This window comes from Mytilus edulis, chromosome 7 (genome assembly GCF_963676685.1).
Source record: "Mytilus edulis chromosome 7, xbMytEdul2.2, whole genome shotgun sequence".
Lineage (NCBI taxonomy): Eukaryota > Metazoa > Mollusca > Bivalvia > Mytilida > Mytilidae > Mytilus > Mytilus edulis.
The window spans coordinates 9,281,117-9,546,390 of record NC_092350.1 but is presented as its reverse complement, the minus strand read 5'-3'; the positions used below and the strand labels follow the sequence as shown (position 1 = coordinate 9,546,390).

The 265,274-nt window shown below is 32.1% G+C and overlaps 11 protein-coding genes and 1 long non-coding RNA gene across 32 annotated transcripts; 5 read left to right on the top strand and 7 right to left on the bottom strand.

Moving 5' to 3' along the window:
• The first annotated feature begins 26,999 nt into the window (after positions 1 to 26,999).
• Positions 27,000 to 27,488, top strand: LOC139482941 (GTPase IMAP family member 7-like). The gene has a single exon (XM_071266970.1). It carries the CDS (start codon positions 27,000 to 27,002, stop codon positions 27,486 to 27,488), a length of 489 nt encoding a protein of 162 aa, XP_071123071.1.
• A 7,722-nt stretch (positions 27,489 to 35,210) lies between these two features.
• LOC139482767 (homeobox protein zampogna-like) lies at positions 35,211 to 36,083 on the bottom strand. Its single transcript, XM_071266830.1, has one exon. The coding sequence runs from the start codon at positions 35,960 to 35,962 to the stop codon at positions 35,225 to 35,227; it is 738 nt and encodes a 245-aa protein (XP_071122931.1). The 5' UTR covers positions 35,963 to 36,083; the 3' UTR covers positions 35,211 to 35,224.
• A 6,564-nt stretch (positions 36,084 to 42,647) lies between these two features.
• LOC139529896 (SAP30-binding protein-like) lies at positions 42,648 to 70,917 on the bottom strand. Of its 4 annotated transcripts, none has more exons than XM_071325855.1 (12): positions 70,852 to 70,917; positions 67,266 to 67,535; positions 66,462 to 66,780; positions 65,653 to 65,771; positions 63,045 to 63,084; positions 62,049 to 62,137; positions 61,473 to 61,561; positions 60,352 to 60,412; positions 46,763 to 46,814; positions 45,698 to 45,756; positions 43,857 to 43,914; positions 42,648 to 43,303 (listed from the first exon to the last, which is right to left on the bottom strand). In XM_071325855.1, exons 3-12 carry the CDS (start codon positions 66,706 to 66,708, stop codon positions 43,134 to 43,136), a joined length of 984 nt encoding a protein of 327 aa, XP_071181956.1. In that variant the 5' UTR covers positions 66,709 to 66,780; positions 67,266 to 67,535; positions 70,852 to 70,917; the 3' UTR covers positions 42,648 to 43,133. The 4 variants fall into 4 exon arrangements, with proteins under 4 accessions (XP_071181956.1, XP_071181958.1, XP_071181955.1 ...); XM_071325857.1 differs by having other exon boundaries at positions 66,462 to 66,744; positions 67,348 to 67,535; positions 70,852 to 70,910; XM_071325854.1 differs by lacking the exon at positions 70,852 to 70,917 and having other exon boundaries at positions 67,266 to 67,536.
• A 140-nt stretch (positions 70,918 to 71,057) lies between these two features.
• LOC139529876 (kinesin-like protein KIF27) lies at positions 71,058 to 112,549 on the top strand. 11 transcript variants are annotated; one of them, XM_071325821.1, is made up of 40 exons: positions 71,058 to 71,243; positions 72,448 to 72,553; positions 73,523 to 73,588; positions 74,461 to 74,598; positions 75,229 to 75,315; positions 76,180 to 76,284; positions 77,081 to 77,213; positions 77,775 to 77,921; positions 78,306 to 78,380; positions 82,244 to 82,339; positions 82,684 to 82,805; positions 83,210 to 83,311; positions 83,548 to 83,628; positions 84,539 to 84,681; positions 85,107 to 85,242; positions 85,828 to 85,911; positions 86,248 to 86,334; positions 86,866 to 86,985; positions 87,428 to 87,442; positions 89,462 to 89,590; positions 89,891 to 90,123; positions 91,242 to 91,283; positions 92,386 to 92,498; positions 93,011 to 93,158; positions 93,745 to 93,841; positions 94,236 to 94,333; positions 94,782 to 94,889; positions 95,133 to 95,232; positions 95,560 to 95,711; positions 96,684 to 96,780; positions 97,184 to 97,288; positions 97,641 to 97,855; positions 99,653 to 99,764; positions 100,036 to 100,173; positions 101,942 to 102,132; positions 102,549 to 102,652; positions 103,260 to 103,341; positions 103,924 to 103,941; positions 105,262 to 105,464; positions 109,838 to 110,489. In XM_071325821.1, the coding sequence occupies exons 3-40, from the start codon at positions 73,541 to 73,543 to the stop codon at positions 109,879 to 109,881; spliced, it is 4,248 nt and encodes a 1,415-aa protein (XP_071181922.1). In that variant the 5' UTR covers positions 71,058 to 71,243; positions 72,448 to 72,553; positions 73,523 to 73,540; the 3' UTR covers positions 109,882 to 110,489. The 11 variants fall into 11 exon arrangements, with proteins under 11 accessions (XP_071181922.1, XP_071181920.1, XP_071181918.1 ...); XM_071325819.1 differs by lacking the exon at positions 103,924 to 103,941 and adding an exon at positions 104,209 to 104,232 and having other exon boundaries at positions 92,984 to 93,158; positions 103,260 to 103,335; XM_071325817.1 differs by having other exon boundaries at positions 92,984 to 93,158.
• A 2,130-nt stretch (positions 112,550 to 114,679) lies between these two features.
• On the bottom strand, positions 114,680 to 148,267 carry LOC139529875 (dynein axonemal intermediate chain 7-like). 2 transcript variants are annotated; one of them, XM_071325815.1, is made up of 19 exons: positions 148,196 to 148,224; positions 144,384 to 144,398; positions 142,718 to 142,811; positions 140,149 to 140,240; positions 139,398 to 139,502; positions 138,734 to 138,874; positions 135,492 to 135,572; positions 134,746 to 134,915; positions 134,204 to 134,373; positions 133,110 to 133,201; positions 126,271 to 126,388; positions 125,827 to 125,970; positions 124,596 to 124,737; positions 124,204 to 124,310; positions 123,776 to 123,942; positions 121,943 to 122,038; positions 118,731 to 119,021; positions 116,582 to 116,683; positions 114,680 to 115,870 (listed from the first exon to the last, which is right to left on the bottom strand). In XM_071325815.1, the coding sequence occupies exons 1-19, from the start codon at positions 148,196 to 148,198 to the stop codon at positions 115,727 to 115,729; spliced, it is 2,274 nt and encodes a 757-aa protein (XP_071181916.1). In that variant the 5' UTR covers positions 148,199 to 148,224; the 3' UTR covers positions 114,680 to 115,726. The 2 variants fall into 2 exon arrangements, with proteins under 2 accessions (XP_071181916.1, XP_071181917.1); XM_071325816.1 differs by lacking the exon at positions 144,384 to 144,398 and having other exon boundaries at positions 148,196 to 148,267.
• Positions 148,268 to 149,963: 1,696 nt separating this feature from the next.
• On the bottom strand, positions 149,964 to 150,701 carry LOC139482940 (homeobox protein zampogna-like). Its single transcript, XM_071266969.1, has one exon. The coding sequence runs from the start codon at positions 150,699 to 150,701 to the stop codon at positions 149,964 to 149,966; it is 738 nt and encodes a 245-aa protein (XP_071123070.1).
• A 3,710-nt stretch (positions 150,702 to 154,411) lies between these two features.
• LOC139482939 (homeobox protein zampogna-like) lies at positions 154,412 to 155,182 on the bottom strand. Its single transcript, XM_071266968.1, has one exon. It carries the CDS (start codon positions 155,180 to 155,182, stop codon positions 154,445 to 154,447), a length of 738 nt encoding a protein of 245 aa, XP_071123069.1. The 3' UTR covers positions 154,412 to 154,444.
• A 1,784-nt stretch (positions 155,183 to 156,966) lies between these two features.
• Positions 156,967 to 185,884, top strand: LOC139529863 (carboxy-terminal kinesin 2-like). Of its 4 annotated transcripts, none has more exons than XM_071325804.1 (15): positions 156,967 to 157,072; positions 169,671 to 169,778; positions 170,661 to 170,913; positions 171,260 to 171,358; positions 171,850 to 172,099; positions 174,554 to 174,764; positions 175,153 to 175,320; positions 175,717 to 175,863; positions 176,304 to 176,426; positions 177,431 to 177,604; positions 178,674 to 178,835; positions 179,281 to 179,419; positions 181,459 to 181,598; positions 182,278 to 182,427; positions 183,176 to 185,884. In XM_071325804.1, the coding sequence occupies exons 1-15, from the start codon at positions 157,061 to 157,063 to the stop codon at positions 183,215 to 183,217; spliced, it is 2,178 nt and encodes a 725-aa protein (XP_071181905.1). In that variant the 5' UTR covers positions 156,967 to 157,060; the 3' UTR covers positions 183,218 to 185,884. The 4 variants fall into 4 exon arrangements, with proteins under 4 accessions (XP_071181905.1, XP_071181904.1, XP_071181903.1 ...); XM_071325803.1 differs by having other exon boundaries at positions 157,046 to 157,087; XM_071325802.1 differs by having other exon boundaries at positions 157,046 to 157,093; positions 171,263 to 171,358.
• LOC139482499 (piggyBac transposable element-derived protein 4-like) lies at positions 157,559 to 160,915 on the bottom strand. The gene is made up of 6 exons (XM_071266413.1): positions 160,782 to 160,915; positions 160,108 to 160,452; positions 159,588 to 159,788; positions 158,826 to 159,107; positions 158,346 to 158,527; positions 157,559 to 157,959 (listed from the first exon to the last, which is right to left on the bottom strand). Exons 1-6 carry the CDS (start codon positions 160,913 to 160,915, stop codon positions 157,625 to 157,627), a joined length of 1,479 nt encoding a protein of 492 aa, XP_071122514.1. The 3' UTR covers positions 157,559 to 157,624.
• A 723-nt stretch (positions 185,885 to 186,607) lies between the features above and the next one.
• On the bottom strand, positions 186,608 to 217,062 carry LOC139529861 (acyl-CoA synthetase short-chain family member 3, mitochondrial-like). Of its 2 annotated transcripts, XM_071325800.1 has the most exons (18): positions 216,752 to 217,062; positions 215,919 to 216,063; positions 215,308 to 215,496; positions 214,342 to 214,473; positions 213,722 to 213,865; positions 210,251 to 210,331; positions 208,865 to 208,960; positions 207,908 to 208,018; positions 206,201 to 206,244; positions 205,581 to 205,687; positions 204,820 to 204,915; positions 204,237 to 204,300; positions 203,853 to 203,934; positions 202,777 to 202,899; positions 192,067 to 192,166; positions 190,273 to 190,448; positions 189,142 to 189,217; positions 187,488 to 188,289 (listed from the first exon to the last, which is right to left on the bottom strand). In XM_071325800.1, exons 1-18 carry the CDS (start codon positions 217,009 to 217,011, stop codon positions 188,273 to 188,275), a joined length of 2,043 nt encoding a protein of 680 aa, XP_071181901.1. In that variant the 5' UTR covers positions 217,012 to 217,062; the 3' UTR covers positions 187,488 to 188,272. The 2 variants fall into 2 exon arrangements, with proteins under 2 accessions (XP_071181900.1, XP_071181901.1); XM_071325799.1 differs by lacking the exon at positions 189,142 to 189,217 and having other exon boundaries at positions 186,608 to 188,289.
• A 5,091-nt stretch (positions 217,063 to 222,153) lies between these two features.
• Positions 222,154 to 234,379, top strand: LOC139482766 (uncharacterized). The gene is made up of 5 exons (XR_011654945.1): positions 222,154 to 222,376; positions 231,211 to 231,228; positions 231,987 to 232,016; positions 233,413 to 233,457; positions 234,319 to 234,379. It is a non-coding gene; the product is annotated as an uncharacterized lncRNA (long non-coding RNA).
• A 2,253-nt stretch (positions 234,380 to 236,632) lies between these two features.
• Positions 236,633 to 254,784, top strand: LOC139529872 (type-2 histone deacetylase 2-like). Of its 3 annotated transcripts, XM_071325812.1 has the most exons (7): positions 236,633 to 236,876; positions 237,321 to 237,371; positions 237,652 to 237,696; positions 239,926 to 240,042; positions 241,737 to 241,790; positions 242,462 to 243,091; positions 253,770 to 254,784. In XM_071325812.1, the coding sequence occupies exons 1-7, from the start codon at positions 236,834 to 236,836 to the stop codon at positions 253,832 to 253,834; spliced, it is 1,005 nt and encodes a 334-aa protein (XP_071181913.1). In that variant the 5' UTR covers positions 236,633 to 236,833; the 3' UTR covers positions 253,835 to 254,784. The 3 variants fall into 3 exon arrangements, with proteins under 3 accessions (XP_071181913.1, XP_071181912.1, XP_071181911.1); XM_071325811.1 differs by lacking the exons at positions 236,633 to 236,876; positions 237,321 to 237,371; positions 237,652 to 237,696; ... (1 more) ...; positions 241,737 to 241,790; positions 242,462 to 243,091 and adding exons at positions 246,554 to 247,561; positions 249,540 to 249,815; positions 251,540 to 252,148; positions 253,271 to 253,306; XM_071325810.1 differs by lacking the exons at positions 236,633 to 236,876; positions 237,321 to 237,371; positions 237,652 to 237,696; ... (1 more) ...; positions 241,737 to 241,790; positions 242,462 to 243,091 and adding exons at positions 246,554 to 247,561; positions 249,540 to 249,815; positions 251,540 to 252,148.
• Positions 254,785 to 265,274: the final 10,490 nt, after the last annotated feature.

Sequence of the window (265,274 nt, the reverse complement as noted above, 5' to 3'; positions counted from 1 at the left end):
AGCATATTACACGTTATTTAGTGCATTTACCGTATCTTCCTTTATAGATGCATGTACCAAGTCAGGAATATGACAGTTCTTGTCCATTTGTTTTTGATGCGTTTTGTTATTTGATTTTGCCATGTGATTATGGACTTTCCGAATTGATTTTCCTCTGAGTTCAGTATTTTTTTTATTTTACTTTTTCTTTTATATCTTTATACATATTAATCTAACAATACAATTTCATGATAATAATTTATTTTAAACATTTATTTATAACGTCAACATATTTTTTGAGCGAAATGTAACACTAAAAAAATCATTACTATTTATGTGGGTAAATTCCTGATTAGTTTTGATGATGTCTACAATTTGGTTAAGGGATTGAGAGACGTAACGGGTTATTCTACAACATCGGTCGATTGGATATCACGTTGGTAAAATCATAACGGTAAACATGGGCATAATACATAGAATTGAATTTAACTTTTCGGTGGAAATACCTAAAGTTTTGTATTCTTTTTTTTTCTGCCATCTGAGCATTTGTTATTTCTTCAAATATTGAAAGGGTTCTTTGCCCATGATACTCTGCCAGATCAAAACACTTTTCTAATAGGGGTAACTAGTATCTCACTGCGACCCCGTTTGTTGTAATCTTTATTTTTCTGTAACCATAATTTATATATATTTAAAATTGTTCGTAGCATCATAAATATGAGTAACTGTAACAAAAATATGCTTTAAAATATAAAATATACGTGTGCATCATACCAACTTGATAGAAAAAAGTGAAATCGATGGACAATTTTGCTCTCGTAGTACAAAGCAAATAATCTTTCATTGCAAGTATTTGCTTCAGTTTACAGTTATATATATTCTATATATTTTCAATATTCTATTTGTATTTAAGAAGAATATTCGTATTTCCCATAAAAAAAAACTATGTTTTCCTTGAGGATCCCAAAATAAATTACTGTACGATCAGTCTAGAACTGACTGTATTCTAGAAGCGATTTCAGATTTTTGACTGTATGACCAGTCGTGATTTTGAAGAAAAGAAACCCGGCAATTTGAAGGTATATACGTGTCTATGTGATATTATGAACTGTCCAGGGAACTATAACGTGTAATTTCTTTCATCAGACAATACAAATATATTTCTGATGATTTTTGTAGACGGCAAAATACTTGTATTTTTGTTCCCTCAGTCTTATTTAAAATTAAATGCCTGAAAGCAATACTTGATTCACTTGTGGACTCTTTCATAGTGTATCGTTGGAGTAATCTGTTTAGCTGTTACATTTTTAAAGATTATTTACATCGTCCGCCGTTGACCAATTGATGATAACATAAATCAAGCTTTTCTCTTTTAAAATTACAAAAAATGGATAAAGAAAGCTTTGAGTAGGGGGATAGTTCATGTGAGATAATTTGGGTAAGTTTACAGAAATCATTACCTGTATCAATAACGAATGAATTTAAAATGAAAAGGATTTTATCAGTTTACTTAAAGCGATTTCTGATTTAATCCATATATGTCATTGTACTGATTACATTTGATAATTTCGGGGCAACTTGTGAAAATGATAATAATTTGCTTATGTACTTCCATCCTTTTTAACAGGATTTTCCACCTAAAAAATCGGTTGGTAGGTTAAAGGCTGGTGCGACCATTCAAGCGTTTATACCCACTGTACTAAGTGAAGGAAATGTGATCAATTATAGACTAAAGAACGGCCTCCAATGTGTGTAAATGCATGCATTTGTATATGATAATGAAATCTGTGTGTTTGTGCAATTTTAAGTATAACGGAGAACATTTCTGAAACTTATATATACAACAAACCTTCCAACTCTTATTTTAGCAACATTTAAACATTCTTATACTTCATGTAGTAAGTCGAGTACACACTATCAATAACTTTGCAATCACCACTAGAATACAGTGAGATAAAGACTGATCATAGAGTTTCAAAATATACAAGCGAGACTGATCGTACAGTGAGAAATTCAAACATGTGTAATTTTCTTATTTCTGGCTTCAAAGATCTGGTTGAAACTTTTACCACCACTTGAAATATACTTCAATTGGTTAATTAAGTCTGGTTTTTACGTTAACTTGTACACTAAGAGGGTAAAAAGATTGTTTTTGTATTCACCGACTGATTTTCCTCAGTGATGCACTTGAAAATCTCTTGATTAAGGCAAAGATACGAGTAATGAATGTGCTGAATTTAATTCTAAACCATTTGAGAATATCGATGTCAGATAAATTAATCAAAAAGCAATGTACAGATGATCAACTTACTGTTTAATTCAGTATATCCATCAAATTTAAAATGTGATCCAAAAAGTTCTCGCTTCGAAAATTGCGACTTTCGGATAGTTAACAGAATAGTATCTACACTGTGAAAGTGATCCAATAACATCTAATAACATTTCAGGAGCGCCTACATACGGAGTATATATATATATATATATATATATCTTTTTTGATACGATATTCCCGGATTTAAAATTCTTATCATGATTTCCCTCATAATAGTCCGGCGGCTACAAACATATTTCAGACGAATTGTGCACATCCTGTTACAAGCATGAAATTTGGCATAGACCTTCCTCAACTATTACTCTTTTATTTCAGATAGGGAGGCATTTGAAAAAAATGTCACACTTCCGGTAAAATCCAAAATGGCGGACGTCATACTTAAATCAGCCCAATATCGAAGGCTAGCGTGTAAAAATGTGTTATTATCATGCTACTATCATAATCTTTGGTACAGACCTTTGTTTTTTACTACTTTTGGATAAATTAAATAGATTAGATGTCTTCAGAAACCCCACTTTCGGTTAAAATCCAATATGGCTGACATTGTACTTAAATAAGCTTATTTTTTAGGGAGGGTAACTGAAATGTGTTTTAACGTATTGCTACTATCATTACATTGTGTATGAACGTTTCTTTGGTGTTTCTGATGGATACAATGCATAAGACATATGTCTTAAAAACCCTTTCTTCCGGGTATATCCAAAATGGCGGACAGAGAAATATCAATTTTTTATTCAAATTTTCATTTTTTTCAATATGTAAAGAAATGATTTTATTTTGTGCTGGTCATTAAACTTTTGGCTTAAAGTTATCCTCAAAACCACTTATTCTAGCATGTTGTAAATATTTAGATATAAAGTTGACACTTCCGGTTAAAAATATGACGTAAATTTCAAAGATGAGTCCTCAATCTATTTCTTCGATTTAGAGTTTTTGATAGATTGATTAAAACAAAATAAAATCACTATAGTACTAAAAATTATTTAAAATTATTACTATTTGGCCAAGAATACATGTTTATTCACAGTCACCATGACATGCACACATCGCAGTGCACGGGATACCCGATTTTCCACATTAAAAATGACCGCGGAATCCTTTCTTACATCCACAATGTATAAGCTTTTGACAAAATGATGAGACCTCAAAAAGTTTTTCAAAAGTTATCCTCTTTGTCCCCGCCTGGAGTGGGTAGCATAAGAGCCAATCCCAAGCTCGTCTCCCTAAACACCTGCCTAAGTATATTGCATTATTTACATGCTGGAAAAGACTAGACCAAGTTGAGGGAATAGCCTCGAAAAGCCGTCCCTGTTGCGCAAATAGTTATTTTCTTGCTTCGTTAACCATGTTATACCCATCTGCTAAGTTTGTGCGATCTTACAGTAAAACTCCGGTGATTTAGTCTGATTAATCATCATTCTTTTTGTTAAAGTCACATCTTCAAATGCAATCAATGTCTCCCACATAGTCTTTTCCCCCCTTTCAAGCAAAGAGAGAACCATATCACAACAGGTAAAGACATGGATAAAAATAAGTGTTTCAGATCACCCAGATCACTCATTGCCTAGTGCATTTGAAAGGCCATTGATAGATATTAATCCAAAGTCTTTTGCCCTCCCAAACACAACGTCTACCCCTATGTCACGGAATAGCGAAACAGTATTGACAACATCATCATTAACGACTGTTCGAATCATGACTCGTTTAAGTGCGTGTTTCACTGCATCAGACACATGCACCATGATTTTAGTGTCTGCCTCTAAATGTGAACTTGGTGCTGAACTTGAAATACATTACGTGGTGGATAAGATAGAATATCCTGACCATTTGTTTCTATAACTACCATACGCATCCAAGACTTCATCCACTCGTATTTCAGTTTCAAGGTATTTTATTTAGGTAAGGACATAATACCCAATCAGCATACTCAGTAGGCCGCAATTCACAATCGGAAAGCTGATTTCCAACATTTACAAAGACTGTGGTATTGTTTCTCACATCTTAATAAATTCTGCAAAACCACATATTTTCTTGCCTTGTTAACCTAATCTGTTTCTTTTTTTTTATCTTCCAACAAAACCACGTATCGTTTTCAATGACATTAAACATCAAATCCATATGGTGATGTTGGCTGGTCAATCATCATTCTAAATGCTATAGTCACATCTTCAAACTCCATTAATGTCACCAACGCAGTTCCTTTTCCAGCGAACGTGTTATCTTTTAATGCCTAGTGCATTTGAAAGGTCATTGATTGATATATATCTTATACTTTTCCCCTTCTAAATGCAAATCAAAGTTTGTCTGCCCCATGTCACGGAATAGCGAAACAGCAATGACATCAGTATCGACTGTTTGAGTCATGACTCAGTTAAGTCTATGTTTCACTGCATCAGACACATCTATCTTGATTCTAGTGTCAGTCTCTTCGTGTAAACATGGTGCTAAACTTGGATAACACTTAACATCCTGAGCATTTGTTGCTTCAACTACCTTGTACTCAAAATTGTATTGAGCAAGCTCTAGTGAATGAAAACTTAAAAGTTCTTTCTTACTGTCGTCATCTCTCAGAAAACTTTCCCATCTTTGAGGATGTTTTTAATCCTGGGTTCGTCTGTGTATTCCCTTTCCCCTAAATGTTGCCCTTGCTTCTTTTAGCAGCTTTAAAACTACCAGTATTTCGCTATTCCGTAACAAAGGGGCAGACGAACTATTGATTGTATTTGGGGAGGCAAAAATCTTTGGATTAATATCTATCAATGGCCTTTCAAATGCACTAGGCAATGAGTGATCACACACTTTTATTTCTGACCAATACCTTATGACGGGTTGTGATACTGTTCTCTCTTTGCTTGAAAAGGAAAACAAAAGACTGCGTGGGGGACATTAATGGTATTTGAAGATGTGACTTTAACATAAAGAATGATGATTGATCAGCCTAAATCACCGGGGTTGTACTGTACAAACTTATCAGATCTAACATGATTAACGAACCAAGAAAGTCAATTTTTGCACAAAAGGGAAATCTCATTTTAAGTGAGGCTATTCCCACGACTTGTTCTAGTCTTTTCAAGCATGTAAAACGTGTAATATACTAATGCAGGTGTTTAGTGAGACGAGCTTTGGATTGACTCTTATGCTACCTAGTCTTGTCACTAATGGATTGCGAAGGGACAAAGAGGGTCCCTTTAAAAAAAAAACTCTTTCTGAGACCTCATCATTTTTTCAGAAGCTTGTACATTATGGATGTAAGAAAGGATGCCGCGGTTATTTTTAATGTGTAAAATCGGGTCTCCCGTGCACTGCCTTGTGTGCATGTGGTGGTGATTGTGAATAAGCATGTATTCTTGGCCAAATAGAAGTAGTTTTAAATATTTTTTAGTACTATAGTGATTTTATTTTGTTTAAATCAATCTATCCAAAACTCTACATCGAAGAAATAGGTTGAGGACTCATCTTTAAAATTTACGTCATATTTTTACCGGAAGTGTCAACTTTATATCTTAGCATTTACAACATGCTAGAATAAGTGGTTTCGGGGATAACTTTAAGCCAAAAGTTTAATGACCAGCACAAAATAAAATCATTTTCTTTACATTTTGAAGAAAGTTGAAAATTTGAATAAAAAATTGATATTTCTCTGTCCGCCATTTTGGATACTTCCGGGAGTAAGGGTTTTTAAGACATATGTCTTATACATTGTCTCCATCAGAAGCACCAAAGAAAGGTTCATACACAATGTAATTATAGTAGCAATACGTTAAAAACACATTTCAATTACCCTCCCTAAAAAATAAGCTTATTTAAGTACAATGTCCGCCATATTGGATTTTAACCGGAAGTGGGGTTTCTGAAGACATCTAATCTATTTAATTTATCCAAAAGTAGTAAAACACAAAGGTCTGTACCAAATATTATGATAGTAGCATGATAATAGGACATTTTAACACGCTAGTCTTCGATATTGGACTGATTTAAGTATAACGTCCGCCATTTTGGATTTTACCGGAAGTGAGACATTTTTTTCAAATGCCTCCCTATCTGAAATAAAAGAGTAATAGTTGAGGAAGGTCTATGCCAAATTTCATGCTTGTAACAGGATTTGCACAATTTTTTACAAAGCCGCCGGACAAAAGGGTTGCTGCTCACACGGAAGCTATTAAGAGTTCCAAATGGTGAAGTGGATATCATCCCTTCGTAAATTTTACGGACGCCATCACAGATTGGTTGACCAATACGGAATATCCATTTCACAGATGATATCGGATATGTTCTTCATGTCGTAACTACAATACCGTTCCCTTTTCAAGAATGTGACCTATCGAATTACATCTGATATCGGTTGTGCACTAACATGAGTAGTAAGACGGGTGGCACATGTAGAGCAGGATCTGCTTAGCTTTCCTGAGCACTCGAGACCACCCCCAATTTTTGATGGGGTTCTTGTTGCTAAGTCTATATTTTTCTATGTTGTGTTTTGTGTACTATTGTTTATCTGCTTGTCTTTTTTCTCTTTTTTCCATGGTGTTGTCAGTTTATTTTCGATTTATGAGTTTGGATGTACCTCTGATAGTATTCGCCGCTCTTGTATGGGAGTTATTGTCCTTTTTAGACTAATATAGGTTATATGTTGAATACATTCATACACTATAAGTCATAGAGACCTAAATTCTTTTTATATGAAGTCATTTGTCCATTTTGAGAAATTGAATTCGAGATCAAAGGTCATGCTTGTTGTCTTTATTTCAAATTAAACGTGACTGTTAATGATAAGATGTGGTTGCCTAATAATTATTCAACGCATTTGGATCGAAGTGTTTTGTTGACCCTTTATAGGAGTGTTCTGCCCTTATATGTTGGGAATCAGTACAATTCTTGAACCATACAATGTACAGCATGATAAGTGATATATACCTAAGGGAAATTTATTTCGTTACAATAAACAAATTTGAGATGAAGGTCAAAAGTCAAGGGCATATTCCCAATTGTAACTTTCTCTGGTTTTATGACCATCTCCGACACTTTTAGGGATATAAATACGAAATACGAAATACGAAAATTTTATAAGAGAAAGCTCAATTATGAACATAATCATTAATAGCAAAGATACAACAAAGAATAACATTTAAATAATCTTACCTAAGACTAATACTACACAAGTATCAAAGTATATGTGTTTCAAGGGGAGTAACTCTAGTGTAAAAATATAAGTAATTATATTTAATGAATGGCTATTATCTATTTTGAATTTATTGAACCATAAAACTTATTTTTGACTCTTCACATTGAATAATCCGCGAAGCGGATTATGTAAAATGTGAAGAGTCAAAAATTAGTTTTATGGTTCAATAAAATCAAAATAAATTATTGCCATTCATTATAAATAAATTTCTATCAAAACTAAGGCTCAAAGAACTTTTTATATTATTTATATTAACAATAACAACGTACACACATGTTGGCGTATGAATACACAACGTCAAAGTGGGCGTGTCGCCATCAAAATTGACAACATTGAAAATAAAACTAATAATTTTAACCAATCAGAAGACAGTAAAAACACAAAATTTATTTATTACATTATACATTTGGTCTGAAAAATACAATGATATCTTATAAGAATTATTGCTCCTGGTAGATTTAAATTCAAAATCAATTGTTTATTTTATAACATGGTTCATTGAAGACCTGTTGGTGACCCTCTGCTGTTGTTTTTTATTTGGTCGGGTTGTTGTCTCTTTGACACATTCCCCATTTCCATTCTCAATTCTATTGATGATAAAGCCATAAGTTTTTTTGCAAAATGTTAAATGTCATACTACCTCGAAATATGTCAACCGAAAGTAACCGGAGTTCGCCATGTTTTTACAATGTGCATGGTTAAGTACATAGAAACCACATACTTGTTAGATAAGCTTACACATTCATGTCACTTAAAACCGGAAGTAATGTTCCAAAACCGGTAGTTAGAAATTTCCTCACTTATTTCAACCAATTATATATAATATATATATATATATATATATATATATGTTTGTAATCAGTATGACCTAAGATTTATTTGAGACTGTAAATGACAATTTTGTAAATTGTAAGAAGCAAACTAATTCCATTATTACAGACATAGATATAAATATATATATATATAGCAAAAGTAAATAAACACGGTGTACAGAATGCATATAATAAAAAAAAAAATTTGCACACTACATATCACATCAAATAATAACAGGTCGTTAAAATATTGTCACTAGTGCTTTTATGCCTTCTGGCAATCTTCAGGCGACGTTTTAACAATGTCCTTGACGACACTGCCGTTGGTAACGTTTATTACGTTACAATAACGGTAAGGGGAGATAAATCAAACGTGTTTACGAAGATCCGTTTAATTTTGGCTGAAGGTCCTTAATAAAGTGTGCTTCCTTTGCCAGCCTTTTACATTTGTTCGATTCGTTGCATTCGTGTGAATGGATCTCATATCTGTTGTCTGTGAACACGAACTCTTAATAAATATATTAAATTTCTTTTTTATATATATTAATTTATATATTAATCGATTAAGTATGAACAAATGTTTTAATCTTGATTATTACTGTTAGTAAACCGGAAGTTCCTTTTGGGGAATTTTGGGTCCTCAATGCTCTTCAACTTTGTACTTGTTTGGATTTATAACTTTTTAGATATGAGCGTCATTGATCAGTCTTATGAAGACGAAACGCGCGTATGGCGTATTAAATTATAATCCTGGTACCTTTGACAACTATTTACATCACTGGGTCGATGCCACTGCTAGTGAACGTTTCGTCCCCGAGGGTATCACCAGCCCAGTAGTCAGCACTTCGGTGTTGACATGAATATCAATTATATGGTCATTTTAGTAAATTTCCTGTTGACAAAACTTTTTCGTACAACTAAGGATTTTTTTATCCCAGGAATAGATAACCTTAGCCGTAATTTGCACAACTTTTTGGAATTTTGGATCCTCAATGCTCTTCAACTTTGTACTTGTTTGGCTTTATAACTATTTAGATATGAGCGTCACTGATGAGTCGTATGAAGACGAAACGCGTCTGGCGTATTAAATTATAATTCTGGTACATTTGATAACTATTATCAAATATTAAGAAAAATGATGTGGAAATATTTTTCATTTTATACAATGGCTCTTATATAGAATAGTTGTTTCAGCAATGTTTTATGTGTGCGTCCTTATTTTATTAATTTTAACTCCTGTTTTCAAAAGTTATTTTATATCACAACTGGAAATACCATTGTTGGAACTTATTATATTTATTTATCCAGAAAGCACCATGAATAAAATATACTCTCATCTCATGATGATACACTATAATGATATATCTATTAGCGCGTGAAATACCCAATAGACAGCTTGCATAATTATATAGTTTTAAATTAAAATTTAATTTGGCGCTTAATGTTGCTGTGTTTTCAAGCATATGTACAATTGTCATGTCCCCGCCGATATTGAAGGGGCATACAGTGTTATCGGTGTACGTTCATCCCAAAAGATGTTTCAGTTCTCTAGCTTTATTATTGCTGAACTAAATGTAATAAGACTTCAATTGTTATCACACAATACAGATCAAGTTCGAATTTGGGTAGTGTGACCCTAACCTTCTTGAGTTATACCCCGCTATAACGCAATATATTACATTGTCAGTTCCTCAGAACTAGTTAAATATATTTGTAAACCTCTAAATCATCGCGAGTATTCAGATATAAAGTCTAGTTCTTGGCTGTGTGAGGAATTTGTAAGCACAGATATAGAGGCGCATAATTTGCTTACTCTTCCAAGTGGATTGACCAAAGTATCGTCTGTGGTTAGTATTGCCCAGTCTTTTATTTTCTATGTATTGTTTTTATGGGCTGGTTTGTTTTTCGGCGTGTCTCGTTTATTTTAGCATTGAGTTGTAAGTTTTGTGTCGACTTAAAAATTTTGGATGTTCCTTTTGCATCCTTCGCGTCTTTTTATCGTTTATATGATATTTTAAAATTTAATAAATAAAAAGAAACATAGAATGAAGTTTTTTTTTTATTTTTGAAGTGGCATTCGGCTCTTTTGTAGTTGATTCAAACGACGAATCTTACCAGCTGACTGTCGATACCTTTACTTTGGCACCTTTACACAACAATTGTCTTGAAATCTAACACTTAATTTTATCACTGAAAGTTTACGCATGTACCTGTTTTGGGATATCACGCCCATTTAAAAGGATCCTCCCCAACCTGTCAGTTTCTATAGATTTTTTAATTGTCCCCTTGATATCTGCTTCTTTTTTTCTGAATGATAGTATGTATTGTTATACAGTCATAAACACTATGATCATTCATCTTGTCCACATGTATGTTTTGACATTGCACAAACTTATGCCTTTCTTAGACTGGTATTGACGTCTTTAAATTCTTTAGTTGTGTACTGATGGATATGTTAGTCTGGGTAAAGAATGATTCCACAACTCCCTTTTCCTATTTAGTAAGAGCAGTGTCTTAATTAAAATAGACAGAAAATTTGATCAATTTGCCACAATTTAGTTTATATCATTCATTTTTTTTTCAAAAATAGATAAAAAGTATAGATCGCCGAGATATTTCTGAAGCTACAGGTTTTGCAAAATTTTCATATTTAATGTAGATTATAAATGGAAACGCCAATTTTGTGTGATAGAAACAAAACTCAAAAGATATTAAATTAAGATAAAATATTAGAATATATCTCTTATAATTGGCTTTCAGATGACAAAAAAAAAGAAGAATTGGGTTCACCGAACTCGTTTTTTTTTATACTACATAGATAAAGTAACAACACAATCCTTTATGAAGTTAAACTATATGAGTTATCTCACCTAACATGGTTAAGTTGGAAAATGATTTGAATCAAACAAAAATATTCTGTATCTGAAAAAAACTAGTTGTAATATGTAATAAATTGATCATAATTTTGTTTATATATATAAATAAGTTCTAACAAATGAATTAAATTTATCTATCAAACTTTGCATATTTCATTTCAAAGATAAAACTGATTGTTTTCTGCTATTTTTAAATTCATGATGGCAGAAGAAACACGACCAATCTAAAGTATGATTTGCCCGTGAACAAATCTGGTCAGAGAATTCTTAACTATACATCGATAGTTTACAACATTAAAAACGAAATTTATAAAAAAAAAAAAAAACGAGATAAAAATACAAACCTGCTTATGATAATGTCTTATTAATTATAATATTAACAACTGTGAGAAATAAATGTGATTATCAATGAAACAATATCTAATATCATCATATCTTATACAGCCAGCTTATGGGAGATGCCAATGAAACAACTGTCCGCCAGCGAGCACATGACATAGAAATAAGCAACTATATGTAATCCGACCTAGAACAGTGAGCGAAAACAATACCGTATAGTCATATTTTAAAGGCCTCTACATGACAAAATGTAAAACGTTTAAAATCGAAAAAAACAACGGCTGGATTTTGGTAAAACATTAAACAGATAACAAATACTACAAAAAGCAACCCACGGCAACTACTGAATTACAGGCTTTTGACTTGGACAGGTACATTAACACGATGGCGTGGTTATTATAATCAAAGCAGCAAGGGCGCAATAGACAGGTAATTAAAAAAAACAAGGCATGAGTTATGATCCATACTCTGGAAAATTGGTTTACGTATTCATCTCAGTTGTATCTAAAGTATCAAAAAAATGTTTGTACTGTACTGTGTCCGCTATCCAATCCTACGTATACAATTTTCAAAGTTGTATCTTTTTTAAAAGATTTAATGTCTGAGATTATTCACATACACTGTCCAATTTTAGGGTTGTTTTGTGGCGGCTAACACGTTTAACCCTCCAAATTCTGTTTGTACCTGTCCATAGTCAGAACCCAGTAATTTGGTGGTTGTTGGTTATTGCTGTATATCATATTTATTTTCCATAATTGTTTTTTAGGGGCCAGCTGAGGCCCATCTCCGGGTTGTTATCTCTTTAGCATATTCCCCATTTCCATTCTCAATTTTAATTTTGATTTTGCTAGCGCTCGTCATTTTCGTATTGTACAAAACGGTTTTCAAAATGATGAAAGTATTTCATATCAATTTCGTCACTTAAATTTTGAATATTTACACATTAAATTACTTTAATTCTTTCTGTCTTCAATTTTTCTGACAAGTTTATGACCCTCAGGTAATTAACGTTTACAAAATGTGTTAAAAGTTGTGATGCCAAGTAATCCGCTTATCCCCATCAGAAGGGTAATAATCAGATGATTACTATTAAATCTCATAATTGACCATAATAATAATCAATTTAAGTTAAATCAGTCAGTCAACTTTTCATTTTCAACATTTCTCACAGTTCGTTTATCGTATTTTCCTCTTTCTTTCTTTTCTTTTCTTCGTATAAGCTTCCTATTATAAGGAACACCCCTTAACGGGTAATATTAAAATATTAAAAAAGGGGGAAGAAACAGGGATAAAATATATTACATCAAGGTAAAATCCAATGGTGGTGCGCTATACATAGACAGTGAATTGTAGAAAAAGAAAAAACCGAATCATAGCATATAAAATATAAAATTATGTACATAAAAATGATAAACCGATCTACAGAAGTCATATAACTCAAATAATTAGTCAATCATTTTACCAGCAAATAGCTTTCTTAAGAGCTTTATAACAATGAATATTTGCTACAAAACATAGTGATCTATATGTACAGTAACATTCATGATAATTTATAAAAAATTATCTACTATTTCACTTTTCATTGTCTATGTTTCAGCATCCAAATCTTAATGATAACTGTCAGCCGTCTAACTTTTTCAGTAGAGATATTCTTTTGTAATGAAGCTTGAAACAAAAGTGTCTGGTAAACGTTTCTAGCTTAAGAATTAACTCTTCTTTGAATCCAAGTTGTTTCATATATTTTGTACAGTCCAATACAAGTTGCGTAACTGCTAGTTTATTGTTAAATAGCAGTTCCCATGTTCCAGGAGGAGAGTTTTCAGTCACAAGTTGTTTAATGGGTGTGAAGTATTCTTTTCTCTCATTGCATAGAACAGGACACTGTGTAAGAACATGCAAGATATCCTCTATTTCCCTGTGGCATAGCAGGCATGTGGGGTCAATCGTATATTGGCTGAACTTGTGTTTGTCGGCTTGCACCATGTAAGTCCCTGTCAGCATCCTTACTTTAGTCGAGGCTTTTCGAATCTCTACCAGATTCTGCTCTACTGAGTCCCATACAGGATGAGTTGAGTTTGCATTGCCAAAGTTGAGGTTTAAGAATTTTAAAGATGACATTTGGTGAGCTTCCTCTTTGAGTCTGAGGGTCCAGAAGGATGAGATTTCTGTTTTTACTAATTTCTTCCAGGATAGTTTTGATGGAATTGGAATGTTTTTGTCAAAGATATCCGATAGATTATATTTTGCTAGTAATAAGGCAGTTTGAAAGAAGAAGCTATTGTTGTTGTCAAAGTTCACTGCAATTTGTCTGTTGATGATTTCTTTTATTTTATTGTTGGAGCAGGTTGTAAGGGAATGAAAAAATGTCAATTTTCTCTTGTGAATTTCTGCTTCTACAGGGAGAACTCCGAGAAGTAAGTATACCGCAGGTTTTGCTGTTCTTGTGGCAAGAGCTTGTATTGCACGCAGTGTACCAATATGGAACCTCTCCAGAATCTGAATCTGAGTTTTTGTTAAAGAAAGGATTTCAAGACCATATAGAAGTCTTGGTAGCACATATGTCCTATATATATTGTGTAGGAGATTTTAGGGCTTAATCCATTTGTATCATGCAGTCCTGAATTCATAAGGGCATATTTTGTTCTTCGAGCAGATTTTACACGGTCTTCTATATTTACTTCATTTTCTTTTTTGCTTGATCTTTTTAGGCCTAAATGAGTAGTTTCATTTGAGAGTTCAATTACATTATCTGATAAGTTCCAGGTGTTTGTTCTGAGATTCTTTGCAGATCCGTAGCAGATGACTAGATTTTGTTGGGTGGATATTGTAATGATGTTGATTTGCATATCTTCCAATGGTGTTTAGCATTATTTATAGTTCTGCTGGATCAGAGCTTATCAGGGCGATGTCGTCAGCACAGGTAGGCGTTCCACAGTATATATCTCCCAGACTGAATCCTGTTGCATTTTTCTCTAATTCTACAAGAAGATCCTCTACAAATATTTTATACAGATGAGTTGACAATATTCCACCCTGCCTAACTCCTTGGAGTATATTAAAACTGTCACTAAGTTCTCCTTGCCATTTGACTTTAGAAGTAAGGCCAGAGTATAGATCTTTGATGACAAACCATAGATCTGGGTGTATATTCCTATCTAGCGTTTTGTCATGGAGTATCAGATGCTGGACTACATCAAAGGCAGATTGGACATCAACAGTAGCCAGATAGAGAGTGTTGTTTTTCCGTTCACATTTGCATTCTGATATAATGAGACTAGCTATTAGAGGACATAGCCCTTCTGTAAATCCAAATTGTAGATCAGTGTTAGGAGTAATACTGAGTTTGCCAAGGATACAGAGTTCATGGAGTTTAGATATTACAGGGGTTACAGTGATTCCTCTATAGCTGGAGACTAGGCATTGATTTTTTTCCTTTTTAAGTACTGGAGTTAGAATTCCGGACTTGAATTCAATTGGGACAGTTCTGTTAATGAGTATGTTATTAAATATCTTTGTAAGCGTCGGTGTGACTGTTTCTTTAGCAAGTTTTAGATGTTCTGCACATAGTCCGTACTCATCAGGTGATTTGCCACTGTTAAGATTGTCTATAGCTTTGGAGACGTCATCTTCTTTGTATGGTTCTATTGTTGTTTGTTGGTTGCATAGAACTTCTTCCACGAGATGCTGCCTTATTTGGCATAGTTCCAGATATGAGTTATCAAATTTTGATTCTTTTGGGATACTAAGATCTTCATAGTACTTTGCGAATGCCTTTCTCTGTATAGCAGGATTAAATTCTAATTCACCCTCTATATCTATACCAGTTGAATTTGTTCTAGGTTTAGATCTATTCCTGTTTATTAATTTGTAGAATAAGTCTGTGGATGGATTATTCATAATTTGCTGATATAAATTCAATCTATCTTCAGCATGTTCCTTTCTTTGCTGACTGCGGAGATTTTTCTTTTCTGCTTTTAGTTGTTTCCTGAATGGATGGTCTGCTTGTTTGCCTTCGGATTTCCATTTTGAGTATAGTTGCTTGCAATTTTTTAGATGTTGTTTTACTCTAGGTGAAGCCTTCCATTTTGGACCTTTCAGTTTGATGGGTTTGGTTGGTACTGCTTTGTTTGAGGCTGTAAGTAAGGCTTTTGTGATATTTTGGATACTGCTGGATTGGTTTTGCGTCAATTGCAGCTTTGAGATTTCAGTCTGAACAGGGAGATCGGTCTGGTCCCATTGAAGTTGATGAACTGTTTGAATTTCTTTATTGGCTTTGGTTACACCAGTTGGTATGGTCATGTTGGTTATTACTGATACTGGCACATGAGCAGAAACATTTGAGGGTGAATTATTCCATATTGTATACTTTTTAAACAAATTTTCTTTAGATGAGAAGATATAATCTATTTGGGAACTTGATTGTCCTGAATGGTGAAAGAACGTTTGTCTGTCAGATTTATCTTTATCAGCAGTAAGCTATTTAGGTTAAGTTCTAAAATGAATTCCTTTAATAATTGATCATGCTTATTATTTCTGGTTTGTAGAATTGTCCCGTTCAGATCCCCGCAAAGTATAATAGCGTGAGTATTCAGATATTTTGTTGCTATGTTGTGAATGAGCATATTCGTAGGACGAGTCTTTGTCCATAGTTGGCATATAGACGTTTATCAGACAAACGTCAACGTCTGATAAAATCAGAATAGCTATCACCCTCTCATTTCCATCAGGAAGCTTTTGAATTTGACTGTTCCATTGTTTTGGCCATAAGATAGATACTCCTGCACGACCTCTAGGAAGTTTGAAGCCTGATAACGGTTCGTTTGTGTCATGGCATCTAGTATGATTATCGTGGTCAGGGAGAATTGAGTGTAGTATATTTGCTTGGCAATCCCAGAGAAAATGTTCTTGCAGGCATACAATGTGTGAATCTTGAGATAGGAGCTGGAGAAAAGATGTATTTGATCTCACTCCCTCTATATTACAGGTTGTTATTCTGATATTCTCTCTGTTATGAGTAGTTCCTCCTGAAGAAGCTGATCTGGGGGCTGTTCGTTGAGGCTCATCTCCTGAAAAAGGTGGTTCTTTTCCTCTGCTGTGATGTTATCATCTTTGGGCGGGAAAGATAAGTGTCCCATTTGTTGGCGTTTGTCAGATACCTCAGTTCTGTGAATAGACCCTTTGTTGTTCCGAGCCGTTGTACAGTTTGTGCGATGAACTGGCTTCTCTGAGGTAGAGGAAGACATAACATGACGAGTCTGATCGTGCACGATTGGGTGAGAGGAGTGTATAATCTGTGGTGTAACACTGTCTTGGTCTGACGATATGTCTCCAGGTAGTTGGGAGCATTGTCCTGCGAGTTGTTGGTTCAATTGGTCATAATTGAGTACATTATGGATCTTACTTGGAACAACTTTTGGATGTTGTTGAGCAGATGCAGTAGCTGTAGTCATGATGTTAGGATGAGGAGTTCGTTGCTGTTGGTGGTATGCTTGTGGAGGATGGTTGCTCCTTAATACAGGGCTGCCCATATTGGTTGTCCTATTCTGGAAAGTTTGACTATGAAAGGCGTTAGGATGACTTCTGTACCCTTGAGTAATATCTGGGATTGTTCGAGCCTGAGTATGTACACCTGTAACCAATTGATGTGGTTGTCCATGATGAGGTATATATGCTTGATTGAAGTGATTGTAATGATATGGTACAGAGGTATGGTGATGCTGGTTATGGACCGGATATGATGAATAAGGTTGGTTGTGCTGAATATTGACCGGATGAGGTACAAAATGTTGATGCACTTGGTTTTGTCCGTGGAATGGTATATATGGATTTTAAGCATAATATGGTGGAGATGGATAAGAAGGTGGATTCTGTTGTAGAGGTCTCACCTGTAAAGAGATCTGATTTATAAGTGAAGAGTTGATAATCATGTTTTGTACCATTTGACTTTCCAAGAGTGTTTCTAATAGGTCTTCCCTGTGACTGCAATGGACAGTTCTTTTTGGACAGCATGTTTCTTGTTGAGGTTGTTGTTCTCTGAGTTGTGATCTAGGTGGTATATTAAGATCTCCGTCTCTATTTTGTGTATTTACTTCTGTTCTGCCATAGTCCTTGAAAGTTTGCAGTACATTCCGGAGTTGTTTAACCTCATTTTCCAAATTTATAATTCTTGTTTTCTGAATGGTATTAATATGTTGTTCAGAGTCATATGGTTTAGCTTTTGGTTGCCTCTTGTGGTCTTGTTTCCCTTTCGTTCGATTGGTTGGATCAAGGGTTCTTTGTTTAGGTGCATCTGTCAAAGGAGTAGTATCGTGCACAGCTGTAGCTTGTAAATGTTTTGATTGATCAATTACTTTTGGTATGCTTGAGGAATTTATGATGATGATTCCATTTTGAGCTTGTTGGTTTTCTAATTCATAGAAAATTTGCTTTGGAGTTGTATTATCTTCATTCTCCTCCACAATTTGTTGATCTGTGTAAGAACGAGGGAGCTCATGGTCAGCTGATGTTATTCCTTCACTAGGATTATCATTTCTTTCATCTAGGATATTGGTTTGTTCTGAATACAATAAGTCGTCATTGCACTGCTGGCAGTGAAAGTCAGAACCCTCATAATGTTTCAAATCGTCTTCTTTGATGTTTGAGCACACGTAATGATACCAATTGTCACAGGAATCACAGGCTATGCCTTCGTTTTCTACTGGATTCTCGCATTTAGGACATATAACTTGGCTGTTTTTATCCTCTGTCTGGGTACTAGATATGTCAGTGGCATCCAAGATGGAAGGTATTGAGGTGGTTTTTCCTCTACTCTCCATATTACTTTTTACTGTTGTAGGTTGCAATGACATTGATTGCGGGTTGTTCTTTCCATCCTGAAGTATGACTGTTGAAGAACAATCCTTTAAATTTGTCAGTTGACTGGATAGTGTTGTTACAGATGTTTAGTTCTTTAAATTTACTTTGGATTTCAGAGCAAAGACTGTCAAAGATCTCATTGATAAAGATATCAACTCTATTTCCATTAACTGTCATTTTGTTTGTTGTGTGGAAAAGGTTGATAGTAAATTTGAGCAGGTTTCCTGGTTGGTTATTGTTCTTTCTGTTATAAACTTTGTAACAGGAGTCAATCTTGAGATTATATAGTTCCACACCATGTTGCTCGAGTACAGTATAGCTGGTAGAGATATCCCTCGATTGTAGTAATGTTAAGATTCTAGATTTTGCGAGTTCATATGCTGCTGTACTAAATTCTACTACAAAGTTTTTACCAGCTTTCATCTCAAAAGTTAAGTGTTGGTAGTTGCATTTCGCAGTTTTGGTCTCCAGAGCCTTATCTCGATTGATAGCATAGTTTCTATTACTCTTCATTGTCTGGTTAACTTGCTGTAAATTGCCTGTTGATAGAGCCCTTGTGTATGTTCTTGTCTCCATTGATCTATCCATGTTGTTTATCTGCTTCCGTACGGAATTTACTGAATGTTAGAATAAACCTGGATTGAAAGAGTATCCAAAGAAAAAATAAAAATCACTAGTGTCTCACCTGGCACCACCACAATTCACCCTGCTATTGTTGAACGATCTGTGTATATATAATGTTTGGTATAGCGCGGAAAAACCACACTGACCAATAAGGGTATACTCTAAAGCGGAAAACTGGCAGTATAGTATAGCGCGGAAAAACCACACTGACTAAGGCTGCGAGTAGACTGAAGCCCCACTGAACCGGTATAGCGCGGAAAAACCACACTGACCAATCAGAGGGGTGAAGGAGTGATTGGTAATAACCTGGTGAACTATGTTTGTGCCAGATAGATAACCAGAGCTGATGATTTGATATTAATATATGTACTACTGGATATCAGTAAGCAATATTATAAATAAAAATAAGAAGACAAAATACGGAAACAGTAAAAAATACAAAGTGAGTTTTATATATAAAATCTCCTTGCAGATATTAAGTTTTGATTATTAAATGTAGACCAGATTACAGATCTAAAATTAAGTGAAAATGTCAAGAAGGTTACAATGTACTTCTTTTATATTTAGTATCTACTTAATAAAAATGAGGAAAAATTTGTACAAGTAAAATGAAAGCTTTCTCTAGTTCTAAAATTTGGATATAACTAAATTTAATAGTGAATATAAATACACTGCACCAGATTAAAGGACAACCAAGACGACAATTAAAAGGATAAGCAATATCAAGATACAAATACTTTAAGAAGGTTAGAATGTACTTCTCTTATATTTATTATGTACTTAATAAAAATGAAAGACTTATGAAGTGAAATGAGAGCTGTCTCTGGTTCTAAAATTTGGATATACCTAAAAATAATAGTGGAGATAAAATACAATGCGGAAAATTAAAAGACAACTAAGATGATAGTTAATATGACAAACAATATGAAATACAAAGAAAAATATTTTTTTTTAAAAGAATACAAATATAAAAATTGGTATAACCTCACAAGAAAGTTATAACACCGACACTGCAAATGTATTGTAGCCAGATATTGTAATTACAATCTAAAAGAACACTATATGGCAGATTATAGCATGTAATATATTGCAACAAGAACCTATTGAATAAAATCTAAAAAAGAAAAGAAGTCGACTATAGTTTATATATGTATTGTTTTATATCTATCTATACAGTATTGAGTTATCTTTTACCTAGTCCAGCAATCACGGAAGATTTGCACTACAAGTTTCTTTAACCAGACTTTGGCCAGAACAGGGTCAGGGTGTATTCCGTCTGGATAGAGAGCGACGTTGAAGTATTTTCGTTGTTTCTTTCCCTTGTGGTTTGCTGTTTTACAGTTTGAGGTTCTATACAAGTCGAAGGAGAAATCTGGGGAGTGTGTGCCAAGAGAGGAATTGATGGTTTTTGACTTCTTTGTTTAATAAAATAACTTGCTGTTCCAGTAAATGATCTTGTTCCAGAAATGTTGAAGGGTTTTTGTGTTTTTGTTTTGAATTCCAGTTGACAATCGAATAAAATGGCGTTTCCAGAAAGGTGAGTTTACAACTTGGGTATTTAGCAAATAATTGAATTATATCTTTGTATGTTGTTGTAACTTGATCTACTGTTTCTTGTGATTTTGAAGATGATAGGCAGATGTATCTCGTACTGCGATCAAATGACGTGAGATTGCATGTGCCAACCCAAATGTACAGCCAAATATCTCCAATAAGTTGTATTTCTGTTTCCAGATTTGTTTTTAGCCAGTCAATAGCCTCATGTACTTTCCTACCTCTCTTGCACCACCAAATGATGTTACTTTGGTCTTTGTGAATGAACTGTTGTTGAAGTCTGACGCCTTTACTATCTGCCAGAATAACAGGTCTAAGAATCCTTTTTCCTGTAGGTCCCTCAATATTTTTATTACCAAACTTGGTTAATTTTATCAAAGACATAAACCCTACAATACAGATAATACAAAAAGAGAAGAAAAAGATTTTAAATGTTTCAAAAATGTACTAATATGTGCCTGACTGAGAAATGCACAGGATAATATGTAACCTGTAGTCGGTGTAGCGCGGGAAAACCACACTGACCAACTGAGGTATTAAACAAAGACTGAAAAAAAGGAATTATACAGTGGTAATTGAATTAAATTTCTTTTAACAAGTTGTCAAAAATGAGTGGCTACACACCTGTACTATTAGACTACTACAACTTATTTAATTCAAAAGAAAACACAGTTTCTCTTTATTCAATACAAAGTACAATGGCAGACAAAAGTAACAGATGAGAGTGGATAAATTCTTATCCTTAGGCTTTCCCTTTAAGTGTCAAGTTAAAATGCCGGTATTACTATATCCGGGAATGACACCACCACTGGATTTTTTTAATTTTTATTTTTTAATACCCCTCAATAAATTTAATAAATTTACCAGTAGAATGTAAATCCTGTCTTAACCAATTTGATTAAGTGAGGGAAAAAATGAGAAAAAAGAAACAAAGACAAAATGTCTTTCCCTTATCAATCAAAGATGGCTACTTGCCGGGAAAATGTGAACTAACTATCTGGATTTGTCAGAGTTCTCGAGTTTAACAGGGATTTAAACTTGTGTATAATACAAAGGGACTAGATGTGAACGTGTAGGGATGATTGTGCTATACAAAGGTTTTGAAAACCAAGTGATAATGCAGAAATGTTGAAGATTTTCAGCTGAGCTCAAACAGTGCGTCCGTCTTCTTGGCCTCACTTTCAACTCACCTCATTTGAAAAAAATATTGCTTCCTCACGGACAGTTCGCATTTTAATTTCAATATATATCCTAATATCACAATTTGCAGTTTGTTTGTCGTAGTTTCGTCATATGAACGTACTTTCTTTATATTTGATAAAACTTTTCATCAAAAACTTTCGACAACTTCGATTAAAAAGATTAACTATATTAAAAATATCTTCCTGGAGATATTTCACTTTAAAACAGGTGCTGCGTCATGGCGGGACAAAAATTACATAAAATTATATACAAAATATTTTGAACATCTTTTTTTTAAATTCTTCATTTCTTAGTTATGTTTTAACAAATGACAATAATGCATTCAGTTGATAATAAAATTATTAAAAAAATCCATAATCGAATACTGGGTAAGAATTTTGGCTAAACCTGCAGAAACCGTATTACAAACAGTATATCGTAGCCTAATTTTATTGCGATGGTTTTGGTTATAGAGCCCATAAAATTAAATACGATCCATGTTAACTTGTTGACTTAATCTTAACGATTATCAATTAAACATTGTTCTAAATACATGCAACAGTAGTATACAGCTGTTTAAAAGTCATAAATCGATTAAGAGAAAACTAGTCCGTATTACAAACTAAGATCTTTGATTATATCTCAAATATATCAATAAAACTTTACGACATAAGGGAGGATTTCAGCTTTACAATTGTAAACTTTCCATTTTTATGTAACAACATTCCTTCAACGCTTGAATATGGACTATATATCTCCCAGATTAATCGATATTTCAGAGTTTGCGTTTCTTATCATGATTTTTCTTATAGAGGGTTGTTTCTAACTAGGAGGCTATTGAACCATGGTTCCAAGTGGTTAGGTGGATATCATCCCTTCGAAAATGCTACGGACGCCATCATCAGTTGGCTGAAAGGTATGGATTATCTGGGTCGCATATGAACACAAAGTTTTAACAATTGAAATAAACATAATCCGTACTCTTTTACTCAAATGTAACATCAGCGTATTAAAACTCATCACCAAAATTGTACCTAAATTGTAAAATGTGTGCCACTTGTGAAGCAGAATCTACTTACCGTTCCAATGCACTTGAGGTCGCCACGGATCTCAACGGGGTTCGTCGTGTTCGGTCTTTAGTTTTCTGTGCAGTGTTTTATGAACTTGTGTATCTTTTCGTAGTCTCTCCGTCAAGGCGTTGTCAGTTTCTATAGATTTTTTAATTGTCCCCTTGATATCTGCTTCTTTTTTCTGAATGATAGTATGTATTGTTATACAGTCATAAACACTATGATCCTTCATCTTGTCCACATTTATGTTTTGACATTGCACAAGCTTGTGCCTTTCTTAGACTGGTATTGACGTCTTTAAATTCTTTAGTTGTGTACTGATGGATATGTTAGTCTGGGTAAAGATGGCATATTCATAAGTTGGAATAGTCTTGGTTTCATTAATTGTGAGCATATCTAGAAAATATATATGTTTAAATCGATAATTCAGAAGAATGACTGTCCATATATAACCTTTGTCATCATTTTTGAGAATATTCAATTAATACATATTTTAATATTCTGAAAAAATGGTAGTTGTAGGTTATCATTCAATACCGTTGAAGAATAGTTACAATAATGATTAACAAAGGTGTTATTTCTTGTTTATGATTGTATACTTTGTTCCTGGTCTAATGTTCATTCAACTAATATCTCTTTAATAAAACCTGTATTTATAGTATCTAAAAGTAATCTTCGTGATAATGTCAGATATAAAAGGGATGATCTGTATCATGCCCAGGTAGTGTTAAGTCCTCTGGAAGCTACGAGGGCTAGACAGAAAAGCGAATATGCGTTAGGTAAGTGAGATGATTTTTGAATTTTGTTGAATGGTTAAGAGATTTTCCTATGAAATCCCGTCCTTTCAATTATGCAGCGGGCAGGGGTTTGAAATGATTGACTCAAAAGTTGTACTCAAATTTTATGAGTAGTTTGTAAATTCCTTAGTCAGTATGACAAGATATGATCTGGGCAGTATAGTATAGGCATTTGTTAAAAGTCACATATGTAAGTTTCTATATTTTATTCATTTCAAAAATCGGATATTTTCTTAAATATTCATGATGAACAACAATAATTTAAAGTAGTAAGATAATTCAAATATAAACTTTTAGTTGATAGGACAAGAATCTATACATGTAATAATTTATCTCTACACTCAAGAGATAATTATTATTAATTCTATGATTGCAGGATAACTTTGGTCGTGCAATTCTAATAAATTGTTATAATAATTATCTCTTGAGTGTAGAGATAAATTAGTACATGTATACTGAATAAATTCTTTTATTATTATTTAAAAAAGTATCCTTCCGATGTTCTTAAATACTTTTGTTTTTGTACCCTTTTGTTCAAATATTAATAATAGTTTAATCCTTTTGCATTTTCCTGATTTTCCATTCGTGTAATTACATAATGCATCCGCATTTATTTGGGTAAAACCATATTTTCGATTTATTTAAAAAAAAAATCACAGTGACAAATAAAGGCAACAGTAGTATACCGCTGTTCGAAATTCATAAATGATTGAGAGAAAACAAATCCGGGTTACAAACCAAAACCGAGGGGAACACAACAAAAATAAGAGGAAAACGACGAAATACTAAAGTGCCACAAAAAAAACCCAGTTAAGGCCCATGGGCAAATACAATTTTTTTTCTATATTTGATCTGGCTAAAAAAACAATACATACATACACATGATTTATATTACAGAGACAACAACATCAGTATATAACACATATTGATTTGATACTAGTTAACGGACTGTTTAAATCTCATTTTTAATAATCTATTCTAAGTCTTTCTATTCACTGTTTCACTGTACACATAATTAAAATCAAACAAACTTTTAATCAAAACAAGTCACTAGTCTCCAATAGATACTGGGTAATTCAGTCAAATATTAGTTATATTAACTCATAAATTATTGTATTCTTTCTTTTACAGAAAAAAGCACCAAAAACTAGCAGTGGAAAAATCAGGGCCTTGTAGAAAAGTCCTACCAAAGGCATATTTCAAGTACCAGAAGATGACAACTACCCCATTGAGATATATAAAGCATATAGGGACATTCGTCTACTGGATATGAGAGAACCTGATAGTAGGTTTTATCTCAAACTTTTGAATAAACCCAAGTCTGAAATGTGGCATTCAAGACAGTGTGTTGGGAAGAATGAAATAGGGACAATTATGAAAGATATGGCATCAAAGTGTGATTTTCAGGGCCGTAAGGTAATCCATTCTTCGCGGAAAACTTTTGGAACATTATTTTAGAATGGAGGTAGACAGCAAAAGGCGTCAGATACTATTTCAAGTATGCTTATTCCGTCTACAGATTCTAATACATCCATTCAGAATCTGATTAATCTGTCTAAGCTGAATAAGCTCCTACAGGAGCTACATGTAAATCTACATCTAGTGAAAGTTATTCAACAGCAGATGTTGTTTCAACAGATACACAACTACAGTCCGTACATACTACAGATCTTCCTTTAGCTGCTGTTCCTCTTGGAACTCAACTGTTAACAACTTGAATATGCCAACATTTGACACGAGTAAAATCAATGGTATATTATACGGGGCAAACATAAGTTGTGGAACATTCAATTTTCATTTTAACGCTTACAAACAGTAAAAATTTGAAATTACATTTGTTCAAAGCTAAAGCTGTTCATTAAATTGTTACTGCTACATAAACATTTTACTTTGACTTTTCTCAATGTTATTTAATAAGTTTGATTAAAATATTAACTGCAATTTGACATTTCATACAAATTTGTCTTTTGGAATATTGGTCGCTGATCACATATCAATGATGTAATTCTGGATTCAAAGCAAGTCCGTATTAAAATAATTAGCCCTGTAAACATATATTGTGCATGTAATACAGGATTCATGGCCAGTCCGTATTTGAAATATTGGCCCTATATGCACATCATTGCCAGTCCGTATTGGAAATATTGGCCCTATATTCACATTTGATGTATATAATACAGCATTTAGAACAAATCTGTATTGAAAAAGTTAGATTATTTAATAAAAGTGTTATGAACTGGCTGTTTCTGTATTGGCACTGGTACAGATTCTCAGTCAACTGTATTGGCCCTCGACCCTACGGGTTTATACCAGTGCCAATACAGAAACAGCATGTTAATAATACTATAATATTGAGTAATGGTATTTATCTTAAAGGTGTCCATATTTATAGTAATCCATAATGTAGTTCAAAAGACCTAAAATGTCTTTTTAACTGCCGTTTTAAATATTTTGTTGTGAAATTTCAATTATTTACCAAATAATTTAATGAGAATGACATTCTTAACAAAAATCAAAATTATATCAGATATAGCACTGAAAATCATATTGATTTTATTTTTGTTCAGAAATATTTTGAAAAATACTTTAATTATATACAGCTATGATGAGGCTTGCATCTTGTAACTTTTATTTTAGATTGGATGACTTCTTAATAATGAGTGTGGTGTGAAATAAATTAGAGGAAATTGGGCTTCCCTTTTAGTAAAAGCTAACAAATATCTTCAAACAACACTAGATTCGTTAAAGGGGGGAAAACAATGGCTGGATTTCTGAATAGGTACAAGCCTAAACATATAACGTATCTGAAAGCTCAGCAACTATCCGACAATAATCAAAACAAAAATGGCTTGGTGTTGATTCTCGAGTTTTTTTCTAAGCAGCATTGGTTCGCATTAGGCTTGATTTCAACTGACAATTGACTTTTGTTTGAATGTTCCATAAAAGACTAAATAACGTACTGATCACCCAGGTAAAATTTCCATTTTGATATTTCTTGTGAATATCTTATATAGTCAGAGTAAAATCAGGATTAATCGTATATTTTTAGGAACCGAGTTAAGAATTGCTTTAGTGGGGAAAACAGGAGTAGGGAAAAGTGCAACTGCAAATACCTTGTGTGGAGAAAAATATTTCAAATCTAGTTTGCAAGCAATTAGTTTAACAACAATTTGCCAACAAAAAAGGCTAGGATACTTGAAAGAGATGATTTAGTCATTGATACTCCGGGGATATTTGACGCGGTAACTGATTTGACTGAAGTTAAAATGAAATAAAAAGATTCGTTCATATTGGTGCACCTGGTTTACATGCTGTCCTTTTTGTAATGGAAGTAGGTAGATTTCGAAAGGAAGATACTAACACAATTACAACATTTCTGAATTTTTTTGAAAGCGAAATGAGAGACAGAGTGATCATTGTTTTCACACATGGCGACCAACTACAAAAGGAAAATGTAAAGCTGAGAGATCCCTTAGAAAAATCTCCAGAGCCCCTCAAAATCTTCCTTGAGGACTGTCAAAACCGTTATATACTTTTCAAGAATGAATTCAACAAAGAAGAAAGCTATCAGCAAATTTCAGGTCTTTTAACAATGATCGAATCACTTAAAAGATCTAATGAAATAGCATTTTACTCTGATGACCTCTTTAGCAAAGCAGAAGAAAGAATTCGGGTACGAGAAAGAGAAATCGAAGAGAGACTTCAACAAGAATACCAGAGAAAGCAAAGAGAATATGAGCAAACATTGAAAATTCAACTGGAAGATCTGATGCGAGAGGAACGAGAAGCAGAAATTAAGAAAATAAAAGAAGACTATGAGGAAAAATTGGAGAACGTCCGTGAAGAAGTCAGAAAAGAGATTTCTGATAAGGACAGTACATGGTAAGTCACAATAAAGAAGCTATGATAAGTGCTCGTCAACTTTGCACTTATTTTGGCTTTTTAATTGTTTTGATCTGAGCGTCACTGGTGAGTCTTATGTAGACGAAACGCGAGTCTGGCGTATCAAATTATAAAAAAAAAGTAAAATCACAAAAATACTGAACTCCGAGGAAAATTTAAAACGGAAAGTCCCTAATCAAATGGCAAAATCAAATGATAAAACACATCAAACGCATGGACAACAACTGTCATATTCCTAACTTTGTACAGGCATTTTCAAATGTAGAAAATGGTGGATTGAACCTGGTTTTATAGCGCTAAAGCTTGGTATCTTTGATAACTATTTAAATCACTGTGTCGTTGCCACTGCTGGTGGACGTTTCGTCCCCGAGGGAATCACCAGCCCAGTAGTCAGCTTTTCGGTGTTGACATGAATATCAATTATGTGGTATTTTTTTATACAATTTACTGTTTTCAAAAATGGATATCAACACGTTTAATAATTTCATGCGTCCGAAGCGCTTTTCTAGATTTACCTTCATCAGGAACGCTCAAAGCCAAACATTTGAAATCCGAAGATATATAAGTAGTATAAAGTACCGAACCCGTTGAAGCGCTATATGACAAAAAACTAAAATAAGTAGCCAAATTTATATGAAGTCAACTTTGCCTGAGGAAGTTGAAACCTTAGTTTCTTAATAATTTCAAAATTTATAAACGGATAATTTTAGAAAAGTTTGTTAAATCATGTCAGTACCGTAATACTGACTACTGAGCTGAAGATACCCGCGGGGACTGATATGAATTATTCGAAATACTAAGGATTTTCTTATCCCAGACATAGATTACCTTATCCGTATTTGGCGTTACCTTTTTTTGAATGTTGAGTCATCAATGCTCTTTAATTTTGCACTTGTTTTGGTTTTTTAACTGTTTTGATTTGAGTCTCACTAATTAGTCGTATGTAGACGAAACGCGCCTCTGGCGTATTAAATTATAATCCTGGCAATTTGATAACTATTTACATCACTGTGTTGTTGCCCAGCTGGTGGACGTTTCGTCTCCGAGGGAATCACCAGCCCAATAGTAAGCACTTCGAAGTTGACATGAATATCAATTATATGGTAATTTTTTATGCTGTTTGCAAAAGTATGAGTTATTCGAAATACTAAGGATTTTCTTATCCCAGGCATAGATTACCTTAGCCGTATTTGGCATAATTCAATTTTTAAGTTGAAATATCGACTTGGTAAAAAGGAGATATCTAAAATTAATAAATTACAAACAAAATAATTTGCGTGTTTTTCCCTTGTATATAATGGATTTGGTGGGAAAAAACAAGACACATTTAAGCTCGGTAATGCGTATCCAATTCCATTATGTATGCCAAATGCATAGCCTTGTATCGTTTCTTTTCTAGACTAGTATGTAAACCGATGAGAAATTTGTTATGTTCTATTCAAAATTATTCTCATGTCTTTGTGATTTCAGAGAAAGTTTGGATAATATTTGAATACCTTATATCTCTCTTTTCAATTTTTTCAGTACAAACAAAAATCATGATATATTTTAACTATTTTATTTTTTTCAGTACAATTCTGTAATGAGTTGTGTAGACAATTATCTATTCATCTAGAAGCAGTTCCACGCACTACCGATTTAGCGTAAAAATATTTGTATTGGACAGCTTTGTTTATTTTATGATGTTATACATGTAAATTGTTATCTTAGATTTGTTATGTGCTTTTCCTGTACTAAATTTATTGTTATATACTATGTCATCTAATAAACGTTTATGATTTTCTCTTACCAAGACTAAAAGGTACAAAAACTCGTTGAAGCCAAACACATTATCATAATCATATACTGTACTATGTAACATGGCCGCCATGCCTTGAAATAGAAAATAGTCGTAAATATAAAGTATTTCTCATATACATATTAAAAATTGTTACATTTATAGAATCTGATTACAGTGGTTGTCGTCTGTTTATGTGGTTCATAAGTGTTTCTCGTTTCTTGTTTTTATATAGATTAGACCGTTGGTTTTTCCGTTTGAATTGTATACTAGTTATTTTTGGGGCCCTTTGTAGTTTGTTGTACGGTGTAAGCCAAGGCTAGGTGGTGAAGGCCGTACTTTTACCTATGATGGTTTACTTTTATAAATTGTTACTTGGATGGAGAGTTGTCTCAATGGCACTTATACCACATATATCTATAGAACTGTAAAATAAAGAGATAATTTGTAAACAACCATAGTAAGCTCACACTCATTGCTCTCACTAGTCATGTGTTGTCTTTCGTCGTCGACAAACTGGGGCCTCGATGGCCGAGTGGTCAAGTAATTACTACTGTAATCACTGGCAAGTCAACACTGAGGTTGTGAGTGCACTCGACTCCAGTCTTAATTGACTAGGATTGTCAGTTTTCCTATCGAAGGTCAAAAATCAAATCAAATCAAATCGTCGGTTTAACAAAATTCTAATTTGGTCAATAAGTGTAGAACTTTACTTGGCCACAATCTTTTTAAGACTATTTAGCTGAGAAAATATATGTCCGATGATCTACCAACCAACATGATCACCATAGCTGAAAACAGAACATGTGGTAAAATTCAAGTACTGTCTATCAGTCACAGATAGAGAGAATATGACTAAACAAAAAAGAAGGTAAGGAATGGCCCTATGTCCTTTCCACCAATTTGTATTTTATTTTAAAAAAAAATCTGTTATAAATCAATTAAGATTAAAAAAAAAAAGTTGTCGCTGTGAGGCAACCAATCAGTACCTCAATTTTAACAAATATAATTGAGTTCTAAGTGTCCCTTCCTACTTTTATAAGCCTAAAAATGCGTACCATAAAGTTTTTATCGGTACTTTCGGTAGTGAACCATGAAAACATGCTGACTGGTCTCCCAATATATTCAATGTAACCAATTGAGGGAACAAAAATAATTCCTTACTTACTATCATATTTTTCTATAAATCTTAATATTTCAACTTTATTTTACTTCTGACTTTACCACTCGTATATGGAAATATTCTTTGCAAATATTAGTTTTCAAAATATTTTTTTGTAGCTCTCTTACCAAGTAATGAAAGAGATGTCTGTATAATTTACCGTTTAGGAATACCACGAAATTTCTTGTATACATGTATCAATAAAACTAATTTAAAACTTGGTTCATGTGGGTGAATATCAACAAAAAAACTATAAAATTGTTGCTCGATAAAACTTCGTGTTCGTCATGTACAGGTGCCGGAACAGTATAAAAGGAGAAGTGGAAATGTGTAGTAATTCAAAACAATCAAAGATGGTATGTAGATCGGATACATTAAATTAACATTAAATAACAAAAAAGCATTACAAATAGTATCAACAGGTCATATTAACAAGAAAGTACGATTTGAGAGTACTTGCAGTTACTGACACAGGTAGTTAAAAGCCAAAAAAATTAATAATAATATAAAAATCATGCATCAGAGACTAAAATAAACTAAACCCCAACCCAGGGATTTAGTATTTTAACGTTATGGACAGTAAAAAAAGACATTACTTGTGCAATGCCAAAAATAAATGTATCGACAGGCAGTAGGATAGTTAGGAATTTACCTCTTTATAGGTAAAAATGTACGTGTGTGTCTTTATACATCCGGTTTGAAAAGAATACAAATTTAGTTATGTTTTAACTTGCTGATGACAAAATCGATATTAGTGCCAATTTAAACTATATTCAAAGATTTAACTACAACATTGGTAAAATAACCTTTACTAATAAGTTTGTTTAATCTGTCATGATAACTAGATCTATCGACGAAGAATTAAAATATATGAATATATCAAATTATACATTAATAATTTTCATTTTTGATTATATTAAAATAATGCACCATAAAATTATCATCATAAGCTTAACTGCCGAAATACTAAAATAGTGTCGGGTCCTATCATGCAATATGTGATGCGTGGTTGCATTGGTGTTTTATAATAACAAAAAGGTGAGTTATACACAGGCATTTTTTCCAACGTGATTTTAACATTAGAATCACGTGATATTCACGTTGTCCACACCACATGAGTAGAACGTGAAACGAGCAGAAACGTGATATTCACGTTGTGAGCACAACGTGGACAAAATGTTGGTCACGCGTGATATTCACGTTGTGTATAATGCCCCACGATATCAACGTGATAATACAACATGATACTCACGTTAAATATATACCACGTGATATAAACGTGATAATACAACATCCTTTTTTTCTTGATCATCTCTATTTGAAGATGTTTCTCTGGTTCTTCATCTTAAAAGTAGGGTAAAAGTGAGTTAAACATCAATAAATTGACTTGTAGGTTATAACTGATTAACAGCTACCTCATATGCATGTTTAATGTACCTGTTATCATCCTGAATATGTATGTAATATTTGCAGCTTGGTGTTTAGCATTCATCAAAATTCAACCATCATTACATATATGTCAATCTTAATCTTATTTCAATGTTTGAAAGGAAGTCGAATTCGAAATTGTAAAACAAACTATGCAAAACCAAATGTATACCAAACAACAATTCAATACAAACAAGCTATTTTACAATGTTCATTCTTCAAGTTATGTCCCTTGTAGGTTTATCATCATCTAAAAATAATCAGCTAATGACTAAAAAATTGTCCCTATCAAAGACATATATCACCAAATGTAAAATAAAAAAAAACACTTTCCAACTTGAAATTCCATTATATTTATATTTAAGAATATTTTCAACAATTAACATTTGATAAGTAACTGAAGTAGTAACAAATAATATTTGAATGTTCTATCTTCTAAATGCTTTACTTTTTGAATGCTTCTTCATCCATCTGAAGGGATAAAAAATAATTATTTATTGTTATAAGTATTATCTTATTTTAGCATACATAATGAAAGTTTTATTTTACTTCTAATATGAATGTCGCTTTTGCTTAAATGTAAACAACAATGTGAGAGCTGTTCCAAAAATAAATATATGGGGTGGGGGGAGGAGGAAGGCATTTTATTTTTACCCCACCATGCATACATTTTAATTTGGATATTTCATTTAAATGTTCAAGCAGTCTTCTTAAATTACCACCACCCATCAAATTTTTAAAAAAGTGCCTGGAAAAGCCCTGATAAAATTCTCAATTGAACCAGCTGTCAGTAACTGCAAGTACTCTCAGATCTTTACTTACTGTCTTTTTGTTGTTGGATGTACAATTACCAATCCATGTCCACTTTGTGCTTTTGTTATATATGTATTTCTATTTGTATCCATCTAATATTCTGTATGTATGTGCCTGTCCCAAGTAAGGAGCCTGTAGTTCAGTGGGTGCTACTTGTTCCTGTGTAACATAATTGGTTTTTTTATTAGTTATTTGTTTTGTACATTAACTAGGCTGTCAGTTTTCTCGTTTGAATTCTTCAAAATTTGTGATTTATCATGTTTATAGCCAACTGTGGTATGGACTTTGCTCATTCTTGAAGGCTGTATGGTGACCTGTAGGTCTTAATTTCTGTTTCATTTGGTCTCTTGTGGAGAGTTGTTTCATCCGCTAACGCTCAGTATAAAATATCACAACCAAGGCCAGGTGTAAATTTCCAACAAATCTATGGCTTTCATGAATTATTTCTTAAATAAAAAAATGTTTAACCACAGACTGAACTATATATACAGTCAACTATACATTATGGATTTTTTCATTGTTATAGGATGTACGGTAGCCCATAATTGCTTACATCCACTTTATTTGAACTTTGATGGATAGCTGTCTCATTGGCAATCATACCATACCTTATCTCCTCATTTTAATCATTTCTACTATCGCCTGTTTAATTCACCTTTTCAGAATCTAAATAAATGCATTCTGTATTATATTATCAAAAGCGTACACTAAAACATTGAGGTTGGTTTAAAATGTTCTAAAACAAAAGAAATTCAACAAATGACATTACATTTTTTCCATTTTAGTGTACAAACAATAAGATTACCCATAATCCTTTAGATTCTGAAAATTATTTCCTTTTTCTTCTTTCCTTCTTTAATTTGTACAATATACACATATATAAGATATATTTACTTACAAGTTCAGCTATCAACAAAAAGGCTTCCTTTTATAGTCCGACTTGAATTATCTTTAATAGTTTATGAGATATCTTGTATAGTTTATAAGATATCTCATATACTTTTCTTTGTAAGATATCTTCTTAAGTTTATAAGATATTTTATAAACTATATAAACTTTATAAGATATCTTATTTATTATATGAGATATCTTATTAAATATACAAGATATCTTATATAAAAAAATATTTATAAGATATCTTATAAACTTTAGAAGATATCTTATATAATATATGAGATATCTTATAAACATTAGAAGATATCTTATAAACTATATAAGATCCTGCTATATTATATAAGATATTTTATAAAAAACAGATTATATAAGATATCTCATTTATAATATCAGATATCTTATATATTATATAAGATATCTTATATAGTTTAAAAGATATATTATATAAGTTTATAAGATATCTTATATAGTTTACAAGATATCTTATATAGTCTATAAGATATCTCATATACTTTATAAGATATCTTATATGATTTCATTTATAAGATATCTCATAAATTGTATAAGATATCTTTTAAACTATATGAGATATCTTATAAACAATATAAGATATCTTTAAAACTTTAGAAGATATCTTATCAATTATATAAGATATCTTATATAAAAAAATATTAATAAGATAATTCATATACTTTATAAGATATCTTATAAGGTATATGAGATATCTTATATAATATATAAGATATCTCATATAACATATACAATATCTTATAAAAATGAAATCATATAAGATATCTTATATAATAAAAGAGATATTTTATATGTTATATAAGATATCTTATATATATGAGATATCTTGAAATTCGAATAAATAGTAAAACGGCTTGCCATACTGAAGAGTTATTTATTGTCGAAATGCGCATCTGGTGCAAAAAAAAATAGTACTGTTAATGTTATTGAACCCGTATGATGATACTTTAGGGCATAACTGTGTGTTTTCATTATATAACAGCATGCTCATGGCTTCGTATTTACTTTCTGTAAACAAGCATTCTTTGATGCGGTATTCTGTCTGTACTACGAGTTTGTTGTAATTATAAAGTGGGAAATTGCTTCCTCTATAATAGTATCTCTGTACGTTCTGTTATAAAGATATCATCGTCGAATGAAGGACGCGTTCAAGAAAAAATAAATGTTCAACCCTAAGTCAGACAGACAACTTGTCAGTTTTGTCTTTTATTACCAAGTATATGTTCTTTTTTATATGTGTTGAAGCAGATATTCACTTTCTCTCCATTAAATGTACTGTTTTGTAATTGAGTTACGATTTGACATATTGTGAAAACACCTAGTGTTGAAGGCCGTATATTAACCTCTAGATGTCAGTTGGTTTTTTACTATTTTTTGTTGTTGCAGTTTTGTTAAATGATACAAAAACTCTCCTTTTTATACCTAACATCCCTTTAATTTTCATTATTTATTTGATTGTTTCAATTATTTCCTTAATAAAACAAACAAGATAGGCATTAAATAAATTATTTTGCATTTATTTACATCGTTAACAAAACAAATATAACAAGTAAATACTAGTACATTATTTAACAAAGTAGAAGCACATATTGTGTCAAAAGTTCGTTTCAAATCATCAACTTCTGTTATGTTGCACTGCCAGTGGTAATACGCTGCTGTAGAATTGCTGACTATAACCAGGATACACAAACGGTGCCATACCATACGTATAAGGCGAGACCATAGGAAATGGTGAGTATGACTTCTGGCTGAGGTTACCATTGGATTCCATTGTTGTAATCATTCTGGATCCAGGTTTACCTACACCAACGAACTGTGATAACTCTGGTGAACCGTTGTAGCTTGTACTCTTGATGTGACGCTTTTCTTTCATTCTTCGATTCTGAAACCACCATTTAATCTTATGTTGACTGAGTTTGAGTTTTTTAGCAAGCACTGGCCGATCTTCAATCTGAAGGTATTTCCTGTTGTTGTAGTATAGTTCTAGTTCCATCAGTTGTGAGTTTGTGTAGGCAGTTCTGGCTCTCTTTGGTTGTTGGCCGGACTTAACTGAATCGTCTGAGCATGAGCCAGATGAAGTACAATCTCTTGATGCAGAGTCTGTAGAGCTGAAGCTGTTATCATCAGAATGCAAGGAGTCTTGTCGTTTCCTCTTGTATTGAGTACGTTGATCTGATTTGGAAAGTGGACGCACCATATCTACTGTACCAGTCTGGCTGCTGTTTGGTAGATATATATCGTGGATGTGGTTGACAACTGCATCAGTGCGGACAGGATTCATGACTCTGCTACTCTTTGACAGTTCTTCAATGCTGAAGGACATCTTAGTTTGTGCGTTCTGTCGATAAGCCATTTCTGTATATTAGTAGTTAACCGTTTGAAGACACTTTGACAATGAGCTGCTCTAGTCAGTCTGTCTGTTTTATACCTACTCAAGGTGATTATTCATAATAAGCCATAACGTTTCTTGTCAAAACAATTCATTGGTCAGCTTGTGACTGTCATTCAATGCAACCCACGCTTCACTGATTTGAATCCAGTCGATTTCAATTAACAATTCTAAGATAATTAGTTTAATGAGTGCGTTAATTAATTATGTCAAACAATTTAACGATATTAAATCATTTCTATATGTTAGATCATTATGTCATCCAAGCCAACAAAGTGATTTATATGTATAGGACAATATCTTTTTTGTAAATAAAATATGACTACATGTAACAATCAAAAAGAATTTAATAGATCAATTCAAACAAAAATGGCTAGCAAGTCTACAGGAATCACCAAAAGCATTAATTATCGTTTATATACTTAAAGATACTTTGGAGTTTGAGAAATATTTAGATATTTTGGATGACAGGCAAATATCCTTATTTTTTAAATTTCGAACTTTGAACATGAAATTTCCAATAGAAACTGGAAGATGGCAAATCATAGAAAGAGAAAACAGAAAATGTGTATTGTGTAATTCAGATACCATTGGTAATGAATACCATTACATCTTTAATTGTTCAGCTTTTGATAACTGTAGAAAAAAATGTATTGCATATTACTATAGAAATAGACCAAACACATTGAAGTTTTATGACTTAATGAATTCAAAAAAATGTACAGAACTGAACGAACTATGAAAACTTATTAAGGAGATCAATAACAAATTGAACTTTTCTGGGTGAACAAATGTGAATGCCTCTATCTACTTTCGTACATTATTTATTTATGTAATTGTATTGAAATATGTATAATTATCTCTATACCTTTGTAATTTGGTTTGTGAGAATAAAGATATATATATATATATATATACTGTTTTATATCTTGGTATGAATGATTGTAGCGATAACCAATTGTTACTTTGTTTGGTTAGTTCATTTTTGTCGAGCCTGTGAATTTTGTCGCAAAAGCGAGACATGGCGATCCTTCATTCCGTCGTCGTCGGTGCCGGTGGCGACGTCCACAAATATTCACTCTATGGTTAAAGTTTGTGAAATTTTAATCACTTTTTTATTGGATTTCTACCAAACTTGGTGAGCAGCTTGTTAAAGATCATAAAATAGTATCCAGAAGTAAATTTTGTCCAAACAAAAATCCCGTTCATCAGAGATTTATTTTAAAATGGACTTAGTTTTTTTGCCAGTTAACCAGTTAACATTGCATTCACTCTGTGGTTAAAGTTATAAAGGAAATTAACAACTTTCTTAAACTATCATGGATTTGTTCAAAACTGTGACTGAAGCTTATTTATGACCATAAGATAGTATCCAGAGGTAAATTTTGTAAAGATTTGTTTCCTGTTTTCCCGTAGATTACTGATAAATTGACTTACTTTTTTTCTGCCAGAAAACATTACATTCACATAGTGGTTAAAGTTTAAAATATTTTTTAATAACTTTTTTAAACTTTTTTTTAAACTATCCTAGATTTGTACCAAACTTCAACAGAAGCTTTCATACTGAAAAGCTAGTATCTAGAGGGAAACTTTGTAAAAAAATATTTCCTGTTTTCTGTATATTACTTATAAAATGACTTGCTTTCTTCCAGTTTATATTACACAGGCGGAAACCCACAGTCTGCAGTTAAATTTTACACCTGACTATATAGCTATTGTTCGTCTTTTTTGTTTTGACTTGAAAGCTTGAATTAACCTTTGGTATCTTCTGTCTTTATCTTTCAATATTCCTAGGATTGTCAGTTTTCCGATCGAAGGTTGGTGGTTTTCTCCGGGCACGCCGGCTTCCTCCACCAATAACCAGATGCTCCACAGGGCACAGCTTTATACGACCGCAGAGGTCGAACCCTGAACAGTTGGGGCAAGTATGGACACAACATTTAAGATTGATACAGCTCTGAATTTGGATTGGGATTAAATAGTTGACACAACATAGGTTTCTGACACAGAATGAATGTGGCATTAGAACTTAAACTTAAAAACTTAAAAATTTCAAATTGGACATTTACATATTATGGTCCAATATCCAAAATCTAAATACATGGTTAGATTCAGCATGTCATAGAACCCCAAGAATTCAATTTTTGATGAAATCAAATAATGTTCAATTTTAGACCCTTTAGACCTCAATGTGGACCAATTTGATAACCGGGCCCAAGTATTAAAAATCTAAATACATGGTTAGATTCAGCATATTGAAGAACCTCATATATTCAATTTTTGTTGAAATCAAACAAAGTTTAATTTTGGACCCCGATTTGGACCAACTTGAAAACTGGGCCCATAATCAAAAATCTACGTACATTTTTAGATTCAGCATATCAAAGAACCCCAAGAATTCAATTTTAAAATTAAACTAATTTTGGACCCTTTGGACCTTACTGTAGACAAATTTGAAAACAGGACCAAAAATTAAGTATCTATATACATGGTTAGATTTGGCATATCAAAGAACCCCAATAATTCATTTTTTGATGAAATCAAACAAAGTTTAGTTTTGGACCCTTTTGGCCCCTAATTCCTAAACTGTTGGGACCAAAACTCCCAAAATCAATCCCAACCTTCCTTTTGTGGTCATAAAATATCATAGATTTCTGTTTTCTTATACTAAAGTTATTGTGCGAAAACCAAGAAAAATGCTTATATGTGTTTAAATTTCATAGATTTCTATTTACTTATACTAAAGTTATAGTGCGAAAACCAAATGTCTCCGGACGACGATGACGAAGACGCCAACGTCATACCAATATAGGACCAAAATTTTTTCAATTTTTGGGGTCGTATAAAAACTGGCCGCCACGAAATAGCCTAAATGCGATTCTTAAAAGTGGTGTTAAAACACTAAAAATCAAATCTTTTAATATTCACTTTTTCAAATAAAGATAACCTATTATCTATAGTTAGTATATGAGAAAAAAACCTTACCACGAAATGTTATATTTTTCATTGACTCATGAAAATGATGTCAAGTTCAGATAAACCTTGTAAGACAGACATTTAACTTAAACAACCATTTCATACAGGCGATGAAGATGAAACCGGCCACATGGAAATGAAACAGCTTACAGTCAATCCATGAATGAAATGAGGTCACGGTCAGGCGAACCCAATCTTATAGACATGTAGCCCTTTCAAGGATCTTGTATATCAAATATAGTTATTCCATTTTTCATAATATTTTATAAATAAGTGGTTTTTTTTAGCAGTTATTGCACATTAAGAATATGGTCAAGGGCAATAGACATATAGAAACTTTAAAGCAAGCAGCACCTGTAAACAAGGGATGACACATACAGGCCTTTTGACGTCTAAAATATCAAATTTTAAACAAAAGTTTACATAACAAAAAAGGGCTCCCAAGTACAACAAGAATAAAAAAAAGTACATAAGATCTGCTTCATTTGATCAAGCACAGGCTATTCTACATAACTGTATCACATGACCACATTTAAAGCAGCTACATACAAATTAAGTGACAGACTGAATCAAAGATGGAGATAGAGGAATATACATTCCAATTTTACCATCTAATATTCAGAAATTCAAAATGGGTCCTGCAGAACCCTGTTCTTAGCCTGCTACCTCTGCTGTCAGAGTAAAAGTGTAATGTTGACTTCCAAAAACAATCTTTTAATAAGAATCAAGAGTGTACACACTGAAATTTCTTGCCTTCTTTACTAACCATTGATTTTATGTTGATAGTCCTAACTAAAAAGCTTTAGTACAAGTATCATATTAACTAACCATGATCCAAGAAAATGAGGCCAAGGTCAGATGAACCAAATAAGAAATACATGTACACCTTACAATCATTTAATACCCCAAATATAGTTGACCTATTGCTTGTAGTTTCTAAGGAAATAGACCAAACCAAGAAAACTAAACATTGATCAATGAACCATTAAAATGAGGTCAAGGTGATATGAACCATGCCTGAAAGACATGTACACCTTATAATCAATCTATGCATTAAATATAGTTGACTTAGTATCTAAGAAACTAACATACCATGAAAACTGAACATTGACAAATGAACCATGAAAATGAGGTCAAGGTCAGATTATACCTTCCAGACATACGTATACACCTAACAATCATTCCCTACAACAAACATAGTTGAATTTTTGCCTATAGTTTAAGAAAAAATGACCAAATCACAAAAAATTAACACTGAGCAATGAAGTATGAAAATGAGGTCAAGGTCAAATAACAATGCGAGACTAACATGTACACCTTACAATCATTCCATACACCAAATGTAGGAGACTTATTGCTTATATTATCTGATATATAGACTTGACCACCAATACTTAATTATGAAATGAGGTCGAGGTCAAATGTAAAAAAATTAAAAATTTCGTGGAAGGGCAGACTTGATTTTGTTAGTGGTTGAAGACTATTAACCTTAGTTATCACACACAAAAAATTGATATTTTCGAAGATATGCATTTTCATCATCCAACTTGAAAGACTGTCGTCAAGTACTTTTAGTAAAAAAAATAGCTATTCGAACACGCCTACTCTGCTTTTATGATTCATTAGATAGGTATTTCACTTGACTCATATATTTCATCTTTTAGTACTGTGATTTTTTTATAATATGAAGTCAACCTGTAGCTTTAGTATATAAAAATATTAGAATCTGAAGCGAGATGATGTATCAAATATTCTTGCTTTGTACGTTTTCAAGACAAAATATTCAACTCAAACACACCCTAACATAAAAAGGTGCACTCGATTTTCTCTTTTCGATACAATTGTTACCCATTTTTTAGAATTTTTTCTTGAGTCACATAATGGAAGGTCAGACACGAAAATTACTGAACTAATAAATAGATTAATATGTTCTCCGTCCATGGTAATTTTTTCAAAAAAATCGGAGGTTATGCATTTTCTACATCCAACTTGATAGATACCCATGTCGTTGACTTGATATCTAATTGTTCTGCTTAACTATGTAATAGATAAATTGAAACCTTATGCAAAAAGTGTTTTTAAAATAGAACACTTCGTAATTGAGAAGAAAATTCTCATTTTATTTGTTTCAATTAACTTTTAAATTTTTTGTTACTACAGTAAACATTACAGTAAGCATTTATCGCCTTTTCTAACAAAGAGCTTCAATTCTTTTGTTCTGTTTCAACCTTGTTTCCGCCTGTATGCACATACTAAATATAGATATCCTGTTATGCATAATAATAAGGATTTGTATAGTAAATAAATCACCTTAAATTAGGTCTGGAGCTGATAACATAAGGCATCTATATACAAAGTATGAAGCATCCAGGTCTTCTAACTTCCAAAAATATAAAGCTTTTAAGAAGTAAACTAACACAGCTGCTGGATTACTATCCCTTGCACAAGTTATGTTGTTTTCTTCAAAAATAAAAAAAAACAAAAACAAAGAGCAGACAGCACCGAAGGTCACCAATGGGTCAATGCAGCAGGAAAATCTGGCAACCTGAGGTGGGCCTCAGCTGGCCCCTAAATAAAAATGTGTACTAGTTCAGTGAAAAGGGACGTCATACTAACTCCAAAACATAAATGAACTAAAATCAAAAAACATACCAGACCCAGCTCCTGACATGGGACCGGCGAAGAAAATGTGACAGGGTTAAACATGTTTAGTGAGATCTCAACCCTTCTTCTATACCTTTAGCCTATGTAAAATAAATAAACCCACAGTATACACACAACAAAACTCAGTTTGAAAGAATTCAGAGTCTGATGTCAGAATAAGTAACAAAAGAATATAAGCAAAATGACAATGATACATAAATTAATAAAGGACTACTAGTAGTTACTGACATATCAGCTCCAGACCTAATTTAAGGTGGTACCTAACACTACAGGGAGATAACTCTGTAAAATCAGCTAAACGTTATAATTACGTTGTGTTGTTAAGGGAATATTAAGCTTCTCAATGATCAAAATTAGTGTTTGTCAATCTTCTATATAACCTGTGTAATTTTTCTGATAAAATGGTTGGTTCAAATTTTTTTGAAATTTTTATATTTTTGTCAAAGGATGAAAGTGAATACTATGTCAAAATTATATGAAAATTAAACGAGCAAAATTAACTTTAGTGAAGGTGTTGGGTACCACCTTAAACTGATTGAAAAGTTATATTTTCATCATATTCATATTCAAGCACAATCCTTCCCGTTAAGAATCATGAATCATACCATTATAAAATATATGAGAAGAACATAACCTGTATCATGCCAACGACTGATTTTAGAATAAAAGTATTTATTTCTGATGCAAAACCCTGCGAGTGAATCAATATTAATACCAAAATATGCAATCTTCATTGACCTTACAACAGTATCCCTTCTGAATAAGTCTGTTTAAAGAGACAAATATGAACCAATGGATGAGAATGTCATCAACAAATGGTCAATGTACAGCAGCAATGAACAAAAGTATGCCATGAAAGACCTTAACTAGAAACATGTGAAATAATTCAAAAGAGAAAACAAACTACCTGATTCATGCTAATACCATGTTAATGATAAACATAAAACAACTATGGAAGACTGTAACCAACATGTACAACAATCACTGAAATACAGACTATAAAAGCAAGTTATGTACAAATGAAATTTTAATGTTATGATTATTATACAAAGGTATATGTTTCAGACATTATTTTATATGTTTCGAAATGAGAACATAACAAAATACATATTCTAACTGTAATCTGTTCCATAGTTGTCTCCCATGCTGATTAATAAACTGTAGTCCTTCACCTAGGATGTGTTCTTCATTTGTAATTTTTTAGGGGGACAGAACAATTTTCTAATGTAATTTCATGATAAAATTCAAATTGATAATGGAGTTTAATGAAATGTCAAAAACTAATGTATATGCTTCTGATAAATACCACAAACATGGGAGACAACTCTTTCTAACAAAAGACTGATTTTCTTTCTTATCATTCATGCTGCGCAAGTTTATATTCAGTAGCAGTTTGGTAACCATAGAAGTAGAACATACCAAAATTACAAATACTGTCAACTAGTAGATTTTCCAATCACATTGTTTAAGTCATTAACTTGTCACTAATCACAAGTCATTTAGTTTTTTTGGTAATATTTCCTGTTGCAGGTATGACTGTAGACTTAGTTCCTGAAGCAGAACCAGACACTACATTAGGGTTAATAACACCAGGTAATCCTCCCCGGGAACCAGTCACATTAGATGTGGGTTGATTGTCCCACTTTGTCTTTCTCTTTTTATCATCTGAAATTAATAGATTCAATTTAATGCTAACTGTTGTACGACTTCTATATGCATTATATTTATTCAAATCATTTGCTTAAAAAAATAATTTTATACTGATTTTTTAGCTTATGACAGAAACCTTCATAAATAGAAACCTAGACCAAATATTCTGAAAACCAATTATATAAATAATGGTGACCATAAAAATCAAAAGGGTCTAAAGATTGGCTGAACGAGTTTCACATTAGTTTATGAACAATTATATAGTTTATCAAAATGTATAAACAAAATAAATTGTTTAAATCATGCCAGTACCAAATCACTGATTCAAATATGTCTGCTCTTTGGTCGGGTTGTTGTCTCTTCCATTCTCAATTCTATCTGTGCTAATGTGGTGTAAAGCAAATAACAATCAATCAATCAATTCTATCAGTCTATATCTAAAATTGTGGGTGTTCCAGAATGTTTACTGAATTGGCAAATAGTTTCCCCATGTAATATGTATATTGATTTTTGCATTTGCATATTAATGACTGATTTTAATTTCATCACAGAAAATAAAGAGACAAACCTCCTGATGTGACATCTGTAGAAGATTGAGGTCTCTTAGTTCCTGTTACAAATTCAACCTGAAAAATAAAAATTTCTACAGTTCCAAAATATTCTTTGTGAATTCTTAAATGCTTTATGATTATCTATAAAAAAATTATACTATAACAGGGATCTCCATGGATGAAAATTGAACGATGGAGGAACTTTCACCATCATTAACCGTATCTACGCCGTACAGTGTAGCGCGATCAAAAGTTTTTCATCCCTCCACATAGGGATAGGTAAACATGCTAATTCATTGCTTATTTAAATTTTCATTATAAATTCTATATAGAAGTATATATATTTTCAATAATTGCTGTTTGTAACCCTTCAAAGGCCAAGCCCTCATGCCCCCTCCCTTTCCCTTAGTCCAGAATGACCAATAGCTATCATGAAGGTCCCAATGTAGTTTTCTTGCTATTTTTGGTAATTGTAATGGGGGTTAAAATTCATGTGCAGCTTATTTTTCACAGACATTGTCAAATTCAGAATTCATGAACCCATTACCGGTATGGCTGGTTTGCAGCAACGACAAAAGAGTCGTACGGGTTATGTAAAAGGTTAAAAGATTTGTAAAGCGAACGTTGTCAAATGAAAAGGTTTTTAATGACTTTATCTAGCAAATCGATGCTATATGCAACATGCATCTTTCGAGTCTGAATAGAAACAGAAACAGGCATGTATCAATTTGATTGTAAACTACGAAATGAAGTCGAAATTACGATACAATATTTATTTACAGGAAATATTAAAAGATTTTACTTTTGAACTTTTAAAGTAATTCTATATTATCGTTACAATACAGCTGTACTCGAGTTATTTGCGATGAAATAATAATTACTGTTTTACGTCTTATTTTGTACTTCTTAAAAAGGGGGATGCTGATTGCGTAAGTCAAAATAAAAGCACGTGTTCAACTCTACTTGTTAAAATTTGTAACTGGACTATTAATTTATTTATTTAATCTGAATTATCATAAGCATTTGTGGAAACTTAATTAAATAATTCGACAAATGAATCGTCTATCTTCAGATAATATTCTCCTGTCTGCTTTGTTGATCTACCTGTACAAGCTCAGGTACAAGTGATTAGCGATCTTAATCCGGATATCCCTCAGGCGTTAGAACTGGATTATACTATAAAGAATGCCTGAAGGTTATGCAATTCATGATTACATGCATTTGATTATAATTGCTAAAAAAAATGGCGTCAGGCTATAAAAACGATCACAGTTTTGAACGATGGCGCAAGTCATTTGACGATGGCGCAAGACATTTGAACGATGGTGCAAGTCATTTGACGTTGGCGCAAGACATTTGAACGATGGCGGGGCGCCATCGTTAAACAAGTCATGGAGATCCCTGCTATAACATTTCTCTACATATTGTTGACTCAATATTTCCCGTTGGATATAATTTTTTGTAGTTTTCAAAGGTAAAGGTGAAACACAAATTTAAATGCTTAGCAAATAGCAATGTACAAATTTTAGAAAGGCTTGTATGCAGAATTTTGCAAAACTGAGAAATCATATATCCTTGTTTTCTACATATTTTACAAACAGATCAACCTTTGAATATAAAAGTCATACAAGAAGTTATTGTGTAAACTTACGATAGAGAATATTTTGTTATCACTTGAGCAAGCTTCTTTATCATTTTACAGATCTTTCTGAGTTCATTATAAACCTGACATTATATTTCCTTTCAGTAAAAAAGTAAATTGGTAAATTAAAATATTACTCAAGAAGAAATTGTAAATAGCAAATGACTATAAAGAATAAACCATCCCTAACTTTAGGACAGTCAGGATTTTTCTTACCTTCGTTCGATCTTTTCTTTCTTTCTCTCTCTTCTCCATTTCCACTTTTTGAGCTTTGTCTGAATTAAATCATATAAGCATTTTTATTTGTAATATTTTTCTATATATATAAATCTTTGGCAGTTTCTTTCAAGTAGCTGTTTAAACCATTGCCGAATAATATATATGTTGTGAAAATTACACATAAACTAAGGTAAACTTCACAAAGTAAACGTTAAAACTGCATAAATTGGTAACAGATTCTGAAACCATGTCACCTTGAGTTTTGTCATAAAAGATGTTTTCAAAAAATGTAAAACGATAAACTGTTATCACAGAGATATATCTTGCTTTTTTTTGTAATTTTGATTATGCAAATGCAGAAGTTAAAATAACAATACTTATAAACATGTTACATAAGTTAGGAAAAAAATCAAAGTCAATGAACCATGACAGGTACATGGCTAATTAATCTCCATGGAAATGAGATGTGCCAATGCTAATACAACTGCATACCAAAAAGCATTGACTTGTAATAAGTTGTTCCCTTTAAACAAGCTTAAGCACAAACATTGACTTGTAAACTATGTAAAAGTTTCAAAGTCAATGAACTATGAAGAGAGGGTGGGGCTATATAATCTCCATGGAAACCATACTTGCAAATGCTGATAAATTTTAATACCAAACATCATTTACTTTACATTAGCAGTTCATCTTAAACTGATCTAATGACAAACTAATACATGTAAACTAAGCAAAAGATTCTTAGTCAATAGACCTTTACTGAGGGGATGGGGGCAATGAGATGTGCCAATGCGTATACAACTGAATAACAATTAATATTGGCCTATCACTAATGGTTCCCCTGGGACGGTCCTAATCACAAACTAATACATTTTAACTTAGCAAAATTAGAGACAACTGCATTCCAAATATGATTGACCTACCACTTGTGGTTCACTATAAATTAGACCTAATCACAAACTAATACATTGTTGACTCTGTCAAGCTAGACAAAAATATTGTGAGTCTAATAGATCCAGATATATTGTTTTCTTTTTCATGCCAGTAACTGATAAAACTTACCTAATTGATCGTAGAAAGATTCTTTGCCCCAAGCATGGGGATCAAATACCTCCTAGAAATAAGAAGAAAAAATGTTTTTAATTTGATGGATTTATATTTGACATATCATCATGATCATTTAGACAATCAAAGTCTGACAACTTTGAGTAACAGTAATGGTACCAATTGTTCTGCAACAGATGCACATTTGACCAATAAATATCAATTCAGTGATGATCAAGGCCAAAAAAAAATGAAAATCTAAAACTTATTTAAAATATTGACCAGCTTGAAGACAAAAACAGTAGTAAATAACTATCAAGTGTTACAAAGAACTTTTAGTATAAATTATAGCTACCAGTATTCAGAAAGAGTAAAACCAGCCTGGAGATATTTCAGCCTCTGTGGTAAAGGAGTAGGTTCAGTAAGACCCCTTTTTGGCCCCAAAATATATCATTTTTACAAAAGTGTGAGAATGTAACATTTCAGCTATTTATTGGAAAGTAGAATGCTACTGCTTCATAAATATGGGCTGTTTCTGACAATGCAATGCACTTATATCGGGTACTAGCATCATTTTATTTTATTTTTTTTTATTTTTTTTTAAGGTTTACATATTTTATTGAAATCTTTACATTTGTTAGTTTAAAACATCGATTACCGGTACCTTATCCCGGCCTCGTTAACATTAGTAATGATATTTATATATACAGGAGTTAGTTGTTGTTAGTAATATTCACCAAATATATATATATAATATACCGGTATAAATACATGTAAGTTATAAATGCTAACAAATATAAAGATGGTTCGACATAAATGTCTAATGTCTAACAAACAAAAAATAAACAATTCTTCATAAATGACATATTATTTAGTTTTGGATTTTAAGGAATCAAACAAAGATTATAAATCAAGAGTAGTTTCATTTCTTTTTTCTCTTTCTTCTCTCTTCCCTCCCTTTTTTAAAGTAATAAATGTTTAAATGATTTTATTAAATTTCAACTCCTCCCTCACAAGAAAAAAATATAAATAAATAAAATAAAAATAAATAAATAAATAACTATAAGATAAGCTTTAAAACACACTGAAAGTAATTAAGAAATAAGAAAGCCAAAAAAAAAAAAAAAAAAAAAAAAAACGGAAATGGTAGAAATTTATGAATATATAAATAAATATCAGGAAATACCAATGTAAAGAGGTAAATAGAAAAAAGAAATGAGAACCACTTGCATTCACTTTCACTTTCTCTCAGTCTCTCATACACACATACAATTCTTACTTACATACACACATACATTACTTAATTATGTACACAATTATTGTTTACAATTACAAATGTATATGCATCAAAGAATAAACAAAATCTAGTCAAAAAATTTGCTCACAGATTAATATCATACTCTATGGTGGAAATATATATTGTAATGGGGTCCAAAATTTTTCATATACATCGACATTATTATTTTTCTTTGCAATATAATATTCATATGACTGATATTGTTTTATTCTATTTTTAAAACCAAAAATATTAGGAGTAAGTTCCTTAAACTTACATTTATATATATAATTTTTTGCTACTAAAAATAAAAGATTCATGAATAAGCTTTCTGAATAGAAACCAAGGAATATCTGCTTTTTACTGATGGCAAAATCCCTGCTATACAATCTTATTTGCTGTAATAATGATGACCAAAATTGGTATGTTATTGGACAATCATAGAAAAAATGTACAATAGTTTCGTCATCAAGTTTACAAAAAGTACATGAACTAGAATCTTTTTTCTTTATCTTGTACAAAAAAGAGTTTGTAGGAATTATTTGGTGAAGTATTTTGTATTGAAAGCTTTTTAAATAGGTATCTTTGCAAGACTTCCTTAGTAGCATAAAATATTTTTGCCAATTTTCAATTTCTGAGTCTATCAACTGCTCCCATTTCTGAAATTTTTCAAGGGGAGGTTGAAATATATGATCAATAAGACTCTTATACACAAATTTTGGTTTCTTATTATTAATAATCTGAGTACAAAAAGCATCAGAGATGTTGACATTTTCAATCTGTTGAGAATCACAATATTCTTTTATGTGATCTTTAATAAATTTTGGAATATTGGAGATTAGACTGTAATATTTCAGAAAATTATTTGTAAGAATCTTATGTCTAATCTTTTCAAATGTAAAGAAGTCTTTGTTTTGACCATTTACAATGTCTTTTATATACTGTACACCAAAGTCCTTCCATTGCATATAAATAGTGTAATCTGAAAGTGGCACAAAATTTAAAATATCTAGCGATAATATATCATTTGTACAAGCCTTAGTATAAGGCTTTGCAGTATGTAAGCAAAATAAAACATCTTTCCAAAAAGGATTCTTAACATAGCCATGAATTTCTAGCAGTTTTTCTTTTTGTAAAGAAAAGACTCTGTCACCACCAAATTTGGTTAATTCAGACAGTAATAATGTCTGCCATGATCCCTCTAAATTTAAAAGAAGTCTTCTGACCCAGCTTATTTTTAGATATGTACTAAAAGATGACAAATGCACCATGTTCAAACCTCCCTGCATAAAATCCCCAATTAGTGTATTGCGTTTTATACGTTCTAATTTCCCATTCCAAATAAAGTTATAAAAGAGAGTATTTAACTCTTTAATTTTAATCTGGGATAGATTTGGTAAAGCTGTGAGCAAATGAATTATCTTTGGTAATGCCAGAGTCTTTACAACAGTAATTTTACCAAGTAATGTAAGTTTTCTGTGTTCCCAAGCCTTAAGTATTGATGACATTTCCTTGATTTTCTTTGTGAAATTTATATCTAACATAGCTTGTAAATCTAATGAAAAATCTATCCCTAAAAGTTTGAAATTTGACTTTGTCCATTGAAGATTATAATTAGGACAAAGTATATGGTCTGAATATTTTTTGGTTCCAATCCAAACAGCTTTGGTCTTGGATGCATTCATTTTAAGCCCAGAGACCCTTTTAAAAGAATCAAAACATTTTAAAGTCTCCTCTAAAGATTTTTCCTTTCCATCTAAAACAAGAAATGTGTCATCAGCATACTGGCTCAACAATAATTCTTTGTTGTGAATAGGAATACCATGGATGTCAGATGTAGATTTTAGTTTTAGAGCTAATAATTCAACACCTATAATAAATAAATATGGGGATAGGGGGTCACCTTGTCTACAGCCTCGCTCAAGATTGAAGAAACTTGACAAATTACCATTATTTATAACACAGCTTTTAGCTTCTGAATAGAGAGTCTCAAACCACTTGCATATAGATGGTCCGAAATTAAAGCTTTTTAGAGCTTTTACTAGAAAATCCCACTCAACAGAATCAAATGCTTTCTCAAAATCAACAAGTAACAGTAAACCAGTCATATTATGCTCTTCCAGATAGTGCATAAGATCATATAATAAGCGAATGTTTTCCCCAATGAACCTATCTTTAATAAACCCGTTCTGAGTGTCACTTATAATAAATGGCAATACTGGTTTGAGTCTGTTAGCTATAGCTGCTGAAGCTATTTTAATGTCAGTATTCAGTAAACTGATGGGTCGCCAATTACTCATATATCTCCTATCTTTTCCATCTTTTGGAAGGCAAGTAATGACACTCTGATATTGAAAACTAGAAAAATTTCTATGCTCATACCCAAAATATAAAGATCGATATACAAATGGACCGAGATCTCTCCAAAAAAATTTATAAAAATCAACTGTAAATCCATCGGAACCAGGACTCTTACCATTTGTCATATGTTTCAGTGCCAGAGCACATTCATCAAATGTCAAGTTACCCTCACACAGATCACTTTGTTCCTGTGTGAGTTTAACATTATGGTTATAAAAAGAGTTGTCTTCCCTGTCAGATCTTCTGCTTGAATACAGAGTTTTATAAAATTTCTGTTGTTCAAAAAGAATGCTAGACTGTTCAGAAATATGTTTACCTTGGTCATCAATCAATTCAGCCATTGTCTTTTTAATGAAATTACTCTTCTCTAATTTGCAAAAGTATTCAGAGCATTTTTCTCCTTTTTCATGCCAGTTTGCTCTTGATCTGAGGAGTAAACCTTCAATCTTTTGTTCCCTTTTATTTTCTAGTTCTAGTTTCTTCCCATATAAAGTAGCTTGAACATTAACATTTGGTGACATATTCATAATATTTTCTAATTGTTCAACCTCTTTTTCAAGCTTAGATGTATGTTCTCTATCCTCTCTATTTTTTTCAATACTATAAGAAATGGACAAAGTCCTGATCTTCATCTTCAGGATTTCAAAAAATAATTGATCATTACATGTAAGTTTAACATCAAGACAATTTTGAATGTCACCTGAAAGATAATACTCAGAAATAGTGTCTTTTATACATGTCTTAATTTTCTCAACATACTCAACATCTCTTACAAGTTGTGAATTAAATTTCCAATACCCCTTTCCCCGCTTAGCAAGACTGGCAGAAAAAGTAAAGACAATGGCAGAATGATCTGTCTTATAACCGGGTATAATCTTCGTGTTCTTCATAAGAGAATATATGTCCTCAGTGACTAAGAAATAGTCTAGTCGACTTTGTTTAATAGGTGATGGTTGACGCCAAGTAAATTTTCTGTCAGTAGGGTGACATGTTCGCCAAGGATCTAATAATTCTAATTTTTCAATAATTTCTTCAATCTTTTCACGAGATTTGGGATTTCTTTTATGTAAAATGTTATATGTATCTAAATTGCAGTCCTGGACAACATTCCAATCACCACATAATAAAATACTAGTATTAGCATACAATGCTATTTTATATAATATATCATCAAACAATAATGGTTCATCCGTATTATATCCATATAAACATACTAAAGTCAATCTCTGTTCAAATAAAGTGATATCAATAACAATATAACGACCATTCTGGTCAAATTTAGTGTCATGAATAGTAAAATCTAAACCCTTTTTAAACATGATACTAACTCCAGCGCTTCTATTGTTATGATGACAAAAAATGCAAGTATTGCCCCATTCTTCTTCCTGTATTTTTTCAGCATCTTTACTGCTATGTGATTCTTGAAAACATATAATTGAAGCATGTTTGCCCTTTGCCCAATCAAAGACATCCAATCTTTTCTTTTTATTAGAAAATAAACCCCTTACATTCATAGATAGTATAGTAATATTATTATCTATTCCCATAGGTTATGTATATATAACAGATAGAACATAAACCGGAGAGCAAATAAGTTAATTGTAAAACAGTAATAAAGTACATATTGTAATCACATACACACAACACACATACAATAAAATGACACTGGTGATAATGTACAAAACACATCAGATTGGTTTCACAGTATTGGCGTAAATTATGAACCGTATAATATTTAAAAATTAATTTAAAAAAAACACAACAGAAAAAAAATGTATCAACATAGACTTGAAGATTATCTTACTCAAAGTTAAATAAAAAATAAAAAATAACTTTGTAGTCTAATATAGTGCAGCGGCGAAATCTGAAAAGACGCTTAGTTAAGGAGTTTAATGCACCCAAAGAACACACACCTGATTTTTTTTTTAAATGAAAGAATACATGTTAAACGTATATTTTAAACATGCCGTAAGAAAATCGTATGGTCGAATTTCCGTAAAAATGGCTTTTTAGAGCGTTATGTAGTGTATAAAAAAAATTCACTGATACACTAAAATGTTAATTATTATTACGAATCACAATATTACGGCTATTTTTTAAATTGATAATGTAAGAATATATCACTGACGATAAAAATAGCCAATAATTGTTTTAAAAACATTTACCATTAACATTTTAAAACCCGTTTTACTTCAGTAGTTGTGATTAACACGATTTTCACCGGTTTCCGTTAATAACAGGATAATTATAAAACACTTCATTTGTGTTTATTTGGCATAAATATACACTTCGATATTTACTTTATACAAAACAACTTTCGTTTGTAACATTTCTTATTCGATTAACAAGAAATTTTTAATTTGAATAGAACACCTCAATCTGTTACACATTTATTTAATTCCGGAATTACGGTCCGGGACGTTTAATTTTGTTTAATCCTCACTCCGTTCAGTTCTATCACTGTACAAGCCAAATGTCGATTAGCATTTCACATTGAAATTGTTTGATTAATATCAGTTTTAGGGTTTATATTTGTCTTTACACTAGTTTTATATTTGCTTTGTTGTTGATTTCATTGTTTTTTGTTATTTTTAATACCCAGCTGAGTGGTAATAAATTGTTTTTTTTTTTATCATTGTTTACATTGTGTTAAGTAATCGCTTAAAAATTATTCCGGATCTGTTGTGAAAATTTTCCGGATAATGTCACAGTTCGGTAGTCCTTTAAAACTTACCCCAACAAGTGCAAAGAGAGGGAAATCTTCCTTAGATTGGCAGGAATGCATAATTTGTCAGATTAAAAGCCCGGAAAAATTATATATTTTCACTGACAAGGGCAAAGTTAGTTTTATTGAAGCTACTAAACTACGGAAAGATGAGATCTATTTGAAGATTGTAGAAGAGTTGTCTTCTATTAAACAATTTTTTTCGGAAAATATGGATGTTAAATACCATAGATCTTGTTGTAAATCTTACACCAGTAAGCAGAATCTATCTTGTTATAAACAAGATTTTATGGAAACGGAGGAGAATATAGGTGGTGCTTGCATTTTTTCACCTGCTGCAAGCACATCTAGAATCATAACTCGATCAGAGTGGTATTCCTGTATTTTTTGTAAGAACAAAACTTACAAAAAAGATGCTAAATTGCACAAAGTGGAATCAGAAGACAGAATAAAGAATATACTTGAGGCAGCTAGAATTAATTCGGATCATGAAATTGAGTCAACGGTTTTACATGAAAATTTTACTGAAAATGCCCTTTATCATTCGGCCTGTATAACTAAATATCTACTGAAAACACCCCAAAAAGTAAAAGCAGAATCTTCTGACCACGATACTGCATTTGTGAAGTTGGTATCAGAAATTAATTCAGACCTGATGGTAAAGCATAAGGCTTTTATGATGTCCAACTTGCTTGAGAAATTTCGTTTCTTGCTTCCACAGGACTATGCCGACAAATACACAACATATAAATTGAAAAATAGGTTAATGAATTATTACGGCGATTCAATTGTCATACAACCACAACAAGGCCAGGGTAAATCAGATATCATGTTCAGCAGCTCTATATCTATCGGTGACACAATCAAAGCTGCAAGTCAGCTAAAATCTGAACACAAAATAGCACAGTTAGATTTGGAAATTGGAAGTTCCAAAAATACAACAAGTGAACAACAGATTTTACACACCGCTGCCAATATGTTAAGGCGTGATATACATAGCCTTGATCTAAACAATAATTATTACTCAAGATCTAAACTAAAGTCTTTCGAGGATATGACGAAAAAAACTAAACTAAAGTGTCGTTCTGGTGACACAGTTAATGTGCATATCAACCCAGAGTTAGTTTTTAGGCGTGCCTTGGTTTTGGCAAATTGTCGAGAGGATGTAACAGTTGAAAAAGTTCTGTCCTATCCAATTGGTCCAATCCCAACATCCATGTTCCATGACGATGGTACAATGCGCAAGACTTGCAAGGCAGATTTAGCTCACATACTGGAACAGGATGTAGTAGTCTGTCAAATCCTTCCAATATTCGATATATCCCGAACCACCTATATAAGAGATGGCATGGCATTATTGCAATCTATCAATGCAAAAAGGTTTAAAACATTTGGTGAATTGGCTTTAGATTTTGTCCGCAATCAGGTTGCTTGCTTTCAATATGCTTCAGTGGTTGCTGACATTTTTGATAGATATGACATTCAAAATTCCATTAAAAGCTCTGAACGGGAACGTCGATCAAAGTCATTTTTCAATCCAAAAGTAATCGAAGGAAGAATCATTCCAGACTGGAAAAAATTTCTTAATTCAGGTGAAAACAAGCAGTCACTTATAAAGTTTCTTGGTGAATTCACTTTGCAATATATGAATGAAAATAGTTGTCTAATGGATGGACAAAAACTGTACCTTGCTGGATCATTTCCCAATCCAGAAATAGTGAAAATAATAAGTCCCAAAGGTATATCAGATTGCAGTGAATTGCCAAGTACACAAGAAGAGGCAGATACACGTATTGTACTGCATGCATTGAATGCTGACAAACTGTACAGGGAAAACGATGTAAACGGTCGCATTATTGTAAAGTCTCCGGATACGGACGTGCTAGTACTTTCAATACATTATTTCCCACAGATGACTCATATATCTGAATTGTGGTTTCAAACAGGAATGATCACTAGCATTAAGGATTGTCGGCGTTACATTCCTGTTCATGAGCTGTGTGGGTCGTTAAATTCAGTTTTGTGTAAAATCCTACCAGCTGCACACGCTATTACAGGATGTGATACTACATCGTCTTTATTTGGCATAGGCAAGAAATCCATGCTAAAGACACTAAAAGAAACGCCTGTTCATTTCAATGACTTGTCCCACATATCTTTATTAGATATAGAAGATTCGGTAGCCGTCAGTCGAAAACTCGTAACTAGGCTTTATGATCCTAAAGGAAAGTCCAAACGCTGCCATACTAATCTGAACAGTTTCCGGGTGAAATTAGCCACATGTAAAGATTCTAGCTTGGTCCGACTCCCTCCTTGTGAAGCATCTTTCAAACAGCACGTCCTTAGGTCTTCTTTCCAAACCAAAATCTGGTTTACTGCACATATCGCCAAGTCTGCTATTGGATCGCCTTTACAGTTTGGTTGGAAAGAAGGAAAGTGTGGTCATGAACCTGTCTTATTTGAAGGTCAAATGTCATCTGACTTCCTTCAAGATTTGGTGTGCACATGCAAAGGAAAATCAGTTTGCAGTAAAAGTTGTGTGTGTTTTGAACAGAAGTTGTCCTGTACTGAACTGTGTCAATGTCAAGCATCAGACCTTTGTAAAAACATCAATACACACCTGGCAGATATAGATGATGATGATGATGATGCTTGATTACCTGACCTATCTACGTCTTAATAATGCTAATTCATATATAAACTTGTTTTGCTTTTAGTTTATGTCCACTTTTTCTGCTGATTTAATATAAAAACATAAACTAAAAGCAAAACAAGTTTATATATGAATTAGCATTATTAAGACGTAGATAGGTCAGGTAATCAAGCATCATCATCATCATCATCTATATCTGCCAGGTGTGTATTGATGTTTTTACAAAGGTCTGATGCTTGACATTGACACAGTTCAGTACAGGACAACTTCTGTTCAAAACACACACAACTTTTACTGCAAACTGATTTTCCTTTGCATGTGCACACCAAACATGTATTGTCGAAATGCGCATCTGGTGCAAGAAAATTGATACCGTTAATTTTATTACTATCACTGGGTCGATGCCTCTGCTGGTGGACTATTAGTCCCCGAGGGTATCACCAGCCCAGTAGCCAGTACTTCGGTACTGGCATGAAAATACGGATTTGTTTTTGTGTTATTAAAATTTGCTGATACAAAATGATAGAAATTATTATAAATTAAGGAATGTATCTCCCTCATGCAAAGCTCTGATTCCTTTCACGGATTTGGCTATACTTTTTGGACCTTTTGGATTATAGCTCTTCATCTTTTATATAAGCTTTGGATTTCAAATATTTTGGCCACGAGCATCACTGAAGAGACATGTATTGTCGAAATGCGCATCTGGTGCAAGAAAATTGATACCGTTAATTTTATTACTATCACTGGGTCGATGCCTCTGCTGGTGGACTATTAGTCCCCGAGGGTATCACCAGCCCAGTAGCCAGTACTTCGGTACTGGCATGAAAATACGGATTTGTTTTTGTGTTATTAAAATTTGCTGATACAAAATGATAGAAATTATTATAAATTAAGGAATGTATCTCCCTCATGCAAAGCTCTGATTCCTTTCACGGATTTGGCTATACTTTTTGGACCTTTTGGATTATAGCTCTTCATCTTTTATATAAGCTTTGGATTTCAAATATTTTGGCCACGAGCATCACTGAAGAGACATGTATTGTCGAAATGCGCATCTGGTGCAAGAAAATTGATACCGTTAATTTTATTACTATCACTGGGTCGATGCCTCTGCTGGTGGACTATTAGTCCCCGAGGGTATCACCAGCCCAGTAGCCAGTACTTCGGTACTGGCATGAAAATACGGATTTGTTTTTGTGTTATTAAAATTTGCTGATACAAAATGATAGAAATTATTATAAATTAAGGAATGTATCTCCCTCATGCAAAGCTCTGATTCCTTTCACGGATTTGGCTATACTTTTTGGAACTTTTGGATTATAGCTCTTCATCTTTTATATAAGCTTTGGATTTCAAATATTTTGGCCACGAGCATCACTGAAGAGACATGTATTGTCGAAATGCGCATCTGGTGCAAGAAAATTGATACCGTTAATTTTATTACTATCACTGGGTCGATGCCTCTGCTGGTGGACTATTAGTCCCCGAGGGTATCACCAGCCCAGTAGCCAGTACTTCGGTACTGGCATGAAAATACGGATTTGTTTTTGTGTTATTAAAATTTGCTGATACAAAATGATAGAAATTATTATAAATTAAGGAATGTATCTCCCTCATGCAAAGCTCTGATTCCTTTCACGGATTTGGCTATACTTTTTGGACCTTTTGGATTATAGCTCTTCATCTTTTATATAAGCTTTGGATTTCAAATATTTTGGCCACGAGCATCACTGAAGAGACATGTATTGTCGAAATGCGCATCTGGTGCAAGAAAATTGATACCGTTAATTTTATTAATATAAGTTTAGTTTACTTTGACACTGAAGCTATTTCCGTTTATTATGATAGGACGATCGGGCATTCCTAATGTTAAAAACCGTCAAAAAAACGTTGATATGATGCTAACATATTTTATAAACCTTATATGAATACATTTTGATTGAACAACAAAAATATTAATGACAGCTGTTGTCTGCAAAAAAAATGTAAAAAATTTACTGAAATAACCATCATGACCATTGAAACTGAAATCAATGAAATTAACTTTTATCACCCTTTACCTGACTTTAAACTTTTGTATAGTAGCTAGTCGTCTTAAGACTTCATTTTTATGGAAAAAAAATATTACCAAAGTTCAAGGTCATCCTTGTATGGGAACTAAATGAAGTCATAAATAAACAAAATGTATCATGTAACGAAAAACGTCAATTTTAACGTTAAAAATGACGTATTTAGAAAAAAAAATGGTATGCCCAACAGGCTCCATATATGTTGAATGAAATATTGTCCCCTGATTGTTTAATATGTTTTATGTTCCTAAGTTTAGCCCAAAATAGACAGTAAAGTCAAAATTTTGTAATATTCAATTGTTGACCTTTGACCTCAATTATGCAAAATTCCGACCACTTCTCATGCTTACGGCATCATTAATATTAAAGTTAACAATTTTATCTTTTCAATGATATATAATTTAGCCGTGTGTTCGGTGGGTGCATTAAAAAAATATATTTTTGATTCTACCGCTGGTCTAATAGTGATTTAAAGCAAGGAATGAATTGATTGCTTCTTTATTTCTTTATTTATTTATTGAAGTCACAGAGGTGTAGCCTGGTAAAAGTAACTTGAATTGAAGGGGGAAACACCTGTTTGTTATCTCGAAAAATATATTGAATTATCTCCCTTATCATCAAAACTTCAACTATGCTCATATACAATGGAATGAAAATGTAACATAAACAGATGAGACCAACATTTTTACAATTTAAAAAAAGAGTAAGAGTTATCTCCCTTCTTAAGATCAATATTTCAAAACAACTCATGAAGCTGTTTTCTTTCTTATTTTCTCTTCTATATTGTCAAACAAGTCAAACTTTATTCTTTGGTTACCACTTTTACTGTTCTGGAGCTTCCCATAAACACTACAGTTATAAAACCAAACATTCTCTAGTTTCCCAGTTAGGTTAAGTCTTGACATCAGTCCTAAGTTCTTCTGGGTGATATCATCATGGAATTTTATATCTTTTTTCAATCCTTTTTTGCTCCTCATGATCTTAATTTTCGTATCTGTGTTTCTTACTTTGGCAATGATTGGTCGTATTGCCCCGTCTTTTCCAGGAATGCGATGTATGGCAATTAAATCAGTAGGCTCCAAATTAATCTTCAAGTCTTTTTTGACAAGTTTGATAAATTCAGCATGTAGATGTTCATTGTTTTTTTCTGGATAGTTCACAATGCGAATGTTGTGCTTCCTGATACTGCTCATTGTAATTTGCAGATTTCAAAGCATCCACACTTCTTAAATTACAATCCTCCACTTTTTCATCCAACTCCTTTATCTTAATTTCTTTCTCCCTTAGTTTCTCCTTCAGAAGGTGATTTTCCAAGTTTAGAGAATCAACATTGTCTTGCAACTGTCCTGTTTTTTCTCTTAACTTACTATTGAATTCTGCAGTGATAGAATCTTTTAGTGTATTCAATAATTGACTAACAATACTTGTAACAAGTTCTTTTAAGTCACTTTGTTTGACTAACGACTCTAAATCAGATTTGATCACTGTGTCCTGAAGGGATTTTTTAATATCTTTTAGGTCTGAGTGAATGCTCATAATGTCAATGTTGTCAATACTTTCCTCAGACACATCTGAATGGGTTCGTTTGTCTCGCTTTGGTGGTTTTTCTTGTTGATCTTTGTTGCCTCCAGGTTTTTTGGCAGCTAACAATGATTGTACAGTCTTAACACCTGCCTGGTTTTTGCCTAGAGACATACTGTGGTAGTAATGGATAACAATGGATACTAATGAAATTAAATCCAATTTTGCACACTAAAAAGTTTATATCCTCTGTATCTTTTTCAAATGAAAATATTTTTCACAATTAAGTCCAGAAACAGATAGTCCATCAAAAACTGAACATGCACATATATTTTCTGTTTATGTTAACACTCTAAAATCACATCAAAATGCCAAAAAACTGCAGAGCTAAATTAGCTCACAACTACTCTAGTGGCCATCTTGTTTTGGGGTACTAGCATCATTAAGTCATGCCAAATTACTAAAATCTTCAAAATTTCAGCATTTTAGTTAAATTTTAGATGGTTTCCGTCTTAAATGAAAGTGGCAGCATTCGTGTTCATCCATAATATTTAAATACAAGTTGTATTTGATGATAACACATATTATATATAAAGGTTGAGGATGAACACGGATGCGGCCACTTTCATTTTTGACAAAAAAACATCTGAAAAGTGACGTTTTTTGGCATATTTGATAGATTTTTCATATTTAAGCTTGAATCTGAGCCTATTCAAGGACTGAATCAGTTAAAATCTTTCACATTAACTAATCGAATCAATTGAAATAGACACCTAAGTGTTTAAAAAGAGTCTAAAATCCTTCATTAGATGAACCTGAAATTTGAGGCCAAAATCGGCCCTTACTGGACCTACTCCTTTTTGAAATACATGTAGTGTCAAAGTCAAACAGTAGTTGTACACGACAGAACTTTAATTTGCATACTTTCATTTTGTATACATACTAATTGAATAAATCAAATACGAGCAGATTTTTAAAGTCATTTGACAAATTACTTACAGCTGGATAATTAGATCCCTTTTCGTCTATTCCAATAAACTCTATCAACTTCTCATAGATACTGAAAAGAAAATCCCTCAATTTTCTAAACAAGGAAGTACAAAGCTACTGACATTACTGATTAAATATTGTATTGGTAAAGCACAATCTTTTAGGATGTAACATACTTAAACAACAGTGATTCATACATTATTTGTATTATAATTTGGAGGTATTCCAATAAATATATTTAACAAGTACACACCCATGATATCGCGGGTCCGTGACTGAATTAAAGTATATAACTATGCCTAAGCCTTATTTTAGTAATTGGTATTGTCATCTGATAAAGTCATGTCGATTATAAGATACACAGTTTTCTCTGCTTTCAAATCTTTCTGTTTGAACCCGTCGACCTGGAACTTATCAATTATTGGAAATATTAATTATTTTGAAAACAAAAGGTCCAGGCTATCCAGGAATGGGGTATTTTTTAATCAACAGCATTGTCCTATATTAGTTATCTTAGAAAGTCTTGCTGATTGCTGAATAAAGCTACAATAGGGAACAATTTGACAATGATTGAATTTAGTAGTGTCAGCCCTTTGATTATGACCCGTGTATATAGCAAAATCCTAAATACACCGTTTGGTGGTGCGCCTGTCAAATGCGGAACGTACAGATAAGGTAATAGCTAACAGGTGAATATACTATTGGTATCGGTATCGGATTAGACCCGGAACTTGTTAATTATTGGCAATATTAATTATGTGGAAAACAAAAGGGTCTGGAGTGGTGTAATTTTTAATCTACACCATTGTCCTATATTAGTTATATATAGAGTTGAATTCTTTGATTTGTCGTTTTTACCCGATGACGGCTGATAAATTGGACCTCGTAATTTTAGTATTATAGATGTTTTAAATAAACAATACATGTGCATTGTTGGAAAATACAACACAAGCTGAATGAGCTTTAGAAAGTGGAATAAAAGCTTAGCTTTTCTCCTGAATTGTACCCATTTATGCCTATCTATTATGATTTTAAAGATTTTTTTTTACATTATATGAAGATTTTAATCACATCAATTCATCTTCACTTATATTTCTTGCCCAATTTTGACAACATAATAAGATAGTTACCTTGGATTTCTGAAATCTTTCCTCCTTTGTATTTTATCATTCATATCTAAACCTTTTCTCATCTTTTCAAACAAACCAGATATTTTGTCCTGTAACAAAACACTCATTCTTTTAAATTGACTGACAAAAAGCATGGTGACCTTCAGGGTTTTAATTACCATTTTTTTTTTTCATCTCAGTGCACTTTAAATTTGGACTTCCCCAATTTAACCACAGTCTATTCAGCATGAAATATAGCTCATTGAATATAGTTAATAATACATATCAAGAAGAACTTTTACACCAAGTTTAATGATTGTCGGCCACAGAATTCTGGTACATGATCTAATATCAAGTCAACATAGCAAGAAATGAAGTTCAGAGGGGACTTCTTTTATTGGGTTGCTGTACATGTTAAACTCCTCATTTAGCATCTTTACATCAAGATATGTAATTGGTGGACTTTGACTGTTAACTGTACTTTGGTCAGAAATCTTATATATGCCATGAAACTTGCTTTAAATCAAGGTTAAATGACATACTTATAGTTGAAAAGGTTACATTTTACAACCCTCTCATATTATAGACAATACTCACTTGTAATTTAGCCGGACATTTCCCAGGTGGAGCTGGTGGAATCTCTATTTCATCAAAAGACTTGTTCAGCATACTTCTTGATAGCGATGCTAACAATGAGAACCAAATATCAACATTAAAAAACAAAGTTATTATTAGGGAGATAGATTTATATAAAAGCACTACTCTAGTCTGCTAATTCCATTTTTTAATTACTTATATATTCTTTTTTTTTTACTTATTCTTGTAGTTATACATATAACAAGTTATTAAATAAAGTCTGTTTACATAGTTATAATTACACATTATTACCACTACAACAGATGGAGCTTATTGAAACTGAAATCACTGTCATGGAAGAGGAAGATTAAGCATGCTGTAAAATTAGTTCAACACTTTCTAGTTTAAAGGACTATGATCATCAATTCCAAATTGTTAATAATTTGATGATTTGGCTGATCAAGAGGATGGGGTTCTGGCATGTTTGGGGCTAGTAACCCTCCTTTATCCCCCCTTTTGAAAATGGATGGCTCTGCCCCTCATACTTATTAGCATTGGTATAAATTCACATGAAGAATACAAAGAAATCAGTACAATAAATGTACATATATGGTTATCCATTCCCTGGACCATTTATTGGTCATTGTGTATCGTTTAATTGTAGATGCTGTTATAGTGTCTTACAGGTATCAAGTCACAAACTAGTAAAACTATATCAGGGCATTTCAGGAATTTCGATGATCAGGAGAAGGAACATCTTATCAGTGGATTTTCATAACATTTTGACAAACTCTCTCTAGAGAAATATTACAATATTTCATTAATTTCAATAAATGGTTTGTTATTCACATTTAGAAGAAACTTTTAATATAATCACCAACTTTCAGATCTTGACTGGAAGATCATACATATACATGTATAGGTCGCTTTGGTCCCCCCCCCCCCCCCCCCAAGTTAACTTTAAACCTTTGTCTGAATGACTGGTAATGTATGTAAGACATTTAATCTTTTACTTACAAGCCTGTTCAGCATTCAATGATGTAGTTCTATCCACTCTCTGTCAATAAAAAAATATATATATTACAAAATAGCCCATAACATAGACAAAAATTCATATCATTAATTTACGCAATTATTATGATTATTTTGAATTTTACAACACAAACACAGGATTTCTAAAAATGTTGGCTGTTTCAACATAAAGGTTTGCCTAGTTGTATCACATTTTCTTGCTTCTTAAAGGGAACATATATTTGACAAAATATGATTCAAGACGTCTCATTTGTATATTTCAATAAAAAATATGAAATAAATGTCCCCAAGAAATTTTATCTGCTTAACACTATTTTGTACTGATTACGTTTGTTCTTATATGTGTCTTAGCATGTACAACCAATGTGTTCAATTCACAGAAATAACAAATAATCAATAGATTAAATTTAAACAAGAGGCTCCAAAGAGCCTGTGTGGCTCACCTTGGTCTATGTGAATATTAAACAAAGGAAGCAGATGGATTCATGACAAAATTGTGTTTTGGTGATGGTGATGTGTTTGTACATCTTACTTTACTAAACAGTCTTGCTGCTTACAATTACTAGTTTCAGTGGAAAATGTTAATAAAAATTTACAAATTTCATGAAAATTGTTAATAAAAATTTACAAATTTTATGAAAATTGTTAAAAGTTAACTATAAAGGGCAAAAACTCCTATAGGGGTCAACTGACCATTTCGGTCACGTTGACTTATTTGTAAAGCTTACTTTGCTGAACATTATTGCTGTTTACAGTTTATCTCTATCTATAATAATATTCAAGATAATAACCAAAAACAGCAAAATTTCCTTAAAATTACCAATTCAGGGGCAGCAACCCAACAACGGGTTTAACCGATTCATCTGAAATTTTCAGGGCATATAGGTCTTGACCTGATAAACAATTTAACCCTGTCAGATTTGCTCTAAATGCTTTGGTTTTTTGAGTTGTAAGCCAAAAACTGCATTTTACACCTATGTTCTATTTTTAGCTGTGGCGGCCATCTTGATTTGATGGCCGGGTCACCGGACACATTTTTTAAACTAAATACCCCAATGATGATTGTGGCCAAGTTTCGATTAATTTGGCTCTGTAGTTTCAGAGGAGAAGATTTTTGTAAAAGATTACTAAGATTTACGAAAAAATGGTTAAAAATTGACTATAAAGGGCAATAACTCCTAAAGGGGTCAACTGACCATTTCGGTCACTTGACTTATTTGTAAATCTTACTTTGCTGAACATTATTGCTGTTTACAGCATATCTCTATCTATAATAATATTCAAGATAATAACAAAAAACAGCAAAATTTCCTTAAAATTACCAATTCAGGGGCAGCAACCCAACAACGGATTGTCCGATTCATCTGAAAATTTAAGGGCAGATAGCTCTTGACCTGATAAACAATTTTACCACATGTCAGATTTGCTCTTAATGCTTTGGTTTTTGAGTTACAAGCCAAAAACTGCATTTTACCCCTATGTTCTATTTTTAGCCATGGTGGCCATCTTGGTTGGTTGGCCGGGTCACCGGACAAATTTTTTAAACTACATACCCCAATGATGATTGTGGCCAAGTTTGGTTTAATTTAGCCCAGTAGTTTCAGAGGAGAACATTTTTGTAAAAGTTAACGACAACGGACTACGACAGACGACGGACGCAAAGTGATGGGAAAAGCTCACTTGGCCCTTTGGGCCAGGTGAGCTAAAAAAGGAATAACCCAGAGATACTGTTTTTCAAATCAACTATTTAAAAAAAAAATTCCCATAACTAATATTTTTGTCATTACAACTGAATAATCAATGTTGTCTCAATGGAAGAATAATTGCTTTGTTGCTGAAATGTGCAACTTTTACTGCAAAGTTCGTGTGTTAATTTTTTATTTATATAGTTTTTATTTACTGTACTTATAATCACTATTTTTCACTAATTTTATAGTCTACCTTTTTAGTGATGTGGAAGTTCCCCAGTGTAGTTTTAATTTGAGTATAAGGTTTTGTGGACTATTGTTCCTCTTTTTTTCTTCATTTTGCTTTCCTATGGTATGTCTTTAATTCATGTATGATTTTTGAATTTGTTTTTTCTAATATAAATAAGGAGATGTGAAATTATTGCCACACACAAATTAACCTGAATCAAAATGACATAAATATAGGCAAATTTAGGTCAACAATCTGACAGCAAAATAAATATGACAAATTCTGAAACAATTAAAATGAGAAAATCCAATTGATTTCTGTTTCATTTATAAACATCTAATCTTTACTGGTCCCTTCAAATCTCTTGATCCACCACAAAGGACATAAATATTAACCTCTCCACCATTAGAGTACATGTATATACTTAACTTTTTTTGTCCATACAACTTTTTTTCCTCCTAAGAGATTGAACGCACCTTTCTAGTCTTCTCAGATGATCATATATACTAACCATTTCTGGTCCATACAAACTTTTCTCTTCCTCCTCAAAGTAAAATGTATATACTAACCTTTTCTGGTCTGTACAAACTCTCCTTTTCCTCCTTAGATGATATACTAACCTTTTCTGGTCCGTACAAACTCTCCTCTTTCTCTTCAGAGGTCAGGATATACTAACCTTTTCTGGTCCGTACAAACTTTCTTCTTCCTCTTCTTCTTCCTCCTCAGAGGATATACTCATATCATCTTCATCACCCTCCTCTTCATCTAATCCATAATTAGATACCAGTCTTGTTACTGTAATGTCGTAAATAAAATATGTAATACATTTGTACATGAAAGCAATGATGCAAACTCTGATTTCTGCAGAGAACAATGACAATGAGTTAAGTCATCTGTACATGTATGTTTAAGAAGTTTTTCAACAAATCTTTATTAATTAGTCATCAGTGACCAGTTACAAATTAGTGTAAAATGTATTCCCCTATTCAATATATCATGAGTTTCCACTGTCAACATGGTCAAATACTTCCCCAACTTTCCTCTGTTCATCCTTCCTAAGCTATTTTCAAGTCTTTTACTGTGAGAAGACGAAACAATTTACTGTTGACCTAGACTTGATAAACCTGCTACAAATTATTCCAGCGACAGAAATACACCATTTTGTGGATAATTTAATGTAAATTTATGACATAATAAGTAACAGCAGGATGGACAATTTCAGAAATAAAAATAATACAAAAGTTTGCAACCTATTGTTCTTTACAATGCAGGTTTGTGTTGCTTATTCTTCAGTTTTTTATGTTGAGTCATGTATACTAATGTTTGTCTGTTTGTCTTTTTCATTTTTAGCCATGGCGTTGTCAGTTTATTTTCGATTAATGAGTTTGACTGTCCCTCTGGTATCTTTAGTCCTGTTTTAGGTAAACTTGTGTCATTATAGAGTAAAATTAATGTAAATAAATAAATAAATCGTTTCATAATTACTTTTTCTATGTGGCTTTGGTTTTGGTGCAGTGTCCTGTGACTGTGGGGTAGATTCAGATTTGCTGTTTTCATCTTCCAGTTCTAGGGTTGTAGCAGGTTGTGATGGTGGTCTTGAATCTTCATCGTCATCATCAGATATATTGTCAACCGATGCTATGTTTACAATTGCTTCATCGTCAGACTTGTCAGATGTCTCGTCATACGAGGCTAATGAAGCCATTGCAGCTGTACTGTCGATTCTCTCCATATTTGAAATGGTTTGAGTAACTCAGTTCAATAATTTCTATCAATATGGAGAAACACTAGGCTAATACCATCACTGTTAATATGGGGACGAAGTCCCCAATAACAGTAGAAAATTCAATAAAAAAAAAAAATTCGGGAAAATTTCCCGAATTTTTCATTGTACTAATGAACTCAAAATCGTTCAATTTTTTTTATGTCATGTTTTGGAATCCCGGACCTGCGCAGAAATGTACAACATACTTCCTTTTCCGGTCTCGTTTGTATGAAACTTTGAGTAAAATATATATTTATCAGTCTAGTATAAAATAGGAAGGAACGCGCAATACCAATTTCATTTTTAATAATTCCTTGATATGAAAAAACGTTACCTAATGATAGCGTTTCTTTGTTTACATTGCATATGACGTCATAATTTAAATAACGTCACAACTAAAAACCCTAACAACAGAACCAAAATCGGAAACGTTACGGTATTTCCGTGTCTTTTTTTTGACAAATAATTAAGTTACAAAAAAATAATTCATACAGACTTCGTTCCCATTTACAGGTAATGCCTGCCTCATATTATTTGTATTTCTAACTCTTTGCCAACATGTAAATGTTTAAATACACAGATGTATCACAGGTACAGAATATTTACCGATTAGTCGTATATTCCAAGATTTCAAGCATTATCAAACAACAGATAGTTAAAGGTGTGGAATGTGTTATAAGTTAATCAAATAAAATGATCTGTGGTTATCTAAGATACATTATTAATCCATAATTTAAAAAAAAGAGAGATTTCTTTGAAACGTTGCTTTTATATTTCAAAGTCGATTATTTGCTCTGTAAGGGGAACCACTAATGACAGGACGATTGCCCGGATAGTGACAGGACGGTTGACCGGACGACATATAAATAGTCATAACTTTTTTGTTATCCGATAGATTTGTTTAATATTTGTAAACCTGAAAGATATTAAACTATATTTTATGAATATAAAAAAAAAGGAGGAAAAATAATTATTTTTTAGCAAAAAAAGTTGACCGGACGGTATTCACACTCGCCAATATACGCTAAATATATATTCAACTGGTTGACGACAAGTGTTAATATCTCTTTTGTTTTACAATATTTGTCCATGAAACTCAGGAATCTGTGAGATTTATAAATATATTATACGAAAATATAAACTTGATTGCAAAAAAACGTGTTTTTCTCAAAAAAAAGTTGACCGGACGGTATTCACCCTCGCCGATATACGCTATATATATATTGAAATGGTCGACGACAAGTGTTAATATCTCTTTTGTTTTACAATATTTGTCCATGAAAATCAGGAACCTGTGAGATTGAATAGTATATTACACGAAAATATAAACTTTAAAGTAAAAAAGAAAAAAAATCTGCAAAAAAAGTTGACCGGACGGTATTCACCCTCGCCGATGTACGCGTTAATTATATTGAACTGAGCGACAAAAAATGTAAATATTTTTTTTGGTAAACAATATTTTTTCATAAAACTGAGATATGTGCGAGATAAATAAATATATGATATGAAAATATAAACTTTATGATAAAAACGATAGAAATCATTTCTGGCAAAGCAATGATTGAACTCAAATCAAGGAAAACTGTCACCTCATGGATGAATCCATCCATATGATATGCCAATAGCAAAAGGTTATATATATCCCCTTTGCTCAGTCTTTCTTCCTCATTGACTTTCCTTACTAGGTTCTCAACTTGTTTCACATTTCTAGCATTTAGCACCCCTTGGTGTTCACCAGAAACTGAACCATTTGATATGCTTTCTCTGTAAACATCCATGGCAGTTTTTTCACCTGACCTTATGTCTTGCTCTATTTTTCTTAATATAGAAGGAGCAGTGCGTGTATACTCAGGGGGATCTGAATTTTTGCTGTTCCCATGGCCAACGGGTACATATACCGTCTCATCTCCCTCATAATGCACAAGTATTAAGCTTTTGTTACTTTTCAAACTATATGCATGCAGTTTTCTTAAACTGTAAAGAACCAACTGGTCTTTTTCTACCGTTTGTTTTGTCTGTTGTTCCTGGTAATCGGATTTTGTAAAAATGTTTTTTAAGAACATCATTACCAATGGTGACTGATTTTGTACCATTATTTATCCACAGATATTGGTCACATTTCCAATCATCTGCACCAGTTTGAAACAAGTAAACTTCGTTTGTCTTTGGCTTATAAGGGGGAACATTCGATGTACAAGATGTTTCAGGTTTAGTTAAAATATCTACTATTTCTGTTTGATGTAATACATCTGTATGCATATAGACAATAGACCCACTGTCCATTTTGATATTTTGTCTACTGGTAAGTTGTACTAATATGATGGCTATACAACTGTCTTTAAAAAGACATGCCTTTAAATAAAGCAATATATAGTAGCACTAATATCAATCTGTTTACTTTTGTATTTATAAATATATGTTTGACAACTGTCTTTAAAAAGACATGCTTTTGAATAAAGCAATATATATAGTAACACAATTATCAATCTATCTATATCAATAGTTCAATAATGAATATATATTGAAAATTGTCTTTAAAAAGACATGCTAAAAGCAAAATATAGTAGAAATATAATTTGTGTGATCTGAACTGGTTGAAAGTCAGAGCATAAATGACTGAACAATTGAATAGTTATTATTAGGTGAGTTAAATGTTAATCTAAAATCCTGAACTTCATAAAATTTCTTCTTTAATTGGATACTAATTACCAACTGATTATAAGGTAATTCAATTAAATGTATTTGATGTCTCAGGTGTGAAAACTTTAATGACATGTTATTTGGCTTGATTGGTGATTACAACAAGTGTCAAAATTAGATTAATTTGATTAAATATCATTACTTCTAATATGCATTGGTGAACTCGCTCACATAAACATTTTGGGATCATTGTTTTTACTTTAAAGTTTATTTTTCTTGTAAAATATTTATTTAATCTCACAAATTATTTCATTTCATGGACAAATATATTATAAAAATGAAGAGATATTAAAACTTGTGTTGATCAGTTCAATATATTTAAATAATAATATCGGCGAATGTTAATTCCCTCAGATCAACTTTTTTTTTTAAGAACAACATTTAACATATTTGATATAAAGTTTATATTTTCATATCAAGTACTTATTGATCTCTCAGATTTCATAAATTTGATAAAATAAAAGAGATATAAACACTTGGGTCTACCAACTTATATTAAGGCATATAACGGCGAATGTTTGTTCCGTCCCAGTGGCGGATCCAGAGGGGGGGTTCCGGGGGTGCGCACCCCCCCCTTTATTTTGGCCGATCAATGCATTTGAATCGGGACATATGTTTTGCACCCCCCCTTTGCCCTGCATCCGCCACTGCGTCCGGTCATCTTTTTTTTGAAGAAAAACATTTTTATTTACTATAAAGTTTATATTTTCATATCAAGTATTTATTGATCTCGTAGATTTCTTAGTTTCGTGTAAAAATATTGTAAAACAAATAAGATATTGACACTTATTTGTATCAGTTCAATATAATTAACGCGTACATCGGCGAATGTGAACACCGTCCGGTCAACTTTTTTTGGAGACAAACTTTTTTTTTCACTATAAAGTTTATATTGTCGTATCCAATATTTATTATTCTCACAGATTCCTGAATTTCATGATAAAATATTGTAAAACAAAAGAGATATCAACACTTGTCGTCGACCAGTTGAATATATATATAGCGTATATCGGCGAGGGTGAATACCGTCCGGTCAACTTTTTTTTTAGAAAAACACGTTTTTTTGCAATCAAGTTTATATTTTCGTATAATATATTTATAAATCTCACAGATTCCTGAGTTTCATGGACAAATATTGTAAAACAAAAGAGATATTCAACTTGTCGTCAACCAGTTGAATATATATTTAGCGTATATTGGCGAGTGTGAATACCGTCCGGTCAACTTTTTTTGCTAAAAAATAATTATTTTTCCTCTTTTTTTTTATATTCATAAAATATAGTTTAATATCTTTCAGGTTTACAAATATTAAACAAATCTATCGGATAACAAAAAAGTTATGACTATTTATATGTCGTCCGGTCAACCGTCCTGTCACTATCCGGGCAATCATCCTGTCATTAGTGCAACCCCTCTGTAAGAACCAAAAATTTAGGCCATTAAAAACGTTTGCATGATTGACACTATTTCAAGTTATTTTTTTTGTTTTCGTATTCGGTATCGGAATTAAATAATTTTATGTTATAAATCGTTTTCACTAAATACATGTTTATAATTTTTTCAAACTAATAATTGGTGAATTTCGATAAAACATTTAAATTTTACTGTTGAAGATTGTTTCGTACTTTGCCAACCGTAAACAAAGCATGCGCTAAATTCTTATGGCTTGAAAAGTTGTTTACATCGTTTCCTGGGAAATATTTTTAGAAATTTTATATCTATTCTCTGATTTTCTGATGACATCAAACATTTTGACAAAGGTTTTATAGTCTGCACTCCACTGTATCAAAATGACCTTGCAGGTAAATGCAATGATTGGCAGCTGTCACTACAGACAGGCAGAAGTGCTGACCTGTTGAGACAAAGTAAAAGCATGGACCCCTCAAAACATGCCTTATTTTACCATTGACATGTTTCTTATAAGTAAAAGCATGGTCCCCTCAATGTTTATTAGCCTTATGAGTATAACTTTTTCAACTGATTTCTATACTATAGTTTGTTTTTATGTTGTACTGTTATCATGGTTATAGTTCTGTCCGAGGTAAGGGGGAGGGTTGGGATCCCACTAACATGTTTAACCTCGCCACATTACGTATATGTGCCTGTCCCAAGTCAGGAGCCTGTAATTCAGTGGTTGTCATTTGTTTATGTGTTACATATTTGTTTTTCGTTCATTTTTTGTACTTAAATAAGGCTGTTAGTTTTCTCGTTTGAATTCGTTTTACAAATGTCATTTCGTGACCTATAATACAATGTAGCTGACTATGCGGTATGGGCTTTGCTCATTATTGAAGGTGACCTATAATTGTTAATTTCTGTGTTATTAATTTTGGTCTATTGTGGAGAGTTGTCTCACTGAAAATAATACCACATCTTTTTTTATATACATTTTGAAGTAATGAACAGGATTAAATTAGTTCAAAACATTAAACGTTAAAAATAAATGCAGAATAACAGAACATATTGGCTGAGTGTTTCTGAAATATCAGTTTGTTCCTTCTTTAAAATATTTAACTTTTAGGTAATAAAATTTTATTCAACTGATATTTTAGTTATTTAGCTGTAATGTTGACATTTACCTGAATAAAATAGGGAATGGGAATGCTGAATGTTCTGAATAGGGAAGTCCTCATACATGTAAATGGTACTGAACCCATTCATGCCTTTTATGTGGGCATTACACCCAATATACAATGTAGGGTATTATTTAACAGTGATAATAAGTCAAAGTTTATATTTTTCATTTATATGGTTGCCAACTTTTGATAATCTTCATTGGGGTCTTTGTATGTACAGTGTAACAATTTTTTGAAGGGTTCCAATTTTTGCAGCTTTTTGTCTGTTTTTCCCCTTTAGTATTAGCTCCTTTCATTGTTATGCCTTCTTTTTATCTTATTGCCTACATGTACTGCTGATGAAGTTACCAATTTTCAATTTTATAAAATGCATGATACTTGTCTCTTTTTTATTTTGTAGAATAAATAGTAGTTTATTATTCTTTTGTAGAAATAAGTATGATAAGTGAAAGCTGACATATATACATGGATCACACTACTTCAGAATCATTGGGGAAAGTGACCAGAAATTGATTTAAAACTGATACAGAGAAGTGGTGAGACTAAAAGAGAAGTGCTTGTTCATGAGCAGTGCTGTACATAGTGTTTGAATTTTGTAATGATATTCTTGTCAATTGTATCTTATTTATTTGTATTCTTCTTTGTACCTTATAAATCTCATTGTTAATTATGCTAACATTTGGACAGTATGTGCACACGCTTATATTATGGTTATAATAACAATATGACTTTATATAACTTGAAAACAGTTTTAATGTTCATAAGTGGGTAAATCAAGAGAGTTTTGAATATTGAATTTTACACATACATGTACAGTACATGTACATGTATGCATTTAATTCCTTTATTATACTGCAAGTTCATAATTTATTGAGATTAACATGATTACTGAATAATCTTCACAAATTAGAATTTGATTATTGTGGTTTTGGGTAAAGTACAATCAAAATCCTAAGTTACTGACTTGATAACTAAATCTTCCAAGGCTTATTACTATCTTTTTGATACGCAAAATATAGTGCATTGATCTTAACATTCTATACATCCTATCCATGAATATTGTCTGAAATTATCAATGAAATATATGCTTAGATATTCAAGTCACAAAATGATGTTACACCTGTCAAGAAAATTACATAACTTTTGCAAGGTGCAGGAATCTAATATCTGTTCTAAAATTATAAATTATGTCATTGCTAAATTTAATTTTAAAATTGGAGTTATCTCCCATTGTCCAGAATTGTAGTTGAATCAACTACAACCAATGCTTTATACAATTTGATGCAATGTTTAATTTTACTTCCTACTGATAAATTAAAGCAATCTTTACCATTTAGTGCTTACAAACACTTTGATTAATGGATGTTTCATGGAAATAATGCATTTAAAAAAAATTTGTTGTTGCAACTTCACAATTTTTCTTGCAATAATAAAAACTGCAAAAGATTCTGAATTTACAAATCCAAATTATATATTGATTTTACTATTTATATTATTCATTTCAGGCTATATAAAGAAATAAGATGTCCATAATGTCAGAACAAGAAGTGAATGTTAGAGTGGCAGTAAGGGTAAGATCCCACTTGGGTGTTTATTTGCCTGTCATATAATGGTCATATTATAGTATGTCAGCATAAAAAGGAGAAACAATTTTTGTCAGTTGTCAAGGCATTTCAGTTAAACATTATTATCTGCAGTTCAAACTGCCAGAAAATTCACAGCATGCAGATAAACAGCCTTTTTGGCTTATTTTATTATTGCTTTATGATAATTTGGGGCAACTGGTTTATGCAATATTTCTTTTGCAGATAACTAATCATATACTTAATATAATATGATTTAAAAAAATTAAATCATGCAGAGAATGCACTATAATTATGCTATTAAAAAAGAGATGTACATACGGTATGATTGCCAAAGAGACAACTCTCCAAAAAAGACCAAATGACATAGAAATTAACAACAGTATGTCACGTATAGCCTTCATCAATGAGTTAAGCCTGTATTGCATAGTCAGCTATAAAAGGCCCTGAAATGACAAATGTAAAACAATTTGAACAAGATAACCTAATTTATGTACATAATAATTAACAAAAAAAAAAATATGTAACACAGCAACAAAGGGCAACCCCAGAATTACTAATGATTACTACATTTAATAAAAAAAAAAAATTGTTGCCTTCATTGATAGCTTCTTTCTAATCCATGTCCTTATCCTAGATACTTATTTACTTGTTTTCTTTTTAGTCAAGAAACATGAGTATACTATGTTTTATTGGACAAACCAAGTCTATCGTTCCCATGTACATTTATGATACAAATCTTGTAGCAAGGTACCACCTTTAATTCTGCTGTTGTAATTAAGACTACAATGTAGCAGTTTAGAAACAAATCTTTTGTGTGTGAAATTCAAATCTACAATCTGCTATTTCTTTATACACAGGTTAGACCCTTGTTACCTAAAGAGAAGATTGCTGGAGAAGAAATGTGTGTACGAATAATACCAGCAACAAATCAGCTTGTGTTAGGGAAAGACAGAGCTTTCACATTTGATCATGTGCTGTCTTCTAAAACAACACAGGTAAATATTATAATCACATTTGATCATGTCCTGTCTTCTAAAACTACACAGGTAAAGGTTATAATCAGTGCATTGGAGAATAAACTAATACATAAGACAAGATCAATAGCTTGTCATCATTGTGGTTGTCAGTTTGAGTCCAATACATGGCAGGTGCGTACAACTCGTAATTGACTAGGACAGTTAGTTTTCTTACCAAAGGTCAATGGTTCTCTCTAGACACTCTGATATCCTCAATCAACAAAAATGGCCGCAACAAAATAGCTGCATTAACACCAATTAATCATAAGGCAAGAAACAGCAATTAATGCAATATTAATTTTATTTCACATGTAATAAACAGTCTTAATTCAGATGTGCAATGATATCGTTGTAATTGTAACAATCTAGCTACTTTAAGATATACTCTTATTTAAAGCATTTAATGTTTGACTTTCAACAGATAGTTCTACATGATAAATAACAAAAATGTGCAAAAAACATTGTTTGTCATCATTTTCAGCATACTTAATTTTCATGTTAGTTGGTTAAATTTTACCATACAGGCTGGGTGAAGAAGGAGGGTATATGTTTTCTAGTCAAAAACAATTGTGTATTTTTCTATGATTTTTTTTATCTTTTGTACTTCAGGATGAAGTGTATAAATCTTGTATTGAACCCTTGGTAAATGGTATATTTGAGGGCTATAATGCTACAGTGTTTGCTTATGGTCAAACGGTAAGTACCTGATAAATTAATTCAAATTAAAGAAATATCAGTGCAAAAAATATGTTTTATAATGTTTTATACAACTGCTATAGATGATGTTGTCGTTGTCCGAAGACACATTTTGTCTCTTGACAATAACTTCAGTTAAAGATTATGGATCTCTATGAAATTTAACAAGAATTTTGAATACCACAAAAGGAAGGTTGGGATTGATTTTGGGGTCATGGTACCTCGTGTTGAGGAATAAGGGGCCAAAGTGACCAAAAACAAGCATTTTTGTACTTTCCAGACAATAATGTCAGTTTATGGATCTCTCTGAAATTGTACCACAAGGATCCATATCACAAAGTGAAGGCTGGGATTGCCCCAATCATGCAGGAATTAGGAGGAAAAAAGGGGCCAAAAACAAGCATTTTTCTAGCTTCCAGACAATAACTTGTGTTTAGGTGTATGAATCTTTTTGAAATTGTACTACAAGATTCCAGCCACAATAGGGAAGACGAGGATTGAGTTTGGGGTAATTACTCCAAAAGGGGGGGGGGGATTTCTTTTCTATCAAATTTTTGTAATTTCAAATGTTTTGAAAAACTTCAATAAGAAATCTTTAATTGCACAGTATTGAGCAATAAATTTTGAAGATCTTTGACCTCATTTACTTTGTGTCTGAAATCTATATTATGTCAAAAATTTGATTGCAATTAAAATTCAGACAGTTTCGAGCTTGAATATTGTGTCCAAACTTGCTCAAACTGTTTGGGGTTCGTCCTTTGCTGTCATATAAGGCTGGGCTCAGGAAAGCATTTTATTATATTCAGAAAAAATGTGGTTAGAGGATGTGAAAAATATTGACTGTAACGTAATTTTTTCTCTTAGGGTTCAGGAAAGACTTATACTGTTGGAGATGGCATATCTTCCTTTACAGATGAAGAATATGGAATCATACCCAGGGCATTGAAAGCCATATTTGATAATATGCAGGTAAAAATTATACATAAAAAATGGGCGCTATATTCTTTCTATTGGTACCTATTTTATATGTGTTTGATCATATTCAAATGTATTGCAGTGTAATTTCTGATACAAAATTATTATGAAACACTCTCACTTTAAAAGAGATGTGGAAGATATCAAAAGGGTAGTAAAACTTTAAAGCTGTAAACAAACTGACAATGGTAAACAAACGAAAAACAATCAAAAGACAATCAACAGTCTACAAAACACAGCATAGAAAACAAATACAATCAACATTCTACAAAACACAACATAGAAAACTAGATTATCAACAGTCTACAAAACACAGCATAGAAAACTAGACAATCAACAGTCTACAAAACACAGCATAGAAAACTAGACAATCAACAGTCTTCAAAACACAGCATAGAAAACTAGACAATCAACAGTCTACAAAACACAGCATAGAAAACTAGACAATCAACAGTCTACAAAACACAGCATAGAAAACTAGACAATCAACAGTCTACAAAACACAGCATAGAAAACTAGACAAAGCTACACCAGAAACCTGAGGCGATTTAGGATTCTCTCAAATGGTAAGCAGATCCAATTCCAAATGTTTAACCTGTCTTGCTCATGTAATTACATACTTGGATTAGAGGGCTTGATTGTTATGACAATTGGAACTTATCTGTGAAACAAATATTCAAAAATGGTCAACCAGCTTAAGATGTCTAATGTTCACTTGTTAAATGAAAAAGCTATGTGCCATTTTGGAAGTGTTGTTGCAGGAACTGATCAATCTTCTTTTAATTTTCAGACCAATACTACAACTGAGTTTTCTGTAAAAGTGTCTTACATAGAGATATACAAAGAAGAGTTACAGGACTTGTTAGATGTTGATACGTCAAGTAAAGAACTACATGTCAGAGAGGACGACCAGGGCAATACAGGTAGGGTGATCACTATAAACAGGGTAAGAGGTTTAATCCCTTCATGGCATAACTGACAATTGAAGTGCATAATTTCTAGATGCATCAATAAAAATAAGGAAATGATGTAAAGATAGATAACTCACATACAGAACTTCATGAAAGATTAAAAGATTGCGGTAAACAAGTTGGCACAATTAAAAGTTATCAACCAATCACCTTGTATACTTAATTTATTTTTATTAAATATTGAAAAAAATAAATATAATAACAAGAACTTGTCCAAATTGCTGCCAATCAATCAGTTAGTAAATCTGTGAATGATCAAGTACAATTCTATAATAACTGATCCTTTTTACTTAAACTGAGTTTTTTCGTGTACTGTTTTCTAGCTAAAACTTCTGTTGCTGTACAAATAAGTTACAATTATAAACTTGTGTAATAACTGACCATAAGAAAAGTCTATTTGAGTCTGAATCACAAAGGGAATTTTGTTCAAGGTTTATAACCATTTAAAAATATGTGATATTTATATAACATTCTTATGGTGTGCTATAGTTCAACTTAAACCTATAATTGTAGTGATAATTGGTGCAAGAGAGGTGGAATGTGAATCTCTAGATGAAATCATGTCACTGTTGGAATCTGGGTCATCTATACGTCACACAGGGTCAACACAGATGAATGAACATTCCAGTAGATCTCATTCTATATTTACAGTCATAGTAGGTCAGTATTTAGGACAATATATATTTATGTTCATTGCCATAAGGTAAAGGTGAACCTGTCCTCATATGAAGTTTTAATCTATGTTATGCGAGATGTTCGCCACCAATCAAATATTAATTTAGGTATTAATATTTACATAAAATGGATTAAGATTGATTATACAAGTTTTAATTTGCCATTCACTAAGAGAATTTATAAAGAAGTAATGATAGCATGAAATAATTATATTTTCTATCCTAATTTTATCTATGTCTGTCATAAGTGACACAATATATTAAAGTTTAATTATTATTTTTTGCAATCAATTAGGAAAAAATTGGGTATAAGAACATGTTTTAATACTACTTGAATAATCTGAATGGTTTGCCTTTTGATATTTTTCAGGCCAGAGATGGGTAGAAGCTGATGTTATGGCAGGGAAGAGAAAACCGTCAGAATCTAACGAGATCATTGATGATGGTAGGTTCAGGAATATCTAATAAAATTACATTCTTAACACAAAATCATATATATTTGTATACATGTAATTATTATGTTTGAATATTAATAGATGTGAAAATGTTTCTACATTATTTTTCATTTTTGTCGAGCCTGCGACTTTTGTCGCAGAAAGCTCGACATAGGGATAGTGATCCGGCGGCGGCTACGGCGGCGGCGTTAGCTAACTTCTTAAAAGCTTTATATTTTAGAAGGTAGAAGACCTGGATGCTTCATTCTTTGTATATGGATGCCTCATGTTACGAACTTTCCGTCAGTCACATGTCCAATGTCCTTGACCTCATTTTCATGGTTCAGTGACTACTTGAAAAAAAAGTTAATATTTTTTGTAATGTTAAATTCTCTCTTATTATAAGTAATTGGATAACTATATTTGGTATGTGCGTACCTTGTAAGGTCCTCATGCCCGTCAGACAGTTTTCACTTGACCTCGACCTCATTTCATGGATCAGTGAACAAGGTTAAGTTTTGGTGGTCAAGTCCATATCTCAGATACTATAAGCAATAGGTCTTGTATATTTGGTGTATGGAAGGACTGTAAGGTGTACATGTCCATCTGGCAGGTGTCATCTGACCTTGACCTCATTTTCATGGTTCAGTGGTTATAGTTAAGTTTTTGTGTTTTGGTCTGTTTTTCTTATACTGTATGCGATAGGTCAACTATAATTGGTGAATGGAATGATTGTAAGGTGTACATGTCTAGCTGGCAGGTGTCATCTGACCTTGACCTCATTTTCATGGTTCAGTAGTTATAGTTAAGTTTTTGTGCTTTGGTCTGTTTTTTGTCAAGCCTGCAACTTTTGTTGCAGAAAGCTCGACATAGGGATAGTGATCCGGCGGCGGCGGCGGCTACGGCGGCGGTGTTAGCTAACTTCTTAAAAGCTTTATATTTTAGAAGGTGGAAGAACTGGATGCTTCATACTTTGTATATAGATGCCTCATGTTACGAAGTTTCCGTCAGTCACATGTCCAATGTCCTTGACCTCATTTTCATGGTTCAGTGACCACTTGAAAAAAAAGTTCAAATTTTTTGTAATGTTGAATTCTCTCTTATTATAAGTAATAGGATAACTATATTTGATATGTGCGTACCTTGCAAGGTCCTCATGTCTGTCAGACAGTTTTCACTTGACCTCGACCTCATTTCATGGATCAGTGAACAAGGTTAAGTTTTGGTGGTCAAGTCCATATCTCAGATACTATAAGCAATAGGGCTAATATATTCGGTGTATGGAAGGACTGTAAGGTGTACATGTCCAACTGGCAGGTGTCATCTGACATTGACCTCATTTTCATGGTTCAGTGGTTATAGTTAGATTTTTGTGTTTTGGTCTGTTATTCTCATACTATATGCAATAGGTCTACTATATTTGTTGTATGGAATGATTGTAAGGTGTACATGTCTAGCGGGCAGATGTCATGTGACCTTGACCTCATTTTCATGGTTCAGTGGTCAAAGTTAAGTTTTTGAGTTTTGGTCTTTTTATCTAATACTATATGCCATAGGTCAACTATATTTGGTGTATGGAAATATTTTATGATCTTTATGTCAGTCGCGCAGGTTTTATTTGACTGTGACCTCATTTTCACGGTTCATTGCACAGTGTTAAGTTTTTGTGTTTTGGTCTATTTTTCTTAAACAATAAGTAATAGGTCAACTATATATGTTGTATAGAAGCATTGTTAGCTGTACATGTCTGCCTGGCATGGTTCATCTGACCTTGACCTCATTTTCAAGGTTCATTGGTCTTTGTTTAGTTATCTTGGTTAATGTTAAGTTTATGGTACAGTTGTTATAAAGCTTAGCTTTATACTTAGGACTATCAACATAATATCAATGATTAGTATAGAAGGCGAGACATTTCAGCGTGTGCACTCTTGTTATAATAACTCTTTATATTATGTGATTTATATATTTATTGCATGTGAGACCCCATATAATAATGTCTTTATAGATATACAATACACAATTATATCTGTTAGTGGCACACAATATCAGAAACTTGTTTTCAGATCCCTAATAGTAAATATATCTATGTGTGTTACTGTTACACCAACATTATGCTTTTCAGAGAATCAGTTGAAAGGTTTGTTTAGTTTTTGCAAGCTCCTTTCTTAAAACTTATCTGTATATTTTGTACACTGCACTGTTTAGTTGCCTACACTGTAATCATTTGCATATTTAGGTTGTCATCCTAATTATTTTGGACCTATAAGCTTGTAACCTGCAATTATTTCACAATCCCAGAACTTTATTGTTGTGAACTTATTTTTTGCCATTGTTTTGTTTTTAACCCTCTAACAGATGTTTAGAATGTTAACTCAGTTTGGAACGACTTTAGCCAGGGAATAGGATTTTCCCAGATGATAAGTGCTGCTGGAATTAGAGTACAGCATGTTTAAAATGTATAGTAAATAACATGCATGAATGTGGATTTTGAGATACAAGCTGCTTTTTTGAACAATGTTATATATAGCCAGAATTTTTTCATTTGATAATAAGCTGACAGGTACATTATATTTGCACAGAAAAGGAATCTATTAATGTTTTAACATTGGGCTTGTGAAAAAAATAAACATAAGCCTTGTTTTAAGATATTTTATGAATATACCTATGGCCATATCTTTTCTTCTTTTTGGAAACTTAGCTTGCAAAACCACATACTGTAGATTCATTAATTTTCGTTGGATACCAATTTTCGTGGGTTTCGTGGTTACAGGTAAACCACGAAATTAAATGTTCCACGAATGACAAATTTGCTATGGGCTTATAGGAAGACTGCATCAAAACCACGAAATTAAATATCCACGAACATCCAAGTTTTCCCTTATCCACGAAAATTGGTAACCACGAAAATAAATAAATCCACAGTATCACTTACTACCAATCATTTTCATTTATTATCTTATATTCTTTGTACTTTGCCAAAAATCTAAACTTATTTGTAAAAGTCATTGTTTTCATCATTATCATTTTTCATTTGTAAGCCTCACCAAACACTGGTCAAGGATGCAGTATTTTTATTTGATGATTTTTGATAGAAATAATATGATATACTGTAGGTTTGGTTTTATGTCATCTTATAGCACAGGAACTTTTGGTTTTTTATCTTGAATTGAATACTTTTACTACTATATTATGGTATTGCAGCTTATCTTATCTGTATTCAGGGAAATATATGTACTTAAAAGTTTACATGCGTTTGGTTGCTTAATTCAATCTTTTAGAGGTTGATATTATAATTATATAAATACATTGAATATACATGGTAAAAACTATATGTTAAAATATTATAAATAGCTTTTCTTCAGATTGAAGGCACATCTGATTTTCAGTTTGCTTTATGTAAAAAATAAAGATAGAAGGAAATAAAATGTACACAACAACTTAAAATATAAACATATGTCAAGGAGACTTAATTATATGCATTGTATTATAATTATTGTACAAAAAATCTAAAAAATAAGCAGTAGACACACTCAACCTTAATGATTGTGAAAGGAAAAGGTCTACCATGTAGTTAAGATGAAAATAAAGAAACTGAAGAAGGCCTATGGCCGAAATGTCTTGTATGATTGTTTATAACTACAATAAAACAAACTGAACCAACAAAAGACCTTTCATAGAAAGCCAACATACAACACATACAACATGAAAAACAGTAAAGATCCAGATTTGGGTTAAAAAGCCTGACCTTGAGCACACAGCAAACACTCTTTGGTAATAAACTGGCTTGAATGGTTAGTTTTCTGTAAAGTTTACTATATCATACTTGCTGTGTACAAACAATATTATGATAATTGAATGTATGCTTATTTTATAGATATAACCCACAATATGTTTGGAAAGTTCCACTTTGTTGATCTAGCTGGATCAGAGAGAGCTCACAGGACAGGCAATGTAGGGGATAGATTTAAAGGCAAGTATTTGAAAGATGCATATTAGCAGATACAATGCAAGAAAAGGGTTCCGGGGTATTATGGATATTTTCATCAAATTTTTGCATTTTTGAAATATAATTCTTTACATGCCTTAAAATTAAACAATTAGCTGAAAAACCCAGATACTTCATAGAAATTTGAATTAAATTCAACAAAACTCCTAGAAAATCTCACATTTTAATGGAATTAAATATAATGTACATTGACATATATATTGGTAGATTTACACGAGGCAACCAAGGAAAGACATCAATATTTGGAGAATTTTATAAGAAGGCGATATGTGTGATATTTTCATATCTGTATGTAATATATTTTTCAGAATCTGTACATATAAACTCAGGACTATTAGCTCTGGGAAATGTGATCAGTGCATTAGGAGATCCAAAAAAGAAATCCACACACATTCCATACAGGGAATCTAAAATCACAAGGCTACTTAAGGTACAGTATTGTTATTCAGATGTGAAGAAGTTTTACATGATACATACATGAAATCTAAATTAAGGTACAATATGTTAAGAAGTCAATGATATATACATTCCATACAATGACTATCTGGTTAAAGTACAGTATCTATAGTTACATAAAGTTAATCCATACATAATTTGCAGCATCCCTATTTAGTTGTCCATCAAATTAAAAATTATGTTTCTCTAACAGGATTCCTTGGGAGGAAACACTCAGACTTTGATGATTTGTTGTATTAGTCCATCAGGTCAAAGTTCATAACCTATATGTTTGTTTCTCTTACAGGATTCCCTGGGAGGAAATGCTCAGACTTTGATGATGTGTTGTATTAGTTTGTCAAGGTCAAAGTTTATAACCTATATTTGTTTCCCTTACAGGATTCCCTGGGAGGAAATGCTCAGACTTTGATGATTTGTTGTATTAGTCCGTCCACATCAAACTTTGATGAATCTTTGAATGCTTTGAAATATGCCAATAGAGTAAGTATACCTATATCAATATGCCAATAGAGTAAGTATACCTATATCAATATGAATAAAGGATATTTACAACCACAATAAGTAACTGCTTCTCCTCATAAGGAGAATTTATTTTTGAAACCGTGAATTCATTCTTGAAAGAAAATTTGGAAACTTTTACATTAAAGTTTTTGTATTTAGATGATAAGAATTTTGATTAAACTGCAGTAAATTAAAGTATGCAAAAATATTTTCAGGCCAAGAATATAAAGAATAAACCAATTATAAATAGAGATGTGCAGTCAATCAGATTTGAAGAAATGCAGTGTGAAATTATGGTAGGTTTCAAAACTGGAATATGTTATTTATATTTGAATACTTGACAGTGTTAGGATAAGGCATTGATCTTATTGAATGTCAATTGCAATTTGTTTTCAAATCAGGATGATACAGTTCCTGTTGACTCATTCATTTGACTTAATGCCATGTAAATGAAATATAGATTGCTACAACTATGAACAAAAGCCAAAATCATATAAAAAGCATTAACAAGATTTAGTTTACCAGAGGCAACCAAACTTTTGACACCAACACAAAGTTCCGTAAAGATTTATGCAGTGGATTCTTTTATATTTGTGGGTATTAAAAGTATAAATTTTTCATTGTTCTTTTAAATTCTTTGTTCATCTGTACCCAGGAAAACCATGAACATTTGTGTCCAAAAAATGATTTTGAATCGACAGTAATCAAAATAGACAAAACATAAAGAGTTATTAATGAAGAGATTCTTAAGTTGGGACCAACATATAAATGTGATAGTATTCAACTTTTTATGCCCCATTTATGGGCATTATGTTTGCTGGTCTGTGGGTCCGTTAGTTTGTTTGTCTGTCTGTCCGTCTGTCCCTCTTCAGGTTAAAGTTTTTGGTCAAGGTAGTTTTTGATGAAGTTGAAAACTTGAAACTTAGTACACATATTACTTATAATATGAAATTTCTAATTTTAATGCTAAATTAGAGTTTTAACTGAATTATCACGGTCCACTGAATATAGAAAATGATAATGTGGATGGGGCATCCATGTACTATGGACACATTCTTGTTTTTTTATGAAAATAGATGTGAGTACACGTCAATGTTACAGCGCCCCATTAATGCAAATAACCAAAAGACTTCCCAGCATTTATTTATTCCATATTATGGTGTTAGTTGAAACAGAATAAAGTATAATTTCTGTCCATTTTGACAGGCATTACGAGAGGAGTTGGTGAAACAAAGAACAACCTTATTAAGTAATGGAGGACAAGGTTTTGGACTTGGTGATCCTGTTCATATGGAGAAATATGTACATGATGCTCAACAGTTAGAGAGATTAGAGAAACAAGTTGTTAGGTATGTTTCTATAATAACTTGATGGTTACTTTGTTATCATCAGTGTATCTTATTTTTACTGGAGATAATATTGCCTCATCCTCTTCTTTATGGCCTCATGACTGACTTGCATATGTATATGTTATTGTCTGTGAAGTACTCATGGTCCATCTTTGATATTGAGTCAGTTTTAATACTAATAATATAACTCTATGAACATGTACTTTACCTGTCATATCATATAAGTACAGATTGTTTTGCTTTTAATATTTTTAATTTGGTGGTCACAGTTTATTTAATTTATATCCAATTAAATTTTGGCCTTCTCTATATATGGTATTGTCATGATACTAGCCTGGACTGATATAAAGGAAATACTTCTTAAGTTTGTGCAAATATTATTATTAAGATTGATGATTTTGAAACATGATATTTATTTTGTGTAGGTTACAAACAGAATGTTCCCATTACAAGATGATAGCAGAGGAAGCTTATAAACAACTGATTGAAATACAGAATAAAGATATATTGTCTCAGAGTCAGGATATCAGACTGAAAGATTGGCTAGATCTCATGGAAGAGGTAATATATAGATATCATTTATACTTTGTTTTCTTATGACATTGTGAAAAGGGAAGCAACTCATCAATGCAAATTATTGTGTGTTAATTTGAAGTTGTCATGACAAGAAACTTTATCTCAACACAATGAAAAAAGGGTAAAAGAGATGGATTCCAAATGTTTACCCTCACCAAGTTCATGCAGGCCATAATACTAACCTGAGAGTGCAAGAGTTTTTATGCCCCACCTACAATAGAAGAGGGGCATTATGTTTTCTGGTCTGTGCATTCTTTCGTTTCGTCCATCTGTCTGTTCCGCTTCAGGTTAAAGTTTTTGGTGGAGGTATTTTTTGATGAAGTTGAAGTCCAATCAACTTAAAACTTAGAACACATTTTCCCTATGATATGATCTTGTTATTTAAATGCCAAATTCGATTTTTTACACCTATTTCACGATCCACTGAACATAGAAAATGAAAGTGTGAGTGGGGCATCCATGAACTATGGAAACATTCTTGTTTCTTGTACTGTTAGCTCTGTTATATTCATAATACACATGTATTAATATTAAAAGCTCATATTAAAAAGTTAGTTGTTCTCATTGCAGATAAAGAATAAAGTACCAGCAACATTATCTAGAGAGGAGATGGAAAACGAGACTATTAGAAACTTAACAGCTCTGTTAACTAAGGTTTGTAGACAGTTTATAAACCTTTCATCTCTGCTCTGTCAAAGGCATAGTGTGCCATTGTCAAAATTTACATCAGTATAATGTTCGTCAAAACTCAATTATATTTTTTCATATAATAAAAATTCGCTGAAATACTTAGAATAAAAGAATTTCATAGGGTAAAGAAAATATTTGTCTATTGATAAGAAAATGGCACATTTGCCTAATTAACAATATTCTGTTTTACTTTTCTAAACACAGTGCAGTTATTCTATACACATTTCTTGTGTGCTTTTGTAAACTACTTTTTTCTAACACAGATCATTGTGTGACGTGAGCACTTCATATTTTTTGTAGTGTAAAGAAGACTTGAAAAGTGATGAAGAAATATTTGCAGAGAAAAGTAAAGAACACAATAGTATGACCCACAGACTGCAAGAGCTGGTAAGTGGAGGACAACCTTCAAATCTATTTTAATTCATTTTCATGAAGAAAATATTAGAAAACACTTTAATAATATGATGAAAAATATATTTTGGACGTGGACTAAACAATGTAATAGTTCCAGCATTGTATACTTCATAATGTCATGAAGAAAAATCTAAAGACATATATTTCTAAACTTACAGTGTAACGCTCTTGTCTTTATCTACTTTTTGTATGGACTAAAGTAATGATTACTGTGTAAAAACTCATCTCCATAAGACTCATTGTTGGCTTTCTAATCCAACAAGTGTGGGACAGAGGCGGATTTAGAGGGGGGGGGCAGGGGGCCCGCCCCCCCCCCCCCCTTTTTGGGAAAAAATTTGGTTGCTTATATAGGGAATCACTAAAGCATGACTGGAGCGGGCCCCTCTTAGGTCAGTCAGTGGGCCCCCACTTATGAAAATTTCTGGATCCGCCACTGGGGGACTCATTTTCCGAATGTCAGTCATGGAAATTATAAATTCAAAATTGGTTATATTTCACTTACAGGAGGCTATGGTAGAGGAAAAAGACCAGCAGTTAGTACAGTATGAAGATACCAGAATGAAACAGGAACAACAACTCATAGAACAACACATGAAGATAGAGGAGTTACAAAAGGCTATTAAGGTAACAGTCATATGATGATAGGGTTACATAGTAGCTTGATAACAGGAATACAGTCAGATATTAGATGTTAATCAGATGTGTTTTATCTGTTTCCATGCTTCTGTTGTGTAAACTGTTTGTTGCTGTATTCTATTTAATGTGGAATTTAAATATATGATTCTAAAATATATTATATAAAATTATCTTTATGTATAAATAGATATTTAACTGTAAAACATTTGAATTTTATCTTGTGGTCAATGTATTTTTTTAAGAATTCGTTAAGAAATGTTTAAATTTATTATCATCATTATGAAGACTCAAGAAATTCATTTTTGACATACCTTTTGAAAACAAAAACAAAAGAACGCACTTTTTTCTGAAGTTGAGATTGAATAATTGTATTATTTTTGTATGACTATTTTATTTGAACTTTGTGTGTATATGTGTGTATTTGTTTCAGGATGAACTTTCTGTGGTAAATTATAACCTAGTTGATGTCTCTGAATCTCTCTGGAGAAATAGTCGGACAGTAGTAGCTTCAGATATTTAACTGATATATATTCATGTCTCTGTTAAAATATATACACCTAGCTAAAACATCGATGAATGTTAAAATCTACCTTGACTTTAAAACACTTGTTATCTTAAATATGATATTCAAAGACATCAAACATCAAATTTTTGTTCATGTTTAATTTTTGTTGAAATTTATTACAAAAGGTTATTTGTTTTGTGGATTACACTTTAACCAAATAATAATGATTCCAAGGATATATATAAAAGTTTGTGTTGTTTTGAGCACTGGAAGTTAGGGGCTAAATTCACAGGATATAATATTTATTTTCCTGTAATCTTGAAAAGTCACTTTATGCAATGTTCTAAAACAAAATTAAAAAATAACACTTTTTTTAAAAATTGGATTCCAACAGCCATAATTACCACATTTGACATTCTGCATATCTGACAATTGCACTGATCAATGCACATTTTTATCAGTTGAAAATTAGTTAAATATTCCACAATATGCTTTAGAATGGAGAGGACAATATTATGGAGTTTCCAATGTAAGACTGTAAGTCCATAAGTCTTCAGATGCAATAATGTTTTCTGAAAATGACATTAACTTATATAATTATATTACCCTGGTCAACACTTAGCTGAAAAAAATAAAGAATTTGGAAAAGATTCCAACTTATTATATTTTGAGAGAATATACTTTACTTACATTATTGATATTTCCTTGGAAATGGTTGCCCAAGTTTGATCAATGTAAAACTAAATTTTATGCTTAAAGCATGTTTTATATTTCTGGACATGAAAACTGTTTGCATGGTCTGTCATTGTTTTAATAACAAAATTACTTATTTTACTGTATTTTGTTTTAAATGATATCTCTTATACTTCAATAGGATCCCAAAGAGTTAATGTTACAGAAAGAGTTTTTAATGTCATTTTTAAGGTTCTGATCATTATCCATGGTATAATAACAATATTTGAAAGATAGAAGTTTTCTTTTAAGTTACCAGCATTCTTTACAGATATCTAGCTGACATCTGATACATACATGTGTAAAAAATTGATATTCATTAATATTTGCAGAGAACATAATTGTAAAATCAAAATTTATAAATTAGGTTAGGATTGGTATAGTGAATATCAGCCAGTTAATTTTTAAACATAGTTCTTATGTGTTTTTATTTTGCATTTTTATGAGTTATATAAGTAAAAAATACTATTCTATATGCCCTGATGACATTTGTGCCCTCCATGTACCTTTACAAATTATGAAACTTTATATATCTGATATAATCGGTGAGAAACACTATTTAATATCATGCATAGAATCTAGGTTTGAGGAGTACTTTTTTAGTCATTTGTAGAACTGTTAATCAAGTAGGCTTTCTAGAATGAGAACAAGTTCAAATAAGATTTATCAATGAATCATCTGTTATTTACTATTTAGAGGTAATAATACATAAAGGCTAGAATTAGGTAAAAACCATTAAATTTGGACAATGTTCTTTCTTATATGTATTTTCTGAACTAAGATGTCTTAATTTTATGCTTAGTCTTTCTTTTTTCTGTATACTGTATAAATACTGTTGATCTTAACACCTTCTCTCAAAAAGATGTACACACTGAAATGTAACAACTAAGCATATTTAATCTTATGAGAATTTTAGATGATTTATCAATACATGAATGAGTTTTGTGGAGCATTGAATGAAGATTAATGTCAGTTTTGCAAATAATAGTACATGTTTTTCAAGTTACTTTATACAGCATTTTAATTCATCTATTTTTCATAAATTATTCATAATTATTTACAGACTTATTTAGCTGTGTTACCTTTCAATCTATGATAATAATTATACAAGTAAAAAGTAGTTTTCCCTTATTCTAATTTGTGTTACCAATTTGCTTTGTAATATTTGACTTAGATTGTAATGTAGTTCATGTAATCAGAAATTATAATTCTTGACTTATATTTCAGGACAATTTGATGGCCAACAGTAGTATTATAGATGATGACGCTGTGACAGTTAGTGCCCCTCCCATTGTACCCCCCTCAGACAAGAGGCCAAAGTCTGTCCCAGTACAGTTGACCAGAAGACCTGACACTGTAAGGGTAGCTTTAATGATAAATTTGTGGTACAATAAACCTAGGACAATAAGCCTAATGAAGGAGATGACAGACCTTTTCCTCTGTTTTAACTAAAAAGATAAGGAATTGAAATGCTCTGACAGAATATTTATATTAAGCTTTACTTCCAATTATTCTGTGTGGGTAAAAAAACATAAAAGCAATTCCTAAGGCTTGTTTGTAACTTAATCTGTTTTTAGGCTTGTAGGAACCTGAGACCATTGTCAAGGAACATAAAAGCAATTCCTAAGGCTTGTTTGTAACTTAATCTCTTTTTAGGCTAGTAGGAACCTGAGACCATTGTCCAGAAACATAAAGACAAGTCCTGCTCTGTTTACTCTGGACCGAGTGATGAAGAGTTTCCGAGCCCGTAGTCAGCTGCTGGTCAGTCAACTGGAGGATAGTGATGAGGTCATGCATAACACTTATGTCATTGAGGAAGAAGGAGAATCAGCAGGTACCAGTCAGAAGTTTGAAGAGGAACCAGTACTGGACTCACAAGAACATGAAATGTATGTATGATGTTACAGGGGGTTAAATAGATGCCTAGTACATGATGTTCACACACATAGAGTTTACAGTAAAACCGGCCATACAATACACTTGATAATTGAAAATACATGTATACAAAGGTCAGAAAAAAGTATTCCTTTCATGAATAAAGAATGAGCTTGGTAAAAGAACATATAAACAATTTCAATTCTATATAGACCTTAGGGCTGACTGTATTAGGCTTTTGCTTTTTGTCATCAGCCCATAGCATCTTATTCTATATTTGACTATAGGATTCATCAGAAGTTGAGTACAATTATGATTAGTTTGATGTAAACCCTCTTTCTGTTCTCTGCTCATGTTTTCCCTGTAATAAAGTGTCAGAAGGTTATCTCTTTTTTTTAATGGGAGGAAATGTTAAAAAAAAAAGTCTTTAAAGGTGTACCATAAGGGTCAATTCTTGGTCCAGGTCTTTTCAATGTATTCATAAATGACATAACTCATTTTGTACATTTATAATTATGCTGATGATAACACTGTATCATATAGTGATCATGATTTAGATAAAGTTGTTGAAACTTTAGAAACTTATAGCTTAAATCTTATAAACTGGTTTTCTATAAATTAAATGAAGGCTAATCCTGACAATTCTAGGCTATAGCCATTGGGGAAAAAACACAAATATACATAATTTGATATTTAATTTAAATGGAAACAAAATTTCTTGTGAAGAAAATGTTAAACTTTTAGGAATAACTATAGATTCGGACTTAAACTTTAACAATCATATATCTGAAATATATAAAAAGGCATTAAGACAATTAAATATTATAAAACCTATGGGTAAATATTTAAACAGGGTAGGTAGGTTAACAGCATACTACTCATTCATTTCTTTCGAATTTTAACTATTGTCCAGTAATTTGACACTACTGTAGAGAAAAAAATTCTTGAAAAAAAACAACAAGAAAGAGCTCTTAGATTCATCTATGAAGATTATGACAGAAAAATCAAAATTACCATCGAGAATAAAAAAAAATTGCAATAGTCATTATAGAAACATTTGAAATAATTCACAAAAAAGACTGAGCTACCTTCATGATTTGATTGCTATAAGAATTAACAAGTATGATTTAAGATCACAGAAAACAGCAGTACTACCGAGAGTAAGAACTACTAGGTATGGCTTAAGATTGTTTCGTTATCATGCTGCACAAATCTGGAATGAGCTGGCTAACCATTGTCAAATGGAAACATCTTTTGACCAATTCAAAAATTGGTACAAACATGGGATCCAAGTAACAGCTCATGCCAGTGCAGTGCATGCATATAGTGTTTATGCCTCTGTTTATTTTATTTTTTATTTTTTGTGTGACTATTTTATTTGTGCAATCTTATTATTAACTTGTGTTATGTTTTAAGTGTACTATGTACTAAATTTTCTATGGTACATCATCTATGGAATCATACTAAGCACTATATGTTTTTAAAATTGTGTTGTTTTCATGACTTGTGTATGTGTATTATTTACATAATACTTATTGAAAAACTGGTCATTATGGTGATATATGGACTTCCCACAGGACAGTGGTATTGACTAAGACAGCGATAATGACTGAGCCGTAGGGGAGGTCATTATCGCTGTCGCAGTCAATACCACTGTCCTACGGGCAGTCCATGTATCACCATAATAACCAGTTCTTCAATAACTATTATGTTTATTTCATTGAGGAACCATGCTTTTGCAAATTCTCATAAATTCAAAATGTTCAAAGCAAACTCGAGTAGTTGTACAATATCTATAGCAAAGAGAGAAGACCAGTCATAGTAATACTGCCTTTCATTTTAGTGCAATTTTTCAGTAAATGAATACTTAATAAAGTTCTCTATAATTTTATAATTTACGAAAACCTATGGTAAACAATTCAACAACTTAAATATAAAATTGAAAATAGAAACATGTTTTATAAATGGGACATCTCTCTAAACAAAGAAACTATGTCCCACCTGTAATTAACAGAAACCTTGTCCCAACAGTCATTAACAGAGAAACCACGCCCCACCAATCATTAACATATAAATGTTCGTTATGGACTGTTTTTCTGGTTAGTTTTGTTCTGTTAATTACCGATGGAATTTATTATTGAATAATAATGAATGTCATTTGGCCCCTTTTTATCCAATAAGAGAGGCTAATTCTTAACCGATATGAAATAAATGAAAATAAAACATTAGTGATTGCTTTTTGGTAATCTCATAATAATATTAATGATATATTTCAGAGGAAAATTTGTTCGGAAAGGAACATTTAAAGTAAAGAGAGGTAGAAAGGCAGAGGAAAATAAAGAGAATGTCAATAACACAGATGTTCCAGTTATAACTGTTAACAGAGAAGGTAATTATACCGTCTCTTCATCCTTCTCTCCACAGGATATATCTGTTGCAATTATCTCAGCAACTGCAAGTCAAAGCATACTTTTTATGTTGCACCAAGCTCCACTTGACTTTTTCATGTTTTCAGATCCTTTGATATTCTACTTAATGTTTGCTAAAAAAAACTTGTATCTTTAAAATGCCATACACATATGCAAAGTTTTATAGATTAACATATTTACTGCAAATAATTTGCTTGCCAAATCTTCTGGTCTGATAATATAAGATTGATATAATAATAGCAAACAAAGAATGAACACAAAATTGCCTGTAAAAGTGGATCTTTCCCAAAGTTCTATAAAACAGTGGTTGAGTGGTCTCAGTAGGTCATCTATTTGTATCACTAGCATGTTTACACTGAGGTTGTCAGTTTTAATCCTGCATGTTGCAAGTGATATTTTTTTGACTTAAAATTCTGATTTAACATCTGTTTGTCTGTTTGTCTAGTTATATCAGGAAGTATGTCATCTTCAGCAGGGGGAGATCACTTAGGTGTCAGTACGATTGAAGCTGTAGAGGATAGTTTGAGGAAGAGTGCTAATACACAGAGGATGTTGAAGGAATCCAGACTGAAGTTGACTGATGCACACACTAAAATGAGGGATTTATCAATTAACATTAGGTATGATTCTAAACTAAATTTTGCACTGTCATAAAAAAAAAATCTACATAAAATAATTTGATTGAAAGGTGTTGTATCACACACAACAAAAACACAAAAATATTTCAAATAGAGTTGACCAAAATTGCACGACTGACGGAGAGATTTAATGTAAGTTTTAGCCAGCAATGAAATGGAGTATTCAGAAATAAGTAAAGAACTCTAATTTCCAATATATGAATACATTTTTAGTGATATAATTTGCACAGTGAGAAAAAAATTCCAAGAAAGAAAAAGATATGGTTAGATTTAGTATTACTTCCGTATGAAAAGGATCATATTTGAAGATATACTGTGGGTTCATTATAACTCGTTGGATACCAATTTTTTGTGGATTTCGTGGGTAAAGGTAAACCTTGAAATTAAATGTTCAACAAATTACAAATTTTCAATAGGTATGCAGACCTCTGCAAATCCACGAAATGAAATATCCAGGGTCATACAAGTTTTCCCGTATCCACAAAAATTGGTACCCATGAAAATAAATGAATCCACTATGGTTGTAAAGTCTGGATAATGATTATAATATTAATCTTTATTTGATAAGGTTAAAAGAACAGTTGATTAGAGAACTTGTAAAAACTGGTAAAGATGCTGATTTAATGAATAAAAAGTATGCTGATAAAATCAAATCTCTGGAGAAGGTTGGTATATTAATCAGTAATCTACTGGTATTGGGTATACAATATGGTGCATTTATATAGTAGAGAAATATATTACTTACTGCAACATTATAATGATAAAAATTCTCTCTTCTTTAGGTTTAATCATTAACATGAAGTCCTAAATCTGTCTTCTGTATGAAAGAATCATTTCTGTTTCATAGACTGTTTCTGCTAGCTTTCAAAGACTTTACTATATTTTGACGAGAACCAGTTCTATCCGTATCAATGACTGGTTTGGCATCTTGAATTTATTTCATTACAATGTCGTGATTATCAGGATGGTATCATTAAAACATTAAAACGTATAATCTATTTAAACTATATCATTTTCAGGATACAATGTGTTGTATTATTAAAAAATTTCAAATTTCAGGAAAGAATGAAAGTAAAGAGAGATTTACAGGAAACCCAGTCAGTGTTACAGGAGTTAGAGGCTAAACAGGAAACTACGGAGAAAACCAAACTTACACAGTAAGTCGTAAACACCTTCACTTGGGAAAGGCAACACAAACGCTCTTGTATTGTTCTTATCTTTACTCTCTATAGATGATGTAAATACAAAATAGTCTTGGAAGTGTAATTTCATCTGAATGGTTAACATACTAATCTTACATTGTTAATATTACCATTTCTATAGATATAAGAAGATGGTATGTGGGTGCCAACGAGACAACTCTCCATCCAAATCACAATGTATAAAAAGTTTTAATAATTAAAGGTCAAAGTATGGCCTTCAACACCCAGCTTTGACTCACACTGAACCTATAAAGGGCCCAAAAATGACAAGTGTAAAACAATTCAAACAACGGTCTTAACTATGTCAATTTCTTTTTATAATAGAAAAAATTTATATGAAGACTCCATAATGTGATTAAATATTGTTTATTATCATCATATATTAAGAAACTTATTGTTACAGAGAATACAAGAAGAGGATGGAAACAGCCAAAGCTAGAATGTCTGCTATCTCCAAGAAACAAAAAGAAACCGAAAATATTGCTAACTTCTCTATTTATAATGAGAAAAAGTAAGTATTAAATATAACAAAACAATTCTTTGTAAGTATATTGCCTCTGATATTCAATTTCAGTGTGAAAATTTAGAATATTAATATTTTTGACTATTAAACATCTTGGTATTATTTAGTGATTTATATTACAAATCCATTTAGTGTTTATTTCAATGAATCCAAAGAGAATTGAGCTCTCTACAATCACCAAAATACTACAAAGACATATTAACCCATTTACTAATACTTATGTAATTTTAGAATACAAGATCTAGAACTGGCTGTTGACAGAATGAAGCAAACAAAGGAACATGTAACAAAGAAGTTAAAAGATGAATCAGAAAGGAAACTTAAATTAGAGGTGATTGTCATATTTTCGTATAATGTTTCTATACACAATTGAACATCACTGTCTAGTCGGTTTATGAAGTTTTATAGGTTGACCTTTAATAACCTTTATGACTTGAATAATCACATAGATAAATATTAGTTCTTGAAGGATTAGAAAATTGTAGTTTTCTGTTGATCATTTTTTATGTTAAAGTATCTTTTTACCTGTTTTCCTACCGAAGGTTGCTGGTTCTCTGGAGGCACTCTGGCTTCCTCCAACAATAAAAACTGACCACCATGTAATAGCACAATAGTGCTGCAAGTGCTGTTTAACACCTATCAATCTTTTTTCCTGTAGAGAGAGATGCAGAAGGAAACACAAAAAGTGAAGGAACTGGAGATAAAGAATGAACAACAACAGAAAATATTGAAAAGAAAGAATGAAGAGATAGCAGCTGTTCAAAGAAAGTTAAGAAGTGGGGGCGGATCATCACTGCCACCAATTAACATGTAAGTAAAAATACAATGTTTGCTAGGTAATGAAGGTACAGTATGGTAGATGAAACATAAATACTTGGACCATAACAAAATGTATCCAAAAATTCTGGTTATCATTAATTCAGTTTCATATTTTATCTTTATGTTATATGCATGTAAATAGAAATACTTGAAATTAACCAGATATTTAAACTATTCATTATTAGAAATAGATAAATAATTTATCTTTTTTTCTGACTTGAACTTTATCTTGTTTGCTCATGACCAAACATTCTCAACAATGAAAAGAAGGGAAAATCTAATTAGAACACGGAAGTAAGATTAAACCTAGGTGTTTTTACAGACTACATTTTAATAAATGTTTAGTTATTAGACCCTTTTCTCGAAATGACTAGGTAGGTTAAATACCAAAATTTATGACAAAAGCGATGATTTTAATTTTCCTATAGTCTACTTTCCATTTCTGTGAAGCAACATCCCAGCAGCACCAGCATATTGAGTAAAAGTGTCTCAATTGATACATTACTCTAGAGCTAGCTCAAAGTACGTTGAATTTGTTGAACGAGGAATACTGCTTTCTCAAAAGTTGCTAAGACAGGGCTATGAATCAATCAAATTAAAGTCGTCACTCAAGAAATTTTACAGTCGCCATCATGAGCTGATTGGCCATTATGACAAAAGTGTGTCAGAAATCATATCTGATATTCTTCCTTGGTCTTAATAACCTTCCATCATTACCGAACTGAACAAAGAAATAACACGACAGGTGCCGTATACAGTGCAGGAAATGCTTACCCTTCCGGAGCACCTGATTTTACTCCTGGTTTTTAGTGGAGTTCGTGTTGTTTCTTACTTATTATTTATAACTGTTGATGTAAATGTCCTTTTATTTTGTGAGTCTTTGTTTACTCCTTGGTTTTGATTGTTATTGTCTTTTACAGTATGAGTCAAACATTTCAGTGAATGTTTATTTTTGTTTTACAGTGAGGACCATGATAAGATAGAAGATCAGAAGAAATGGTTAGACAATGAAGTAGAGAAAGTTTTACAGCAGAAAAGACAAATGGAGGAACTACAAGAGGTAAGTTATTGTCTTAAGTCAACATAGTTATAAGTTTGAGATTTGTAATAGGTCAATGAGATTTGGTTTGCAATTGTATGAGCCATGGTACATCTCATTTCCATGGAGATTATTTGTTCCAGCCCCCTTAGTCATGGTCTATTGAACTTATGATTAGTTTGTGATTAGGTCAGTTTAAAGGAAATCATATATGGTATGTCAATGATATTTTGTGTGCAGATGAACTAAAATTATGCAAAGAAATATGGAGAACATGATCTAAACTTATTATCAATGGATAAAGAAAACCCATACATGATCATTGGAAACTAAAGTTTTATGCTTTAGTTCACATTAGTTAAGATTTTAATTGAAGATTTTTAAAGGTATACAGCTGCTAATGCATAATATTTTTCTTTTTCAGGAACTTAAAAAGAGAGAAACAATAGTTGCTAAGAAAGAGGCCATGTTGGCCGAGAAAAGTGAGATAGAATTCCGGAGAATGAGATCTAGTCAGATTATTAATAAGGTAACATTATTTTGGCAGAAAGCCGTACTTTATTTTTTTATTTATTTACTTTTATTTGTTAAGCAATTTATAGCATGTTGATGGATTGATTTTAGAGATGCAAATCCAAATAGCATTCTTGTTTACAAAGTTGGAAAGTCTTTTTATCAAACCATATACAGGAAATTTATTACTAAACAATGTTATTTCAGAAAATTATCTAATGGCATATCTTAGAATAAAGTATTAAAGAATATTTTTCCTTTGTATAGATGAAATAAAAAATCCATTCAGTATTTAAAATTAAATGAGTACATTCTTGTGTAGAATGTTTTATATATTTAGTATCTAAAGGTATTGCATTCTTTTACAGAATATTTTATCAGTGTCTATGAAGTTAGACACATTAGATAAAAGACTTGAAGAGAAGACATCTGAATTATCCAAGACACCCACAGAACAGCAGCAGTTTGTTAAAGAGGAAATGTCCAAATTCCAGGAAGGGCGAGATAAGCTGGCGAGACAGAGGACTGTCCTGGAGAATAAACTGAGGGAGGGAAGACTGTTGTCAGGACAGGAAGAAAGGAGGTAAGAATTTCTGTGTAAAAATATGAAAATTAATAAATGAATTTGTAACTACTGTAACTCATCAAGTTATGCATATTTTAAATGATTTATTTGTAAAATATATTATATTGTGCCAAGGGTTAGTATTTTTTCAAGCGATTTCAGTAGTTTCTGGCCAAAATAGGCATTTAAAAAAATGTCTAATCTGGGTAAATTTTAACATTCAAATTTATATGAAATAGGAATACAATTTCAATCATTTGTATTTATAATCATTCACAACTACTGTTGAACTATAGCTATTATGTTCCTTGGATTTTTTTTAATCTGGGTACTTGTAAATATGGTCACTTACTAAGCCTTGGGTTGTACTGCTTTCATAAATGTGAAAAGGGTCCTGTATAACTTCAGTATCCAAATGTTTTAGTACAACATACAGCCTATTAGCATGAATCAAATGATTGCCTAGTTTGTCAAGTGTAAAGAAAGCAAATTCATTCATATAGGAACTAAAAAAGTCTTTAAATCTTTCTGAAACAAAATTCATGACTGTTTTTCAATAAAGTTGTTTTTATGCCCCACCTACGATAGTAGAGGGGCATTATGTTTTCTGGTCTGTGCGTCCGTCTGTCTGTTCGTCCGTCCGTCTGTTCGTTCGTCCGTCCGTCTGTCCCGCTTCAGGTTAAAGTTTTTGGTCAAGGTAGTTTTTGATGAAGTTTAAGTCCAATCGACTTCAAACTTAGTATACATGTCCCCTATGATATGATCTTTCTAATTTTAATGCCAAATTAGAGTTTTGACCCCAATTTTACGGTTCACTGAACATAGAAAATGATAGTGCAAATTTCAGGTTAAAGTTTTTGGCTTCAGGTTAAAGTTTTTGGTCAAGGTAGTTTTTGATGAAGTTGAAGTCCAATCAACTTGAAACTTAATATACATGTGCCCTATGATATGATCTTTCTAATTTAAATGCCAAATTAGAGTTTTGACCCCAATTTTACGGTTCACTGAACATAGAAAATGATAGTGCAAATTTCAGGTTAAATTTTTGGCTTCAGGTTAAAGTTTTTGGTCAAGGTAATTTTTGATGAAGTTGAAGTCCAATCAACTTGAAACTTAGTATACATGTGCCCTATGATATGATCTTTCTAATTTAAATGCCAAATTAGAGTTTTGACCCCAATTTTACGGTTCACTGAACATAGAAAATGATAGTGCAAATTTCAGGTTAAAGTTTTTGGCTTCAGGTTAAAGTTTTTGGTCAAGGTAGTTTTTGATGAAGTTGAAGTCCAATCAACTTGAAACTTAGTATACATGTGCCCTATGATATGATCTGTCTAATTTAAATGCCAAATTAGAGTTTTGACCCCAATTTTACGGTTCACTGAACATAGAAAATGATAGTGCAAATTTCAGGTTAAAGTTTTTGGCTTCAGGTTAAAGTTTTTGGTCAAGGTAGTTTTTGATGAAGTTGAAGTCCAATCAACTTGAAACTTAGTATACATGTGCCCTATGATATGATCTTTCTAATTTAAATGCCAAATTAGAGTTTTGACCCCAATTTTACGGTTCACTGAACATAGAAAATGATAGTGCAAATTTCAGGTTAAAGTTTTTGGTCAAGGTAGTTTTTGATAAAGTAGAAGTCCAATCAACTTGAAACTTAGTATACATGTTCCCTTTGATAAGATCATTCCAATTTTAATGCCAAATTAGAGAATTTATTCCAATTTCACAGTCCTTTAAACATAGAAAATGATAGTGCGAGTGGGGCATCCGTGTACTGTGGACACATTCTTGTTTATTTTGTCATTATAGGATTATAGAACTGGATGAAGGGATTGATGCATTAGATGCAGCTATAGAATATAAAACAGATGCTATAAATAGCCGCCAACTAGAACTTCGTCATTCACAGATTTTGTCTAAGGTTTGTCTTTTATTAATAAGAACCTTTTTTATTGTAAGCTTTATAAATTTGTTATACAGTAAGTTGAATTTAAGTCATGTAATATTTGTCTTCCCATTACAATTTATTTATTTTGTAAATCAAATTTCATCTTCAAGGCCTTGCTTATTCAATAGGATTTTGATGTAGTATCTTGCAAAGAACGTGTATTCTATGTCTTGAATAGAAAGTGATATTTAATGACAGTGGAAGAAATAAAAAAAAAATAAGGATTATTCTTATATTTTTCTAGAGTGAGGACCATGTGATGAATAAATTGAATTCCTTGACCACTACAGAAACCCGAGCTCTGATGATGAAATATTTCAATAAAGTGGTAGCATGTAAGGATGCCGAGAGGAGACTTAATCTACACTGTAGTGAAATGGAGGTTCGTTAATATTAGATAAGTTTCTATTTATAAATCAGACAAACTTGTCTTAACTGAACTTTAAATATGAAACAAAAGATGTCTTAATGTCAATCAGAAGAACTTGTCTAAATTGTTTCATTGTGTGGAACGTTTTGATTTAAGCATGTTTATACTGTGAAAGTACTTTTATTCGTGGGGTACCAATTTTTGTGTTTTTTGTGGATGACTTTATCCACGAATTTAAGTGTTCATCGAAATAAAACAACCATTGTCCAAATCAAGACATGGAAAGATCCCCATGAAGGTTTGACTACTGATATGATCTAGAGAATATATATTGAATAACCTCGAATCTGAGAACTACAACTTCATGCAGGATTATACTCATTTAATCTTTTTAATAACTAAATAAATTAGCACTATTGGCCATATGGTGGTTGTCAGTTTTTATTGTTGAAGGACACAGGATTGTCTGTAAGAGAACTTTTGACCTTGAGCAAGTCAATTTGATTGAAGTCAGCTGCACCTGTAACTTAAGGGAAATCACTACCTTATTATTGACAGGCGAGCGATAAAATAGATGAACTACTAAGACCACTCATCCTTACCATATAGCTTTATAATATAACATAATGTCAGCATTGGAAAATCTATTAATAGGCTTCAATTTGGAATTAGGGTGATGTTATATATATTTATTAAGCATTGATATTACTGCAAGTATTGATGACTGACAGTGAATAAGGTGTATATTCAATACTTTAGATAGTATAAGATAACTATGGATTTTTTACATATTTAATTCGCATAGGATTTTTATGCCCCACCTACGACAGTAGAGGGGCATTATGTTTTCTGGTTTGTGCTTCCTTCCGTCCATCTGTACGTTCGTCTGTAACTGTTCGTTCGTCTGTCCGTCCGTTCGTCCCGCTTCAGGTTAAAGTTTTTGGTCTAAGTAGTTTTTGATGAAGCTGAGGTCCAATCAACTTGAAACTTAATACATATGTTCCTTATGATATGATCTTTCTAATTTTAAAGCCAAATTAGACTTTTGACCCCAATTTCACGGTCCACTGAACATGCAAAATGAAAGTGCAATTTTCAGGTTAAAGTTTTTGGTCAAGGTAGTTTTGATGAAGCTGAAGTCAAATTAATTTGAAACTAAGTACACATGTTTCTTATGATATGATCTTTTTAATTTTATTGCCAAATTAGACTTTTGGTCCCAATTCCAAGGTCCATTGAACATAGAAAATGAAAGTGTGAGTTTCAGGTTAAAGTTTTTGGTCAAGGTAGTTTTTGATGAAGTTAAAGTCAAATCAACTTGAAACTTAGTACACATGTTCCCTATTGTATGATCTTTCTTCTTTTAATGCCAAATTATATTTTTTCTCAATTTCATGTTCCATTACTTTGAACACATTCTTGTTTTCAATATAAAAAAATCATCAGGTTTAAAGTATTAATGCATTGCAAAAACAAATATTTCATCAATGAAAAATTCCAGTCAGACATTCTCATGAATATCCTTTTTATATTAGATACAAATTTTATTAAATCTGAAACAGATTTTTCATAGGCAATATGTTTCAACTGAGGCACTACACAGGCGTCAAGTGGCATCATTTTGGAGGAAAGGGTTAGCAGTATCAATAGTCATCATTCTAACTACAATGCTCTATTAGTGCTGCCCCCTTTAAAGTGGTGGTAACCATTTCAATTTGTATAATTCCTAATCACCATTCCTAATGTTATATTTATTAACATCATACAAATAATTATCTAGGTCAAACAAGATGAGCAGGAGAGGTTAATCTGTGAATTAGAGGCAGCTTTACAGAGGTCAGCAGTAGAGGTCGATCGTAGGATTACCAAACAGACACAGGAATATGAACAGAAAATACAAATGTTAATGAGACAGCTGGCTGATTCTGGGACCAACAATAGTGGTGGATTTGGGCCTGAAATTGATGAAAAGTAAGTTTACTGACTCAAGGGTCAGATGTTGGATGTTGAAGAAAGATATCTAGCATAAAATTTGGAACAAAGAGGAGTTTGGATATCAAATTGATAAAAAAACAAGTTTTATTCTGTCCAGAGGCTATTTTAGACCAGAGATAAATGTTATGACCTAAAGATCATGAAAAAACAAATGCCCTTACATGTAGGAAATATTGTTTGTCATGGTGCTTTATTAGGGATTTTCCTAAAGTACAATCTTGCTAAATCTTAGGAGTTTAGACAAATTGATCCAGGGACCAGTTTATTGAAAAATAATTTTTTATTAAAGTACAAATGTTAGTGTCAATAAGAAAATCTCTTTATAGGTAATTTTATTCATTTTGGTAACTATAATTATTGTTGATATCAAAACTTACATTATTCTTTTGTAGAATGCAAAGACTAGAGAAGGAATTATATTACTACAAGAAGACGAGTAGAGAGTTAAAGAAAAGGTTACGAGAACTGGAGGCATCTGGAGCTCTTCCCCATCAAGGTATTGTCATCCAATATAAGGATTAATGAATTATATTTCAAGTTATACTTTATTGAATAGTTTACAAAACAATTATGACATTTGTGTTGGTCATGTATCAATAATGAAAATAGTCCAGTAATACATCTTGTCTTCATTGACTTAGAAGGGGTTTCTATGGGGTCTTAAAGAGATAAGAACATGTGGTATGAATGCCAATGAGACAACTTTCCATCCAAGACACAATTTGTAAAAGAAAAACCATTATAGGTCAAACTAAGGCCTTCAACACGGAGCCTTGGCTCACACCGAACAGCAAGCTATAAAAAGACCCCAAATGACTAGTATAAAATCATTCAAATAGGAAAAGCATGAAGCAGGTTTGGACTATTTTTGGTAAGCATGACACATGAAAGTCAAATTATTAAGTAAAATTACAATCATTATTAGTACAATGTTAACCTAATTGTGATCCTTTAAAAAATGTAAAACTAGGCCAAGAAAAATAGTGAGTTTTTATTCGGTCAGCTACATTAATGTGAAAAACAGAATATTTTAGAAAACCAATCTTCTCCTATGACAGTGTTTCATAACAATTTTTCATTCAGGAATTTATTCATTATTTCAGATGATCTTGATATAAGAAGTTCTGTTCGAAGTTCAATCAATGAGACAGACCATGCTGCTGGGGCCTCAAGTAATCATATAGGAAACAGGGAGTCAAACAGGTGAGATATTAAAACCTATCGGTCATACTTTTACTACTTAGTTAGACCATGTGTCTGGTATCTCAAGTAATCACATAGGTAGTAGGGAATCAAACAGGTGAGATATTAAAACCTATCAGTCATACTTTTACTACTTAGTTAGACCATGTGTCTGGTATCTCAAGTAATCACATAGGTAGTAGGGAATCAAACAGGTGAGATATTAAAACCTATCGGTGATACTTTTACTACTTAGTTAGACCATGTGTCTGGTATCTCAAGTAATCACATAGGTAGTAGGGAATCAAACAGGTGAGATATTAAAACCTATCAGTCATACTTTTACTACTTAGTTAGACCATGTGTCTGGTATCTCAAGTAATCACATAGGTAGTAGGGAATCAAACAGGTGAGATATTAAAACCTATCGGTGATACTTTTACTACTTAGTTAGACCATGTGTCTGGTATCTCAAGTAATCACATAGGTAGTAGGGAATCAAACAGGTGAGATATTAAAACCTATCGGTGATACTTTTACTACTTAGTTAGACCATGTTTCTGGTATCTCAAGTAATCACATAGGTAGTAGGGAATCAAACAGGTGAGATATAAAAACCTATCGGTGATACTTTTACTACTTAGTTAGACCATGTTTCTGGTATCTCAAGTAATCACATAGGTAGTAGGGAATCAAACAGGTGAGATATTAAAACCTATCGGTCATACTTTTACTACTTAGTTAGACCATGCTTCTGGTATCTCAAGTAATCACATAGGTAGTAGGGAATCAAACAGGTGAGATATTAAAACCTATCAGTCATACTTTTACTACTTAGTTAGACCATGTTTCTGGTATCACAAGTAATCACATAGGTAGTAGGGAATCAAACAGGTGAGATATGTACCGATTATCAGGTTGTCTGCATGTTGATATCGTAAAATATCAGCTGCGAGACATAATATGAAGCTTTTTGTCCAGTAAGCGCAGCGAACGAGATCAAAAAGCCTTCATATTATGTCGAGCAGCTGATATTTTACAATATTAATATGCCGATAACCTGATAATCGTTTTATCGGGCTGTATTTGTGTCTTTTGGTAGTATTGTCTTAGTTTCACCAGCAACCGGAAGTTGACTTGATAAGTTCGGGTCAAACTTATCAACGTCGGTTCAAACATTATGACGTCGCTGATATGTCCGGATCAAAGTTATTAAGGCCTGGTCAACGTATCTGACTTCACAAAGCCGTGATATGGAGTTTTATTAAGAGCTGAGCAGATTGATATAGACAGTTGGACGACCGATAATAAAACCTATCGGTCATACTTTTACTACTAAGTTAGACCATGCTTCTGGTATCTCAAGTCATCACATAGGTAGTGAGATATTAAAACCTATCGGTCATACTTTTACTACTTAGTTAGACCATGCTTCTGGTATCTCAAGTAATCACATAGGTAGTAGGGAATCAAACAGGTGAGATATTAAAACCTATCAGTCATACTTTTACTACTTAGTTAGACCATGCTTCTGGTATCTCAAGTAATCACATAGGTAGTAGGGAATCAAACAGTTGAGATATATTATGATGTTTCATCTGTATTTTTAACGGTGAGTTAGTCCATTTTGCTGATGCCTTCGTTTATTCCATAAGATATGGAAGTTTTTAACGACCTTGACTGGCTATACAGCCCTTGCACCGTCTGATTTTAATTCCAAAGACCATACCTTCAGTAGTCACTTTGTGAGTGATGTCATCATATACTTTATCTTTTGACAAAGTCAAAATTTTTGCAACATCAAGCTACTTAGTCAGTGAATGCATACAGATATGTCAGGTTAAGACCATAAAGACCATCTTGAAGAATGATGAGCTTGATTCTTATGGGGACATAAACATAATTATTATAATATCATTGTAGAGAACCAAGACTACTTAGTGCTAGAAGTGAGAAACAGAATTCCAGACCAAGTTCTGCCAAATCAGGGGCCAATGTTTCGACAACAGTAACTCCAGTTAAACTGTCTCGAAAAGATTTACGGCAAATTCCAGATACAGAACTTGCCTTACGAAGGTCAAATATGAGTCATGGTCGCCATAGTATTGGATCTCCTCCCCCACAAGGTAAAGTAATCAGTCAAATTGAAATGTGCTTTTATGACCAATTATACTGTAGGGGTTATTCTCATTGTTGAAGACTGTACGGTTGCCTATAATTGCTTACATCCACTTCATGTCAACTTTGGTGGATAATTGTCTCAATAGCAATCATACCACATCTCCTTATTTTTACATTAAGAATTTTGAAATATTTAAACTTCATTTCCATGAATTCTGTTTGTAGTTGAACAATCTGAATTATAAATGTGATGTGCATTTTGTTTTACCATTGCTCTGTAGACAGATATTCAATCAACTTTAGACATGAATTTCTTATCAATATAGATGGTCAAATCTCCAGTTTTAGTTACTGAAACATTTCTTATCAATATAGATGGTAAAATCTCCAGTTCTAGTTACTGAAACATTTCTTATCAATATAGATGGTAAAATCTCCAGTTCTAGTTACTGAAACATTTCTTATCAATATAGATGGTAAAATCTCCAGTTCTAGTTACTGAAACATTTCTTATCAATATAGATGGTCAAATCTCCAGTTTTAGTTACTGAAACATTTCTTATCAATATAGATGGTAAAATCTCCAGTTCTAGTTACTGAAACATTTCTTATCAATATAGATGGTAAAATCTCCAGTTCTAGTTACTGAAACATTTCTTATCAATATAGATGGTAAAATCTCCAGTTTTAGTTACTGAAACATTTCTTATCAATATAGATGGTAAAATCTCCAGTTCTAGTTACTGAAACATTTCTTATCAATATAGATGGTAAAATCTCCAGTTCTAGTTACTGAAACATTTCTTATCAATATAGATGGTAAAATCTCCAGTTCTAGTTACTGAAACATTTCTTATCATTATAGATGGTAAAATCTCCAGTTTTAGTTACTGAAACATTTCTTATCAATATAGATGGTAAAATCTCCAGTTCTAGTTACTGAAACATTTCTTATCAATATAGATGGTAAAATATCCAGTTCTAGTTACTGAAACATTTCTTATCAATATAGATGGTCAAATCTCCAGTTTTAGTTACTGAAACATTTCTTATCAATATAGATGGTAAAATCTCCAGTTCTAGTTACTGAAACATTTCTTATCAATATAGATGGTAAAATCTCCAGTTCTAGTTACTGAAACATTTCTTATCAATATAGATGGTAAAATCTCCAGTTTTAGTTACTGAAACATTTCTTATCAATATAGATGGTAAAATCTCCAGTTCTAGTTACTGAAACATTTCTTATCAATATAGATGGTAAAATCTCCAGTTCTAGTTACTGAAACATTTCTTATCAATATAGATGGTAAAATCTCCAGTTCTAGTTACTGAAACATTTCTTATCATTATAGATGGTAAAATCTCCAGTTTTAGTTACTGAAACATTTCTTATCAATATAGATGGTAAAATCTCCAGTTCTAGTTACTGAAACATTTCTTATCAATATAGATGGTAAAATCTCCAGTTCTAGTTACTGAAACATTTCTTATCAATATAGATGGTAAAATCTCCAGTTTTAGTTACTGAAACATTTCTTATCAATATAGATGGTAAAATATCCAGTTCTAGTTACTGAAACATTTCTTATCAATATAGATGGTCAAATCTCCAGTTTTAGTTACTGAAACATTTCTTATCAATATAGATGGTAAAATCTCCAGTTCTAGTTACTGAAACATTTCTTATCAATATAGATGGTCAAATCTCCAGTTTTAGTTACTGAAACATTTCTTATCAATATAGATGGTAAAATCTCCAGTTCTAGTTACTGAAACATTTCTTATCAATATAGATGGTAAAATCTCCAGTTCTAGTTACTGAAACATTTCTTATCAATATAGATGGTAAAATCTCCAGTTTTAGTTACTGAAACATTTCTTATCAATATAGATGGTAAAATATCCAGTTCTAGTTACTGAAACATTTCTTATCAATATAGATGGTCAAATCTCCAGTTTTAGTTACTGAAACATTTCTTATCAATATAGATGGTAAAATCTCCAGTTCTAGTTACTGAAACATTTCTTATCAAGATAGATGGTAAAATCTCCAGTTCTAGTTACTGAAACATTTCTTATCAATATAGATGGTAAAATCTCCAGTTTTAGTTACTGAAACATTTCTTATCAATATAGATGGTAAAATATCCAGTTCTAGTTACTGAAACATTTCTTATCAATATAGATGGTCAAATCTCCAGTTTTAGTTACTGAAACATTTCTTATCAGTATAGATGGTCAAATCTCCAGTTTTAGTTACTGAAACATTTCTTATCAATATAGATGGTCAAATCTCCAGTTTTAGTTACTGAAACATTTCTTATCAATATAGATGGTCAAATCTCCAGTTTTAGTTACTGAAACATTTCTTATCAATATAGATGGTCAAATCTCCAGTTTTAGTTACTGAAACATTTCTTATCAATATAGATGGTCAAATCTCCAGTTCTAGTTACTGAAACATTTCTTATCAATATAGATGGTAAAATCTCCAGTTCTAGTTACTGAAACATCAATATAGATGGTAAAATCTCCAGTTCTAGTTACTGAAACATTTCTTATCAATATAGATGGTAAAATCTCCAGTTTTAGTTACTGAAACATTTCTTATCATTATAGATGGTAAAATCTCCAGTTCTAGTTACTGAAACATTTCTTATCAATATAGATGGAAAAATCTCCAGTTTTAGTTACTGAAACATTTCTTATCAATATAGATGGTCAAATCTCCAGTTTTAGTTACTGAAACATTTCTTATCAATATAGATGGTCAAATCTCCAGTTTTAGTTACTGAAACATTTCTTATCAATATAGATGGTCAAATCTCCAGTTTTAGTTACTGAAACATTTCTTATCAATATAGATGGTCAAATCTCCAGTTTTAGTTACTGAAACATTTCTTATCAATATAGATGGTCAAATCTCCAGTTTTAGTTACTGAAACATTTCTTATCAATATAGATGGTCAAATCTCCAGTTTTAGTTACTGAAACATTTCTTATCAATATAGATGGTAAAATCTCCAGTTCTAGTTACTGAAACATTTCTTATCAATATAGATGGTAAAATCTCCAGTTCTAGTTACTGAAACATTTCTTATCAATATAGATGGTAAAATCTCCAGTTTTAGTTACTGAAACATTTCTTATCAATATAGATGGTAAAATATCCAGTTCTAGTTACTGAAACATTTCTTATCAATATAGATGGTAAAATCTCCAGTTGTAGTTACTGAAACATTTCTTATCAATATAGATGGTAAAATCTCCAGTTCTAGTTACTGAAACATTTCTTATCAATATAGATGGTAAAATCTCCAGTTCTAGTTACTGAAACATTTCTTATCAATATAGATGGTAAAATCTCCAGTTCTAGTTACTGAAACATTTCTTATCAATGTAGATGGTAAAATCTCCAGTTTTAGTTACTGAAACATTTCTTATCAATGTAGATGGTAAAATCTCCAGTTCTAGTTACTGAAACATTTCTTATCAATATAGATGGAAAAATCTCCAGTTTTAGTTACTGAAACATTTCTTATCAATATAGATGGTAAAATCTCCAGTTCTAGTTACTGAAACATTTCTTATCAATATAGATGGTAAAATCTCCAGTTTTAGTTACTGAAACATTTCCTTGATAATGCAATTTATAAATGCTTATGTTTTCTGAAACATACTTACTAAAACTCTCAGCTGATATACTCTCATGAAAGGCTAATTATTATCTTTTTAAGTTACATGTGTTTCCTTTGATCTCAGTGTTTCATTGGTCAATATTCAATTATGACTTCAAATTTTCTTATTTAATCCTTTGATTTCACTATTGTGACTCACATGATAAAAAAGGCTAGATGATGTGATATACAAAGAACACAATACTTTTACTGATCATGGAAAACAAAAGATCAAGTTTGCTTACACATGCCACCATGACATCTCTTTTGATATGATATTTCTCTGGTCTGGGCAGTTAAATTATTGATGCAGTTTTGAAATCTTTGTGTATTTGTTGCATATTTCTTGCTATATCTTTGACTGGAATGTTCGGAGTAAAAAAAAAAGAGGAGCTAAAGATGTATAAATACATGTGAAGTTCTATAAACAAGTGTAGCCTTAAAAATAGACAAGACTTTTATTATAATCAACTTGAGTTTTAATTTAAGGGAAACAGAAGAGAATTAACAGCTGGTATTTTAAGATACTATGAATTTATTTACTTTCATTGGTACCAATTTTAAATTGCGGAATGAGGGAAATTGTTTGTTTTTAGCACCTTGATTTTGCAGAATTTACTAATTCATACACAATAAAGTTGCTTGTGACTTAATTTAATGATGGAAGGTTATTAATCATTTTCTTTCTTTTTTTTCAGATTCACTTGATGGCGGATTGGGTAATAGTAACCCATGGAGTTGATTTGTATATAGGACTATTTTGTATAGGGCAAGGATACAAGAATTCCTACCAATGTGTTCACTTGTGATGTGGTGCTTTTTGATTGGCTGCCTGCTGTTACATCACAATGATTGTCACTGGGATTCCTACAGATTTAGCTGACTGTTGCATGTGCTTGTTAAATTGTACATAGCTAAATGTAAAAATCTATGTTAAGCTAGAGAAAGACAATTTTAGGACCAGAATCAAGATATATGGACTTGTGAGTACATTGGGTCAGCAAAAAGTTGTCCCAGTGTGCATTTGGTGTGTTTGTAAATGCTATGGTTTCTGTGAGCTGAAGTGACTTATATATTAGATTATTTTAACATATGATCAATATTTATTCACACATATTTAAGATCTGTTGTAAAGTGTAGCTGACAATTGTTAAACAGAGATGAAGTTGAAGGATTCTATTTGCACAAAAACAAAAGCTGTATTATCATGACTCAACTGCCTTGCACTCACTGTCATTGCCAGCTTTCATTGTAATTATCATACTCAACAAAAATATCTATGTGTGATGTGCAATATACGTGTATTGTTGGAGTTTTAAAAACTGAAACAATGATTAAATTTTATTTATTTACCTGAATTTTTATGATAAGTCCCATTGAATGGTTTACTTATGTCAGCAGATATATGTACAGTCTTGCACTTGTTTTTGCTCTTTATTTTTGTGTTGAAAGGTCCAATTATTGTTAAATATATATAGAGAGAGTTATCCCACCTTAGTTACTGTGTACCAAGTATATCAGTGTAACCACTGATTAACAAAATAATTTTATACCATTCATGTTATATATATCACTTTTTAAGTGTCAAACATATAAAGTTTACAAACTGATTAGTGCTATTGGGTTTAGAAATTAGTCCAATGTGGTATTATACTATTTGTTCTAGATCAAATTAGTCCAATGTGGTATTATACTATTTGTTCTAGATCATATTTAGTTTTTGTTGTCAGGCACATTGCAAATAAATTTTGTATTTTCCCACAGGGAATTAGTCTCACATCAGATTTTGTTTTGTTTTTTGTAAATCAAAAACTCATTTTTTCTTAATAAAATAGTTTAAAGTTTACAAAATTGTTCCTATTTCTACACTAATTCATTATTTAGATGATAGCTTCCATCTTGGATTACCAAATGCTGTGACAAATTTTTACAGCAGCAGACTTTAATTTAAAGATGCATGATTTTTTGTAAAAAATATTTTAAATTATTTGATCTAATGATAATAGCATTAAAACAAATAAACTTGCTTTATTAAACCAAACAAAACATGCAAGAGTTCTGTGTATTAGGGGAGTTAACTCAGATAATTTAATAAATTATATGTTGTACTACATGATTAATAAAAGTTGTCTTTCATGTTTTATTTTATGATATAAGTCTTTTCTGTTCACTTAACTATTTTCTCTTTCTAATATTACCAAAATTTGTCAACAAGGACTAAGAAAGCGAGTGTTATTTTCAAAAAGAGAGAATTAAAAACAAAACACAGTAGCTCTGTGAAATACTTCATCATTATTTTCAAAGATTTTTTTTAAACATTTCTGCTTTATATTTCCATACCACCTTAATTGATTTAAACCAGTGTTTTACACAAATACTTCAAATACCATTGTGCATTTTTTCTGAAACCTCTAATCAAACCACAAAAGTCATTAAAATCACTAAGTCTACTTAATGTTCAAATTATTTTAACCTTGATTAATATGATTTATCATTAGATTGCTGCATACCATCCTTTTGTTTGTCAGATTTTATAAGATACTTTGTTTTATTTATTGTTGATGCTGGCTTTATATATTGTACAAACTGGTTAGAATGAATGAAGTCTTTGTTGTTGATTTTTATAGATAAAACCTTTCTTCCGTGTGATCTTCCATGTGATTTAACTTCCGTCCAATGAAGTTTATAATTTTGATCTATATACATGTACTATAATCATACCGATATTCAGAAATAATTGTTTGGGAAATTGTTTATATCTTCAAATTTTAGAATTATAATGTGTATATATATATGCATATCTTATATCATTATGTTAACGCTATACATTAATTGAATCTCTAGGAATAATGCCAACCAATGAAATTTTTGTCTCACTGTGGCATACTTTACAAGTTTTCTGTTATTAATTTGTTCTTTCATTTTATTATTTTGCTCCCTTATGTCCCAGTATGGTTGGTATATTTCCTTTGTTGACAAACATTCCATATGCTAAAACCTCATACTTGTCTCTTACCATTTATACTATTATAAGGAATATGCAAGTTTTACTGTGGAATCATTTATTTTTCATGGGTACCAATTTTCATGGATTAAGGAAAACTTGTATGTTGGTGGATATTTAATTTCATGATTTAAATTCTGGGTACAAACCTATATAGAATATGTCATTTGTTGAACATCTAAGTTTCGTTTTCATTTGTACCTACAAAATCCACAAAAATTGGTATCCAATGAATATTAATGGATCCACGGTAGATTATAAAAGTTAATGTTGATATATAAGGGACCAGTTGTTTGTTTGTGATATAATATTTAGATGTGATATTTATTTTTTTCTGTCACATGATGTAGTATCAGGGTTGTGTCAATCATTTTACTTAACGATGAAAAATAAAAACCAAAAACTATGAATGTGTTGCCTTTTAGGTCTACTATTGCTCGACTGAAAGAGAAGTTCATAGAAATAAGATGTGGTATGAGTGACATTGAGACAACTCTCCATCAATGTCAAAATTTATAAAAAGACAACAGTGCACACACTGAAATGTCTTGCCTTCTTTATATTTATATAATTACTAATCATTGAAAATATGTTGATAGTCCTAAATATAAAGCTTTATTACAACTGTCACTTAAACTTATCATTAACCAAGAAAATAAAACATTGATCAATGAACCATGAAAATGAGGTCAAGGTCAGATAAACCATTCCAGGCAGGCATGTACAGTCAACAATTCTTTCATACAACAAATTTAGATGACCTAGTTGCTTATCGTTAAGAAAAACAGACCAAAACACAAAACCTAACACTGAGCAATGAACTTTGAAAATGAGGTCAAGGTCAAATAAAATTTGTGTGACTGTCATGTAAAATATTTTATAATCCACACCAAATATAGTTAACCTATTGCATACAGTATAAGAAAAACAGACCAAAACACCAAAACTTAACTATAACCACTGAACCATGAAAATGAGGTCAAGGTCAGATAACACCTGCCAGGAGGACATCTACACCTTACAGTCCTTCCATACACCAAATACAGTAGACCTATTGCTTATAGTATTTGAGATATGGACTTGACCACCAAAACTTAACCTTGATCACTGATCCATGAAATGAGGTCGAGGTCAAGTGAAAACGGTCTGACAGACATGAGGACCTTGCAAGGTACGCACATACCAAATATAGTTATCCTATTATACTAAGAGAGAATTTAACATTACAAAAAATCTGAACTTTTTTTTCAAGTAGTCACTGAACCATGAAAATGAGGTCAAGGACATTGGACATGTGACTGACGGAAACTTCGTAACATGAGGCATCTATATACAAAGTATGAAGCATCCAGGTCTTCTACCTTCTAAAATATAAAGCTTTTAAGAAGTTAGCTAACGCTGCCGCCGGATATATCCCTATGTAGCTTTCTGCAACTTTTTAGGCTTGACAAAAAACATTTATAAGTCAAAGTACAGCATTAAACACAGAGCCTTGGCTCACACTGAACAAAAGCAAATTATAAAGGGCCCCAGAATGACTAGTGTAAAACAATTGAAACAGGAAAACTAATGATCTAATAGTTTTCATTGTGCCATCCAATACTCATTAAAGGCATATTATTATTTAACTACAAGAGATGAGTAAATGACTTGCTGAAAATAGTTAACACTATTTAAAATATACTACCAACTTTTTACAAGGAGAATGAACTGTTTTCCTCTCCTATGTTTAGTATTAATGTTTTGTTATGAGGCAAAGATCAATAATGAGCTTATGTACAAAATATTCAATCACTGTGCCACACTGAAGAGGTGGAAGCACTTAGTATATAATAATATATATTACAATTTACTGAAAGTAGATATCAGGTGAGAGAAACCAAAACTTAAACATGTTTACCTTGTAAGTTGCAATCATTCCATACACTAAATATATAACTTGACCTATTGCTTATAGTTTCTTAGATATTAACTTAACAAGGAAAACTTAACATTGACCAATGAACCATGAAAATGAGGTAAAGGTCAGATGAACCATGCCAGACATACCATGTGCACCTTACAACCAATCTATGCATTAAATATAGTTGAAAAATTTCTTGTGGTATCTAAGAACACACTTTTCTTAACCATGAAAATTAGGTCAAGAACAGATGATACCAGCCAGACGGACTTATACACCTTATAATCAGTCCATTCACCAACTTTTTGCATGAAGTATTTGAAAAAAGACAAAAACTTAAATTTAACCACGGAACCATAAAAATGAGGTCAATGTCAGATGACACCTGCCAGTTGGACATGTACACCTTACAATCCTTCCATACACCAAATATAGTAGACCTGTTGCTTATAGTACGGTTATTTGAGGTATGAACTTGAACATGAAACTTAATCTTGTTCATTGGTCCATGAAATGAGGTCGAGTCAGATAAACTGTCTGACAGACACGTGGATATAGCAGCAATAATCATTCAACAGATTAGTGTATTGACCTATGGTATGTACTATGAAGTTCAAAGAAATCATCAAAACATGAATGTAAAAGTTTTATTTACAAATAATAATTCATAATAAATAATTGTGTTTTACATATTAAATGCAAAATATCACAGCATCATTGTCCTTCAACAAACGTTGTTCTTATAACTCTTATTACATCTATCAAAAATTCACAAATTGTTTTTATGTGAATTCCTTTATTTTTAACTTGTAAAAGAATAGAATCACATTAGGCTGTCAAGAGAATACAAGAAACATAAATCTTACAACTAATTTTTATGATAATTCAAGCTGGAAATCCAAGTTTATATTTTTCAAAGAATGTTGTTCTACATAAATGTATTTTATTCAACTCTGAAGTATGTCCCTTTAGATAACATTTGATCATGTCATGGACATGTACAAATTGGCTGTCAAATAATAGTGACTTGAAATTTACACATATCTCTGTGCAAGGGAGATAATCTTTGATATTACTCAAACTAAATCAAGGGAGATAATTCTTGATATAATCACACCAGCTAGATATATCATATATTGTGTTGATAAAGTAATGGAAATATACCAACATTCATTGGAAGTAACAAAACCATCAAAGTATAACAAACTGAAAAAGTCATAAAAAATGTTTATGACTAACAAAAAAGGATAAATATTTATGCATTTGAATAAGGGGGAATGTGATAGTATATTTTGTGTAATTGTATTATATATACTGTTCTTGTATTGTAAAACATAACATTCAATTCATTGCAAACATATCGAAAGGTGATAAGGGACTGTGATGTTCTGAATACTTATCCTGTACAGGGTTAAAGATTGTTCTGAAAAACAAAGATAGGACTGTCAAACTAAGTCGTAATTAGTGTTTAAACAAGCGCTATATCATCATTGAATACAATACTGTAAATAATACGAAAAAACAAATTGGCATCTTACAACCAACAAATTTATTTAACTTTCACAAATTCTTAATCATGAAACAAATATAAACTTAATGTTTCTTCCCTAAATTTAAAGTTTTACTAAAGTTCATAACATGTTTTTATGTTATTTTCTTATAAAACAAGTTGATAATGAATTACAATGAATATGTGACAACTTTTGTGGCTGATAATAACTGGTATACACAATCAACAAATTCAAAGCTTGTCTCGTCAATCCTTGACTGTCCTTCATTGGAACAAAACTCTTCTCGAGATAAATGGTACAAGTTGGATCGGAACTAAAAATTAAAAAAAAAGTATGATTAAGCATCTGGTCATTAAACATGCGATATGAAATTAACTAATGAAATATACAATTCTTAATTGTGTCTGAGAAATTGAAATGTCTGTTATATTTCAAGGGTGAAGACAGAACACTATCCATAATCCTTCATTACCCTGTGGTAGCTCATGTTACATATAATAGTTTTACCCCTCAATTACAAAAATGGTCGGTCAAGAATGAGTATGAAAATTAGTTTCTCTTTTATCTGTCTGTTGTAAGTTTGAACACCTAATGTGAAATGTGTGTTCAGCTCCTTTATTAGTTGACTAGGACTTGAAGTTTTCCTGATAAAGGTCTGAGCTGTGGATCTCTCTGAAGACTCTGGCATCCTTCACCAATAAAAATGTAAATAGTGCTAGAAGTGATGTTAAACACTAATCAATCTTTTTTTTTTCTGATTCTATTTTGAATTAATTTAAACTTTTGACTTGTTCTTATGGTGACTTAATAAAAGTTTTACCAATATCAGTAACCAGAGATAGATTTAGGGGGAGATGAGGTGCTCAGGCCCCCCTTATGGAGCTACAAGTAAGGTTCAGACTTTTAACCAGTTCCCCTCCAAACCCACTTTTCATAATCCTAGATCCGCATCTGGTAACAGACTTGACTATGCAACTTACAGACAGGTGTGTTACCTGACATTAGAGCATTTAACACTATTTACCTTAGAATCGACTTTAATATCCTCATTATAAGCATCACTATCTTCCTTTAACTCTAACACCATTGTTCTGGTCTTTGTCATCATAAATATATTCCATTCATCCTAAAATAATAAAGAATATAAAGGTTATGATTTCCACCTAAAACATGGAAGTTATAATGACAGTGTACAATCTCTAATGATGATGATTTAAAAAATTATGTGGAACACCAGTATGGGTTTCACATAGACATACAAATACCAAATTAACCTATTATACCCATTCAATATAACAGTATTGTAGCTTCATACCAAAAATATATTCAAATCAAAACAGGGACTTATGTGAAAAGTATGTGAGTGTAATCAAAAATAGAAGATACTTTAAACAGTTAATATCTGACTGACAAAAATCTTATTGGTAAATATTCACACTCTCCTGGCACTTCTACACAGGTAAACGGACAGAAAGTCACAGGACAAAAAGTCACGGGACATAAAGTCACAAATTTGATAGGACAAAAAGTCACAAATAAATATATAAGAGAAATATCTTGAAATATTTACTTTTTAATACATATATTCATATTAAAGTTGGATAGTGTGTCATTATACTTGAAAAACCAAGATTTATTTAATGTTTATCCTGCAAAGGATATATTTCTTGGTACCGAGAAGCCATTTAAGTGCCAAGCTACTTTGACAATTTGTTTTTTGAACAATTATTTGATCATCTTTGATATTTTTTTATATATATTGTTTACAAAGTTGGTTTATATACAATAATTAAAGAAAAATACAAAAATGTTTTTGGAAAAATAAGCGCTTTTTATTCAAAGTAAATATTCAGAAAAAATAAATTGTGACTTTTTGTCCTGTGCCTTTTGTCTGTGACTTTTTGTTTGTGACTTTTTGTCCTGTGACTTTCTGTCCTACATTCTTCTACACATACTCTTTAAACACTTATTCTTAATAAAAACATAAAACATTTATTCTATACAAGTAACTTATATCATTCTGATACTTGTAACACTTAAAATTCATTCTTTACACACAATTTTAACACTTTTTTACACACACTTATAACCCATTTTCTATACACACACTTTTCACACTTAGATTACACACCTGCTTTAACACATTTTCTATACACACACTCATAACATATATTCTAATGCAACATTGTTTGCAACGTTCATTTAAATTGGGTAACTACAAGATTGTTACTGAGGGCCGAGGCAAAATATTCTCCATGGAAATGAGATGTGCCAATGATTATACAACTGAAAACCAATTAACATTGTCCTACCACTAATGGTTCCCCTTGAACTGACTTATTATCACACAGTTTGCACCAAAAACTTTTTCAACTACTAGTCCAAAGACCAATATTCTGACATTTTTCTTATTGGTCAAATTATTATATACAAAGTTTTGCAAAAACTTACTAGTCCGAATGAAATTTTACTAGTCTGGGGCATCAGACTAGTGGCTAACCGTGCAGACTGATCACAAACTAATACATGATAACTTAGAAAAATTTTCAAAGTCAAAAGACCATGACTAAGGGGTGAAGCCAAATTATCTCCATGGAAATGAGATATGCCAATGCTTATACAACTGCATACCAAATATCATTGACCTACCACTCAGGGGCGGATCCAGCCATTTTAAAAAGGGGGGTCCTAAACCAGGACAAAGGGGGGGTTTCCAACTACATGTCCCCATTCAAATGCATTGATCGTCTAAAAAAAAGGGGGGGTTCCAACCCCCGGAACCCCCACCCCTGGATCCGTAACTACCACTTGTGGTTCCCCTTGAACTGACCTAATAACAAACTAATACATTTAAAATAAGCAAAAGTTTCGAAGTCAACAGACCATGACTGAGGGGGCAAGGCCAAATACTTTCCATGGAAATGAGATGTGCCAATGTTTATAAAACTTAATACCAAATATGATTGACCAACCATTTGTGGTTCACCATATACTAGACCTAATCACAAACTAATAAATTGTTGACGTTGCCGACGCCGGAAACAGCATGCATATGTCTCGCTTTTTGACTCTGTCAAGGCGAGACAAAAACAATACAGTTATCTCTAATTCTATGACTTTCAAATGACCTTATGATATAACCACATTTTCTATCAATTAAAATCCAAACCAACCTCAGTAACTGGTTCATCTGCAAGTGGTTCAAAGGCTTGGAACAACACCTTTTCTGATTTTCCTCCTCCTACTACTGGCTCTTCTTTTTCTCCTTCTTTCTTCTCTCCTTCCTCTTCCTCTTCTTCATCCTCCTCATTATTCCATCGAGAGGAAGCGTAAGCCATAGAGGAGGCAGTGAGAGCTATCTGCTGGTACAGTTTGTCCACTATGATTGGGTGTTTGTTACGAATACTGACATATTTAGAGGAATCTTCAGCTGGGAAAACATTTACACCTGCTAATCTCATCAGCTTAAAAATCAAGTCACAAAAATAATAAATAAAACATCTGCAAATCTCATCTGCTTAAAAAACAAGTACTTGTAAAAAGAAAAAAAGAAGAAAACACCTGATAATCTCATCAGCTTAAAAGACAAGTCAGAAAAATTAAAAATAAACACCATTTCATCTCATCATCTAAATAAACAAGTCACAATAGGAATAAATAAAATAATTTTAAATAATTAAATCAGGAACCTTCATTAATTCATCAGTGATTCTCCTTATTCAAAAATTATCATTGATGAATGGGACCGAGCTACCATCCAATTTCAAACCAAGGCCAAAAATAAAATATTGTTTGTTTCCCCTCCCCCGACCGACCCAGTAAAATCACTGCGACCCAAAAAATTTTATTGCCCATTCTTGTCCACTATTGCTATGTTGGTTATTGGTGATATCTTTCCGATGCTGTAGTCAACGAGGGTTAGGTTTTGGTGATACCTTTCCGATGCTGTATTCGAGCATTTCAAATCAAAGTATTTTTGCATTGAAGAGTCTACATGATTCAGAATCAAGGAAAACAAACAAAATGCTTTGCCACACGATTTGTTTGTGTGCAACGGTGATCTTTTTTGAAAATGAAAACAAGAGTGCACACACTGAAATGTCTCGCCTTCTATACTAATCATTGATATTATGTTGATAGTCTTAAGTATAAATCTAAGCTCTATTACAACTGTCACATAAACTTTACATTAACCAAGATAACTAAACAAAGACCAATGAACCTTGAAAAAGAGGTCCAGGTCAGATGAACCATGCCAGGCAGACAGGTACAGCTAACAATGCTTCTATACAACATATATAGTTGACACATTACTTATAGTTTAAGAAAAATAGACCAAAACACAAAAACTTAACACTGTGCAATGAACCGTGAAAATGAGGTCACGGTTAAATAAAACCTGCTCGACTGACATAAAGATCATAAAATATTTCCATACACCAAATATAGTTGACCTATGGCATATAGCATTAGATAAAAAGACCAAAACTCAAAAACTTAACTTTGACCACTAAACCATGAAAATGAGGTCAAGGTCACATGACATCTGCCCGCTAGACATGTACACTTAACAATCATTCCATACAACAAATATAGTAGACCTATTGCATATGGTATGAGAAAAACAGACCAAAACACAAAAATTTAACTATAACCACTGAACCATGAAAATGAGGTCAAGGTCAGATGACACCTGCCAGTTGGACATGTACACCTTACAGTCCTTCCATACACCGAATATACTAGCCCTATTGCTTATAGTATCTGAGATATGGACTTGACCACCAAAACTTAACCTTGTTCACTGATCCATGAAATGAGGTCGAGGTCAAGTGAAAACTGTCTGACGGGCATGAGGACCTTGCAAGGTACGCACACATCAAATATAGTTATCCTATTACTTATAATAAGAGAGAATTCAACATTACAAAAAATTTGAACTTTTTTTTCAAGTGGTCACTGAACCATGAAAATGAGGTCAAGGACATTGGACATGTGACTGACGGAAACTTCGTAACATGAAGCATCTATATACAAATTATGAAGCATCCAGGTCTTCCAACTTCTAAAATATAAAGCTTTTAAGAAGTGAGCTAACGCCGCCGCCGTTGCCGCCGCCGTAGCCGCCGCCGGATCACTATCCCTATGTCGAGCTTTCTGCAACAAAAGTTGCAGGCTCGACAAAAAACTGAAGCATCTTTCAACCCGCTGAGTGCATCTTGATTTGCTTTGTGTCTAACCTCTGTTCCTGTTTAAAGGATAAAATCTTAAAGACTTTGAGTAAAAATGGTCTGACTCGTGCTTTAAAATCTATCTACGTTGTCTTTGAACAGGTTGAGCACAAGTCAGGAAATGTGGGATACATGTATTTCCTGCTTTCAGGGAACGTCCCTGTTTTCTGGTGTAAAAAAAAAAACCAGTTTAAATGGGATTTCCTTTTTCAATTTATGGCATGAAAATTACAAAAGGGCACGTTTTAACGTTATAACTGCATCAGTAGAATTCGTATATACTTATTAAAAGTATTTTAGGAAATACAAAACATGAATATAAAGTGAAGCCTTGTTTCTTCTAGAACTCGAAAAAACATACAAATCTTTGTTTAGGAATCAATTGACCAAGCTGCATGATCCAGGTGTAACTGGACATAACTGAATTATGTTCACTTCTATTGGAAATTTTTATTCATTGAATTTTAATACCCAAGTGATTAACATACATGTATCTTTTTGTCATCTCATAATTGATGATCAAGGTATGAATTGGTGAACAAAGGAATTGTTTTGTTGTGAGCTATGCATCAAATTAGACTTAAATAAGCTTGATTTTTTAACTAAACACTTGCTATCATTAAGCATTGTTATCACAAGAAGAATGTGCACTTTTGTAGATTTTAACTAAAAAAAACACTTGCTATCATTAAGTATTGTTATCACAAGTAGAATGTGTGCTTTTGTAGATTTCATTACATTAAATGAATAGGAAAATAAGGAGGTTCCTGTATAGTGTTTTTTTTTTAACACCAGAAAACTGGGGTGTACACTGAATTCGAATACAGGGAATGCCCCACTTTTCTTGACTTGAGCCTTACTTGTTGAATTTTGTACGAATTCAATATAGAAAACCATATCAAGGAATAAAATAACATAATTTGCCTACCTACCTACCCATACCCTAACAACTTCAGTTGGGGGAGGGGAAACAAAGATATTTTTAATGTTGGCCCAAGCTATCTTGTTTTATTTGCTGTCTCAAAAGATGGGAGATTTAATTTTTTTTCTAAACATTAACAACACAAAAAACAGTGACAATTTATCAACCAAGATCTTAATTTTTAATTTGCATCAATATCACAGATTTAAATTTATCAATACAAATATCATACCTTTATAAGTTCTTTTGGTGTGACCCATTTATTCATGATATGGTCCAATTCTGGTCTTTCTTCTGGTTTATATTTAGATAAACAACACATAGCATCCTGGAATATACAATATCATGTTTACAAATTTGAAAAAAAGTACCATATATTCTAACAAATTTGCCGTTTATTTGTTTTCCTTCTTTAAAGTAATACAAGTAATAGTGCACACGCTTAAATGTCTCGCCTTCTACACTAATCATTGATATTATGTTGATAGTCCTAAGTATAAAGATAAGCTTTATAACAACTGTCACATAAACTTAACATTAACCAAGATAACTTAACAAAGACCAATGAACCTTGAAAATGAGGTCAAGGTCAGATGAACCATGCCAGGCAGACATGTACAGCTAACAATGCTTCTATACAACATATATAGTTGACCTATTACTTATAGTTTAAGAAAAATAGACCAAAACACAAAAACTTTACACTGTGCAATGAACTGTGAAAATGAGGTCACGGTCAAATAAAATCTGCGCGACTGACATAAAGATCATAAAATATTTCCATACACCAAATATAGTTGACCTATGGCATATAGTATTAGATAAAAAGACCAAAACTCAAAAACTTAACTTTGATCACTGAACCATGAAAATGAGGTCAAGGTCACTTGACATCTGCCGACTAGACATGTACACCTTACAATCATTCCATACAACAAATATAGTAGACCTATTGCATAGTTTGAGAAAAACAGACCAAAACACAAAAATTTAACTATAACCACTGAACCATGAAAATGAGGTCAAGGTCAGATGACACCTGCCAGTTGGACATGTACACCTTACAGTCCTTCCATACACCAATTATACTAGCCCTATTGCTCATAGTATCTGAGATATGGACTTGACCACCAAAACTTAACCTTGTTAACTGATCCATGAAATGAGGTCGAGGTCAAGTGAAAACTGTCTGACAGACATTAGGACCTTGCAAGGTACGCACATATCAAATATAGTTATCCTATTACTTATAATAAGAGAGAATTCAACATAACAAAAAATTTGAACTTTTTTTCAAGTGGTCACTGAACCATGAAAATGAGGTCAAGGACATTGGACATGTGACTGACGGAAACTTTGTAACATGAGGCATCTATATACAAAGTATGGAGCATCCAGGTCTTCCACCTTCTAAAATATAAAGCTTTTAAGAAGTTAGCTAACGCCGCCGCCGCTGCCGTAGTCGTTGCCGCCGGATCACTATCCCTATGTCGAGCTTTCTGCAACAAAAGTTGCAGGCTCGACAAAAACTAAAGAATAATGGGATAACTAACTCAAGATTATTTCTTTTCACCATGATAAGACTGGTGGTTATTTAAAATTGTAAACTACAAAGATGTTTGAATTTCATAATTAAAATACTGAGATTGTCTATAAAGACGACTTATAATTGGTTGTTCTTGAAAATCTAGTAGTCAGTGGATAAAAATTATTATCCACTTAAAACTTTTTTTTATCAACCATAAACTTTTTTGTGATTTCAATACAATACACAATTCTATTTTATTAACTTCCATCTTTCAGGTCTTGGAAATTAATCTTTCTTGGCACAAATAAAATTGGGAAGCACTATTTTTGAGGACTTTGACAAAATGCTGTACAGTGTAACCTGCCTCATCTAACACATGAGTATTCCAACATCCTGCTTTATTCCACACATTTGTGTGGTCCCAAAATATGCCTATCCTTAAAAAAAATAGTATTCCTACACCCTGCTTAATCCAACTTTTTTTCTTGTTCCCCAGTGTGTTGGATAACACAGTTACACGGTAAGTAAAAGCAATACCTTAATTTCTATTTCAATCTCAGCTATAGCAGCAGTGATAGAGAATACAGCTGCATTAGTTTTATGTGGTCTGATGTCCCAGCACTGGAATGGCATGTTCTGATGTGTGTCTTGTAGTAAAGCCATGTTACCATAATAAGCTGTCTTAAAACTGAACGTTCTATTCTCTGTAAACAGAAAAAAACAGAATTAGTATATTTGCGGATTCATTTTTATTCTTTTGATATTAAATTTCATGGGAATAGGTAAACCATAAAATGTGAAGCTCAAAGAAGTAGAAGAAGTACACATTTTACATAGGGTGATATGCATATTTAAACAAAACGAAAACATTCAATTTCCTCAAAAATCCATCCTTTTTTATTCAATCCACGAAAGTTTATCACCATCACCTCAGAGTTCAATCTGGTTCCCTGTAAGTAATTTACCTTCATTATATTTGGGATCAGTAAACCCATCCTGTCTCCAGTGTTTACGTTTATGGTCCCATCTGGCCACTAGAGGCTCCTCACAAAACAAAACATCGTCTGGCAGCCTGGAAATACAAAAGCACCCAGATATAATATTTGTTTTTTTTTGTGCTTTAAGATCTGACCGTAATTGATTCAGTCTTTCAATGAATATATGGAATTCTAAGTCAAACAAAACACCCTAATTTTTTAAATGAACAAAATTAGTGAAGTGATGAAAATGAGAATCATGAATAAGTTCTTGTCATAAAAAAAATGTGCTGTGAATTATATCCATCTTTAATTGTATTGGAAAAGAGTCATATGATATAAAACAGTGAAATGACTGATAATAACTTCCTAAGACTTACTTCATCATTACACCAATTGCTGGTTTTTCATCTCTCTTGTCAGACTGTGTAGGGGTGTTACCAGAACTCTGGTTCTCCTTAGGAGACGTAGCTACTGTATCAGCTACATAGTCTATGTACTCTATCTCTGGGGGATCCACCACTAAAATAAAAATAATAATATCATTACTGATTCTGACTGTGTAGGTGTGTTACCAGAACTCTGGTTCTCCTTAGGAGATGTGGTCACTGTATCAGCTACATAGTCTATGTACTCTATCTCTGGGGGATCCACCACTGTAACAAAAATTATACTATCATCACTATGGATTCATTTATTTTTGAGACTACCAATTTTCGTGGATTAAAAAAAACTTGCATTTTTCGTGGATATCTAATTTCCTTGCTTTGATGAAGTCTGCATAAAAGCTTATAGGAAATTTGTCATTCATTGACCATTAAATTTCATGGTTCATCTTTACCCAAGTCATCCACAAACAATGTTTGTATCCAATGAATAATAATGAATACACAGTAACTTATTCTCTTGTGAATTAAATCACTGTCAAAAGAGGAATATGTATTACAAGTCCTCCCACAAAGCCAGAGTAAGCTACAGGATCTGTATATTCAATCTCTGGTAGGGACACCCCACTGTAAAAACCTTATCAAAGATAACAGGCTTAATATATAGAAAGTTGAAAGTGTTTTACTAAAACTCAGGCCCTCCTTACATGTCTAGATCATTATATATCAGAGGTTCTAAAACTTGGTACAAAAAGCTGTCATCAGCTGAATGAACATGTGCATACCATAATGTAGATATCTCATATATCTCTGTTGATACCCATAAAGTATAATAATAATTTAACACAGAGCACAGAATTTGGGTGATTTTGCGGTTAAACATATCATCTAGTTTGGAAACCAACTAAAAATTCAATAAGGACACAAAACAGATAAATTATGTGAAAGTACATCTATAATAAAGCCATAGCCATATAACTAACAATATCATTATACTGTAAATTATAACATGCATTTGATATTGCAATTTTGTCATTTTGGACTAAAAGTAGATTTTATTTTTTGCAGACATAGAAAAAAAATCCTGTTCAATTATTGTAAAAAATTTCAAGTTGAATTTAGTGTGATTATAATCCTGTTGCATTTTTGCAATAATAAAAACATCGCAATAGTTTCTGAACTTACAGTAATAAATAAAGTCATTAGTTCTTTATTATGTACTCACGTCTAGTGATAGTCCATTTATTACAAACTTTTGGCTGAGGTGGAAGTTGCATCAAGTCAAAATGGAATACCCCTCCTACGATGTTGTATGCTCGTAAATCTATCACATCATCATCCTCTTCAAAATCTTCCCATTCTACTGGCTCTGTAATAAAACAATCAATAAAAAATTATATAAAACGAGAGCCACATGATGAAATGAGAATATTACAATAGTCCATCAAAAATTTATTCTAGTTTAATAAAAAATATCTAAAGCTTCACATTGAATACGAAAACAGTATAGGCTTTGCTCATTGTTGAAGGTTGTATAGTGACCTAAAGTTGTAAATTTCTGTGTCATTTGGTCTCTTGTGAAGAGTTTTCTCATTGGCAATCATAACACATCTTCTTTGTTATACAAAAGATCCAAAAAATGTCAAATTATGAAAGACAGATGTTATACCTGGGGTTTTAGGATTTTCATATTCCTCTATCACCTCTTCCACTTTTTCTTCCTCTTTTGGAGCCTCTTCTTCCTCTTTATTTTCATCATTAAGGTCCTTAAGATAGGCATTTAAATCCTGCACGAAATGAATATATCTTATATTAAAGCTTTAGTTTAAAAATTGAAGTCTTATCTTAATTCCTGTATGAAAAAAAGATCATTTGAACAGATCATATTTATCATTTTCAAGATGCATTCATGGCAAATAAAACTTTTTTCCATGTTCATATAGTTTGCTAAATATTGACAAAATACCAGTTATCCACTTTATAATGTTTAGGTAGATCAGTGGATTTTTAACCCTTGATCTTCTCAGAAGTGCCTTTTGTGATTTTTTTTTTATTGTTTATATCTTGATTATAAACTCACATTTTACCTCTTTACCATAAAGTTATTCAATATATTTTAAGTGATTGACAAATAACTCTATACATTGTATAACAATTTATTTCCAGAATCCTGTACTTGTTCTCAAATAACAACTAAATATAATTTAATCAGTTGCCTATGAGTAAAACAGATTCTCTACTCATCACAAAGTCAAATCTTATCCATGAGAAAACTTCGCTGCACAAATAAAATGTTTTACAAGGGAAATAACTCCAATTATAATACATCATGTTTTGGATATATAATATGACATTATTTATGGAAATATAATTCCAATGTTGTATGTTAGTCTTATCTTACTGATAAGCATCATAACTACCAAAACGATGTATAAACTTGTTTCATGAAGTCAAATGAGCATTTATCCAGAAACAGGCAAAGTTTTGATGACATTTTTTATCTTGACAAAATTTCTTGTGAATTCTATTTGAATTATAATAAATAACTTTACTCTTTATTCAGTTTGTAAAAGCAAGTTTTAGAACCAATAAACTCCTTCAGAGTGTCCTTTTACACTTTCATATAATCACATATTGTTCTATAGTAATGGTTTCTAATTATAGTTTAGCATATTTGTGGGTATAGATATAAGAGTACAGTTTAGCATATTTGTTGTTACTGCCTGACATGTCATTCAGGGCAGTAAATAAATAAGTTAGCATGTTTGTAGGTATAGGAATAAAAGTTCTGTTTTTAGCAGAAGTGCAAGTTAACAAACAAGAAAGTGTGATATCAAGGAAAAGAAAGGGATATAAAAAAGAAGATGTGGTATGATTGCCAATGAAACAACTGTCCACAAGAGACCAAAATAACACATACATTAACAACTATAGGTCACACACCTTCAACAATGAGTAAAGCCCATACCTCATAGTCAGCTATAAAAGGCCGCGATATGACATTGTAAAAAAAATCAAACGAGAAAACTAACGGCCTTATTTATATAAAACTAGAGGCTCTAAAGAGCCTGTGTCGCTCACCTTGGTCTATGTGCATATTAAACAAAGGACACAAATGGATTCATGACAAAATTGTATTTTGGTGATGGTGATGTGTTTGAAGTTCTTACTTTACTGAACATTCTTGCTTCTTACAATTATATCTATAATGAACTTTGCCCATTAGTAACAGAGAAAAATATTTGGTAAAAATTTACCAAATTAATGAAAATTGTTAAAAATTGACTATAAAGGGCAATAACTCCTTAAGGGGTCAATTGACAATTTAGGTCATGTGGACTTATTTGTAGATCTTACTTTGATGAACATTATCGCTGTTTACAGTTTATCGCTATCTATAATAGTATTCAAGATAATAACCAAAAACAGCAAAATTTCTTTAAAAATTACCAATTGGAGGGCAGCAACCCAACAACCGGTTGTCCAATTCATTTGAATATTTCAGGGCAGATATATATTGACTTGATTAACAATTTAACTCCTTGTCAGATTTCCTCTAAATGATTTGGTTTCAGAGTTATAAGCAAAAAACTACATTTTACCCCTGTTCTATTTTTAGCCGTGGTGGCCATCTTGGTTGGATGGCCAGGTCATCGGACACATTTTTCAAACAAGGTACCTCAAAGATAATTGTGGTTAAGTTTGAATTAATTTGGCCCAGTAGTTTCAGAGGAGAAGATTTTTGTAAAAGATAACTAAGATTTACAAAAAATGGTTAAAAATTGACTATAAAGGGCAATAACTCCTAAAGGGGTCAACTGACCATTTCGGTCATGTTGACTTATTTGTAAATCTTACTTTGATGAACATTATTGCTGTTAACAGTTTATCTCTATCTATAACTAGAGGCTCTAAAGAGCCTGTGTCGCTCACCTTGGTCTATGTGAATATTAAACAAAGGAAGCAGATGGATTCATGACAAAATTGTGTTTTGGTGATGGTGATGTGTTTGTACATCTTACTTTACTGAACATTCTTGCTGCTTGAAATTATCTCTATAACTTGATTTACGAAAAATGGTTAAAAATTGACTATAAAGGGCAATAACTCCTAAAGGGGTCAACTGACCATTTCGGTCATGTTGACTTATTTGTAGATCTTACTTTGCCGACATTTATTGCTTTTTACAGTTTATCTCTATCTATAAAAAAATTCAAGATAATAACCAAAAACAGCAAAATTTCCTTAAAATTACCAATTCAGGGGCAGCAACCCAACAATGGGTTGTCGGATTCATCTGAAAATTTCAGGGCAGATAGATCTTGACCTGATAAACAATTTTACTTCATGTCAGATTTACTTTAAATGCTTTGGTTTTTGAGTTATAAGCCAAAAACTGAATTTTACCCCTATGTTCTATTTTTAGCCGTGGTGGCCATCTTGGTTGGTTGGCCGGGTCACGCCACACATTTTTTAAACTAGATATCCCAATGATGATTGTGGCCAAGTTTGGTTTAATTTGGCCCAGTAGTTTCAGAGGAGAAGATTTTTGTAAAAGATTACTAAGATTTACGAAAAATGGTTAAAAATTGACTATAAAGGGCAATAACTCCTAAAGGGGTCAACTGACCATTTCACTCATGTTGACTTATTTGTAAATCTTACTTTGCTGAACATTATTGCTGTTTACAGTTTATCTCTAATTATAATAATATTCAAGATAATAACCAAAAACAGCAAAATTTCCATAAAATTACCGATTCATGTACAGCAACCCAACAACCGTTTGTCCGATTCATCTGAAAATTTCAGGGCAGATAGATCTTGACCTGATAAACAATTTTACCTGTGTCAGAATTGCTCTAAATGCTTTGGTTTTTGAGTTATAAGCCAAAAACTGAATTTTACCCCTATGTTCTATTTTTAGCTGTGGCGGCCATCTTGGTTGGTTGGCCGGGTCACGCCACACATTTTTTAAACTAGATATCCCAATGATGATTGTGGCCAATTTTGGTTTAATTTGGCCCAGTAGTTTCAGAGGAGAAGATTTTTGTAAAAGATTACTAAGATTTACGAAAAATGGTTAAAAATTGACTATAAAGGGCAATAACTCCTAAAGGGGTCAACTGACCATTTCGGTGATGCTGACTTATTTGTAAATCTTACTTTGCTGAACATTATTGCTGTTTACAGTTTATCTCTATCTATAATAATATTCAAGATAATAACCAAAAACAGCAAAAATTCCCTAAAATTACCAATTCAGGGGCAGCAACCCAACAATGGGTTGTCGGATTCATCTGAAAATTTGAGGGCAGATAGATCTTGACCTGATAAACAATTTTACCCCATGTCAGATTTGCTCTAAATGCTTTGGTTTTTGAGTTATAAGCCAAAAACTGCATTTTAACCTATGTTCTATTTTTAGCCATGGCGGCCATCTTGGTTGGTTGGCGGGGCCACGCCACACATTTTTTAAACTAGATACCCCAATGATGATTGTGGCCAAGTTTGGTTTAATTTGGCCCAGTAGTTTCAGAGGAGAAGATTTTTGTAAAAGTTAACGACGACGGACGACGACGACGACGACGGACGACGGACGACGGACGACGGACGCCAAGTGATGGGAAAAGCTCACTTGGCCCTTCGGGCCAGGTGAGCTAAAAATGAACGAAAAACAAATATGTAACACATAAACAAATGACAACCACTGAATTACAGGCTCCTGTTATAAAGATATGATCTGTATTAATGTAAAAATAATCTTTTTTAATCTCAAATTTATTACACATTATATGGAACATTTTGATCTATTTAAAATTTTCTAGATTAGAATATCATCTCAAATGTTCTGAATTTTGTTTTAAGTGTCATAAGATTTAAAATCATTCATGAAAAGAAAATTGATGTGTTCAAAGTTTGGTGAAATGTTTTTCATAACAAAACATTACAACAAAAGAAATCAGATTTTAAAATGTACTCTAATATTATTTACATTAAATAATTCTTTCTATTAACTCCACATCTGTAACAAGAACACATTTTCTTGTCCTTATTATAATCAACATTAGTTCTGAACATGTATCAGTGGCATCCAGAACTTTTCATAAGGGTGGCCCACTGACTGACCTAAGGGGTAGCCCCCTCCAGTCATGCTTCAGTGATTTCCTATATAATCAACCAAATTTTCTCCCAAGAAAGGAGGGACTGGGCCCCACAGGCCCTCCCTGGATCCGCCTATGTGTATACACTGCTTGTAACATCACCACAAAAATCATTTATGTATGTTTCATTTGGTCAAAATGAAATCACTTTTTTTTTATTCTTAGGACAAACAGTTATAAGCACCACATTAATACTGTAAAGCTTTGAAATTCAAAAATATAAAAGGGGAATAACTCTTGTTTCCTTGACCCAGTGATTATCAAAAAATATTTAAAGCAAAGCTACTCATATAGTATTTTTTGTGCTGTAAAAAAGCTTGAGTTCTTGATGAAGAATAATTTAAAATACCAAAAAAGATAAGCTGATAAATTTTGTTGGTGGTAACATCCTAAACAGCAATTAATTATATTAGTGAGACATTATTTTCATATGGTTGTGTTATTTTCATTATCAGTACAAAAAATCTCTTTTATATTTCAACTTTTACCATAAAAGATGTTAAGGTGGCTCATGGGTACAAAAATTTTAGCAAAAAATTAAACCTTTATTTTTTCATTACAAATTTTATTTATTACACTATTAGTTGTTACTTTATGATATGGTACAAAAAACAACCCAAAAAAATTATTTGGTTTGGCCCCAGATGACTTTAAAAATTGAAAAAGCTCCAAATTATCTCCCTTTGGTGCAAAAATGCCATTTTTTGGCCTTAAATTTGAAATATCTTTTTTAACTCATCGGTGACCTATATTTTTTATTATTGTTTTCAAATAAGCTGTACATAAACTAAATAATTGTAAAATTTAAGGAGATTTCTTATATTAGGTTATTTTTTAATTTCGATATTTCCTCTTTTTTTCCTATTAGTTCAACAGAAAAAAAGGACATTAACAAAAATGTATGCTTCTTCTAGAGGCAGATTTTAGCTTAAATGAACGGTGACCCCATTTTTTTATTTCATTTTTCTTTTAAGTATATGATAAAGTTCATTTATGAAAAAATATAGCGAAATCCTATATTAGAAAAAAAAAATCATTTATACCCAGGAGCCCCCTTAAAACGGGAAGACTTAAAAATAAATTCAGTTGCCTTGATACATTATGTTTGTGTTTAGTTTTCTTTGAAATTCTTTCAACTTGTCATCATGCTTAGCTTTTTCTTTCTGAGAATGAATGTTAAAGAATGTTTATTGTCAATGGTATTAAATTACAACAAACATTGCTGCTTTGTGTATTATTATCTGGTTAAAGAGGAGGATGTTGATCAAGTAAAGAAGAATAGGATTTGATCAGTTCAGAAAATTTTCTAAACTCTAGCATTTTGAAAACTGAGGACAGACGTGTAAGAGAAAAGTGTGTAGGGAAAGTCTAACACTTCAGAACTAAATGTCAAGTGAGACATATCTTGTTCGAATGCTATATAGAAGTAGATGTTTATTACAAGAGTAAAGACATTTTAAGCAGAATAATTAAGTCCATTACAGTGCTATATGAATAATTGACTGTGCTATAGAATCAGTGTATACTTACAAACTGTCAAAAGAAAATAAATCATATATACATTATAGTTAAATCATACTAAATGTGACATGCTTCTTGCTGCTCAAGTAAAAACATGGGTTGTGTTGCATAAACAAAGTGATATATATTGGTAAAATAAAACAAGTAACACACAAATATGATTACCTACAGATTGTGTGGTTCAAACTCATTCAAACTTTATATTAGTTTAAAAAAATATGTTGAAACTCCTTTCAAAACATATGTATATAACATGCATTTAAATGTCAGCTTTGCATGGCCTATATTTAAGAAAAAATCTGCAACTTGTAGTTAAACCTTTTTTCAATTACACTAAGTTTAAAATAAATTTCTTTAATTATACTTTGAAAACTGTTTCCATGGATATTCAACATATGAAATAAATTCTAATAAAACAATCACTTCAGACCTGACTATTGCACGTTATATATATTTTATTATAAAAAAGATCTAAACTTTCTATTTAGTAGTAGGTCACATTCATAAATGTTTAATGGATGCAGAAAATTCATGATGTCACCTGATGACAGTTTAATTAATGGCTATGCAGGATTAATGCAGAATTATTTTCCATAAATTTAATATATGTCGAATTGCCTTTGCAGTATTATAATGTAATTGTATCAGCATGATAAGTATTGTTTGCTTAACTTCCAGCTAATGATATTTTATGCATATACTGAAGTATCTTCTTCTCATGTCTAATGTTTTTTGATTTTTTTACCTGCAAAATAAATCATGAATAAAGAAAAGTAAAAAAATATCAAAATTGAAAATTCATTAAGGGGAGATAATTCCTTACAGTTTCTTCTTTTTCTACTTGGTCTGGTTCTTCTTCCTTCTTTTCTTCCTCATCTTCCTTCTTCTCCTCCTGTTGTTCCTCTGGGGGAGGTTCTGGAATAAGTCAAATTATAATTTTACAAATAAGGAACAAAACTTATTTTTAATAAATTTGAATGAGTCAAGAGTAGAATTTGAATTTATACAAACTTTCAAAATATCATCTTCATTTGTATTAAATTCAAAGATTTTCCTTTCTTTAAAATAAAATGTTGTCACCATGAAAATTAAGGAAATCGTTTTAATGTCAGTACTTATATGTAGCCATATAGAGGTTATTAGAAATGTTGAACTTAAATAGACTTTCTACTTGTTTCTTTTGTCACCAAAAAACATAACAATCACTATGACCTGTATATTTTGACCATAGCACAAACATTTTAATCCATCCAAAGACTTCTGGGTAACTGGGATTCAACATCTTACAATAAAATTGAGAATCGAAATGGGGAATGTGTCAAAGAGACAACAACCCGACCATAGAACAGACAACAGCAGAAGACTTGTTTAGATAACTTGTTATCACAGAGATGTGTCTCTTTTTTTGTTATTTCAATAATGCAAACGTTGAAATTAAAATAGCAACACTTTAACGTGTAAGTTTTGCAAATATTCAAAATGAATCATGACTGAAGGTTAATAATATGGCTAAACAATCTCCAAGGAAATGAGATGTGCCAATGCTTATACAACTGCATACCAAATACCATTGACTTATCATACGATGTTCCCTTTAAACAAATCTAAACACAAGCAAATACATGTAAACTATGCAAAATTTCAGTCAATAAACCATAACTGAAAAGGTGGTGTCAAATATTCTCAATGGTAAAGAGATGTGCCAATACCAATACAATTGCGTACCAAATATCTTTGACTTACCACTAGTGGTTCACCATAAACTAGACCTAATCACAAACTAATACAGTGTTGACGCCGTCGCTGCCAACGCTGGACACAGCATACCTATGTTTCGCTTTTTGACTCCGTCAAGTGAGACAAAAAACCTTAGAGTAATAGGACAGACAGTCTTATAAAAGACAAACATAGACTAACCTGCTACAACTGGGACTTCTTTAACCTTCTGTCTGGGATAGAAACTTTTACATGTTGGAGAATAGTGGTCATACTTAGGATCTAATACTCTGACAGCACAGTCTGATAATGTTTGTTGTCTAGGTATCTCAAAGGTTAGTCCTTGTTTGGTAAACTCAAATGACTTTATCCTGTAAAATATAAAAACACTCCTACAGGGTTGATAGTCCAGACTTTTAAAAATGTAAGGCCATTGTGTGTTAAAAAAATAAAATGGTTTCAAAACTAAAAAAAAAATTCCCCAAAAATTGCACAGATAGTATGCTTATCCTTTTTCTAGTTGGTCATTTACCAGAATTTGCTACCACAGTGTAGGTAACATGTAGAAAATTATAAACTTTGAAGCAAAAAGTCAGTAGCATGAAAACAGTCTATTGCTTCAGTTTTCTTTAGGTCTTTATGTACATGTTACTTTTACTATGTAGAAGCTTTGTTGTTATTTTTTTTGAATGATTAAATTTGTTTATTAATTCAATAAAATAAAAAAGATTACAACAATATACCTAGGATTTTTGCTGAGGTTTCCCCACACACTTAGAGTAACGTCATCAGTCTTGATGGCATACTGTAAATTAAAAGTTTCTGGATCTGCTCTATCAGTGGCCTCCTGTAAAAGTCGGAGTGTTGCACCATCTACTTTCAGTTTCATAAGGGTCTGTAATTCTCCCATAGTCTAAATAGATAAAAAGTAAAAAGACAATGTAAAAAATACAAAGGTTCTGAATCTTATTTCTAAATATTGGTAAATTTCTTTTAAGAATTGCATGCTTCTTAATCTGATGGCTGTCGATCTAAGCCTCTGCATAAATTACTGATAATTTCAAGAGTGCCAATTATTGAATAATATACTGGTGCATATTTGTCATTTTAATAACAATACACAATTAATAATTATTAAAAAAAAAATTCTCATTAACAAAACCAAATAAAATTGTCAACATAAACTTGAATAAAAATCATCTCTTATTTCACTTGATGAGAACTATTGTGATACAAGTTACTTAAACTTCAGTATGATTTTACAAATGTCTGAAGCCATACTCAAACTTTTATCAACTTAGAAAATCTTTATCAAACTATCTAGAACTTTGCAGTTTGTCAGTTTATAATCTTTCCCTTTTGCAGTTGAAATACACTAGGAAAATAAAGAATTGCTGTCTCATTTACATATAAATGCTATATATATCCTCACACAACTACTAATAATACCTCACAACTACAAATAATACCTCACAAATTCAAATAATACCTCTTTGTAGTTGGCCTTATCTCTATCTGTTAGTTCTTCTTTTGGTGTGTCTTCTAACAGATATTCAAGTTCATTTATCAGCTGAAAACAAAATTAAATTGTTTTGATAAACAAAGAGGTGGAGCATCAAATACAACTAACTTGGTAAAAAAAATAAAGATAAACAAAGAGTAGGAGCATCAAATACAACTAACTTGGTGAAGAATCATCTGAGGACTAGCTTAAAAGTAACAACTTTGACGCTTAGTTGAAACAACTGAGGCCATTGCAAATGAAAATTCAAATTAATAAAGATGAAAAACTCTCTTAAGCTTATAGTTCTTTAAAATAACTGTTAAAAGTTGCCTGTTTTAATAGTTTAGGCTTATAATAGTTATCAAAAGTACCAGGATTATAATTTTATACACCAGACGCGCGTTTCGTCTACATCAGACTCATCAGTGACGCTCAGATCAAAATTGTTCAAAAAGCCAAATAAATACAAAGTTGAAGAGCATTGAGGACCCAAAATTCCAAAAAGTTGTGCCAAATACGGCTAAGGTAATCTACTCCTGGGGTAAGAAAATCCTTAGTTTTTTCGAAAAATTCAAAGTTTTGTAAACAGAAAATTTAAATAAACAGCTGCGCCATGAGCGCATGATACGCCCGACGTCTTGTGTGGAAGTTTTATGCAATAATCATCAATAGTTTCTGAGAAAGTTTTAAGCAATAACCATATATTGTTTTTGAGACACGGCGGGACATGTGAAATCCCCAACCCTGTTTTTTTTTACAAAAAACTAAATTTCACTAAAATAAAATTTTGAATCAAAACCAAAAAGTATACAGATCTTTAGATTAATATAACAAAGAAGTGTGTAAAGTTTTAAGCAATAATCAAAAATTATTTTTTAGATACGGCACGACATGTAAAAAAAAACCTCCCCTGTTTAACAAAATACTCAATAACTCCAAAATAAAGTTTTGAATCATCACCAAAAAGTATACAGATCTTTAGAATAATATAACAAAGAAGTGTGTAAAGTTTTAAGCAATAATCATAAATGGTTTTTGAGATACGGCACAACATGTAAAAAAACCCTCCCCCTTTTTTACAAAATACTCAATAACTCAAAAATGAAATTTTGAATCATCACCAAAAAGTATACAGATCTTCAGATTAATATAACAAAGACATGTGTAAAGTTTTAAGCAATAATCATAAATCGTTTTTGAGATATGGTGCGACATGTAAAAAATCCCTCCCCCTTTTTTACAAAATACTCAATAACTCAAAAATAAAATTTTGAATCATCACCAAAAAGTATACAGATATTAAGATTAATATAACTAAGAAGTGTTTAAAGTTTTAAGCCATAATTAAGAATCGTTTTTGAGATACGGTGCGACATGTGAAAAAAAACAAACCCTGTTTTAGTTACAAAGTGCCGTAACTCAAAAAGTTTTAATCTTATTTCCACCAAAAAGTACACAGATCATTTGACCCTCATAAGAAACAACTATGTTAAGTTTCATGAAATTTGGATAAGTCGTTCTCAAGTTACGGTGCGACATGTTTACGCCGGACAGACAGACGGACGGACAGACGGTACGACAGACGGACAGACGGACGGACACCGGACATTTGTATACCATAATACGTCCCGTCAAAATTTTGACGGGCGTATAAAAAATGACCATATAATTGATATTCATGTCAACACCGAAGTGCTGACTACTGGGCTGGTGATACCCTCTGGGACGAAACGTCCACCAGCAGTGGCATCGACCCAGTGGTGTAAATAGTTATCAAAAGTACCAGGATTATAATTTTATACGCCAGACGTGCGTTTCGTCTACATAAGACTCATCAGTGTTGTTAACAGAATCCATTTTTCAATATGAAGTTCTTTGATACTTTGGTCAGGAATCAAAGTGCATCCTATTCTTGCATACAAACACAGGGATCTCCATGGCCTGTTTAACGATGGCGCCCCGCCATCGTTCAAATGTCTTGCGCCATCGTCAAATGACTCGCTCCATCGATAAATTATCTTGCGCCATCGTTAAATTGTCTTCCGCCATCGTTCAAAACTTCATCATTTTTTGTAGCCCGACGCCATTTTTTTTATCAATTATAATCAAATGCATGTAATTGCATAACCCTCAGGCTTTTTGTGTTATAATCCAACACAGTTCTAACGCCTGAGAGATATCCGGATTAAGATCGCTAATCACTTGTACCTGAGCTTGTACAGGTAGATCAACAAACCAGACAGGAGAATACTATCTGAGGATAGACGATCCATTTGTCGAATTAATCAACTAAGTTTCAGCAAATGATTATGATAATTTGGATTAAATAAATAAATTAATAATCCAGTTACAAAGAAAACAGTTTAACAAGTCGAACACGTGCTTTATTTTGACTTACGCAATCAGCATCCCCCCTTTTTTAAGAAGTACAAAATAAGACGCAAAACAGTAAATATTATTTCATCACAAATAACTCGAGTACTGCTGTAACGATAATTTAAAATGACTTTAAAAGTTTAAAAGTAAAAACTTATAAATATTTCCTGTAAAGAAATATCGTATCGTAATTCCGAATTCATTTCGTATATTACAATCAAATTGATACATCCGCGTTTCCGGTTTCTATTCAGACTCGAAAGATGCATGTTGCACAGCATCAATTTGTCAGATAAAGTCATTAAAAACCTTTTCATTTGCTTTACAAATCTCTTTAACCTTTTACATAACCCGTACGAATCGTTTTGTTGTTGCTGCAAATCAGCCATACCGGTAATGGGTTCTGAATTTGACAGTGTCCATGAAAAATAAGCTTCCACATCATATGATTTTTGACCCCCATAACAATTACCAAAAATACAAGAGATCTACATGGGGACCTTCATGACAGCTTTTGGTCATTCTCGACTAAGGGGGGACCATGAAGACTTGGTATTTGAATGGTTAAAAACGGCAATAAATGAACATATTGACACTTCTAATTCTATAATGAAAATTCAAATAAATATAATTTCAATAAGCAATGAATTAGCATGTTCACCATTCCTTGTATGGAGGGATAACATACTTCCGATCGCGCTACACTGTACAGCGTATACACGGTTTGTAATGGTGAAAGTTCCTCCATGGTTCAATTTTCATCCATGGAGATCCCTGAAACATATGAAATATTACAAGACTATCTGGTGATTTATTTATAGGTCAAACAAGTAAAAACTGTGAATACTTACAGAGCTATCTAATTCACATTTCTTGAGAACTTGTTCTATAGAATCAACCTCATTATCCTCTAGCCTCAGATTGATATAGGTGTTAATTTCTCCTGGAACAGTGGGATCTGGGGAACCATCACATCTCATATATCTGGCCCACTGAAATTAATAATGATAACAGTTAAATTTCTCTGATCAAAGACTAATACAGGTTTTAGTCTTTCCTGGAACAGTACAGTTTAAGCATGTTAAGACTTATCACACCTTATAAATCTGACCCCTTAAATCTACAATGAGACCATGTGTTCTGGATTTTTATTTTATCACATTGGCCAGGAACATAACTGTACAAAAAGATGAAATTATTTAACTAAAATATCGACTGTAAAGGTGGAAGCTTTCTTGCAATTTTTTTTGGGGGCATGTGTTCCAATTACCTTAAATGGGCTAAAATATACCTGTGCAAAATTGTATTTAGAAAGCCTTAACATTAGTTTTAAAATGCCAACTTATCGGTTATTGCCACAAATGTAACCAAATCAAATTTAAATGTAAAATAAGCAAGATAAGCAGATAAATAACTTGTCTAGATGGTACAAATTATCATCTGTACTAGACCAAAGACTAGGATAGATTTAACCACATTTACAATTCAGCATAAAAATGTAAATGACTTGATTACCTTAGCTTTCTTCCTCCTTTCATCATGTAAGTTATGTAAAGCTTCCCTGTTAGCCTCTTGTAACTGGTCTAGTTGTGTCATCTCTATCATTCGTGTTTTCTTTTCCTGAAGGTCAAACATTATTAAATGTTATAGTATTACCAAACAAAACATCAAATGAATTTGTATTTTTATGTTGATGATTTGAAACATAGAAGCTTTTTTTTTTCTTCAAGTAACTATCTATTACCAAAAATTGTATTTTTCATAGATAAATATAAAACTAACAGTAAAGATCTGAGTGTCTGAAATCTTAACCATATCAACAAGCTGTTTAATTTAGTTTCATTCATTCTTATGTTTTATTTGATTATTGCAGCAATTAAACCATTTTTACATCTTCCCTACTGGAATTTCTACAAAAGATTATATTTTATTGTTCATACAATATTGTGTAGAACATCACTAAATTTGACTTTTGTTTATTTTTTCTTTTCATAAGCAAGTCATGACCAATAAAACAGCTGAGCATGAACTCACAACTGAACATGCTTGTGATACTGAGCTCAGAACTGAACATGCTTGTGATACTGAGCTCAGCCCTTATTTTATGGTGTGATTTGTTAATGCTCAAACTTTAGTTTCTAACAGGACTTTTGTGGATTGTTGTACAATTGTTTAGTCATTTTTTTCATTTAACGACTAGCATTGTCTGCATTGATATAGACCAAAACAATATTTCTATTTTTAAGAATATAAACTATGTATTTACCTCATTTTCCTGTTGTTTTCTTTCTGCTTCCTGTTCTTTTTGTCTAACTTTTCTCTCTTTTTCTTCTTCTAATGCTTTCTTTCTATTTTCCTCTTTGAATAAAATAATAAAAAAATTTACAAAAAAAAAATATAAAGTGCAAAATGGAGTTGCAGAACTTATAATAATAATACTTATATTTTGTTATCATAATGGGGTTGCAATGGCTTTAATGACTTTGGGTAAGCCTTCATTATATGAGGGCTCAATAAAATGCTAATATTGAATTTTCATATTTGTTTATAAAGTAAGTGCTAATCAACAAAACACTTCTTAACACTTTACTGGTACCTTAAACTATTCATTTAGCAAACCAACAGTGAATCATTTTACACAACATCTAAAAGATCAAACTATAACTGGAAACTGATTTCAAAGGGAGATAATTCATTTAACATAAGAAAACATGGAACAATTACGTTAACATTTTCACATACAGGGAGACAATCTACAATAACTATGGTATAATAACAATAAAGTAAACATTTTTAAATTAGATATCTATCACCATGTGCATCCATTTTTGTAACTAAGAGCAGTAGGTGACTTTTAGGATTAGTAAGAAATTACTTATAAGAAATAATAGATAATTCTTTATTTTTCTTTACAAACAGACTAAATAACATCAATGTTAATAGCATTACCTATCAGTTTTCATCAGTTTGATAAAATCTACATTGGGTCTACCATCTAGTTTACTGACACATATAAATTAATCCCACTAAGATACAATCCTACTATCGTTTTAAGACATTTTTTTTTTAATGAAAAAAAATATACCTATAGGATTCACAATTCTCTTGTAAAATCAAAGGTCAGACAGATATGTAGATACAATGGTATTTCTGATTTATCAACAATGATAGGTCTACTACTGTATTGAGAATCCACAGATGTGCCATGTTAAACTTTCCCCTCAATATGCTTTACATGTTTTCAAACAATCTGCTTTCTGCTTTGAACTTACAATCAACATACTAAATAGACTACATTAGTAATTAATATAATTTTTATGGTTTAATTACCAAAGCCTTTAAATTCACTTGATAGAGAATTATATAGACTTATAAAATTTGATGGAACCTTTTCAACTGCAGATAAAAAACTTCATTGAAGAAAAGCTGCCTTGCCCAAAAATGTTGAATAAACACAGGAACTTAAAAGAATCTAATATCTAGTATGTTATGAGGATTTGATAACGATCCACAGACAATTGACCAATGGTTCTAAAACCTTAAAGATCAACAATTTAGGTAACTAAAACTAAAGCCTTCAAAATGAGATTAGTCACCTTTAGAATAAGAATTAAGATAACTAAAGGTAAGGCCCTCAACATGAGTAAGTTACCTTTGAGAGATTTTTTACGTCCAGAATCTGGTAGTCCTGATTAATTAATAAATAAATTAAATAGATAAAACACTGAAGAATGTGAACCTTTCATGGTCCTTTTTTCTACAACATGCCGACAAGAGTCTAATTATAGATCAATTGACCTTTTATTAAGCATGCTTAACATTATCTCAATACCAGTCCCTATAGAGTTTTATATGAATGTACAATTAATATGCATTGGGAGAGCAAATGTGTTGACATAAATCATTTTATACTTAATAATATGTTGTTTTCTTAATTGAAGGGACTACATGTATATAATTGACACATTGTCATTGGCTTTCAAGTCAAACTGGCTTTTGTTCAGAATATATAATCAGAACTAAAACTTGGTATATATTGACAAGCTTGATGAAAAACCCTAGTCATTATTCAAAGTATCAAAAAAAAAAAAGGAAGCAGGTGTCTTGATAATCACATACAGGTTAAAACTCATCACTGTTGGCTGTCCATCAAATATGAAGTCATTCTGCTTAGTACTATTGGTGAAATATATGTGATGAAAATTTTAAAGTCTAGATCAACTTATTTGAAAAAAAGTATCTACAAATACTATATATATATATATATATATAGGAAGTAGGTATATGACAGTCCTGAAAAGTTTTCACAAAGTACAACGTATCACTGTTAATCTAGTTGCTAAATATGTAGTTATTCCATTGAGTTATTTTTTGTAATACCTCCTCTTAAAGTAGGTGTAATAAAACCGTATAAAAATCACCAATGTCTTGCCACTGAGGATATTTCTCAAAGACTCTGCATTGAGAACCGACCCATTGTTTAATTTACACTCTTACAAATTACAGTGTATAAACACTGTCAAGCTGGTGACAAAATATGAAGTCATTCAGTTGAGTACATTTGTAGTTTCTAAGAAAAGTCTGGTGAAAATGTTTATTTGATGAAACAGAAAAGGCAATGGCAATAAACATGTAACCCCACTTCAAAATAGGGGTATAAGATTCCACAATGTCTTGCAATTGGGAATACCACACTTCAATGAGAAAACACATGTATATATGAAAAGTCATTTGTAGTGAACCTCACTTAAAATACATAAACCTACCCTCTTTTTCAGCGCTCCTAATTAAAGGTAATTTATGGTGACTCTGAATGTTCAAATACATAAACCTACCCTCTTCTTCAGCTCTCCGTGCTTCTTCCTCAGCTTTTAACTTTTCTTTCTCAGCTTTACTCAGCTTCTGTTTCCCTTGGGCTGATTTTGGTGGCTACAAGGAAAAAGATTATTTCTTAGTTATTTGGATAGAACTTTTAGCTAAGTTTAATAATTTTGTTTGACAATCATTCAGCATGAGCACCTATCCTGTACTATGCTAAAACCACGGTAAAAGCTTTCAAGTACACATTTGTTAAATGCAACAATATTTTTTTTATTCTTTCTACTTGTTACCATCATTTTCTGAGTTGGAAGTATTTTAAATAAAAATCTCATGACTAAAGACAGACCAAAAAATTGCTTAAATAGATATAAATAGAAATATATTTGGTAAGCAATATTTTTGCATATGTATACTGTGGATTCATTTATTTTTCCTGGGTATCAATTTTCCTGGATTAAGGAAATCTTGCATTTTCGTGGATATTTGAGTTCATGGTTTTGTCTACATACTAAGCCTATGGAAAGTTTGTAATTTGCTGAACATTTGAATTCGAAAATTGGTATCCAATTTGAAAAGCTACAATAAAAGTGAAGAATAGATATATATTTTTAAGGGTGCTTGCAGGTCTAAATCAATTTTTTTTCCTAATATAGGATTTCTCTTTATTTTTTTTATAAATGAACATTATCATATACTTAATAGAAAAATGAAATAAAAATATGGGGTCACCGTTCATTTAAGCTCACAATCTGCCTCCGAAAGAAGCATATATTTTTGTTAATGTACTTTGTTTCTGATGATCTAATAGGAGAAATAAAGGTAATATCGAAATAAAAAAAAAACTAAATTACAGAAATCGCCAAAATTTTACAATTATTTAGTTTATATAAAGCTTATTTGAAAACAATAATAAAAAATATAGGTCACCGATGAGTTAAAAAAGATATTTCCATTTTAATGTCCAAAAATGGCATTTTTGCACCAAAGGGAGATAATTTGGAGCTTTTTCAATGATAAAAACATTTTAAAAGTCATCTGGGGCCAAACCGAATCGATTTTTTGGGTTGATTTTTGTACCATATCATAAAGCAATAACTAATAGTGTAATAAATAAAATTTGTTATGAAAAAAACAAATGTTTAATTTTTTGCCGAAATTTTTGTACCCGCGAGCCTCCTTAAATAACAGTACATTGTATATCACAAAATTAAGTCCTTAAAAATATATATCTATTCTTCACTTTTATTGTAGCTTTTCAATCTGAGCTACTAAGTTGCCTTTGTCATTTAAAAAATATGATATCTGACTGTTAAAAATTATTCTATTATTACAATTGAAATGCTACAACTGTCAATAAATTTTCACGTTATATTGACAAAAGTTTCTCTTTAAATAGAAAATCTTATTTGGATCAAGTCAAGAGCTAAACAAAATTAATGTTTGTATTGAAATCGAATGTTAAAATAAACATGCTGAGTGATGCAGCGTAAATCAATCACCTATCAATCAATCTTAATATGCAAATTAAAAATCTAAATTATCAAAGAACATTTTTAAACTAAGAAAATCAAAAAAAAATTCAATATCCAACATTTGCAACAAGTGTAAACTAATAAACTAAAAGATATGAATTCTAAAAGGGATGGTGTCATGACATTCCTGGTTAACTAATGGACTTACCTTATCTTTTTTACCCTGGCAATAAATGAGTTGAGGTCAGATATGAAATATGTAATCTTATTCTTTAAACATGACAATAAAGTTTTGACCTTGCAAATTCATTCAAGAATATAAATTTAAAAAATAAAGCCCTTTTGAAGTGTTCCTCCAACTTAAACATAAGTCTCAAAATTTTCAAATGCAAAGCTTGCAGATTTTGATAAAAATATGAAAAACTGGTTTAAATGGAAAGGATATAAAAAATAATTTACAGTATATTTTGATAACCTAAGTCCTTCGAAAGAGAGGTTCATAGAAATCAAATTTGGCCCTCAATAAAGCCAATTTCAAATGTTTTTTTAAACATGTTAAAAATGAGGAATTTTCATTTACAATCTTATAAAAAACGTTCTGAAATATGCTGGAAATGCTATTCTAAACATTTTTAAGGAAGACAGCTGAGTCCCCAATATTTTACAAGGGTTGGTCAACTTCAAAAGATATGTTGCTTTGTATCTTTTTCTCATTTAATGCTATGAGAAGTACACACAATCTCAAAAGAAGTATGACTACAATCACAAAAGACGTATGACTACAATCACAAAAGACGTATGACAGATTTTAAATTTATGTTTAAACATTGTTTTCTGACATTTTCATTAGAATGGAGAAAACACTATTATAATTTCAGCTCTGGCAGCATCAATACACCTAATCGCTATTTATTCCATTCCCAGGGGTTAAAAAATTTTGTTACAGCTAACTAGCCCAGGACTTATTGGCAGCAGGATTTTACTAGCCCTGTTGGAAGAGCTGCTAGTCCATCAAAACTGACCTGCTAGCCCTAGTATGCCTTTAAAATCAAGAGTTTGTTGCATAATACAAAGTGGGTGTCCGTTGTTTTGAAGGAGACATTATACACTGTATTTAATAATTTTTGTTGATCTGTTATTTATTCTTTTGGTGCTTAACCTAACTTAGTTGTTCCCACATTCAAAGCAGACTTTTTATTGGCGTGCTTGGGGCAACTAACGGCAATATTCACAGAGCATTGTCTGTTTTTTCATCAGCAACAGCCAACCTTGCCATGGGAATCATTGTGTCCCAGTTCTGCAACTTTTCAGGAAGTGAATGCGTGATTTTGTGGCCAAATTGTAAAGATCAAAGAGAAAAAAACAATAGATCAAAGGAAAATGCCACAAAATAAGCATAAACGTGTTTGAGTCTCGCACTAAAGACTTGACAGCACTGCTGTCCTGGACACTATTATTTTTTCCGCGGCTTTTCCCTATCGTATTTAGCAGTTTTGGGGGATGAATTTTCAGCCTCGTTACTCCCTTCATCTACCGTTTTTCGTGTTGAAACTGACGAAGTTCCTGGGGTTCCCGTACTAAAATATTAAGAAATATTTTGTTGCATGGTTTCGTGCTCAAGAGCTGTGCAACAAGACAGGTCAATACCAATCAATACATCATACCCCCAAATACCGTTAATTGAAAATCTCGGCACGATAAGCAATGTACAATACCCCAAGCCATGATATGAGAAATCGATATTTAAAGTACGAGAATTGCAATCAACACATGATACCAGGCCGCCCAGACATGCCGGAGTTATTTCTTCAAATTTTAAAATATGTACAACAGGACCTGTACAAACCAGTTCAAATTCTTGGAATCCTGGATGACTTAATTGAATCGAAATGGCTCACATAAAATAGTGATGAAAGGATTTTTCACTTTCTATTTTGGAAACGTCAATATTTTTTTGTTACTAGTATGTCGAGCATATCGAATTACACATTTTAATTGCCCGAGGCGTAAATGATCTAGTCCCGGGCGTCGGGCTAGTGGATTTTTTAACCCCTGATTCCGGATAAGTTCTAAAATTACACAACTTTTTCATCCAGTTGAAGCTATCTGGGACCCTGTTTAAACAATTCACCATGCATGATACTTTTTAATGAGACCTGTTTAAACTACAGTAAATACTTCAAACAAAATATTTTTTTACTTCAATTTTAATTTCGAAAAAAGAGGATCATACTATATCAAAGTTTCTTGATGATCACTTTCTAAAGTTTTTTCTCCCTCAGCTCACTACTGATGACCTCCATTTTTCGGCCAGTGACCTTAACAGGAAGTTGTATAAATGACTGTTTTTCCAGGAATGGACTAAATAGCGATAAGGTGTATTGATGATTTGATGGTTGCAAATACCTGTTTACTCACTTTGCTATAAACAGGTCGCAAATAGACATTACACTTAATTTGCAACCATCAAATCACCAATTGATGCTGATCATTATTCACCATGTTCACAGTTTCTGATTGTTCAAAATTTTACTAAAGTTGGCACATATGTCACATATGTGCCAACTTTAGTATTATGTGGAAACAAACATTAACATGAGGTGATGAGCAACATGATCGAGCAAGTGGAATCTGGGTCCGTTCGCGCCCATTCACATTCGCACCCACTCATGTTCAACCCCTTTCACTTTCACACCCTACATGTTCGCACCCAAAGTCCGTTGGCACCCTACATGTTCGCGCCGTATTTTAATTGATTTTGTGTTTAATAACTATAGCTTTGTAATCAAGTTTTGGCAAGTGTATTCTTATATTTGTTGTCATTGTCTCAAAATAAAGTGAGACAGCATTTTTTTTTTGGTGTTGAATAAATCTTAATCATGTTTTGGATAGTTATTATTAAAAAAACAATTAATCCTTTCTAAATAAATTGGGATTCTGTCAAGGTTTTATTTTGTGTTGAATAACTCTTAATCATGTTTTGGTGAGCTTATATTGTTATATTCATATTTCATTGACTTGTTTTAAAAAATAAAGTGAGATTTTGACTACGTTTCTTTTTTTGTGTGTTGAATAAATTTTATCATGTTTTTGGTTATAATAGAGTATTGCTATATTTTATTGTTTCAGATCAAAGGGACCAAGCTGTTAAAAACAATTAATATCTTTTGTGTTTTTCATTTAAAATCTTGAATGTTTTACTTACACCAAAGCAATTTATAACAACAATAGAACGTGTAGAGTGCGAACGCGCATGGTGCGAACGTGTACGGTGCGAAAGTGTATTGGGCGCGAACGAACGTGATACCGAGCAAGTGAAGCAGGCAAAATCCACCAGCCGTAAGCGGTTGAGCTAAGGAAGTACTTCTTTAGCTCAGTCGGTTAGCGCGCTGCCTTGTAATACAGAGGTACCGGGTTCGAGTCCCGGTGGAGACAAGCAATTTTGTAATGAAATTCGTGCTCTCCGGTTACATTGGCGCCCAACAAGAATAACCCACGGTTAGAAGAATTACCTAGCCAGGTTAAAATATAAATATAAAAAAGATGAAAATATCATCATTATAGAGTATAATGACTCTTGAGGTGGGGGAAGTGTGACGGGATTGCTTCCCTTAGAAAAACTTAGTAGATACTTAGTCAGCCGTAAGCGGTTGAGCTAAGGAAGTACTTCTTTAGCTCAGTCGGTTAGCGTGCTGCCTCGTAACACAGAGGTCCCGGGTTCAAGTCCCGGTGGAGACAAGCAATTTTGTAATGAAATTCGTGCTCTCCGGTTACAGGTAAATTCAATAAACACAGAGACATCATTACGCCACAGATTCTTCTTTACAATGTTTACGTTTATTTCTATGATCGAATTGCATTTTTTTCTTAAAAGCTATATCTTTTAGACAATGATTTGTTTCACACAGTTTGGCTCTAGTCATTTCTAACAATTATTCGAATAAGTTGATTTTTTTTTTTTTTTTATGTCTTAGCCTTTAAATATTGTGAAAAAGAACATTTAAAGATCTGTTTCTTTACCATTTTTAAATATCTGAAACTTTTGTATGTGTATTAGCAACCAAGATGGCGTCTATCGCAAAGTTTGTATTTTACGACGTACAATATTTTTTTACATTAAATCCATTATATAGATTTTAATAACTTTTATCAATATGATGATTTATTTCTTTATAATAAGATCAAAATAATACTAATCGCTACTTTCGGTAAATTTATTTTGCAACATCTAGTTTATATGGCGGGAAATTTAAATTAACAGGTGCCCGAATCAATTTTTTTTTATAAGAATGTCAGAAAATGTATATCATATTATTCATCATTTTTAAACTATTCAGCACAAAATTTGAAGCTTTGGGGGAGATCAACGAATTTTAAAACGATTTGTTTAAATGGTGTTTTAGAGTCATCGGTCAGGGATACCTGGAAGATGGCATATATTGGATAAATACTTTAATCGCTTATATTGATATGATTATAGAATATAAATCGGTAGCTATAAATCAAGCTTGAACCATGAATTTGAAATTATTGATGACGCAAACCTCTTGCTTACCAAAAAACTTTTAAATGGTAATTACCACAACGCAAAAAAAACAACAAAAAACTGAATATGTTTTTTCCCCCAAAAAAAACCACTCTTGTGTACACCCAGGCGTTTTGATGTAAATGTAGCTACGAGCTTGAATCATTTAATGAAAAATATGACAATGTCAGTCTTTTTTAAAGGGAACACTAATCTGAAATAATTTATATTTTGACACAAGACTTAATTGTTTCTATCAGAAATCTTTTCTAAGCATTGTTTGTGGTGTTGCTTTATGAAATCTACAGCTTCATGAAGGCAATTCCATGATATATATGGTGTATGGCGGTGTGATTTCATATCAGCAGGTGAAGATCTTTGCGTTTGTTTCCAGTAACCGAAAACATTCTTGTATGTGTGTTTGCCGGTATACTCGCCAGGTTGTTGTTGTTATATACTGTAATTACAAGGTTAAATGCATTCCCTGTACTTACCATATTAGTTATTTATGTTATTTATATACATCACGCGGTATACAACATGATCAAGATTGAGTGTGGACGGCCGAGATAACAGAAAAATAACAAATAACCCATACGTGCCTGATATAAGTGCCTCGCACATTATGGTCTTTAATTTTATTGTTTGTTGATATGTTTGCGTTTGTGTTAATGAAGCTATCGTATAGCCTTTTTTTGGCTTTTAGACTCAGGTGCGACCTAGAGTTGGACACTGTGGTAAATTTTCATTTTATGTCTAATAGACCGTGGAATTCTATTGACACACTAAAAATCTTCATCGCACTTCTAGTCATGCCTCTGTTTTACTCGTTTGAATTGTTTTACTTTTCATTTCATGCCCTTTTTTAGCTGACTATGTAACATTGGTTTTGCTCATTGTTGAAGGCCGTACCGTTCCCTGTAGTCGTTAACTAAGCATTTTCCTATGTCATTTGGACTCTGGTGGGGTGTTGTCTCATTGGCAATTATACCACATCTTTTTATAGAAAGAGGTAATACATTACTCGTATAAATTACACCACAAAGCACAAAGTGAAATAATTTTATGCAAGAGCCTTCTATTTTGTTTGGCAATATTTCATCAAAAAAGCAAAACACGTAAGTCAAAAGATATACCATACTTTACATTTATTTACATCATTAACAAAATAAGTACATGTATAACAAAAAAAAATAATATAGTTTAACAAAGTTGAAGCACCGTGATATAGTGTTGTAGTGTTAATGATGCCATTTCAAATCATCAACTCCTGTTATGTTGCACTGCCTGTGGAAATACACAGCCGTAGAACTGCTGATTATAACCAGGATACATAAACGGTGACATTCCATGTGTATAAGGTGAGATCATCGGGAATGGTGAGTATGACTGCTGACTGATGTTACCATTTGTTTCCATTGTTGTAATCATTCGGGAACCAGGTTTACCTACACCAACAAACTGTGATAACTCTGGTGAACTGTTGAAGCTTGTACTCTTGATGTGACGCTTTTCTTTCATCCTTCGATTCTGGAACCACCATTTAATCTTATGTTGGCTGAGTTTGAGTTTCTTGGCAAGCACTGGTCGATCTTCAAGCTGGAGATATTTGCTGTTACTGTAGTATCTTTCTAGTTCCATCAGTTGTGAGTTTGTGTAGGTAGTTCTGACTCTCTTCTTTGGCTGGTCGGACTTGTCTGAATCGTCTGAGCATGAACCAGGTGAAATACAATCTCTTGATGATGAGTCTGTTGAGCTGAAGCTGTTGTCATCAGAATGTAATGAGTCATGGCGTTTCCTCTTGTATTGAGTACGTTGAGCTGAGTTGGCAAGAGAAAGCTTTATATCTGCTGTACATGACTGGCTGTTGTTTGGCAGATATATGTCGTGGATATGGTTGACAACTGCATCAGTAAAGAGGGGATCTGAGACCCTGCTGCTCTTTGACAGTTCTACTATGCTGAAGGACATCTTGGATAGTGCGTTCTGTTGATTAGCCATCTTTGTATGTTATGTATAGTTGTTAACTGTTCGAAGACACTTTGACAATGAGTGCACTTGTCACTTTGTCTCTTTTATACTTATCTAAGTTGACAACTGAAAACGAGTCGTGACGATTGTTATCAAAACAATTTAGAAGTCAGCTTATTGGGATCAACGACTCACTGTCATTCATGGCCAACCAACACACTTCAATATTCAATTAAAATTAACTATTCCAAGTTTATTTGATTGACGCTAATTAATTATGTCAAACAATTTTACGATTTTAAATCATTTCTATTTGTTAGATCATTATGTCATCCAAGCCAACAAACTGATTTATATGTATTCACAAGCCAAGTTTGTAAATGAAATAATATATATTATTTTTATTATTTGAACATGAGCAACTTTTTCAAAACGTTTTAAAAAAATCTACTGTTTAAATTTTCATCAAATATTGCGGAAACCATGATGGTTTGAGAGCATAATCAAATGATTATATAAACTAAGAAAATTGTCACTATTCGTATTTAACGATCCTATTTCCTTTTTTTTTAATAACATCCTCACAGATACCATGCATGCACCGAAACAAGCGGGAACGTATACATGTATATACGAATTTTGTGTTATTATCGAAAAAATGAAAGAAACATTCTGCCGAACCAAAGCAAGAATTTTATCGAAACTTAGGCAGTCTTCAAGATTATCAACAAACCCGATAGTCCTGACCAGAAACAAATGTTTTATTAGCACTAGTAAAACGTTCATGAAAAGAGACCGGCTCATTTATCAAAATCCGTTTTTAAATACAATTTATGAATAAATCATTTTTAGGCTTGTAATTCAAAATGTTGTGTTGTTGTCCTGATAACCATTATTTCGTTTGTTTGAACGTGCCTTCTAATCAAAAGTGTAAAATGTTCACTGTGTCTCAGTCGATTTCTTATTGGAGTTATTACCCTTTAATGTTTCATTTTTGTGTATTAGATAATCAAATACTAGTAGGTGAAATTTTTAAAAAGTCATTAGTAGACTTTTCTTTTATATATATGAAGATTTTTATATTCGTTAAGTGTGTTGGGCAAAATCCAATGAAAATAATTTAAAGCTATAAACAGAAACATTATAATCAGTAATACAAGAATAACAGATAAGAAATTTTTGTCATAAATTATATTCCGGTTTTCAATGTTGGATGTCTATTGTTGAAGATTCACAGACCAAGGCGAACAACGCCAACGCTCTGTGGCCTCTAGTTTTAATAAACGACTTTATAGGTAAGCGATACAGGCTCACTAGTGCCTTTTGTTTGTAAACACGACACATGGTAGCGACACATACAGGCTCTTCAGCCTCTTGTTTGTAAATACGACACATACAGGCTCTTCAGACTCTAGTTTGTAAAAACGACACATGCAAGCTCTTGAGCCTCTAGTTTGTAAATACGACACATACAGGCTCTTCAGTCTCTAGTTTGTAAATACAAAACATACAGGCTCTTCAGTCTCTAGTTTGTAAATACGACACATGCAGGCTCTTTAGTCTCTAGTTTGAAAATACGACACATGCAGGCTCTTCAGTCTCTAGTTTGTAAATACGACACACACAGGCTCTTCAGTCTCTATTTTGTAAATACGAAATATACAGGCTCTTCAGACTCTAGTTTGTAAACACGACACATACAGGCTCTTCAGTCTCTAGTTTGTAAATACGACATATACAGGCTCTTCAGTCTCTAGTTTGTAAATACGACACATACAGGCTCTTCAGGCTCTAGTTTGTAAATACGAAACATACAGGCTCTCCAGTCTCTAGTTTGTTAATAAGACACATACAGGCTCTTCAGTCTCTAGTCTGTAAATACGACACATACAGGCTCTACAGCCTTTAGTTTGTAAATACGACACATGCAGGCTCTTGAGTCTCTAGTTTGTAAATACGACACACACAGGCTCTTCAGACTCTAGTTTTTAAATACGAAACATACAGGCTCTTCAGTCTCTAGTTTGTAAATACGACACATACAGGCTCTTCAGCCTCTAGTTTGTTAATACGACACATGCAGGCTCTTCAGCCTCTAGTTTGTGAATACGACACATACAGGCTCTTCAGCCTTAGTTTGTAAATACGACACATGCAGTTTCTCCAGTCTCTAGTTTGTTAATAAGACACATACAGGCTCTTCAGTCTCTAGTTTGTAAATACGACACATACAGGCTCTACAGCCTTTAGTTTGTAAATACGACACATGCAGGCTCTTGAGTCTCTAGTTTGTAAATACGACACATTCAGGCTCTTCAGACTCTAGTTTTTAAATACGAAACATACAGGCTCTTCAGACTCTAGTTTGTCAATACGACACATGCAGGCTCTTCAGCCTCTAGTTTGTTAATACGACACATGCAGGATCTTCAGCGCCTCTAGTTTGTAAATACGACACATGCAGGCTCTTCAGCCTTAGTTTGTAAATACGACACATACAGGCTCTTCAGCCTTAGTTTGTAAATACGACACATGCAGTTTATAAATAAGACAGCTTCTAGTTTGTTAATACGACTCTTCGTGATAAACTTCAATAAACAACTGTAATTTATTATAAATGCACATCCATAAGTTATAAAGACAAATGCTAATCTTGCATAAAAAGACGAATAAAATTGAGAATGGAAATGTGGAATATGTAAAAGAAACAACAACCCGACCATAGAGCAAAAGAGTTATTTCCCAATTTTGGTGGGGTTCGTGTTGGTCAATTTTAAGTGTCAATTTTAAGTTTTCTACGTTGTGAATTTTTTTTATGGATTTGTTCGTCATTAAGTAGTTTATAGTTATTGCTATTGCGTTGTCGGCTTTTCTACGACTGAAATAGTTTTGAATGTCCCTTTGATTTCGGTTTAATAAACATATAGATGATAAAAAATATATATTTCATGCAAAAGGGAAAGTTGAGTCAAGTTGAACTTAAGACAAATACAATGCTACACATGGTATATACGCATATTAGAAAACTGTAACTACAAAGTTACATGCTTTCTCTTTTCAAATGATATAATTATAATGTATTTTTATATAATTTACTTTCTGCAACTGATCGAGATTATGTTTGGACGGCAGAGTTAATAGAACAAGAATAAATTTGTTCAACCCTATTGCATGCTCCTGTGGCAGCCGCTTGTTTCAGGCACCTTGTCAATCGTGGTCTTTAATTATGATTTTTTAGTCTGGTGCTGTTATGTTAGGAAGTTGAGTTAAAGTAGGCATTTGCAATAGAATTTTTGATTTAATTTTACTTTACATAAACATGTGGGAGATAGAGTTGAGTATATAGTAAATTTAACACCCATACATGGTTGAAAATCAATAATGTAAGTTGGTTTGCATTTTTTTCGGGTGCTGTCTCATCGAAGTATACAAAATGTCTCCTTTTATTTCTAATAGTGCTTCGAATTCTATCGGCTAACAAAAATAAAATCGTCACCATGGTACCTCTAGGTATGTCTCAGTCCTGGGAAGAGGCAATACTTAAAAATTGTCGACACACAAGTGCAATGTTTTATAAAGAAGAGTCTTAACTCTTGTGTGTTTCATTATTGCTTTGATAAACCCAACAAAACACGTAAGACAAAAGATATACTACTTTACATTTATTTACATCAATAACAAAATAAGTATAACAAATAAATACATACATAATTTTTTGTTTAACAAAGTTGAAGCACATGTAGTGTTTTAGTGTTAATGTTGATTTCAAATCATCAACTCCTGTTATGTTGCACTGCCTGTGGAAATACGCTGCCGTAGAACTGCTGACTATAACCAGGATACACAAACGGTGACATGCCATACGTATGAGGCGAGACCATAGGAAATGGTGAGTATGACTGCTGACTGAAGTTACCATTTGATTCCATTGTTGTAATCATTCGGGAACCAGGTTTACCTACACCAACAAACTGTGATAACTCTGGTGAACCGTTGTAGCTTGTACTCTTGATGTGACGCTTTTCTTTCATTCTTCGATTCTGAAACCACCATTTAATCTTATGTTGGCTGAGTTTGAGTTTCTTGGCAAGCACTGGTCGATCTTCAATCTGGAGGTATTTGCTGTTACTGTAGTATCTTTCTAGTTCTAACAGTTGTGAGTTTGTGTAGGAAGTTCTGCCTCTCTTCTTTGGTTGGTCGGACTTGTCTGAATCGTCTGAGCATGAACCAGGTGAAATACAATCTCTTGATGATGAGTCTGTTGAGCTGAAGCTGTTGTCATCAGAATGTAATGAGTCTTGTCGTTTCCTCTTGTATTGAGTACGTTGAGCTGAGTTGGCAAGAGAAAGCTTTATATCTGCTGTACATGACTGGCTGCTGTTTGGTAGATAGATGTCGTGGATATGGTTGACAACTGCATCAGTAATGATGGTCTCTGGGACCCTGCTGCTCTTGGACAGTTCTTCAATGCTGAAGGACATCTTGGATGGTGCATTCTGTTGATAAGCCATTGATTTATATAAGTTGTTAACTGTTCGAAGACACTTTGATAATGAGTGCACTTGCCATCTTGCCTGTTTTATACTTACCAAAGTTGACAACTTATAATGAATCATAATGGTTCTTATCAAAACAATTCAGACGTCAGCTTATTGGTATCAACGACTGTCATTCAAGTCCAACCACCACACTTCACTGGTTTGTATATATTCAATTACAATTAACTATTCCAAGCCTACTTGATTAATCAGTGACGCTAATTAATGTTGTCAAATAATTTAACGATTTTGAATCATTCTTTTTGTTAAATGATTATGTCATCCAAGCCAACAAAGTGATTAATAAGTTTTTACTATATTAGTCAAGTTTGCGAATGAAATATAATGATTTTTATTATTTAAACTATTGTATGTATCTTTATTCTCGTAACCAAAGTAAAATCATGGTACAGAGAAATATACAAATAAATCAACATAGTATACATTTAAAATACAGATGTAGAGACATAAAGTGGATTCTAGGCATTTAATAATAATTCTTATAAACTTGCACAGATTGTGACGGGTTGCTACTATTCATTAGACCTTGACATTTTGAAATATTTGGTCTGTTTACAAAAGGATGCTTTAGTAGCAAATTTCTACTATCGTCTATTGCCGAGCATTCTAAAATATAATGGACCTCGTCGCCAATATCACCGGAACTGCACAAAGTACAAATACGATCTTCTCTCTAAATGTTTTGCCATCTAACAATTTCGATAGGAAATTTTGTGTTCAAAGTTCTAAATCTACAAAAAGAAGCACCCTTTTTAACTTCTGGGCTGATCTCGCTCAGTTTGAAGATAATAACTTTCGTGTGTCTTCTAAATAAGATTTCACAGTCTCACATACCAGGTTTTTTTTAATAGATCAGTGTATCTTGCAACGGTATATATCAATATTATATATATATGTTTCTGATGTAAGTTGTTGGTGAATATTCTTCAAGTTGAAGTAAGGTAGTGTGGGTGTCTTTCGCTATCTGAGATTGTAAATAACATAAAATCTAAGGTCCAGATTTTTCCTCAAATTATCAAAATTTGATTCTGAATGCAGATAACTAGAATAAATTTATAAGGATTTATGTATTATTATATATGTCTCTGGTTATATCAATATTTTTATAAGCGTCTATTTCTTTGCCTAATTTAATGTTTTATAATCGTCAATTTAATGGGACTAACGGTTAACTCTAAAATGGTGCATTTTCAGAAGGAATCTACATATAACTTTGCTTTTTTATATTTTACCTGGGAAAAAAACGAACTGTGACCCTATCTTTTCAGTTGATATTCTCAAAGCATTTCTTAAAAGCTATATATCTTCTCGTATTTTATTTTACAATTCTATGCATTTAGTTAAGCTTCTAATGAGGGTCTCTAATCACATAAATTAAGTTTTTACCTGCATGATCGACCATAAAAATTGTGTCGTTTTGTTACAAACTGTAGCTTGAGATAATGCTCGGTGACCTATAATTTTCATTATTTTTTTGAACATATCACAAATATGCGAGTAGGCCAAATATGAATGAATTTTAATCATACTAGTCCCATAAATATATTTAAGCTGTTTATTCTTTTAAATGAAGTATTAAACCGGGCAGACCTTATCACTTCCCATTACTGTCTTGGTCATACTTATCAAAACAAACAAATAGAAAGAAAACAGATTTGTAATATATTTCCACATAAAACTGTCCGTTGGTATTTGTTCAAAGTTTCTGGTATTTAGAGATTTTCATAAAAACCAATGAAAGGGCGCATTACAGATGTTCCTTTAAAATGCACCAATGGAAACCAATTTAATAATCGACAGTGTTTGGCTCGTATTTTGAAAATACTTAGAATGGAAGATCAGGTGCTTGTGCATTGTGTTAACGTTTTAGCTTATAATCGAGTTTTGCAGTATTTAATTCAATTTAATTCCTCCAAGTTAACAAAAAAGTCTGTCACTCACCATGAACTGGATAAAATTATAGTGACTGTTTAACCCTTTCGGTGCCGAATTCAAATTCCCGACGTTAGAAACGTCACCATAAAGATTTCACCGAGTGACGTTCTACAGCCAAATAAAAATAAAATATCGCCGCCGTCGTTGTGAAAACGTCAAAAGTTTATACAAAAACTCGTGTTTTCAAAAGATCAAAACGAAGTCGTTCGTTGACAGAATTTCATGAAATGAGGACCAACAAACACAGAAATGTTTTAAAAATATTTCTTCGCTTTGAAATAATCATAAATCTTTTTTGTTTTTCTTTTAACTTTTAGAGAACACAAAAGAATTTTCAGCGAAAAAAAAAAATCCTTGACTTTTTTTAACTCATTTGTTTAATACAACATGAAATCTTTTTAAAAGATCCTTTATTATTGCACTGTATTTTACATGAATAATATTTCAAAATTCAACTGTTTACTCTTCCTGTCCATATGAATGAAACTCTCTGAAACATCGACCAACACAAAGACCCACGCCACATACAGAACACCATGTTGATATACGGGATTTCCTGTACTTGTTATAACCTGAACACTTAACACATTTTCGCCTCTTGCCATCAGGAATAACATCAAGAAAATGCATCCTTATTGCATTTGCAATAGGAATGTTGTCTGGTCTTCTCCCCCTCCTTCTGTTGCCTCCTCTAAAATCCCCGATCAAACCACGAACTACTGCGTTTTGAAATTTCACATGGTCTAATTTCCTCTGGACAAGAAAACAGTTTCTGTAGCATATATATGCATTTACTGAAAAAATATTAAGTGCAAGTTTATTTGTTTAAGTCCGTGCAAATCTATTATATACATATATATAAATAAGAAGATGTGGTATAAGTGCCAAAGAGACAACTCTCCATCCAAGTCAGTGTATAAAAAGTTAACAATTATAGGTCAAAGTACGGCCTTCAACACGGAGCATTAGCTCACACAAAACAGTAAGCTATATACTTGTAATTAGATTAGAAATGATAACGGGTAACGAGTGAAAAAAATCATACGTGGTACTTATATCAACTTATCCTTGTTCTAGGCAATGCATGAAATATTTGCAACTGAACATAAGCACATAGTCTTTTAGTTAGGCTTTGAATTGACAACTAAAAAAGCTTGCAAATGTTTAAGATGAGACATACCTGTAGCTGTAGTAAGAAGGTTGAAGAGAATTTTTCTCCAGAGTTTCACACCTTTAAATTGTGGCTCAAATTTAAGCAAAAGCTGATCCCCAAGATCGACACCGCCCATGGTCTGGTTGTATTTGTGGACAACACTTGGAGCAGACACAACTCTACCTTTACTATTAACTTTTCGCACAGTTCTGAAAAGTATTAAGTAAGACTTGTTTTATTGTATGTTTACTTTGGTGATATTATAATTTTATTAGCCATGACTGTTACTTCAAGCTTGTATACTTTGTTGTATAGTTAATTTTGACATTGTGTAAGAAAGTATTTCATATATTCCACGATGTAAGTATTTTTTGACAACGTTGTATTTTAATAACTTTTTATTTTAAAAGTCAAGTATTGTCAAATTATATACCGGGCTGAAGTACGTTCAAATTATATAGGGATTGGCCTATCGGACAAAGCTGGGTTGAAAAACAAGAAACTTACCGTGCATTTTCACTTGTTGTCAGGAAAGTCACATTTCTCCGATCTACGTACAAAATAGCCAAAAGATCTCTCTGTGATTTAACAACAACACTTCCTTTGGGGAGCCGAGCTGTTTTAAAACTTGCAGGTAAGCCCTTCCGTCTTGCTATTACAGTTCCTGTTGCATACGTTCCCCGGTTCCTTAGGTCGTTCATCAGTTTAGGTGATGAAAACCAATTATCCATAGTTACATGATGGTTTTTGCCAAAATGAGGATGTACTAAATCCATTACCGATTTATATCTATAAAAAAAATTGATTGATTGATTGAGTGTTTGTCCAGTCACAAATATTGCATGTATAATCATGACGAAAAAAAATAAAAGGAAAACCGACAATAACAAAATGAAACGATTAGCTAGAAATAGGTAAGAATTAGAACTTTTTATCAAGTCAAAATGTTAAATATGCGTGTCTTATATTCGGCCTTACTTGATTATAAGAAGTAGTCATTTCTTAATTAACAGCGTCATTAAGTTATACCCTGTATAAACCTGGAGATGTGCGTAAATTTTGGTCTACTTTCATGGATTGTCATATTCATTCGCAATACAGTCGCCATCGATTTACAGAAACAATCATGTTAATTTGAGTCAATTAAAGTAATATTTTTCGTGTTCTTTTCCGATAAGGTATTTTCATAAAAATTATCTCGCCGATATTATTTTGGCATTTTCGCTAAACCTGAAAATCCAGAGTTACCACCCCCTTTTTTTCACTTACCCTTGTCCATTGGGATGGCGTTCTGTATTTCGTTTCCCTTTGTACACATTTATCTGATGGGTATAACCTGTTCTGGATTCAGCTAAGACGAACAACTTTGCTCCCCATCTGTGTGCCTTCTTGTTTGAAATGTATTGTTTCAAAACATGACGCCCTTTGAAACCAACTATTCTCTCATCCCCAACTATGTTTTGAGATAGTCTGAAAATCCGTAAAATCTATTTACAAGTCTTGTCTCAATTAAAAAAAAAATACATTAAAAAATAATATGTATATTTTAGAATTTCATAATGAACGACAAAACCAGATTGTACAATTTTTATTACATTGATTTTTTTTACTCTTATCTTTCCCGAAACAAGAGGTACCAGTGTTAAATCAATGACAGTTAGTATGCAGTGGAAAATATGATTAGGACAAAATTCGTCTCAGTTCCAGCAATAAATTATGTTTATTTTTAACATGGAAACATGACCGCGTAATGACTTGTGTATATTTCTATATTTGAGTTGACATTTACCTATAATTAAGTTCGAACACTTCATTGAAGAATTCAACAACTGGATTTATCTTGTGGAGGGGGTCGTATCCTGGCTGACCTCTTGGAACTGCTGTTGTATTGTTGCTGCAATGCAGATATCTCAGTATTGCCTGAAATCTATTTCTGGACATCACATCCCTGAAATTTGGGGTTTCAGAGATACCAGACGCTTCCCAATAGCTTTCAATGGAGGATTTCTTTACGATACCCATCGCGAGAACAAGACCAATAAAGGCTCTCATCTCAGCATATCTAACTGGTGACCATTCGTTTGATCTGGCATGTCTTGTTGGATTCTCTGTAGTTTGGCACTGGTTGGCATACCTGTTGACAAAACCAGTTATATGTTATTAGATATACAGGATTACTGGTGTTTTTGTTGGAATGGGGGGGGGGGGGGGGGGGGTGGGTGGGAGGGTAGCAAGAACTTTTAAATTAATATTGTGAAAAAATGTCTTTGCTATCTTTTGGAGCGTTATTTAATTATTAGAATACTTTGAAAATTGATTTGTAGACCGCAATTATATTACGGAAATATATAAATATACATTTAAAGAAAATTAAGAACGTTATAATTTGAAACATATAAAACCAATAATGTACCTATTTGTTTCATCTACAATGCGATATCATGATTAACGTCTAGCTCAAACGTTTCTTTGTCTACCACAGAAAACCAAGGGTTAGGCTGTCTTGCAGCATTGTCTGGCATTTCAACATCAGCATCGTCAGAATCTTCGTCGCCCGAAGTTACTATGTCTGTTATGTCACCGTCACTGTCTTCCATAGCTATGTCGGGAACAGTACAGACGATCTTTTGACATTTATGACGTCATATATACTTAACGTATTACGTCATAATGAATTCAAAACAACAATGTATATATTATATAAGAATATCAAAAGCATAAAAGACAAAAAGAAATAAAATATGATTGTTTTATTAAAACCAATTAAACGACATATATGTCGCATCGGCAGTCAACCCCCAAACGACATATTTGTCGCTTCGGCAGTCAACCCCCAAACGACATATATGTCGCTTTGGCACCGAAAGGGTTAAAAAAACCCAAACCTATGCTATGGCATAGACATGGACCATACTCATAGCTATAGTATAAGCTAACAGTGACACACGATAAAAGCACCGAGTATATAGTATATGTTCATCATAAAGAACTAAAAAATTACACTCTACATGACCTTTATAATTTTATAGATTTTACCTAGAGTTATATATAAATCTAGAGTTCAGTGGTTGTCAAAATGTTTGTTAACCCTTTGAGCGCCGAGACGTTGTTTTTTCACATGGTTACGTTGCCATACATATTTCAATGACGTTACTAAAATGATACGTAGCGTAACGTCAACACATTACCGTACAAGCACATGCACGTTTCCTCGTTAATCGATTAATTGGACATCCCATACATTCGGGGAAATTTCCCAAATCTCTGGTGACCTTTGAATTAACTTGAGTACACGTAGCAAACTATGCGTAAATTCTATGTTCAGGGATTTTTGCTTAATTTTCGGGCTAAAATTTGAAGATATTTTTATTCTTTTCTAGAATACTATTAAAAAAACCCGACAATATGGAAATGAATGAAGATTCTTATAGCATAAATATTATTAACAGTGAAAACATATTGAAGAAAATATAGCTCAATTACTGTATTTTGATATTAAAAGGGTGGTAAAGGGTTATTTTCGTGTAACATGTTTTGCTATTTTTATTTCACGTGCAGCCGTGAAAAAGGTTCATTATTCACCGTGTTTTGTGAAATCGGTAAAAAAATCAACGTGCAAGAATTTTTAATTGTTCGTTCATCGTGAAATGGCAACTTTATTTCGCCTTCCTTCTTTCAGTTACCCCCTCTCTTTACGCCCCTCTATGAAGCATCATCATATGTAAGATTTGATATCATCAAATGATTAAAAAAACGAGCAGTGTTCTCAGTTTCTTCATACTTAGCGCGGGTCTGGGTTTTTTTTCTAAAGCACCATCGATGAAGAGTTCGACTTAACACTTTGCAGATCTTTTCATATCACCACAATATTAGGGATACAAGTAAATAACATTGTAATAATTCAACCATCATAAGTCTCAAATAATTGAGTAAAAAATAGTTAAGCGGAAAACATTTCATAAATATACAACAATACTTATCCGATAACGTATAATCTGAAATAAGTTTGCTTTAACTTAACAATTGTGTGACTTATCTTTCATTTTGATTTGCCTATTTGGTTTTGAGGAATGTCCCTTTTCTGACTAGACCAGTATATTTAATAGTGAACATTTAGCATTTATTTTGCTTCTTTTTTTTATAAATTTATCCTAAACTGGTTTTTTTTTGATATTCAAGTCAATCAATATTTTACTTGTCAACGGCATGCAAATTTTCATAATTTCACTAATTATTTATTTTTTTATGCAACACTTGATGTCTCAATTTAATGTATTAATATCTGTGGTTCACTTGACCTTTTAATGGTGTAAACTGATTTTTACAGATACTATTTCTATAAAATGTTATGAACTTAATATCAGTAAAAAACACAATTATAGGTCCTATGCTGCATGTGCTAAATACAAGTCCGACTTAACCTCAGTCATTAAACGGGTTCTGTCGATAAAAATATTTTATGTTTCTTGTTGCGATCTTTGACATCGATAATCTGATGTAGATCCCTTTTTCATAGGTGTGATTTCCGCAGAAAATGAGGAGAAACTATCTAATCGTAAAGACAAATTCTATTGGCAAGAGTTTCTTTAGGTATTTCGTTAAAATCGACATAGCCCCAAATGCTTGAACTATTTTCTTTCATAGATTCCTACATTATGATGTATGTCTATTTTTGTTTAAACTAGTACATGTACACGGTAAGGTTGAAGTTTGAAATAAAAGAGGTAAATGTTGGTACCAATAGTTTACTCCAATCATAATTACGGACGACGTACTTTCCTTTTGACTGTGATTGATTCTATAAGTTTTGAATTTGATTTGAAACATGCACAAATATAATCACAAGCTCAATTTTAAAAAGAGATCCAGACTCGGTGTAAATGAGACTTGAAAATGACACTCCAGGACACAAACAAATTAACAAAGATATATAGAGGTCAAATTACTGTCTGAAAAGAAGATAGTCGGACATATGCATTATACGATATTTCAAACACTAAAAGCAAAAGTATAAATTGGCTGTTAATAAATTTATTCCAGACTACCAGTATTTGCTATATCATTCATTTCCTAAATCAAAATATAGCAGTCTGATATCAACGAACGCAATCGCTTGGACATTAAAAAAACCCCACTCAAATACTATCGAAAACAACGACTGAGACAATAAAACAACTCTCCTGAAGGCATGAGTGGAAAACATCGCCGATGACTGACACAGATCAATTGCCCCGGGTTAAAATGTTGTCATTCATATCCCATCCAGTTAGATAGAAGATAATACGCAATTTTAGACGACCCTTTATTTTCCAGTATTAAACCAAACGGAAAATTAAAAAAACACTTGTCTTAGAATCACAAGAGATGCCTCATAATATGTTTTTATATTTTTAACTCTTTTCCATAGCTCTATTTGATTATATCTTGATCTTTTTATACAACTGCAAAATTTGAAAAATATTTCGTCGTATATTGCTATCACGTTGGCGTCGTCGTCTGCGTCGTCGTCGTCTTCTGCGTCGTCGTCGTCGTCTTCTGCGTCGTCGTCGTCGTCGTCCGAATACTTTTAGTTTTCGCACTCTAACTTTAGTAAAAGTGAATGGAAATCTATGAAATTTTAACACAAGGTTTATGACCACAAAAGGAAGGTTGGTATTGATTTTGGGAGTTTTGGTCCCAACATTTTAGGAATTAGGGGCCAAAAAAGGGCCCAAATAAGCATTTTCTTGGTTTTCGCACAATAACTTTAGTTTAAGTAAATAGAAATCAATGAAATTTAAACACAATGTTAATGACTACAAAAGGAAGGTTGGTACTGATTTTGGGAGTTTAGGTCCCAACAGTTTAGGAATTAGGGGCCAAAAAGGGACCCAAATAAGCATTTTTCTTGGTTTTCGCACAATAACTTTAGTTTAAGTAAATAGAAATCAATGAAATTTAAACACAATGTTAATGACTACAAAAGGAAGGTTGGTATTGATTTTGGGAGTTTAGGTCCCAACAGTTTAGGAATTAGGGGCCAAAAAGGGACCCAAATAAGCATTTTTCTTGGTTTTCGCACCATAACGTTAGTATAAGTAAATAGAAATCTATGAAATTTAAACACAAGGTTTATGACCATAAAAGGAAGGTTGGTATTGATTTTGGGAGTTTTGGTCCCAACAGAATAAGGGGCCCAAAGGGTCCAAAATTAAACTTTGTTTGATTTCATCAAAATTGAATAATTGGGGTTCTTTGATATGCCGAATCTAACTGTCATGACTGTGTATGTAGATTCTTAACTTTTGGTCCCGTTTTCAAATTGGTCTACATTAAGGTCCAAAGGGTCCAAAATTAAACTTAGTTTGATTTTGACAAAAAATGAATCAGTTAGGTTCTTTGATATGCTGAATCTAAAAATGTACTTAGATTCTTGATTATTGGCCCAGTTTTCAAGTTGGTCCAAATCGGGGTCCAAAATTAAACTTTGTTTGATTTCATCAAAAATTGTATAAATGGGGTTCTTTGATATACCAAATCTAACTGTGTATGTAGATTCTTCATTTTTGGTCCTGTTTTCAAATTGGTCTACACTAAAGTCCAAAGGGTCCAAAATTAAACTTAGTCTGATTTTAACAAAAATTGAAATCTTGGGGTTCTTTGATATGCTGAATCCAAAAATGTACTTAGATTTTTTATTATGGGCCCAGTTTTCAAGTTGGTCCAAATCAGGATCTAAAATTATTATATTAAGTATTGTGCAATAGCAAGTCTTTTCAATTGCACAGTATTGCGCAATGGCAAGAAATATCTAATTGCACAATATTGTGAAATAGCAAATTTTTTTTTAATTAGAGTTATCTTTCTTTGTCCAGAATAGTAAGCAAGAAACATCTAATTGCAAAATATTGTGCAATAGCAAGATTTTTTTTTAATTGGAGTTATCTTTCTTTGTCCAGAATCAACTTAAATCTTTGTTATATACAATATACAATGTATATTCACTTTTTACTACCAACTGATAAATTAAAATAATCTTTACCATTCAGTGATACCAAGCAGTTTTTTTACATCTTAATATTTTATGATGTATTTAAATGAGTAGTTATTGTTGCAAACTCCATTAGAAATTTTAATTGAGATTAGTTTTGGAATAAGGGAAAGGGGGATGTGATTAAAAAAATTGGGTTCAATTTTTCTCATTTGAAATTTCATAAATAAAAAAGAAAATTTCTTCAAACATTTTTTTGAGAGGATTAATATTCAACAGCATAGTGAATTGCTCTAAGAGAAAACAAAAATTTTAAGTTCATTAGAACACATTCATTCTGTGTCAGAAACCTATGCTGTGTCAACTATTTAATCACAATCCAAATTTAGAGCTGAATCCGGCTTGAATGTTGTGTCCATACTTGCCCCAAACGTTCAGGGTTCAACCTCTGCGGTCGTATAAAGCTACGCCCTGCGGAGCATCTGGTTTTATGTTATAGTCATACGAAGTAGCTAGATTGGAGTCTTGTTTAATCTTTCCTAGTAACGAAAAAAAACTGGATTCAAAATGATGACAATAGTGTAATAATATTAATGAATCAGATGGACTGATCTACATGCTAACTTCTGTATATAAACAAGTTCGTATATCAATTGCGTGTGTTGGGTTTGAATTGTCAGTACTATAGTATAAGCTTGTATGTAATTTTTATAGAATCATGCACTGCCGTCCGTGTTTATATATTGTTTATTCTTTAGCTGTTGTTGAACAATTATGTTTGTTAAAATAAATAATTCAGAATTTTCTTTTGGCACCAGTATTATTTTTGAAAGAGTCCGTTATGATATCTGAAAGTTATGATATCTGTAGTATGGTTTACAAATGAGACACATATAGCCACCACAGTCATCAGAACAAGGCTATAAACTACGGGTCGTCGGCGTACTGCCTTCGACAATAGTTATGTATATATGATCTCCCCCAGTTTTTGGTTGGGTTAATGTTGCTCAGTCTTTAGTATTCTTTGCTGCCTTTAACTTGTCTTTTGGGCAGTTTTAGTGTTTTGCCATGACATTGTTAGATTGTTTTCGACTTGTGAGTTTGATTATCTCTTTGGTATATTTTACCTCTCTCCTTGTATGCACGATTGGTCACTATATAATTCAATGTGAAACACTTAAAATGAGATAATCACGACATGCATGTTTAAGTATTGCAGGATCGAAAAAAAAAACATGAAAAGAAAGTGTATGTGATACGACAACTTTGCCAAAGGCTTCTTCCTAGCTTTGGAATAATCAGTAAATTTTTGTAGTCGTTAATTCCCTCCTCCAATCTAGAATTGTCGGGTACCAGTTTAACATTAGGATAAATAACGAAAAGCTTTTAAAAAGAGCTTGACTTGTCAAAATTGGACCAAGCACAAAAAAAATAAAAACCAGCACAGTAACAAAGGACAAAACTAAATCCAAAAATACTCAGTAAGTGATGGGTAAATAAAAACACGACCTTAACTAAAAGTTGAATATGTATTCTAACATATTGAATTGACTACAAAGTGAGACGGATGTACAGTACACATAAGGTGGAGTATGCAGATTGTATGCCGTATTTAAGTATTAGAATGATCAATCAAAAAAATCCGGGTTTGATTTGGTTTTCGCAGAAATTATCTTCTTAGACCGGCATTGTCAAAATTATTCCTTATAAGTTATAACTTTAATTGATTGTTTTAATACTAGTGAAGTAAACCTATGTTTAAGCCAACCCAAAATGGGTAAATTTCTCAAGAAATATGATGGGTAAAAGAGTGCATTCAAAAAGAGATATTCCCGGATTCTACCGACTATAGCTGCCGAGCTAACCTTCTAAATTTGAACAAACAGTTTTATTTAATATATTTACAAACAGCAAACTGTGTTACCAATTATCGAATGATTTTCGATCTGTAACACTTCACATTGTAAAAATCGGTAAAAGATAAATGGTTTTACTGCAAAACGTTTCCAGTGAAGTACCTGCCACTTTTATACACACAAACGTCACACACAGCACCAGTTTTGATGACGTCATTCAGATAAACGTTACAATTTAAAAATAAGATAACAACTGTATTTTTTTAAGTCAACCATGTGAACTAATTTCATTCAGTTAACTTAATAAATAAAGGCATACAAAGTTTATAATTGGAGTATAGATTATGTAAAAATTTGCACATTATCACAGAAAAAATAGTTTTCAACACCAAAATTCAATATGTATTTGAGACTTTTATTTTTATTCTTGAAACACAGAACAAAGTCGATTATTTTTCTTTAAACCTTATATGGTTTCGGAAGTCAAATGAAGTTTTTTATGTATGTTTTTAATGCTTTGTGGTTTCTACTAAAAAAGCGACAAAAATGTCGTTTTGGCGTGCTAGCGGTAAACGACAAAAATGTCGTTTTTGCGCCGAAAGGGTTAATGTCATTGTTAACTCAAAAATTACAACGATTTGGTTCATACATGAGGGTAGTAATGCCCTATACCGGTGGGCGTCAAACAGTAATGTTCGGCTACCATTACCGTCAGATTGGTAAAAATTTTACTGTGATTTGTCAAAGGTCTTAGAAAATTATCGTTATCGTTATTTTTGGAAAAAAATTAACGTGATTCTTCAAAATCACTTAATTTTGTCATCGTCTAAAAGACAGTGTTCATTTTATTGCTTTCACCCAAAAATAACCATTAACGTTATTTGGTAAGAATTTTTACTGTTGTTCGTCATGAAGGTACCCCCATTACCATCCTCATACATGTAACTATATAAATGTTTCTCGTTTTTACAATGTATGTCCCATTTATGGGCATTATGTTCATCGGTTTGTTCATCTTTTTGTTCATCAGGGGGCCTCTGAGGCGGAGTGGTCTAAGTAGTTACTACTGTAATCACTAGCCAGTCGACTCAAATCTTAATTGACAAGGATTGTGAGTTTTCTTATCTCCAGGCACTCAGGCTTTCTCGACCAAGAAAACAGGCCACCACGAAATATAATGTAGCCCAATGGCGTTGGATTAAAGTGACGTTAAAATTAAAAAAATTAAACCAAATCTTCCTCTGCCATGAAAATGATTTTACTTCCTATGGATCAAAGGCAGGAATCAACAGAAACAGACCAGTTATGGCCGAAATCTGTATTTTTACAATTATAACTTCGGGCGCATGACTGGAACAACTGACAGAAGAATATTGATTCCAAATGGAAAAATGACCCATTCCACACGAATTAACAGACTTTTGTTAAGATCTACTTGATAAATGTATATAATTCCAAACATGTACACAATGTACATGGATTATTTCAATTTAATGTTGCTTAACTCTGGGACTATTTTTAAATATAGATTCTACCACTGCATCGAGTGTGATACGATATATATATATCCACTCGAAACAGTTAAATTTTCAAGAGATTTGGTGGTAGAATCTGTTTCTCTAATGATTTTCAAACAATATGCAGGCAAATTTATGCCTTCTTTTCGAATGATCTGCAAAAAGATGTGTTCTTTCTATGTGACGTCTTCAGCATGGTTGCCTTTTTTCATGGCGTCACAATAGGAAATACAGAGGAAAGCAAGAAAATTCGACGTCATAATCGGATTTTAACCAATGAAGAACTGAGATCAAATGAACCACACGTTGATTAAATTTTTTTATACAATGGGTGCAGAAAGGGATAAATTGACGAAGAATTAGAGAAATTTGTATATATAACTTTTTGATGAGAAACACTAAATTTCATAAACATATTTTTTTTTTATTGAATTGTAATTGGTCTATATTTCTGACTTTTCTTAAAAATATGACATAAAAAAAATCTTTATAGTGGTAGTAGATATTTAGTTGCTAGTTTTTCACAAGAACTTAAACTTAAACCACACTGAATTTGAACTTTTACTTCACCCTTGTTGGCGAAACATGTCGACCAGAATAAACTCTCACCATGTGGTAATTGATGGGTGTTGTTGTCTTTGTTATCGTTTTATTTTACTTCAATTGTATAGTGTATACTCAGATATGGTTTGAACAATATAAAAAGAAAACAACTTACATTCATATTATATATATGACCCTATAAATACTACATGTATAGTACAAACCAAACATGGTAGCCCTGCACAAAGGAACGCTTCTCTCTCTAATCTCACCACTTCTCCCTTTAGATCAGTTCCAAAATAGAAGTAACTTTTTCCTATAATTCTGAAGTAGTGTGAGTCCTGATTGAGGGGTTGTTCCCAACCTCACGGCTGTTGTACAGCTTCAATCATGTTTTAGCTATGACACTTGTTATGATGTTTATAAAGTACAAAATGTAATGGACATATTTCCTTTTTAATTGCAGAGAAAACCATTAGCAACAAAAAATGGAGAAGGTAACTCAAGGCTACCTATGTTTGGCAGTAAACTTAGACCACCATCAACTGTGAAAAGACCAAGGAGTCCAGAGGAGGTATATAACAAGATTCATTATCATAATTAGTCTGTAGATAAAAATAACTACTAATGATAAAGTACTGTAAATTATTTCCATCATTTGAAATAGTGATTTTTACATGACCTACAAAAATTGGAGATTAATTATTGCAATTGCAAAAAAATTTCAAACATATATTTGTATCAGATATATCAGAATGCAAGTTTCTATTATTGCAATAGTTGAATACTCACCCATTCACATTCATATTGAATGATATTAAAAATCTCAAAATCAATTAATATCTGAATATATACAGTAGTCAATTATAGATTAATCCTGCTACAAAATGCTAATGCACCTGTCCTTAGTCAATTTGGAAATTTTATTTTTTGAAAAGGCAGAGGAGTGCATTCTTTTGCTTTGGAGGGCAGAAGGTGGGGTAAGGGCTACACTTCTATTTAGTGCAGGAGGGAACACTAACATTGTTGTGAGCACACACAAACTACTTTTACCCAAAGCTTAAACCTCAACTATAACCTGATACAAGATGGACATAAAGACAGGAATATTACCCCTCTACTTAAATAAGCATAAACAAATGCAGAAAGTTTCTCTTGCAACATGTCACCTACATTCTTTTTAGTGTTGTTTGAAGGGTTTTATAGCATGTCATGAGCAAGGCAGCATTGGTTCTTGTTAATTAATCAATAAATGTCAAGAAAATATGATAGAAACATAACATTGGCAGTCCATATTTCTCTGTTTCTATCCCAGTCAAACGACAATAAAAAAAACTGGTTCTTGTATTAAACTTGCATGAAATATTAGCTGCTGGACATTTAGATAACATCCATAAATGATCAAATGCAAAGGATATCATCTGTGTTTGACTATTTATAATGATTAATTTTCCAGAAACAAGACAACAAAAGAAGATGTCTAGATTATTCAGAAAGGACCGTAGAAACAAGAGCAAGGAAATCATCAGAAACAAGCAAGGTTACTGGGAAGACTGGATCATCATTAACTAGACAAAGATCAGAGACTTCTCTTAACAGATCCACTGTATCTAATACAAGTCTTCGGTCAACTAACAGTGGATCAAGTCTCAGGGCTAATAATGTCCGTCCAAAAGCTAACACTGCTGTGGTCAAACCAACTGCAAAAGGTAAACATTTGATTGGGTAGTTGCTTTAATTAATATTTCTCTGGGCGAGTTTGTCCAAAATAGATAAAGAACAAATTTGGATGTTTCAAGGATGATAGATTAATATGATAAAACAGACAACCCTTCAAGTCTTACTATCATGTATTCACCTGAAAAAGAATGTAGTAATTACAACACAAGTTGTTGTCATGATAAAAAAAAAACAGTCAATACAGAATAACTAAAAAATATTTCGTGTTTATTAACAACATAGATTTTCTGTTGATTTTACATGTACATTGTACCTACGTGTATGTATTAAATAATTTTTCATGGCTTATATCGTGACTAAATTTTGTTTAAACAGCAGCATCAAGCACCAATACCAGACCACCACCTGCAAGGGGAGCACAGGGGACAGTTAGACTCGCAACCAGTAAGACATCTTCATCTAATAAACCACCAGGTTAGTAAATCCTGAAAATAGGAGTTTTGAATTTCCATGGAGATAATTTGTCCCCATCCTTTCAGTATGGTCCATTGACTGAGAGTTTTGTGTAAATTACATGTTCAAATTCAATGTTTGCATTATACTATCCAAATAACATGTAGGCAAGACAAAGCTCTGTAAACAGTTTATTTTTTGTAAAATTTTGTTATTATTTGTCTAATAAAGTCACATAATTTGAATTTCGTTATTTTTCATCATGTTAATAGGATACCAATTTTCTTTGGTTTCATTGATACAGGTGAATCATGAATTTGAATGTTAAACCAAGTACAAACTTTGTCCTGTATGCTGTCTTAAATGAAACTCTGACTTTGAATTATACAAAAATACAATTATTCCGCAATCCACAAAAAATAGTAACACAAATATAAACGAATCCACAGAATTTTTTAGTATATTTTTTAGTTGATTTATATTAAAAATTTTGTACAATTGTTATTGAATAGCTGGTAATGGTGGAGGTGGTAGTAAGAAGAGGCCAGCATGGGATCTGAAGGGACGACTAGAAGACATGGAGGCTAAGTTAGAGAAACAAACCAATAACAGGGAAGGTCTCGTCAATCAAATGGAAACACAGAATCAGAGAATCGTATCTCTGGAATCAATGAACCAACAGCTGTCTGGGACGGTGTCAATTAAAGAAAATATAGTTAGTCAGGCCTCCGAAGAAATCACTGACTTAAAAAGAAAACTCAGGTAGAGCTTACTTAATCTTAGTTTAAACAATATTTATTCAGATAAATCAACATTAAATTATATTATACAAATAAAATAATATTAAGGATTCAGAAACAAGCAATTTGCTTTTACAAATCTGTCTCCTTGTCTATATTTTAATCTTATTATATGCACTCATTTTAATTGTGTAATACCTACCAAGAAGATTGCTATCAAGAAGTTTCAATTAAGTGTGCAAAATATACATGTAAATAAAATTAGAGAACATTCAATATCTAACATTATACAGGTTTAATTGGTCAACAATAAGGAACTTTCTGTTAAAGGGGCATTAGCTGTCAAATTCGTGGTCATCCATTTGACTCAAATTCTCATATTTGATTTATAATAATGTAAAACATTTATCCAAACTACCAAAAGTCTAAAAATAAACAGTTTACAGAGCATGGGGTAGACAATATGTAGGTTCGTTTCATGTGTATTTTAGTCCAGACACCATCTAATTAACTATTGATTTGACCTCAGATGACCATATAAGCGATGTAAACATGAATAAAGATATGAATAGATTAAACCAACACGTGCAATTGGATTTTTGTTAGGTCTGTTTGAGTTTATTTTATAGATTAAAAAATGTTTCTCATTGTTTTTAACCCTATAAGAATGATTTTATATGGATTGAATCAGTAATCAAAAGATTTACCGTAGTTTCATCAGTGTTCTCCCCAGGCCGTTTTAGTGTCGCGGTACCGCGACGCTATATGTTTTTACCGTGATGCTATAATAATTCCCGCGACGCTATAATTATTCCCGCGACGCTACAATTATTTTGAAGATGCTATTTTACTTGTCCTCAATTTTGAAATTTCATCTATTATCGATTATGATCATAAACATTATATCACCTTTAATTGTAATCCCTTTAAGTCGGACACTACAGGCAATTAAGAGATTAAATAGCAAGGACTGTGTTAATTGCCCTTAGGGTGATAACTGTTTGGATGCGAATATCCCAAGCTGACACTTATGACATGACTAATACCACGGCACGTGTCTGCAATCACCAATTTCGACATGGAAAAATGCAATCAAAAAACAATTCGAAATCTACGTTTTGTATTACAAAATTTGCAAAGATTGGAACGATTTTAATTTTTTAATAAAAGGTCGTTTATTTGTGCTCTCCAAAAATTACTTTCTTTCTCTTCCGAGAGCGAGAATTTTGGTTTAGAGCTAAAATAAGTTTAATACTTCTTTCAAAAGTTATCATAATTGGCTTAAGTTTATGTTTAATCTATTTAACGCATTAAAAGCGTCTTATTCATTCACAATCTCTTGTCAAACAATGTTTATTCTCGGACTCATTTTCGTAAATTTTTCCACGGCCGCCATTGCACATTTTTGGGAAAACCACGGATCGGAACCGGACCAGATATGACAAAAATCCGCATTTTCACGATAATGACAACAGATCGAAAAAATATACAAAGAGAGAAAACTACGCATTAACAGACTTAGTATTTGTTAGATAACTTTGTTAAAAATACAGATCATTTTGATGTAAAGATAAGAATCAACTGGGACTAATTGATTGAGTGCCATGAAACAATGAATTTCATAAACAAAACAAAAAAAGTTTTTAAATTGATTTTTTTTTGCTACTTTTGCTACTTTATCTTTACTTAATATAATATAAAAAATAGTTAATTTTGTGTACTAGATATTTAGTTTTGTAATTCTGTAACTATAAATGAATAAAGAAAACATAAACTGAAACAACTGTTTTTGTGGTTATAGTTTAATTGTATTCTCAGTTATGAATATATAACAATATAAACTAAAACATATAAAGGAAAAAGACCATCGACGCGACGCGACAAATGACATTAAAAAAATACAGTTTTTTTTTTACGCAAAATGTGATGCTATCCAAAATTTCTGGGGAGAACACTGTTCATTTTCATTGTTGACATTCTTTTTCTTTAAATAACCAGTACACGTACAAAGCATGCGTTGTCAATCTCTAGCAAGGGGTTAAATTTAAGTTCACATGAATACGGATTAAATGAGGTCGACTAATTCACTTGCAAGTGAATGAGTAATTATCAATGTTTCTTCGCTCAATTTGACAAAATTGAACCATTTTGGCTGCTAAAAGCAAATTATTATTTCACTATTTCACTTTCATTATTGATTGAACAAAAAAAAATCTTACTTTAGTTTTTTTATATATCTCGTAGCTAGTGCCCCTTTAAATAGCAAATTCTACAAAACTATATTTAACTACAACTTGAAATCAGTGTTATGCATATTCATGTGATTCTTGACAGTTAACATTAAAATATGAAAATTAAAAAAAATCAGGATTAGTTATTATTAGAAGAATTGAATGGCTTGAACAACACTTTTATACCTCAATAAAATTATAAAGAGAAGCATTCAATTCTTAAATGTTAAACCTTTCAAATTCAGACAAGAAGAGGATAAGCGTGATGAAGTTCAAAGAGGTCTACAGAGAGAAATCAGCGATATGACCTTTCTAAAGGAGACGTTATCTCGTCAGAACGAGAGTTTACAGAGTGATCTGAACGCCAGGAGAGTTGAGGTGGACGGACTCAAAGCATCTGTAGCACAGCTAACATCAGCTCAGGCAGGAATGGGAGCAGAACTAGAGAATACGAAAGTATGATATCATTCAATAAATAAATCTTAACTGAAGATTATGTAAAATAATCTCATGCAAATTTATTTTAATGTATGAAACTTACATGAATTAAATTTAAACACTGATTTTGACTTGAAATTTTTGAGAGCAAGTTACTCTTGAGCATTGTTATAATAATTTATGTACTTTAACAGTACAGTAAACTAATTTTACTCTGAGGAAGGGATATAAAAACCTTTGGCACTGTTCTTGTGTTAATAAGATTAAGCAATAAGCATGATGAGGAAAAATTCTTTAGCTGAATAAGCCAAAGAAAGATAAGAAAACTTATTTTTGTTTATATTACAGGTTAAGTAATAAGAGAGACATAATAGAAATATAACATGTATTAAATCTCTCTTCACAGTTACGACTTGAACAGGCTGTTACATCAAACAAAACAAAAGATACTGAAATAGAGAGACTGAGAAACTTACTGGAAAATAGAGATAGAGAGATAGAAGAACAAAACTGTCAGATCAGAAGTCATGAAACAGAGAGAAGAAAGTTACACAACCAAATTCAGGAATTAAAGGTATGTAGCTGTAATGAACTGAATTTTTATGATTTTTAATCAACAGGTAATTTTAAATAAACATGTTCCTCAATACCTTTAGTGCCAGCTTGATTTAATACTTACAAAAACAAATTAAAAAAAATACCAAACCAGGAATTTCCATTTAGATTTCATCTAATAAATGTAATGACAACATAAGAAAGTACACCTTAAACATGTATCATCTACTATTTTATATCGTAACATAAATACTATCATGCAAACCTATTACTTTTCTGTTATGGTTAACAAATTAGAACATTTGTGTACCATTATATGGACATGGATAAGTAAAATTTAACAACAACAAAATTTAACAAGTAACTTAAATGATATTAAAACAGTAGAAGAGAAATATCTTTTTGCTGATTTCAGGGCAACATCAGGGTGTTCTGTAGAGTTCGACCATTACTGGGAGATGAAACTCTAGGAAATGATGGCATGATAAGTCACATGAACTTTCCTGATCAGGATCAAAGGATAATAGAGCTAGAAAAAACTGGTGATGCTACATTGAATGAGGTATGAGTCATATTTTGGTATGATTTTCGCTTTTTAACTTTGGCTCTCTGAACTAGAACAAGCAAATTAAAATAAAATCCTTTTATTTCTGCATTTTGGAATATTACTTATTTGATTAATTTGTATAGAAAGCACATTTAATTTATGTATCAGAAACATTTTGTTTCAAGATATTATGTGCTTCCTATACAAATGTTCACCGATTTTGAAACAATTCAATTTGTAACATTGTCTAAGTTTTGTATTGTGATGTGGATGATAGATATTTGCACCTTGTAGGACAGATTCTGTCTTCACTAAATGTCCATTGATGTGAACCTTGAAAGACCAGCCACAATTACTGATGAAGTTTCTGATGTAGAAGAGGCACAGTAATGTTTTGTTAAACAAAGAAGGGAGGTAATAATAAAACCACTAATAAATATGACTTATTTTTTCAGAGTTGCTTGACAAAGAAGGGAGGTAATAATGCCCAGAGTAAATACGAGTTTGGTTTTGACAAAGTTTTCAGTGACCATACTTCACAGCAACAAGTGTTTGAAGAAATCTCACAGTTAGTTCAGGTTTGTAAGGAGTAATTCTATATATTCTACAATAATTTAATTTTGGATGTAACACGTCTTCTGATTGGCTGACATTATTTTGTTATGAGCCCATAGACATAATTTAGTCATGTGACCGTGACATCATCAACGTTTTTTCATGGTTTTCTACGGTTTAAAATGGAATTAAGAATTAAATTATAAGAAATGACTGTAATATTTTTTCTGTCTATTCGAAATAACATAAAAAATGTGGTGCACACTGTTAAATAACCCGCTACATAAAGGAATGTAATCAAGGACAATACAATCTTGATAGAATGTCTTAATTATACCACATCTCCAATGATAGGGAACGGGAACTATGGGGAAGGGGGACTATGCATGTATGTTCTTCACATTGACACAGGTGGAGTAAACAAATCAAAGCTTCTTGATATTTTATAAAAGAAAATCATTTTAAATTTAATTGTGACAAATTTTTAGATACAACTCTTGTATTGTTTCTGTTTCCTACTTTCATGTATGTTCTTTACAATTAATTTACATTGACACACAAATAAAAAAAATGTTACATTTTTCTGAGTAACTGCTAGTACAAGCTTGTTAATTTTTGGAACCATTTATATTGGTAAGCTTAACAGTGTTGATCAGCTCATCACAGATCTTAGCAATGAATGTACAACTAAACATTCAGTTAACTATAATACTGTGAAGGTATTTTTTTTTTAATGAAGTTGAAGTCCAATCAAGTTGAAACTTAGTACACATGTTCCCTATGATATGATCTTTCTAATTTGAACCCAATTTAACGTTCTACTGAGCATAGAAAATGATAATGCTACTGAGGCATCCGTGTACTATGGACACATTCTTGTTCATCCTGCATTTGGTACACAAATTGTTTGTATAAATTTTATCTACATTTGTATATATAAATCCTCAATGAAAAATAATTTTTACTCCATATATATGTATTCTTGATATTTGATACATAGTTCCTGAATTTGTTTAATATTTTACAGAGTGCTTTGGATGGTTATAATGTGTGTATATTTGCCTACGGACAGACTGGCTCAGGAAAGACTTATACGATGGAAGGTACATCTGTTAATGATGTGGACAACAGAGGAATGATCCCCAGAGCAGTTCTACAAATATTTGATTCTACCAGAGAACTAGAGAGTAAAGGATGGAAAGTGAGTGTCAAAGTACTCTTATTCATTAGATAACAATCTTCTTGATTAGTTAAAGGCAAAAACAAAAGGCATATTTTCCTTTCTTCTATTACTTTAAATTCAGAAATTAAAATGTGTACTCCGGGTGCAGGAATTTCTTGCTGCATTGAAGACCTGTTGTGACCTTCTGCTGTTGTCTGCTCTATGGTCTGGTTGTTGTCTCTTTGACACATTCCCCATTTCAATTCTCAATTTTATTCATTATTACGAATCACTGATTACTAATGTAATTACTTATTATTGAAAAGAAAATCACTACAGAATTAAGAAAGCAAGTTTTTATTACTAGACACCAGATACTTAAGCATTTGTGCAAGAAGGTTAACATTGCAATCATTTCTGAATTATCAGTAATTGATTTATTTCTAAACCACATAGTTCAGGATTATAAAGGAGTCAATGATTCTTGCATAAACCACAAAAGTTGAAAGATTTTTTGCAGTATTCATATTTGATGGTGTTAACAAGTCTGGAAAGTTGATAGAATTGATTTGAACATGTGGAGATTGAAAGAATGTTTTCTTACTTCGTGACACAGGACGATATGATTTGTGTATAAATATACAAACCTGGAGTGAAATAAGATTGAACATTTTCAGAAGTAAAACATGGGATGTACTTCCTATGACTTTCATAAGCAATGATAAGGTTATTTTCTTCACATTAACTTTAAAATTCATTTTGTCTGCCTGATGTTCGACAGAAATGACATGTAATGTGAGTTTGCTGCATTTACATCAAATTAAGGTTCAGGCTATTTTATTTGACTTATCGTTTCCTTAGCACAGGCATACTTTTCATAGAAGTGTCATTAGGAGTAATTACTGTAAGAACAAGACACTTCTATAACTACAAATCAAAAGTTATTTTAATATCTAACATTCTAGTAAATTATTTTTATTTGAGACAAGGGAAAGAAAAGGTTCAAAAATGTAGAATCCTACCAATGGTAAAACATTGATTCTATATAAAAAATATTCCTGAAAGAATTCTTATACTTACTATCAGAATATATTACTTTATTTTGCAGTATGCTTTAGATGCCTCATTTTTAGAAATCTACAATGAAACGATCCATGACTTGCTTGGTGATGAAGATCTGAAACATGACATTAAAATGTCTGGTCAGAAAAACAGTAATGAAGTCTTTGTTACTAACTTGACCATTGTTCCGGTCACTAAAGAGGAAATGGTAAGTCATGACTCTCACCTGACAATAAATGGCATGGATCAGCTGACACAAGCCATGATTGATACCGGGATAAGCTGACAAAATTATTTGTTATTTGTATGTCTTGTATTCATGTTATCAAGTTAATAGAAACTCTTTTTTTATTGAAGAAATTTTTTCTACTGTATTAAAACATAGATATTTTTGCATTTTGAATTGAAAACATATTACAGTATACTTTTTATGCCCCAGCCCGAGGTAAAGGAGACATTTGTAATACTCTTGTAAATATATCCAAAAAATTGCTTTCCCTTCTCTAACTTTTGTTTGCCTCAACCAAATGCAGGGGCATCATCTGTGTCCCATGGACACATTCTTTATTTATTTTGAAATGATTTATGTTGACATTCATTATGTGCATTTTCACTTGTTCTGCCTGACCATATTTTTCTGAATTGTTTTATAGGTGTATCAGTTGTTACAGAAAGCATCTAAGAACCGATCAGTTGGAGAAACAAAGTGTAACGAGAGGTCATCGAGGAGTCATAGTGTGTTCACACTCAAATTAACAGGGGAAAACTCTATAACAGGAGAAACCAGTCAAGGTAGGATGCAGTGTGTTTACACTCAAGTTTACAGGGAAAACTTTATAATAGTGGAAAACAGTCACGGTAGGACTCGATGTGTTCACACTCAAATTAACAGGGGAGAATCTATAACGGGAAACCAGACAAGGTAGGATTCAGTGTGTTCACACTCAAATTAACAGGGAAAAATTCTATAACGGGAAACCAGACAAGGTAGGATTCAGTGTGTTTACACACAAATTAACAGGGGAGAATTCTATAACTGGAAACCAGATAAGGTAGGATTCAGTGTGTTCACACTCAAATTAACAGGGAAAAATTCTATAACGGACAACCAGACAAGGTAGGATTCAGTGTGTTCACACTCAAATTAACAGGGAAAAATTCTATAACGGGAAACCAGACAAGGTAGGATTCAGTGTGTTCACACTCAAATTAACAGGGAAAAATTCTATAACGGGAAACCAGACAAGGTAGGATTCAGTGTGTTTACACTCAAATTAACAGGGAAAAATTCTATAACGGGAAACCAGACAAGGTAGGATTCAGTGTGTTCACACTCAAATTAACAGGGAAAAATTCTATAACGGGAAACCAGACAAGGTAGGATTCAGTGTGTTTACACTCAAATTAACAGGGAAAAATTCTATAACGGGAAACCAGACAAGGTAGGATTCAGTGTGTTCACATACAAATTAACAGGGGAGAATTCTATAATGGGAAACCAGACAAGGTAGGATTCAGTGTGTTTACACTCAAATTAACAGGGGAGAATTCTATAACGGGAAACCAGACAAGGTAGGATTCAGTGTGTTTACACTTAAATTAACAGGGGAGAATTCTATAACGGGAAACCAGACAAGGTAGGATTCAGTGTGTTCACACACAAATTAACAGGGGAGAATTCTATAACTGGAAACCAGATAAGGTAGGATTCAGTGTGTTCACACTCAAATTAACAGGGAAAAATTCTATAACGGGAAACCAGTCACGGTAGGATTCAGTGTGTTTACACACAAATTAACATGGAAAACTTTATCACTGGGGAAACCGGTCACGGTAGGACTCAGTGTGTTCACACTCAAATTAACAGGGAAAAATTCTTGACTGGGGAAACCAGACAAGGTAGGATTCAGTGTGTTCACACTCAAATTAACAGGGAAAAATTCTATAACTGGGGAAACCAGACAAGGTAGGATTCAGTGTGTTCACACTCAAATTAACAGGGAAAAATTCTATAACTGGGGAAACCAGACAAGGTAGGATTCAGTGTGTTCACACTCAAATTAACAGGGGAGAATTCTATAACTGGAAACCAGATAAGGTAGGATTCAGTGTGTTCACATACAAATTAACAGGGGAGAATTCTATAACGGGAAACCAGACAAGGTAGGATTCAGTGTGTTTACACACAAATTAACATGGAAAACTTTATCACTGGGGAAACCAGTCACGGTAGGACTCAGTGTGTTTACACTCCAATTAATAGGGAAAGCTATCACTGGGGAAACCAGTCACGGTAGGACTCGGTGTGTTTACACTCAAATTAACAGGGAAAGCTATCACTGGGGAAACCAGTCACGGTAGGACTCAGTGTGTTTACACTCAAATTAACAGGGAAAGCTATCACTGGGGAAACCAGCCAATGTAGAACACAGTCTCTTTACACAATATAACAGGGGAAAACCTGACTGATTGAAATCTTAGACGAGTGATAGATAGATCACTGTGATTGAATAAAATAGTGAAAGTACTTTAACTCAAGGAAACATGCGTTAATAAAATTCAATGTGATTACACAACATCAATGTGGGAAATCTGACATTTGGAAGAAATGGACAAGAGAGATCTTGATGTGATTACATTCGATAAATGCAAAAATATTTGAATAGGGAAAATAAATCCATTTAGAATTCAATTTGATAACAAAAAATGAGGTAAATGAGGATACCAGCTTAGTCAATACTGATTGTGTTCTTACACTGAAATGAACAGCCAACCTCTGACTCCTAGTATGATATTGTGAATGTTTGTGACTTAATAGTTTTATCTTACAGGTACATTAAATCTGGTAGATCTGGCTGGTAGTGAGAGACTCAAAGAATCTGGATCAGAAGGACAACGAATGAAGGAGACATTAGCTATTAACAAATCACTCAGTAACCTTGGTAATGTCATCATGGCGATAGGAAATAAGGTTTGTTTTAAGATCATAGAAATATATCTGTGAAAATTTTTCTGAATTATGCAAGATTTGGAGGTTTCTGTAAATCAAGTCTTTCACAAACATTGCATTTCCCTTGATTTCAAGTTTGTAACAAGTTTTGCTCGTTCAAAAATATAAAAGTTGGTCTTAAACTGTTCAAAAATAGAATTTGCTCATGTTTTTTTTTACATGCTATTCAAAATACAATAGAAGATATATATATGTCACCATTGTTGAAACAAGTTAGGAAACTGCTTGTTGTTAAACATAGAATAAGAAAAACATACAAATAATATAAAGAGAAAGAAAAACAGCTGTGAAAATTGAAATAACTTGTTGACTTATTCCTAAAATACTTTGAGAAAATGGGGATCACTCTCATCTTTCTTGCTACACAACAAAATGGGTAGTAAAAGCCATATCACGTTGTTTTGACTTTTGTTAGGGTGTTAATTCCCCCTTGAAAATTCTGTATGTACTTTGTATATTTTATCATTAGTTGTGTTAAACATTTCTTTTACATTGCTCTTATGCTCTTTGAATTAATAATTCATGTATAAAGTCAGTTCTATAACAAACAAATACTATTTTGTTTGATATTCAAATAGTAGCAATATTTATCAGAACTATTAGAATCAACAGTGAAATCCTAAAATTTATATATTTTCAGGACAACCATATACCTTACAGAAACTCAAAGTTAACGTACCTTTTACAGAACTCTTTAGGAGGCAATAGTAAAACTCTTATGTTCGTTAATGTTTCTCCTAAAGAAGAATGTTTCCAGGAAACACTCAACTCACTTAGGTTTGCCACAAAGGTAAGTTACTGAAGGAATCATAAATATGAACATCAAATGTACATTAATGGGATAACAAAACAAAAATATGTTATTGAAATCCAGATATCTGAATCAACAAAACATTTGTTTTGTACTTCATTGATGTTCTTATTAATGCACTAAGTATTGCTAGGACAAGTCTCAATAAAATATCCAAGTATACAAATAATGTAAAGCATCATTTGCCAGTAAAATTATACTACACTCTAAATTGGTATACTGCAATCAATGTTTTACTGCAACTTTTGTTTATGTTACTTAGCTTCTGTATTAAGGAATGATTCAATATATGGTCTGCAATTTTATGATGTTGAATTTTAGTTCACCTTAGCTTTAGTTTCCTGTTGGTCAAAACTTTGAATTCTTTATTATACCAGCTGTATAATTGATTTGGGATAAGCTTTTCAAGGCATTGTGTGCAACTTCTTGTTTTATTCAAGATCTTTAAAAAAATCTATGATAATTTTAGAAGCTGTTGTCAAATACTAGTTGTTATGATTTACACTCATATAATATGTATATATTTAAATATGTTTTGTGTACTTTTATTTAGAAATCTATTAGTAAAATTTTAAAAGTTTTGAACGAAAATAGTAATCCTCCTATAGGATTTTACTTGGTCAAAATTTGTGACAAGTCAAAGAAAATTGATGTCTGAAATTTCCATAGAGTTTATTGAATGATTTGAGATGACTATGATTTATTTTATTTTATTCTTTTTTTCTAGGTGAACCAGTGCAATATAGGAACAGCCCAACAGAAGAGATAAACAATTAGAGATTTTTAAATTTATGTGGTGCATTTGACAAGTTTTTTAAGCACAAAAATTACTGCTATATGTATTGTTGTATCAACATGATCAATTTGAAGTTTATAGTTGAATTAAGAATGTTAACACTTATTTATTATACATGTATGTCATTGCAATACTTGCACAAGGATATATTTTACCCTTTTTTTTTTAAATAATTTGATTTTCGAATCATTTCTTATTTTTCAAAGTTGTTGAAATTTTCAGGAATAATGAGAAGTTGGTATTGTTGATGTTGATATGAAACAAAATTAGCAGGAAATAATTTATTAGAGTTACGATTTAAGAACTTTCACTACTAAACACATGTTTATATATTCTTTCAGTAAACTTTTGAATATTCATTCTCAAATTTCTGTAAATCTTCAAATTTACATACCAAAAAAATAGAGTTTTTGTGTTAAATATATGAGTGTTTTTGTACAAATTTCATATCTTTTGTTCTTATTTTAACGCTGCAAAATCAGAAATGTTTCTGTGCCCTCATTATTGCAATTATGAGAGAAATTATCACGATTTCAAGATAAGCTGCATACAAGTAATGCTTTCAAAATTTAAAATGAAACTAATTCCTTTGCAATTATAAACAAATTACAATTTCTTTGAATTTACAGTAATATGAGCATGTTTTTTTTTAATACTCACATGCAAGTTTCTTGAAATTTTTGGCAGGAATAAATACAGGTGATCAAAACATGCAAATATATATTCATAAATGTTTATATAATATAGGGTTATTGCATGAAAATTAAAAACTATTGTCTTGTAATTTTTTGTATTATTTGAGCTTGCATGTGCAATATTTCTACAATGAAGGATAATAACCATACTTGCACAGCAATGTTTGAAGAACTGTATCACTGATGATGTTAATAATTTGAAGTAATATTTGCACTAGTATTGAACACTTACTTTCTATGCGAAATAATTTACAACAAAAAGTTTTATTCAAAATGTAAATTTTATGAGTTTTTTTATATTGTGTTCTTATTTAAAAGGCAGCATAATGCATTCAGAATTTTTAATTGCTGTAGATAAAGTTATTAGTGCCAGATTTTTATTATGGGTTTGCTAGTCTGTAATGTATTAATTGTATAATTGAGATTAATGAACTAGAGAGTGTGCAACATGTATGCATCTTGTTGTGAGGGTTTTAGTACTGTAAATTCAGAAATTATTGTGTGCATTCATTATTGTGATTTTGTCATTTTAGAGTATAATGCGATTTTATTTTTTGCGAAATTGAGAAAAATCCTGTTTTTATTTATATCATAGATTTCAAAATGTGTGTTTAAATTATTGCGACTATAACAAAGTCGCATTATTTGCAATAATAAAAACATCCCAATAATTTCTGAATATACAGTATTCTATTTTCTATATAATTGTTGTTTCATGTACTGTAGAATATATATCAATTTAATGACATTTCATATGCTGTAGTCCATTGCAGTAAATAATGATCATCCATTTTACATCTGTAAATATGTAAATATTTTATATACCTTTCAATTTAAACTTTATATATTCTATGAAATGCAAACACTCATTTCAGTTGAATAAAGCTATATAAATTTGAATACAAAAAACTTAATTTATATAAATTTCTGATTAAAAAAATATAGCATTCTGTTAATTTAACATGTGGATTTATCATAAACAATTTTGGGCACTATTTTGTTTATGGTATAGAGGAGAAATATTGCTGAACAAAATCAGAATTTTCTATAGGCTTGTATGTATTATTTGTTAGAACCAACAAATCAAATATTAACAGAAACATTTCCTCTAATCAAAAACTAAATGAAACCAGTTCTTATGAAAAAAGCCTTCCAAATTTTGGAGAATATGCTCTTGCTGTCAGCTTTAAATTAAAGACATTCAATATCTTAAAAAAAGATAACTATGTATTTTTATTCTATTGTATTTAGCTGTCTACATTATGATTTCCCCCATTAATGTCATTAAGAACACACTGTCAAATTTGAACAGAATTTGATGACCTTATAATGCTCTATAGTTGCTTATATTACAACATTTGAACTCTGGCGGTTACTGTGGATTCATATTTTGGTGGATCGCATGGGTACAAGTGAACCACAAATTTAAAAGTTCAACGAATTACAAATTTTCTATAGGCTTTGTATGCAGAGATTGGCAAAACCACAAAATCAAATATCAATCAAAATTCAAGCTTTTCTCAATCCACGAAAATTGATACCTACGAAATATATGAATTCACTGTAGTTTTCTCATTGGCAAACACACCATTTCTCTAATTTTATACTATCAAGTATTTCTAGAATATGATTATAAAATGTTTTAATTTTTTTAGGATCAGACATTGTACATCAGATGAATTTATAATTACTATGACATTTTTTTGCATAATCTCCTCAATTAACTATTAAATAGAATTGCCAGCACTCAAATGGAAAATTTTAATTATATATGTCAAAAGTTTTGAAACCAAGACCATATTGATTAAATAAATTGTTAGGAAAGTATACATGTATATTTCTCTGAATCTCTTAGTCTTTCTTCACTAAAACTTTCTTTCTATTCTGATACTAACAATGGTACTCTATCATCCATATTTATTTAAAGAATAAATAGTCAAAGAGAGTTTGCCTTTATTTTTATGCCCCACCTACGATAGTAGAGGGGGCATTATGTTTTCTTGTCTGTGCGTCTGTTTGTTTTATGTTTGTCCGTCCCATTCATCTGTCTGTTTGTCACATTTCAGTTTAAAGTCATGGTCCACTGAACATAGAAAATGAAAGTGTGATTGGTGTACTATGGACACATTCTTGTTTGTCTGAATTTTAATATCTTCCCTGCTTACCTTATTTTTATTGAACTTGTTGAAAGTCTGTACCATTAAGGTTTTTATACAAATATCGCATCAACTTAAAATTATCAATGATCAATAGAAATGAGGTCAAGATCAGAGGCCAGACTGAATAAACACCTAAAGAATGATATACACCAAATAAATTAAGACTTGCTTAATCTATCCAACCTAATAATGAATGAACCGTGGCAGACAACATCACCAAATATAATTGACCTATAACTCATTAGTACATGCATCTGAAAAACACATTACCATGAAAAGTGAACATTGACCTATGAACATGAAAATGAAGTCAAGGAGAAGGAAACTGTGTTATATAAAGCATCTGCATGCAAAGTATGAAGCATCCAGGTCTTCTGAAAATGAAGCTTCTGACAAATAGTTTATGTTGTTGACACTGCCAGCATCATCTTTATAACTAATCAGCTGTTTCTATTTAGAAACCAATGCTACACTAATACTCAATTTAACAAAGTAATATAAACATGAAATTTCTGTAAAGATGCATTTATTATTACATTGTCTTGTAAAAAAAAATTCTGATTATAAAATATAAATATATGATAAAACAACTAGTATATTTAAGTATAGTACCATATAATTACAAAATGTAGAAACATAAGACCAAGGTTCTTTTCAAAATAGTACATTGTAGTATATTCAGTAAAAATATAGAAAATCACACATGAATTAAATGGAAAGTTCAGACTAGATCATATCAAATGTTCTATAAGCATAAAGAAATAATGATACAAAAATAATATCTTATTCAAGAAATTCTGTGTACAAATTCAGACATTTATGATAAGTGCTAGAAACTATGTTAATTTGAAATGCAGTTTTTCATTATTGCACCTTGCTAGAATGTCACAAAAAAAGAAGATGAAAAAAATCAACCTAACCCATACCACCACAAAATAATTGTCTGTCACGATTATATTTTCCTACAATTTGAACCAAATGATGAATTTCTATGAAAAAAAATGATCTGATATAGTGATTGTCATATCTCAACTACTGTGTTCAGAGTAGTTAGTATTCAGTGGAATTTTAACCAAAACAATCAAAGCCACAGAACATGATAAATTTATCCTTTGTGTGATCAGTTGTACAAAATGTCATCCATTTGGTGTTTGTTGCCTGTCAAGAAACAACAAATTTCATGGAGTTATAAAAAGTAAAGATGCATATTTAACGTAGATGTATTATTTTAGCCCTGGTAATACACAATATGAAATCCAACCATTCTAAAATAAAAACTTGCATTCTCACATGACCTATATAAAAAACATGATTATTTTACAAGAACAAACATAAATCATGTATCATACATGACTTGGTATAATATATTATTTTTTTCACAAATTAAACAAGCACCAGATTAATTAACTATAAATTACTATTCACATGTTTTAAGATAATCACAACAATCTGATTATTATTGCATCCTTGCTATCGATCAATATAATGTTATCAAATATTAAGTAAGAATTAATACAGTATTCTATACTAGCAAGTAAGTAAGTCCTGTATGCTGCTGTTCAGTAAATAATGTGCAAACCAAATGCACAGATATACCAGACAAACATAATTGTATAGTGTGTAAATAATAAGAATTATATTAAATTACCAATCAATTGGTATAACAAACACAACATAGATCATATAACAGTATAACTATACACCAAACAAAATGAAGCCATTTTATAAAAATAATGATAGAGTAATTGATTGATTATAGTAATTCGTTGATTAGTGTCTTGAAGCAAACATTTTATTCACGCTAAGAGCAGTGTTATCAAAACAAAAATTATTCCAACATGCAGCACTTAACCTCATGGGACAAGCATATATACTATTATTTTCAACTGATGCATCTCCAGTGTATCTATGCTCTACCCTGTGGTTAAAATTTTTACTGAATACAATGAAAATGCAAATGAGATCTGGAATAACATCTTCTATGAGGCTCCACACCCTATAAAACTTCTGTGAGGCTCCACACCCTATAAAACTTCTGTGAGGCTCCACATCCTATAAAACTTCTGTGAGGCTCCACACCCTATAAAACTTCTGGTAGTTCATAATAGTCTGTATTCTTTATCAATCCTATTCCTTTCAATGCTGTTTCAATGGCACTAAATACTGTTGGATCCTCAATAGATGGGGGTATCTGAAGGAAAAGTTATAAAAATATTTTATCAAGGCCTCTGACAACCGTTAGAGATTAGCAGAAAAGAAGACATAAAATTATCACCTAGTTTATAAAAAACATATCACCATTAAAATACTCATAATGATTTGACTATTATTTGTAAAATGGCAATAAAAGAAGAATTCGTTGTAATTTTCCATCTTTGAGTTGATTTCATTTAGTACAGTATTATAAATTAGAAAAATAACTAAAATTCATCACAACCTTTTTACCCCTTTCGTTGCCCTTGAAAATGGAAAATAAAAGCATTCTATAAACTGCTATATAAATACATGTATGTTTCTATATAAAACATAAAAGGGATTAATTGGTTTGAAGTTGTAAAACAATCACAACAACTGTAACAGGGGCGGATCCAGCCATTTAAAAAAGGGGGGGTTCCTAACCCAGGACAAAGGGGGGTTCCAATTATATGTCCCCATTCAAATGCATTGATCGTCCAAAAAAAAGGTGGGGTTCCAACCCCTGGAACCCCCCCTCTGGATCCGCGCCTGTGTAATATATAATATGTAAATAAGTATAAATGCCACATGCATAAATTAGTAAAAAGTATTATGTATTGTGTGTTTTACATTATTTTAAGCTCATAAAACCTGCTCTATAATTAACTTCTAATATTTTATTCATAAAACAGCTTTAAAGTTCATGCATTTAAAAAAAATTCCATATGTAATACACAAAAAAGGAAAAGTAGCATCATAAGTATTAGCACAAAAGCAAGAGTTATAAAATCCACCATAGAACTAAAACATATTAGCATTAAAATTATTAGTGATATACACATTACACAACAGTGAAATGTTCACCAACTTTTAGGATAGCCGATAATCTTCAATGCTGACTGGATGGCAGGATATACTGACGCATCTTCTATAGTCACTGGTATCTATCATGAGATAGAATGGAAACGTTAAGTTCCATTTAAATTATCAACAAATATATATTAGATATTCAATATAGTATCAAATAATATTTAGATAAACAAGATGTGTCAAAACAACACAAAATAACCCGCTTGATAGAATGACAGAATGATGGATAAGGGTAAAACTATATGGCCCGACCATTTTGTGGACGAGCCATAAAAATGTAAGATCTTTTTGTAATAAAATGCATAACTCAGAATCTATTTCCAGCTGGTCATAGCAGTTCTGTAATCAAGTAGTAAACACATTTAAACTAGTCTAAAACCTTCAATATTAGAGAATCAATGTTCATGCTGACATGTGACATGGAAAAAACATATCATGCTTAATATCGTATTTAGCCTGTTATTTTCTTGGGTGTAAATCTTTGCTTATTTTCGCAGATAGAACAAAATCGCCAAAATAAATTCCGCCAATTTAAAAGTTTTGTTTATTTCCAACTCTTGTATACACTTGAAAATCAATCAAATTCTTCGTTATAAATAATCCTCTGTAATGGCAGTTTGGCAAATTTATTCCAATAAAAAATCTATGCACTCCATAACTGTGCACCAAAGATAGTTTACCCATGCTATTCCATGCACATTTTGTAAGTCCTCTTTTTCAAAACTACTTACTGTAAAAGTATAATTGTTCATGGCATACAAATTTACCCCCAACAACAAAACATTTAGAACCCCAAAAATACATCTTTTTTACATTAGTTTAAATGTGTTAATTTTGATACAATTAATTAAAATCACAAACCAATAATGTTTCCGCTAAGAAAACAGATATCCAAGAAGAAAAGTACTTATACAGTATCTATTAGTTGTAGTCTTGGAATGTACGGAATTTATTAAACTTTGCTTATAAAACACAGATGCATATAGAATGTAGCCAGTGACAGACAAAAGATTTATATCAATGGACAGATAACAGCACTAACAGTTTGCCTCATTCTTGATATAAGTCTAACATACAAAATAAATTGTATTTGCTGTTGAATAATTCAAATAGTAAAAACAAAATCTACCTTGTATTCTTTCCCAGCAGCCATTGCAGCAATAGTATTTCTGGCAATTTTCCCTGATCTTGTCTTTGGAAGCTTTGGTACAACTACCATGAGATTAAAGCTAGCAACAGGTCCAATATTCTTCCGTACTTGACCGCGTACATTATCAAATATCTTCTCATTATCTACAGTGATTCCTGAAATAAGAAAGTATCTTGTCCAACTAAAATGTATGGATCAATTATAAGTTAAACAAGAATATGAGTTTATAGGACACCATGTCTGCACACATTTATCACATTTTCAGGTCAATGAAGCACAAAATCTTGTCCAAAACCCTGATTTGAAAATATAAAAAAAAAAGTTAACATCACAGCTAATATGACTGAATGAGTACTAAGTTTCAATCTGATGTGACCGTAACTTCATGGTAACTTACCTTAAACAGAAACGCTAACCTGATATTGGACAGATAAACAGATTGAATTACAGATTGAAAAATTTAATAATCGACTCTACTATTGTGGCTCATAAAAATAGAAAACAATTACAAAACTGGAGGCTCTCAAGAGCCTGTGTCAATCACCTGACTCTACTTGGGTTTTTGAAATCATATAAAAAAAAGATGAAAATCATAACAGATACTAAAATAATGATTGAGGCCAAATTTGGTTTAATATTGCATTCCATTCAGTGGTTCTCTAAAAGAAGACTTTTGTATGCATTTCCACTAGGGTGCTATGTTAAACTAAGGTCCATGGTGGCAGTAATCTTGGATGATGGATCGACTACAAAGTAACAACACTTAGTCATGCTATGTTTGGTTTAATTCCATTCATTGGCTCTCTAAAAGAAGACATTTGTATGTATTTGCCATAGGCCGGGTCCTATGTTAAACTAAGTCCCCCCGCTGGCGGCCATCTTGGATGATAGATGGCAACAAAGTAACAACACTTGGTCAACACCTCATAAGGAACATTCATGCTATGTTTGGTTATATTCCATTCATTGGCTCTCTAAAAGAAAACATTTGTATGTATTTCCCATAGGCAGGGTTCTATGTTAAACTAAGTCCCCCTGCTGGCTGCCATCTTGAAAGATGGATCGGCTACAAAGTAGCAACACTTGGTCAACACCTCATAAGGAACATTTGTGCTATGTTTGGTTTTATTCCATTCATTGGTTCTCTAAAAAGACATTTGTATGTATTTTCCATAGGTTCCTATGTTAAACTAAGTCCCCCCCGCTGACGGCCATCTTGGATGATGGATCGGCTACAAAGTAGCAACACTTGGTCAGCACCTCAAAAGGAACATTCATGCCATGTTTTGTTCCATTCCATTCAGTGGTTCTCTAGAAGAAGTTCAAAATGTAAAAAGTTAACGACTACGAAGTTCCAAATTAGTGTTTTTCTCACAAGTTGGAAATGTATACTAAAATAATGAGATTATAAAGTTTTAAGGATCTTTTATATCTTGATATGCAGTAAAGGTTTTTCTCATTGTTGAAGACCATACAGTGACCTTTAGTTGCTACACTCTACAGGTACATTACTTAAATGTTATCAAAATTGAGTTCATCAGAAAGAGCTTCACTGTCTAGAGATGTTAGAGGGGCCTGAAGGGTTATTTTCGTTCTTCGTGATCAGCGCATTTTCGCTATCTTGATCCGTTTTTCTACATTTTTTTTATTTTTATATATTTTCGTGATCATGTAAATTTATTTTCTGTGAATCGTGATTGACAATAAAATCAACTTGTGAATCGTGATGAGACCCCCCCATCAGGCCCCTCATGTTATGTGATTTATTCTTACCATGTTTTAGTACACACAGTCCAAGTGGTACTTCTCCCTTCAATTCATCTGGTATTCCTACAACTGCTGCTTCTGCTAAATATTCACTTTCTAGCATGGCCTGAAATGGAATATATAAAAATTGTACTGTAAAACAAATAAATATTTACTTTCTAGCATGACCTGAAATGGAATATATAAAAATTGTACTGTAAAACAAATAAATATTCACTTTCTAGCATGGCCTGAAATGGAATATATAAAAACTACTAACAAATAAATATTTACTTTCTAACATGGCCTGAAATGGAATATATAAAAACTGTACTGTTAAACAAATAAAAATATTCACTTTCTAGCATGGCCTGAAATGGAATACTGTGGATTCATTTATTTTCGTGGATTGATGAAAACTTGCATATTCGTGGAGATTTAAATTCATTGTTTTGGCAAATTATGCATACATTCCTTTAGAAAATCTGTATTTCGTTGATCATTTAAATTCGTGGTTCCCTTGTCCCCACGAAATCCACGAAAATTGGTATCCAACGAATATTAATGAATCCACAGTATATAAAAATTGTACTGTAAAACAAATAAATATTCACTTACTAGCATGGCCTGAAATGGAATATATAAAAACTGTACTATTAAACAAATAAAAATATTCACTTTCTAGCATGGCCTGAAATGGAATATATAAAAATTGTACTGTAAAACAAATAAATATTCACTTTCTAGCATGGCCTGAAATGGAATACATAAAAACTGTACAATATTAAAAACAAATAAATATTCACTTTCTAGCATGGCCTGAAATGGAATATATAAAAACTGTACTGTTAAACAAATAAAAATATTCACTTTCTAGCATGGCCTGAAATGGAATATATAAAAACTGTACTGTTAAACAAATAAAAATATTCACTTTCTAGCATGGCCTGAAATGGAATATATAACAAGAGGCTGTCACAACGACAGCAAACCGGATTTATTTACATTTATTTGTGTCCTGGCAATATCACAAGAACCATTACTGATGAATGGTGAAAGTGAAAATCATCAATATCAAATTTGACCTCCATTTTGTCATCAGTATCAACATTTTGAGATAATAATATTTGAAAAGCTTAGAATAAATGGTTCATGAGTAAATGCAACAACGTGAATGGAAACGCCATTTTACGATCTTTCAAGAACCATAACTCCTGAACAGTAAAAGTCAAAATCGTCATTATGGAACTTGACCTCTATTTTGTCATCAGTAACAACATATTAAAATTTCAAAAGCTTTGGTTGAATGGTTCATTGGAAAATGCACGGACACGACGGGAAACACCATTTTTCAATCTTTCAAGAACCATAACTCCTGAACGGTAAAAGTCAAAATCATCATTATTGAACTTGACCTCCATTTTGTCATCAGTAACAGCATATTAAAATTTCGGAAGCTTTGGTAGAACAGTTCATGCATAAATGCACGGACACGACTGGAAACTCCATTTTTCAATCTTTCAAGAACCATAACTCCTGAACAGTAAAAGTCAAAATCGTCATTATTAAACTTGACCTCCATTCTGTCATCAGTAACAACATATTAAAATTTGGGAAGCTTTGGTAGAACAGTTCATGAGTAAATGCACGGACACGACTGAAAACTCCATTTTTCAATCTTTTTCAAGAACCATAACTCCTGAACGGTAAAAGTCAAAATCGCCATTATTGAACTTGACCTTCATATAGTTGTCAGTAATAACATATTAAAATCTTAAAAGCTTTGGTTGAACGGTTCATGAGTTAATGCACGGACAACATTTGATTGCCGCCTTTCAAGAACCATAACTCCTGAACGGTAAAAGTCAAAATCGCCATTATTAAACTTGACCTTCGTATGGTTGTCAGTAATAACATATTAAAATTTTAAAAGCTTTGGTTGAACGGTTCATGAGTTAATGCACGGACAACATTTGATTGCCGCCCGCCCAGGCGCCCGCCCGCCCAGGCGCCCGCCCGCCCGCCGTACATCCCAAAATCAATAACCGACATTTTTGTCACAAAAATCCGGTTAAAAACTGTACTGTAAAACAAATAAATATTCACTTTCTAGCATGGCCTAAAATGGAATATATAAAAACTGTACTGTAAAACAAATAAATATTTACTTTCTAGCATGGCCTGAAATGGAATATATAAAAACTGTACTGTAAAACAAATAAATATTTACTTTCTAGCATGGTCTAAAATGGAATATATAAAAACTGTACTGTAAAACAAATAAATATTTACTTTCTAGCATGGCCTGAAATGGAATATATAAAAACTGTACTGTAAAACAAATAAATATTTACTTTCTAGCATGGCCTGAAATGGAATATATAAAAACTGTACTGTAAAACAAATAAATATTTACTTTCTAGCATGGCCTGAAATGGAATATATAAAAACTGTACTGTAAAACAAATAAATATTTACTTTCTAGCATGGCCTGAAATGGAATATATAAAAACTACTAACAAATAAATATTTACTTTCTAACATGGCCTGAAATGGAATATATAAAAACTGTACTGTAAAACAAATAAATATTCACTTTCAAGCATGGCCTGAAATGGAATATATAAAAACTGTACTGTAAAACAAATAAATATTCACTTTCAAGCATGGCATGAAATTGAATAAATAAAAACTTCAAACAAATGAATATTCACTTTCTAGTATGGCCTGGATTTGAATAAATAAGGTCACCAGACATAGTATGTTTTTTTTTTCTGGTGGTTAAATGTCATCGGGTTGCTTATATATGCCTATAGTGGGGTGCCCAATTAACAAATTTGATCGTTTTGCTTTAACGGAATAACACACGGCTATATTTTATATCATTGGAAAGAGGAGAACAAGCCTCATCGAAATAGCGTTGTCCTCATTGTCTGCCGTGGTCAAGTTTTTTAAAAATCCGAGTCAAAGGTAAAAGCAAAAATTCAAGTAAAATGCACAGTCTTATTTAGATAGCTTGTTTCTCCTACATATATGCGTTTGGAGCAAAAAAAACCCAACTAATTTATAGAAAAATATCTTTTGTATCTACAGTTAGAACTGATTTTATATTTCTATCGCCAAAAATAACTTTAGATTGACTTTTTTTGCATATAGGGTGCAAATTTGAAATTTTCAAACAGCTGTTAAATAACAGAGACCTTGACCTATTTCATTTCTAAATTTGAAATTTTTGTATTCAATTGTTACAAGTAAGATCTAAAGATGTTTTTTAGATCTTAACTTTTATCATTTGTCGAAAACAAAAAGTGTTTTTCACGTCTTTTGATAGTAAGGTGTTCGTCAATTTCTAGGTAAATATCAAATTTCTGTTATTGGGTGTGAAAGAGTATATATAAATGATTTGTTTCTAAATTAACGTCGAACTTTTTTTTTTCTAATATAAAGCTCTGTGTATAGCTTTGTTTTACAGAAGTAAAAATTACTGCAAACAGAGAAAAAGGGGGATAAAAGTTTTGAAATAAAACGTCTATTAGAACCAGGTAAAACGCCCCATCCTACATTTACAGATGACTAAATGAGCAACAATTGGCTATAATGTTTATAAGTATTTCAAAAATATAATAAGGGAGAGGGTTATGTACAGCACCGATGTATTTTACAAACAATTGCAAACAAAAAAGGCGTGAGAAACCAAAGGAACATTAAAAACTTAAAAAATGAAGACAAGCAGACAACAGCATGGCAAAAACAAGGGAAAAAAAAGATAGTCAAATAGTTAATTATGATCGAGGCTAGTATAGCCTACTACGTTCTATGGTATCCTGTAGTTTAGGCCCACCAACCACGCCAAGGTCAGAGAACATATGGCAGGTTTTTTTTTTTTATTTCTTTTTTTATATATCTTTCGGAATCCCCACTAGCTAGATTATTACTATATTTCCCAATATTTCAAAATTGAGTAGATGTTTTCTTTATTGTTTAAAAATAGTACGAACTGCTTAATTTTCAGTCGATAGCTGCACAATGATTCATATTAAAGGTACATACAGAACAAGAATGTGTCCATAGTACACGGATGCCCAACTCCCACTATCATTTTCTATGTTCAGTGGACCGTGAAATTGGGGTCAAAACTTTAATTTGGAATTAAAATTAGAAAGATCATATCATAGGAAACATGTGTACTAAGTTTCAAGTTTATGTAACTTTAAACTTCATCAAAAACTACCTTGACCAAAAACTTTAACCTGAACTTTGCACTATCATTTTCTATGTTCAGTGGACCATGAAATTGGGATCAAAACTATAAATTGGCATAAAATTAGAAAGATCATATCATGGGGAACATGTGTATTAAGTTTCAAGTTGATTGGACTTCAGCTTCATCAAAAACTACCTCGACCAAAAACTTTAACCTGAAGCGAACGGACGCACAGATGGACGAACAAACGAATGGAGGCACAAACGAACGGACGAACGAACGAACGGAGGCACAAACGAACGGACGAACGAACGAACGGAGGCACAGACCAGAAAACATAATGCCCCTCTACTATCGTAGGTGGGGCATAAAAATGAAATCTTATACAGCGTCATCTTCGTCGTCATCAATGTTTCTAACTGCAACCAGATGAGTATTTACATTTTGACATATGTCATTTGCCTGACATGGGAATAAATCTGTATACCTGTTTGAATGGTTTTACATTACTAATTTTTGGTGCCCTTTATAGCTTGCTGTTTGATGTGAGCCAAGGCTCTGTGTTGAAGGCCGTACCTTGACCTATAATGGTTTACTTTTATAAATTGTTATTTGGATGGAGAGTTGTCTCATTGGCACTCATACCACATCTTCCTATATCTATGATAGATTTTGTTCGAAGTAATTGCAACCCTTTGAAAACACAGATTTCCCCTTTAATACAAGTACAAACTAAATCTTGCAGAAATTCGGATGACATCTGACCTTTGAGATAGACAGGAACAAGTCATTCTTCTTTTCCCATTCGAACTGAAGAGAAGAATGTTAAGGGAGTTTTGCTATATGGGAAGACATCAATTTTACGTCTGGAGTGAAGCTCTTATTACATATTGTTTAAAAGTAGATTCACAATGAGGAAGTTTGACAAGGGAGAAATTTTAAAGTGTAGCCAATTTTACCTTCAACTTATGAAGGTCACAATGATCTACTTTTAGCTTTGACTTGAGATCATTCAACGTAACAACAACATCTCGAGCTGCATCTGTAGATTCATCGATGTCACAATTAGAAAGGTTTGACAAATCGGTAAAATCATCTGGGTTGTCCTTCAAGATTAAAAAAACAGTGCGCTTACCGATCCTAAACAGGGCCATTTTCAGAAAACGAAATCTGTAACAAACATAAACTTTTAACCACCGCTTTACAAGCAGAGCCAAATACAATGAAAGTCCCATCTATGTATTGGCTTCCGAAGCTACACAAAACCCCTTACAAATATAGATTTATTTCGTCTTCAAGCCATTGTTCAACTACTAAATTGTCTATTCTTCTTACCAGCACACTTGGTACAATTAAAAACCTGATAATAAATTGTTCAAATAAGGCCTTCGAAAATAGTGGAATAAATTACTTTTGGAGTGTCAAGAACTCGTTGGAAGTACTTGATAAATTGCATGCTTATATTGGTGATTTTGAATCTGTTCAAAGTTTATTTTTCTACCCTGTATACCACATTGCCTCACATTCTCATTAAGAAAAAATTCACACACCTAATGAAATGGGCATTCAAAAAATCAGAATGTGAATATATATGTTCAAACTCTTTTAGGTCATTTTTTAGTAGCAATAAACAAAAAAACTATGTTAATTGGACATGCTTTGATACTATATATGCCCTTGAATTTTTACTAGATAACATTTTTGTTCGCTTTGGGGATTCCGTATATCGTCAGATTATCGGAATTCCAATGGGGACTAACTGTGCACCACTTATTGCGGACCTGTTTTTGTATTGTTATGAGTTACAATTCATGACAAAAATAAGCAAAGACCCATCGAAACAACATCTGATAAACAAATTTAATAATACTTTTAGATATTTGGATGATATTTTGGCTCTCAATAATGACGACTTCAGTATGTATATTAATGAAATTTATCCTGTTGAACTTACTTTAAATAAAGCTAATACTAACAATGACCACTGCCCTTTTCTCGATCTTGATATCTATATCACTAATGGAAAGCTGAATACTAAAATTTATGATAAAAGGGATGATTTTTCATTTCCTATCGTTAATTATCCGTTTTTAGATGGTGACGTTCCCTTGTCACCATCTTACGGTGTTTATATATCTCAACTTGTACGATTCGCTCGTGTATGTAATAATGTTTCAGATTTTAACGAGAGAAATTTATGTATTACTGAAAAATTATTACACCAGGGTTTTCGATATCACAAACTAGTCAAAACATTTACTAAATTTTATCATCGGTATAAAGACATCATTCGTAAATATAGCTCAACATGCAGAATTCATATACGTTCAGGTATTTCACATCCAATTTTTTATGGAAATATTCTTTATAAAGCACAAAGGTGTCAGTATTCACCTCAGAAACTTACAAAACCTTTGAATAGACTTATTAAGAAGGGATATAATTACGATACTGTTGTCAAGTCATTAAAGATCGCATATTTTGGTGTTAATATTGAGTCACTGATAAGGTCTTTGCATCAGAACTAAACACATTTATTCTAAAAACAGTTGTTGGCATGACACGGGTTATGTTCTTCTCATATATGTTATGATGGTATGATACTAAACCCCTAACGGGAAGGATTGTGCCTGATGTTCATATGATGAAATCATAATCTTTTAGTTAGTTTAATTGAAGTCTGAAGCTGGCATGTCAGCTAACTGCTAGTAGTCTGTTGTTATTTATGTATTATTGTTATTTTGTTTATTTTCTTTGATTACATCTTCTGACATCAGACTCGGACTTCTCTTGAACTGAATTTTAATGTGCGTATTGTTATGCGTTTACTTTTCTACATTGGTTAGAGGTATAGGGGGAGGGTTGAGATCTCACAAACATGTTTAACCCCGCCGTATTTTTGCGCCTGTCCCAAGTCAGGAGCCTCTGGCCTTTGTTAGTCTTGTATTATTTTAATTTTAGTTTCTTGTGTACAATTTGGAAATTAGTATGGCGTTCATTATCACTGGACTAGTATATATTTGTTTAGGGGCCAGCTGAAGGACGCCTCCGGGTGCGGGAATGTCTCACTACATTGAAGACCTGTTGGTGACCCTCTGCTGTTGTTTTTTATTTGGTCGGGTTGTTGTCTCTTTGACACATTCCCAATTTCCATTCTCAATTTTACCGATTACATTGTATCGCATCATGTTACAGCATGTGGCGCTGGTAGAATGTTACAGATGGCAAACCCGAGACTTTTACATATTTTGTGGACAGGTATATAGTGGCGCAAATCTTGTGTGCTAGTTATAGTGCCTGTTTGAAACCATAGCTCTCATTACATATTGTTTAAAAGTAGATTCGCATGGAGGGGAAGTAATGAACGTATAAGATCAGAACATCTGTATATTGTGACTTTATTATTATTCTACCCTTGATTCCTTTCACACTGAACTCTTTGTCTACATGAATAGCATGTAAAATCATGCGAGTATCTACTTCATCGGGCATACAAAATAATTCTTAAAACCTGAATACTCCTTTTGAGCTGATTTAGGGTCCTTGGAAGTGATAGCTAGATATGACTTCCTTGTGTATCATAGTAATTAACTGTTGATCTACCATGATGCTGAACAATCAATTCGCCAAGAAATCTGATTAAGGCCTGCTGGTTCTCACTGACTCAAAGACACTTTTTCCAGTCAGGAATTTGACGACCTTCTATATATGACATGAAACACTTTTACAGACGAATAAGAACTTGATTCAGCTTTCAAATAACTGCAGTTGTGTCTGCTTGTGTAAAATTATAGCAAGAATGGTGGTACAATATTTTTTAATCATCAAAACGAAGATGGTATAGGTCTGAAGCATCATGCAATAAACTAAAATCTTTCCGTGCTCCCATAGCCTCGATAAAGCTTTTGTTTGTGCTAATTCCTCGCATATTAATAAGCAATTCAGTAGGAGAACCCTGACATATAACACACTTATCCCATTGTATTTCATTCCTACTTCGTTTCAGGCTTGATGGGCATAGTTTAACAGAACTGTGAATGTGTGCCATATTCCGGGTCTGAAACGTGACCGATTTTATTTGATTTGATTTGATTTGTATATTACAATTATAACAAAACTATCAACTAAAAAAAAACAATTAAAGTTATAAAAAAAAAAATCCAATTACAAAAACAACGATCTTCAAACTAACTGGACTATTCCAAATTTACAAATCGACTATATAACAAGCAAAAAAGAGAAATGAAGTTAGTGGCAATGTCCTAGTTAATGACCTGATAGTGTAAGCTACAAAACGATTAACGGCACGAGAAAAGACATGTTTGAATCAAGGCAGAAGTATCACTAAATTTGGGTTTTTAAATTGCTATTTTCTTCTCACTGATTAACATTACACGAAAGATATTTGGCACACATATGAACCATGTCTTATTGATGTAATCAGAGTAAAAATATCATGAAAGTAACACGCAGTAAATTTTCTTTCTTTCAAAATGTGGTAAATTTCAGCTAAAAAAATAGTCTTACTAAAATCATGGAATACTTATACTTAAATTATATAAATCTTTTCAGCTTTCGTTATATGATAAATTTGATTTTTAAGCTAAATGATCAGTATCATTTGAACAAATAACACATAAAGCAAAAATTTCATTTTTTGTGTTGAAGATGGCCTGTATGATGAGGTATCTTTGGGTACCCTAAGAAACAAAATTTTGAAAAACGTGACCACAAGAGCTTACGACAACATTCATGATTGGAAAGTATAATGATTTTTCAATAGTTTGCATATAAATATAGCCGTGTGTCATCCGTTAACTTAAACTTGTTAACTAGACGTGTTTTTTGATACTGGGCACCCTACTACTACATCCACAGAACTATTGTTTATTTGCACTCATACCTTGTATGTACATGTCTTTATTCATATTATCAACACATTTTTGTGTCATCAAAAACTTTATTATTATTATTCTTCCACTTATCAATTTTCATCATCAAACATTCCTTATGAACAACAAATAGAAATGACAAATGGTATATTCCTGTAACCAATATTACAATTTTTTGAATATACATTCAGATTTGATGCACTCTTTATTTCTCATATCTTTCTTTTAAATAGGAACTTCCAGAATGAAACAGATTTTATGTTCACTTGTATTACAATGATGACAAAACCAATATGTAAGTTCTGGATCATTTAAGGGGAAGTAATTCTGTAAAAATATACTGTGGATTCATTATTATTTACAGATACCAGATTCCATGGATACAAGTGAACCACGAAATTAAATGTTCATTGAATGAGATGTTTTATAAAGGCTTGTAAATAGACTTCTGCAAAACAATGAAATCAAATATCCATGAACATGCATGTTTTCCTTAATTCACGAAAGTTAGTACCCAAAAAAATAAATGAATCCACAGTAGTCTATACTCAACAATTTAAATGCCAAACTATGGAGTATAATTAATGTATTATTACATTGGTTGCAATGAATTACATAGATTTCCCAGTAAAATAAAAACTGATAATTTCACTCCTCTGACATCATACAACAATAGGCGTGGTCAAGACGCCCATAATGTGGAATAAAAACAAAATTGTGAATTCTTATAAAGAGATATAGTTCCTTTAATATTCTTCTTAAATTTCATAAAAAAGCTGTTTGCCAATGTAATAAAAAGAATAACTATAATCAAAGAATTTAAATATATAAAATATTCAACTAGTGACTGGAAAACACTGATCATTAGCTCATGTGTTTCCCACATTCATGAATTAATGTGTTGTTGGGTCACACGTTGAATATTTTTCTGTATTTGAATTCTTTGATTAGTTATTCTATAATTCTTAATTTTTGTGCTATTTTCACATTTCTTGAGTAGTGTGAGAAATACATTTCTCATCAGTAGTGAAACATCTGTTCTCAGCAAATGAGCTGCGTGGGATAGAAATCGACCTTATGCAAACGAAAATCAATACCTCTGTTAACCTATTTTGGGTTGAAATAATTTCTACGGAAAGTCTGTAATTGTTTCAAAAATAGGTTTTCATAAGAAGACAACCCTTTTAAACGGACCAAAATGCAGCTTTTATATCTTAGTTATTCCAAAATCGATCAAAGTTTTAGATATGTATATGTGTACATGCACTTGCATAAGGTCGATTTCTATCCGATGCAGCACAAATGATTGTTCCAAATTTAATTGTGACGTGTAATTGTCTTGATTTCTTCTGAATTTCCTATCGTGACATCATGAAAAAGGGAACCATGCCTGATGATGTCACATATAAAGAACACAACTTTCTGCCAGTTTTTGAAAAAAAAGGATAAAATTCATTAGAAAAACAGATCCTACTACTATAGCTTGTGTGTTACAATATTTCTTCACTCTTAACAGTTAAATTTTAATTATTCTAAAAGCTTGGGAAGCCTTTGCTTTAAATATTAAAATTTATCTGTCTCAAGTGGAGAAATATAGTAACACAATTGTTGCAATGACGGAATCTATATATCTAACCTTACCTCTTCAAGTTGACCAGTAGATAATCTGTGTCCTGCTACATTGATGACATCATCAGTTCTAGCCATTACACTTACATATCCTTCTTCATCCATAAACCCTGCATCCATTGTGTCATAATACCCCTGCAATGTAAAAACAAATGATAATCTGGCATCATCAATTCTAAAAATTTACCAGCCACACAGATAACAATATTAAAGAATGATTTATAAGGTATTTACTAAGGAGTGAAAAATATTTTGCAATGTATGTGCTCCTCAGATTTTTAATACATTACAATAGACCACTTTTGAGTTCATCTGTCACCGGAAAAAACTCGTCAATTATGCGCACCTTTATGACGCCATTTACCAGATAGAGGGGATCTCCTGCATCCCTGCACTATTTACATTCATCAAGTGTCTTAGTGATTGTCATTGTGCAGGATAAACTAGAAATAATGGTTGTTCTGTAGGTACTTACCGACAATTCCTTAATGACAACAGTGCTGATTGTCAATTTTGGGAATTCAATTTGCCGAATAATTCGTACAATACAGAGTTATAGTTTTCCAACCACTTGCTCAACATTGGAATGGAAGTGACGACGCCCCTAAACGCACAAATGACATTCACTAAAACCAGAGTTTTTGACGGAAATGCATCGAACTCAAAAGTTGTCTATTAGATTTCTCTGAATTGTTTTGAATATAAAGTGATCATTATGATATGGAATTACTGCATTGATGTTGAATTTTATGGCATTAAGTATTTTTTTATATAAGATTTTTTTTCAAATTTTCACATAAAAAAATATTTGATGATATCAAATTGAAAGTAATTATTTTAACACCATTTTCATTATGTGAAATGGTGGAAAAAAACAATCAATTACAGTAGTCACAAAATATGCATCTGGAAAAGGCTAAAACTGATGTAAAAATGCTTATTTCCATGACTATGCAGCTAAAATGCAATCCATGTTACTATACTGAGGGTAAAACCTTATATCTAATATTCAAGTATTTTTTTCATAGGTCGGTATGCAGACTTGATAAACCATGAAATCAAAAATTAGAGAACAAATCTGCACTTACTGGTATTGTCTTGTAATATGTATCTTTGAACCTCTCCTCACTCTCCCACAGAGTACTAAAAGCTCCAGGTGGCAAAGGCAGCCTACGAATTATGACATCATGCATATTTTAAATGCCAGTAAACAACATATGCAATATGGACTACAGCTAGTGGACAAAAGGGAGTTCCCACACAAAAACAAATGTCTCATCATTACAACTAAAATCCATATTTAAAAAAAATATGTTACCAGGTAACAACATGACCGATTCATATTAAATAAAAAACCTTATTCATAATAATTTTTATTTTACATAAAAACCTGGTAAAATGTTATCAATGTATATTTTTACTACTATGCAATTCCATGTGTTTAACATTGTAATACATATTTATTTACTCACTTTACAGCAATCTGGCCCAATTCTCCTGGATCTGCTGTTGTTAAATCTTTCCTCAAAACTTTCACTGAAAAATGCCATAAACACAATAATAAACTAAATGCGACTGTTTTAGTGGATTTAAACATATAATTTCCCTTCATCTATTAAAGTAATTCGCCTATATGATATATATATATACTGCAGCTGTGCTATTTGAGCAGTCAAATTGAATTGACCGTATATTCATATGTGATATACAGTCACTGACCGTATATCACCTTATTTATGACGTTGACAATGTGTTTCCGTAGAGTTTTTATTTATGACGTCAATAAAACATACAGGTTCGCGGAAATTTTACGTTGTCCGCTCACAATTAGGAAATGATGGTTTTTACCCTAATTACTTCATTTAGAACAGTTTTAAGAGTTGCAGTATATAAAGAATAACCATACATTGTCTCGAAATATCAATGTTATTTGTACTCGGCTCGAAACAGGTAGAAATGCTCGGCACAGCCTCACTTTCAACCTTTTCCAAGCCTTGTACAAATAACATTGATATTTCGAGACAATGTATGGTTATTCTATATACACAAACTTACCATCCCAGCCAGGAACAGCTTTACCAGCGGTACCAGTTGGTGGTTTCAGATTCATTCCCATACCAGCACATGTTGAAGTTATAGCCCAACCTGTCTCTAGAAATATAAAAAAAGACAGATTCATTATACTGAAGATATATTCTTTAAAGGGTGGAATAACACTCATATATGATGTATTGATTCATGACAACAGTTCTAAATAAGAACTAAATTTGAAAACATTCTTGGATATTTCATTGTCTCTTAATGGTTTTCTACCAATTGTCCAAGACTGACTGGTCTCCAGAAGTATTTTTTGACTTTCCTAGCCCTATCTTGCTTGTCACTAGTAATCTAGATTTAACCTCTGAATCATTCCTGGACCATTCACTATCTCTTACATTTTAGCCCCAAGTCATGCTTACATTCCTGATAGTCCTTGACCATTCATTGTCACTATAAAAATAAGGAGAAGTAGTATGGTTGCCAATAGGACAATTTTCCATCAATTCAATTGAAGTTGATGTAAGCAATTTTAGGTAATCCTACTGCCTTCAACAATGAAAAAAATACAAATTAGTCAGATATAAAAAGCCTACCATGAAAAATATGAAACTAACGGCCTAACTCATAACAAAACAATTTACAAAAAAGAAATATGACAGACATGAACCAATGACAACCACTGAACTACAGGCTCCTGACTTGGGACAGGCTTAGGACTTGATGCTCACAAGTTATGTTTGCACGCAAAAGTATTGGACTGTTCCATTGTTCCTTACCTGTTTGCCACCAGTTATCTAAAACAGGTTTTCCTTCCAAAGCATTCCTGGACCATTCCATTGTCTCTTTATCGCAGTGTTCACCTGCTACAAATAATGCCTGGAACCTAAAGACAAAGATTTAATCTTTAAAGTTTTAACCTAAGATGGAACGATGTATTTAAAAAAATAATAAACCATTTAAAATCCAAAATAACATACAAAGAAATTCTCCAAACCTAATGAAAATCATTTTGATAAATAAATCACATCAAATTGTGCTATTTCTTTTACTTTGAAAACAGGAATTCAGCTTCTTAGATAACAAACAATATCATTTAATATCTTCAACATCTTAAATCAAACTTGCTATGCTATAACAATACTAAACACAAGGGAGACAACTCAAATATAATAGAAATCAGCTAAAACTGAAGAGGACATGCAATGCTATTATTTGTGTGCTTAATCAAAAAAAGATTCTTGAAAAAAGCACACAGTTGTCAGTCTTTGACAAAGTCTTTTCAATAATGTGAAAGATTAGTACTTTTCCTGTAATCCAACCTATCCCCATAGTTATAATGACAAATTTGAACAAGAAAACTGTACCAATTCTAAGGACTAGAGTTTTGACTACTTACTCATGTAAGGGTTTATACTTTTTAGCATAGTCAGCCTCTGGATCCTGTGTAAAATAATAACACTATATCTGAACTAAGGATCTTATTTTACTGTTGGAGCTAATAATTTCTAAAGTTTGTTGATAACATACTAAATAAGCAAGATATCATACAGAATTTCCCCATACAGTACTAATATAACTCAAAAACACAAAGATAATCCATAATTAAGATTTAAAGTCTAATAATAACAATGTAAGGAAATATAGATAATAGATCTTTTCACGGTTGACACCAATTCTACTTTAATAAATTCTTCCTTAAATAAAAATTAAATAAAGCTCCACCCTGCAACATTTTAAACACCCATCTGATCAACAACTTTTTTTTATTAGAAAAGATATGGGAAAAATTATAGTGTAAATTAATATAAAAGGCAAAAATAAAATTGAAGACTGAACTTTAATTCATGCAAATAAATTCTGACTATTGTAAAAGCTTTCATTGCTTTTTTTCATTTTTGATAAAGTTTTAAATCATTGAACTATGATACATATCTATACAACAGTTGTGACATACATCAAGTTCCAAGCAGTTTCTTTTCTTAAACATGTATTTTTTCTTTGTATTTTAATTTGACATTAAGATAAAACTGCTATAAAGAACTTTTCTAATAAAAAATAAACCAAACCAAAGAACTTTTCTTACAAAAAAGAGAGAAAAACATGAGCTGTTCTTGTAAAAAAACAACAACAAAAAAACACAGGATAAATAAACTTGAGTTCAAATTTTTATCATAAACAAGTGAAACTGCGAGCTACTGCTCACTGATGATACCCCCGCCGCAAGTGGATAATATTAATAGTGTAAAAATATGCAAGTGTTCGGTAAACAGGAAGTTTTCGAGTGATGAATCTGAAAACGCATCAAACGGTATAGCTGACTTATAAAAATCCTGAAACCAAATTTCAGAAATCCTTGTATTGTAGTTCCTGAGAAAAATGTGACGAAAATTTTTAACTTGGCTATCATGTGTAAAATCATACAAGTGTTCGGTAAACAGGAAGTAGTCGAGTGATGAATCTGAAAACGCATCACACGGTATAGCTGACTTATATAAATCCTGAAACCAAATTTCAGAAATCCTTGTATTGTAGTTCCTGAGAAAAATGTGACGAAAATTTTCAACTTGGCTATCATGTGTAAAATCATACAAGTGTTCGGTAAACAGGAAGTTGTCGAGTGATGAATCTGAAAACGCATCACATGGTATAGCTGACTTATATAAATCCTGAAACCAAATTTCAGAAATCCTTGTATTGTAGTTCCTGAGAAAAATGTGACGAAAATTTTCAACTTGGCTATCATGTGTAAAATCAGACAAGTGTTCGGTAAACAGGAAGTTGTTAAGCGATGAATCTGAAAACGCATCACACGGTGTGGCTGACATATATAAATGTTGATACCAAATTACAGAAAGGGTGGATGTGTAGTTCCTGAGAAAAATGTGACGAAAGTTTCATGGGACAGACTGACTGACGGACTGACTGACTGACGGACTGACTGACGGACTGACTGACGGACTGATGGACGGACGGACTGACAGACAGAGGTAAAACAGTATACCCCCCCTTTTTTAAAGCGGGGGTATAAAAAATGCTGATTAAACTTTTACAGTTTTTATTTACAAGTATAAAAATAAATGAATGATTCTTGTGACTGTCTTACCTCTCTCCTAACAGCCCTGAGTGCAGTAGGGGCTACGAACATGGCCTTCACATCATGCTCCCTCAGAATCCTGAAATACACTCCAGGATCAGGGGTTCCAACAGGTTTTCCCTACAAATTAGAGTTTTATGTATATTTATGTTAAACTTAGTGTGTGAAAATTTTACACTGTATAAAAAGACTTCAATACTCTGCTATAAAATTTTAGGAATTATTTGTTGAACTTTCTTTTTACTTTCAACACAGTTGGTTGATTCACTATTGAGTTCGTTTTATACTGAAATTAATAATAAAAACAAATATTAAACTGCTAATATTACTAAAATTACTGTTCAAGTTTTTGTACTCTACATCTTGTTTGATTTCTTGTTGTCAAGTTTCAACTCAACTATTGAGTGTCAATATAATTAAATGACAAGACTTTAAAAGCCATTTTAATTTTTCCTTTCTCAAGGCCTGGAAGTTATGTGTGATGTTGTTAAAAACAGAATTAATCACGGACAAAAACTTCCATGGAGAAACTAATTCAGAATTCAGTAATTCAGTCTTCATGTATATATACATCCCATAAAAATTGTTTAAAATTCAATGTTTATTAAGATTCCCAAGTAATTACACAATAAAAATTGGTTTCATTTTTTTTTGTTACATCTTATTTTTGCTTAGACTAAAGTACTGAATTAGATTGGTGACAATTTTAAAATGACCTTAGAATTAGCGATTAATTTAACATTCCTTTAGTGTTGTTCCTTCCAATATTTTTATTTTCTTTATAGGTATGAACATTTACAATGAAGGTTAATCTCAATAAGCACTTTTAGCATAATAAAAGGAATTTTCTACATTTTTTTTAATATTCTAACAGCCGTTTTACATATTTATAAAATTTACTTGACATATTCTACAGGATAATTTATATATACATTACATGCACATATTTTACAGGATCAAATTTACCTCAAACAAAATAGTTGTATTACCATTAAGCAAAGGTGCATATGCTATATATGAATGTCCTACAACCCATCCAAGGTCAGACGCTGCCCACCACACCTAAAATAGACAATTTTATGTAAAAACGGAACAAAAAAAAAATAATTGAAGAAGGTCCATAATGCCATAAGAAGTTAAGATTCCCTAAAGATTTCATTTAATTCCAATTTCTAGATATAAATGTATATAAAACAGAAGTTGCAAATGAACAAAGGATTGATTGATTGTTGGTGTGTTAATGACACTTTTAATGCCACATTTGGGCAATTTTTCGTGGTGGTAAGTTTTTAAAGGTGGATGAAGCCGAAGTGGCCGGAGAAAATACAGACCATCGATAAACAAAGGAACAGTAGAAACATACTTCACTTTAAACCAAGTCACTGCATGGCAGTATAATTAAAGAAAACAGGGGGTTGAGTATCAGCAGTCACCAGTTTAAAATTATCAAATCATTAAACACTGATGGCAACATTGACAAACAAGAATGTGTCCATAGTACACTCACACTATCATTTTCTGTTTCGTGGACCGTGAAATTAGGGTAAAACTCTTATTTGGTATTTAAATTAGAAAGATCATATCACAGGGAACATGTATACTAAGTTTCAAGTTGATTGGACTTCAACTTCATCAAAAACTACCTTGATCAAAAACTTTAACCTGAAGCAGGACGAATGGACGGACAGATGGACAGAAGGACAGATGAACGGAAGGAAGAACGGACGCACAGACCAGAAAACATAATGCCCCTCTACTATCGTAGGTGGGCCATAAAAAAATGAAAAGACAAATAAAAGTACACACAACAACACATAGGAAACTTGAGCAACATACACTCCAATAAAATTAAATGTTGCATACTTCAATAGTTGTCTCACTGGCAATCATACCACACCTCCTAATTTGTTCATTTTAAAGTACCATTATGTAAAGATGTCCAACAACCAGACAAGTTTAGAGACAAACACTATATAGAAATTAATGCCTTAAGATCTTTTCTACAAGTTTTTTTAATTGTAGGACAATAACTGCTGATGTTTATGCCAATAGATATATATTATTGTTGGTCATCTCAACAAGATTGATTTTATCGGTTGAGCTGTTTCAGCGAAAGAGAAAAAAGCAAGCAAGTTGAGATGACCAATGATAATCTGTTTATTGCTATTTTACCTAAAGACAACTTTGTTAATTTCATTGACAACTGCATATGCGCCCTTAGTTTCTAGCAATAATTTTTCATATCACTCTACTGTGTTTTAAAAGAAAGGAAATTATCAGTCAGTAAGATCAAAGGAAAATTTCGTAAAATAGCAATTCCAAGGAATATGATTTACAACATTAAGTTCTTACATCTTTTGGTTTAAGTCCATATATATTCCACATTGACCACTTCAGTACCACTGCATGTCCACCACTTGGTCTTACTACAGCCTACAAATCAAATAAACATATAACACATTGACCACTTCAGTACCACTGCATGTCCACCGCTCGGTCTTACTACAGCCTACAAATCAAATAAACATATAACACATTGACCACTTCAGTACCACTGCATGTCCACCACTCGGTCTTACTACAGCCTACAAATCAAATAAACATATAACACATTGACCACTTCAGTACCACTGCATGTCCACCGCTCGGTCTTACTACAGCCTACAAATCAAATAAACATATAACACATTGACCACTTCAGTACCACTGCATGTCCACCGCTCGGTCTTACTACAGCCTACAAATCAAATAAACATATAACACATTGACCACTTCATTACCACTGCATGTCCACCGCTCGGTCTTACTACAGCCTACAAATCAAATAAACATATAACACATTGACCACTTCAGTACCACTGCATGTCCACCACTCGGTCTTACTACAGCCTACAAATCAAATAAACATATAACACATTGACCACTTCAGTACCACTGCATGTCCACCACTCAGTCTTACTACAGCCTACAAATCAAATAAACATATAACACATTGACCACTTCAGTACCACTGCATGTCCACCACTGGGTCTTACTACAGCCTACAAATCAAATAAACATATAACACATTGACCACTTCAGTACCACTGCATGTCCACCACTCGGTCTTACTACAGCCTACAAATCAAATAAACATATAACACATTGACCACTTCAGTACCACTGCATGTCCACCACTCGGTCTTACTACAGCCTACAAATCAAATAAACATATAACACATTGACCACTTCAGTACCACTGCATGTCCACCGCTCGGTCTTACTACAGCCTACAAATCAAATAAACATATAACACATTGACCACTTCAGTACCACTGCATGTCCACCACTGGGTCTTACTACAGCCTACAAATCAAATAAACATATAACACATTGACCACTTCAGTACCACTGCATGTCCACCACTCGGTCTTACTACAGCCTACAAATCAAATAAACATATAACACATTGACCACTTCAGTACCACTGCATGTCCACTGCTCGGTCTTACTACAGCCTACAAATCAAATAAACATATAACACATTGACCACTTCAGTACAACTGCATGTCCACCACTGTGTCTTACTACAGTCTACAAATCAAATAAACATATAACACATTGACCACTTCAGTACCACTGCATGTCCACCACTCGGTCTTACTACAGCCTACAAATCAAATAAACATATAACACATTGACCACTTCAGTACCACTGCATGTCCACCGCTCGGTCTTACTATAGCCTACAAATCAAATAAACATATAACACATTGACCACTTCAGTACCACTGCATGTCCACCGCTCGGTCTTACTACAGCCTACAAATCAAATAAACATATAACACATTGACCACTTCATTACCACTGCATGTCCACCGCTCGGTCTTACTACAGCCTACAAATCAAATAAACATATAACACATTGACCACTTCAGTACCACTGCATGTCCACCACTCGGTCTTACTACAGCCTACAAATCAAATAAACATATAACACATTGACCACTTCAGTACCACTGCATGTCCACCACTCAGTCTTACTACAGCCTACAAATCAAATAAACATATAACACATTGACCACTTCAGTACCACTGCATGTCCACCGCTCGGTCTTACTACAGCCTACAAATCAAATAAACATATAACACATTGACCACTTCAGTACCACTGCATGTCCACCGCTCGGTCTTACTACAGCCTACAAATCAAATAAACATATAACACATTGACCACTTCAGTACCACTGCATGTCCACCGCTCGGTCTTACTACAGCCTACAAATCAAATAAACATATAACACATTGACCACTTCAGTACCACTGCATGTCCACCACTCGGTCTTACTACAGCCTACAAATCAAATAAACATATAACACATTGACCACTTCAGTACCACTGCATGTCCACCGCTCGGTCTTACTACAGCCTACAAATCAAATAAACATATAACACATTGACCACTTCATTACCACTGCATGTCCACCGCTCGGTCTTACTACAGCCTACAAATCAAATAAACATATAACACATTGACCACTTCAGTACCACTGCATGTCCACCACTCGGTCTTACTACAGCCTACAAATCAAATAAACATATAACACATTGACCACTTCAGTACCACTGCATGTCCACCACTCAGTCTTACTACAGCCTACAAATCAAATAAACATATAACACATTGACCACTTCAGTACCACTGCATGTCCACCGCTCGGTCTTACTACAGCCTACAAATCAAATAAACATATAACACATTGACCACTTCAGTACCACTGCATGTCCACCACTGGGTCTTACTACAGCCTACAAATCAAATAAACATATAACACATTGACCACTTCAGTACCACTGCATGTCCACCACTCGGTCTTACTACAGCCTACAAATCAAATAAACATATAACACATTGACCACTTCAGTACCACTGCATGTCCACTGCTCGGTCTTACTACAGCCTACAAATCAAATAAACATATAACACATTGACCACTTCAGTACAACTGCATGTCCACCACTGTGTCTTACTACAGTCTACAAATCAAATAAACATATAACACATTGACCACTTCAGTACCACTGCATGTCCACCACTCGGTCTTACTACAGCCTACAAATCAAATAAACATATAACACATTGACCACTTCAGTACCACTGCATGTCCACCGCTCGGTCTTACTATAGCCTACAAATCAAATAAACATATAACACATTGACCACTTCAGTACCACTGCATGTCCACCACTCGGTCTTACTACAGCCTACAAATCAAATAAACATATAACACATTGACCACTTCAGTACCACTGCATGTCCACCACTTGGTCTTACTACAGCCTACAAATCAAATAAATTATAAAACAAGTCAGGTTATGGATCATCACCAAGCACTGTTAATTATGTGTTTTTGCATACACTTTATATTTTATTTGCCGTAATTTTTTTCCCTCTGATACACATAATTCATATGGCTTCCAATAACAAAAGTTCCATTTGGAGCTAGTGTTTGAAGAACTCATATCATATGTCAGTATACAATTTCTCTATACTCGTGTAAAACATGATAGGTAAACATACTTCTTGTGTACTACTATGAAATGAGCTTGTTGTACCTTTCTTAAACGTAATGAAAATTTTAAACAATTTTGATCATTTTTGCAATGAAAACAAAACATGTTGCCAGAACAAGGATAACCACATGACACTTACCTTGGGTAAACTGTTGTTTCTGATGCATATAGAATATAGTAAGGATCAGTAGCCTGGACAGGAATATAGCCAGCACAATGTCATTTACCATAGGATCAGTAGCCGGGACAGGGATACACATGACACCTACCTTTGGTAAACCTGTTGTTCCTGATGTATACAGAATGTAGATAGGATCAGTAGCCAGGACAGGGACACAGTCAACTGGTGATGCTTCTAACATTTCTAACTGCCAATCAACATCCATCTTATGGTTCAGTGCAGCTATTTGAAACTAAAAATGTTTTTGGGAAAGAAATGTTTTACTTCAATAAAATTAATCTTTTTGTTAATCACAACTAGTTCACAGGTATATACATATTTGAATACACCGCAATCCTCTTCTAAATGTTTCAATTACTGAGCAAAAAAACATGTAAATAATATCAACATTGCTTCTTCAAGTTCAATTATTTTATATACATGTATAATTGCACATTAAATATAAAAGTTTGTATGTAAAAATATTTATAGTATTAGTAATCAAAAGACAAAACTAATTTTATGTCTATTTATAATACTTGATTTTTGTGTTTAGTTCTCCTTTTCCATAACTTTAATAAAATTTAAAGAAATATTGCTATAAATTTTTAATTATTTTGAAACCTTCATAGTATTTTCCAGTCAGAGTTAAAAGTAAATGGAACTTCAGATTTGTAATAGAATCATCTAGAATTGTAAAAATATCACATCCTGCATTGTTATACTTACCCCAGGTCTGTTATAAATGACACATTTATTAGGTTTGAAGTCAATCGATGAAAGTGCTCCATCTAACATTGGTTTATAAGGCACAGATTTTCCTGGTTCTACCCCACAGCTAGCACTTACTACAACTTTTGGCTGAAAAAAACATAAAATTCACAATTTAATAAAATTTTTGTTACATGAATTTTATAAAATCAGTTTTCAAACATTGTAAAAGAAAGGATGATGTTGCTCCACTGATGTTTAAGTTCCAGTGGTTAATACTGAAAGTGGTTTCTGTAAAAATTGTAAAGCTTTTAGTATTTGCTAATAGATCAAAGACTAAATACCAAAAAGTTAAATAGATACACAAATAAACCATGGTACTAGAGTTCTCCAGTAACTAACTTGCTAGGAAACATTTAAATAAAGTAAGGTCAGATAAATGAATGGACAACATAAGAATTATATACTAGAATTTCCTTGCAAAGTGCAGTTATGTTTAGTACTCATACATAATTGAGGAACCTTCATACCCCATGCCCCCACATTGTTACTGGACAAACAGAATATCACCAGATTCCTTAGTTTAAAGAATCATAACTAAAAAAGTCAACTGATTAACATGTGTCCTCGTTAACTAAAAAGTTTCATGCAATACTGTTTCAGAGGGGTTGCAATTATAAATTGTTGCAGAAGTATATTTATTAACCCAAAATTCTAAGTTTAAAGGGGCATAACTACTAGAAAAATAATTGAATCGTAATTTCCTGTCGATATGCACATTTACATAATATTTCCTTATTATCTACATAGTTTCATGACATTCTGTTTTGTGGTTTCAGACACACAGAGACACAAAAGGATGGATAATTGGATGGGTCAAAAACATTATACCTGATGTAATAAATTGCATGGGGTATAAATATATATAGAGGAAAATGTGAGTTCATTTATTGAAAATATTCATGAAAACTGTTATTGGCTAACCTTTGCATGATCAATTCTAGTACCCAGTTCTTTTGCAGCAAATCCACCAAACACCAGTGAGTGTATAGCTCCTATCCTAGCTGATGCTAACATAGCTATCACTGCCTGTGGTATCATTGGCATATATATAAGTACCCTATCTCCTTTCTCAACACCATACTTCCTCAATACACTGGCAAATTTACTGACCTGAAATTTATAACTATAAAATCAGAGTTTCTCACAAATATGTTCTGCTAATTTTTTATATGCCAACTAACAAAAAATAAACTACATTATTATTAACAAAATTAACGGTGCAAAAGTATTTCAGAAATTACACAGTGAACTCAAAATAACAAATTCGTTTTTTATATGCATTTCCAATTTCACAGTGTTTTGACAAAAGGTTTAAATTTTGAGATTTTCAAGGAGTGATATCTACCTTGGAAAATATATATTCTAATGACCAAGAATAACAGTCAATGACAGTTAATATATCCTAACTGTTTATCTATAATACCATTGTTATGTTCAAACTTATTTGATACACACTGTCCATTGTTTTAACTATGTGTGTATCAAGCTTCATAGAAAATTATGTTAAACCCATTCAGGTAACAAACTCATACCTCATCAAGAAGTTCCTTGTAAGTAATATGTTGCACTTGTTTAGTGATTGGACTGTCATATATAATGGCCACTTGTTCTCCATTACCAGCCTCAACATGGCGGTCCACAGCATTGTAACATGTATTGAGTTCTCCACCGACAAACCTAAAAGTACCCAAAAAAATAAAACAAAGTGAGAAGAAATTGAGGATCGGATTATTTGTTTTTTTTCTGTGATGCCTTCCTACAGAAAAAAAATAAAAATATAAAAATAAAAATACATATAATAGCATTGCAAGACCTCATAATTATTTGGACTATTCTAAGTATTATGTAGATGAAGAATATATATGTTATATATCATGTATATAAGGACTCTTTAAGGAAATTTATACCCGACATTCCAAAATTAGAAAAAAAAATCTTGGATCCTGAAAGGATCAATCCAGAAATCCCAAGCTTAAAAGCACCCGATCCTGTAGTCCAAAAAAATATAATAGCCTTTCAAGATGTCATAATTATTTGGACTACCGATCCTGACGTCCCAAAAAAGGTCCTGCCCCCATCTATAAACATATATATCTAATGCCTTATGCAGACAACAGCATATGTGTCTCTAGTCCAAATAATTATGAAGTCTGGCAAGGCTATCTTAAATTTTTCTGGGATGCCTTCCTTTGTAGGCTACGAAGGTGTCCCAGAAAAAAATTAAAATAGCCTTGCCAGAGATCACAATTATTTGGACTAATGTGTCTCTAGCCAGACCAAGGCCAAATGCAAACGGTTAAAAGTTGAAATCTAAATATAACACAAGCTATATATCAGTTCTTATGGTTATAACTATGATAATTACCATCTACTGAAAGGTGGGTTTGAATTGTCGAGTACTTTGTCCCATTTTTTATGCCAAACTATTTGTTCTGCCTGCTCTGCCCAAAAATCCTCCGGTGAATTGATAGAGCGTAAAAAATTATCATCGTATGCTTTAGATGCAATGAACCGATGATGCAAACTGCATGTGCATGAAATTCTGTGTAATCTGTAACCAATGCTGTAATTGCTTGAGCGTGACAGTTGTTTAATAGATGGGAAAATGTGTTTTGAAAAGTTCATGTTGTTTACAATTTTAGTTCAAGACAACCGGAAGTTCTTATTCTAAATAGACATCGGTCCCGGTAACTGTCAACTTTGTGTTATTTTTTTAAAGTTTTTTTTTTACATGAAAAACAAATCCAAATAAGTCAATATAAAGAATAATTTATTAAACGAGTTTAGAACACTCTTTCCAAAAATACAAAAAAAAAGATGTACAAAATACATTACAACCAGAGACATAAATATATGTCTCTGTTACAACATACAAATTTAAAATATTGTTATCTTTTTTAATTATTTTTTTTTTGATGATGATTCAATGTTTGTAAAAAAAGAAATACAAACATAAACTTATAACTATCTTATAATGTAAATATATAGAACCTTAGTGAGCGCACTCACATACCCCACGTCCCCACATTGTCATTGTAGATATAAATAAAATAAAATGAATCAATCATAATTTCCCGGTGTCGATATCATATCTACATAGCATGTCCTTAATCTATAAGGTTTCCGACATGAAATTCTGTTGTGTGGTATCAGAGCAGTTGCGATGACAAACTGCTGCAGTAGTAAATTGAAGCAAACAAGTTCAATGGAGCGTAACTCCTAAAAGAATTACCCTGAATCATAATTTCCTGTCGTTATGCACAACTACAAAGTATGTCCTTATTATCTACAAAGTTTCATTTATTTGAAGTGAGTTCCTTTGGGAAAATTTCGGCAGTATATTTAGAAAATTCTTGAAAATATAACAGCAATAAGTTGTTTATAATTTTCTATTCTTTTTTAAAAAGCTTCTAAAGACTTATATGATGGGCCTACATGTGTTTCTTTGACACAGATTTGTTTCTTCCCTCTTATCATAAATCACAGTTAAAAGTTAACGAACAAACTGCATAAAGATCCAAAAACGCCGCTCAAAGCCATTTTCAACAACAACTGCTGATTTTTAGACGACATATTTTCTTTAAATAAACATTTTATTTTTTCTAAATATAAAAAAATAAATTATAAACCAGAACTTATCATAACTTACGGAAGCCCTGGAGTGCCATGCAAAAAAAAAATACAACTTGTGCGCACAAGTTACCAACTTGCGCGCACAAGTTACCAACTTGCGCGCACAATTTACTATCTTGTGCGCACGAGTTGCTAACTTGTGCGCACAAGTTACACGTGATCTTATAGACATGCGCTGTTTTGCTAAAGAGATTACTTTATGGAACGCCGTAGCTGCCGAATACGAACACATGTTTAAATACATGAATGCACATACTTTTTAATATCTTCACATAGATATAGGAAGATGTGGTGAAAGTGCCAATGAGACAACTCTGCATCCAAATAACAATTTATAAAAGTAAACCATTAGATGTCAATGTACGGCCTTCAACACGGAGCTTTGGCTCACACCGAACAAAAAGCTATAAAGGGCCCCAAATTACTAGTGTAAAATCATTCAAACGTGTTTTTTTTTCTATATATACACATACTTTTCATATATATGAACATAGTTTACTTTATATGCACTAACTTTATATATAAATATATATAATTACTTCTTGGCTTCATAAAAGACTGTAATAATAATATAAATTTATTTGGCCGAAAACATAAATCTTTACATACATGAATTACAATAATATAAAGAACAATTACCAATACATATACAAATATTAATACTTATTCAGTTAAACTAGAATAATATAAATTAAGGCGGGCCACAAAAATTAAATATCCGCCACATAAGTTACCGATGCATAAAATGCAAAAATAAAATAAAATAAATAAACTAGAAATTTGACAAAAATAAAAAAAAAAAGGAGAGGGCGGGTGGGTAAATTTCGATCTGATTACTCTAACGTATTCTAATGTAATGACTAGGAAAAAGAATTCACTTTAAAACTAAAGGTGGAGTGAACACAATTCGAAATCAGTTAAGCGAGAATATCAAATGATCGGCCAAAGGGGGGTAACTAGAACATATTTCGCATCGTAATTACTAGTTTTTTAGAAAAAACAAACCGCACATACTTTTCCTACATATGCACATCGTTTACCTTATATGCACATACTTTTCTATATATGCACATATATGCACATTTTTAATTTTTTTTTTTTTATATATTTGCACATAGTTAATTGATATAGGAAGATGTGGTGTGAGTGCCAATCAGACAACTCTCCATCCAAATAACAATTTATAAAAGTAAACCATTATAGGTCAATGTACGGCCTTCAACACGAAGACTTATATATCTTGTCTGTTCCCCAATGGTTTTATGTTTTGATAAGTTCTTTAACTCCCCAGAAATCACAAGGTGTATCAATAACACATTTACAACCATAGATTGGAAAATGTTTACCAAAAACAAAATGTTCTAACAAATGAAACATAAATAATATCGTATTGATAAAAATAATAACCCTGGCTGCTTCAATCGAATATATAAAATCAGAGGAATACATAAAGCATTTTGTAGACGAAACAGCGAACGTAAGAACGGATAATATTGTGATTTACATTTCGCATTTATTCTCTTGTTGCTTTCATCTTATAAGTTATTGAATTATTCTACCATTTTATTGAAATATATTTTAAAATATTATGAAATTAGAAAGGTTAAAGTTGTAGAATATTTGAAACAAGAGACTATATTTTCAATATATCACTGTCAAAATATTACAAAACAATGCACAAGTAAACAACATCGTTTCATCAAACAAAACAACGGTCTCTATAAATTAAACATTTGACATATTTTCAGTATACAACTGTGAACAAATAAACAAACAATGATCATTTTGAAAAAGCTGGTCCTATATTTCACCTTAATGGTCATTGTAACACAATGGACAACACCCTTCATGTGATCACTACATCAATAATCAATCAGAAATTTGATTTATGGTAGTAAAATTACATTTATGCCCCAGGAATATATTTCAATGTAAGCTGCACATAGCACTTTTACATAAAAAAAACCCAAGTAAACAAATCATACTACATATTTTTTTTTATATAGATAAGCATAAATTCTCAATTATGAATATGCAGCAAAATTTCTAAATTTAAAAATTAACAGCTCAAATGTCATGATCATATTTCTGTCGAATAGGCCTTATCCGAAGAAATGTTCAGTCGACTGATATAGAACAGCAAATGCTTCAAACCTTGATCTATCTTAACAAGGTGATAACACTATTATCAGAAATTTTATTTCATAATTTCCACATAATAATTATGTATAATCTCTATCTATTATAAAGATATTGATAAAAATTAATAGACTACATCTTTAATATCTAAATACGTATTCTCTATTTTATGTAAAACCTTTTAGATCATAGTAAGTGCATGATAGTTTGCACAAATGAGTACTATAGTTAATGCTTAGTAACTAGTAATGAATTTCACAATTGTAATGACTGGACATTATCTTAATGATGCTCATATATGGAACTTAACAAAATTGTAATGTTCCTAGTTTCCTGGATACATAAAAAAGAAGATGGGGTATGATTGCCAATAAGACAACTGTCCACAAGAGCTCAAAATGACACAGAAATTTTAAATAACTATAGGTCACAGTACGGTACAGCCTTCAACAATAAGCAAAGCCCATACCAAAAAGTCAGTTATAAAAGGCCCCAAAATGACAATGTAAAACAATTCAAACGAGAAAACTAACGGCCTTATTTATATAAAAAAAAATGAACGAAAAACAAATATGTAACACATTAACAAACGACAACCACGGAATTACAGGCTCCTGACTTGGGACAGGCACATACATACATAATGTGGCGGGGTTAAACATGTTAGCGGGGTCCCAACCCCCCTAACCTGGGACAGTGGTATAACAGTATAATACAAGAACGAACTATACAAATCAGTTGAAAAAGGCTTAACTCAGCAGATGGACAAAAAAATACAACTGGACGGGGATGCCTTGATATTTTAGTACCAATACTAACAGAAAATGTAACTGTTCTACATATTTCTGTAGATTTTAATATTTTCCATCGAAGGACTTTTACTTTCATTGTAACTGCTTTATATATTTTAAAGCTGATTTAGATTATAAAAGCTCAAAGAGCTTGTTATTGGTATGTTACACATGCGGAATTTAAATAATAAAATATATAATGGAAATGGAGAATGTGTCAAAGAGACAACGACCCGACCAAAGTGCAGACAACAACAGAAGGCCACCAATGGGTCAAAGCTTTTGCTTTGATTTGATTTAAAGGCTTTCTTTTTTTTTAAATTTATGCTGTTACATACTTAGTGCTTTTAGGTAACTAGGATATGTTGTTTGCCTGTGATATTGTTTTAATGTAAGTTATGTGTTTACTATAAACTGTTTTTATGTAATGGATGGATACCCCATATTCTTTCCTTTACACATTCGGACAAGAGCCCAATATAACTTGTTTGTTTTATTGATTATACACGAATCGAAATTAAGTTTTTATATCTTATTTTTCTTTTGATATGAACATGGAAGTAAATGATAATTCTTTCATGATATGAATAAGAAGATGTGGTATAAGTGCCAGTGAGACAACTCTCCATTATATAACATCAATGTATAAAGTCACAATGTATGAACAGTCAAAAGTTACAGTCAATCCCCATTGTGCTTTTTGGTACATTGATCCTATTATGATACAATAGAAATTTATTAACCACAAAATTCTTTCTGTGTAACGACTAGGGCTTATAAATACATTTTTTTTTGTTCCAGGTAAAAAAAATGCAAAAATAAAAGAATCAACTGATTAACGTATGTGTATTTAAAAAAAACCAACAGAAATACGTGTTTAATCCCCCCCTCCAAAAAAAAAAAAGAAAGACAAATAATAATAATGAAAAATGACTAACACAAAATAAACCGTGTAGGAGTTTAAAACTGCGGCAATGTTTTCTATGCGTAATGAATCTGGAAAATACGTAATTCTAACGCCAGAACATGCATGCAAGATTAAAACACCCAACGCACTTATAGTGACACTTTGTCAGTTAAAAATGCAAGTTGTTACAGTGTTAACATGTTTGGTAATACCTAAACCGTCATAAAAAGAGTATAATGATCTATTTGACAATGACATCAATGTCATTCCTGTCGAGTGATCACTCCCATCACCTGTCATACGAACTACATGTTCTGATCTGACCATTCCACCAGTGACCACCGAATTTTATCCATGGAATTAAGGAAATTGTAAAAAGTTTGTCGGTTAAAAAAAATCAACATTGTTTCGAACTTTTGGAATTTAATTGAACATTGTATACTGTATTAGGACTTGTTATCCGGAATGACGCATTTTATATCTTTAGTACCGACTTATTTGATCTGCATAATTTTGATAGGTAAGTATTACATTTATTATGAAACTGTTTAAAGTTAAAGGGTATGAATATTAAACATATTTTGAATACATTGCATAATTGATGATAACAGTATATATAGGTTTAACCACAAGTATACAGAGATATTCAAATATTACAGTTGAACAGAATTCTTAACTTTTACTAAAACATGTTTCATACCACGTTTTTTTTTATAATCTGTGTTATTTACATTTTTACTTAGAAAGTACAATTGAACCCGTCTACATTCTCGTTGAGGTTCTGATATTGCGATATTACCACTATGATATTATTGAAAGATATGTTTATAACCTATATGTTGTTTCACTGCCATTTTTAATCGATGTGTTCGTTGTTTTAGGAGCTCTATCCAATAAATCGGAAGTACTTCCACGAGTTGTACCTTTATAAACCTTATATATTCCCTAGAAAATGCTATCAGTAAAGTTGTTACTTTTATGTTATAAGTAATTTTTTTAATTTTTATGCTATAAGTAAAGTTATAACTTTTAGGCTACAAGTAAAGTTGTTACTTTTAGGCTACAAGTAAAGTTGTTACTTTTATGCTACAAGTAAAGTTGTTACTTTTATGCTAAAACTTAAAGTAAAGTTGTCACTTTTGTACTAGTTTGGCTTTATAAATATTTTGATATGAGCGTCACTGATGAGTCTTATGTAGACGAAACGCGCGTCTGGCGTATTAAATTATAATCCTGGTACCTTTGATAACTATTTACACCACTGGGTCGATGCCACTGCTGGTGGACGTTTCGTCCCCGAGGGTATCACCAGCCCAGTAGTCAACATTTTAGTGTTGACATGAATATCAATAATGGGGTCATTTATAAATTTCCTGTTAACAAAACATTGAATTTTACGAAAAACTAAGGATTTTCTTATCCCAGGCATAGATTACATAGCCGTATTTGGCACAACTTTTTGGAATTTTGGATCATAAATGCTCTTCAACTTTGTACTAGTTTGGCTTTATAAATATTTTGATATGAGCGTCACTGATGAATCTTATGTAGACGAAACGCGCGTCTGGCGTATTAAATTATAATCCTGGTACCTTTGATAACTAATTATGCTATAAGTAAAGTTGTTACTTTTATGCTATAAGTAAAGTTGTTACTTTTATGCTATAAGTAAAGTTGTTACTTTTATGCTATAAGTAAATATGTTTCTTTTATGCTCTGAGTAAAGTTGTTACTTTTATGCTATCAGTAAAGTTGTTACTTTTATGCTACAAGTTAAGTTGTTACTTTTATGCTATAAGTAAAGTTGTTAAGTAAAGTTGTTACTTTAATGCTATAAGTAAAGCTGTTACTTTTATGCTATAAGTAAAGTTGTTACTTTTATGCTACAAGTAAAGTTGTTACTTTTATGCTATAAGTAAAGTTGTTACTTTGAAGATTCGAGTTTTGAGGTTAAAGCAACAATTAAAAACTGAAACCTGCTCAAACAGAGCTAATGTAGCATTTAAAGGATTTGCGGTCCCAATCTTTTAGATTCTATAGCAATAAGAAATTTCAGGTAGCATCACGTGTCCATAATTATATTCCAATGTTCACTGTGAAATGCCATTTTAATGCTTTCTGTTTTTTTCGTTTTTTCATAAGATTGAATTTCCCTGGATCCGATGCACGTTTAAAGCAAAATTTATTTTTTAATGTTTTATTGACCCATTTGTTGTGGATTTTAATAGCACAAATAAATCATAGCCTTAATTCTTTAGTTTGACTTTCGGAATGCAATTTGATATCATACAGTTGGAGACAAGTGACAACCCTGGTGAACTGTATAGAAAATAGTTTAAAGGAATATATTATTAAATACATTTCACGTCTTTTAATTCGTTACTTATAACCTTCTATCCACACCTAAGATTATTATGTAGTGTCGGTACAAAACAACCTCTTCACGTGTTTTATCGATACTAAAATTTGCCATTACTTGGCCATATCAGAGTTCTCACACTTGTCACCGTATTACGTTTCAATACACGAAATCACGTGACGAAATTGTGTCATAAAATTGTCACAACTTACACAGCTAAAGTAAATGAAACATCTACAAACAGCGGTCAAATGTCAAAATATTATTATGTCCGTCAAAAATTTCGTTCTTTTCATGTTGACACGAAAAGACCCATTGACTTGTTGATTGTCTTATTAAGAGAGATACTGCAAGACTGTATGATATATGACAGAAAATAATAAAATCTAATTTGCCAGCTTTGTAAGTCAGAAGACATCAAATCAAAGTGTGTGATCGTATGTTGCTGTTACATAATGTTAGTTTTTCGTTTATTGTTTTATACAGAAAGCAGGTTGATAGTTGTCTCGTTTAAATATTTTTACATTTGTCATACCAGGTAACTTTTTGCTTACTATGGAGAATGGCTTTTGCTCATTGTTAAAGACCGTACTTCTATACAGGCAATCATACCACATCTTGCTATTGTTATGTTAACCTAAGAAATATCAGGAATTTCATTTAGCTTCTTCAATCCGGTAATACAGAAAGGTATTTCAAAATGCATTTGCCTTTCCTATTAAATCGTCCACAAACAGCGTTATATTAAATGAGCGTCATATTAAACAAAACAAAACACATATTTTGGACAAATATTATTTGATTGTTAATGAATGGCGACTACGATTAGTCTGCAATGACATTTATTAACATCTCCTGGTCAAATTCATCCACATAAGACTTCAATGTTGTTTATTGTTGTAAAATTAGCCTACAGATATATGGTTAAATATATAATATAGAAGGTGTAAAGTTGGTATGCTCGTATGTGTTTTTATGTATCACTAACGTATCTACTTTTAAAGTTATTTCAATTACATATCTTTTATAAGCTAAACACACCACGTTTGCTCTTTTCTTGCATTCGAATGCTTTTTTTTTTGCATATCAAGAATAAGGATAATTTGTTTATAGAAAAACCGCCAAGATTTTAAAAAGTAATTCTTTTATAACTTGCAAAAGTAGAAACATTTTATTTTCTTCGCTGTAAAATTATTTAGTTTTTTGCGTAAAAAAATAAATCCCAATTTAGTATATTTTGTGTGTACACAGTTAACTTATTGTAAGAGTGTTTCCACTCACATTGACAGACCAGTAAATCACATAAATGTACATATGTTAATTGAGAAATTGATCAATTTACATAGTATAATTTATTGAATTGTCCTAAAACTTGTACTTCCATTTACTGTATTGTCCTAAAACTTGTACTTCGATAATAAGATAAAACTTAGTTACATATTGCTTCACGCATTTACAAAAGCAACGCTAAAAAACTCAATATTTGAATACGCATCATCATTACTGACGCTAACCTTGAAACGACGCTCTGACACTTGAGATGGGATTATTCAACGTATTATGATCCTTGTACCAATGTTGTTGTAGGAGACCAACACCAGGAGATTATTTTCCGAAGGAGTGAACATATTGTACACCTTCTAAATTCAGTGAAACGTCACAAAGTCATCAGAGATCCTCATTCTTCTTTGAAATGCAAATTTTGCTGCAAAACGGAGAAAGTTGATGAAAATAATTCTTCAATTCATCCTTCAATATGGTTAATAATTGCATTTAGAGCGTTGAAAATAACTACATGAAAATTCTTATAAAACAATAACAAGACTTGAAAACATATTTAATACAATCGTGTTTGTTCCAGCTGACATAGCTGCTAACGATGTTGTTGTTACTTGACATACGTACTACACTGAGATACTCTAAAGTTAGACGTTCATAAGTAAGATAGTTCCAAGGAACAAAATGGCAACTGAACACGGTTACATAATGATGAAACTGAAAGATTTTAAAACATTACACAGTGGCACTTTTTATTAAGGTCCATTCATTTGATATTTATCACATTTAGGCTTGAATTATCCTTCACATCATTTTGTTTTGCTATTTTTTTTTTATCTCAATTGTAGCCAGTCATAAAGTCATGTCTTCCCGAATGGCGAATGGTGAAAGACTCTTCTTTCTTAACAGACCAGCAATTTATAATCGCCTGATGATATTGTCAAAGGTTTATGAGAAGGAAATCATAACAATCGCCAACAATTTTAGTTGAAAAATGTATAAACTCTCGAGTATTCTATTAAAAAAAAACATAAAAAAGAAAAAAAAAAGATTTGTATATTGCGACCCTGTGAAGTAATAGTGGAGGCAATATAAATGAATAAAGGTAGAATTTACCCTACTTCTTTATTAAATATTCTTTATAAAATACGTATAAAACAAAAATATAAACGAATTGTCAGAGATAATTATTGACGAGTAACAAGTTTATCTATTTACATAAACAATATTTCCAATACATAAATCTATCAATACGTCCCACGCAAAGTAATGACCAAGAGAGGTAAATTCACAGACCACTCTCTGACGAAATCAGTGACATAATAATGGTTAGTATCCACATTACACATTAAAATATATAGTTTACACAGACCGTTTAGGATTATTTATATTGAATATGTTACTGTCAAACATGTAAGAAGTTTAGGTTAATCCACACATTATGTCACATACCGCTCAAATCTATTTTAATACTGAGAAGAAAATACTATCATGCATATAAGAAGTTTAAGCCACTAGCTGGTTCCCATTGATAAGTCAAAATGGTAGTCAATATCTTTGTTAAGTATTTTTCGAATTTTAGTTATTGGGGTTTGTTTTATTTCTAATTTTAGGCATACAACACTGCACATCATTGGTTCTTATGCCTTGGTCTACAATGAATTTGTGTATGCCCTAATAATAATAATAATAATAATAATAATAATAATAATAATAATAATAATAATAATAATAATAATAATAATGATAATAATTATAAATTCTTTATTTAAAAAAGGTAACTCATTTAACATACAATTGTTAATCTCACACAAGGCTTTCACACATTTAAATGAATAATTCAACAATCAATGCATATAGCACAATAATCAATAGATATGTACAAATTTTCAAATATATATACACAAGCATGAAAACAGACCGTAGAACTAGCATGGCAAGGTCCTATTCCCTATCGAGAGACATTTTGGCTGAGTTTACTTTCGCACGATGGTTGTATGTGCATAGCAGGAGACGATTACCATGTGAACACTGATGTCAGTCATGTCATTCGATTCTCTCGTGTTTTGTTTAATACTTTAAATTGTATACACACATAAATAAATAAGGAAAAAAAGTCAAAATTAATTTGCCAAGAGTCACCAATTAACACTAAAATAATTTAGACGATAATATCAACAAAACATCGTAGCAATATTTCCATATAGGCGCCCAATGTTATTTTAACAATTGTGTAACTCTTTAGTGGGACTGCCTAAAGTTTTCGCGTGTCTGTAAAATGTCGATTTGTGTCGTCTCGGTCTCTATATCAAACTCGTAGGTTATGATTTTTCTAGATCAGGAATTTTACTCCTTTGATTCCAAATTTAACACTTAACATTTTATCTTCTACTTGATTTTTACCAATCATTTTTCATATCTAATAGATACCCCTCTTTTTTGCAAAAGTTTCCGCAAACGGTCCTACAAGACATGGAATTTATTTTCGGCATCATTACATTTTCGATAATGACGATAAATAAATCTGTCAAACAAGTAAAATATTGATACTAAAGCATAAATATTAACCCATATTTTATATCATTTCTGACAAATGTTTATTTCTAGGTTAAAACGATGTGTAACAATGGACTTTTTGGTGGAAACATAATGATAAATAGGATATATAAAGGCTTATATATTTTTTAAAATAATATGAATAAATGATATAATTTCTTTCCTTTTTTACACACACAAACACATTTATATATAAATTAAGCTCAGATAAATAAAAAATCAGTATATATGACAATACCAGCAAGAAAAGTTTCAAGATATAAAGGGGAACGGAAACCTTTTTACAGAGTACATTTTGAGTCCCTTTTTGGATTTATAGATCTATATCTATTTATGTCTCTTTATGTTGTTATAACGTTTGGATCTTTCTTATTCTTATTAAAAAGTCATCCAATAGGACATCCCTATGTAAATAGTTTAAAGAAGATTGAAAACAGCTTCATCCTTTGTTGCTTAACAAGTGATAGCGTTTAAAACAATCATATTGACGACGTATTTCCAATACAATGGCAACTGTAAATCTTTTGTAGATTTATATAAATAGCACCACTTTAAAGCATTGCATGGGCTTTATAATTGTTATATTGTCATTTGCAAATGCTTAAATATTCAAATGACAGTTATTCTCTTATAAATATCACACAAAAGCTTTATTACTTTATTTGCTTACTTAGCGACATTACACCTTCTGGATACAACATATTTACTACGTTTGAATGGTTCTGAAAGAAAGGAAATATGAGATTTTATGTTTCAGAATATGGGAATATCAAAATGTTGTAGAACCTCAACCTCACCACAACAATATTGTTTGTACCACATCTCCATAGTTAAAAGACGTTAAACCACAAAACGTGATTTAAAATTGTTTCGTATGTTATGTTTTATGATATTTGTTTCTCAACTGACATTTGCGTTTTGTTTTTTTGTTGTTGTGAACTATAAATATTTTTTTAATTTCACATTCACCACATCTTACAGACATACACATTGATGAATTAAAAATTATTTATAATCTAAAGTTCCAACTCCCTCAGTCAAAGTTGATCCACAATTCATTTGGAATTTTTTACTGTCCCTTTTGGTCAACTCGCTCTTAACGCGTCTACGTATTTTAACATCAATGACATTCAAATGTTAAGGTTTGAGCTTAATCTAGAAAAACGTTTAGACACACATTGTGTTGTTTAGTCTTTAGTTTTCTATGTTGTGTTTTAGTATTTAGTCCTGGTATCTATGATGAGTTTATTTATAAACTGTTTAGCCTCTGGTCGTTTTTCATATTTTCCCATAACATAGTAATTTTTCGAAACATGAGTTTGGACATCTCTTTGGTAACTGTCGCCACTTTTTTTTTATAAAATGCTTTTTTGATATTTATACTTTAAAACTACTTTTCCCAATGAAATATGTTTCGTGTTTACATGTTTGAATTAATAAGGTTCTTTGGTATCCTTATTTTCATATACATTGTTGTATCTTTGACTAACTGATCTTATGAAATAGAAATAGTCTTTGATGACAGATCAGATACACAAATTGTTTATCGTTTGTGTTAACACCTTAAGATATCAGCGATGACCACAAGCAAAAAGACTACATTTTTTGTTAACTCTATATGCATTTATTTTTATAAAATTTAACAAACTCTTCCCACTTTCTTCCATTTTGAAATTAAACAGCCATCATATAAAACGTATAGTATGATTAAGTATGAAATGAGTAATGGTAGATTGGCTTGAACTCTAAAGTAAAAAATAGTTGATTCATATTGATTGGAGTACTGGTTGATGTTTTTCCAGTGCTTTATAAATAAAACAAACTGTTACAGAAAATCATAGTTCTGTTCTGTTTTATATGCACACTGGTCTGTACCGAAATCAGAGTAAAATAAAATAAGTTTATTAATGAAATGATCATATATAGCATATACAGTATGAACAATTATTTGATTAAACAAATTGAGAGCTAATTATCGGAAGTGTGGAGAAAAAATCAAACGCTGAAAAATCATAAATATTTTGAGGAAATTACCGTTTACATTTAAACAAAGTATAATTATTTGGAAAAGTAATTTAAAAAATGAGGTATTGAGGAAATTTAGACATTTATTGAGCACAAATGAGTTTAATGAAAGGTGACAGGTTGAATACAATGGTCAATTCATGTTTCCGAAATTGAGATCCATTAAAATGACCACAAATTGTTTTGTTTTCAACAATACAAATTTTAAGTGATAAAAATAGCAAAGCGTGATTAACTTTTTATAAATTGGGACATGGATGGAGAGTTGTCTCAATAAATTCTCATACCACACCTTCTTATTTATGTTGAAATGATCCATCAAATCATATGTTACGACTTTTGATATTTGATCCCGTCATACACTGTCATTGTTATTGTTAGAATATATCATTTGACAAAAAAAACTAAAATCTGAAGTGTTAAGATATATATTTTATCTCACTGAAAAAAAGAAAACAGCTAAAACCTTGATAATGATGGCCTCTTTTATAATACATTCCTTGATTAAAGATAGACTCAAAAAGATCGTTCTGTTTAAAATCACATCAGGAGGTGGAATTTTTACGTTCGATTAAAGATCGATCTTTATAAGATTGACCTTTTTTTACACAAATATAAACTTTTATTTTTTTTATACCACAGGTATTTCGATGAATGATTTATGATAACTTATTCCACACATTATAGTCATTGTGTAATAGTAATTAACATCATTTAGTATTGCCAATACATAAGATTATGACAATATTAGGAATGTACTCTTCGGCTTATTGTTACATGTCACTGAGATGTCTTTTGGGAATATTCTTAATATTTCTAAGAGCTATAAATAAGTCATCTTAAATATAAACCAAGAAAAGTGAATATATTTTATTGTCATATTTGCCAGAGACTGAGTTTCAAACTTTAAAAAATCAATTACATTGATTTGTTTTAGTTTATATCAGCTGTCCATGGTAAACATGACTATATAACTATTCCGGCATTTTGATATATAACAAAAATGATTATTACCTGAAAGTTATGTTATTATGAAATTCCCAACTTAAAATAAATGACTTGGATTAGCATAGGACATTACCTTCGGCCTTCATCTATTCATATAGCATTAACAGTTTATATTTTTATTCTTTTAGGAATTTCACAAGGGGACCGTAAGTATATTTTACGACACATAATCTGAAGTTGAATATCTGGAATACCTAAGTAATTATACTACACCAAACTCATCATTATGCATGTTATTCATGACAATGTCACATCACACCTTATTTTAGTCTAAATGCTTTTTTGTAACTCCTAGAAAAGTAAAACCAAGGCCATTACTTGATATACATTCTCAAATTATTTAATGTACTTCAGCACACATTCTGTTACCGTTAACTATCATTCCATTTGTTTTTATATTCTCGATGAAGGTAAACCGAAAAAAAACACCGCTTTAGTTGCAAAAAATGTCATAGTAATATTTTCTTTTCTTTTTTAATTTTATGTTTTCTGTTATTCTTTTATATTCACGATACGAAGTTGATGTCATTTTAATGTGATTGAACACGGTTTAAGATTCTTCAGGTGGTTTATCCTTCTAAAACTAACGCAAGACCCCCGAAAAACCAACGTATTGTTAAAAAATCACTAATATTTACACTTGTAAATACAACAAATGTTTTGTACATTGTAAGACTTTAAACGTCTATATTGCCCCAGTTATTACCCAGACTTTTCACTGTAATACAAAACTATAAAACTAATGTTTGTACATTGTGGTTAGATGTTAATATTTGATGTTCCACCGTTTTATATTGCTCTAAATGTTGTCCAATTTTTTACTGTAATAAAACCAGTGTCACACATTCCTACAAATACATCATACAACAAACATAAAACTTGTGTCCATATGAATATTTTTCAGATTTATCAAGAAACAGAACCTCTGGACGAAGTACGTAATTATGTGTACTTACTTATTTTATTGACATTTTAATAGATCAATTTACAATGTGTATTAACAGTTCAAAGATAGGGCAAATGCTTTGTAATTCAGTGAGTGGGGATATTGTACCGACAATTGGTTTGCTATAGTTGGTGTGCTTTAACTTTCACTGGTTTTCCACCAGTTGCAACCTGCACCTCCAAATGCAACTGCGTATTTACAAACAAAAAAGATGTTATATGATGGAGACAAATCTCCATAAGAGACCAAATGACACAGAAATATATATTTCATAATTTTCAAAGTTTTATCTTTATGTGATTAGTCAATGTGCAAATCCCCATGTTTAGGAAAAATGTGTCAAATGCAACACAATGAAATAACCAATCAAAACAAATTTAATGCAGAGTTAAAAGCAATAAACAGTGCCCTAAGAATACAAAAGAAACAAACAAAATCCTTTCCCGTCAACACAATACGTATTGTTTCTTTTCTGGATATAGAATTAGGAGATGTTGTGTCATTGTGATTGAGACAATCTTTCCCTAGGGACCATATATATATATATATACTTGTTATCATGCAGTTAATGTAAAGACGTCATCTGCATAGCTACAATATAATGATTCGAGCTTTACTTTCCCTGTAAAATTTGCATAGCCAAGATTTAATGTTAATTATCTGAAAAGAATCTAAGATCTAAGACTATTACAGATGACAATACTGCACTCCAACCTACATTACTGGATGGTTTGTATTTTATTCGCAGGGAGTAGTGGCCATGAACACATTAAGAAAAGATTCCGCTTCTTGCACGTTTTTGTTTGCTTTCAGTAATACCAAAATCCTGCTATATGTTTTGCACATTTTAAAAATTTTACCTGGTGAATCAAAACATATACATACATGTCTTATTAATTGAATACTCAATAAGTTTATTTTATTTCGAAAATTCTGACGTTTACACACCTATTTTTTAAACAGGTTTCACATTCTCATCACGAATTCAATAGTTACAAATCTTCGTTGTTGCTCTCCTATACTAGAAACAGTTCATGCTTTTTTTGTTTCACCTGCTTTTAAATTGGCACATCTTACGTAATGCTTTCACGTATATTACTAATATTGCTCCCCTCTGCTGTCACATGTTCAATCCTGTTTATGTTGTATATATTCTTTTATATTGATAGACATTTTGATTTCGAAGCATTCTTCAATGTTATTAAAAACAATCGATACATTTGCTATATGATGATGCTTTCGGCAAAGATTACAAAAAATCATTTCTGAATGCAAAAAGATACGTTGATAATGTAAACCCTAATATGACTTATCTTCTTTGATACATTTTCAAAGCCATGATGACTATAAATATCTGTTTAACCGCTGTTTATTTTATTGATAGTGAACACAAGAAGAGTAGATACAGAAATCCCATCAAATGCAAACGGTAAGAGTTAATACTACTTAGAATACAAGAAAAAAGCAAATGCTGGCACACATTTTTGGAATTTTGGATCCTCAATGCTCTTCAACTTTGTACTTGTCTGACTTTTATAACTATTTTGATATGAGCGTCATGGATGAGTCTTATGAAAAAGAAACGCGCGTCTGGCGTACTAAATTATAATCCTGGTACCTTTGATAACTATTGACATCCTTTCAAAATGTTGTTACTCTAACAGGATTGAATCTTGATATATAAAAGATACCGGTCACAAATAAACGGTGCAGTTTCATAACTACAAACCGGAACTAAAAATCACATCATTGTCTTCATTGTTGCCATGGAAGAATAAGAAAGTAACATATTGTATATTAAAAAGAAAATGTATTTATCACATCAGGATTATGACAGTTGTTATCCATTCGTTTGATGTGTTTGATCTTTTGATTTTGCCATTCAATTAGGAACTTTCCGTTTTGAATTTTCTTAGGAGTTCATTATTTTTGTGATTTTACTTTTTATATTAACAAAACTGAAGATCTATAATATAGCAAAAATCCCAAGACCAATTACAACAAGTATATAAACAAAACAAATCTATAAACAACTCTGAAATAATATTTGAGCTAAAGTTCAAAGTATATTCTAAAACTCAAATGTCCATATGTACTGTCTAGATATGAGAACATAACTTTCTTAAACAATTTTCATGTAAGCAATTGACACACATATGACTTGTGATACCTGATATGTATATACCGAAATGATTGTATATATTAAGTCTATGGAACTATCATGTAAGAGACAAACCTTATACATTATATATATTTAGTTTCTCAAAGTATACAACTTATTTCATTTTAGCTATAAATACACGGAGAACCAATACAGAAATCCAAAGGGTCCGTAACGGTGAGCATCAAGTTATTTTCATATATCAGAATGTTACACGATAACAAAAAGATTTGGATGTATCACTTTATCACAAGCAACGTACATATTCATAAATTATAAAATATTTCCATATTCATGAAGCACGAGAGTAGATATGGACTAATTATCTTATGACACAGTTATTTTATAGATACTCGGGAAAGATTATATTTTGTAAAATTGAAATTTGAAAAAAGACGGTTAAACTTTTACGTATACTTTATGGAGTCTTTATCGTCCGAGTATTCAGTGTTCCAAGAATAACATGATTTGAACGGTAAAATTACAATTTTTCCGTTTGATAAAACTAGTATGTAATCCAGTTAATTGTTAAGAAAAACTAAGGTCCAACTACCCCTGTTAAAGCTGAAGGTAAAAGGACTTTTTAAAAGGTCCCATCTGGTTATATCAATTTTAGTATGTATCCATCATAGCGTTCATTTTGTTTTGTTTTAAGCTTTCATTATTAAGGTTAATCAAAGAAAATCGCACTTACTTAACAAATGTGTAGATGTGTTAAAAGCTTAATTTAGTCCTTAATATATACGACTACATAATTAAAAAAGTAAACATAAGTTATATATTTTTATTGTTTTAACTACGAGTCAACGTGATACTAGTCATAACAGACTAATTTGGCATTTTACCTTAAAATAATGAGGCCTTGTCGAATCTAATCCTGTATTTGAAGTAATATTTTAATTTTAATACTTTACCTGCCTAGAAATTTTAAAAGTGTACTTGTAATTACGCTTTTTCGTATATTGTTTACTACTACAAATGCATATTATGTTAAAAAAGACGAACTTGCTAGCCTAGAACGAATACACAATCCATTCACTTTGAAGCCATAGATGTAGTATTTTGATTTCAGACATTGAAACATTGTTTATCGATGGTTTGTATATAGTTGATCCTATATACCCTGCTTCAAACCCTCATGTTTGATGCTATGGAAATGTATACAGTGTGTAGTGTTTTGATATATAATCATGTCTTTTGTAATTGTTAGATTTGAAAATTGTGAATAGGTATTACATTTCTGGTGACGGCAATACAAGGGTTGTCAAAATATAGATGGAGCGACAAACAGGGACATTTTAGAGACATGTATCTTTGTGTTTACAGATTACATATATGTTAAATGATTATGTAGAGGAAGGGTTTATAGAGATCCACCAATAAAAACATTAGAAACTTATTTAAATGGCTTTTAATTGTAATTTACTGTTGTTTATATCATAATTTTTTGTACGTATTATCAAACCGTATATTCTTGTAAGTTTCAAGCGATCTTAATGCAACTAACTTGATGATTTCTTAATTATTTAGAACGAGTCAACTAACTTAATGACTTTTTAATGATTTAATACGAGTAAGATTCAATGGTCCACATTATGAATTATATTATATTTATAGATTATCGTTGGTTATCTCAACGAGTATGATTTTCTTGCTTGAGCTGGTACGGCGAAAGTGAGAAAAGCAATGGAGTTGAAATAACCAATGATAAACTGTGTATCTCTATTTTACCTATGACGACGTTGTTTATTTCATTGACAACGGAACGTGCACCCTTACTTTCTATCAATATGTTTTTGTATCATTCTACTATGTTGAGAAAGGAATATAGTAATTGCAAAGGAATATTTCGAAAAATAGCGATAATATAATATACTTCAAATGCGTATGTTCACAAGAAAAAAATGGCACAAATGTGTGTATAATAAAATATATAAAACCATGATATAATTCAACAATGCTACATTTGGATCATTGTTTCTATCTTGTTACTAAGGTCCCAACTTACCTGCACTGCCCATGACAGATTCATAGAAAACAACCTCATTCATCAAATGTATATTAATATTTGCTTTTATCTCATAATAACTAATAAAAACCAGCACGCCAATATGAAACTATATATATATATATTAACCCAGAGCTACACACAAACCAATTGAAAGCATAAATATTCGTGTACTAGTAATCACTTGTACTTTGTTTCGTCACTTGACCTGTATTTTGAAAATAGTTTCGGCATCATGTAAAATATGATGATAAATTTGAGGAATATTGCTTTTTAGTTTCAATCAAATAAGAAGAAAAAATTTAATGAACAGATGACGATCATGTATAATATTCAACGAAATTGAAGGCAATGAATTATGTAGGTTTCTGACACTTAAATAACATACTGCTAACTTTTAGTTATTTAAAACAAAATTTTCTGACAAAAAATATAAATATTTTTTTTCCAACCTTAATCCTGAAAGAATGTATTGGGATATATCTATAAACATATTTTACCATAAATTTTAAAGCAAATGGTCGAATTGAGGGAACAAATAGACTGAACAGCAGAGTTACTAATGGTGCGGCTCGTGACGGAAGTAGCGTCATCCTAACCCCAGTACAGGAGGGCGCAGTCCAGTCGTTAAGAACCATGTTGCAAAACGGACAAGCACGCGGAACTCCAAGATTAATAGGTAAAAGTATGACCATTAGTGGCCGTCGGCTGTTTTCTGCTATTTGGTCGGGTTGTTATCTCTTAGACATTCTCAATTTTAATATAACATTTAATTGGTTATTTGACATCAGCATTATTTTGAGGACTTATATATCAAATTAAAACTGAATTGTATTGTATTATTTTAGGTGCTTTAAGTTGTGCAAATTGGTCATCGGTACTATAAGAACGATAGAAGTCTCATTTTTTTAAAGTAGAAAATGATTGGAGATTCTAATTCAAAAGAACTGTGGTATATTTTCATGTTTCTGTTCGATCGAATTTTAATGTGAAAAATTAGCGATAGTTTATCAATTGCTAATTTGTAAATAGACATTTAATATGAATACAACAATTCTGACATAGCACCAGATATATCTTAGGAATTCTTGATATTTTTAAAACTAATATATTTTTCATTTAGGGTTTTTAATTCCAACATCTAATGGGCGCACAAGGTTACGACTTATGCCAGGTAAGTCATTCTTTCAATCTAATGTTAACATTGTTTTAAACCTCAGACAAAACATTAGAAGTACATGTATTTTATCAGACACAAAACACACATTTAAAAGTAACGTAAAATTACCATAGCTTCCAAAATACGAGATTGTACATTGTAATTACCCATTTCTCTATCAATTTGTCAAAGCAATATTTATATCTGTAAAGAAATATATACAATGAAAACAATTACAAGTGCATCTATACGTGTAATGTTTAATCTGTATTGAGTGTACATGTTTGACTTCCAGCCTACCTTGTTCGTGGGCCTGATGGTCGGGACAGCCTTAGGCTAGGTAAAAATGAAATATATCAGAAATCATATCATCAGCTACATATAACAATATATCAAATTAAGTTTATAAATACTTACAGAATAAAACTGCTTTTATTCAAATGCCCAAATAACGCCTAATTTTTAAGCGTATATGATAATGTGGCACATTTCTGTAAAATTGTGTATATTGTTTTTATAATAAAGCTCTGCGCCGGAATGATGTTCGTAAATACTTATATTCCGCTTTTACAGCAACCACGAGCAAATAAATACTAAGCTTTCGCATATTTGTGTATCCAGAAGTTATAATCTGCTTTGTGTTTAAGTTAAAGTGTTATTGAACTTAATAAAGCTATTAATTTTTCAAGACAACCGAATATTTAGAGTTCGAGTTCCTCTTGCAGGTATACTTTTGGCATCGGGATTTTGTTTTGATGAAGACTGCATGGAAGTCTGTAAATAAGACATTATTGTTCATTTCAAATGTACTGGAACGTTATAATCAAACACAACCTTTCCAAACTCGTGTTAAGATCAGATCCTGCTGTTCTTCGTAAACATTTCTTCCCTCTAATTCACGAACTCTAAGGAGACGTAAATAATTTTTACCTGAATTGTGCTTCATAAGAATAAGTCTACAAGAAGGTGTATAAAATGATAATCCATTGTTGTAATATCATTCACCAAACTAAAAAATATGTTGTATTTTAATGATAATGGTTTTTGGGATATATGAAATGCATTCAAGCGTTCATTACTAGTAATACAAGCAAATTATTTTCAAATGTCCCTTTCAATAACAATATTGAATCTTAATACTCTCCTGAACGATATTTATGCGCATTATCTTTCGACGACAAAGTACTACGTAATTTTGCTAGTGTATGTATGCTGCTGTTTGATTGAAGAATATTACTATATCATATCATGCTTTCAAATTGCATAGTCTAACAACTAGGACTTGAACTAACTTCGTTTCAGACGCTGAGCAATTTTTCACTAAAGGAGGTAACAATTACCTGTCAAAGTAGCTCACCATCCTTGTATATCTTCCTTTGGAAAGGACAATATTACTCTGTTCTTCCCCTTAGACATATTTATCCATTATTAATTGTGATTAAAAGTTAATAAAAACAACCAAACATCTTATGCTTTTAACCCGAGTATTGGTTGGAGATGTAATTAGATACCTGCAAAATATTTTTTTTTATTATAGAATAGAACTAAGCTGGACAAATATGAATTTTTATTTTATTTACCAACATAAATACATTTTTGTTTTATCTTTCTGACTATGAATACACTAGTTGCCTAGTAATGTTTAACGCAACCAATTAATCAATACCCAATCAACATTCGATAAATTAATCAATACCCAATCAACATTCGATAAATTAATCAATACCCAATCAACATTCGATAAATTAATCAATTAATGGCTCAATCAATTTGTTAACTCTTATCGACTAAATATAATACCGCTGTAGTGTTTAATATTGGTGGTGTTATCAACGTTATTGTTTAATATTGTAATTAACAAGATAAAAATTGAGTATGTTCAGAATGTAATCCATAGTTAGAGAAACTCAACTAATGCTAACCTATTAAAATATCATTTAGAAATAACACTGAAAAGGATAGAAGTAGATATTTAGATTGTTTTGATTATAAATGATTGTTTTGTAAAACTTTATCTATATTTTGTTTGGTACAAAAATCACCTCTTTTATCTCACGTCTTGACCGTTTTTATTTTTTACTCAAGAAGAACACAGTTTATTGGTGAAGAATTATACTGAACAGAAAATATGAAGGATTATTAGATATGTTTTTGATCCATTAATGACATTTCAATTGAACAGAAAATTAAAAACATTAGATTTTAGTTATAATTTGCAAATCTGTTTTTCATATTTCCACTGTTAAGAAATCAAAATTTCAGATTAAAGCAATCCTTTAATATAATGTCCACTATAACAGTATGCATTAACGCATTTGTTAATAGATTTGTTTTTATAGGTGTAAATGTTTTATTTTTAAACAATTAAGATTAGTTCCAAGATTTATTTTACGTTTTGAATTTTTAATTAAACAATAATCCGAGGGTATATTCTATATACTACAGCAAACACATTTGCAGATGAAACTTAAATAAAGTTTATATTGAAATGACAATTCTTAAGTACAAAGAACTTTTTAATAATTTTTGCTGAGTTAATGCTCACATATATCTAATTGATTCAAAGCAGGTCGAGGACGTGTAGATTCTAATGGAATGCCTTTGAATATAAGAACAATTGTTGCTGCTGCCAGAAGGGCCAACTTACTACCAACTAATGCTACAAGCACTGATCCCCAGACAAGAGGTAATTATATGATCTACCAACTAATGCTACAAGCACTGATCCCCAGACAAGAGGTAATTATATGATCTACCAACTAATGCTACAATCACTGATCCCCAGACAAGAGGTAATTATATGATCTACCAACTAATGCTACAAGCACTGATCCCCAGACAAGAGGTAATTATATGATCTACCAACTAATGCTACAATCACTGATCCCCAGACAAGAGGTAATTATATGATCTACCAACTAATGCTACAAGCACTGATCCCCAGACAAGAGGTAATTATATGATCTACCAACTAATGCTACAAGCACTGATCCCCAGACAAGAGGTAATTATATGATCTACCAACTAATGCTACAAGCACTGATCCCCAGACAAGAGGTAATTATATGATCTACCAACTAATGCTACAATCACTGATCCCCAGACAAGAGGTAATTATATGATCTACCAACTAATGCTACAAGCACTGATCCCCAGACAAGAGGTAATTATATGATCTACCAACTAATGCTACAAGCACTGATCCCCAGACAAGAGGTAATTATATGATCTACCAACTAATGCTACAAGCACTGATCCCCAGACAAGAGGTAATTATATGATCTACCAACTAATGCTACAAGCACTGATCCCCAGACAAGAGGTAATTATATGATCTACCAACTAATGCTACAAGCACTGATCCCCAGACAAGAGGTAATTATATGATCTACCAACTAATGCTACAAGCACTGATCCCCAGACAAGAGGTAATTATATGATCTACCAACTAATGCTACAAGCACTGATCCCCAGACAAGAGGTAATTATATGATCTACCAACTAATGCTACAAGCACTGATCCCCAGACAAGAGGTAATTATATGATCAGTTTACTCTCCCTTCGCACTGTCATCTTACTGTCAACTCAACTGGTCAGCCTTCTCATAGTCTCACTCCAATTAGTGATCATTACTTTTTATCTATATCTATATCTATTTTTGAAGTGGACTATTTAGACTTGAATGAAACATACATACATGGTTGTATCTGTATCTTTAAAGCCTTAATAACAATACACAGACCAACATTCGAATTCCGTTTTACCATATAACGCAAAAAGGGGATCACAATTTTTTACTATTTAAATCATTTACTTATTTTATTTGTACCTTTGTGACATTCCAAAATAATATTCTGTAAGGCATAAGCTGCGATCCTTGTTATCTGCTGCATGTTCGATATTAAGAAACTTAACAGTTTTTGGTCGTAATATCTGCATGTTAATTTTATGTCTAGTCAAAAAACTATTTTATAACCGCGCGGGAATACTCTACAAACGGTTTTGGCATTTGTCTAAATTAGAAAATTATATCTTGACCTGAATGGTCATTAGGCTAATCAAAGCTTTTTAGGTACCGAACCACATTAATGCATGTGTTTTTTTCATCTAAAACATAAGATACCATAGTCCATTGAAAAAATCTACTGCAATTTTACTGAGAAATCACTGAATGCAACCACGAAAAATGTTTTGAACTAGAGTCACGCATATTACCAGGAGCGGTGTAAGACTAATTTGTCTGTGTATTTCATCCTTTTCATCCTTTTCCCCTAAATAATTTCAATTATAAAAGATGTAAAAACATTTATAAAAGTCATTTAATCTGTTGATCATTATGACATTATAACTTTCTAAAAATAAATATTGTTTTATTTTAGTTCAACAAAGAAGACCATCTATGGTAATCCTCAGACCAAGAACTGGACAATCAGGTACTTTATTAATTTATTTCTATTAGATTACAATTTAATGATTGTACCTCGTAGTGTGCAAAATAAGCATGTTAAAGCAGTATCAATTTAAATATAACAATATCAATATGACCAATTAAACAAATGAGTAGAAGTATTGCAAGCATTCTGACACAATAATTGAACTACTAAAACGCCTGCTAGTTGGTCAATACAAGTCTGTCCAATAGGAATAATCCACGATGCCACTCGCATGATCGTATTTTTTTTTCATACGTAAAACGTATTTGTTATGAGTAATGAAATGTATTTTTACATTAAAGAAGTATTCTTCTTTCAATAAATAATGTTATATATTACATTATATACTTTGAGAAAGTCATCGATGGAACTTGTAGAACGTAAGGCAAATAAAGATATTTCGATTTAAACTAACAATTAAGTTTTTGAGATGTCCTTTCTGTTTTTCGGCTTTTGGCTTTTAGTGTCACTGATGGAGATTAAACTAATCAATCAAATGAAACTTAATAAACAGTAACAATTTGACTATAATTAGTTATCAAAGGTACCAGGATTATAATTGAGTACGCCAGACGCACGTTTCGTCTACATAAGACTCATCAGTGACGCGCATAATCCTTTCCTAATCAAACAAAATACTTTACGAAAACATATTTTTATCTATACTACAGGCACAAGAAGTTCTACTCGTACTAGTCAACAACAGAATAGAATAATTCCTCAGCGGCGACGACAAAATGAAATCCGACGTTCACAGTCAAGTGGACGTTCACAGACGAGTGGAAGATCACAGACCAATGGACGCTCACAGACAAGTGGTCGTTCACAGACGAGTAGACGTCCACAGACGAGTGTGGACGAGGTAGTTGAAGTTACAATAAACCATACTGGACCAAATACTGCAGGAGCTGTACCGGCCGGTGTTCAGACCGAAAACGTTCCAACGACTCAACTAGATCAAAACTCCCAACAGCAGTCAAGAAATAGATTTTTGGATACTGTGAGAAGCATGCGAAGGACTCAGACATCAAACAAGTTACCAAGTATGAGGAGATTAAACGTTTTGGACAGATCTACTGGACAATTAACGACCAAAACGATGGATAGATCTAACATTGACACGTCTTCTCAGAATCGCCGCGTTAACACACTGGCAGATAGAAATAGAATGCTTGAAACTAACAGAAACAGGATACCAGAAAGAAACAATAACAGACTACAGGATACACGTACAGAACCAGTCGATTTGTTTAACTCACCAAGATCTGTAAATCTAATTGGCGACACCGGCAGTTCAAATGGTCAGTCAGGTGATCAAACTAGAAAAGTATCTATATCAATTAATACTAACCAAGGCGGTAGTAATATTAATAATGAAAAAACAAACGTGCGGTCAGACACTAACTTGTCTCAAGGCGCTGTGTCCATGTTTGACAACTCCAAATTACAAAATAACAATCGTTTTCAGAACTTTGGAGCAAGAGATCAGTTAAGTGCTCAAAATCGTAATGTTTTTGACCGGCTAAGTGGTAATAATTTTGACGGTCAGGGCCAAGACCCACATAATTTTTTGACACCTGTTAACCCAGAGCCATTTCATCACAAGAGTATTAATTTTAATGATCCTGGTTTACAAGACCACCACCTAGATGTTCACAATAACCTTCAAAATACACCGACATTTTTGTCATCATCATCATCATCACAAAACATCAACCAAATACACGCACCTAATAGTAATGGACAAAATTCAGGTTTAAGTTCACAACAGAACACACAAGCTGATCAGTTTGCGCCAAATAGTAATTTAGTTGGACATCAAACATCTGTACAAAGTAATTCACATACGTTAATGAACAATCCAGATCTTCTAAATGATCAAAACATTGCAAATCTACAAAACAATCAGTTGTCAGGCTTGACACTAAATGACATTTTTCCAGGAATGCAAATGGGGAACAAACAACAAATACTGAGACCATTATCAAATCCAACAAATGAATTTCAATCACAAAATACGCATAATGATAATTTCAACCAACCAACTCAAAACTCGTTTCAAAGTAATAGTAATTTTCAGAACATAAACCAACAAAACATACAAACTGCTAACCCTAAAATTCAAAATATACAAAGCACACAAACTGCTAACCCTAAGAATGAAAATCTACAATCACTTCTTCAACAAGTTATTACAAAATTACTTGCAACTAATAACAACATTGGCGCTACACCTGTCATTACACAACCTGTCACTCACAATGACATTCCACCGTCGTCAAATAACAATAATGGCTTATCATCATTGGGAAATAGTTTATCATCTAACCTTAACACAATGAATACATTACAACAGTCACCAAGCACTAGCACAGGAGTGGATAATAGTCACATAAATATGATTAGCGGTATACAACATCAGAATCAAGCTAACACATTACAACAGAGACCAAGCATAAGCACAGGAGTGGATAATAGTCACATAAATATGATTGGCGGTATACAACATCATAATCAAGCAAAAACATTACAACAGAGACCAAGCATAAGCACAGGAGTGGATAATAGTCACATAAATCTGATTGGCGGCATACAACATCAGAATCAAGCAAACAAATTACAACCGACACCAAGCACTAGCACAGGAATGGATGCTAGTCTCATAAATTCGATTGGCGACATACAACCTCAAAATCAAGCTAATACATTACAGGCACTTTTGACGAATTTACTACAACAAACACCAGGTTCAGGTGGACTAGCAGTAAATCAAAAACCAATTCATTCTACTCAAAACATGATAGGAAACAAACAACAAACACAAAGTGGACAGACAGCAAACAAAAACCAACTTAATTCTATCCAAAACATGTTAGGAAACAAACAACAAGCATCAGGATTGAGTGGACAGGCAGCAAATCAAAACCAAGTTAATTCTATCCAAAACATGTTAGAAAACAAACAACAAGCATCAGGATCAAGTGGACAGACAGCAAATCAAAACCAACTTAATTCTATCCAAAACATGCTGAATACAATGCAACACACACAAGGTTTAAGCGGACAAGCATCAAATCAAAACCAAGTTAATTCTATCCAAAACATGCTGAATACAATGCAACAAACACAAGGTTTAAGCGGACAAGCATCAAATCAAAACAAAGTTAATTCTATCCAAAACATGTTAGGAAACATACAACCAGCACCAGATTCGAGCGGACAGGCAACAAATAAAAATAAACTTCTTTCTATTCAAAACATGTTAGAAACTATGCAGCAGACACAAGGTTTAAGCGGACAAGCATCAAATCAAAACCAAGTTAATTCTATCCAAAAATTGTTAGGAAACATACAACAAACACCAGGTTCGAGTGGACAGGCAACAAATCAAAACCAAGTTAATTCTATCCAAAACATGTTAGGAACAATGCAACAAATACCAGTTTTAAGTGGACAGGCATCTAATCCAAAACAACTTAATTCTATCCAAAACATGCTGGATAGAATGCAACAAACACAAGGTTTAAGCGGACAAGCATCAAATCAAAACCAAGTTAATTCTATACAAAACATGTTAGGAACAATGCAACAAACACCAGGTTTAAGTGGACAAGCATCAAATCAAAACCAAGTTAATTCTATCCAAAACATGTTAGGTACAATGCAACAAACACAAGGTTTGGGTGGACAGGCTGAAAATCAAAACCAACTTCTTTCTATTCAAAACATGCTTGGAACCATGCAACATACACCAGGTTTAAGTGGACAAGCATCAAATCAAAATCAACTTCTTTCTATTCAAAACATGTTAGAAAACAAACAAAACAATGTTCCTTTTATGTCTACAACGAACTTTGCAACAAAACAGCAACAACATACAGGACAACCAAGTACAAGTTCAAATTCATTATCCAATCCTCAAGACAATGTGTCAGTATTGCTGCAGACATTACTTAAGCAAAACAACTTAGGAACCAACACAAATCAGGATTTGCAGAATAGTAATCAACATTTTGGGCTGAATGGATTACTATCAAACGCTAACATGGTTCCACATACCAACATTAACCAACAAAATAATCCTAACATTTTAAATACACCAACCGACACTAATCTTGCAACGGCACAACGAATTGTTAATATACAAATGCAAAACGCTCTACAGCCTCAAGACTTCGGATTAAGTGGAGGTCATGATATAAGTCACATTAATACATTTGGTCATTCGACCAATAATTTGGCAGCACAAATGAATCCAAACATGTTTAACATACAAAATTTATTACAGGGAAATTCACTTTTGCAAAGCATGCCATCAACCCAGAATCAAGGTCATAATATGTTATTTGGTCATAATCTACCACAAAATAACATGATGAATAACATGTTGGCAATCCCTATCACAAAAAACCACCTGCAAAATTCAATTAACAACAACCAAGGCTTACGCCAATTATTACAACGTAACATACAACAAATACTAATGCAACAAAACAATCAAATTATGGGAGCACAAGGATTTTTAGGCCTTAACAATGCAACTAAATCTTTCCCTAATAATCAACTAGCTCCAAGTGATGTGGTTATTGATAATACAACCAGAAATAGTACCGGTACAACTGTCACACCTTCTAGCATTAAGGTTGGAGCTATAGAGACATTAAATTTGACAGTGAATCCCACGAAACCATCATTGTTCTCAACGTTTGAGACTTCCTTCCCGACTAAACAAGTACTTGTGGATACCCTTGGAAGTATGCCAACTAAACACGTTTTGGATAATCTTGGAAGTATGCCAATAGAAACTTTAAATTCTTTGCCGACTAAACACGTACTGGATACTATTGGGAGTATGCCAATAGAAACTCTCAATACTTTGCCGACTAAACACGTACTGGATACTATTGGGAGTATGCCAATAGAAACTCTCAATACTTTGCCGACTAAACACGTACTGGATACTCATGGGAGTGTGCCAATAGAAACTCTCAATACTTTGCCGACTAAACACATACTGGATACTCATGGGAGTATGCCAATAGAAACTCTCAATACTTTGCCGACTAAACACGTACTGGATACTCATGGGAGTATGCCAATAGAAACTCTCAATACTTTGCCGACTAAACACGTACTGGATACTATTGGGAGTATGCATTTGGACACTTTAAATACATTGCCAATTAAAACCGTTTTGGATACTCATGGAATTATGCCAATGGACACTTTAAATACATTTCCGACTAATCAAGTACTTGTGGAAACTCATGGAATTATACCAATAGACACTTTAAATAATTCAGTTGCAGTAATTTACCATCCAAATGCTACAACCGTAAATCTTGGAAATAACTTCGGCACTCTGATGGATAACATAACATCAACATATAACACAGGAAGTGAAATATATAATCTAACCACAGACTTGAACATAACTGCTAATAACAACGTGACTTCTATGTCTAACATTACATATATTGGCATGGCTACTTATACTAATCTAACAGCCAATGTTAATGATGTCATTACTTATACTAATATGACAGAGTTCCTGTCAAATGCTACGTTAACATCTAATGCTACAAATGCTATGTTAACATTAAATGCTACAAGTGATATGTTAACATTAAATGCTACAAGTGATATCGTTAACAGTACATTATTAAATAGTACTAATGTTTCTTCTGTGAATATAAATGATGTCCTACCGACAGCACCAGTTGTTCCTGTCTCATCGACGAATGCAGAGCCACACATTATCGATATCAGTGGTAAGTATTATATCATTTAGACATCTGATAATATAATTATCTGATATATAATGAAAGAATATTTCAAGCTTACCATATTTTCGAGGAATATTTTCATTTTATTTGGTTATATTATATAAAATACCGGGTTTTCAATGTTAAGGTGGAATACCACCATTGATTTCTTCTATATATTAGTCTTTGTTGAATTTGCACTTTCCAAAAAAAATGTGCAGAATTTAATTTTGTTTTAACTAAAGAAATACTTGGCATGATTAACGTTTTATTCTGTCACGTAAAATAAAAAATCTCACATAATGTTTCATTGCATATAAGAAAATAACCATCACTGGTAGTTAACCTTTCAAATTGTGATTCATTTTCTTCCTTGTACAAGCTTTAGTAACATGTAACCTTAAATTTCCAAAATATTCTAGAGAAATACAAATTAAAATAATAATGGTGCTTTGACACACCCAATGTATATGTCTATGACACAGATTTTTTTTTTACTGCAATGAAATGTAAGATAAATTTCCTTCAACTGTCAAATTCAAGGAAAATATTTTTCCCCCGAACCTTTTTTGTATACAACTTGATGTGACGTGCCATGATTTGGTGGTATTACACATTAAGGGCAGACTCAATTTCATTGATTTTTCTCTAATAGAAAATGAAAAGTCGTAAGGGTTCCGACCAAGTGTCTCGCCTACTGTTGCTGTTGTCTATGTTTTCAGTGTGATACATGATTGCTTTGTATCGCTTTAGCGTTAAAAGTCGATCAACAATAATTGGGAAAAATAATTAGATATTTTCCTTTAGAAACTATCTTTTGATTGCAAGAAGATTCTGTCGCATTTATTTGGTTTCGTAAGGATGATTTATGTTTCTAATAAATTTTACAAAACCTTAATAGTAGACTGTATGCCTGTATGTAAGGTCAACTGGAAGTCCAATTATAAGTATTATACGAAAGAACAGGAAATACATTTTTATACTAGCTTTTGATCATAACAGACTTTTATCCAAGTTTGGTACAAATCTATGGTAGTTTTAGAACGTTATCAATATTTTTAAAACTTTAAGTACAGAGTTAGTGTGATGTTAACTGGCAGAAAAAAAACCTTATTTCATTCATACTCTAAATACGGGAAAACGGGATTTTTTTTTAACCAAAATTGACTTCTGGATACTATCTTATGATCATAAACAAGCTTCTGTCCAGGTTTGGTAGACATTAAAGATATTTTAAGAAAGTCTTTAGAATTAAAAATAACTTAAACTACAGAGTGAATGTAATGTTAACTGGCAAAAACAGTCAATTTGTATGCAAAATATTGATAAACAGGATTTCCTTTTACATATGTTACTTTTGAATTCTATCTAAGGATCATACACAAGGTTCTGTCCAAGTTTGGTAGAAATCAAGGATAGTTTAAGAAAGTCATTACAATTTCAAAATCTTTAACCACAGAGTGAGTATTTGTGAACGACGGAATGTAGGATAGCTATGTATCGCTTTTTTAAAAGTCACAAGCTCCAAAAAAATATAATGAGTGGCTTTGGAGATATTACATGTCTCTCCAGTGATGATCGAGTCTAAAACATTTCTAAATCTGGAGAAATATGGAGAACTATTAAACTAAAGGGATCAAAACGGACAAAAAAGTACAGCAAAAGCATGAAAACGAATTAGAGTTTACAATGAGGGAAACATATTCCATAATTGAAAATAATTTCCCAAATTTGATAACAGAAAATCGAATGAAGCTATATCCTTATATTCTTCCAGTAACGAAATACTGGTTACTGGGCTATAGAAACCCTCGGTTACTAGCAGTGGTTATAACAACACAAACGGTAGCTTTTTTGCTGCTCTCGATGTGCTTGAATTTTTTGAAAGAAACCGGATTTCACACTGAATACAAGTTTTGATATATTTGTTTAAGATTTATACATTACATCCAACTTTACTATATCTAATTTATTATAATTGCAGTATCAACAACATCGAAACCATCAGCATTGGACATATTAGGACCGAATGGAAGATTGACAAGCACATTAAAGAAAAGCTTAGGAATCAAGAATGTAGACAAAGCAACTTTGAAAGGCCTGATTTCTAACGTCCTTCGTGATCTGTTCAAACAAAACTTCATTGATCCTGTGAAGGGAACATTGAAAGCTTCGCTGAATTATACAACAATGTTGAACAGTGTTAAGAAAGTTCTGATGAAATCAAAAAGCAAATTATTAAAACTCAGACAGCAAGTTGGTGAGTAAATGTTTACTGCTTGAAAAAGAATGTTGCGCTACATATACAGTCGACTCTCGTTATGTCGAAGTCAGCCGGACCAGAGAAATATTTCGAGATACACGTAGTTCGACTCAAACGAACACCGGAAGTTCGACAATCTAAGGGACACAACTCTTGCCTAGCTTGGTAAAGCTAAAATAAATCCGGGTGAATATGGCAAGGGGATCGATATTCTAGTATCAGATCGATGTATTTGTATGTCACAGTCTTTTATTATTATAATGACATTATTTTTACTTATTCGATTGTCTCAATTAAAAAAAAATCCTATGGCTTTTCCAAGAGTGTAAATTCCAATCGATAGTTTCGTTATTCAGGTCAGTTATAGCTGACAAAATTGTTTATTCTCGGATACAAAAGATTTAAGAAAATTTTGATTTCTATTCATTTTGTTTTATCTCACTCTTTCTTTTCAAAAGAAAATATAACAAGATCAAAGACGCCGTTTGAGTAGTTTTTAGGTGATTATCAACGGAAGCCATAATCCTCACTTTATACACACCCAAGCTCATTAGTGTTAATCACAAATTAATTGTTTTGTAAACATTTTAAATACTTTTTCATGAACATTAACAATGTATCACTAATTATTTATCAAAATTCTATAAAAGATAATCTTAGGTAAACACTCATGGAAATAGCATGTCATAAATCAATACAGTGGTCAATGACCGGAAATTTAATTACACGTGTATTGTCAGATTAACTCTTCAATCCATTTAAATCCCGGAGGTCATGTTTTGACATATGTGTATTAGTTCGAGATAAAAAAAAAAAGAATTTTGAATGCTTTTGTTAACCTTGGGACCGTAGATTTAGTTCGACTCAACCGAAATTTCGACTCATCCAATTTCGACTCATCAGGAGTCGAATTACATACTTTTGTATGGAATAAAGTTCGGGACCACGTGAAAACTTCGACTCATCCGAAATTTCGAGTCAACCGAGTTCGAGACAACGAGAGTTAACTGTATCTATCTTTATAGTTATAACCACTCTACAGTGCTAAAATATGGAAAGTTGAATAAACAAAACACTTCACAAAATACAATATTTAGAATTGGAAATGGAAACGGTTAATGAGATAAAGAAAACATAACCCGAAAACAAAGCAGATACTTGCCCAAGGCTTACAATGGATCTTCAAGGTAGCGAGACAATCTCGTACCCGCAGGCTGGATTGAGCTGACCCACTGTACAATAATGTAAACTACTTCATCGAAATAAACGCAATACTGTGCCCATATAGTAGAAAAATGGCTATTGATTTCTATAATTTACTATCTGTGACTGGTTTTGGTGGCCTTTCACATAGATAAGATCGTCGGTTGGTTCTTTTAAATGGATTCTTGTTTACTGTCATAAGGATTTCAATCAGTTGGACATTTTGTAAATAAAATATGATTTTGTAATTTCTTATTTCCCCTGTATAACTATTTTATGTAACATAAATACCTTAAATACCAGATAATAATTAAAGTTAACATAAGCAGGGAAAATTACAAATAAGGCCTGAAAAAGTTTTAATTTTGCACAGTCAAATAAAACCAAATCGTTGATTTTATTTAAAACCGTTGAATAAAGGGTACAGAAAACTATTTGATGTCAATATCAAGATCAGTTTTTTAAGTTGTACTATAACCATTTCGTTTTGTGATTGAATTGTATATTTAATATTCCAGCTATTTCGCCTTCCAAGATGCAAATTATTCTGAATAGAAGGGGACTTGACGTTGGATCTAAACATTTACAGCACGTTAGCAGCATGTCTCCGTCACCTTTGCCTGTTACAAAATTCGTTACAACACAACCATCAACGATTAAACAACCTACACTAGAAGCACCTACGCCATCTCAGCTCATCATAGACAGTGTCGGAAATCATGGCGTCATTACGAATCAACATTTCGGACCAACCCCAGGAGGAGGTGTTGCTGTTTGGTTTTCTAAACCTTCTCCGACCCCTATTGTCGGTAGTGGAAGCCTTAGTCAATATCATCAGTCTAATCATTTATCCAATCCAGTCATACAATCTTCTGGAGATTTTTCTGTCAATGGGATGGCAGCACCATCTGACATGAACGCAATACCAGTGACGTCACCGGATCATGCTGTCTCTCTTTTCGCAACTTCTAATCCAATAGGATTTAATGACATATTAAATCCTGTAACACATATTCCAAATATAATGACAACAGTATCATCATTGCTGCCGCACAACTACGTAACAGATCCAACACTTCAATTTATGGCGGCGATGACAACACCAACGTCACAGATATCTAATTTAGGTAAACTTATTTCACATTTTGTGGATGTAGCGTTTAATAGTATATCAAATTATGTTAGTGTAAATGCTAAACCTGTAAATGGTAGTGTTATCACTAAACATGATTCGAATAATACACATTACAGTGTGAAAACAAATAGCACCACATATAATTCAACTGATAGTACATTGCCTAGTGATAACCCATACAATATAAGCGATCAAATAAACTCAACTCTAGATACAAGAAACACTGGTTTAAACATATCACAATCACATTCTTCCTTTGAATCAGTTAGCGTTAATGCTAATACATCTGACATCCTGAATCAGAATATGACAGTAGTTGATAATAGTAGTATAATAGTTAACACGACTACACAAGCACTTGTTACGCCAACATCGACCGTAACTACTACAATGATTTCAACGAGTACAACCGAGGCAGCTACTACTACTGAGCCTGGAGAATCCATTCGACTTCCGGATGGAACAATAATTAACGCTTCAATGTTAGAAAACATGGATCCAGAGCAGGCTGAAATTCTGTCGGAATTGTCAGAACGTGGAGCTTAAAGTGTTAGTATATCAATGAGTCAAATATGTCGTTTTCATGGTCGGATATGTTGCTAATCATGTGCATCAAATAATTCATGCAATTCCGTGCCTTTATTATATTTATGTTTTACTTGTGAGTAAATTTTACACTAATCGAAGCAAGAGGGAACATTTTAAACAACAAGTTCTACGAATTATCTCTGATTGAGGTTGTAAAATATTACAAGGCAGAAGACGCTATTTCCGAGAATATGAATTATTTGAGACATACACTGTATTGTGATGTTGGGGATATATGCTATGCGTTATGTACTGAATATCTACTATGCGTTATGTACTGAATATCTACTATGCGTTATGTACTGAATATCTACACAGTTATATGTTAGGTCTCAGTATTCAGTATATAAACATCAGAAAGCAGTAACCTGACATTTATATTCACCGTCTACAAATTAAAACCAACTCCGATGATATTCGTTTACACTTAAGCAAAGTGCATATGTTTATTATAATTAAGGACCTTATAGTTTATATACTGTTGCTTTGTTTGTTAATCATTTGGGAATTACCTTTATATTTTTAGGATGGAACATCGTGTAGAGATCTTCTACCTTACTGTGTATGAACAAACAGACTTTATTCTTCACACCTACCTCTGTTCATTTTCTAACACATCTTTTACACAAAACAATATAATCTCATTTGCTTTATATGTCATGGTATATCATAGCATTATAACAACCAATGTATAGCGTTACACTAATCAACACATAACAAGTGTCAACTATGTACTGTCCATGTGTATGTGTATGTGTATTGCATGAGCATTAATTGAAAAAGATAATAAACTATTGTTAACTATTTATTATGTTATAGACTTGTACATCTTTTTCCATTTCCAATGGTTTAAGTCAATGATAACGTTTTTTCTTCAATGACCTTCAAGTAAATAGTCAATTGATAAGGATGTATTTATATTTGTCTTTTCGTCTTTCTTTTTTTACCAGATGTCATCAGTTGTCGTTGACTTTTGATTTTTATTGCCTCGTATATACTTTCTTACATTTTAATATATATTTCAGCTTCTCCCTCAGGCAGCTTAACGGGACCAGGTGGTGTTCCAGTATTTATGCCAAGTCCCGTATAACGGAAGTTCTATTCGGAAGGTCTTGGGACTGAGTCTACAAAACAAAAAGTACGACAACAATGGAAGATGAATTCGTTGTTTTGGAAATCATTTCACCAACATCTACAAATAATAACTGTTACAATTTCTTGTTGTTTTTCGATGTTAAAGCATATGTTTCATTCAATTTAAAATTGTATCGTGTCTTTCTTGAGAAACGAGTTATTTGATTTTGATTCAAATGCAAATATTACAATACGCAAATAGTGTATTTGCCAATTATCTTTTTCATTCTGCTATTAATCACTCACACACAAACGCTTAATCAAGTTGTTACGCTTTGTCAATTTTAGATTGGTTCTAATGTAACACACCTACTGAAAAAGATTACATATACTCATCACAACTAGATATGCTTTTCCGGCTAGTTCATAGACATGAAATGTATGTCCTTTCTAAGGAAAACAACTTGTACGCCTGGTATTTCATTAGAGAGTCAATGACGGATTTGACAGAAAAGCTATCATTTTGGAGATAAGACCTATTTGAACACCGTAATACCAACGTTATATCTAACTATGTTATCGTACAAAAGAATTTGTTGGTAGTTATATTTCATAGTGAGATTGTTAAATCAGGTACTTTTGACATACCTCACATCAATATATTTTTGATAAATGCATTACAATGAACTAATTATCTTTTTGTTACAGTTTGTATGAATATCTTTAGGAATATTTTCATGATTAACATATGTTCATGTATAACTGCATTTATGGACCTGTTTTAAAAAGGGTATGTAGTTCAATATACCACGATGTGCAATTATCTGAAATTTTGATTAATTATTTTTAATAAGGAATATTATGAAAAGTCTACTTATAAGTATCAGAAATGCATAATTTGTTCATCATTTTGTTTAATATTTGTACAAATATCATGTCATATTTATAATAAAACATTTGTTCGTATTTCATGTTGTATTCATACTAAAAACTGACTTAAAGAAAAGTACATTTTTAATGAAACCTAAGTCTTAAAAGACATGCGAATCAACCATGAATGAATGTTGTATGAGACAAAAGATACACCAAAATTTAGATAAGTGAATATAAGCAATTATAGGCAAACGAAAGGCATTCAAAAATGTAAAAAAAACATAGCGTATAGTCGGCTATGTGCGGTCAAGCAATACAGTTTTAAAAAAGAAACAAAAGATCAAAAGACAAATTCGAGCACACAAAACACAGAAATGAAAACTAAAGTCCTATCTACAAAAATTACACCACAACCTGGATTAAGCTCAGGTGCGCCGGAAGGGTAAGCAGATCCTGCTTTAGATGCGGTACCCTCCGAGTCACTTAGCTCATGAAAGAACAAAACCGGTGACAAATCTAATTCACAACCGGACAAAGGAGTAAGCATTGCGTTTATGACGATTGGAACATATCTGTAGTAATCTTTGAAATAGATATTCCATAATGGTCAACAAACTCTTTATGGCTTCCAGAAAAATTCTATTTGTATCGAAGAGCAGTAAGCAGCAGTAACTTATGTAAAATGTGTATCCAGTTGAAACGAGTTCCAGAGCTTGTATTTCATTGATACATATTACTTCTTAGAAACTATCAATTAAAGTAGTAAAGTTGAATAATCCTTTCAAAAACATCAGGGGTTGTTTGACCGTTTCAATTGATCACAACCATACCCTTTTCTCCCATTAGACATCATCGAATTATACTTATCCCCGTGTTTGTACACAAAATCTACGGATAAATCATGTGGAGCACGATATGCTTAAAATACTGAATAAATAAAATAAAATATTGAATTGAATTGAATTGAATTGCTTACCCTTCCAGAAAAACTAAGATCATCCCGGCACTCTTGTGTTCTTTATGCTCGGTCATTTGTTTTCTTTGTTGTAATATGCATACTGTTGTTTTTATCATGATTATCTTTTGTTTTTTGCTATTGCATTGTCAGTTTTTTTTATATCAACATGTGAGTTTTGATATCCCTTGGATATCATCTGTTTCTTTTTTAATGCCGGCTGGTCAGATTTTGAACGATAAATTACCAACCAATTATGAACTGGGGAATGCATAGTTGTCTCATCTTTTAAAAATCGATTTGTGCTTCCAACAACTAGTTTATCAATATTCATATCCATTTAGGGTTATAAGAACGTCAACAGTCTTCGGATGTCATCTCTATGGTTAATTAGATGATACATAGACATTAATACACACAAAATGATAATACATATGATTGAGTCCGTTCATTTTTATTGTATTAATTTGGATTTTTTGTAAATTACGTAAACGTTACGTTTTTGTATGTTATTAATTAAATATAATAATTAAAATCAAATCGATGAATACAAATGTGACAGCTTTAAAACGCAGGAACAATTAATCGTTTTGTAAATTCATCTCTTTATGATTTATTTTGAACAAACGACACACAGAACATCTGCCTCATTGGTATACGGAGGACATCTCAAACTGCCACATTTTGTTCGGAGAGGATAAAACAAAATGCCATGTTCATCTTTATTCTTGTTGTCCAACGTCTCTGGATTTATGTCAACACATGCGAAATCCTTATTGTTGTGAGTATAATGATCACTCATCAGATATCCATCATACTCTGAATTCCATCCTTTATAACAAGTCTTCCGACCTAAAATATTTTGAAAGTAAGAATTTAATTAATAGTATTTTGCCCACACCAAATACATTGTCTATCGTACATGAAAATTAGGATGTATTCACATACGAAATAACACGAATGGTCTTTTCCGTAAATTGTTTGTCTTTAAAACATATTCATTCGTAATAAGTTGGGCGAAAGATACCAGAGGGACAGTCCAACTCATAAATCGAAAATAAACTGAGAACGCCACTGCTAAAAAAGAAAAAAAGACAAACAGACAAATAATAGAACACATCACACAACATAGAAAACTATAGACTAAGCAACACGAACCCCACGATAAACATAATGATATTAAGACGTGCTGTTCCATCTATAAGGATGTTATGGTTATATTTAATTCTCCCTTTACAATACAAAATATGTTGAATATCACCTTATATTTTCAAAAATATTTAGTTTTTTCGTTGGACACAAATCTTCTATGTTTTAAAATTTTAGAGAGACAAAAACAGCTTCACCTGCAAAGTTGGAAATATTCATAACAGGATTTAAGGGTACATAAGTCAATGTAATAAGAATAATTTATGGAAATATAGACTTCACAAGAATATGAAACATAACAAATATGTCAAACTCCAAAACTGTCAGGTGCACTCGACTCTTATTCGACTTTCCAAGATTGGTGATTTTTTCCGGTCACTTCGTTTTCCTCCAACCGTAAAAACTGACTACCACGGAATAGCCCAAGAGTGGCGATTAAAAGTGGCTCTTAAAAGTGGAGTTTAAACACCAACAATCGATCAAAACTGTGAACATATCTATTAGAAATAATAAACTTCTGTCACTAACACCAAATTCTCAAAATAAAAGAAATCTTAAAACATAACTATATATTAGAGAAATAAAAAAATAAAAAAATAAACGATAATATAACGTATAAAAAATATTTAAAACTACTAAAGCTAGATGAAAACACTTAACGTGATGAAACAAATCACTTCGTCCTACACTCTTATATTATTTTAGTATAGTCTGTTATACAATAAAGTCATAAAAATTACAGGTTATTTTCATTGGGAAGTTCAGTTATAATTATCACTTATATAATCAAATAAAAAAACTATGCCGCAATTATATAGCTTTGTTTGCTGAAAGAGACGTTCAGCCACAACAATCAATCAATTGCAGTGAACATTGATCTTCAAAATGTTAGCTTAAGTAGAGTGATGGTTAAGTGAAGAAAATTAGACTGTAGACGACTATCTAAAGTTTTGTAACCACATGTTGAGCAGGATCTGCATACCCTTTCGGAGCACCTGAGATCACCCTAGTTTTTAGTGGGGTTCGTGTTGTTTATTCTTTAGTTTTCTATGTTGTGTAAGGTGTACTATTCTTTGTCTGTTTGTCCTTTTCATTTTTAGCTATGGCGTTGTCAGTTTATTTTCGATTTATTGGTTTTAATATCCCTCTGGTATCTTTCGTCCCTAATTTGTAACAATATATCTTCTTTTGTTATCTTCCTTAGTTAAGTGTCAACGAGTGTAAAAAAATCAACTTCTAATTTTCATAGTTTCATTTTTGTAAAAGATTTTGTAAAACCGTAAAAACAATATTTACGGTTTCACCAAATTTTAAATTTATGCGAACCAGATAAATGAATGTACCTGGTATCATTATGACCGTTGATCTGTGTTTTGGTTACAAACAGAACATGGTGCTTCTTTGTATCTCATACTTTCTGACCATCCTGACGGCTTGCATGATGTACTAATCCGATATTCATCTCCAAATATCTTGTCATTGTCACATTATTGGTGCTGTCCATTCTCTGGGTCATTAGGGAGACATAATAGTTACACCACCGCCTTTAGTTGTATGATCATTTCCACCAACTTGTCCTAAAGCAATTTGTTAAAGTATTTCATGATGATAAAATTTTCTTAACCCTATCATCAGATTTTTGAATACAAACAAATGCACATTATATACATATGCGTATATGATGTTGTATATGTTTTTGTGGTATTATTGTGTTGTTATGATGTTGTTTTCTGTCTTTTTGAATACCTCCATTCGTTAAAATAGTATACTTATTTTTGTATTGTCGAGTGCAGAACATAAAATAGTCAAAACTATCTGTCATATTATAGAAGATGTATCCAAGGTGCGATCAGATATCATTAGATATATAAAAAAAACCACACACTACATCATAATAAAAGATGAATCAAGTAACCCGCCTTAATTTACAGTTTCTTACTCCCTAAGAAACAACATGTCTTTTAAATAAAATGGTATGAAACAAAATTAATTATCTAGTTATTTCAATTACCTGAATATACTATTTCAGCCCTTTTGGGCAACCTTTCTTTCCCCAGGGTATATAAGTTACTCTTTCAAACATAAAAAAATCAAGACACAGTTGATCATCAAGTAATATGTAACAAGCATTGTTATATCAACTTTTCAGCAGAACAAAGTCTACGGTTACTAAAACATTTTTAATGTAATAATAGCTCTCTAATTGTATTGAAAGTGCTAGCTGTTATTTGAAATGTTTAATATATGTATATAGTTACCAGAATTATAATTTAATACGCCAAATTTCGATTATAGCGGTGAGCATGGATTTGACAGCTCATGCCTCTTACTTGGAGTTCAGTATTTTTGTCATTTTACTATTTAAGTCAACAGCTTGTGGTATATAAGTGAATTAATAAAAAAAGGCAGAGACTCCCTTCTTACTATACAAATCCTTGCTAAAAGGAAAAACCTCTTCCGAGCAGTATTACAATTATCTACTATGTAATTGAAATGATCTTTATCAATAATATCATATTCCTCAGGAATTTCAAAAATTGTGTAAAGAAAAACTGCACATGAAATAAGAAATACGTAAAATATCCAAATGAAAATATTACAAATAAATACCAGTACCAGACATGATCGGAATCGATAAAACCTCAAATAATTGCATAAGCTAAAGATCTCGAACAGTAAGAAAAAGACAAAGCACATCACAAATGACACAAGATGTAATATTTCTACAAGCAACATATCACTTGTTTAAACACTAAGTTCTACGAATTATCTCTGATTTAAGTTGAAGAATATTTTAAAATTTTAACGTTAGAAGATGTTATTTCCGAGAATATGATTTATTTGAGGCTTACACTGTATTGTAATGTTGGGGATATATACTATGCGTTATGTACTGATTATCTATACAGTTATATGTTAGGTCTCAGTATTCAGTATATAAACATCTGAAAGCAGTAACCTGGCATTTATAATCACCGCCTTTGAATTAAAACCAACTCCGATGGGAATCGTTATCACTTAAGCAAAGTGCATATATAAATTAAGGACCGTAGTATAGTTTATATACTGTTGATGTATTTGTTGATTATTTGGGAATTGTCTTTATACTCTTAGGATTGAACATCGTATATAGATCTTCTACCATACTGTGTATGAACAAGCAGACTTTATTCGTCACACTTTACTCTGTTCATTTTCTAACACATCTTTTACACAAGGTGGTGTTCCAGCATGTATGCCAAGTTCTGTGTAACGGATGTCCTTAAAGGACTTGGGACTGAATCTACGAAACAGAATGGACAACAATGAAAGATGACTCGTAGTTTGGGAAATCATCTACAAATAATAATTGTTGTTTTACGATGTTAAAGCATTCGTATCATTCCATTTACAATTGCATAGTGTCTTTCTTGAGATACGAGTTATTTAATATTCATTAAAATGCAAACAAGAAGCATATCCCTATTAGGGACCTTCTGGTGTTGTCTGTTTTATGGTTTAGTTGTTGTCTCTGTGACACATTCACTATTTCCATTCTCAATTTTTAAGTCCTTTGTCCAATCCTTAGACCACCATGACAATAAAATGGTTGGCAAATGTGTAGTATACAAATACAGACGTAATTCTGCATTGAATACAATGTTCCATGTTTCAAATATGATTTCTATAGCTTTTAGAATGATCATGTGTAGTCTGTTTTTGTCAAAATAAGAAAGCCGTTAATATAGCAAACAAACAGAATTGATCAAGAGTGTTGATGTGAATAAAAGTAGACTACGTGTGTACGTTAATGAGACAACCGCCTAACGACAAGGAAGTCTTGCACAATAAACATGCATCCATACATCAAGACAATTAATCTCTGACTTGATCCTGTTGTGTCTAACAATATGTGTATAAAATTTAAAAAAGACTATAAATCTGCCATTCAAACCACATTTTTAAAGCGACACTTAAAACAAAAAAAGACTCGTGAGCTGAGGGCAATATGTTTGGGTAGGGTGATATTACTTTCCTAGGACTGTTTACTCCTGAACTGGCATGTGAGAAATGCGGATCGGCATGTTAGGCTAGTAGTGAAATTAAAAAATAATAAGATATGGTATGATTGAAAATGAAAAAATGAAAAAAAAATAGCCACTAAAGACCACATGCCATAGATGTAAGTAAGTGTAGGTCACCGTAAAGCTTGTAACAATTTTCAAAACCCAAAATTTCACTAATCAGCATTGCACAATTATGTAACAATTAAGGTGCATCCAACCACCTTCAACGAAGATGATACTGAATAATAACATAATCATCAGCATGTGTGATCGAAGTTTAACGCCCAGGGCCAAATAATGCATGTATATTTGTGCATCATGTAAATGCGATATGAATATGCAACCAGATTTGTATTAGTGTAGTTTTACTATATTTTACTTCGTCTTACAAATGTGTTTTCGAGGTCTTTCACAGCTTGCTGTAAGTATTGCTTGAACGGAATTCTTTCGAAGATATCTCATATATATGCGTATTGAATTACAATGATTGAAGACTATTGTAGGCAAAGAAATCATTCATGCAAATACTGATATAATTTGTTCTGCAATCGTTTTGTATAACACAGAATAAGTACTTACATTTATGCACTCACATATAAGCGAATCATCGATCAATTTTGATAAATGTCAGAGCATTATGTGGACATTAAAAAATCCGAGATCTATTTAAATGGAAAGGCTGAGCTATGAAGGCTCAATTTTCAAAGTAAATAGTCAATTTGGATAAATATCGGAATATTATATTGATATTACAAATTCGAGATTTGTTTGAATAAAAAAGATGACCTATGAGGAGTTTTAAGCATATGTAGAGTTTTATCATTACTTAGATAATACCAAACAAAAGTTGGAAAACATCGATGTGTTTAGGCATTCAAGCACTATATATGTGTAAAGAATATTTGTTTAAAAGATGGAATCATAAGTTGGTTTTATATTACTGGAAGAAAAGGGTATTAGATGCATTCTCAAAGTTATGATGATGTTTTAGTGTTTTCATGGTATCTTTATATATTACATCAGATTAAATACTAATTGATATCTATGTAAATGAGGCCTTTGACAGGATGATAAACAAATCTGACGACACACAATATATTGTTTTAATCTAAACAGATATCTTACAAAGTATATGATATGACTTGGAGAATGACATGTATCATATGATAGAAATATTATGTGACAAGATTTTCAGAGTGTTGCATTATCGAAATCCTATTACAGGGTAAGATTTTCATAATTGCTTGTTAATTGTTTATGGGATTGGCAATACTTACCTATGATAGCTTTCTTATATTAAGTTAAGATGCCAGCCAAACGTGAATCTAACGGATGAATATTGTGAATAATAAAAAACAAATTCAACGATATATATATTATCATTCTACGAACAAAATGGACAACAGCGATATTGTAACGCGAAGGGTCAGTGTCGACACATATCTGAACAATGTATAAAACAAATACAACCCAACATGTATTAACAATTGTACAGAAATCAGGTAATACATAGTCAAATGGAATCAAAATGAATAGTACGTGTAGTTCAACAGATAAGTTAAAAAAATAAATGTACAATACAAAAATACTACACAAACCATTCTTGCACACTTTGTATAAATATACTATAAGAATAAGGAGATATGGTATAATTGACAATGAGACGACTATTCACCAAAGTTCAAATGAAGTGGATGTGAACAATAAACCGCAAGTACCCGGCCAATAAAAATAAACATAAGATACAGACGGCTATAACATTTTTCTTCACTTCTGTTGATTTTACTGTTACCTGTAACGTTGTTATGTACGTGATATTGAATACTTTTTTTTTAATTCATCTGTAAAAGACAATAATGATAGGATATTCAGTATAATAAATTAAATAACATGTAGCTTAGAGGTTGATAGAACAGATTAGTACCCCTCGAAAAAAGCATTGTCAACCTTGGCTTCGCCGCGGTTGACAATATTTTCTCGGGGTAACAATCTGCTCTATCAACCTCTCAGCCATGTGTTATTTATATAGTATCAAAGAAAGAATATCAATCCGCGCACGTTCAATTAATTTCGTGTAAAAACTTGTTTAGGAACACATAGACTCATGTAATGCAAAAATATAAGTGTAGATAGGATCTAGAACCATTAGTGTTAATAACTAAATAGCAAAACAAATTCAGTTATCTCAACTTTCAATTTATCTAAAACAAAATCAATTCTATTACCGATAAATAAATATTCAAAAATTTAGAGCTAAGTTCTATTCAAACAATAAATAATATTACTTGGATCGTATCTAAATTTACAGACTCAGAAAATACATCCCCGTAAACATAAGAATGTGATATCCCGTAAGAAACATGTTCGCTAACGGAACAACCAAACTTTTTTTTGGAAAACTTTAGTAAAGGTTTTAGCAGTGGCACATCGAGCGAGTTGTGACATATTAACTATTTGTAAATAAAGGCAATAGTAGTATACCGCTGTTCCATAGTCAGAACTCGATTAAACTTAAACAGATCTGGGTCACAAACCAAAAGCAAGAAAATACACATCACCTTAAAGAGGAAAGCAACGGCTGTATCTTTAGAGATTTCGTTATTATTTAATCAAAATATATCATCAAGTTAACTTGTTTTAAATATTTCTACCTATGTTTGCGTTAAACGCAAACCTTTGCGAAATATCGCAAACATTTGCTTGAATATTTAAAACATATCTTTGATTGATAATGAACAGGATAATAGACATAAGAAGATTTGGTATGAGTGCAAACATATAGGTCTCAATTTGTAAAAGTAAACCATTATAGGCCATAGTACAGTTTCCAACACAGAGCATTGGCCTACACCGCGCAGCAAGTTATAATGGGACATAAAATGAAATACCTGATAAAACATGTATGTATGTTACAAAAAAAGGGTAAATTGAAATTACACCAAAGAAAATAAAAAATTGTACCCTGCTAATAATAGATATATTTGATCCCTTATTCCTATTCCTATTTATAATAATGATTTGGCCTTGTATTTATGGCTCTTTTCTTCACTAAATCACAACCGAAATTTAATGACAGAAGGAAATACATACATACCAAATTCAATGACTATTTGAAATCAAGATGTTTGCGTTATAAAAGATAGGAAGAAAATTATAAAAAAGTTGTGTGGCGCTACAACGCTAATAAAGTGTTGTTGAATTGATATTTTATCGTGTGTTTCTCCATGTTGTGATGTTGCACTATTGTTTCAGAAAAAGTGAGAAGGTTTGGTACCATTTAAAATGTTTAATCCCGCTGCAAATGTTTGCACCTGTACTAAGTCAGAAATCTGACGTACAGTAGTCGTCGTTTGTTTATGTAATTTATACGTGTTTCTCGTTTCTCGTTTTTTATTTAGATTAGACCGTTGGTTTTCCCGATTAAATGGCTAGTAATGTTGGGGCCCTTTTTAACCTATTGTTCGGTGTGAGCCAATGCACCGTGTCGAAGGCCGTGCGTTGACCTATAATGGTTTAATTTTATAAATTGTTATTTGGGTGGAGAGTTGTGTCATTGGCACTCACACCACATTTTCCTACATTATATCTATTGAATGCATTAATTCAATGATATTTAGAATTATATATTTGTCACTGATGAGTCTTTTGTAAACGAAACACGCGTCTGGCGTAAATACAAAATTTAATCCTGGTTATTATGATGAGTTTATTTACAACCACTGGGTCGATGACACTGCTGTTGGAGTTTTACTTTCCCCAGGGTATCACCATCCCGGTAGTCAGCACTGTGCTGACATGATTTATCATTGATATGGTCATATTTATACATTAACTGTTTACAAAACTGTTGATTTTTTCAAATACTCAGGGTTTTATACCTCAGGAATACATCACCGTAGCTGTATTTGGCAACGAAAAACAACTATGTAACACATAAACAAACGACAACCACTGAATTACAGGCACTTGACTTGGGACAGGCACATCCATACATAATGTGGCGGGATTAAACATGTAAGCGGGATCATGTAAGCATGAATTTGGGATAGACAAGTACCGTGACACGTCTTATCGCAATGTCAATTTACACTAAAAAATAAGAGAAAACAAACGACGCAACGTTAAATTGTAACACACATAGACACGAACTATAATATAACAATGGCCATATTCCTGACTTTGTACAGGACATTTTTAAAGGAAAAAATGGTGGGTTGAATCTGGGTTTGTGGCATGCCAAACCTCGCACTTTAATGGCAATGTTAAATATAACATTGAAATGACAACATAATATTACAGGACTACAATACAAATAAATAGGAGAACGCATTAGACAAAGAAACACATGATTAATGAATAACAAAAAGCATCAGGTTTAAAATTCAATACGCCATAAACGCGCCTCGTCCACACAAGACTCACCAGTGACGGCC

Coding starts and splice junctions, on each gene's coding strand:
- LOC139529863 (XM_071325801.1), top strand. CDS start 157,061: ATGGAAGATCAGGTGCTTGTGCATTGTGTTAAC. Junction 170,914..171,259: donor GGTCAAACCAACTGCAAAAG/GTAAACATTTGA, acceptor TTGTTTAAACAG/CAGCATCAAGCACCAATACC. Junction 181,599..182,277: donor TCATGGCGATAGGAAATAAG/GTTTGTTTTAAG, acceptor ATATATTTTCAG/GACAACCATATACCTTACAG.
- LOC139529872 (XM_071325810.1), top strand. CDS start 246,583: ATGCCAATAGAAACTTTAAATTCTTTGCCGACTAAACACGTACTGGAT. Junction 249,816..251,539: donor AAAACTCAGACAGCAAGTTG/GTGAGTAAATGT, acceptor TTAATATTCCAG/CTATTTCGCCTTCCAAGATG. Junction 252,149..253,769: donor GTCACAGATATCTAATTTAG/GTAAACTTATTT, acceptor TATATATTTCAG/CTTCTCCCTCAGGCAGCTTA.
- LOC139529896 (XM_071325855.1), bottom strand. CDS start 66,708: ATGGAGAGAATCGACAGTACAGCTGCAATGGCTTCATTAGCCTCGTAT. Junction 46,815..60,351: donor AGGGATCTAATTATCCAGCT/GTAAGTAATTTG, acceptor TCTTATTTCTAG/GAGGTATTTGATCCCCATGC. Junction 43,304..43,856: donor TACAGATGTCACATCAGGAG/GTTTGTCTCTTT, acceptor TATTAATTTCAG/ATGATAAAAAGAGAAAGACA.
- LOC139529876 (XM_071325818.1), top strand. CDS start 73,541: ATGTCCATAATGTCAGAACAAGAAGTGAATGTTAGAGTGGCAGTAAGG. Junction 89,591..89,890: donor TGACCAGAAGACCTGACACT/GTAAGGGTAGCT, acceptor ATCTCTTTTTAG/GCTAGTAGGAACCTGAGACC. Junction 92,499..92,983: donor TATAACTGTTAACAGAGAAG/GTAATTATACCG, acceptor CTGTTTGTCTAG/TTATATCAGGAAGTATGTCA.
- LOC139482941 (XM_071266970.1), top strand. CDS start 27,000: ATGAGAGACAGAGTGATCATTGTTTTCACACATGGCGACCAACTACAA.
- LOC139529875 (XM_071325815.1), bottom strand. Junction 139,503..140,148: donor GAAAACAACAGGAAAATGAG/GTAAATACATAG, acceptor TTTGACCTTCAG/GAAAAGAAAACACGAATGAT. Junction 134,374..134,745: donor AACCTCAGCAAAAATCCTAG/GTATATTGTTGT, acceptor TATATTTTACAG/GATAAAGTCATTTGAGTTTA.
- LOC139482940 (XM_071266969.1), bottom strand. CDS start 150,701: ATGGCTAATCAACAGAACGCACTATCCAAGATGTCCTTCAGCATAGTA.
- LOC139529861 (XM_071325799.1), bottom strand. CDS start 217,011: ATGAACTTTTCAAAACACATTTTCCCATCTATTAAACAACTGTCACGC. Junction 206,245..207,907: donor TCAGGGCTGTTAGGAGAGAG/GTAAGACAGTCA, acceptor TATTTTACACAG/GATCCAGAGGCTGACTATGC. Junction 190,449..192,066: donor ACTGTGTGTACTAAAACATG/GTAAGAATAAAT, acceptor TTCTTATTTCAG/GAATCACTGTAGATAATGAG.
- LOC139482939 (XM_071266968.1), bottom strand. CDS start 155,182: ATGGCTTATCAACAGAATGCACCATCCAAGATGTCCTTCAGCATTGAA.
- LOC139482767 (XM_071266830.1), bottom strand. CDS start 35,962: ATGGCTTATCGACAGAACGCACAAACTAAGATGTCCTTCAGCATTGAA.
- LOC139482499 (XM_071266413.1), bottom strand. CDS start 160,915: ATGGAAGACAGTGACGGTGACATAACAGACATAGTAACTTCGGGCGAC. Junction 159,789..160,107: donor GTGTTCGAACTTAATTATAG/GTAAATGTCAAC, acceptor ACGGATTTTCAG/ACTATCTCAAAACATAGTTG. Junction 159,108..159,587: donor CGCCATCCCAATGGACAAGG/GTAAGTGAAAAA, acceptor TTTTTTTTATAG/ATATAAATCGGTAATGGATT.